We start from the raw sequence: 259,204 nt of genomic DNA on the forward strand, positions 1-259,204 counted from the left end.
AATCAGTGTGCATATTTATTATTTACACTTCATATAAGTGATATATATAGGCCTATCATACAGTGTTATGTAGCCTACTCTGCTGATTTCCAGAATTGCAGCTAAATAACGATTGTGTTGACCCCCTCCCCCTTTTCAATATGATTTTACTAATTCCTTTATATTTCAACATTACTCAGGCATTATAAGTATATAAACATTTCCCCCATAGGAATTTAATAGATAATTGTCTATAGGTCTGTTCAGCTTGATTTCTAAATTTAAAAACTACAGGAGTAATGCCATCGTTGTTGGTGTTTGAACTAAAGTTAATCACCTCTTCTTTAATATTATTGAATAAATGGAAATAGAAACACTGAGTATTTAAAAAAAAATCATATTTAAAGTGGCTTTCATGTGGCGATGTGTCATTACATCTCAGCTACATGCATCAGGTATTTGAAGATAATGAAGTAAAACATGGTTGGTCTTACAGGTAAAACATCTGCCAGATATTTGGCGTTTATTTGGATGCGTTGTCCTTTAAAACATATACACAACACAATTGTTCAAGCAGCACTTGAATGCAGCACGGCTGAATACAGGAAGTCTCGAAACTTTTCATGTAGTGACAAACTTGGTGTCTGCATCTCGCACGCGCTCGCGGCTCTCACGCCAGATTTGCGGTTTGTGTACGAGGAAGGCTGAAGATGCTGAGAAAGTGGACAAGTCAACAGTGACAGGCGTTTCATCGTGAAAATCATAGCAGATTAAAAAAGGCGTGTGTGTGTGTGTGTGTCAGTGACAGGCACAGTTAGTGTTTTCTACCCGTCGCTGCTTCACGAACCTGTGTTGGCGTAAAGCCACATTTAAAACATCGCTATGTGGGAACAGGAAGAATTTGCCAAACATTGGAGGAATGAATTCCCCGACGGAGAAGTGCCCAAAATGGATCTGAACTCTGTAGAGGACATCGAGTCGGAGCTGGAGACATGTAAAGCCAACCTGAAGGCGCTGCAGAAGGCGCTGGCGGAGGAGAAATTCAAGGTGATCTACCTGCAGACCACCATGTCTCGAGGGAAGAAACGCAACGACCCGGAAAGGTTCGAATGCAAGGATGAAAACTTTAACGCTGACACGTTCGGCTTTGCTAAAACGGGACATATTATAAACCCGCAGCGAAGGGAGGATGAAGTGGACGGTCACAGGATGTCTAAGGTGTCCAACTCTGGAGAGCTGAAGCACCACGGTGCGGGGAACACAGCGGGAGTCGCGAGCTGCTTCAGCCGGGAGAGGAGCAGGTTTAGCGGAAAGACGGGGAAGCCCGTCCCCATCCCCGTCCCGCCGCGGAAGCCCAGCAGCTTCCAGAGAGCGGACCCGCTCCAAAGTCAACCGAACGACAACGAGCTGAGCAGTGACCGGGAGTACGAGGACACCGAGCTGAATGAAAATTTTGTCAGGAATAATTTGTTGGCACCAAAAACGGCGGGCAAGGACAACCTCATGACCTCAAGTGGTTACCGGGACAACCGGCGGCCTTTCCGCCACAGCCGGGACTTTGACTCCGGCGATGACGGCAGGCTGTCCCCGTCCTTCCCGCAGATTCTCCGCAGAGCCTCCCGGGGCTCCGGGTGCAGCACCCCGGACAGGAGGAGTGATGGATACCTGAGCTCCGACCATGACGACTCTTCCTCTGCAGGTATTGTATTCAATAGTGGAAATCCTGTTTTAAAACACACAGCTGACACTTCAACAAATCATTTCAGAGTAGAGTAGCCTGCATGGCACAGCCGAACAGACCTCTTTTAATTCAATGGTGGCTATAAGGAGCAGACATGGGAACCAAGGGCCTCTTGAGTGTAAGACATGGGAATTAAAACATCTTTAATGATGCAGTTTAAATGGAATGAAATGCCCATGTTTAATCGACTGAGGAGGTTTCTGTCCCCCACATACAAGAGCTTGATCAACACAGCTTGTCGATGTTTCAAGCACAGCCTCATTCACTGTGATGTTGTGCATTGCTTTGTGATTTATTCCTTTATCTTGAACACTTTCTGACTCCTGCTGCATGTGACAAACCAGCGTCACCTCTATGAGCAGAGTTACCACACTGGAACATGGTATTGTGGTTGGATACATAAGAAAAACCAAGCATCTAAGTTATTATCTTTTTTTTTTAGCCTCTGTACATTTTGAAACGTGCATCTATACAGTATTAGTGGTTCACCTCAGCCCAGGCCCTTACGAGAATATGCTTTTGACAACACATCAGACGAGAAGTTGCATGTGGTTATTTTTGTGTGTACGGTAACTTTGATGAAGTCATCCACATTAGTTTGTAACAGTATGTCCTATTGGAAAAGTGGAGTCGGTTGTAAACAGGGAAACCTTTTTCACATGGACACTGACTTATTCATTCTTTATAAATTGTTGCTCAGATGTTTTTTTTTTCCAATGGTCTTGAAATGAGGTCAAGAGGGGATGTTGATTCAATGATACCTGTGAGCGAAGGCACTGAAGCTTTAGACTACACGTCCAAGAGCAGTTTCACATTTTGGGAAGTGCTTATTTACTTTCTTCCTTGAAGATCAGATGAGATCAGACAAGGACATTGAGACTTCTTCTGTGTGGTAAATGTGAAGAAGTTAGCTTAGCTCAGCAAAAAAAACAAAAACTGAAAACAGTGTTAACAGGGACTTTTACAAATCCTAACACAGTCTGCTTACAGCTCCTCCATGTTTGTTAGGAAATCCTTTTTTTCGTGGTTGACCTTCTGTTCTTACCTGTGCTTCACTTTCTCCAGTCTAGTCTTCCTCCTTTACAGGAAGTTCCTCCAGGAAGTTACCGCCCTGGCCTAGAAACTATAGCAGGTATTTCCCTCAGTCACAAGCAGGAAAGATAAAGTCACATAATAAACATTAGAGGGGCTCATGTGCAGATTTGTTTATTTCTGCTTGAAGTCTGAGCTTTTTGTCGTTGTCATTAGACGGAAAACACTCACAGATCACCAAAGGTACGAGGAAAAGAATCAAATTTAGTGATTAGATTTATAAGAATTTTGATCAGGGAGAGAATTCTAAAGTCTGGTGTCAGTGCACGTCGCTCTGCTTGAAAAACTATGATGGTGGGGCGCCGGTGGCCTAGCGGTTGGTGTCCATGTGCGGAGGAAAGAGGCTGCGGTCGTCCAGGCTTCTTGTGGCTCCTTACCCGCAGGTCGTCCCCCGATTTCTGTTTCTTTCCACTGTCCTGTCCCTAGAATAAAAGCATAAAGGTCTAAAAATAACCTTAAAAAAACACAACAAAGAAATGTTGAAATGTTGACAAGGATTGGACATCAGCAGTCATTTTGTTACAGCGTCACATTCACCATAGATGCTCAAGTGTTTTTAATACTCTTTAACTCTTGGGAAGAAATCCAACTAGCCCAAAATGTTCACTGTCAACAATTTCTGTTTTATAGTTCTGTAAAACACAGGATTTGATGAATTCTCCTCGAGCCGCTTGGAAGAGCAGGGTGCAGAGTTAAATGTAGAATATGAAGGCAGATTTCAGGAAGCAGGATTCAGAAAACACGGCCGTGAAATGTGTCGACTTCCCCAAAGAGAGTGTGGCGACATTGACTGGGATGGTGTGCACGTCATGGGTCAAGAGTCAGTGACTAACTTTCAATGTGAGAATAGATTGAGGAAGGCTTTTTCGAGCAGACATAACGCATTTGGTGACGCATCCTCGTTCCTCTGTCTGCTCGTTCTGTGAATGTCGAGGATTATGGGTGGCTCGCTTAGTACAAACTGTTAGTTTTATTTCTACCGGTCTGTAGACGGCCTTTGAGGGAATTGACAGATATGTATTATAGTGAAAGGATTTGAGGAAGCCACTTGCTTTGATATTGGAAGTGAGAATAATGGATAATCCGTGGGAGGACTTGATGGTGGTTCGACACGATGGAGGGTGTGTGTGGAGCGCTGTGGAGACCTTGAATCATTTTTTTTTTTTTTGGGGCCTCTGCTCACAAGCACTTCTCTCCCACACTCACACTCACAGCAGCAGCAGTGGGCTCATAGCAGGGGTCTTGTTCATTCCGGTGCCTTTGTGCGATGCTTGTTTGCTGGGAAAAGTTCACACAATCAGGTCACGTGACTCGTGAATCTAAGGGTCAGGCCTCTCTGAGTGTGTCTTGATTCATCTCTGATTCATCGGCTGAAATAATCCACTGTTAGTTTAAGCCTCCTGTGTCTGTGTTCCTTTTTTTTTTTCTCTCTTTTGATATTTTCTTAAAATAGAAACATCTTACTGGACAAAACTAAAGAGATTGTACATATTTATTGGTCCAGGGCGGTCATGTAGCCTGAAGCAATGAGCAGACGACTGTTCAGAGTGACAAACAGATTCCAGTTTCCATCGCGAGTCGTTGTGACTTTGTCAAACCTTATAATGGAGAATGTGTCTTTATCAGTGATTTAGGCAGAAATGGGAAAACAGGGGGTGCAAAAAAAAATACAGGGGGTGCAAATTTTTTTCAGTGTCACTAACGGCGGCGCGGCGGTTATGTGCTCCCTAACACACTAGTTTTGAAGAAAACTGAATAAGTCTCTAAATGGTGCATTCTGTTCAATAAGATGCATTGTTACACGTTTTAGTTTTCACATTTTAGTTTTCCCAAGCTTCATAATGTTGATTTACTGTACAGCCCCTACCCTGACACACCCCTTCATCATTTGACTGCAACTCACTTGGTTCATGTTGTCTAAGCCCTTTGTTGGCCCACTGCTTCTATCTGCACTTTCTTTAAAAAACAAACAACAAACACATAAATTCATAATATTACATGTGTCATCCAGTAATAATAGATCCCTAGACCTTGATAAGTCAATCATCTGGAGCTAAACCCTGCAGTCCGTTGATTGGTTGAAAGAGTCGTCACTTCCTGTGTTACGTTGGTAAACAAAACTCCACCGTGTTTAAACCATTGACTGTAACACAGCTGATTGTTTACGTGTGTATTTCTCCTCGCCGCACACAGCCTTCTCTGAAACAAAGCTGGATTGAGTTCTTGTAATAAACAGTCACATGCCAATGACAAAGTGGATGAACTGCTGGATGTTTCCAGCGTTGGTTTTGTTTATGTAGCGTTTTTCTCTTTTGTTGGATTTATTAGTTAGCGGATAGCTGTTAGCGGTTAGCTGCTACCATCTGACGCTATTTACATAGCGGCTATCGTTATCCTGACATTCCGCCTACCAAATAGGGCACGGGTGGCACCGTACAGAAACCCGTGTAGTAAGCACGTCTATTAAATGTAGATTTTTGCACGGCCTAGGTCAAGCCGTGCAAAAATTTCAAGGCCGTGTTTTTTTAAAATAGGCCGTGCAAAAAGCGGCTTCGCGGCAGGCTACCTAAATCAGTGGTCTTTATGGAGTTCAAACAAGAGCCCGATGAAGGTAGAATGAGATGTAATACCATGTCTATTTTTAGCCCACTGCATCTATGAGCTGCCTCTGTTTTTTTTTTTTTTTGTCTTCGTTTCTGCACGGCTACATGGGGAAGTGCGATGACTCACCGTCTGAACAGGTGCTGAAGATTCAGCTGGACTGTGAATTTGACAGTTTACTCAAAGTTCATCTGGTCACATCATGCAGAAGCTTATACCCACAGGATGTCTACTTCCTGTTCATCAGATCGTACCTTTGACACACTCCTCTCATCTGGGGTAGCTCTAAAAAAAATATCTGAGTGAGAAAATAACCAAGCGTACCCAGTGTTGCTGAATGTGTTCCAAAGCGACTGCAGCGGTTTCAAAGCCTTTTTGAGGAAACGACCCATGCAAAGTTAGAGAACTGTGATCATATTGGGTTTCTTTTAACAGATAAGTTAATCTGTCATAAAAGGGAACAAATCCTCCTCTTATTTCCTGGCTTTTTTTTCCCTTTCACAACCAGATGATTTGTATTTTCGCGTAGTGAGGAGAAAATATCCACAGCTAAGAAACTGGAATTTTGGATTGATCGAACCTCATCACCAACCTCAAAACAGTTGGTGATTAATTTTAAACCAATGTATAGATGAAAAGATGAATCATTGCAGCTGCGGATACTTCGGTGACTGCAGCCAAAGAGCTTGAGAAGACGTGTAGCAGATCAAATTTGCAACAAGAGGATCGTCGATCATCATCCAACATACGATTCTGCTCCATGGAAATCTTCATGAGCGTAACTGTGTATATATTTTTAGTAGTCGAGGTGTGGTGTCTAGTAAGGGTTGCGTCGTGTTTAACATTCAGGCCACCAAAAATGTATTTTGGCCACCAATTTGCGGGTCTCGGTGGTCGTTTGGCCAGTGAAAGTGTAACTGTTTATCCCTGATGTTTACACCGACTGGCGATGTTTCATAAACAAAACTCGCGTGAAGAAAACAGATGCCACATTTCAAATGCTTCAAAGTGAGATCGACCCTCGTCACATCACGAATACAGATTTTTTTCGGACAACTTTCTCCAGTCGTTTTTTTTTTTCTCGGACTAAATGTTCAAAATGAATACATCTGTATCCCTGGGAAGACTTGGCAGCACGTGCTGCGTCATCCATTACGACAAAAAAACAATCCTTGTGACTTTAACAAAAAAAAATGGCTGATTGAAAGAGAAGATTTCAGCAACATGAGCTCAGAGAGAACAGACCTGTTCTTGTCACTCAGTGAGAAAGCGGTTGACACACATTTCTCCCCTCTCTCCATGGGTTTGCTCTTCACTCAGAAGACGCCGGGCTTGTCCGGGCTCGTCTTTAAAAGCATGTGTAGCAGACAAACTATGAGCCTGTCATATATTGTTTGCATTTGAACTCTCGCACTCACTTTATTGGATTCTGTTTGAGCCTCTACAAAAGATTAGGAAGTTATGTTATCGACCTTTGAGGCCTCATTTAATGCCCTCCACACTTGTGATTCTGACAGTGGCTGACTGATGAGTGGGAATATTCACATTTTATCATTATACATAACTCAATTGATAATGGAATATCAGCATTCTGAGGACTTTTGACCTATTGTCAACATACCATGGCACCATACAATGATTTGAAGAAGGAAGTATGACACCCATTGAGGTCCTGGTCAGTATTGAATTCCTGTTAAACATACTGTAGACCCGTAAAGCCTGCCTCCAAGACTGTCAACGAATGTGAGTTTTAAATCCTCCAAACTAAAAAAAAAAAAAAGCCAAAATTATTTCTGGCTTGCCATGTGCCCTTGTTACCTTGGTGATGGATGTCTTGTTGTGGAGGCAGGCAGACAGAATGTATCTGTGAGAGAGCGAGGAGGAGGTGTGAGTTCTGCAGAATCACTGCCTCTTTATTCGCTCGATGCAGGAGTTGAATATTTGCATGCCGTCAAAGACCTTTACAGTGACTTTGACGGATCCGTTTCTTTGGGGCTTTTTTTTTTCACAAGGATTTCCCACAGTGCTGTCACTCAGTGCAGCACCATCAGCTCCCATGAGGCAATGACATCCTCCTGTCGTCTGCTGACGTTAGCAGCCACAATCCATAACTGTTGAAACTGCCATGAGTAGTGGAAGTGGGGGAAGTGCTAGACCAGACGTTATTCATTGTTTTAATGTGAAACTAATGTAACACATTGAACGGTGACGCACTGTAGCATGTGGTTTCTTTGTTTTGTGTTTGGGACTTTTACAGTCGTGTTTGAGATAAAAGGTTCATTTGGCACTGATGCAGTTTAAGGCATCACCTTAGCGTGACCAAGGAGTGATTGAACCTGAACATGGACAAGTAGTGCAGTGGTGTTGAAGAACCCAGTAGTCCAGCAGTGTTTGTCCAAAAACTTATAAAGCAGTGTTTGTATGTAAATGTATCAAAGTAGTGTGCAGACGTGATTAAATCCAGAGAAGAAGTCAGGGTACCCAAACCTAAATGATGAGGTATTAGGACCTTAATAAAAAAAACAAACAAACCTGTTACCGAAGTCTAATGACATAGTTCGTACGTAAATCTTATCAGTAGTGTTCGGAAGAAAAAAGCCTTACAAAATACTGAGGCTAGCTAAATATGACACAACAGTTCAATTACCAAAGGCTTAACCTATAGAGCGTGACATACCTCAACTTTACTACCTCGATCTGACATAGTGTCTGAACCAAACGAGCAGTGTTGGTACCTAAACTCAACCTGGAGGTGTCGCTCCCAAAATATAACGTAAACCCTAATCCGGTAGTGTTGTTGGTACTAACCCCAACAGTGTCGGTTCTGTGTGTGAGTGGTTAACGTCTAGACTTGAACACTTCTTTGTTAGGTTTAGGAAAAGACGATGGTTCGGGCTTAAAACAATCCCAGTGGATTTACTGAAAGAGCACGAGAACAAACTGAAAATAAATATAGTTTCCACAGAGGCAGAGGCTTCACAAAAAGTCGGCTATTCTGATCCAGAGCTAAATGTGGTAAAAGTAGAATTCTTGTCAGAATACAGTTAAGACAGTGTGACAGACTGCCCTTGATACGTGTGTGTTTGTGTTCTTATAGAGTCAAACAAAAGCCTGCACCTCCCACAGATTTGTGATTAAGGACAATACTGTAGTTCTCTAGAAAGCTTATTCAATTCAAATTCAAAAACCACTTTATTTGTCCCCGGGGAGGGAATTGATTATTGATTTAGGAGGAGCAGTGAGAGGCTACAAGCTTTCAGAGATGACAGTCATCTACACACTAACTTCTTCTTCCTCCATCCGCCAAAAAAAAAAGTCCCTTCTGTTTCCATCTCTCTTGAGACAGGGCTGAGCTGGACCCTCTCTTCCCCTCGTCAAACTATTTCATGAACAGAGACTGGACAAACAAACTCAGCTCACTATCTCATTTAGTGTTTCTTTCAGAATAAAGCTAAGTGATAAAGCTAAGTGATAGGATTTAACACCAGGGGAAGTATGGAAGTCAAGGAAAAAACATGATCTTATTCTTGATGTGAATTTCCTTCACTTCAAATCTAGTTGAGATGAGCAGCTGCAAACTGAAGTCGGTGGGTGAGAGTGGTGGTTTTCCTGTCAGTTAACTGAATCAAACAGCAGCGCTGAATGATTAAACAGTCTGTGTGTCTTAGATTTACATGACGTCACTTAAGTTTCTCTCACTATTGTTGGTTCTGTAGATAAACCAAAATGAACATAGCACATGTTAGCCAACTGGCTGATCATGATCACGACGTAAAGGTTCAGGTCATTTGTAGTTAAAGTTACTTTCACACTTTTCTCTACAACAGCTTTCCAGTTTCTTCAGTACAACTATGAGCACATCTTATTATTGGGGATTTAGTTCAATTCCAGTTCAGTTTAACTTCTTTTTGTTTTTGACATTAAACTTCCTCTTACTGGAGTGTGAAATCCGGGAAATCACTGACTCACGTCTGATTGGCTGACTTCTGTTGCTGCCATGGAGACCCCAGTGTGGTTTGTGTGGTAAGGAGCCTACGTGTGTGTGTGTGTGTGTGTGTGTGTGTGTGTGTGTGTTGCATTACGGACCAAAAAACCCTGCAGTCTTCTCTGACACACTGCCAGTGGGCGTGTTGCTGGATCAGTTCTTCAGCTACTTTGACCTGAAGCCGGTCTGGATTGGATGATTGGATCGGCGCCCCTGAAATTCTCAACATTGATGGTTTTTAATTCTTAATGATTCTGTTTAGGATGGAAGCCAACATTGTTCAAAAGCATAGACTGTTTCAAAACAGAAATAAAAAAGACCAAATCCTGAAGAGAATAGATCGAGTAAAACTACCAATGTGAACTATGATGTCTTTTATAGCAGCAAACCCTAACCCTCTTTAATACCAGTAACATTGGACAATCAATTATATTTCTTATTATTGAAATTTTTAAATCAAAACTTTTTTTTATGAAAGCCCTTTTTTGCGAACCTTTTTCACCTACCATCAAACTTGAATGAAGTTTGATGGCTTTTAAGGACTAAGGTGAGGAAAAGGCCACATTTGGGGGCCGGCCACACTGGGAGCGGCACAGCTTTACAGCCACAGGGGGCGTCGCCTCACAGACCCTCCCCCCCCAGCTTGGGCAAGCCGGTGGAACCCACAACAAAGTTATGGGACCCTCCAGACGCTCGGAGCGGAGGGAGCCGAGGAACCGTGCCTCCAGCGGGGTAGCAGGCCACCACCAGTGTGGTGACCCCCTAAAGCACAGGTGTCAGACTCCAGTCCTCGAGGGCTGGCTTCCTCAGACTTTTAGATGTCTCCCTGCTCTAACACGCCTGCTTTAAACCAATGTGCTGTCATCAAGCTCTGCAGAAGCCTGATAACGAGTCACTCATTGGATTCAGCTGCGTCCAAGCAGGGAGACATCTAACAGTCTGAGGAAGCCGGCCCTCCAGGACTGGAGTTTGACACCCCTGCCCTAAAGGAACCACTAGAGATATAAGAGACAGTTAGAAGCATAATAAAAATAGATAAAAACAATATATATGTATATGTGAACATACACACACATAAATAAGGATCAGTTAAAAGCCTGGTTAAAAAAGTGAGTTTTTAATCTTTTTTTAAAAAATAAGCAGCCTCCCCGTGGGTCTTGGTCCTGGTATGGGGAACAATTAAAAGGCTGGTGCCGGAGGACCTAAGGGTCCGTGAGGGCTGATCAAAGCAGGTCAGATTAATATGGAGGTGCAAAACCGTTAAGAGACTTAAAAACAAGTAAAAGAACCTTAAAATCGATCCTGATATGAACAGGGAGCCAATGCAGCGATTTTAAAACAGTAGCTAGCTAAAGGGCTAAACACCATGACAATATAGCCTGTGTTTATAGAGTTAGCTTGTTAGCTCGCCTGTTAGTCATTCCAGAGAAATGTCCCAGTTTAGGGACAGTATTTAAATATAAAATAAATCAGGTTGGTTGATAACTGTAAATGATTAAGATCAGCCTATGTCTTAGCGAATTATTTATGGAGATGTAGGTTTATGTGTTGATGTGCGAGGTTGTCGCTTGTTTTCAGAAACTGCGATTATGGTTCAGAGTGGGGACTCAGTCCTTGACCCAAGTGAAGGAGTTGAAGTGTCTCTCGGGGTCTTCTGAACTCATGTGGTGATAACATCAAGTCGGATAAAGGTCCATTTAATTAGGTCCAATAAATATGATTATACTGACGCTTCAGTCATTCCTTAATGAATAATTCATACATATTGTACCAAGCTGAAGTCTGAAACTTCATACAGCAGTTTAAAAGAGTTACAAGAGTTTAAAAAAGAGCTGGGTTTTTACATGGTAACGAGTGCTGTAACTGACGGTGAAACGTTGAACTTGTCAATGCTTGTGTTTCTATGCCAGGACGAGTATCTCGGCGCTTTGAATGTGTTCTTGAGAAACATTTTGGAAGCAGCATATTTGGGTAAGTTACTTGTTGTAGAAAGCGGCTGAAATAACAGTTGGGCATTTGGAGATGTATTACAGTGGTACATCTGCTGACTCAGACGGATAAGGGCAGAGTTCAGCTCTTTCATATGATTTCACGGGTTTATGGAGACGCATATTGACATTGGATGACCATAAGTTCCTAATGCTTCGATGTAAGGAAAAACCACATACTGCTCTAATGATAATTTGATTGTGTACTCTTTTCAAACACTGCCAACAACTCAACCTTTGTAGTAAGACAGATAACATTGCATTGGTTCTCTTTCCTTGTTCCTGAATGTCTAACAGTGTCAGCTGCTTCATTCAGGCCAGAGGGAAAGTGTTGGACCGTCACGTCTGTTAAGGAGTCTTGGCTCAGGCTTAAAGCTTTAATAGCTTTAGCAGCAGGAGATGTTCTCATGAAGGGACTTTCTTTTCAACACACTTTTATTGTCTCTCTCACAGCTCGACAGGACACAGCTCTCTGCCAGCCTTTTCCCCTCCTTCCCTTCTGTGCCATTCTCAACAAGCTGTATTTGTTATAAGGTACACTCAGGTGGCCGACACGAGCACATCAAGTGACCATCGTAAGTGAACGCGATCGCAGATATGAGCCGATATTCGATGTAATCAGAGGATTATATTACATGAGCAGTTATCTTTCTGTGTGCTGTATGGATTACAACAAACGTTATCGCTCTCCAGAGTGTCAAGTGGTAATACATATGCACAGTTACTGACCAGTTGAGGGACCATCTTGTCTACATTAGACTGTACATCTCTCACACAAGTGTTTGAGGGATCAATGAAATAGATGAGTATCTGTTTATTTGTACAGATGGATATTATATATTGTTATTTTTTTACCCCTAATATTGGTATTCGTCACAAAAATTCCATATAGTACGGTGGATTTAAAACACCTGTATTATCAACATAAATGAGTTCTCAGTTCCCTGTCCCATCATGCACTGGTTTTTATTGCAAGGATATTTTATGTCACAATCATCATTTTCACTTCCTTTCATTCGTAGCTGGAAATAGAAACAGATAAAGTGACAAACACAGAATTGAACGGAATTGAAGTTTTATTCTGCACCAAGACTGTATGAAAGGCAAAGGTTGGTAAGAAGGAAAACAGAGTTTGAGTTTCAGGTCACATGAGCTCCTCATGTTGTATTAAGTGTCATTGTGTTCATCCCGTGTGGAAATACAAGCTACACTGAGCCCGCAGGTCAACGGTCAAAAGCATAAAGAAACATTATGCTTCATTGATAATCATCCCAGTTGTTTGTGCAGTGTTTTACTGTAGGTTCTCCTTGTAAAACCACACACCGTTTATTGTTGGCCTTTTTGTTTCATTATTAATTTCTGGGCACAATGTCTGCTTTGAAGACATAGTTTTCCTTAACTGTAGGATTTAATTCAAGGCCACAGAGGAAGTAGGAGGATTGGAACCATACATTCATTTATATTGAAGTTTGACAATGACAGATGTGGAGGACTGGGCATACAGTATCTCACGCTTATAGCCCAGGCTCACGTCTTTATGGTGCAACATTTTTAATTAAAAAAGTGCGCTGAGAAAACTCAGCTAAATCTTTAGTTTCTGACGAAATCTTGTTAAAAAACACTTAATCTTCATTTTTTCTTAACTGTGTCAGTACCACATGCTTTCAAACTAGACTTTCCTGATATACAAGAATGTGACCAGTACTAGCACTAGTGTGAAATAATGGCAGTGAGACCTCACCCTGACTGGAGGGGATTCTGTGGGTTTGTCTTGTGAAGATGGAAACAGCAATCTCTAGTGGACGTTTGTTAAATAAAAAACTGTTCTGCATGTGTGTGCTTGTTTTCTCAAAGGAATGTTTCTTTTTTTATTTACCAGTCATTTTTTTTTAATTTAAAGGAGGGGTTAGGGATTGAAATTTAATAGTTTAAGTTCCGGTAAGATATTTTCACAAAGCGTGTTGAACTTGTTTTCAATATTAAGTCTCGTATACGTCTCAACATTCTCCATACAGGTTAGAGTGAACAACATGTTGGCAGTACAGCACCTCCAGTTCTCTCTGCCTGTGCCTTATCAGAGTTTTTTTTATTGTAAGAAAGGAGACCAGGAAGATTCAAACAAAAGTTCTAGTCAGGTGTATGATGGGAAATGTAGGCTCTTTTTCAAACCTAACTCAATGGGACAAAAAGCGAGCATATCTCGGCCTCTTGCGCTTTGATTTTGATTCTTCTTTTCGTCTGTTTCTGGGGATTTTATCAACTTTAGATTTGTCACATTCAACCCTGAATGTTTCCTTGTGCCTCTTGTGCTGACAGAAAGCAAGCACTAGAGAGCACTATTTCCTTCTTTACACACTCCTGCTCCCCGTGCACCTTATTATGGAGGTGTGTCTTTGTCTTTGTAACCTCATGCTGGCTTGGCAGTTTTTTTGGCAGGCACTTGAGATCATGAGTGCCATCAGAAATCAATTATTGGCTGGAAGTACACACATGGCTTTGTGTTTATTTACAAACATGAACACATGCAGGCAGCTGTGCTCAGACACACATGCACTGTTTCCCTATAAGGCAGTCTGAGTTCTTCTCCTGGCTGGTTTTCAAAAGACATGCTTAACTAGTCCGAGAAACAAAAACTCCTGATGAAGAAACATGTGAGGCGTTATTGACGCCGTGTGTGTGTGTCTGTGTACATTTGTGTTTTGGAGGGGCAGTTCTGCTTATCTGGTGTCTGTCCAATCACAGCGTGATTCAGATGATTTCCACATTGACCTCAATAGATCAAAGTGGATTCAGCTGGCATTGGATGAATACTCTCTCTCTCTTTCTCTCTCTCTCTCTCTCTCATTCATAAGCACACACATGCAAGCACGCACGCACGCACGCACACACACACACACACACACACACACACACATGCACACATACACACACACACATGCATGCACGCGCACACTCAGTCCAGGATCTCTTTGTCCCCTGTTCTGTCTTCCTCCTTGACACAAACAGGCAGAGAATTGTATTTAAGGAAGCTCTATCTTATCATAAATCAGCGGTTTAATATAGAAGCAGCAGACAGGCACACACAGATATGAGGCGGTGGTCTCTCAGACAGGTTTCGTTCCACATAATTGGATGCCGAAGGAGTTGTGGTGGTGGAGGGAGGGGGGGCAGGGCAGGGCAGACGAGGTGAGAGGAGAGAGGAACTCTCGCCTGCTACCCAAACATGCTTCAGATAATTACACGTAAAGAATGATCAAATTCTGTTATTACACCGCTTCTTCCAAAATCCGCCTCCCCCGTATTGACGTTTACATGACTTTGAAAACCAAACATATTGAACTTTTAAATATCGCTATGTAGCACAGCCAGCACACGACACAATATTTTGTCCCACTGCATGGATGAACAGATTTATTCACACTGAAACAAATCTGAGAAGCCGTGTGGGTTATCACAAACCTGGAGGATAGAAAAAGTGACACCATTGTTCTGTTTCTATAAAAGCAAAACCTCAAGGGATTTTCACACCATATCCCAGAAGAAGAAGAGAAATCTAGAAGGCAATCACAAACAATACATAGAAATGCCCCAGATGATTTCAGGCATCCCCCCCTCTTAACAAGCAGACGTTCATCACAAGTGCACTCCGGCCTTTTTAATAATGCATAGTCATCACTCGTCCCGACTGCCATCCCCCCCAACCTCCGAAACAAGAGAGCAGAGAATTAGAGAACATTTCACCATCCGTCCTTCAAACTTCACGGAAATAATTCGACAGAAATGTTTACCACAGGGACATTTGAACTCAATACAAACTAGGTTTGGTGTTATTTTAAAAGGAATGACCTCAATCCATTGTTTATGTACTTTTTACAGCTCACCATTGTCTTTGAGGTGCTAGCATGCTGACGTTAGCATATAGCTCGGAGCACGAGGCGTTTTAGTTATTTCTGTCTTCTAAAGTCTTTTAAAAGAAAAACAATGATATTGTTTTTCCTCCGAATATTAATCAGCAGGTGACATTTAACGCAGACATTTAAAATGTGTCCCTTTAGAGTTTTTATTACACCCTCTCTCTCTCTGCCAGGACTCATTTCATCTAACCTAAATCATTTGTATTTCTTTGAACTCTGTTTCGCTTCAGCGCTTCATTAAGCCTTCTGAAACCACTCATATGGAAACACAGCTGTGTGTGCGTGCGTGTGTGTGTGTGTGTGTTCACAGACCCCATACTGTACACACACACTCACACATACACAAGCACCAGTACTGGGAGTTGAGCGAGTGGGTGTTTGTTTAAAAGCAGGTTGGTAATAAGGACAGATTAGGCACATTTGTGTCCCCCCCCCCCTCTTTGGACAGTGTGCCTTACAGTTGGAGTGTGGTAGTGACTGGAAAATTAGTACAATCAACAGACCACCTACCAACACCCCAATTATCCCGAGGGGGCAAATGTTGGCGGAGATGGGTAGATGTGGGTGGGTCAGGGGTATCTGGGCAGAACAGAGGGGGGTGGAGGGGTGGGCAAGTGTTGGGTGGCACTTTGATTGGCTGGTGGTGGACCATGGGCTGCCTAATTACACAAACACACACGCACACACTGGACGGAGTGGTCCTAGTAAAAACTTAAAACCTCAAAATCCCTTCAGATGCCAGGAGAACAGAATTAGTCTTTTCTTACTTTTAAAGAAAACAAATTACAAGAAAACTCCTGCACACTGTCTAACTTTCACACACATTCATATTCTCTCTCTCTCTCTCTCTCTCTCTCTCTCTCTCTCTCTCTCTCTCTCTCTCTCTCTCTCTCTCTCTCTCTCTCTCTCTCTCTCTCTTCTTCTGCAGAGACTCGTTTCTCAGAGGGTTGATAAGGAGTGCCTTTCTGCTCGTTCCTATATTTTTTTATTGATGCTTTCAAAATAAAGCTTTTTATTTATTTACCTAAAGAGGAGTTTGGGCATCATGCAGATCAGTGTGTTTGTGTTGTTTGTTGTTGGACTTTGCTGCTCTTCGGGGTGAAGCGTGTTGTGTTGTCTTATTGATTTGGATTCATGTAGCCTACATTCGATCGACACGCATACACAGACTGTTGCAGGTAGTTTTAGGCTCCAACTTACTTGAAGCTGATCAAACAGAATGCAGCTTCCCTCCTCAGCACAAACAAAAGAAAACCACTCTGAGGCATTTAAAATAATAATTACCTTAAGTCTCAGTCCTATCCTTTTATTCTTTATACCGACACACACACACACACACACACACACACACACACACACACACACACACACACACACACACACACACACACACACACACACACACACACACAGTAGCCGACTGTTGCTGAATGTTGACCTTTACGGAGAATGAATCATCAGTGATGTGTCGAGTGTTGTTGTTATGATACAAAGAGCCAGACTAGCCAACCCCCCTTAACATCTGCAGCCAGAAGGAGATTCAGCTGCTCCTACCTGTGTGTGTGTGTGTGTGTGTGTGTGTGTGTGTGTGTGTGTGTGTGTGTGTGTGTGTGTGTGTGTGTGTGTGTGTGTGTGTGTGTGTGTGTGTGTGTGTGTGTGTGTGTGTGTGTGTGTGTGTGTGTGTGTGTGTGTGTGTGTGTGTGTGTGTGTGTGTGTGTGTGTGTGTGTGTGTGTGTCTACACAGAGACAGTTGGTAATGGCCCTTCTTAACTATAAAGTTATTAATATTTGATACATGTACATTTGTGGTGCTCCAGAAAGACCAACATGCTGCTTGACATGTTTTGCATATATGGCTTGTGTGTGCGTGTGTGTTCTAAGGCATGGCGTGTGTGTGTGTGTACATGTGTTTGTGTGTGCGTGTGTGTTCTAAGGCATGGCATGTGTGTGTTTTCTTTGTTTGCCTCTGCCCCTTGAATCATGAGGTCTTCAGGAGGGGAGGTGGGCAAACTCTGGAAGTCAGGTCCATGAACACACACACACACAATAAGTGCACACATTGGAAGAGCGATCGCAGTGTGTGTTTGTGTGTGTGTGTGTGTGTGTTTGTGTTTGTGTTTGTGTGTGTGTGTGGATTTGTAAGAGACTGCAACACCACATTGTCCCAGATTGAAAACAAAGGATTTGTGATTCTGTACAGTAGATAAATCTATTTTTGATGAAGTGCCTGCTTCTGCCTGCTGCCTTTCCCTTTACATTAACCCGTGTGTCTGTGTGTGTGTCTGTGTGTGTGTGTGTCTGTGTGTGTGTGTGGGATTTTTGAGTGTGTAAATATGTGTGTGTGTGTGTGTGTGTGTGTGTGCCCCTCAAACCTTGACTTCATCATGCCAGTTTTCTTTCCTTCCTTCGTAATGATACATTTATATTCATTAGTGTCTGAAATATACATTTAGGCAAGCATGCATGCATTAAATGCCTTGACACACACAAATGCACACACACACACACACACACACACACACACACACACACAAACGAATATGACCCCCGGCTAGACGAGCTCTGGGGGTGCCCTGCTGTTGTGTGTGTGTGTGTGTGTTTCTTCCAGCTGGTACATAAGCACTCTGTATCCAGACAAAGAGTGATGCTCGGGGCCTGGTGCTCCTCGTGTCGAGGGTGGTGGTGGAGCAGAGATTGGTGTGGGGGGGGTCCTCTCCTGTCAGCCTTTGTGCCCTAATTGAAGTTTTTCTGCCTCTCAGTGCTCCCCTCTTTCCTCCCCCGTGGTGGTTAGAGGGGAGGGGGAGGTGGAGGACCTGACAGGGGTTTGAGGGGAGGGTTTCCTATCAGGCTTTGTTGCTGCTGGCGTGATGCTCGTCTCTAATTTTTCGAACAGTGTAAGCACAATTGTTCATAAAGACGCTGATAAAGAGCGAGGGCGATAAGAGGTGAGGCTGTCAGATCTGTCTCCGGTAAGAGATGCAACAGGAGAGCTCGTGTTAAATGAGCTAATGGGCCCATAAGGCCGAGTAAAAATGTGAATATTCTTTGAAACACTCTAATCTTTTTTTTTTTTTTTTCAATTATTTTTTGCTCTTGCTGTTTAAATAAAAACAAGCCATCCTTTGAGCTTGTTTTCAGTCTTACAAAAGAGGGTTTGAAAACTCATTTCCAGGAGAGAAGATCTGCTACACAGCTTTCCAAGGCTGTTTTCCATTTTAGCAGGATTTTTTTTTTTGTATTGTGGCAGCTGATAAACCAGAATTCAACTCTGCCAAGCCACCTTGACACACCCCTGCTCATGTCTGTGTCCCTTTCATGTCCTTCCAACATGCCTCTGTGTGTGTGTGTGCGTGTGTGTGTGTGTGTGTGTGTGTGTGGACGAGGGTTGGGGCATAGCAAGTGGCCACAGGAACAGAAAACAGGACTGGCTTTAAACATGACATCTGAACCCAGCGGACGAGATGAATGACTCGCTCTGTTCAAAATCACAGCAGCTCCTCGTCGTCGTGCGCGGACGCCAAGAAGCAGTGATCATGTGCTGATTGATCGTGGTGTGAACTTCACACAGCAGTGAACTGACCTTTGTACATGTTGACTAGGTTGTTGAAATCTAAAGAAATTGAGTGTGATTGCATTCTCATGTGCTGTGTCAGTTCACTGTGTGAGAACATAACAGGACTATCAAACATTTCATTTTGCAGCTGAAAGGACCTGAAACAGTGTAAAAGACGACTTGATGTTTTTCCTGAAGAAGCAGGAACATGTTGTGAAAGTGCATTTGTTTCCACTTTATTGCTTTTTTCTCTCTATTCGGCTGTTTGCCATGTGCATGCCTTAAAACTGTGTAAATGCCTTCGTACTGTTTATGACAGAAATCATCTAATAGTATTTGACTGATGTTTTGTGTGCTTCAATCATCGGCTAGTTTAACTTTTGGCGCTTTGCCTTGTCATTTAAGAAAAGAAAGACCGAAGTGAGACAACGACGATGGAAGCTTTGAAAACTGGATTATTTAAGGAGAAAGCACTTTGCTTCAACTCAAAGAAAGATTCCACTTCTGAATTGGGAGTTGAGTTTAAAGAGGTTAGAGCCACGAGAAGATTTAGCTCATTGTTGGGTTGTTGTTTTTTTTTTCACATTTGACATAAGCCTGGTTGATGCACAATCATAATGCCTCACTTTGCAAATTTCTGCCTCTGCTTGAAGAGAGAGAGCAAGAGCATGACAAGAGTGAGGGAGGGAGGGAGAGAGAGAGAGGCTGATGAGCCATTCGCGCAGAAGAGAGAGGAGGGGTGGATGAGAGCGAGCGAGTGAGCCAAAGAGAGAGAGAGAGGGAGTGCTTCTCCCTTCCCCTAGCAACGGTCGGCGGTGGTCGTCTCCAGCCTGTTGTTTTCTCTCTCTCTCTCTCTCAAACACGCACACACACACAGTGAGTGTACTCGCGTTCCTGCCGCTTGTTTGTTTGCTCGTCTGCCTGTTGGACCCGCGGGTGTCTTTTGGCTTTTTTTTCCTCTAAATGATTCTCACCGCTTCTTCCTGGGAGATGAAGGCTGTTTTTCGAGGATAAGGAACAGGAAAGAGGCAGCGCGAGAAGCAGCAAAAAAAAAAAAAAAAAGGGACAGAAATCAAAGAGAAGTGAGTGAGACTGACAGAGAAGGAGGATGGAGCCCCTCAGCGCTCGTGGTCTGCCCCGGCTCTCCTGGATCGACACGCTGTACAGCAGTATGTATCCCTCCATCCGTCCTTCTATTTACTCTCCTGCACACTTCGCTTCCCATTTACCTCTTGCCATTTTTTTTTTTATCCAGCACCCCCCCTCCTTCCTTCTCCATCTCATGCTCTGCCTGTTTGCGTTACAAGCGCGGAGCTACATGCCCACAGAGAACACTTTGCATTTTCTCTGGACTTCCAATTACTGTGCATCACTCTGGCTGTCCATAACAACATGGTCACCCCCCCCCCCCCCCCCCCCCCCCCCCCTCTCCTTCCCCTTTAATGGAAACGACTCATGTTTGCTGTTATTGAGCTCTTTTTTTTTACTAGCTGTGAGACACAGAGGAAAGCCCAGAGAAAATGTAGAGTGGGAGAGTGTGAGTCATTCCTACAAGCTGGAGGTGGAACTTTATGTTCCAAACCCATCGAGGACACAAGCTGTCTGATGTTGAATTTTTAATCCGCTCTTTATTGTGGTCTTCATGCTGCTCTGGAGACTCAGTCTGACATGTCTCACTGTATGCCGGGTCACTCGGGCGGGTTTCAGAGCAGTGCTGTCAGGTTACCGTGAGCAACAACAACACTTTGGACATCCTCTGTTCTCCATGTTAGACTGGCCGGCTCTTTCCTTTCAATGAACAAAAATGTAACTTTTTTTTTTTTTTTTACAACATGAACATTTTAAAAGGGATGATTTGCACAACAGGAAAATAAACGATAGTTATTCATGCTTTAATCTGGATGGGATGCGATGTTTTACTGAAAAGAGATTATACATCAGGCAATGCGGTGATTCCTTGTTGTTGTGCTCTGTTGTGATCTGCGTGTGTGTCTCCCTGTATAATGTGTGTGTGTGTGTGTGTGTGTGTGTGTGTGTGGAGTTTTAGGCACATGACACAGCCTGTTGGGATTAGCTCTGCTGTGTCACAAATGTGCAGAGAGGATTGGATTGGAGTGAATGGAGAGGAGAAGCGATGTTGGTGGTCAGAGGTGTGTTTTGAGGACAGCCGTGGTTGATGCTCTTCAGTGAGGGACAAATACGCTACAGTCATGTTATTACATTGGTATCTGTATTGGAAGAGTTGCGTGGATTAATTCATTCAGTGCTTATGTTGTCCACGATTACGTCTGTGACAGTGTTCTGTAGCGTTCATCCTTTTGAAGGAACGAGGTGTGAAAATGAATAAATGTAAGACCAACAACGGTGTGACAGCCAGGCCGTCAATGTTTCTCTCCAAGGTGTGTGATGTTGATAAAATGAAGACGTACAAATGAATCGTTTGACTTGCGAGGGAACATGCTGATTTGATTTATTTTTTATTTTTTGCAAAGATACTGCTACAATATCTGTGCGCTAAATACAAAACTGTAGTCAGGAATTAGCGTTAGCATTAGCTTAAGTTAATCTGCCAAGTCTTTGTAAGATTTCCAATCAACACGACACATTCAGAGCAGAGAACAAAAGGCTGGGAATTTTTATTTTTTTTACTCATTGTGTTGACTTTTATACAGCCTACTGTCACTGTGTACTACCCTTCTACTAACACAACACTTAAAGAGACCTCCAAAACTAACTGCTCCTCAGTTTCTCTCTGAGAATATCATATCATATCTTCCTGTCTGATCATCTTCTTAAAGCTGGAGGCTTCAACTAACTATGCTGACAATTTACAAAGGAAATGTATCAAAGACAGACACATGCTCCAAATGAAACGCTTCATAGCAACAAAACTTAGATCAAGCATGGGCTTTGATTGTAAAGCAGCTGACGTGGAAGCGGATTAGCAAACTACTGCAGAGTCAATGAGAGGTGGGCTGCCTATGTTAAGAGTGGGAACACACTGTGTGATTGGATCAAGTTTGTGATTGGCTGTCAGGTCACACTATATTCACGATGCCCGACCAACGCTCGTGATTTATGTTCTCTCGCTGCGGCCTGATTGTCGAGGGCTCTTAACGAGCTGAGTGCTCACTTTGTTTGCGTTAAATCGGCACTGAGCGTTGTCAAGTACATTTCTTTTTTTTTTGGGGGGGGGGGTGTTTATGTTGGTTTATGTTGCAGAGGACGTGAGTCATTTTTTTTCTCTTTGTTAAATGACCGGACACTGAATATCACTGACAAACACAAGCTAGCATACGACCACAACAAACACCAGGACTGTTGACTGGATATGTGGCGTTGACTTATCCACTTTTCACAAATAGATGAGTGTGAGTGTATACTGAAGAAGGGAGGGCTGCACACTCAGTCTGTGTACTCTTTTAATGTTGCTATTTTGGATCTGACTATTGCTGTGAAGTGTGAACACAAACTGCTTACATCACACTTTTACACCTGATGTGCTTCAACACATTTGAATTTCTACGAGAGGCTGCACGGGCACGATAGGATAGGAGACGGACTATTAACATTACAACAGGCTTCACTGTGAGCTCTTGTGAGAGGAAAGGGCATGTGATGCCTTTCATGCACCTGTCATTTCAGCATCCCACTTCCTTTCTCCTGTACTCGTGTGTGTACCTCAGTGTGTGTGTTGTTACGCCAGCGCTGCTGAACTGACCTCTTTTCTCCACTCAGGGGAATAAAAATACACGTCCACTTTTGTGAGCTTTTCAAGCACCGCAGCGAGGCTCGCTCCCTCAATTCCCTGCACTGACTCTGGAAACGACCCATTCACTGTTCCACAGGCCGCAACTCGGCAGCACAACGCTCACAAGAACATAAACCCCCGGGGTTTACCAAACACGAGGCTGTAATCGCTTCCTCTCGCTGCAGCCACTGGATCTGTGTTAATGGCTTTATTGGTAAGCGGTGACCACACGTCCTTAACTGGCTGAGCAAAGTGGGAGTGGATGCTCAAAGCCACAGCTGCCTCGCTTCCCGCGAGAGGCCGAAGTCGTCCTGTTTTGTCCGACGTCCAGTCGAGGCAACATTTCCTCCGGCTTTTCTCCTCCTCACTCCCCAAACCAAATCTAGTGGCTCAGACCTCTCATCAGTCATCCTCTGGCCCATTTGTCCAGTCAGCAGCATAAGTGGTAGACTCCCAGGCGGCTATTAGCGTGTGTGTGTGTGTGTGCCTGTGTGTGTTGTGTGTTACAAAATGCTTGAACACAATACCTCTCATTCCTGGCTTCTCTCCCTCTTTTTTTTTTTTTTTTTGTCTCCCCTCTTGTCTTGATCAAATATGTTTGTTTTTTTTATTCCCAGAGTGTTTCTCTCTCTCTCTCTCACACACACACACACACACACACACACACACACACACACACACACACACACACACACACACACACACACACACACACACACACGAACACACACAAAGGTTTTTCAGTTCTATTATGTTATGCAGCAGGGTGAAGCCATGATCTGATTAGAAAAGCATTTCGGTGGTGCCATTGTCTTCATCGTCGGTCTCTAACTAGTTCAGAGTTTCACCTTGTTCTGTTTTCCCACATCTTTGTTACTACAGTGTTATTTTTCATTGTTGCTTGTGCTTTGCTTGTGTATTTCGCTCATGAATGCAGTTCATTTGTGCTGCTCCGACTTTGACCTAAATTAGGACTGATAGATTATCTGGACGTGTTAGGCCAGGGTTTGTCTTTTTGGAGAAAAAAAAGGAAGTTCTAATGATCCTGTATCAATCCCTGCGTCCCAGTGGATTTGTCCTGGAAACCACTGACCTGAGACTCTTTGTTACACAACTTTTATTCAGGGCAAACAGACTGTGTGAGAGACTGGGAATACAGTGGGGAACTGTTTTTTCATTTAGTCTTTTCTAGAAATGTTCTCTCACCATGTTTCTCTTCCCCATATCCAGATTTGAATATTTGTACAAGACTTGTCACAAACCTGAACAATACAGCTGCTTTTATTTTGTCTTTATAAAGGATTTAATGATCGAAACTGTTCATTCAAAAGAAACAAAGGGCCTGAAGGTTTGTTATTGGGGGACAACAAGGACTTCTTATAAGCATAGAGGGACATTACACTGGTGGCTAGCAGCCGTCTGCTGTAGTTTGTAAGACATCACAGACATTTAAGTTTTCCTTTTTTTCAGGAAAACAGGAAATTGATAAACCGTCAAAGGATTATCGACTGCTGAGCGATCATTTCAGTCACCAACCTTCAGCCGTCACATCTGCATCCAGTCAGTCAGTCTGCACTGTAACCTTCTGAGAATTAGCCAGACTCGTCTCATGGCTAGCTTCAGAGCCATGTGATGCTAAAGCTACTTCAAAGGATAGCTGGATTATGTAAGAGACCGAATATAGGCGTTTTGGCAGAGCCGAGTTGGCACATGCACAAGTCACAAAGATGATCCCTAATCCCAGCCACAGTGAGGAGGGCTGGAATATGTGTGCAGCTCTGAGGGAGGACGTGAGTTCAGTCAAAAATACGTCAGCAGGACAGGGCAGTAACCAGTTTGTAAAGAGTTAATGTATAAGAAATGTTTCTGGTTGGAAGTAATCTGCTGTCAGACCTCGTGCCATCTAACTTAATATGAGCTGTGGTCAGTTCCTAAAAGTCCAATCTGTGAATCAGAGTCGATCATGTTTGGAACTGACGATGTACAAACGTGTCATTTTTACCATGCCTTGACGTTTTAATCCAGGCAAACAAACACACAGCTCTTATAATTTCATCAGAGCAAAAATCCACAGTGAGAAAAAAACCCCTGTGTGTGTGCAGCAGGCACAAGTTTAAGAGTCATTTAAAATCCCTGTTTTAATAGAAACACAGATGTATTGTTTTCATCCCACGTCCCTGCCTGTCACTGCAGACATTCCTGGAAGTGTGTTTTAGTTAAAAGACTGTGTGATTCTTGTTTCCAGAACCAAGTCGCACATTGAAAATGAAACGCATGCCGACAGTTTTTAGTGAGCGCATTTGCACACTCGTGGCTCAGTTGGTGGAGTCGGTCGCCTCTGAGGTTGGAGGGGTTCGATTCCCAGCTCCTGCAGCAACAAGTCCGATATGTCCGAGGGCAAGAAACAGCATGGCTCCTGCTGCCTCGTCTGCGGCGTATCAGTGTATGTGAATGGGAGTCAGTTCAACCTGATGGTCACAACCGCTCCCATCAGTGTCTGAATGTTGTAGGTGTGACATGCTGTGTAAAAGCACTTTGCATAGTCAGAAGAATAGAGGAGCGCTTTACAAGCTCAAGTAGCTTTTTTTTTACCATTTTCCTCACAGTAGTGTGTTTCTCTGGCTGCCAAACCTTTGTCCTGCTTCCCCTCTTCAACTCTTAATAAATGGAGCCTTCTCCAGTGCCACTGGCTCACTTCAGCCCAGCCCCAGTTCTGTCTCTGAGTGTTTAATGTTAGTTGTTACTTGGCTGTCGCGAGGGCTGCTTCAGCAGAGGGGAGGCACACAGCAAAAGAGCGATCCTGGAGAGCTTCCCAGCAGAGCGTTATACAGGGCACACGCTGAGGTCTCGTTCATCATCTCTCTGCACAAACCTGCTTGCTCCAAAAACACCCATCTCTCTCTCTCTCTCTCTCTCCTGTTTGAGCCTCCCATGTCTCCACATGAGCAGATCAATGGGATTCCGAAACATCTCATTTGTGGTTTCACCAACACATCAAAAGGGTCCTCGTACAGGAAGCCACCACATTTGTGGTAAGCTGGGAATAGTTCAGAAGATGTGCTTGGAAGAGCCAATCCAACACTGATTGAGGATATAAATGTGTTATTGAGTCATATTGTGAGATTTGGTGTTCCAATAACAATGATCCTTTTTGAGTCAGTTGCATGTTTAAATCTACACGTACGTCAGGACTATCAGGCAACAGCTCCCCACAATATCCTCTGTCTCTCAATGCAATCTGACCTCTAAAGCCCACGGCATCATATAGAGTCCAGGTGGAACAATACATCAATATTGATTGACATTTTGATTCAGCGCTCAGCCGTTCAATATCATCAACGCAAAGAAAACAATTTAAAAAAAAAACATTTTTGCAATCTTTAGGATGCAGATATATTTTGAGGGTCTTGCGGTTTCATCCCAGCAGCCTGCGTGCATAAGTCAAACTCTGTAATACATGTTTATTTTTTTCCCGTTTAAGCGTCTGGAAGAGTTCACATGCTAACATCACAATACAATATCAGACTTCTGATTTCAACCAGTCACAAGGCCTTTGCTGCAAATTAAAAAAAACAAAAAACAAACCTGATCTGCAAATATTCTAACACCATCGAAGTTGGATTGTTGCAATCAAAGTCATCCAAATGGAATAAGTAAGAACAGGCAGCTGCGTAGCTGTAAGGAGAAGAACTCAGACTCATTAGTCTTTAATGGCAATGCTTAAACAGGATGGACCTTCATTCAGAATCAAAAGCTTCGAAGATGCTTGATCAAACAATAATCAATCAATAACCTGCTGTTAGTGCTCATAAATCAAGCTCTCTGCAGTCAGAGGGTATCGCTTTCCACCAATTAAATGTGTGTGTTGTGTAATCGAGTCCGCTGAATGGCGAGTGTTAAATCATTGTCGTCCCTCTGTACAAGCTCCTCCATTATGCCGATCAATATTTGACGCTGTCCCCTCCTTTTCTCTGGACGCTATAGAAAAAGATATTTCGATGGTTCCTCTCTCTCTCAAGCACTGAGGGAGAGAGCGAGAGAGAATCTGAGTCAGTCTAATGCTGTGTTGTTATGTAACAGCGTCATCTCCTCTGCCTCTTTCTCCGCCGCCTGCTTCTCTTCTCTGTGCTCAGCATCTTCCTCCCATTGGGCCTGGAAGAAGGGTTCAGGCTTATGTAATCGGCTTTATGTTCACTTTTTTTTTTTTTTTTCCTAAAACTGCCAAGAAACTGTTTTGTGATGCTGCAGAGGGAGAACCAAACGCTTCCAGCGTTGAGCGTCGACCAGCCGAAGAGAGAGCGAGAGCGAGAGAGAGAGAGAGAGAGAGAGACTGGATGTTCTGATTGCAAAGCAAACAACCCAATGTTCTCATCCACCTCGAACAACAATCCCCGTTATCTCCAGAGATCCAGTTATTGTTTTACATCTCTTCAAACTGACACCTCAGAAGATAGCAGACGTTCACTTATTTCGGTGGAAGTAGAGAAAAGCACACACTCTTCACGCAGACAGAACATGGCTGATCCTAACACTACTCGCATTTTTTCACCCGTGGGAATTGCGAAGCGGCGATTTGAAATGAAAATTGAACCTTCAGACTAAAAGGATTCATCCAGGTCTATGTGAATCATCGTGCAGGTTTTGGGTTCTTCAATTCTCTTATTTTAAAAACTTGTTGCAGCCACTACTGTGAGAAAAAACAAAATAAATCCAAAAATATGATGGAATTCAGTGATAAAAAACCCCTCAGAAACTTCATCATTTGCCATGCCCGTGTATTCATGTCATACAAGTAGTATCTCTTTGGCAGATCTCTGTAATAAACTCCTGTCCGGAGGTTGTCCACAGATCAGCGGTTATATTTAGTTTCTGACGGTTCCAACTGAGTGAATCCAGCTGAAAGGAGAGGAGTAGAGAGTTATTTGAAGAGTTGTAACATCATTTCGCTCCTCCTCGCCCTCTTGCACATCCCTGCTGGGGGGTTGTACCGAGCCACGGTCGTTCGCTGGGTTCGTTCAGCGACAGCTCGTGAATAATAAATGGCGTTTTGGCTCAGCAGAGAATGTTGTTGTGGCTCTTTCACGCACAACAAATACGCTAAAGCAAACATCTCTCACATTACGTGGGCTGGACTGACTTGGTATGAAACAGCTGAAATGACATTTTCCTGACTGAGGATTTCCACTGTGGCATACAATGAAAACTCCAGACTAGTAGACTGCATATTTTGTCACTTCACAACATCTTTAATGAACGGCTTTTAGAAACTCTGCTATTGAATGTAGCTTAACAATTACAACACGACATGTTAGTGGTGACAGAAAAGCAATGAAGTACCTCGAGCTGCTGTTAGCTCTACCTGTCACTCAAAGGCAGAGCTTCAATAATAAAATATATAGGTCAATCTGCATTCACCCATCCTGGTTTTTTTGGGGTTTTTTTTGCTCCCCTCGGTTGCAGTAACAGTGGCAGCAGGCTAAACAAGTAACCCCACATGTCTCCTCTTCAACCTTCTTGAGCTCCTGTAGGAAGCGTCTGTGTCAGCTGTAATCCCCTCAGTGTGCTTTAGGGGTCCGTCTACCTTGCTACGCGCTCCAGTTCCAGTTTGTCAAGCCCCTCTTACGTGCACCTTCCTGAACCCCCTCCCACTGTCTTCTCTCAATACGAGCCTTCTCAACATGTCTTCAGCTCCTGACCCCCTTGCTGCGTCAGTCTCACTCTTGCGTTCACTCCGCACAGACTCAAGAGCGTAGGTGACAGCTGTCCCACAGATCGTCTGCAACGTCAAACTTTTTGCCCTCCAGCCCAGCTCCTTCTTCACTCCGATGGTCCGACGTTGTTGCTGATGCCACACCAAACCTGCCTGTCAATCCCCACAAACCATTTTACCCTCCCTGGTGAACGCTGCTCTTGGACACCTTATATCATTATTTAAAAAACAAACAAACTTGTAGTGAACTTTAAAGAAAAAAACAAATGAAGTATCTTTTATACCATCTCGCTGTCAAAAATGGACTTTGACTGTCCAAAAGTCAGCCATTTATAAAACCATAAAGAAGGTGACCTCTGTCTTTCAAATATTATTTGATTTGAATTTATGAAACAAATACTGAAAAACAAGAGCTGCATCGCTTGTTTTCTGTCAGTAATGATGCTTGCTGTTTACAGTTCAGATGTGACATTTTACACTACATAGCTGTGCTTGATTCTTCTAACTCGTCTGCTCTGATAATGTTTTTTTAATCCATCTCTTCTCAATAATAAACGTCCCACTTAGTGATTTAAATCCAATTTAAAAAATGATGTAATCAACCACAGGTGAGCCTTTTTTGCTTTTCACAGGATTCTGCGGTTTAAGCTTGCTGTAATCTTACTTTAACACCTCAGATAGCAGCGTTAGCTTAAATCTTCTTCTAATGCCGTTTATCTCTCATCTTCGCGTGGAAGAAGCTCTGCGAATCCTTTGTTGTGCTTGATGTTAGAGGGTGTGTCATGTGTCTGAGCGTGTTTGTGTTCCGTGAATCTGTGGGGACCCTTCACCATGCGTGCCCCCAAGGGCTCCAGCTATGTGTGAGTGTGGACAGGAGTCATCCTGCAGGGCTATGGTAACGACCAACCACGACATCTTTTGCCACCCAGGACCCAACCGCCTCAGCCAATCGGCTCAGAGTAACACCACCTCCCCGGCCAATGGTGTGTCGGGCATGTTTATGTTGCTCCCGGGAAGGCACGGTGCCATCATTAAGCATTCAGGTTAGCCGAGCGAAAGAGAAGAGAGGAGGGGGGTTTGGGGGGGCTGAGGAGGGAGGAGAGAGGAGAGAGAGGAAAGGAAGATGAGGCCATTATGAGTTGAGAGGGCTGATGGATGCACTCGAGAAACCCACCATTCATTCAGACAGACTCAGGTGAACAAAACATCCAGGTCATATACCACCTCAGGTTTTCTGAAAGTGACTCGTTCCAACCTCCTTAAATCAATGGAAGTAAATCTGAACTCTCCAAATGTTTACCGCAGATTGTTTCAGAAACAGCAAGTCCAGGAAGTCATCTGTCTCTTCTGTTTTAGTATAAGTGTGTGTGTGTGTTTACATTTTTCAGTGTGTATGATTTAAGATTTATGGCGAAAAGTCATAAAGAGAGTTCTCAGTGAGGGAAGGAAGAGATGAGAAGAAAAAGACGCATCTATGTGAGTGAAGGGTAAACAAAGCTTTTAAGAGGTGTAGCAGGGGACGGGGTGGGACTTTATCTGAAAGCTATTTTAATGATTGATTTATATGATCTAGTTTAAAAATGTCAATTTAAATAGTGTTGTTAAGTCAAGTCAAGTTTCTATGTGCTGTATATCAGATGTCTAAGTGCGTCACGAGACATCAAAAGCATCGAGAGAAAGGGAAAAGAAAAAATAGAAATAGAAAAAAACCCAAAACCAAACAGAAATATGAAGTGAAAAAAAAAAAGTCCTGAGTTTGTAATGGTGATCTTATCCGCTCTGCGCGCCATAGTAACACTCACAAACAGTCAAACATATCTGGACGTCATATAAAGATATGAATTGCAGATTATTGGATTCCATTTGAATACACGTGATGTCCCTCACAGGGAGGATGAGCAACATTTGTTTTATCTGATAAGATCACTTTTTAGTTCAAAACAATAAACACCTTTTCAAATCTTCATTCAACCTACTCACTCTCGATTGCAGTCAAGTCATCTAATGCACTGAACAATGAGTGTACGCTATTTTTGCTTGAAAAAAATTGTCGATTTCATCAATATTTAATCTTTCAGCACTTTTACTGTTTAATTTATATGATCAAATATTAACGTCTTTTTTCATTTATTTTCTCTAAGCTATGGCATGCTTTTCTTTCTCTCTTTCTTCACTTTTTATTGTAGTGAAAAGAGATCAACCTCCGGCTTACTTGATACTTGATGGTTGTGTATCTGTCCTTCTGTTCCATAAATAGCTGAAATCACTTCAGTCCACGACTGACATGGCGAGGCCACTCCTTTAAATCTCCACCCGCTGTTTATTCATCACTTAACTCTGACCTTTTGTAGATGCTAGAAACTAAATCAATGGAGTGTTATTCACAAGGTCTCCCTGCAGTGTGTGTGTGTGTGTGTGTGTGTGTGTGTGTGTGTGTGTGTGTGTGTGTGTGTGTGTGTGTGTGTGTGTGTGTGTGTGTGTGTGTGTGTGTGTGTGTGTGTGTGTGTGTGTGTGTGTGTGTGTGTGTGTGTGTGTGTGTGTGTGTGTGTGTGTGTGTGTGTGTGTGTGTGTGTGTGTGTGTGTTCTCTTACTTCATCAGTTGTCGCGCTGCACTCGTTTTTACTAACGTATCTTTTATAGAACTATTTCCGGTGGCACATTCGAAATAAATCAGTGAATGGTGTTGGTGCTGGTGTTCTCCGGAGTGCCACTTCGCTTTACTCCTTTTCAAATACGTGGAAATACGGAGTTAAATTCTGAAGGTACATTGAAGCTGCTCCTTTGTTTTCTGATTGGTTGCTTCTTTTTTCTCAGCTTTTGATGATAACCTAAAGACAGCCACAATGTAGCCCTCTACTCAACGTGTGCAGCTCCTCTAATTGTATTTCAAAGTACCTGTGAGTCACTTTAAAAAGTCGCACTAGCTCAGCTAAAGTGTTCTTCTTAAACCAGCAGCTTCTTATTGCAGCACTAACTTTTTAGCCCCAGAGGCCTTTTATTGAAAGCTTGAAAGTAAAAATGCCACATGCGTATCTGACTCGATGGTGCAATCCTGTGCAAGAGTTTTTCACTTCCTGCAGTTTGTTATGCACACAATGATGCAGCAGAGCGTTGGCAGATTCTCATGTTAATAATCACAATGGCTTCATTCAACAGGATGTCGACTTGTTTCACCTTTTCCACAATAATGGTGAGCTTTTTGTCGACAGCTTTTCCTCAACAGTTGGGACTTTTGTTGTCCGTAGGAGTTATAAATTGGGTCAAAAAAAACAAAGCAAAAAACGGAACATAAAACATTCAAGTCATCTGCTTTAACGAATCACAAAATGTCCTCGGAAGAGTGAAATCCTGCAGGAAGTTTGATGTCTTCTTGCTCGGAGTGTTCGCCCACACGCTGCCAGCTTTTATCTCCACGTGTCTTTGCAGCGTAATTAGTTTCAGGACAAATTTCATCTTTGTCACAAACTCTTCCATCCAATTTTCATACTGACTCTGGCTCCCGGAGGGAAAAGGTTTCTCTTTTTGATAATATAAGTCTCTTTTTGTGTGTGTGTGTGTGTGTGTGTGTGTGTGTGTGTGTGTGTGTGTGTGTGTGTGTGTGTGTGTGTGTGTGTGTGTGTGTGTGTGTGTGTGTGTGTGTGTGTGTGTGTGTGTGTGTGTGTGTGTGTGTGTGTGTGTGTGTGTGTGTGTGTGTGTGTGTGTGTGTGTGTGTGTGTGTGTGTGTGTGTGTGTGTGTGTGTGTGTGTGTGTGTGTGTGTGTGTGTGTGTGTGTGTGTGTGTGTCCTTTCATGAACAGAAACTCTAAACGTGTTATTGTGATGTGATGAACCTACTCAGGGCTCTACACTTCTATCTGACCCACCTAGACTGTGTCTCTGCCTTTAATCTGCATCATGCTCATCATCTAATTGGGCTTTGGAGAGCAATACATCCACACTACAATAATCACTGCAGGAGTTACCCTGAGGCCCATCGACATGCGCTAGCTTTTTAATAGCTTCACTCGCCTTTTTGTTTCTCAGCCAGTTTCCATTAAGAGAAGCCCACGAACGCATGCAGTGTAGGTGTAGATGCCCACACATTGGAGCTGCAGTCCGTCCGTACTTTTCTCTGCTGATGTTGAATACAGACGTTTTTTGTGCAATGGAAAACTCTTCAGAACACGTGTAGGATTTAGTTTGTACCTGATTGCTAATGCTAGGACGGTTTAGAAGCTTTGAGGTAAAGTACAGACCCTTTGCAAGTCTCCATCATCTTCTTTGAATTCCAGGTTGCATCACGAATTTGTGATAAAAAGGTAAATGTTTGTGCAAGCCACTGTGTGCAGGATTAGTGCGGAGTTTCTTGAAGTGGTTATTTAGCTAAAAGATGCATATCAACTTTTTTTTGATGACCGTTGGGCTGCTTTTATGATTTAAAAAAAAAAAAAGAAAAAAAAAAATTCTAGCAAAAATTTTAATATTTCTTTGTTTCAGCTTTTTGAATTCATGGAGCTGATGTTGTTATTTTGTATTTTGTAAAAGCACAACGTGGGTCTTGATACAAAAAGAAGCAATTTTATCACAATCTTCGGTTGATGAATCAAATGGGCTGAAATAAAAAAACAAATCGAGGAGTAGATTAATGTTATTGTTAGTTGCAGCCTGAGCTGTGTACTTTTCAGTGCAACCTCTCATGTGTGCGCAGTCAAACCATCTTTGGGCCCCCTTGCACAACAGTGGTTGCCTTAATCTATGCAGGCAGCGGTTCGTATCAAACCGGTCCAAACCTTGGGGATTTAGGGCTAATTACAATGTATAGTGGCTGGCTGCCATGGTAACATTGGTTGGTTGGGTTTGGGGGCTGCAGGAATGGGGTGAGATGGAGAAGGGGGGGGGGGAATTCATGCATTTGACTCTGCGGGGTTCTTATCTCTGGCTTCAGGCACGTGCCACATGAAGATATGCAGCTGTAGTCGGATTGTCATTCAGTCGAGGTACAAAGGGACAACACTGCCTTTTATGTGACTCCTCTCCAGCAGGGAAGGGCTCTGAACGTGTGCTCAGGTTGTGGAGTGGATAACGGGCGCACATTGTTCATCAGAATCATCGGAGTAAAGTGGAAGTCTCAGCTGTCTGTAGAGATGTTCCAAGCTGTTAGGGTTTAGATTTTGGATTGGCAGCTCTCCTGTCATCTCCCATTAACTCTCAACACTTAGTCGCTGTCTCTACCTTCCTACCCTCTGCCTGTCTCGCTCACTCTCTGCAGTAACGATTGTGTGGGAGTTCTGTTGCTTATTGACCTTTTAAAGTGTTCTCAGCCTGTTTCCTGAGCACAGTGGTTGGCTGTATCCGAGGAGGCGACCCATTATCATCGTGATCAGGATGGATCAGTGAGAAGAGGGGGACAAAGACCCTCGACTGAATGACTCAGAGACTGCTCACAACTTCAGACGTGGGCTCAGTTAGCATCACGTAGCAATAATGTCACATCAAGCCAGAAGAAAGTAGAGACAGGACGTCTAATTTGTAGAATAAATGCACGTTTTGGTCTGAATCTAAAGAAAGGCCACTGTGTTCTCTATAATCTCTGGATTATATATTTGCATTAGATTACAATCACGTCCCGTAAAGGAAATAAATGTAATTAATTCAACATCATTTGCAGAACTCTTTCCAATCTTTCATGTAAAATGTGATTAAATGCAGAACAATTCCACAAAGTGATCTAATGTATTTAAATACCGTCCAATCACATGCCAGTATAGGCCTCAATGTTGTGTCAGTTTTCAGCACACATCAGCACATTAGCTCAAAAACACGACATCTCTCCGAGGCACAGGCTTAGTATGTATTAGTGTTCCTACCTGCCATATCCTGCGTTCATGTAAAATTCATGTTGCGGTTATTTTTAGATCATTAGTCTCTTAAAGCTCTCAGCTTGTTGCCAGCAGTGCTTACATCTTAAATAGATGTGTAGCGTGTGCATGTTGTATCATACCAATGGCTGGTTCAAGGGAAACTCGAAGAAGAAGAAGAAGAAGAAGAAGAAGAAGAAGAAGAAGAAGAAGAAGAAGAAGAAGAAGAAGAAGAAGAAGAAGAAGAAGAAGAAGAAGAAGAAGAAGAAGAAGAAGAAGAAGAAGAAGAAGAAGAAGAAGAAGAAGAAGAAGAAGAAGAAGAAGAAGAAGAAGAAGAAGAAGAAGAAGAAGAAGAAGAAGAAGAAGAAGAAGAAGAAGAAGAAGAAGAAGAAGAAGAAGAAGAAGAAGAAGAAGAAGAAGAAGAAGAAGAAGAAGAAGAAGTTTGGTTTAAAGGGGACATATTATGAAATATATTATTACGTATTTGGATAACCTGAGTGGGTAGTGAGCCACAAAATGTGAATGTGTCTTACAACACAGAGAAAAATGCTCTGTTTCACATTTTCTTTACTTGTGATGTCACACTGGGATTCTGGTTAAAAAAAACAAAACACCCTCACCTCCCCTTTTTTCTCAATCCATTGACACAATGTGTCATTTTAGTATTTTGCGCTTCATATTATTGTCAGTGTATTGAACAACATAATCACAGATCAATATTTCTCATATTGTGTAAGCCCAGGCTGTAATTATTATACTATATATGTGATTTACACAAACCTGTGCTTCCCTCCACAAAGCATCGTCGTCATTAAAAAAGGAAAACCAGTCTTAAATGAAGTATTTTAAACATTATTTTAAGAGCTGTGGTTGAATATATTTTCATGTTGGACTCGTGTGTGAAACATAACAATACTTCATCATCTCTGATCTATCAGTGCGCTTCCAGATTTAAGGCTGAGAGATAACAGACTGGAATTGTGAACCTGCGCGCAGCGAGACTCTCTAAACATCTGTCTCCGTGTGCTCCCGAGGATGCTTGTTCACTCACATGTGTGTAAATGCAGCTGCTTGAGCCGAGGTGGCTGTGCCTGCATATTGATCGCTTCCTAGGTGGGATTGATCACAGTTGAGACGGCTCCTGGGGGAAAAGCAGCAGGCAGTGAAGAACTGTCGCTGCACACCTGCCTCTCTGCTTAGCGGCTGTTTGCCGTCATCTGACAGGTTTAACTTTGTTGCTTTCCTTTCTTTTTCTTTTTTTTTTCCATCTAGAGAAATAATGCAAAGACAAAAAAACCCCCCACATCTTCGGCGCACTTACTGCATTCTAGTTCACAGAAAATAAAAGGTGCAATATTTGCACATTTGGATGCTTTAGTTGGTCTCAAGGACGTTCTGGCAAACCATCGGACTGCGCAGGAGGTGAAGGCAGGACCTGCTCAGTCGTGGTGGAGATCAGGTTTGGGGATATTGTAAACACTGAAAGGAGGAGGAGGTGGAGGTGGAGCGGTTCGGTCGATGAGCGTGAGAGACTGCTGACTCTGCTCTGAGTGTAAGAGAGCGAAACACGCCAAAGACTGAGAGACTCAATCTGAAGCTTTTGTCTGTCACAAATCAGTATTGACATTCCCTTTTTTTTTTTTTTTTCTTTCCTCCCACCACTGTGGCTTGTAGGGTTGAGCAATCGGTGTGGCCTCACGCGCGTGCGCTACAACACTCGTTTAAATCAGATAATGATGGTATGATCCAACAATCCACGTCACGACAGAACACAATACCTCTGACGTTACTGAGATCGGTTCACCGCAGACCCCTGGGGTCATGTTGGGGTTTACATGCGGAAACATGGAGTCCCTGCGCTGCTGCTAACCAGCCACCCAAGAGCTGTGTGCGCATCCCTGTTTGTGATTTTCAGGGGACAAGTTCTCAAGGAGGCAGGGTGACTTGGGTGCTGCACTTTGTCTTGGACGTTGGCTGGACTGACGTATGAATCCATGGTGCAGTTGGCCACCACACAGGATTGGATTTTTAGAGGAATGATAAAGCTCTGAGCCTCATTCTCATTTATTTACAGTTTTATGCGCGGTTCTGAAAAGGTTGTGAAGGAGAATGTTGCGACGTTTGGAGAAATAGGAACTTACTTGTCAAAGCGCCTGTCTTTATTACATCTCCCTATGTGATGTTTTAGCGTGAGCTGGACTTCAATAGGTTGTTGGAGTGAAGCTGAATAGCTGCTGCCTTTGTCCTCAGAGCCTCCTGTCAGGTTGAAATACTTTAAATTGATGTACACTTCACAGGCAGTAAGGATAGACCTTCATAAAGGCTTTTAATTTCCCCTGTGTCACCTCCTGATTGACGAGCAGAGGACGGGGAGGTGTGAAAGGCTGCATGTTCGCCATTAACGAACACGGAATGACCGAACGTGTCAAAACACTGGTGTACTGTCACGGTGTCATGGCTCCACGAGGACAGGAGGGAGAGTAACAGAGTGATAAGAAGCAGGAGGAATCACTCAGTCTTTTTTATTTTTTTTTTCCCCCATCTTTCCCCTCAGAGGTTTGGATCTGATGGTTGAGCTCACTGACATCTTCAGAGAGTGAGCGAAGACTGGAACAAAGCACGCACACTTGAAGCTGGTTGAAGAATCATGTGACCCTCTCCAATTCTCAGTTGTCTCTAAAATTACCCAGAAGACACTTTGGACGATGCACTGCATGCTCCGACTTGTAAACTCCATGTCCTCTATTACAGCACGAGCAGCAGTGTGCAGGGCTGCTTCTAGATGCCCACACAGTGCTGGCGCTGGCTGCAGGGCATGATGTAATCCTGTCCTACTCAGGGAGGGAAAAAATAAAAAAATAAAATGCTGAGCAAGGCAGCAAAACTGTTCCCTGATTAAATTCTCACGCTGCAGCAGCAACTTTCTCCTTCCCGTGAATTCACAAGTTTGCAGTTTTTAAACAGCTGGTCCTTGGTGCTATGGATAAACTATATGGAGATTAGTTTCCTTCTTGCACACATTTTATGTGAGCAGTCCACTTGAATGTATGAAGCAGCAGACAAGCACTTTGGTTACTAAACAGCTTCTCTCTAATCACTTGGTTTTTCTTACCGTGGGAATGACCTCACTGATGTCAGGGATTTTAAACTTGAGGAGATGCAAATGATTGTTTTTTTTTTTTTTTTTTTTTAAATAAAAAAATACAAAAAATAAAATAATAAATTCTTAAAGCAAAATAAATACATAACGTACATGAAACATCCCGTTCCATAAAAAGGGAATGGGAAGAAGTATAAACTTTTCCAAAAGTTCCCACCCCTTTAGTCATTTCATTCATTAAACGTAATTAATCACCAACATCCGCTCAGCAAAATTCCAATTTATACAATCATTGTGAAAAACCTCTCTCCTCTTCCTTATACTTGTTGAAAAACAGCTGTTTGTACCTTTTTTATTTTTAAAACACAGTCAGGCTTACACTTTGCTTAATTTCTGGCTCCCAACTATATGTAGCTTGATATGCACAAAGAACGATCTATAGGGAAATATTTGACAATTTAGTGATCGATCATGAGAGTAAGAAATGAATAGATCTTTAAAGCGTGAAGCGATTCACTAAAGTAATGTGCATAGATTGAGGTTGGACCATGTGCATCCTCTTGGACTTCACCATAACAGGATTATGAAAATGAACGGCCCTGAATTAAAGACACGCGTGTTTACTTTTCAGCTGACTCATTCTCTGTTGATTAAGACAACATCTAGTAGTGTTTGCACCACATTCACGCGACCTGCTGCCACTGCTGCTTTGTCCGCACCCACACAGAATCCTCGCTCTGCTATCGCTACCGCTCCGTTGTGTTAGAGTGGGTGCAGAGCGAGGCGACGGCGGTGTGAGTTATCTCAACGCACCGCCGTGGAGAGGACAACTTGATTTGCATACAAACATATTCTCTGCGCTTGTGATGTTTTCACAAAGCGCCACGGTTGTCTGTTGATTGGAGTTGTATGTTTTGTAGGAACGTGTGTGCGTGTGTGTGTGTGCGTGTGTGTGTGTGTGCGTGTGTGTGTGTGTGTGTGTGTGATGGATTCGTCTGTCAGTCCCAAGTAGCCCAGTGGACATGGTGTCTGCGTGACGGATGCCTCAGCAGTTTCTGCAGTCTGACTCACCCATCACATCCCGGCCCGTACCCACAATCCTCCTCTTCGACACACAAACACAAAAACAACCTTCTCTTTAAAACACGGCTACGAGACATCGAAGCATGAAGGTGAGCTTAAAGGAGTAGTCGTTTTTGACTCTTGGCTTTGGCTTCCGAACAGTTAGACCCGCACGCCTGCGGCTCATGCTTCTCTTAGCAGGGTGTCTCCGTGTGATGTCACCTGACAGGCGAGGTGTCACTCAGCTGCACGGCGTGGGCGTGACGAGGGGGACGCTTCAGGAGAGAGCGCCGCTTTTCTCCAACCTTTTTTTACGCTCGCGCTCTTGCGGTGCGGGTGAAATCAAACACACTGCACATAGTCCACTGCCTTTCAAGGAAAATCCAACTCTAAGACAAGATTTTGTTTTGTCATTGAACGCGATAAATGACCCAATATTGGCTCGTTAGGATTTGTAATTTTGTTGCTGTGGTGTCCAAAAAGGTGCCTGATAGTAAATGTTTTTTACTAGAATTGTATCAATTTTTTTTTTAAATCTGGTATTGTGACATCTACACAACATGTAGATCCTTTTTATAGTTTCTCTTGCTACAAGACTTTAAGAGCCAACGCTACCACAGAGAGAAACACACCATCCCTGCAGAGGTGTATTGTTTACGAGGCGGTGTGTGTTTTCTCTCTCTGTGTCGTGTCCTCGGCTGCTTTTTATGACTCAAGCTTTTCTACTTTTCAAACTTTCTCTCGTCTCCTGTTCCTCATAATACACAGCTTTCAGGACACATCCGCCGACCTCTGGACGTGGCGCAACAGCTTATCGGCAAAGCAGGAAGCATTTGCATCTCGCTGGCCCGTTTCCATGGCAGCTCCCCCCCCCCCCCTTGTCCCCTGCTATGGAAACGAGGGCCAGTTATTAAGAGTGACAGGTAGATCGCTGGCTGTCTGTCAGGAGAGGTTAACAGTGAGGGTGATGTGAGCTGACATCGGAAGGGAGGTCAACGGCTGAGCGAGTATTTGGCAGAGTATTAAAGGATGGGACTGAAGATTTAACAGGCTGCTTATGCAACAATCTCTACCACACACACACACACACACACACACACACACACACACACACACACACACACACACACACACACAGTGATTCTCAGGAGAACTTCCAAACTATCTGTATCCCTGGGATTCATTGTCATTCATTGGCCAGCTGTCGGTGTGTAAATCTCATCAGAGAGATCATGTTGGAGTAAAATGCTCCTCTGTGGTCAGATCAGTGTTTGTCTGATCGCCAGCCTTCATCCCTTCAACTCTGACCCCTTCAAAGGATCACCCATATTGTATTTTTTGTCATCCCTTCAAATACGTATGAGCTTCTTCAACTATTCTCATGAGTGGTTTGATTTATTAAGTAGCTATCAGGTACAGGGATGCAGTATATGGAGCCTTTGTTCTCAGTTAACAATGAGAAAGCACACACACACACACACACACACACACACACACACACACTCTCTCGCTCTCCACATTTCCTGTCCATCTGCATTTCCTGTCTCAATAAATTCATTCACATTTAAAAACTCTGATTATAAGAGAATGGTGCGCAATTGTTTTTGTTTTCTTTGCTGCAAATCAGCCGCTGCTGTGAAACGTCACACGTCAGAGCTTGGTGCAGCACGTCAGGCTCGATTCCTTTGAGACTCCATTAGGACAGGAAGGCATTAGTTGGAGAAGCACTCAGTCATATGTTTGAAAAGTAGACTTTGTGTAACGTGAAGGCTTTAGTCTTATTGCTCTGTCGAGAACACTGGCAGAACATTTTCAGGATGTTTTCTGATTGATCTCAGGAACATGGTGAAATAAATATTCTTGGGCTACATGTGGAAGTCTGAAAGTGTGTGTGTGTGGGTGTGTGTGTTCCTGACATGTTTGAGAGGTTTTCTGGTGCAGCCGTTCCTTGATAACTCGATTTAGCTAGGCCCCCCCCCCCCCCCCCCCCCCCCCAAACACACACACACACACACAGAGCAGAGCCTTGGAGTAATTGTATCTGTGGTTTGAGTGACACAGTGGAAGTGCCTGCGTCTCCTCCTGCGCTGCACTAATTTCCCTAAGCATTACCAGGAAAGCGAAGGAGGTCCAAAGAGAGAGACATCAAACACACGATGCTGTGATTGGACTTTAAAGAAGCAGTCGGGACGGGGAAAATAAAATCCATGAAAAGCCTTTAATCTAGATATATTTTGGGATTTCTGGATTTGTTTTGGGGGTTCTTTTCCTTTTTTTCTCCTTGTTTTTATCCCTCTTATCATATGAAGATGATGTAATGTCTCAAGTTTCATAACATGACCTTTCCAGTTTTTCAGTATTATAAAACATCAGCAGTAATGCCAGGTTTTTGACTTTATCCACCGACCCAAAGAGCAACTCTCATCTGGGTATTAACGTTGACATTTAACAGAGATAAGCAGACGGACATCCACAGAGACGTAGAGCACTGTTTTTATTCAAACAGTGCACTGATTCATGTTGGGTGGTGAAAACATGAAATTGCTCCGAATCAAAATATCTTTTTTTTCTTTTTCTTTAAAGTTCAGCTCATTCAGGATGACCTGCAGAGAAAATGCTGGTGCTACAGTAATGACCTTCAGCCATAGACCAAACATGAACTACTGTACATAATATTTCCATTTCCATTTCCATCATCAGTCAATGATTTGTGTGCACCATGTACAGTATGGAGGCAATGGTCCCATTCTCTCTCTCTCTCTCTCTCTCTCTCTCTCTCTCTCTCTCTCTCTCTCTCTCTCTCTCTCTCTCTTGTTCCTAAAATCCTTCAGCCTTACGTGGTAGTCTGCATAGATGTAAGTAATCGTTGATTTTGAGCTGTTATAGCTCCATTAAAGTGGATAGAAAGTCTGACTGACAAAATCCAGTTGCCGTTGGTTCCTCACTGTACATGCTGTGTACCTACAATTCATGCACACCATTGATTTTTTTATGCCTTAGTGACCCATTAACTGTAACAGGATGGTCTTTATAGGCCAGTGGGGAAGTGACATGATGATGTTGAGCTGACAGACAAACAGTGAATCATTTAATAGCTTCAATACTTTAAATCGCTCCTTTTGTGTGTTTGAGTTAGTTGCTTCCTCTTTGGCTGTGTGGGTTGTTGAATACAGCATTGTTGCCTTCATTTAAATGAGAGCTGTCTTCTGTACAGTACAGAGGAAGTATTAGGTGTACTACAGTACACAGCTCTCTTATTTCCCATCCTTCAACAGCGCGGTAGAGTAAGCTTGTCTTGTTGAAGTTGGCTGGAAGAAATGGGACCGGCGGGACTTGAGTGGTGACATAACGTTTGCCCGCTCGCCTCGGTGAAACGGCCGACTGCCAGTGAAGGTGTTAAGGTCAGAATTCACTCAGCGCACTCATGGCTTACTTCTTCGAGGCTGTGTGCGTCATCCGTTCTCTCTTCTCCACTGAGGGTAAGCCTGCTCGCCCTGTTTACTTTTGTTACAGATGTGTGTGTGTGAGCATGTGGGTTGATCCCGACAGGCTTACTTCACTGTAGTGATGTTCCAGACAGAGGGTGCATTGATTTCTCAATCGGGTCTTCCTCCTCTGCCACTCAATCCTTTTACTTGACACTATCTCCTCTTTCAGGACGTGTTAAGTTGATCTCTTCCCTGTTATAGCCCTTCTTGTTTGTGTGTGTGTGTGTGTGTGTGTGTGTGTGTGTGTGTTTTAGGTAACTGCTCTATTATACAGTAATAACACTTAAGGACTGATGAATCCATGCCAATTAAAAAAAACAAATCAAACCCCTCTCTCCATGGAGTGACTGTGCAGAATGGATTTTTGTGTTTATCACGCACACAGATTGTCACGGTGCATTAGCTGAGAGGCAGCCTACATTTCAGCCTGGCAGAGCATGAGCAGATAAACGTGAGCACATGTGAGCATTGATTGTGGCCGAGGCAGGCTTTAGAAAAGAACAAACCGATTTACTGACAAGGAAATGGATTATTTTGTTAATGACATCAAATTGACTGCATGACTGACTGAAAATTCAAATTTGAGGACTCAAAAATCATTCAAAATCTGAAATATAAACCTCACCGCTGCTGTCAATTCAGCAGCTTGATTGACTCCTTTGTCTCTCTGGCCTTCCGTCTGCACACATGCACTTACAACAAACACTAACACACTTTCTGTCACTTCGTCTTTGTTTTTAATTGTGTAGCTGCTCACAGTGGAGACCTGGAGGAGGGGGGACGCTGAATAACTAATCCATAACTTGGCCCGAATAGCGGGCAACACAGTTGAAAGACCAACAGTTCTGACTGGAGTGAAAATGAAAAAAGTGTGCGGGGGGAAAAAAATCATGTTCCTTTTAATCATTGAGATCACACTACTCCAAACTCATTTGTAAAGAGGCCTCTTTGTTCTACCGTTCAGATGGTTTGGCTTGAAACAGGGAAAACACGCGTAGCTTCAAGGATAGCTGTATTTAGCTGTCGTTAGCATCGACATATCTCAGGTTACCTTTCGTTTAACCTGTCTCCGTTTGAAATGAGACACAGTTTCTCAGTCATTTTTATTTGCAACCTAATCTCAACACGTTAAAGTCACATTTGATAAACAAAGAATGTTAAGGTCTGAACTTCATCCAGCACAGTATATCTGACATGATCCTGACTGACATTTTGAATGATAAATGAAGCTACGTGGCTTCTACACACCAGCATGTTTTGCATCTTAATGTTGCTAGCAATGTATTTAGCTTTTCCTGCTAACTGAGTTTGACCACATATCTGAGTGGTATTGAAAATCCAACCTTCAGTTTTCTGCAGAATCTAGTAATTAGAGGACGCTATTTTTCACGTTGCTCTCTTCCGCTGTTTCTCCCTTCGTATCTCTGTGTGTTGCATTCATGTGACAAATGCGACATAATGAGTAGAGCTAATGATCAGTCACACCAAATGGCTACAAGGAGATGAATTCAAACACAAAATAGACCTAATGACTCACAATAACAGTGGGACTCACGCAATGCATACAAAGCTAACAGTCAGCAAACGAATTAAACCCAGGCAACTGTCAGCTCGCTGGAAGTACTCAACATTGCGTGTGTTGTTTGTGTGTTTGTGCGGTAAGAGAGTCTGGTGCACATTGAGCCTGTTCACCGTCTCTCACCCTGTCCTCTGTGACAGACAGCAGTGTTTCTGAATGGTCTCTGTCTATTGATGCTCCCGTAAATAGAAACGAATCATAGACCAGGTCTTTGTATAAAAAAAAAAAAAAAAAAAAAAAAAGGAAGAGACCTTGACTTGTCTGGATATGGCTGCTCTGACGTTTGCAGACATGTGAGGCTCTGTGTGCTTTCAGTCCGTCCTGCATCAACTCAATAAATCAAGGCGCTGGCCACATCATCCACTGGTTCATTCACTGCTTGTTTGAGGCCTCACATTTTGTGGAGAGGAGAGGAGAGGAGAGGAGAGAGGGATTGCAATTAAAATGATCAGAGCGAAGGACTCTACACTCCCAGCTGATTCATTACTTGGAGATTTGGAATTGGACTGTTTGATTCAGACGGGTTGAGCTGCAGCATCAGTATACAAGCATCACTTTAAGCCTTTGTGTAATTTGAATGGTCATCAACTCAATATTCATTTTGCTTTCGAAACATCATCATCATCCTCACTCTCATCCACGAGCCTCAGTAGGTGGGGGTTTATCAGGGTGGTCTTACATCAGGAAAACGCCTCGGATTACTAACAGAGTTGTCCATTTCTCTGTTTTGCTGAAAATAAACTCAGACAACTTGAGCAGATTGGGGGACGAACTGGCCCATCAGGAGGCCAGAAGGTGTACAGGAGAGTCAGAGGGCGAACAGATGGGTGGGAGAGGAAAAATAAAAACATGGCATGAGAGTCACAGTTGCTAGTTAGAGGAACAGATCTTTCCCGTGGCGCGAGAACCTAACAGTCGGCGAGGGCAGATGACCCTGCCGCAGTGTTTTCTTTTTCTATCTTCCTCTTTGTCAGATGCTGCACCCTCAATATATTACAACTATTCATTTCTTTCTTTCTTTATTTTCTCTCTCTCTCTCTTAATGCTTCACAAAGTCAGCTGGGACTGAAATGTACCATTTGTCAGCTATTGGCCCAACAGCTCTGAATAAACCACACGGTAGCCGTGACTCTGCACGGCTCTCATAAATACTCGCATGCGACCAACAGATGGAGGGACTTTTTGATTGGCAGGTGGGCGGGCCAGTTACTCAGGGTTATGATGTATGAAGGTGACAGACAGGGAAGATAGAGGGGTATATTCTTTAGACAGCCATTATCAGTATTGTGACCACTCAGAGAAGATTGAAACCTTTTTTTTTAATTATTATTATTATTTTTTTAATGACTCCTCATTTTGTGTGTGTGTGTGTGTGTGTGTGTGTGTGTGTGTGTGTGTGTGTATGTGTGTGTGTGTGTGTGTGTGTTTTTACAGTGATTCTTAATGAACTCAGTGATTCTCTCTTCAAAATCAAAAACTTTTCACACCCACTCGAGCGAGTGTATTGTGTGCAGCTGTAGTGAACTGGAACAGGTTTGTTGTGTTCAGGCAGATAGGCTCACCTACGCCATCCCACACATTATTTGCCTTTCAAACATTTCTGTTCTGCTTTTAAAGGCAGCCCACAGCTTTATGGCTTCTAGTAATAGTTACTTTAGCTTTAGTGCCTGCACTTCTCCATTTCCAAGTTCTTAAAATGAAGATGTTGTGCTGCTTACCCAGATGACTCAGCAACATTTTAAACCATGAGTGGGAAACGCAAACAACTTCCATGAAAGGAAAAAAAAAAAAAAAGCCTCGGGTTTGTTAACAGTATTCCTGACCTGTCCATGTGGACGACACCACTTATCTCTAACAGTAAGACATCAGATATAAGAGGTGTTCGCCTTCCTCTCTTTTTCTAGATCCTTCCATAGATTGTTGTTCGTCTCCAGTGTTCTTCTGAAGGCAGGACAAGACTCGTTTTAGAGCCAGTGTTGTCCTTCTCCATTCGAGCTGTCACTTTTATTCAGGCCTGAACGCGGGCCTTGTCCCCGGACACGAAAACTGACCTCGATACTGACACCGATGCTTAAAAAGAAACTGAAAGGGACAAAACCAAAAAGCTAAATAGAATCAAAGTTAGCTTCAGAAAGCGAGTTTAAAAAAAAGTTCAAAGTAGAAGAGCTCTTCCTTGATTTAGTAGAAGTGAATTCATACGGTGTGCTTATTGGATAGAAGTAAACAAGACTTTAAATTGCTTTTAAACTGACAGCACAGCTGAAGAGTGAGAGGAAGGAATGTTGGGAGAAGAGAGGAAAGGATGAGGTGCAGTAAAAGGACGAGGTCGGATTCAAAGGTTCCAGCTGTCACAGGGTAACACAGGCTGTACAGGCTGTAACGGGGAGCACGAAGTAACCACGAGGCGATCCAGCACCCTGGACACTGTCTTTTTAAACAAGTGACACAGCCTTCTCATGTTGACCTTAAAGACAGACTCCACACTTCCCTCAGTCAGAACCACTGAAGGGGAACGTGCTGTTTTGGGCTCTGTGGCACTGACTCTAAAAATCTGTTTATCGTCTATTTTGAACTGTGACTCTAACATGAGTTCATCCCAAGTAGACATGTTGAAGGTCATCTATTGCCAAAGCTTCTCTCAAACTGCTCGTCGTGGTTTCGGTTTTGTCGTATGTTGTCTTCTAAAATAAAGGAAAAATGGACATCTTCGCGTTGCCCAACCAAAAGAAAAACCAAATGACTCTTTATTCTTACTCTCATGGTGATAAAGGAAAGCATCAACTCCTCACATTCAGCAGCTGGAACCAGAAAGTCTTTTATTTAAAAAAAAAAAATGTTTTATTGAAAACTGACCAAAAGGTGAAAGCAAGCAACAACTTTTTTTTTTCTTTTCACACAGACGACCGCTCGTCTTCTCACTAGTGTAAAGCCTCGTCCATATTTACTCTCCACACATCTAACAGAGTAGGCATTGAACACCAGCAGAGTAATGCTTGAAAAAAAACAAAACATTATATTGAGAGACTGTGAATGAATCTGATATACGGAGAAAATACTACATTGTTCTCACTGAGTCGTGCTTGTGAGTCACCAGAGCCGAGCGATGGCCTTGTTCTCTGTGATGGAATGCTAATCAGCACATCTCCCTCTCTCTCTCTCTCTCTCTCTCTCTCTCCATCTCTTCATCCCACACTCTCTCTCTCTGCCTCTCTATCCTGCAGACTTTAACTACAATACAGATGGCTATGAGGGCGACGGAGCTGAAGACGGCAAGTCTCAGGACGGCTCCGAGACGCTGCCCTACATAGACGAGTCGCCCACCATGTCCCCCCAGCTGTGCGCACCTCAAGGGCCCGACGGAGAGACGGTCTCCCCCACACCACCCGAGGGCCTGCTGGCAGGGGTAAGGACACACACACACACACACACGCACACACGCGCACACACACAAACGTACAAAGGAATGGTCCTTGGCGCTCGAATCTCCACACACAACTTCATACTGTCACACAATAGCAGAACAGATGGCGATGAGAGCTGGGAACATAAATCACAGAGCTGATGTTTCACCAGATGAGTGATGAGTTCTCCTCCAGGCAGGTCCGAAAGAAACCCTTTGTTGTGTGTTTTAGCTCTGCAGCTTGTGTATTATGAACGGCTACATTTTCTCCAAGCAAACTCTGAGCTGTTCGACACTCGAGCAAAATAGTCCTCAAAGTAACGTCAGAAACATCTTATTGACGAGTTAGTCACCAAATGTTTGATTCACTGAGTCGTGTAAGTCTGCTGGTCATCTGATAACCTAAACGATTGGTCCGTACGTTCATTTATCTTTTTTTAAATGTCTAGAATTATTTGAACGCCTCTCATTTCAATGAGCTGGAGATGAGAGTGAAGTTGCTAAATGTTGTGTATTGAAAAAAACATTCCAAACCCAAGGACTCTTCTTCTCCTCTCACACAGACAGAAAAGCAGCAAACCCTTCCACTTAAGAAGCTGAACCAAGGATTAGATGCTTCCATTTAAAAGCCATGATGATACGAATCAATTTGTTCAACAGTTAATTTTTCTCATGTATCAAGTCATTGACTAATGGTTGTGACTCTGGCTTTAAAGCTCCTGTGATTAACTTTTGGGCTTCTGGAAACTTTGATCCCACCTGCATCTGGACAAAACACAACCTCTTTAAGCGTCCTGAGATGACTCCGAATGATCATAAGTAGAGAAAATGTGATCAGGTTTCTCTCAGAGAGCGTCGTAGTTCGTACAGACGCGACAGTATTACTTTTAAATCTGTTTCCTAATCAGTTCAAACTCCTCATAGAGCTTTAATTGATTCTTGAAGAAGCTACTTATCGAAGCTTCGTTTAAAGGAAAGTTCCAAATATATTGATGATCTTACATTTGTTGCTGTAGTTTAAGTCATTAACTGTCGATGATGACAAAGTGTCAGGAGGGTGATGAAGCAGATCTGACATGTTGGTATTTTAGTTCTATGAGCAGCAGGACTTTGACCTGCGAGGACTTCACTCCAGGCTCCGTGTGGCCTCCCGGTCTTTGGGTCTGTTTCTGGGCTGCTGATTGTTTCGTCCCCAGAGTTAGCTCTCCGTGGTCTTGACCCTGCGTAATTGTCAGCAATTAGCCAGAATAGCCGACTGCCTGCAGCACACTGTGGGTGGTGCGTTCATCACAGCAGCAGGAAAGGACTGCTGACCCAGATGGGGTTTGATGCCACCAGGACCAATCAGCTGCTTGCAGCGGGGATGCAGAGTACATGCCGTTAATGTCGCGATCTGTGCAGTGTGCATCACGAAGTCTAACGATCGGCGATGGCACTATTTTCTTTGTGCGTTTGTTGACAGTGTCTCCGTTTACTGAGGCGGTAAGAAACTCGAATCACTTTGTGTTTTCCCGAAGACTTTACCACTTAATTCACTCCAGGCACTTTGAAAGGCGGATTCCAAATCTCCGACTGGGAATCTTGCGTTCAAGATTCAATGGGAGGCTCAGCACGAGTCACGTCGACCCTGACCTGAACCGAAACCTGCATGACACAGACAGAGAGAGAGAGAGAGAGAGAGAGAGAGAGAGAGAGAGAGGCGCTATGGTAGCCTTCTTACCTTCGCACATCCGAGCAGCTTTGACATGCAGCATGAAAGAACCTGAATGAGTAAAATAGCAATAAGGTTGACTCAGACCTCTGATGATTTACACGTTCACAGCTTTGGATGAGTCTACATTTATGCATTAGGGATGATCTTAGAAAGGCCCACTCACTGACACTTACTGTGTATCACATGCCCTTTTACACTCAGAATCCACGTTGCTTTATTTGTCTTTAAAACCTTTAAAGCCTACTTTCTCCCACTTTTATTTCTCTTGAAATCTCCCTCCCGTGCTGCTCTGTTATCACTGTGTGATCGTAATATTGTAAATACATATTGGCCTTTATCGCTGACCTTTTTGTAATGATAGTGATTTATGAATTATTAAGCTGGTTGTTCTGTTTTATTCATCGAGAAGCAGCAAGCTGGGGCCGGCCCATGTAGATGAGAACATGTCTCCATCTAGTGGCAAGTTGGAGAAAAAGCAGGCAAGACGAGACATTGAATACAAATGGAAATGGGGGCGAATGTGCTCACTCCTCACAGCCTCACTTTTAATGCTGTTCTTACAAGTGAAATACTCAGGTAACAAAATGAAAGTTCTTTTAAAGGAGAGCAAATCTGTAAAAAATTCAAAAGTTAGTTTAACCAAACATTTTTTCTCAATCCTGGGATGCAACACCTGGACGCCATCCACCTCCAAGAAGCCATTACTACATGCATGTTAGTTTGAAAAAGGAGATCTACTTTTTTAATCCTTCAAGGGGAAATTCAGTTTTACACTCTGTAGTTGAACATGACACACACACACACACACACACACACACACACACACACACACACACACACACACATTGAAAAACACACACATGCACCAACAAGATCCGATGCACTAAAAGAAGAGGTGACGCTAGACCATCTTCCAGACTTGGTCCGCACCAGGACTTGAACCGGCGACCTTCCAGCTCTCAACACAAGTCCATACAGACTGGGCTGCCTGCCTGCCTGCTTTTGATGCACTGAGAGGAGATTGTGTGTGGAGTCGCTGCGGTCCTCCTCTCCTCACCGTCTTGTTAAGTCGGCCTTTCTTTCCGCTGAGTGTGCTGCACAGACCTTTCATCTGCTGACAGCAGCGATCCAGCGCTGACACATCCATGCCAACATGCACACATCCAGCCAGAGGACAAACACAAGGGTTTCATTTAAACTTAGAGGAGGTTTTTTTTTTTTTTTAACAGGCTTTTTAAAACCTCACTCCTCCATGTATCTACCTGTGATGGTAAAATGATCATTCGCCTGTTGATCTAGCAGGATTTTCTTTCTCCGTTTCCCGTCTCTGATGGTTTTATTCCCTTTTAAAGTCTTTTTAGTTGTGCTGTAATAGACTTTATTGGGGCTGCTGTGGCTTTGTTGGTAGTGGGGTCGTTTCTCAAACAGAAGGTCAAGGGTTAGATCCCCAGCTCCTGTGGTCACATGTCCGATTTGTCCTTGGGGAAAAAAAAAAAAAACACTTAACCCCAAGTTTCTCCCGCTGCTTCGTCGTCAGACTTTAGACTTTGGTCACTTTAGATAGAAACCTCTGCCTCAGGGTGTGAATGTGTCGGTGTGACCTGCGGTGTCAAAGAGCTTTGAGTTGTCAGATGACTAGAAATACAAGCTCAAGTCCATTTACTCATGACCACAACAGATTCTGATTTCTTTTCTCTTTTTTATTGTCCTCAACATTTTTCCATTCTCTTTTTTTATTTTATTGTGTAACTCCCCCCCCCCCCCCCCCCCCCCCCCCTCATAAGTTCCCCTCATCAGTTTACAAACACTCATTCATGTCTCATATCTCGTCAGTACACTTTTGAACTAGCTCTAGATTTTTTCAGATTATTCTGCAGAAACGGACCCAAAACATGAGAAAATTTGTTTTAATATCATTGATCTAAGGGCCAAAAAGGGAACCCTTCAGTTACGGGTGTCACTTCCTGTAAGGCAGCATGTGAGGGTCAGAAGAGAGATGAGAGGTTATGACGAGTGCAGCCAAAATCAGATTTAAATAATCATTTTTCAGAGTGAAACGTTTTTCTTGAATTTCTTTCACGGCATTCTCAGTGTTTTTTTTTTCTTTTTTTCTTTCTAACAGCTTGTCCTGGTGCACACATTTCTCATTTTAACACTTTAAAAAAAACGAAATAAATAATTGAACCGGATGTTCCGTGCGTGCTGAAGTGCTGTTACCCGGTGAACTATGTGACCTGTAATTAGAATCAGCGACGCTAGCAGCACTTTAGCTGCTCTTTGCTCCACATCTAAGGCCCTCAGCAGATCAATACAGACACAATGGACGGAGAGAAGACAGAGGAGAGAAAGAGAAATGGACTCTGCACTGGAGAACGAGAGAAGCTGAGTGTGTGTTTGAGGAAGTGCCTGAAGACACGGAAGACAGACGTGCAGAAAGTGACTCTCCAAAAGCTCACACAGAAACGGCCTGTGTAGCCATCAAGGAAGTGGCTGGATAGCGTTTGTTGTGAGGGGAGGGGCGGGTGTAGAGGGAGGGCAGACCTCATCGACCGAGGTGGAGCAGTACACACACACACACACACACACAAATGGAGTACACATCCACACCAGGAAGCCCGGCAGAGGAAGGGGGTGGGGCTGTGTAGGCGGCGTCCTCTCTCTTTCTCTCTCGGTGTCCAGACGACGTGCTCTGAAGGGAAAACACTGATGTGTCCGGGCAGGCCCTGAAGACGGGAATCTCAGGCAGAAAGGGGAGAGGAGGAGGCGAGAGAGAAGGAGTAAAGAAAGAAAGAAAGAAACAAGCATGGAGGAGGAAGAGGAGGAGGTGCTGTGCTACTTGGACAGGGTGCTGGAGGAGGAGGAGGAGGAGGTGTTTGAATATGGAGATGGGGAGCTGGATCCCATCACTCCCATGCACAGACAGTTCAAGGTGAGACAGCAGCAGGACAGTTGGGACGCAGGGACTACACACACACAAACTCTCTCTTACAAGGCTTGAAATCTTGGCTCTGAACAGCAAAGTGTGTGGGTTTTTTTTGTTGTTGTCATGGTTCAATGTGGCGGCGTTATGTGCTGCTACGTGTGCCGATGAGCCATCTGCGCTGCAAGTGTGTGCGCGCACGCGCGCGTGTGAGAGTGTGTGACAGCCATTGGTCTCTCAGTACGGCCTGATGATGAGGCAGCTACTCAAAAGCACATGTTTCATTACTCTGGTGCTTCTTAAAGCCAGCTGGTTTCTGTTTGTAATGGTAACTTCTGACTGTGTGTGTGTGTAGGTGTGTATGTATATGTATGTGTGTGTGTGTGTGTGTGTGTGTGTGTGTGTGTGTGTGTGTGAGAGTGTGTTTGTGTGTGCTCCCAGTAACTGTATTGACAGAAAGCAGGCCTGCTCTGCACTGTAGCCGTCACTCTTGATAACTTTATATCACATTTATGGCACAGAATAAGAACAGAGGGCACAACATAAGAACACACAGTGTGTCTGTGTATGTGTGTGTGTGTGTGTGTCTGTGTGTGTCTGTGTGTGTGTTGTCTTAACTGACAAGCGCGCACACACAGGAGCAGGTTGCCATGGAAAAATGCTTTCACCGCTCATGTATTTCTCATCTTGCCCTCTCGCCACACAGAAGCTCTTTGTACAGCAAAGGGAAAAAATGTTCCCACTGGTGGAAGAAGTGTTTTTTTCCCCCTTCCTTTCCCGTCTTGTCACTGAAGGAGTGAAGTCGACACGTCACCAACAAACATGTTGACTGACAGTAAAATGCATTTCTGTGTGCTAAGTGAAGGGGGACGGCAAAGTTAGGCATCTTTAAGCAGGAAAACCTTAATAGAAGTAGCTCTTGGATGTAATTGTATTCAATTCAAGACAGAGATATGAACTGATATTTTTGGAGTCTGATATCGATTTCTAATGGAGGAGTTCATCGATTAAGATATGGCAGCTGATGTTGGGAATTTTTAGGGTTAGGGTATCTAGAATACAAAAAAAACCCTTTTTATTATATGCTGAGAGGATGATAAACTACGGAGTTTGAGCAACAACCTTCTGAATTACACCCAGTGTGGGTTTTCTGCACACTCGTTTGTGTAAAAGTTTTCATTTCAGCGTATAATGAAAAGCCGACACGCTGAAACTGATCACAGATCAGATCTTTTGTTGATAAAAATATCAGCCAGCAGATAAAGTGGTCAGGCTCTAAGACATGCGCACACATATTTGTTTTGAAGCTTGAAATATACATTGAGCTTTAGCATACTGGCATATCAAAGAATAACCCGAGAGTCTGACTCACTGCTGGAGCTGCAGTTGTCATGGGCTTCATATAAATGATCTCTCATAAAAGGGAATAGAGCGATCAGAAATGACTCTGAGGCTCAAATCCTCAAATCCCTACACATGCTGTCAGTTCACTGCAGACATGGTGTAAAAAAAACAAAAAACATTGAAAAAGGACAAATACTAAACAGACAGAAATCAATCGTTCTTTTTCCACTGTGTCGCTTTAATTGAGAGAAGAATTTCCACCAATGAACAGCAGATAAAGCACTAACACTGTTACCGTGTGTGTGCGAATGTAAATACATGAAGTGAAAGCCAGCACAGAGTGGCAAGAGTAAACTTAATATATTCATACTCATATATATTTAGTTTCCCTCTGCAGAGACATTTTTAAAATAAACAATGTGACAATAATACGTCATGTATTGAATAAAAGCACAGGCTGTGTGTACTGCACCTGCTGTATTACAGTTTGCCTCCAGTGTTGAGGGAAACGATCCGTGTCCGACTCAGGAGTGATTGGGTTAAAAAAGATGACGTCACAGCTCCTTCCTTCTCTTATCAGGCAGAGCTGATATCATTATAAAGATGTGTTCGTGTTAATAATTCACCTCCAGCTTCTTTCACACAGTCGGTCTTTGGACTCACATGTACAGTATGTACATTCACTTTGTGACACTCACGATGTGTCTTTGACTATAATTATTGCCTTTGACCTGTGTGTGTGTATGTGTGTGTTTGTGTGTGTGTGTGTGTGTGTGTGTGTGTGTGTGTGTGTGTGTGTGTGTGTGTGTGTGTGTGTGTGTGTGTGTGTGTGTGTGTGTGTGTGTGTGTGTGTGTGTGTGTGTGTGTGTGTGTGTGTGTGTGTGTGTGTGTGTGTGTGTGTGTGTGTGTGTGTGTGTGTGTGTGTGTGTGTGTGTGAGCGCGCCCAGAGAGCACGAGTGAATGACAGCTGGGAAGTCGAGATGAGCAACATCAGCTGCTGCTGTACATGATTTTTATTCATATGACATATTCAAACACATTTTTCATTGGTCTTATTAATACAGCGTCCAAACTCGTCTGGATTGTTATAGCTGAGAGCTGAGTGTGAATCATGCAACAGGTCCTAAACGAATCATTATTACAGATGTGTGAGGACGGATTATCATCATCATCTCACCATCATATTGTGTTCAAATGACTGATGAACAGCTTGATGATCAGAGGAGTGTAGAAGTGATCAGTTAAATCAGTGTATGGAGGCTCAGAACACGGATGATATACTGGATGTGATCACAGACTCTCAGTGTTCTTACTGACGGTCACCTGTCACCATTTCACAAGTTTTATGTCATTCAGTTGAAGCAGTAAAACATAGAAGTATCTTTTTTTTTTCCCTTAGGTGTATGCAAAGAAATAAAAGGTGCAGGAAGAATAGAAACTTATCAACCTGCCCTTTGAACATATGTACAATATGCTAATGTACATTTGTATGTACGAAGTCCAAACCTTGTACTTTAATACGTATGTAAACCATAAGTATGGACAACAATCCATCACACATCCTATTTATACTCCTGTACACAGGCTCAACAGAGACAAGAGAAACATGCAGGACAATTTTTATCACATTGGTCAAAAATCCATATTTTTACTCACTTAAGTAGATTTGAATTGTTGAATGTTTCCGCAGTACTGTAAGGCTCTCTTTTCATCATTCCCTCAATTGAAACGCATCTTTTGTTCGACTGCTGTTCTAACAGAATGGAACCTAAACTGACATTTCTCTCCCCTGTTCTACTGAGCGATCTCTTGTGCTCGCTGCTTTCTGTAAACTAAAAAGATCATGAAGCACATTTTTGCTTCCAACATAAATAGCGAGATTGTTATTTCAGAAACAATTTTTCCTGAAGCTTTCGCCTTCACAAATCCGCCTCAGACTCTCATCCTGACTTCATTGTTGAAGCTCGACACCAACCAAAAGTCTCTCGCAGGGAAGAGCAACAGAAGAAGAGCTGATTGAACGACAGACAAGAAGGCAATGGAACTTTTTGCTGTTTGTGTGAGATAAACATAATGTTGGTCTTTGAATATGTTCCAAAAATTCATGCACATTTTAAAATTGTTCAGTGAATGTTGACAGAATAGTTTCATCATGTTGCTGTTTTCACCATGACTGTTTTTATAATCCCTAAAAAAACATACAATAAACTGCTTTTTAAATAAATAGATCTATATTGAGCAGAATTGAGTTCAGACTCTTGGTCCAGACTCTCCGTAGAAGCACCCGTCTTCTACTGACTTCCCTTTATTCAACCTGATGACTAATACATGTTTCTGTTGTGTAAAACATTGACTTATATTAGTTTTGTTTTTGTATATTAGTCACACACACTGAAATGAGTCTGACTTTAGTCTTTGTGGTTTATGTTGTCTTGTATTAAATTATAAAACGTCCTGCACGTATCGGCCATTTCCCCCTTCGCCTTCATGCTGTGATTCTGTAAAGAATCGTGTTTAAAAAAAAAAAAGTTGTTTTCAATAAAACAGAAACACTCTCATACACTACAGCTCAGTTTAACCTGAGCTCATTGGTTATAAATATTATGACATCACATTATGGTTCAGATGATTGACTTTTGCTCTCCCGGCGACTCCTCTTCGACTTTGAGGGCTTTTTCTTCCAGATGTTCACAGGTTCCTAAAAAAACAACTCTCTTTCCAAAGCACTTTGGATGTGTCATTAATCTCATCATGTTTAGCTGATGTGATGACTTGAGCTATGCATTATACACGAGTATGATATTTAGGTTTTAATTGTTTTTGTTTGTTTGTTTTTCTGCAGGGAGAGATTGAGAAAGGACTGGAGATGAAGAAACTGGTGCTGTCTGGTTTTTTAGCCAGTGAGGAGATCTACATTAACCAGCTGGAGGCTCTGCTACTGGTGAGACACACACACACACACACACACACACACACACACACACATTGCTCTTTTCAACTTTCAGTGCACCATTTGTGGTTAAAGGTCTGACTGAACACAAGGTCACCCTCGAACAGTTTCCTGAAACACTAACTGAACGTGCTCTCCCATACCAAGCCACCACTATGTCATATCCTGCCGCCCGTTGTTTGACATCAAGCACGATGTTTGCATGACAGTTGTTAGATCGCGATCACGATCACACTTATAGCACGACGCTTCCAGTGCTTAAAAAGAAAGGTCATACAATGCAGGCGGTCAATGAGGTAAAAAAAACAAAAACAAAAAAAAACCTGTCAGCTCTCAATGACGACACCGAGAGTCGTTTTACAACGTGTTTGTTCCTGTCCTCGTCCACTTCCTCAGTCATTGAAAGAATGACTGAGTAACTTTTTACCTTTGTTGCACTAAAATATTTAACAACATGCACTGTGACAGTCACCACTAAATCAGTTTACTGCTCACACTAGAGTCATTCTAACAAAAGTAAGAAGGTAGTAGGCTGACCAGGAAACAAGCACAGTGTGAAATCATAAATTACAGGCGGTTGAATAAAGAAGATTGAGACGCTGAAGGGGGCTGAACTTAAGAACAAACATTGTTTTTATGAACTGAAGCAAAAACTACACTCGTGTATCAGTCATCAGAAAAGTGTTCTTCTCTTCAGTCGTCTCTCTTCTCCTCCTCTCGTCCTGATAATAACAAACACACACTCGTTCTAAGCTGAACACAGAGCAGGCATTAATAGATCAGATGACATACTGTTTCAAAGAAGTGTTTGAAATCCTTTTTTAGACGCTTCAGCCTGGTTTTTTGGAGTAATTTCTTTTTAACAGCACTGTCAACAGACAATTTGACCCGAAGAACAGAACACACGATATACACGGTGTGTAAAACAAACAAAGTCAAACAGTAATCAAAAGTTCCCACCCTGACCTGTTTAGTAGGGAGGCCTTTTGTGGATCAGGATCAGGCTTCTCCCAAGGCGAGCTCTGCTCAGTCCTGAGGGGGAAAGTGAGGGTGAGGTGGATTGTGGGATATGCTGTTCTATTGAGGTTGTAACCTGTTGAAGAAGCAGGTGCAACAGTACAGAAGGATGGGCTGGATCATGCTTTGATTTTACTCACCTGACTGTGGAGCCTCGGGGTGCACCATACTTTTCAACCTGGGAAGGATCCATTTTTTTTAAAGGGCAGACGCACACTTTCTCTTATTAGACCCAGATTTTACAGTTATTGAACCTACAGATGTGAATTGGCTGCTTAATACATTAGAAAGTAAAATGTCCAACAACTCTGTTATTTCGCTCCAGTGCTGTAATCCCATGATCCTTTCCTGCAATGGAACAAATAACATGGAGAGAGAAAAAAAAGATGGAATATATTATGTCACTTTAACACTTAGCATTGTTGTTGAAACTAATAAGGGCTTTTTAACCTCAGCGCTGTTCCATCACACATAGACGTGACTGGAGGCGTTGATTGTTTCTCCGACTCTGCAGCCATTGTCTGTGCTTTTAAAAGTGAGCCAGTCTGATTACCCATCAGACGACTCGGGGGGGGGGAGAAGCTGACTCACCTCCAGCCTGGGAGAACTTTTGCCTCCATGAAGTGAAAGCTTTTTTTTTCTTTTTTTCAGTTTTCACTGTATTTCAGCCCCCGCCATCACCGCGTCCACCCCGCACACGGCTATGACTAACTGAGTTGGCGTGTGATCTGACCGGTCAGAGGCTGCACAGCAGTGAACACAGTCACCCAATTGCAGAGCAGAGAGGCTAATATTATGCCTGTCACTGGGTGACATGTGGCAAGACCAGGCATCAGCCCAATCAGGCCACTGATTGGCCAATTTTCTGACCCAAATTATAATCATTATCACAGCCTGCTCTCAAAATAGACACAACTTCAACCCACTTTATTGACAGTTGTGTGCAAATGAGTTTAGTTTGGGTGTGATGCCCTGACTTCTACACTTTCTACGAGGCCCAAACTTTGTATTTAACCACAAAAGCTGAACTGCGTTTACTGATTCTTGCCGTTTTCTCTGTCTGCTCTACTCCAGCCCATGCGTCCTCTGAAAGCCACGGCCACGACCTCCCAGCCCGTCCTGACCATCCAGCAGGTAGAGACCATCTTCTACAAAATCCAGGACATCTTTGAGATCCACAAGGAGTTCTATGACGCTCTTTTACCCAACATCCAGCAGTGGGATGAGAAGGTCACTGTGGGGCATCTGTTCCAGAAGCTGGTGAGTCTGAAAAAAGAAAAGAAAGAAAAAAAACTGCACTGAACATGTAAATGAGTGTCTAAAAGGGGAACTGTTTGGTTCTTGCCTTTCGTGTTTGTGAATCACTGGTCTGAATTAGAATGTGTGTGCGCCAGCAAGCGTGCGTGCCAGCGGTCTGAGTGTCTTAGCAGGAATGATCCTGCCTCCTATCTGTCTTCTTTGCTCTGGATGATGTCACTTTAACGGGCTCTAATGGTCATAATGTAATACGGGCATTGTTATGAGTGTTGATGTACAGAATTAGCACAGCTCCAGGCCCTTCACTATAGTCTCAAAGGGTGTTAGACCTCGCTCTGTGTTGGATCTTTACGTTGTCAATATAAATAAAATCCGACGCTTCTAATGTTATTTATGATCTTGTGTACAAAACATCAACTCACCAAAAGTATTTGAAGTAACCGTTTTTTTTTTTGGATTTTTGGACGTTGGGTGATAAGTGGGGAGTGTAAACGCTGAGATTTATTATGTTAGAAATTACAAACCAATAATAAGAACATCCTCACATGTCCTGCCCAATCAGGTGCAACAACACTACTCTGCTCCCGCCGCTCAGCCTTAATGCTTGGGAGTGCAACATCAGGCTACACATCTACCTTTAAGGATGACTGCTTGTCTCGCAGTTGATTTGGACAAACAGTGAGCCGTGTTTTGGCCAGCTGTGTAAAAGCACTCCCACATGCTGACACCCAAAACCCCGCCGCCCACCTCCGCTGGTCACCTTGAATCGAAGTTACTATTCAGACAAAACGAACACTGCACAACGTTTATTTGGACACAATGATGGAGGTAAGATGTGAAAAAAAAAAGAAAGTTGCACTGCTAGCTCAGTTAGCATGGCCAAGTATCCCAGGATGCTCGGAGCAGCGAGTTGCACCGTTAAATTTTGAAGACATTAGAAAAAGACATTACAGTTGAAGATGATACATTTCAGCATAAATTAAACAGCAAATCAACCAAAAAAACAACTCACTTTACAGTTGACGCAATTTAAAAAAAAACCTGTCTAACAATTAACTTTCTGTGTGATTAGTGAGAAATGAAACATTGAAATATTTGGCTACCTGTTACGTCCGTTACGTTAAACTCACATGATGATGACATTTGAAAACAGACCAAATCTCCATAGAAGAAAGAACTCATAGATCTCCTCGTCTCTGTAAACTCCCACCTGTCACACGCATACACAATGATTAAATGCACTTGCTTCTACAGGAGTCGGGATGGGCGTTGTAATCCGAGGTGCCTGCCGGGACTTGACTTTCCTGTAGATAGACTTTTATGGGGGGGTTTAGTTTGAACATTTAGTCTTCTAATGTCGCAAATTTTGATTGACCAAAGTGAGAAATGTCCTGAGCTGCACATTGTGCTGCTTTTTCAACACAGTTTTCTAATCGTTCAGAATGTTCATTTTCACTCAGATTGTTGTGAAGGCTTAATGATCAGTACATCTTTTATATCTCATTAAAAGTAATTTTATTTCTATTTCGAGTCAGGTTTTAACATTGAACTTGTGTTTAGTGTTTAAATCCAGAAGCAGTCATTTTAAAAAAGGGAATTAACTTCAACAGTAGGAATTCAGATGATCACGTTCATGTAGTTACAACAGATTTTTCAGTCATGTAAACTTTTGTGTCGAACATTGCCACCTTAAACTTGAATTAAAGCTTTTTTTTGGTAATAATTTCTCTAATAATTAATATTTCACTACATTTCCAGAGAAGCAAGGACTTTCAAAAGTGCTCCTTCAAGCTCATAGGATTACATTTACATCGCCCACGATAATGACTGAGGAAATGTGTGATTTTTATCTGATGAAAGAAAACATTAAACACTGACTGGTTTAAATGCTCAGAGCTTCTTTTAATCAGAATAGAAAACAAAACAGCCGAGCTCTCTCTCAGAAATTCAATTCTCCACATAATTAAAGTACCCCCCCCCCCCCTCTCTGTGGCCCCAAGGAGTCTCACCACCAAGTGACACCTATTAGTGTAGTCACCAGCTCCCATCTGTGCTCCGTATACAGTATGTGCGTACATGAGCATGTCATGTGGCAGCTAAACATTTAGTCAGAGTGGAAGTGTGCGTGTACAGATGGCAGTGTAATTAGCTGGTCTGCTCCCTACTGCTCCCTGTCAGCAGCACGGCGGCTGAGGAAGCGACGCAAAGAGGGACCGAGTTCGAGAAAAACACAGGCAGGTCCACTTTGTCGCCGCTTTATTTAGACGAGGAACGAGCTCAGCTGCTGGCGGCGACGCCAAATGAAATCCTGTCAAATTCTCCGGAGGCAATCTGTGGGAAGGGTTTAAGCTTTGGTGCCGTCGCGGCTCTGGAGAGATTTGAGGCTAATATAAAGACTTTTAAACTTCTGTCTGACACCGACAGTCACTGTAATCCATGTTTTATGTTATCATGGCGAGTGGACTACTGCTTCAAGGTGATAACCTGGAACCCATGGAGTACCTGTTTAAAGGCAAAGTTGGTCCATTGGTCTGTTCAAAATTTTTGTACAGACTGAAAAGTCTCAATAATGTTGGATACACACATTCACAGCCAGACTTTAATAGTCTGAAGAGAATGTAGGTGTTACCCAGTACAGGTTAGGGAAAACCAATCAGTGCTTGTCCTTAAATATCTTGCTATAGATGCACATGGGAGCTAAAGAAAGCTATTTTGAGAAGCTGAAATCAGGAAACACTGCCTTTTTCAATAAAAAAAAAATCCCCTAAAAAATGTCTGTATCCATTCATCATTGCAGCTTACAATAGAAGTGTCCATGTCTGGTCAACTATTGAGCACGGGCTCCCTCACTCTCTCAGTTCCTGCTTTCCTTCTCCCCCTCCTTCATCTCCTGCTCCCCTCTCTGCTGCACTCAAACACTAAGTGTTGTTTTTGCAGCCACTTTGACCTGTGACTGTGTTTCAAGTGAAGGAGCCCTGTGTCCAGTATGATGGTGAAGGACAGCGCCGGATAAGGCTTTTTCACGTCAGTCACAGCCCCAGGTTGTCCGAGCAACACGTTACGATACCGCTATGACGTCGTTGTGTTCAGTTTGTACTTTCCAGCCGAGCTGCCAAATCAAAAAAAATCTCTATCTTTGGAAATTCTGTCGTCGCACCTTGTGGTTTGACAAATGAAGCCTGGCGCTATGACGAGGCGGTAAACAGACAGCGAAGACTTGGGCAAAGTGTCTGTGTCAGGGTTGTGCGAAGATGACTGTATGACCAAACAACTGTTGGATTTTTATTTAGTTCTCTCTATCTTCTTTGCCTGTGAAAGATATATTCATCTCATTATCTTTTAAGCTTCATCTGTGGCCCGGAGATTCCTCTCTTGAGCTCGATTTTCCACTTCTTCACACTCTGAGGGGAAGTTGTGGGAGAAAAGGAAATGAAAAATAGGAAGTGGTGAATTAGGAAGGGGGGGGGGGCTTTAAATACAAAAGTAACAAATCTTCCTCATTCACTCTATTCAGCTGAATCCAATCTTATTGCTTTAATAGGGTGCAGTCAGCTCTTCAGCCCGGGCATTCAGGCATAGCTGTAGGAGGATGCATATTCATGCACTGCTGGCCTGCAGCTTGTGTTACAATGCACAGACAGTGCAGCACAGAGCGGCTCCTAATGAAAGGAAAGCGAGAGAGAAAGTGACTGTTTCTTTGAGGAGCACTGAAGAGAGTCACCAGTGGGGTGGCATTGTGGGAAATTGATTAGCCTGTTTGCATTGTGCGTGTGTGCGTGTGTATGTGTGCGTGTGATCATTTTGTATACACTGCAACAGCATAAGCTGGACGCCATCACACCTCACGGCTTTTGACTTCATAATGCTTCCACATGCAGAAGTGATACAGCAGTGTCAGATAATAATTGAATAATCAGGTAATAATCTGGCTCACTCTTGCGTGCACTGTATGAACATTGCCTGTAACTGTTGCAGCTTTAGTTATACTAAACATGTCAGGCAATGAACCAGAAAGCGAATGTCTCCTTTACAAGCTAAAGGTCACTTGTGTCTTCTGCACCTGACTGTCTCTCTCTCTCTCTCTCTCTCTCTTTGCAGGCCAGCCAGTTGGGAGTGTACAAAGCCTTTGTGGACAACTACAAGGTGGCGCTAGAGACAGCGGAGAAATGCAGCCAAGCCAACAGTCAGTTTCAGAAGATATCCGAGGTACGTTTGTTTTCCAAAGATGCTCAGAGCGGCTAACAGGATGTGAAGAAGACATTCATGGGAGGGGAGAAATGCAGAAACTTCAGTATTCTGTTCATATTATAGATTATAATTGTTGTATTCCTGGGTAGGATATTATTTTTAAAATGTAATTTATGTTTTCTGCCAAAAGGTTGCAGTTAATGTAGAGTTTGATTTTGTCCTCTCAAACTCTTCACGTTACAAAACGACTGCCAGTGCTCAAACTGTTCACTACTTATTTAACGACGCGCCGATCTATTAAGTGTCTGTCAATGAAAGAAGAAAACCGATGCACATAAAACAACAGCACAGAGGGGAAGCAAGCCGGGTCAAAACATTTCCCTTTTTCTGAGTGGACGCAGCAGAATTTATAGGAAATGTGATCTCAATAGGAGGAACACTAGTTTAAACAATACAGTAGCTATATATGACGCTCCACAATTTAGCTTGTAAGTGTTCGAACATACAAGAAGTTCACAACTGAAGATGTTGACTAAGTCACACCAACAGACAGCGAGGTGGGTATATTTAGTATTAACAGCTAAAGGGAAACATCTGTCTGATGGCTTTTTAGCTGTTAGAGATGCTCAAACTCACTAGCACGCCTCTCAGTGCATGCTAGTTTTATTAGTCTCTGTTGATTTGTAAATGTATTTGACTTTAAATGAAAATGTATTCATTACAGTAGAGGACATTCGATTGGGGACTTCAGTATAAAAACTCTTCCTATAAAGCTTATACTCGTGAAAGAATTGTCTTCTTTTTTTTTTAAACGGATACAAGCCTCTGTTTCCTGCCGTGTTTTGACCTTTTATGTATACCTTCGCAGACACTTAGCATAGTAAACCTTGCAAAATGTTAGCATTGAGGTACATTGAGGAAGTTAAAACATGAAACTATCAAATATCATATTTTAAAGTTTCTCAATGCTGCCACAGTCAGAAAATGTTCTGTTACAACAAAGCTGAACGCGGACTTTTAGCGTTTGAATGAGTCTCATTACTTTGTACTTCTAATTATCTGTAAGGGACGTTTTCAAATGTTGCGTGGTCCAGCCTCCTTCAGCTGTCTCAGTCTGCTGCAGTGACTCTATACTTCTTCATTAGCCCTCCGCTCAGCCCAACATGTAGACAACTGTGTGTGTGTGATTAATGAAACTGATCTTCCCTCCCCTCTGTTTCTTTTAGAACCTCAAAGTAAAAGGGCCTAAAGGCTCCAAAGATTGTACTACATCTGTTTCAATGGAGGGTAAGTGTACCGGTTACTGTTATTGTGTGTGTGTGTGTGTGTGTGTGTGTGTGTGTGTGCGTGTGTGCGTGTGCGTGCGTGCGTGCGTTCGTTCTTGTGTGTGTGAGTGTGCATGTATGTCTGTCTAAGCTGACGTTTGGCTTTAAGACTCCAGTCCGTCCCCTTCTACTTGTGTATGCAGTGGCAGGCTTTTGAAGACACACACACACACACACACACACACACACACACACACACACACACACACACACACACACACACACAGCATACAGACGCACACACTTCCTTCTCTCTCTCTGTCTCTCTCGCCCTTTCTCTCTCTCTCTCTCTCTCTCTCTCTCTCTGTGTCTGCCTAAGAGAGGAGGCAGTGAGCAGGAGAACAGAGTGTGGAGAAAAGATGAGGGATATGGAGGTGCTTCTGGTCCTCAGGCTGTGTTGTAACTGCACATACGGTAACGTCTGCATGATTTGACTCGCTTGATGTCGGAAACTTGGACAGTTGTGTCTCCTGTCGTATTTCTAAGAGCCCGGATGTCAACATCGTTGTCTGTGTGCTTGATTTGTAGTGTACTGTGTTTGCTGTGAAGTTGGGACGGTTGTTAATAAGCTGACAGACTGAGTTGGGATCCCAGCAAACAGGATTTTTGAAGCCTTGTGAACTGATGCAGATGGTCTCGGTGCTTAATTTGCCTTTTTCTCAACATTCAGTTGCCACAGCCCACACGGTGAGCCTTTAAAATGAGCTTCTTTTGTGTTTCTGCAGTCTATTGATGACATACCAGAATTTACAGCTCACTGGGACCGACTTCACAGAACGTATAGCAGCTTTTTGTGGGTCTGCTTAAAGGCAGGGCACGTCGAGTCTGTGTAGGGACTGCTTTGCCTCAGACTGCTTCTGATAGTGGACACTTATCACCAGAGGATCGGAACAAGTCTGATCGCGAGACGAACTGTGCAAACTGTATGTGTGCATGAGGAAGACGTGGCGTGCCTTAACTTAAACTACAGAGATGGAAGACGTCTCTGTGCAGGTGTAACTAACAATGAATTGAAAATCAAACACGATGAGCGGACCGTTGTATGGGCTTGTTTGGCTGGGTGAGTGTTGATCAGCACCATGTATCTGTTCACTGAAACGTTGTGAGGAAGAACTCAGTCATTCAGCTCACCTTTGATCAGGCTAACTGAAACATGTGTGGCCCTATGACAGATATAACACTATTGGTGTATGTATGTAACCATGCAAACTTGTTTAAGATCAGATAATCCAGATGACAATGCTCGGGCGATTTAGAGACGGTGTTAAGTTTGCCAGTAGACTTTACCTCCGTAGTTTATAGTATTTAAATTTATTTTTAAAATGACAGGACCGTCTGCTCTGGAAAATCTTCCTGAGTTGCTCTACCACATATTCCTCACTGAAGGAGATTTCCCACGTTGGTCTTCAGAGGAGTTTCTTCTTGGAAGTTTGACTCATAAAGAGCAAGAAGGCTGTGAAAGACACGATGAGTTTTTGTCTCATTTCGACGCTACGGTTAATTGAACTTCATTTTAAACTAACGAGCGGAAACAAAAATGCAAGCAAGCGGAAAAACCGCGCGTGAGAATATCGAACGAGTCGAGCGAGGTGTCGCGTGACGTAAGGTGATTTCTTTTCCTGATGACCACCTGCTGTGTTCTCACATCGGCTCATCCTGACGTCTCGCGGGAGACCGGCTGGAGAAGTCTGGAGAGGGTCGGAAAAACATTCACCTGTTTTCGTTCACACATGCCCTTCAAACGTTCAGGTTATTAAGACTCGTAATTAAAGATACAATGGGAAAAAAACGAATACTCTCTGCACTCTGTCTCCAGTAGAAATGGTTTACAGCTTTAATTTTAACATATTCTTGAAAAGGACTATTTGCTTGTGGGGGAATAATCGAACACAACCTAGCAAGGAAAAGCCTTACTTTGTGTCAACTCAAATTCTCACTATGTCGCCGACGCTAACATATTTCCGCTTCAAAATCTTGATCGTGTTATTAAAAATCATTCTCAATCTAGGTCTAAATATAGTTGTAAAGCAGCATGACCCTGGTTTCATATTCCCTCAACAATCAGTGTCGGTCAGCACCCAGGACAGCTGCTTTCATTACTTGTTTGTAATATGGTTCCTTAATTAGCTGCTGAGACAATCGGGGGGATTCCTCCACCTTCACTCTGACAGGGGCGTTCTCTTTCTTCTCCCTCCGTGTTGTAGCTCTTTTTTTCCGCCCGTTCTCCCATTTGCCTTCTGCCCTTCTCTCATCCGTCCATCCTTGTACTTTCTATATGATTAAACTGGACCCCAGCCAAATGAGGGGATTTGTGCTTTCGCAATAATTCAGTTTGTCCGGCTTGTTCATAATTAAGTAAAGCCCAGTGTTTCATCTGCCCTCGACCCTCTAATGAACGGACGCTAAAGCAACGCAAGTACTAAATCAAGCAAGCATGTGACATCCTGTTTTACATGTAAATGCGGACTTTTGCTACGCACTACCGTTTCCTCGCTTTTTCTTAATCACTATTTTCCCCCTCTCTATTCATCATTTTGCCTCCTTTATTTTCCCTCTCCTCGTGTCCTCCTCGTCCTCCGTCATGGCTCGTGGCTCATGGCTGCCGGTGGAAGCTGATTTCTTGCCAAATGCTGAAAGCAGGCAGTCCCCGAGTCCTCGCTGTTGACCCCCTGAAGTGTTTATGTGTGATGTGCCTGTTCAAAGACTTCACCCACATGGTCCTTCTATCCACTTGTTAGCAAAGATGAACCACGTGTCCGTCAGCCAAGTTGCCGAGGCGACCTTGAGAACAGCACCAATCAGAGGCACGTCGCGGTGGCAGGTCATCGACTTCCAATAATCTGCCTCTCGCTCTGATTCTCTCTCTCCTCATTAGTCCTGACTCTTGACTGGACCTTGAACTTAAGTTCTCTGTCCTGTAGCAGCATGAATTGATCCTGCATCAGTACTGTAAGAGTCCTCCGAACTAAAATACTTCAAAGGTGTTTGACTGCATTCAGTGAACGAGAACATTTAATGACCTAATATTTCAGATTTCTCCAACTTTAAGGTGTGTAATGCACAGAAGACAAATTAAGAGAGAGGACATGTAAAGGTTTCTTATTCCTGTTCAAACTGTTACAAATCAGTCTCTGAAGCCCCATCATCCGTAGCCTGAACTTTTCATAATAAATTATTATGATATGGGAAAAGACTTTTCATGTGCTGGTCATTGTAAACAGTCCAACTAGTAGCCTGAGACTTGAGAGTACATCTATAACTGGATTAGTTAATGCAGATGTCTGGTTTGATAGGATTGGATTTTGGCCAATGTTCAGCTGGCTTTTTTTTCCTGCCTGCAATCAAAGCCTGATCATTTCTACAGAAAATACCAAATAAAACGTCCAAAACTAGCTTTTAGATTCATGTATACTCGTCTATGTGTATGCTAATTGACAAAGTGTAAGACAAACCATTTAATAACAAGTCACGATAGCTGAGTAACTGAAGAATATCAAATGCAAACGATAAAGTGCAGGATCTGTTCTCTGCTAAACACGTTTTATCTCCTCGACTTCTTCTTTGGTCGTTCAATTTCAGGTTCACATCACCTCATTCACGTCAGAAGCGCCATCATAAACAGTCATGAAGCAGTGAGTCAAATTTGCATGGAAATCTGAATTATGAATATCTGAAATGATCAATCTGATAGTTGTAACATATCTATGTATTACAAGATCTATATTCAACCATACCCTATTGATTTGAAAACCTGAATATGCTAACCAGGCCTGTGTACTGGTATTTATGTTTGCTAACAGCAGTAAAAGGCTTCTATCACCTTCATTTGACTAAAACATCGCAACATGTTCTGACCTCCTTCTTAAAACTACAAACATCCCCCTCAGCTTCAGTAAAAGTTAGCATGCTGCTAACCTGCTAATTTCTTGATCAAAGCAGTTATGAAACGTTCCTAGCATCGACATACTAGCATTGACGTCGTTTGCATTCAGATGTTACGAGCATAGCTGCAGACTGGTGTTTCCAAACAGAAGCAAGTTGTATTAGTATTTCACATCTTCATCACTCCGACACAAAGTGCTGATTCATCGGCTTCCACAAGCGGCTGACCTGCTCACAGCTTGGGAACTTCAGTAAACTTCTTTAACATTGGATACTTAAGTTGTACCCACACTTACCTCCCACCTCCCATAAATTGCCTGTACCTTACGTGAATACAAACCTTGCCTATATGCATATAATGAGAGGCGTTCACATGGCCTGTAGTCATTGCAGGTGTTCTTGTTATTCCTCCAGAAGTATTGGTTCATTGAACCAGGACCACTGATGGGCTTCACAGTATTAATAACCAGAAGGTGGAAAAACTTCAGAGAGCATCGTTAAGGCCTTCTGGAAGATTCTCTTTAATCTTATACTGTAGCTGTATGTGTTTAAACATATGAGAATGTGTTTGTAGTTCTATATGACGAGCCTGACGATCAGAACATGCTCCCTGTAGGTTTCTTTCATTATTTTTAGCTAAAGGAGAGGAAAAAGAGAAGTGACAGTACATGGCGAGCGGAGAGAGAGATAACAGATAAAATATAACATAAGAACTGAACGACTGTAAATTTGTTAAAGAGAGAAGTGTAACACCGGAGGGGACGGGTAACACTGTGTGGACCTCTCTGTGGGAGCACAGCGCCGTCCTGCCCTGCATACAGAATGCACGTCTTCGCTCTCGGTTTCGCTCGGCTGCATTTTCTTCCCTTTAATTTAAAAGTCAGTTGTTTTAAGCCAGTCATTTTTATTAAATGGAGATGAGCTTCATCACGGGGGGGGGGGGGGGGGGGTTTGTCAGCTTGTGGGTCTGTTTTCCCTTACATTCCCTTCTTTTTTTTTCCATAATGAGTGGGGCAACATTATTCTACATTTCTTTTCCTTAAACCTTCATGGCACCAGTGGCATTATTATTCTGAGACCTTGAGACGTTTTTGGCATTTTCATTACACGACTGCTGGAGCCTAAGTCTGACAGGACAAACCTGCCTCCCCCTCTCCTCTCTCTCTCTCTCTCTCTCTCTCTCTCTCTCTCTCTCTCTCTCTCTCTCTCTCTCTCTCTCTCTCTCTCTCTCTCTCTCTCTCTCTCTCTCTTTTATAGATCTATATGTGGGTTTGCGTCTGATTCGTCACTCCCCATCTCATCTGTCATCTCCCCTGTATAATCCCGTATCTCCATTTTATTTCTGTCTCTTTCCTCTGTCCTGTACGTGGGAGTTGCTCACCTAGAGCTGTCATGTATGTCAGACCTGCTGCTGTTCGCACCAACTCAGCATTGGAGCCATCCCACGGGGCAAACTCGCCAAGTTTGTTGGTGGAGGCTTAAGTTGTGATTTAGAGATGGGAAAGGACACAATCTGTGTTTTATATATACATTCTATGTTTAGAGACGTGCTTGTAGTTGTGCTGATTGCATTGACAAAAGAGATGCCTCGAAAGTCCTGTCTTTGGCTGGCTGTAGTCTACCTAGCAGCATCTTCAATATTCAGAGGAAGCAAACACTTGAAGAACCAATAGGAGGCTGCAGCAGCAAACCCAGAGGTGGACTGCATGTTAAGCAGCCTGCCTTTAGACTCAACCCTTTTTTTTCTTAACTTCATGTGCAGAAAACAACAGTCCTGTTTTCTTTTAAAGCAACACTCACCTCATGCTCTAGTGATCCTCTTAAAGAAGCTGTATTCTTGTTCCTTTCTCTTCACTGGGGGGGGGGGGGGGGGGGGTCAAATCCACACTGAGCAGAGTGATGTTATCAGCTTCTCTATAGGTGCAGCGTTTAACTCGGCGGGAGCGACGTGCGGGAGGGTTCGCCCCTTGTTCTGGCTTTTAAAGCTTTGACCACTATGTTTTCGTTTAGGTGTGTGTCTGTGGGGGGGTTGTGTGTGCGTGTTCAGGATTGTGTGTAAGCGACATTGACTCACCTCTCTCCTATCCTCTCTCTCTCTCCCCACAGCTCTCCTTTACAAGCCCATTGACCGTGTTACCAGAAGCACCCTGGTACTTCACGTGAGTAAAAAAAGCCTTCTTATTTCCTGGGATCGTCATTCAAACAGACAAAAAAAAAACACACAGCGTTATGTGTTTGGTTGAAGCCCCTTCATGTAAAGACAGTTCCCCCTATTTCAATTCTGGAATGGTTGGAGGTCCAAATATCATCTCATATGTCACAAAACAAACAAATACTGGGGTATCATGAACGGCCATCATTGAAATTTGTTGATCACAGGCGTCTCTAAGCCTTAATAGTGTATAAATAAGATAAGATAAGATAGAGTGTGTTGGATTGACTACGTTTGGGTGAAGCTGTCAAAAGAACATGGCAGCCAAAACTCATTGCGTGTTTGCTTCAAGCAGCGTGTTCCCGTCAGTCGTGCACATTAAGAGGTGGTGAAAAATGATTGGATTTTTGTTTTGGTTTGTTTGTTTTGGGAAAAGACACAGCTGCTCGTTGCTCATTGGCCTGCTGGACGGAGGAGAGCAGCTCCAATCAAATTCAGGAAATGAGATTCTCAGAGATTAGTTATGCATTGAGTGAGAGGCATGCGTGGTTGTGATGTGCAATTATGTTTTGAGTTTAGAAGACAGGATTGTCTATCCACTCGTTGCCTCTCCGGATTTTTGTCAGAAAATGAGAATGAATGAAGAGGAATCGCTTGAGTGTCTCACTGACTGCGAGGCGTTTTGCAGACTTTAGAGAGACGACCTCGAACAGGAAATGAAAGATGATCAAAGGGAGGCTGTTCTGAACTTACAATGAACCTCCTCAACGTGTGTGGACACAACTTGATACAACACAAAGTCGTCCTGACAGAAAAACTCCAAAATGTGAACTTTTCATGCCTTTGCTGTGCAGGTCAAGCAACAGATAAAATACATTAGTCCTGACTTTGTGTCTGTGCTGAACTGTTTCTTAAAGACAGTACTTCAAGCTTGTGTGTGTTCCTGGTTGTGATAGAATCCTGAACACACTTGTTTGTGCTTTTTGTTGCAGGATTTATTGAAACACACTCCGAAGGACCATCCGGACTTCCCCCTCCTGCAGGACGCTTTGAGGATATCTCAGAACTTTCTCTCTTCCATCAACGAGGAGATCGACCCTCGCAGGACGGCTGTGACCACACCCAAAGGAGAGGTGTGTGCATTGATGATGGGGCGGTTGTGGCTCAGTTACTTAAGTGCATGTGGCTTAAGTATACAACTCAGTTCGGAAAGGTCGAGGGTTCGATCCCCAGCAACATGTCCGATGTGTCCTTAGGCAAGACACTTGACCCCGAATTGCTCCTCCTGCTGCCTCAGGCGTCATGAATGTGTGAATGGAATTAGTTACCCGATTGCCATATAACCAGTATGAATGGTGGTAGGTTTGACCTGCGGTGTCTGAGTAGTCAGAAGACTAGAAGAGCACTATACAAGCTCAAGTCCATTTACCATTGTGTGGTTTTTGTGCAAATGATTCACTCAAATATAAATTTCACAACAACTTCTAAGTTAGAAAAAAGTCTTTTTAACGGCACACAAACAGTCTCACATACTGTACATACCTATCCTATAAATATATCCTATAATCACATTCCTCTTTCTCTGGTCACAGAAAACTAGGAGCCTTGTGTATGGATCGTTTTCTTGAAATGACAATGACAGTGGAGACAGTGTAGGAAAATCAGGTATGGAGAGTAGAGAAAGACGTGGGAAACAAGTCCCAGGTCGGATTGGAACTTGGACCACCTGCTTTTAGGGCTACAGCCTCCGTACATCCTGTGCAGGAACTAACCGCTGAACCACAGCAGCCCCATGTGGCTTTTAGAATAAGTATTTAAATGTCAGGCCTTTAAAACATGTATATGAAAATGGAACGTGGAGCTGACTTGAAGCAGATGAACTAATTTTGGTGTTTTTTTTTCACTCTGACCTTGTTGGACACTTGGCTGCCATATAAAAACAAAATAAGAGTGTAAAATCATTTAATGCATCAGTCACCGCGCTAACAAAGAGGTGATTTCCTCACATTTTCTTGTCAATATGTTCCTAATTTAACCTGAAATAGTTTGACTTGGGTTGTTTTCAGTGGATCAGCATGTGGTGATACAACATGGGTTGACATGTCATCTTCTCTCAGGCCCGTCAGCTGGTCAAGGATGGCTTCCTGGTGGAGGTATCAGAAAACTCCAGGAAGCTCCGGCACGTTTTCCTTTTCACCGATCTGCTGCTCTGTGCCAAGATGAAGAAGACTGCTGTGGGGTGAGGACTTATCACATTTAAAAAAAAAAAAAAAAAAAAGTCACCGTCATGTGTTTCCAACTACAGTATATGTCACTTGTTCTGGCTTCCACACCAGCTGGTGAACCTCTGACAGTGTAACACAGAGAATGACATCAACATAGAAGATAAGATCTGGGCTCATATTCACAAACGTGCCACATGTACACATACTCTTTAGAGATCTCCTAAAATAGCTTCAAAAAAACCAAAGAGGAGCCCTAGCTCAGGAGTGATGTAGTAACATGCTCAGACCAACACTGAGCAAGGAAGGAACAGAAACCTTTAGCCTTAGTAAGGAGGCGTGTTGCAAGGTGTGACAGGTTCTTTCAAAAGCTGTGATTGGTTTATCAAAAAAAAAAAAAACAGGGGCAAAAAAGTCTCAACATGATCTTGGTGATAATGGGAAAACAATCAGTGATTAGACAAACCTGTGGAGGTAACCACATGCACTTAAAAAAGTCTGTGTGCATTAATAGTGTGTGTGTGTGTGTGTGTGTGTGTGTGTGTGTGTGTGTGTGTGTGTGTGTGTGTGTGTGTGTGTGTGTGTGTGTGTGTGTGTGTGTGTGTGTGTGTGTGTGTGTGTGTGTGTGTGTGTGTGTGTGTGTGTGTGTGTGTGTGTGTGTGTGTGTGTGTGTGTGTGTGTGTGTGTGTGTGTGTGTGTGTGTGTGTGTGTGTGTGTTTGACTCCTTCCTTGTATTTATTTACTCATGTTAATTAACCATGCTGCTAATTACAGCACTTAATCTAACTGATATATTAATATGATGCTGTGACAGAGCTGTGATTGTTTGTAAGACTACCTTTGTCCTCTGCTTGAGAATCTCTTTGGCCTCTTAGAAAGTCCTTCTCTCTGCTCTGAACAGCTTTCACCGTAGGCGCTCAATTAAGGGCTCGGATGAATAACTTCTACCAGGATTGTGTAGTCCTTAAATCGAAGTGAAAATGTCATGATTCGAAGAATTTTCAGAGAATTTCATCATTCGTAACAAATCTTTGTACCACTAAAGCTTTGTGATTACGGCCCCTAGTCTCTCTATCTGAGAGGCTTTTTTATTTCTCACTTGCAAACAGAAACACGAGCAGGTAATTCACATCGCATGTTGAGAGAAAAAAAAAAAGCAGATATTTATAGCCAAGTAGAAAGAATTAACAGTGTTAATTCAGATAAATGTGCGAGCTCACACTGATGGTGCTCTGTTCCAGGAAGCAGTCTGTTTGTGCGTGACACTTGACTCATGTCCATTTATTAAACGTCACTTTAACAGGACTGCCCGCTGCTCTCCTCGTCAGCACGCCTGCTGATGCTGTTAGCCCGGTTGGATCTCATTTCGCTTGACATTCACGAGTTGTGTGTGACATTTGCAGCCACTTCTCACTTGCAGGAACACAAAGCGTTGCCATAACTACCAGACCTGTAAATCAGGCCATTTAGGTCTGAGGTGTTACCTCAGCAGGTCCGCTACAGAAAACGCACACATGCAGACACACACATTTGGAGGAGAGCAGCCATACAAAAACTCTGTCAATGAGGATCTTTAAACCATAGTATCCTGATTATCTCACCCTTATCATTTTGGGCTCTGCCATGTTCTACTTCTTGAACCCATATTTGACCTTTTTCTTTAAATTTATTTCACTTTTTCTGTTGGAGATTTTATACAACGAGCCTAGTCCCACGCTTTTATTTGTCTGCCTTTACAATATCTGCAAGGGTGTGTTCAAGTGTAACTCGATCTGCTGTACGCAGAGTACACTACAATGACAAAAAAACAAAAAAAATCCCAAAGGCCAGAGAGCATAGAGACACACAAGCAGCTTATTGAAATAGAAGAGAAAGAGTTTGGAGGCTTGGGAGTGGTCGCAAAATGAATGATGTTTGTACTATAAAGAACATAAAGATCATCTTTCCTGTTTTACAGTTAGTAATTACCAATCAATCGAAACAAAACGTAAAAACCTGTCACAGTAAGAAAGATACATGTTTCATCAGTATTTGCAGTATTTAAAAAAATGTCGTCTCAAACAAGAAGACTTCATTGCAGTCCACTGACAGGGATAATCACACCACTCTTTCTGCTCCTTTATTCAGTAACGTACTTTTCCTCAACAGAAAAAACAAACTCCTTGAAAGGCCTCAGATTTCAACTGTAGAATCAAACAGTTGTATTTCTCTTATTGATAGTCATTATGAAGCCATATGACGAGAGTGTGTGACTGCTAATACATTTACAGTGCAGCGACAGGAATGCTAATGAAAGGCTCATTAGTAATGATGCAGATCCATCGTCTCAGCCTTTGAACACGGAGTGCTCCTCTGAATGTAAATGCATGCTTATAGCCTTGGAGCTCCATGACTTAGCTGTTTATTGTCAAGTTTGGAGCTGAGGTCAAACGAGAACAGAAAAGTTCTGTGAATGTGTCGTGCTCTCAATCAGCCTGTTCGTGTCTCTTGTTTCTGTCACCTGGAAGATATTAAATGTTTTCCTTTTATTAAGCTTTAAATGTCATACTAAGAATAACAATAATAATAATAATACATTTTATTTGTAAAGCACTTTACATTTTTAAAATCTCAAAGTGCTACAGAGTTTAAAAGGATAAAAGGGTAGTTAAAAACACATAAACCATAAAAAGCAAAAAGTTACAGGAAGGCTTTTCTAAAAAAGATGAGTTTTTAATGTTCAACTGTTTTATTATAACAATATGTATGAGTAATGATTCCAGACCATAAGTAAGTAAGTAATGCTTTCTCAAAATGAGGCCAGAGCTACATAATTGATGGCATTTCTAAGCCTCCTTAAATACTGACGTCTATATCGGTGCATCTTTTCCATATTTAATGAAAAGGGCCATCTGGACAAACTTCACTCGTTCGAGAATGTGTTTAATGAATTACCCAGTGTTCAACGCATGATTTCACTGCTGTTTGGATCTCTGATAAAATTGTCACGGTTCTTCAGCTGATTTGTTGAAATCTCCTTCCTTTCTCATCCTTTCCCCACCCATCCATCCTCAGTCGCCACCAGCAGTATGAGTGCAAGTGGTACATCCCTCTGGCAGACTTGACCTTCCAAACCCTGGACGACTCCGACTCTTGCCCCAGCATCCAAGTTCTGCCCGAGCACGAGATCGAAGAGATGAAAATCAAGATATCAGTCCTAAAGAGCGAGATACAGAAAGAGAAGGTAATCCTGTTGGTTTCAGGACTGAGACAAGCACAGCCAGTTAGTGACAGTCTGTTCATTGATTGAGTAACATCCTTATTTCAAACATGTCACTATATTAAAGGGGCTATATGTAACTTTAAAAAATACTGCGTTTGTAGTGACACAACATGGCCGTCAGGCGAACTGCATAACGGCCTAATGATTGATATACAGCTACAAGTTACATATTGAATGCAACTTTTTACATGTATAAATCCTTTTTTTTATCGCCCGCTTATAAGCAAACGTTATTTGCTAAACTGAGGTGAAAGAGTAGATGTTCACTGTCTATCTCTGTTGCCTGTATAAAATCTGCCACATGTCTGATTTTCAATCAAAGCTCCAGGAAGTGTCATTTTATTTGCGTTCTCAAAGTCTTCACTACAGTTAACTCCAAACTCATCACACACTCCCGGCCCTTCACCTGGACAGCCAGAGGCCGCCTTCCACACACTTCTATCCGCCTTAGGAGCTCTTACCAATTTTTTTAAATGTGTAATACTAATAATATGAATGATAGTAACATATTTGAGTTTTAAGCCAAAAAAAAAAAAAACTAAAGCTAACCCTGCAGAGACGCCTTACATTTAATGTGGCAAACAACACAAAAGTTCTTGACATGTGTAACGACTGAACGCTGTGGGAATGACTCACTTTGACTTTTTTATTCGGGCTGACAGAAACTTTCCTAAAGTAAAGTTTCTATGTGGTCATTTTGTGTTTGGATGAATACGCCATTATCTTCTGTCATACCGCACAGACTAGTAACTATTTTTAAGAGCAGTGGAGCTGGATAAAAAGGAATGGTAACTGGACCACTGAATGAGTCATGGCATACAGACAATGACGATATGAAAACATCTTCACAAAAAATCAACAATAGAAACTTAAACTACAGAGGAAAAAAAATTAACATTATTTTTCTACACTAATGGCACTTATGTTAAAGTCAAACGTGTACTCCATATTTCCTCTATAAATGACTGCTTTGAGCACAGTTGATCTCATGTGCTGTGTCTACTCAGCCTCGTTTGTGAAAGAGGTTCAAAGAAAAGACGGCATTCATCGTCAACAATTTCCAGTCCTTGGAGGACGGGGGTATCTTTTTTCAGCAGCAGAGAGTTTCTGTTATTCCGTCTCACCGCATTAATCCTGCCCACCCGGGGGCGCAGCCAGTAAACGTAGCTGGTATTTAGAGTCAGAGGAGGCCAAAGTAGAGAGAGAGAGAGAGAGATGGATCTGATTGTGTCCAGACTCTGACTCACAGCTTCCTGCTGAGGGCTGGGAGGATGTGGGTATTTGTTTTTCTTCAAAACTGGCCTCAAGATTAGATCCTTGAATTATACATCAAGCCTCTCACAGCACGGCACTCTCTTTCGTGGGCTTCTTTACGGTCTCGAGGAATATAGGAACGATTTCAATAAGCTGATACCATGCTGATAACAAACTGACAACAGTAATGAAGGAGCAGTCGGAAAACATTACCTTTTAACTTTAATACCTTCTTTTTAAGGTGACAGTAACACACATGATACAGTGTTATCACATCCCAAATGTATATCCCTTCCTTTAGTCTGGGATTTTAAGTATATTTGTGGATGTTTACATCAGTATTATCATATATCATATTTATTGTGCAAGTCATGCTACAGCTAAAATGATGTTAACAAAGACAGTGCAGTAAGATTACAGATAGTTTTTAAAAACCCTTTAGGGCTTCTGTGGCTTTTAGTTTTGACGTGAAAAATGTTTTTCATTTTCTTTGTCTCCTCGTGGATTAACATCAGTCTCAGCACTAGACGAGTGAGTCAACTTTCTTGTTTTTGTGTGTGTGTGTGTGTGTGTGTGTGTGTGTGTGTGTGTGTTTATGTTTATGTGTGTGTGTACTGTAGAAAGCACCCAAGGGTCAGAGTCGTGTGGAGCGTCTGAGGAAGAAGATGAACGAGCAGGAGTCATGGCTGCTCCTACACTCGCCGACCATCCCCTTTCGCATCCACAACAAACATGGAAAGGTGATGATCTATGTGCTTTCATCCTGTTGCACACGAAATCCATTTAGCTGCAGTGATCAAGTCTGATCACTAGAGGGAAGCATTTAGCTGTTTAAAAAAAAAAACAGAGCATTTTGGTAATGTAGAGTTTTAAGGTTTCCAAAATACAACCTTGTGACAGATTGGACTATTTGATTTAATAGCTCGTTGAATGTTTTGATAATAGGTTTTCGTTTTTTTGTTTTTTTTTACCAATCTGTTTAGTTTCCGAAATGACAGATCTCAAATATCTTGTTAGCGCAGAGGAAACATCCCCTAGATGTGTTTAACATTGTGTTTTCTGTGTGTATGCAGAGCTACTATTTCCTCCTCTCCTCAGACTATGAGAGGTCAGAGTGGAGGGAAAGCATCCAGAAACTACAGAAGAAAGGTAACGCTGGCCTTGAATTCAATTCCTCACTCTTTCTCTCCTTGGAATACCTTGTGTGCATGATCAGCTATACAACTGTTTCTACACCCTGAGCCACAGAAACGTTTGACTACAGGCCTTTTTGTTGGTTCCTGTGTTTTTCAGATCTGCAGTCGTGTGTATTAAGTTCTGTGGAGCTCCAGGTCCTGACCAGCTCCTGTTTCAAACTCAGAACCGTCCACAACATTCCTGTCACCAGTAACAAAGACGGTAAGAAGCCTTCAAACACCAATTGTCTTTCCTCTTCCCCTGACGTCTTAGATAGATAGATAGATAGATAGATAGATAGATAGATAGATAGATAGATAGATAGATAGATAGATAGATAGATAGATAGATAGATAGATAGATAGATAGATACTTTATTGATCCTGAGGGAAATTCAAGTGCTTTGTATTCTTTCACCTAAACACAAACGCATATCCTCATATTTGTCCCTCTTCTCATTTCTTTCTGAATGTTAAATTACACACATTTTTACGCTGTCTACGTTAAAAAAAAAGCCACATAATAAGGGTGGGGGTGGGGGGAGGAAGAGTATCTGGGTTACAATATGTTTCTGGTCTAGCTTGTAGTCGTCCATGCCATGCTCTGTGTGCCCGTCTGAGCTCCCTGCTCCTTTCTGTTTGTTCTCGCTCCAGATCTCCACGTTACGTTGGTAGTGACATTAAAGCCATCTGGCTGACCCTGTCTCATCTCTCTTCACATGGACACACAATACACATGCATGGCCACAGAGCTGACAGTGAGGTTGTTCCGAGAAAGTGTGGGGGTTTTTCTTGTCTCGTACGATGGCACCTCGATGCTTCTGAGACATTCTTTTGGCATCTCGCACTTTAAAAGTGACGGTCATTGAGATTTTTGCTGTTTAATTACATTCTGGTTAACCTCTAAAGACAAACATACCAACTGGAGTGCTTTCTGGATTTTAAAATGTTGAACAGGCTTGGCTTTTGAAGTGGAAGTAAGCAACTTGAACATTAGAAGGGAATAACTCTTCCCTCTGTCCCTCTGCTATCACTACGTTAAGCCCCTCCCACCAAGATGAGTCACTAAATCAACCAGCCAATCATTGCCCCTGCAAACTGTTTGTTCCACACGAGTAGTAAAGTCTGACGTGGATAACAGAAACACTCTTCAACAAAGAAAGTCCAGTTATTGCTACTGGTGTGTGCAGTCGCTGTGATTGGCTCTATGTAAGCTAAACCCTTATTGGTTGTTTGATTCAGACCAGATCTTTTTTTTTTTTTACTATTATTATTATTATTATTTTTTTTTTTTTTTTTAAAGAATTCAGATAGATATAGGGATATATCATTTTTTGAGGACATTTTTAATTATACAATGTTAGTGATATGCTTGGTTCAATTTGTGACACATTTCAAATGGGTACTGTCGTCACATTTCAAAACACTGAAACGCTTCAATCCCCAGAGGACCAGGAAGATTTAGCATTTATCCAGCTCTGTGTCACTCTTGAAGCCTTTCTGCATTGTAACCTCTCTCCATTTCTCAAAATTATCTCCAGCATTTACCTTAAAATGCAGAGGGCTTTTAGGTCGTGTAGAATCATCGAAACAAGTCCGCTTGCTTGCCGTCGCTGAAACACCTTGCGGTTTGCCGTTTGCCTGGCAAACCGAGCCACGTCCGCAACAGATCTTGCTTGTTGGGGTTGTCTTAAAACCAAATGTAACAAAAGCAAAACCCTTCCAGACTGTCATCGTAGAAGGAGGCCATATTGGCTCCTGCGATGTTGTCAGAGCAGCCAGCACTTCAATGTGACGTGTATGACGTGAGATAAAAGCTGCGAGGAGGAACACGATCAGATGTAACCATTAAATTCTTCAGATACATATCTCAGTCATGATGGGAAATAAACCAGTGTCTCCTTCAATTTTAATCATCTCTTCCGAGTATTTTTGCATCTCAAGCTGTTGAAGCAGTATACATTTTCTTTTTAATAAGGTCTGATGTGAAGCACTCTTTCACAGTGTATGTACGAGTACAAACTGCCTCCGAGAAGGACGATAGCTTCTGTATATTGGATGAACAACATAACGGCTAGGCTGGCCCCCTTACTTTATTTTTCTAATTTGCTTGTGTGTTTTTGTGTTAAAGCACAGCCAAGGCTCCACATTACACACTAAAACACACACACACAAACACACACAAACACACACACACCTGAATGACATTGGACGCAGTCAGCGCAGCACAGGGCAGCTTTAAATGGAGACCAGCTGGTGAAGGAATGTTACACAGAGGATGGATGATGTTTCATGAGACTCTTCTTATGCTTATACTTTATTAGAATCCTTCGGTGGAGTCGTTATCCATCATCACGTGTAAGTCTAAATTTAAAAAGGTTTATTGTGATAGTCAGACATAATTAAAGGAAAGGATTCAAATGGCACTCTAAAAGCACACAGGCCCCCGCGAAGCTGAACCTTTGACCTATTTCCCCGTGGAACCCCCCCTGTCGCCTACAGTCAAAACACACACACACACACACACACACACACACACACACACACACACACACACACACACACACACACACACACACACACACACACACACTTACATTAGCACCCCGTAGGGGCAGACGGCTCTCCTCTCGGCTTCCTGGAGCGGACCTCGAAACAGTCCTGCAACCCTCCAGCAGAGTTTATTTATCAGGAAGCAGCGAGACTCCGCGGGCCTCAGCCACGAGTGTTGAACCCCTTCATGTTTCTTTTTCCTGCAGGATGAGGGGGTATATCAGGCCACCTGACAAATAAAACACCCACATACCTCCACTAAGCAGCCAGTTCAGATGTTGTATCAAAAGTAGACTGTGCGTATCGATCTGAGGCGTAACATTGATACGAAGGAAGATTGTGATGAATGATAGTTTTCTCTTAAAGACTCAGAGAGGTTATTTTCCTCAGACAAGGGTGTCTCTCAGTGACAGTTAATGAAATGGTCTAAGGTAATTAATAATAGTTTGTTCACACTTTGGGCAGCTCTGCCTTCAGTGAATGTAAAGCAATCATGCCTTTTTCTACATTTCGTGTTCGATTTGAACACTAAAATACGTCAGTCATAAGATACAATGACAGTTTTACTTCCCGCTCTTCCATGCAAACAGACCTTTAAATACAGTATGTACGTCCAAGTGTCAACTTGGCGCTGGACTAACTGCTTTGTGTGCTTGCTTTCCAGATGAGGAGACTCCGGGCTTATACGGCTTTCTGCATGTGATCGTCCACTCTGCCAAAGGTTTCAAGGAGTCAGCCAGTAAGTCAGCCAGAGACGGCCTCTTTTTTTTTTTTCTCTCTCTCTCTCTCTCTCTCGTCTTATTTCTTAACCACACTTGCGTACAAATTCCAGCTCAGCATCGACGTAGCCGCTGTGCATTCACATGTCTGCCAGCAAAACACATGATCTGGTCAATCACTGCGGCATGCACATGCTGTTTCCATCATGCCACGGCAGCAACACGGAGAGGGGTCAGATGGATGGAGTCTTACAGGATGAGTGAGAGCCACATTAGAAGTTCTGTTTTTGTTGTTATTTAGCAGACTTCAGCAAGGAGGGAAAAAAAACCAAACATTAAATGCTCGTTCAAAGAAAAATCAAAGAGCATCTAAAATCCATTACAGCAAGCAGAAGGGAGTTTTGGTACACGCACACATAATGCCAGTTGTCGCTCCTATCTTACACAAGGTTTCTTTGTGTAGCAATGAGTGCAGATGTGTGTTTTTCATCAGCCGTGTGTGACGTTGGCAGAGCTGTGTACTCTCAGACGTGTCAGCAGTGGACAGCTGGGGCCGCGGTACACTTAGTGCCCCTGTTGCTCTAGCCACAGATCAAATATCAAATATCTGGCGGGTAGAACGAGATGAAGGAATGTGATTTCGCTCGGTTACCATGACAGCCTTCAGAATGTGAGAGCTGGAACTTGCCGGGTAATGGATTGGAAGCTCTCTCCTCTGAAAGCCTGTTTGATCCTTGATGGAGCGCAGAGAGCCGAAAGGTTTAAAAATGAACAAAGAGTGCGTGAAGAGAAGTTGGGCTGCTTCACTGATACAGTTTGATGTCAGTGTGTCCAGTGAAGTGTGTAAAGCCAGGGTGGGGCATTCAAACCATGGAGGTAGTACGGAGTAGGGGATATGTTAAGATATTAAGGGTCACTATTTATGGTGATGATGATGGCCAAATATCCCCAAAGGGATACTTCACACATTTGCATGAAGCTTTGAATCATTAGAAACCTGGTAGTATTTTTGAATGATTGTTCATCCCACCCTCTGCGTCATCGGAGGCTGTGGGGAGAGGGGATGAAACTACTTCACCAGTTCCTCATGTTTTCGACCCCCCTGAAGCTACAGACCTATTACAGATCAGTAGATGATGGGACTTCACAGCCAGAATCTAAAAGCAAAGTCTGCCATTTTGCTAGGAAGCTATGCTAACAGGCTCTGTGGAGAAATCTGAGAGGAACCGACAATAGTGAAGATTAATAATCATTTCTAAGACGCCAATTTTTTTCGCAAATGTCGGAATCAGAAGGAAACAGCCGTATGTGCTGTAGACTGTAAACAGAGCACAGTAGCTTCAGTGGGAGTGGCCTGCGGTTCTGTGCTTTCTGGGAGTTGTTGTCTTTCATTGACATGAGCTAAAAAGACACTTTCTGCTTTTTCTTGGTCATGACGGCACCAACTTTCAAATTTATTTCACATTTCTACTACATACATAACCCAATGTTAATACAGAATCATGTTTCCAACAGGTGAAGTGTCCCTTTAATGAACACATGGTAAACACTATGTTGAAATATATCACTTTATAAAAGGCGTCAGAAGTTAACAGATATTCTGTCAGGGTTGTAGAGGAGAGTGGATGCTTCCAGTGTAAACGCTCTTTAGCAACTGTTAAAATCTGAAATAGCCTCCAAACACATTCCCTCCGGGCTCTCTGTGCAAGCAAAAATCCCTTTCAAACGCTCTTGGACCGCTCTAACCACCCACTCCTGCCAGGTGAAGTAAACAAATAAAATGTCCTCTTCGCTGAGTCCAGCAAAACATGTGACTGAAGTTGAGTCTCTTGGAGCAGAAAGACAAGCGAGAGATATCTCAGGGTATTCGAAAATGTGCAGCATGAAATCCTTTCTGGATCTGATTCAGGACCAGAAGTTCATTATCTGCTAATATGTGCAGTGTGAGCAGTAGAAGTCACAGTAGCTCTTTAAATTTGAGGCAGAAAAAAAATCTCAAAAATAATTAAAAGGTGCTGTGATTAATTTTAGTAACCGCGTCAGATTTAGTTTTTAACAACACAGTTCTATGTCCCGGGCTGGCTGCACCAAGAATGCACCATGTCTGCTACAGAACACCTGTGTTTGAAGGTTAGAAATGTGTTGTGTGGATGAATGTTTTATTTTTGTGCCTGTGTGTTTATATGTTGTAGTTTACAGTACAGGCTGCACTCATGATGCTGAAATAAGCAGACCTTTTATTCACTATAGCTTTTTTTCCATCAGTGTTCATTCCATCAGAAGTGCAAGTAGGACACAATACCCTATTGTGCAATTTATGTTTTATTGTTTTTTTATTTTATTATTTATGTGTTCTCATATCTAATCTAACTGAAGTGTTAGCAGTAAGTCATCAGTTGCCTTGCTTGTTTAGGTTTGAAGGAGGGATTCTTTATATTTCTAAATATCTCACTTGTGGCATTGTTTCACATATAAAGATCAAAATGTATTTTGATGCATATTCTTCTAATCATCATCTAAATTTAAATGTGAAGAGTATAAATGTGTAGTGTAATATTAAATATCGTGATTGTTCTGTCGACATGCCGTAGTCGGTAAGAGCCTGGTTTCGTGTTTCTCTCTTGGTTGAAAACTCACTTCACATTAGCACTTACTCAAATATCTTATTGGAGTTGTGTTGTTTGTGTCACAACAATCGAACCCCCTCCTCCCTCGCCAGTGGGAAAGGGCTTTAAGATCCGCCCGGGGCAAAGTATTCAAACTAGGTCACTGAGGAAGAAGCTGAGAGTCGAGCATCTCCCAAAAAAGTGTGTTAGGAAAAAAAAACGAGAAAAACACGAGCGAGTAGAGAGTTGCAAAAGGATGTTTGTGCTGTTCTGTTTATATTTGTGTACACTTATTCCATGTAGTGCTTTTTTATTGTCTGAATTTGAACCAACATTTTTATTCAATGGCCCCTGTTTCTATAAAAACTAATGGTTAAAATGCTTCTCGGTGTACACATGACTTCTGCTTGTAATCAAATCGAGCTGCAGCTGCATGCATGCCCATTTTTTGCTTGACGTGCTTTTATTAACTTTCTTCCTCTGGTTTCTATGAAAACAATTAGATTTAGCCGTTCCCTCCTTGAATATTTTTCTCCCGCAGCCAAACAGTCCGACAGTGAACAACTCTTCCAATCGTCTGGACTTCGTAGCTGTTGGAGCCTCTGATTAGTTTAACTGATTATCACTGGCCTTCTAAATCTGTGAACCCACGGTGTGACCCGTCCTTCCCCACAGCCTCGGGCAAAGATTAGCCTCCTGTATAAGAACACACATGATCCACCAGGGCTGCAGGCCCCAGTTGATTGAGATGGAAGAGGATGGGATCCATTAACCCCTGCATTAAGGGGTCAGAGACCCCATGCTGACCAAAATATCCCCCTCGTACTTTGAGCCTGATGATGACCTGCCAGGAAAATGAAAACCCATGGTCTTCCAGGGCCTCTTTTTTTTTTTTTTTGAATGTCCTACTTCTCAGTGCCCTCCTCAGAGCAGTGTGAGGACACTAAAAAAGACCTCCTAAATCAGCCGTCTGTTTTTGTTTGAGATTTAGATCTGGGCACATAAACCCGTTTTAAGATGGAGAGGAAACTTTACTTACTGATAAATATGAATATACTCTTCATAGCAAGATGAAAAGAAATTATTTACATACCTGCAGTGTCCCTCTCTCCTCTTAAATCAAAATAACCTTTTTTTTTTGTTGTATAGGTATTGATTGCACAAAATGTTCAGTTGTACTGTGACTAGACTTGAGCTTGTATGGCACTTTTCTAGTCTTCTCGCTTTTTAAAATGCTCTTCAAACCGCAGTGCACACATTCTTCTTCACACACTGATGGCAGAGGCTGCTATGTAAAGTGTCCATCAGTGTTAACCAATCCATTCATACACATAAACTCAATGCTGGGGTTCAGTGTCTCGCCCAAGGACACATCGGCGTGTGACTGACCGACAGTGAAAACACACCTCTGCTAGCATGCTGGCTATTAATTATGTTCATGTGCATCACAGATTGGAAACACACATTTCAGAAAGAGTTTTTATTAAACATAAATAAAACTTCCTCCTGTTTAGCGGAAGTGTACGATAAATGCACTGAGTTACCCCTCCGTTGAACTTCCCATCCTACAACAGCGGCTAATCTCTTCCTCATTGGTCGTCATTATGCCCGAGCCTTTCAGGACGCTGAGAAAACAAACAAAGATGTAATGAAACCAGATGGATCGAGAGTGTAGTATAGTGTAAAGTCCAGTTTATGATTGTTTTATAGTACACATGTGGATGCTTGCTCCACTCCGTCATAACTCACCCAGGTGGGATGCTTGGTATCGTTATACTACATTTAATAAGGCGTAAGCCACACTGTTGTTTTGTATGGTACACACAGTCTCTGCCTTTCTTCAGGCGTCGCAATCCTTCTTTGCATATCATTTACAACCTGCCTCCCCCCCATGTTCCTTCCCCCAATCTCGGTGACACTCAGGTCGATCCATAAATCCATCCATCTATCCATCATGCTGTCAGAAAGAGGTTTACCCAAGGGATCGTGTCTGGGCTGAAGGACGTACTTGGGCTGCGGCAGCATTTAAAGAAACACATTAACAGACTTTAATTGCTTCGTGTTAGAAGTGATTGCAGGACGATCCCAGTGGAGCGACTGCTGTGATGTGACCATGTAAAGAGTGGAGGGGGGCTCAAACTGATAGTGTACACAGACAGGACATTGATGTCTCGACAGATGACAACATATTAAAGATTTAAATAACCCCTTTACTTCTTTGCAATGTGAGCTTTATTTCTATAATTTCAGTTCATTAAATATCTTAGACACTGCTTCAAACGATTTGACTTAAAGATAAAGAGTGTTTTTGTTTTTTTTCTATTAGACTTTTACTGTTGCAAAACGTGAATAGAGATATGTGCACTTAACTATACAGGGGGATTCAGTGCAGTGTATTTTTTGGACTCTAGAAAGTCACTAAAAAGAAAACACCATTAGCATACATGATATCTCTCCCCACTAAATGTCTTTAAACGCACAGTGTGTAAAATGCGCCACCCAAGGGTGTCTCAATCAAAGCAAAAAGAAAAATGTGAAATTAAGGCTGGCAGGGAATCATGGGAGTGATTCTCGCTGCTACTTTTTTTGCTACATTTTATCACAGCAGCGCATACAGCAACAGTACGGCAGCTTTCAGTAGCAGCTCTTCCTTATGCAGTGGTCTTTGACGTAACATCCGGTATTTCCATGGCAACAGTCAGCCTTTAGTGTCTGCCATGACGCGTCCCGTTACAACTATAAAATTACAGATTTCTCCTGCTCTGATAACTGTTGAAAATATTTGACATAGTGCAAGTGATGTAATGATGACATCACAGTGTTGCACAGATCATGTTACCAGTCATCTTGTTTTTACGTCAGTCATCACAGCAGTGACAGAACGGTAAAGAAACATGAACGTGTAGTCAGTGCTTTGCTTGAAGTCTCCTCTCTGTGTTTCCTCTCAGATCTATACTGCACCCTCGAAGTGGACTCGTTTGGATACTTCGTCAGCAAGGCCAAGACCAGAGTCTTCAGGGACACCTCGGAGCCGCATTGGAACGAAGTCAGTCACAAATGCATCTCCCTTTATGTACACTGCTCTGTTGTTGTTGCTCTCAAATAGCATTTCCATTTCCCCTCTCACATTTTCTGTATCTTTGGCGTTGAATAGGAGTTTGAGATTGAGTTGGAGGGCTCCCAGTACCTGCGGATCCTGTGCTACGAGAATTGTTACGACAAGAGTGTGCTCAACAAGGACGACAATGAGATCGTGGACAAGATCATGGGAAAGGGACAAGTCCAGGTAAGAGGACGGCTGCCAACACGAACAACCAACAAGAGGTGCCTGTGTCCCTCCTTGCGACGCCATGCGACTCATTTAATTAGCTGTCTCGCCTCCACACACAATGATGTGGTTTTGCTATTTGTGGCATGTAATGATGCTGATTGGGTTAACAGCCTGAACGTGAGTTTATTCACGGGGGTTTCCCCTGTCATGTTGTGAGAAATGTTCCTATAAAAATCCCTCTCAGTCTACTTAACTAGATCCTGCCTACTCTGCGGAATATGTGGTTTCTTCGAATCGAGGCAGAACACTGCTCTGCATCGTTTAGATTTTGCAGTGCAGCCTACAGTACAGAGGAGTTTCTGTTTTCCCAGAACTTCTCTGTTTGGTCGAGTGACGCTTGACTTCTGTCAGTGTCTCGGAAACTCAGTCCACTTCTGCTGCTGAAGTTTCTCCTCATGAATCCACTTTAGCTCTGAGGGTTGAAGTCCCTCTTACTTTCTGTTCATGTTCTCATGTTCCCCTTCAAGTGATGCATAATGTCAGCGTCAGAGGCATCACTCGTACCGGGTTCTTTATGAAACTGCTTCTGAAACTTTTTCTCCGAACTCCGATCTTGAATGACTGAAATGATTTACGTCTATATGTTGTTGTTTGTTGCTGTTGCTCAAAGAATCACATCCAGAAGTCACATATCAAAGACTAATGGTACTGGGAGTACAGATCTCTCGTCTCAGATAGAGTGAGCGTGGCAGATGTAGATCACTCAATGCATTTTAAAGCAAAGCAAAATCTTCTGTTCTCCTCGAGTGGCTTTGTTGTTCCTCAGAGCGACATTCCTGCTGTACGTCTTGCAGGCAGTCTTTGACTGAGGGGATAACGCAAACACCCACAACATATCTGATGGAGCATTTCCTGTTTTTTCACCAACACTTTCCATGCTTTCCTCGTTTAGTTTGATAGTTTTCGTCCTTGAGTGGTGACTTGGATTTATCTGAAGAGCAACACAGAACTCACCAACATGCATTTAATGTTTTGCTTTGTATTTCTACTTTAACAGCCGTTAACGCGTCTAGAATATTTAGCAGAAGCACAGATTAACTGGTAACTATCAAAGGAGTTTATTATCTCCATACAGTAGATGTTTGTAAGTGCAGCGTGGGGATAATAATTCAACCATGCCGCCTGGGTGTGATGGGGTTAATTGGGTCAGGAGTCTGCTGCTGATGAAACACTGGCTGACTTTTGAAAGATTACACACACAAAAATGTGCTTATGTATGTGTACAATTGTCCTGTTTCTGTATAGAGAGCAAATCTTTAAAAAATAAATTTTAAAAACCCTTTAGTTGTAGCCCTCTAAAATGGTATTTCTTACTGTGGTTTTCAGAGTGAACAGATTTCAATTAAATTGTAATTCCTATTTGTCCTGGAGAGGTACGAACACTATTCCACTTAATTTGAGGTGTGTGTTGTGTGTACTGTATGTAAGGTTGCTGGGATACTGAGTGTGTAGTTAAAGCCGCAAAACTGTGTAAAGCTGAAACGAGAACGTGAATTAACCAACACACAATAAATTAGCAAACTTTTAATATGATAACCTTTAAATCATTTTTTTTTTAAAAGGCCATCTTGAAACAAATCGAGACATTTGACAACATCACCTTGCCATAATGGCGTAGTGTCACAGTCGTTTTTCCACACATTTTCAGTTATAATATTGACACAATTCATCAATACCGTGAGGAGAGAATTGACTAGCTGCTGCCCTACAACCTTTGTGAAAATGTTTAGTAAAGGAGATGTCAACGGTACTGAGGTTGAAGCCAGACAAATCCCCTCTATGTGTAGAGTAAAGACACTTTGGCTGTGTAAAGTCTCACCTAAAGAACCTAAGAGCCGCGCAGACCTTAATCTATGCTGTCATTGGCTGACTTTGTTTTAAAGAAGATGTGGACAAATTCGATACACAGTCATTTCCGATCCAGTTCTAAAACTTCTATTTACAACTTAATTGGTCATCTGAATCAGTCATGTGCTCAGTCAGAGACATGCTGGAAGTCACGTGTCATCACATTGGAGATATCCTGCGTCAGATAGATTCAGCAGCATGGGAAGTAAAAATCCCTTCTTCTAAAGGATTAGCCTTCGGGACATCCGTCTGCTCTAACAGTCCAGAGTACATACCTAACGAGGCTTTCACTTGGACCCGAGCTGTTTGTTTTCTTGGTGAGGCTGAGTTTAGAAGGAGCCGTCAGTGTTTTGCTTTCCTCTCTGGAGACCCTCTGATTTATTTAACACGCTATTTGGAATACTGACTGACCGTAAATGGGCATATCAAGCTGAGCGCTTTCTTTTTCTTTTTTTTTCACCCACTGCTTTTACTTCACTTTATAGCTGATGAGAAAGTCAGTCGCCTCTGACGTCCGACGTTTCTGTGTTTCTTGGAAGAGGTTTTAACTCTGGAGTGCGTTCTGTCACTCGTAGGATTGTTTATGATGTGCAGGAGGAATCATCACACGACAAACGAGGTCAAGAAAAAAACAAAAGATAACGGAAAACAGTAGCGTGCTTATGTTAGTTGATTAAGTTGCCTGTCCACAGAGAAAACACACCAATTTATTTCCCTCCCTTCACCAAAATGACTTCCCCTTGAGCAGATAACCTCTGATCCCTGAGGTCATGTTACTAATCCTCCATTAAATGGCAACAACGTTAGGCTTACACTCCCCCTGTCTCTCAAACTCTCAACACTAATGATCTCTTAAAAGTCTCATAATTGGAAAATAAATCAGCATCAGGTTGTAAAGTTTCCAGGGAAACAAGAACTGCCGTTAATGTGCTATTTTTACTGTGACCACTGATTGTCCCCTGGTTTAAAACCTTCATGACCTCGATTACAATTAGAGACATTGATTGTTTTTGCTGTCCGATTTTGACACCAGATTCTGTAAGATCTAATTAAAAACCCTGCAGGCTCAGACCGTTTTTAGATTCCTTGTCAGTGTGATCCGTCACAAAACTTTCCTTGCGGGAATTTAGTTCCGTCGAGCTATAACTGCACCCCAAGTCCTGAACTGGTTACCGTTGAAAAGTGCAAACTGTCTCCTGCGAAGCTTCCACAGTGACCCCCGTGTGTCAGCTGTAGCTTGCAATGCTCGTCTTCAAAGGAGCACTTATGTAACTGTTTAGGTTAACAGCCCCAGTGCTTTGTGAAGCAGGAATGCATCATATCACCAAGCGTCAGAGGTGCTTTCATCTTGTAACTCGGCCCCTTGGTGCACCCCTTACCAGCCCACTGGCTCACCTCTTCGGGAGGAAGGCTTTGTGATCTTTAATACACTCACCAGCACCTTCTGTCTTTAAGTCGGTCTCTATCAGCCGGTGCACTGTTGAAGACAAACTAGACACAATGTGTTTCACTGTTGAGCCACTTTCGCTGAATTTACTGACATTCTCATTCTCTTAATATTTTCTAGAATTGCCCCACACACGGTGTACCTCGCAGTGGGAGATCTCATAACTAACAATTTGAGTGAGGGGTGTCAAAGTAGAGAAAGCAGAAGGAGTCTTCAATAACGCTGATGATGTATGTTGAGGGATGTAGACTGTGCAAACACAGTTATCAAAACATGATGAAGACGAGTCAACAGTAACCTTTGTGAATATAAACGAAAACAACACCATCCCCCTGCCCACTCACTCCAAACTATGACCTGCTGTATTCACAGAGGATGGCTCAGCATGACTCCAGACGAACTTTTCGACTGAGCAGCTGGCAGGAGAAAGTCTGCATCAAGCTGGAGCGAAGTGAACACATTTAGCCTTTTGTGTTCACACATGCAAGCTCCTCCCCCCAACATGTCGTGAGATGGGCTTAAATTACATGTTGCTTTGACTGAAGTTGTTTCTGAAAGCAGAAGAAAAGGTGGTGGGGAAAGGCAGTCTTCTGAAAAGAGAAGTTCACTCAACAGTTGGTAAGCTAACAGAAGTTGTTCATTGAGGTATGGTAACATAACGGCTAACATAAAGCTAATTTACTGCTGTAGGCATTTAAGGAAACGTATGACCGTGAGAAGATAATGCTGCAATTACATTTACTCTAAACAAAGTGATGCACATTGAGTGGATTACACTTCAGTGACTCACTCTTCCCATGGATATTTATCCATTTATCTATCTATTTATATCTTTATTTTTTGCCTTTATTTTAGAGGAGGAAAGTGGATAGGGTCAGAAACCAGGGAGAGGGAGTGGGGGAGCAAAATAAAAGTAATGAAACAGGCGTACACTAGTGTACCATTTACAGAAGAGATCAAGGAACAAACTGCTGTGAAATGTTTTCCATATGTAAGCCATTTTTAACAAGTTAACAAGTCTTCATTTTTAAAGTGTTAATCCAGTTATAGTTCCCCGTACAGTACATCCTTCAGACAGATCGCAGGGAGTGCCTTTTGATCATTCTGCTTCTTCCTAATTATGTTAGGGGTTTTTTTCAGGATGTAAATAAAGGCTTACTGTATGAAGAGTAAGTAACTGACTCACTTACAAAAGCCCCTTAATAACTCCTAAAACCCCCAAAGTCTGGGAATTGTAATTCCCAATACCAGAGCCTAATTACCCACCTGATCATAGACAGGCGGAGGATAAGTGGGCAGTTTTTTTGGAGCATAGTTGTCTTTGTTTTTTGTAGATGAGGAGTGTCAAACTTTAAATAGCCTTGTTTAAGAGCATCTAGCGTATCGCTAATATAAAAGGAGATTGTGGATACGTGTACACAACGCTTTACTAACTGTCACAGTGTGTCGGGGGACTGAATGTTCTCTGCACGGTCCTGTACTTAGGTCACTGCTGCAGCTGAATATGATCCTACTAAATATGCGTTATAAGTCATGTTGCATGTCCAATAATGTCCCCAGCAAAGGAACAACATCGCAACCTCTCGTCTTCACATTCCCTTCCCATCATTCTTTGCACTTATGTGCCTCTATGTGCGATGCTGGGGGTTGTTTTTATTGGATTCATTCTGGGTTGGATGCATGTCAACACCCCGTTGCTGCGCTGTTTGCAGACCTCAACAAGCAGTAACTTGATAGTTTTGAAGGGCTTCCCGGAGATGATGGAGGCAGAGAAGTTGGGCATTGCAACCCAACCAAAAAAAAAAAAGTGTGTGTTGGGGGGATGAAAGAGTTTGTTCCTGGCAGCTCTTAGCTCTCCCCTCTTCTGAATCCACAAAGCTGAACATGGACGCGCGCATTAGCTTGTGTTACTGTAAAACTTACGGCTGCAGAGGGGTTGTAAAGTTTGAGGGTGAGCGTCTATCTGCACTCTCATTCCCACTTAAGAGCCAAAGCACTTTCCTCTACATGATGCATTAGATGAAAAGTTTGACATTACCATGCTATGTGAAGGGTTTATTGGTGAAAGGGACGTAGTTTGGGCTAATAGCCGACGTGCCATCTGGAGGATTGGTGGTGAAGCTTGCGTACCTGAGGCACCAGAGTGTGGACCTCAAGCTCTGATCAAATCTCTCAGTGCTCGTATCCAATATGATGCCAACATCAACGTGAGTGCTTTCAGCAATATATCCCATGGTCATGTAAACAAAACTTCACACTGACGGAGAACTACTTTTTTTTCTTTCTTCGGTTCTCATGGAAACTGTGCCCAGGGCTCCCGTGGGGTTATTTTTTTTTTTTTATCAGTGTAATGTCATACCTCTGGGGCATTCAGTATTTGTTTTGAACACTGAGCTCAGTGATTCCAACGGGGGTGTGAGGAGGTGTGTGTGTGTGTGTGATTATACTAGTATTTATTTAAATTAGTGTATAATATGTGGGGTCGTGTCTTTTGTTTCTGGCCCCTATCATCTGTCATGTTTCCATCCTGCACACTCCCTGCAGCGACACACACACACACACACACACACACACACACACAGAGCTACAACATTAATAGATGAGACTCACTGCTTGTGTGTGCAGCCCCCTGAGGACAAACCAGACATGTATGCACAAAAGGGTGATGGCCTAATGCATTGTAAATGATCTTAATAACTTCAGCCTGGTGTTTATTAGCTTGTGTCTCGTTTGTCTGGAGGTGTGTGTGTGTGTGTGAGATTGGTTGGGGGTTATAGATGGGTGGGGCCTGTACATTAATTCAACAACAAAGATCACTGAATACTCTTTCCCCTCCAAACTTATTTTCTTCTTTATTTTTTTCCCCCCACCATGTTTTTTTAATGAAGCTCATCCCTCATAGCCTGTCTCTGTTGGAGCATATGGGGCTTTTTTTTATTGATGAGCCCTAATTAAGCCGACTTCCTCATCAGACGACGCTTGATCAGTGAAGCTGATAGCAACAACTGTGATGGATTTTAGTTTTCCTTGTCATCTTCCCGCAAAGAAGCTCCTTCGTCACGCAGCCTTTGTTCCCTCTTAAAACATTCCCTCCCTGTCACTTGGGATGTGCATGCCCTAAATAACTACACGCACTCCTGTGAGCGTTCTTAGATCATGCAAACGTGCAGATAACCACTGTTTTTTTTCTCTCTTCGTGGGTAAACTAGGAAAAGCCCCAACCTGCCAAAACAGATCCATTTTTATTTCCATTTGTCACCCAGGAAGGGGGGGTTTCTTGGAATCAGATGTTCAAGGATGAGAGGAAAAAGCAAGAAGGAGAAACATGATGTTGTAATGCAGATACATGAGAAATAATAGAAAAGCTAAAAAAAACAGAGTTAGCATTTTGACAGTTAAATATCTGCACTTTTTGCATGGTAGCTTAACAAAACAAGTCTAAAATTGTATTAATAGGCAAGGAGGTTCTTATCAGTTGTATAGTCATCTGCAGAGGCCCCTCATGTAAAAAACAAACAGACCTGTTAAATTACAATATCTCTGGTTCTCTGACGCTTTTCTTCACCAGTCAGTGGACTTCAGTATCTGCAAGAGTTTTTGTGTCTTTCTTCTTTGAAGAAGATGCGCGGCTTGCTTTAAGTTTTTAGGTCTCTAGATCTCCAAGACAAATATATCAGTTTATTGAGATGGATCAGATCGAGGACTAAAGCAGTGTCACGTTTGAAGTCTGCAAGTTCTTCTTCTGGTTCGGCAGATTCTGAGTCGGATAGAGCAGCAAAATGAAAAAGGAGCATATTAACATAGAGAAAATTGATGTTTGTACCCAGAACTGTTGTGAATATGTTTAGAGTTGAATTCCTTCGATCTCATGAAGGCTGACTTGTTCACACTAAATACTTGGAAATATTTCATTTAAACTAAACCAACTGAAAAACCATCCCAAGAAACTCCTGCAAAGAAGAAAAAAAAAAAGGAAAAAAGAATTTTTTTTTTGCTAAATGCAAAATTGAAGTCCTTCATGACTGAATGGAAAGCCAGAACTGCTCACACTGGAAGCTGCTTAAATGAAGTTGAAGGCATTTGAGGGAACTGTGAACCGTGGAGGAAGAGCAAAACAGAAAAGCTCTGCTGTTGCTTTTGACTGATTGAGGATCCTGTGAAAGAATCAATTTGGGGAACACAAAGTTCAATTTATAAGCCAAAGGATCTCTAAGCATCCTCTTTCTTTCTCTTATTTTTTCTGCTGAAGAAAAAAAAGAAAAAAATCATCAGAGATGGATAAATGGGATGGCGAGAAGAGAAAAAAACCCAATACAAACAAGCTGCTCTGTGACAGACCTGAGTTGTGGAGGGCAAGCTGCCTCTGTAATTGGCTCTCATTAAAACATTACATAATGTTTCAGGGAAGTGTTAGGGATTGATAACAGATGTATGATTTCCTAACATGAACATGCATATGCAGCGCATATGGAGAGCTCTGCAGTGAGACACAGAAGAGACAGAGGAGGACGAGGAGAGGAGGAACCAGAGCCCCAGATGGTGGCCAATTATGTGATGCTGAGAGTTAAAGTGAGAACAAAGGAGCTCATCACAGCCGGAGAAATGAAATGCTCTCCAGAGGAACACCGTGAATCTCTCGGCACATTTTATACCGTTCTTTTGTCTTGTGGCAGAGTCAGGGCTCAGAAATAATTGGAAAGGGTCTAAGGGGGGGAGTCAGCTGATTGTGTTATATTTGAACACAAAGGCCACTTATGTCTTCGAATAGATAAACCAGCGAGAGGTTACAAAAGCCAATAATTCCAGATACAAGAACTTGAGATTTACATTTTGACCAATCAGGAATAACTTGGTTGTTCCCCATGGTTCCTCTTTTATTTGTCAGACTTGGCGAGATTAATACAGGGACAGACAAACGAAAGATTACAGAAAAAAGCAAAAAGTGACGTAGACCTTTTTTAATGCCTGTCTTTGTCTCCCTTCTCTTTTAAAACTATCATTTCTTTACTACTGTTGGCAGAGCATCAAATAGTGACAAAATACATTCCTCTTGATAACCTCGGTTTCGGTCTTTGGTGGTCCTGCTCTACCAACAGTTTTTTTTGTTGTTTTGTATTCTAGGACATTCCAAACATAATCCATTTTTTTTTCATTGCTCCGGCACAATCATCTTTTCTTCTAAATCACATTTGAACTTCACATTCACACATTCCCTGGCTGCTCTCAAGCTGTGTGGATTTATAGACAACAGATGACATTGGGAGAAAGGATTCACCTCATCCCTCTCATCACAGTCCCAGTCTGACTCTCTGAGGGGCAAAGCTCATTTCATGCTCCGCTCTGGCTGCCAGTGCATCCAGAGGATCAACTCACGGATTGTCCAAGGTTCACCTCCGCCAAGCGTCTGTGAAATCCCTGTGTGGTCGATGCAGGAGGGTCCTGTGTGGCGAGGGCCACATGGAGATGTGGCCTTTGTTTCTTCTCTTCAGAGAACATGAAATTCTAAGCATGTGCCGTTTATTGCATTGGCAACTGAGATTTTATTTGGTCACAAACACAGTTTTTGTAACAGTGATTTGTTTTGACTCTTATCTGTAGGAGCAAACGAGGAGAGAGCAGTAAAGATCTAGAGCTACACACAAAGTTGGCAGAATAGGTCGATAGTTTGATCAAAAAACTCCGAACTCAACCAACAAGAAAGCGCTGGTTCCTATTTTTAAACAAAATTTAATGACAGCTAATGTGACCCAAACCCTTTTGAACATTATACTATGCCTAATTAAATGAGTTAGTACAAACTTAGGCAACATCTTCCTGAAGTCCTCTGCTAAGCCAAGCTAACCAGCTGCTTAGTTAGGCCTTACGGTGAAAGGAAGATGAGACGGTAGAAGCCATGATCTCGCCTAAATCTGTGAACGGAAGCGAATTAGCAAATTGCCAAAAAATGTCAAAGTACTCCTTTAAAGCAGCATCCTCTGTGTCTCCCTTACACATCCCTCTTCCCTCCTCTCCTGACTGATAGAAGAGGAGACATCCCTCGGCGTCTCTTTCCGCCTCCTCTTCTTTCTCACTCAGATTTCACATCACTGCTAGAACCGAGTCTCCGACCGCCAGATGCGACTGTGTCTGTTTTGTCCTCAAACACCCTGAGAGGACAGATTACTTCCCCCCTCTTCTCTTTCCTCTTGTTGTTGTTGGCGGCAACCTTTTCAACCATGTTAAAGTAAATGGACCTCAGCAACACACTGTGTCCCAGCTTTGGAGAGTCTCTTCTGTGACCTGTCTGGGCACCAGAGCCGTTCCTTCAGCAGTAAGATGTTGATGGTTATGCATCTCTATCTCGGGATGGCTTGTGTTTCGAGGCCTGCACCCCCCCCCCCAAAAAAAGGGGAAGCTAGTGATCGTTTTGGACAGTTACGAAGCTGTAGAGTTTACTCAAACGTCTCTTTGTTAGCATATTCTCCACGGCTGTTTTGTTTAGACGTGATGGTTGTGCAGGAACGGAACGTCAATGCTTTCCACATGGCCATAGCTGGGGTCTGAGATTGAGCAAGGATTTGCCCACTGTGGTTCTGCACCTCATTACTCAGGCTGGTTGATCCACAGTGAGGCCTCTGTGAGGTTTGGTTACTTCTTGGAATTAGGGACAAGTTGGGCAAGACAACGTGGTAGGTGTCAGCACCAAGAAAATATCGCACTGATTTACTGTATTTTTGTCTTTAATCCAAAGTGTTTATAGCCTAACAAGTAAACAAGTATGTACAAGCATATTCGCTCTAAGCCACTTTCCTAGCTCGACATGGTTTCAGCAGATGGCTGTTCAACATGAGTCTGGTTCTGTTCGGGGTTTCTGCCTCTTAAAGGACTTTTTTGTCCCCTGTGTCCGTACAAATCCGTGTGGTTGTGTAGAAGTGTGTCAGACAGGATACTGACATCCTGGTTTTCTGTCGAGACTTTCACTACGACAAGATGTTCAAAACAGCGTTTTGAAGTACTCTGACCATCACAGTGATATGAGGTTTCGATATTCCAGCCATAATCCATTTTATTGTTGACTGAATCCCTGTTGACAATTTCAATAATATATGAAAGACAGATATCTTCCTGTTGACTACCAAAAGCTTTTGGTGTTTGCGTGCTCTTTCCTCGGCTGCACCTTGTCCTTGAGCCCTGCAGTCTTTGTTGAAGCACCTATAACTCTGAGTGTGTCTGTGTGTGTTTGCCTCAGTAAGCTGTCACATCAGTCTTTCTATGCTCTGCTTGGCACCAGAACCTCTCACACAGGTGAACGTATACCATTCTTCTGCGAGCTGATAATAAGACAAAGAAGAGTGTCTGGATTTTTACTGAGACATTTTAAGAGGGGGAAAAAAAAGAGACAGCTGATTACACTTTATAAATGTAATACTTTGAGATGATTGCACGTTTCCTCTCAGCCATATGAAGATGAAACATTAGCCGATTGCTAATCAGTGGCTTCAGGTCCTGCAGCTGTTATTTTTGGGTTTCTGCGTGCACTTTTTGCATGTTTATCGTGCTGTAGTGGCATCTGCTCAGCTCCTGTTGTAATCCGACTGTGTTCATGGGTGAGTCAGGAGAGAAAGCCCCCACAGCCACAACCAAACACACATTAGGAATTCAGCTGTTAGACACAGAGAGAACAGAGTGGACATGAAAAACGTCTCGCTGAAGGAAATACCCGTATTCATAGCATTCTTCCTGGACGTGTAAGGAGATTCAAAGTGAATGCAAGCTCCTTTAAATAGTGCGTGTAGCTTTTAGCTTCTCCCAAACTGTGACCTTTAAACCTCGTGTAAGCATGCGTTGTTACAGCCTTGCAGATGTGCTTCAAGACATCCAGAGATTTTAAATACTCAAAAAACAGTTTTAGAATGAGTGAAAGGCCAATAGACGCCATCATTCAGTAAGTGCAAGACAACAAAGAAATGAGTGTAGTGTAGATTCTGTCTCTTATTGTCGTCCGTTCAGCACTCTCAGGTCAGACCTCAGAGCTACGTGCTTTTTGTGTCTGTTGTTCCTCTCTTCACGTTTCCTCAGTCCTGATGACCTTTCCTTTCCCTTCCTTCCACTCCACGTCACAGACTGGTACCATTCATCTCCATCTTTAATATAAACAACACCAGAAACTGGCCATTGGTGGTGGTGTTTTACTCTTGAGCCGAGCTCCGACTTTCCTGTATCATTTCCAGCTTTGGTTATCGCAGAAGCTTTTGATTCATTTTGTGCGTCCATGACTTCCCTCGTAATTCTGATATTCATACAGCTGGTTGGTAAGCGGTGCCAGGCATTTGATCCGGCTTTATGACTTCCTGTCTTAGGGCAAAGGAGGGAACTACTCATTCCTGTTCAGACTGTACGGACCACATGAACATTACCTCCCTATGTACAAGGCTCTTATCTCATTCGTTCACTGTATCACTGAATATCGAGCACTCCTTGCACTCTTGAAAAAGTTTGGCAGTGACGATGTTTTTCAGGTCTGCTAACAAAGCTGATAGTGGCGCTCGATTCCAGTTCTACATTACAAATCTGCAGCAGACAGCCAAAAACAAACGTCTCACTTGGCAGGTAAACACACTCTGTAACATTTCAAATGATGTAAACAAGTAACAATAGTGGATATATATTTCTTTCCTTACTAAAATAACAAAAATCTTTCACTTGGCTCCTCATATTCTCGACCTTGGACCTCACATGCTCCTTTCGTCAACACAAAGGAGGCTAATGATGATGTAATGTTTTCATGGAGGAGATCCATGAGGTCCCTCCTGACTCCTCGTGAGCATGTTTTGAACGTGTCAGCTGTGTAACAGATGAGCTCATTGCCGGCTTCACCAAATAGCAGTTAGTGGTGCTGCAGAGTTGACTGGTGCCACATGAAACTGGTCAGGGATCAAAGCTGGATCCAGAGGCTTGAGTCACACGTCACGCAACGCTCATTTCTATAAAACTCCTTAAGAGTGCTGCTATAGTTCTTAAAACGCTTCCTTGATGCAACAATAATGTTTCTTATACAAACATACAAATTAAATTGTTTTAATAGAAAGACATAAAATAATAGCCTGAGTAACTTAAAGAAATGACATCACTTTAAGGTTGTACTGATGCAAAAGATGTGAAGACAATCTGAAAACATCACTGTGAACAAGAACCTGATGACGGCACTTCATGCACAGTTTTGCGGAAGAAAAATGGAACAACACAACTTGGAGCTCATCCTCAATCGTCTGCAATGATCAGAAACATTCAGTTCATGTTCCTACACAGAGATGTGTGGAGGACTCCAATGAAATGTGCGTTTAATAAAGAGAAAACTGTTAAAGTAGTCAGATTTGTAATCTTTATCTTTGACACACTTTGAGGGATTTTGTTAGTTGTGATGATTAATTAGCTTGCATTACTTTCTTTCCTTTCTGGGTCGATTGCACGTTTCTTCGGTTAAACTTTATTGAGGGCCCGACACTTTACGTTCACATTCAAGTTTAATTCGAACACGTTCTGGTGTGCAGACTTAATCTTTCTCTGTGTTTGGACGTTTTTTTGTCAGCTGCCAGTACTAAACTTTTTTTTTTTGTATTAAACTGTATTGTTACAAAAGCATCCAAAAGTACAAATGTTCCCTCCAAAGTCAGTCATCTATGCACTCTTTTTCTTGTTATCTCGCACAAATCTATGACTTAACCACTTAAAATGCAGCCATTTAAACAGCCTTGAAAACAATGCTGTTCTCTTGTTTCTCCAGTGACGAGTGCTCTCTGTGCATCCCTTCGCTTGAAGCAGCCTGTTGCATAACCAGTGTGTCATGCTGAATTCATCTGCAGACTTTTTTTTTCTTTCTTTTTTTTTTTTTTTTTTTTTTTAAACGTCCCTGGCAGAATCATTGAGCTGGTGCGCCAGCTGCAACGTGTACCTGTTCCCTCTCCTGGTCCTACTTTGTAAAGGGGTTGTGTGGGTGTTAAGGGGGCGAGGGCACCTCAAAAGTCTGTTCCACATAGTCACAAACTGTTTGAATTATGTAATAAGAGTTGTATAATAGCCTTGAGAGGCATGTGTACTGTATGTGTGGGTGTTCATGGAGCCGTAGAGGAGCTGTTTGGGTTGATTGCATCTCTTCCCACTTGTATCTCCTTCCTCTCTCTCTTCTGTTTAACCTGATAATGGTTCACTGAGCTGGTGTGATGGAGGTGGGTCAGCACTGGTTACAAAGAAGCCACTGTGATCGAGCCTCACTGAACTCATCACCGGGCTTTTTGGTATTGATTATATATGAGAAACACTTTTCTTTAGTCTCTAATCCGTCTTCATTATCTGTGAATTGGAAGAAGAAAACTCGAGGATGAAAGCAGAGGAGCGTATAAAAGAGACTTGGAGACACAGTTGTGTATTACATCAGAGTCAGCCTGAGGCAGTTTACTCTGCTGCCCTGCTAACACTGTTACACACTCTCACACACACACACACACACACACACACACACACACACACACACACACACACACACACTGGTGAGCAGAACAACCATGCAGGGCCTTGTTTACAGGCTGAATCTGGTTGATTCTCCATCGATTGACTAATTGATTTTCTTCCTCCAGGTTGATGGCTTCTTCACCTGCTAATGAGGTGCTGACCTCACACAGATTTTATTTGTTTTTACCTCGTTAAAGGTATAGGAAAGGGGGGGGGGGGTGGGGACAGTTGTGAATTAGTTAACAGGTGACCCAGTTACATTGGAAGGAAAATGTCAGAGCTGGCAAAAAAAAAAAAAAAAAAAGATTGTTGATGATGGATGTTTCATGTCCCATATTAAAGTGATGTATTGCCTCCTAATGAGACAATTCAACCTTGGTTAAAGTGTGCAATATTTAAAAAAAAAAAAAATATTTGACCTTTTGAGGTACAGGCCTGGTCAATTTATTGAAATTTAATTTAAAGATCTTTTGGCAAAGTTTCAATGGTGCAAAGTTTCTGGTGCCAAATCATCAAAGCATACTTTGATGATACAAATATTCCAACAACTAAAATAGATTTCTATTGTTTTCGGCCTATACATAACAATATATTTCTGTCTTTTTGTTATGTAATTAGTGCCATACAAAAAAAGAGGTTGATTGAAATATTCTTCGTAATTTATCATTTTCCCATTAAGTGTTTGATGTGAAGATTGATAGAAATTCATAATAATGGAAAATGTAAACATATAGCCAGATAGCTTAGCACAGTGGTAAACTCTCCTATGGCTCTTTTTAAAGATCAGAAAATCTGCCTAGCAGCACCTCCAAAGCTGCTACAGGGTGGACTCCCCAGACCTCAACAAGTGTTTGATTTGGTCATACCGAAGTTAATAATCTGGCCTCTCTGCTGCCTTTGTAGCATCAGACTTTGCATGCTCTTCATCGGATTTTGTGTTTCCTCTCAGAGGACTGTTGACAGAACTAGTCCAACTTGTATAAAACACTGTAATCTGCCTACTTCCCGAACATTTAAACACTAGAAATAGTTTGGTGTCTGCTCGTTTTGCTGTCACCTCCAGTTGCATCATACTTTCTTATCTCATTTTCGTGTCATCCTGCTGTCTCGACTCCTCTGTAACCAAGCCACTGTCCTCCCCGCTCATGTCGTCTTCCAGGTGGCTGCATCCAGTCAGCCCTGGGTTTACACTCGCGACTGAATAATTCAAGCGGGTCAGCAGCGTGGTGGTCCTGTGGGGCTGCACTCTCTTCTTCCCTGGAAAACTGGGTCACGCTGTTCAGATGTAACACAGTCTCGGTCAAACAGAGGGCACAACACGGACATCACAGAACATCGAGTGTAATCTGTCGACATCACACTAACAGACACGATGGTTGGTATGTAAAGACACATATTGGTGCTGAATAGGAAGGATTGTGTCATCGGCACCAATCTTAGTCTGGCCCTGATTTGCTGATGTCACCGGTGAACACATCTGTACTAGAGATGTACCGATACATTTGGGTACTCACCGATACAGAGTACCATTACGTGTACTTATTAATGCCACAGACAGACAGACAGACAGACACATTGGTACTTTACCTCGGGTCGAGTAAAGTAGCAAACACGGTGCCTGTGATGTGATGACGGCTGGGAACGTCTTACTTCGGCTCTAAAACACTTAGAAGACGACGAAATCCTGTAGTATCGAAAACTGACAACAGCTGTGGATCAGGAGCGATGAACTGGGTCAGAGCCTCTGTTATTTTTACCACACGCCAGTTGTCTCTTGACACTTTCTCTCACTTCTTTAGCGTTAGCTGCAAAGTTGGCTGTAGCTGTCTCACCTTTAACACACCGCTGACATCTCGCTTCTCTCCATCTCTCCATCATTTATAGGGGCGCACGCCCGCCGCAAGGTGGTATCTGTTGTGCCCGCGTAGTTTTACGAGTACTTAAAGAAGGCAGTGGACCGATGCCGAACACTGTTATCTGTATCAGCGCATCTTGAATCTGTACACATGATTCTAAAGCCACAACAAAAAGGAGAATGCTCTATCTGAAATTAAAAAAAACAAGACACAGCAATGATGGCCAAACTTGATGTGGAAACAGTTCTTATCACAATCTCTTCCCTGTGAAGTCGAGCCAGAAACCCAGCGATCTTTCCATGTGATAGTGATTTATCAGTAATGAAATGTGAGCACTTCCAAAAAGTTATTTTGCTCTCACTCTTGGAGTTTCAAGTATGCACATCTTCCGACTTGACTTTGAGTCAGTGATGTTTATTTGAAGCAAACAATCCTTTTGTTTTCCTCTTCTTCTTCTTTTTTTCTTCCGCTAAGCTCAGACTGTGTGATGTAACGTTTGCAGAGGACGGATGGAGTAGTTATAATTCAAGTAAAGTTAAGGTTCACAGTATTGTTTATGTTTCATTTTTTTCCACTTGGGAGTTCCTTTTTTCTGTCTGACAGGTCGTTGTTGTTGTTTGGTGAATAAATACACCCTGAGCACAGAAAGGATGCTGTCGGATAACAATCACATCATTCTGAAGAATGATGCCGGCAGAAATGAGGAATAATGGGAGCAGTGATCAGACAAATGTAATCATCAAAACAAATCACAGTGAAGATGTCAACAAACGTGTATGCAGAGTGTGACCTCATTGTTTTTAAATGGACGTTTTTTGGGGGGGGGGTTTTAATGTAGAACCTGCAGCGTTACTGCCTCACCATCAGCTCTTGCATCACTCGTCCTCTTTTTGTGCTTTTTGTGTCCTGATGCTTTTTCCTCCTTTATCTGCATCCAAACATTCTGATCACACTCTTTAGTCCTGATTTCATTTACCTGTTAGTGCTTTAAATAGCTAACTCTATTCATATCCTCATGCTTTGTTTTTCCTCCCGCTCTCTGTCTCTCCATCCTCACCACACCCAACCACACACACAACAGACTCCAGCTCAATGCTAATGAAACCATCTCTCTTCCTTTGCTTCCCCTCCTTTCTCTCCGTCTCCATGTTTGTTCCAAAGTGCTTAATAAGTGATGGAGTAGTTAATCTGAGGAAGACTCCCCTCCCCAAAGGTTCAGATGAAAGCGAAGTAGGAATAATCTGCAGGGCACCCTAAGGCTATGATTTCCCACCCTGCCAAACCCTCCTCCTGCCGCATGCACTCCCCATTTTAGCACTCCCACTGTACCCTGAAGGACCCTGCCTCGAAAGCACCCCTTCACATACACAGCCCCCCCCCCCCCCCTTTTCTTTCTCCACTCCCTTCCTCTTCACGAAGCTCGACTGAAGGCAGCAGGAAAGATCAAAGAGGTGGAAAAGGTCAACCCCGTAAACATACTTAACGAAACCATTAAAATCAAATCTGACTGAATCATCTGCCCACAACATCGCCTGCAGCTCTCAATGTCACCAGCCAATCACAGAGGCACGTGATGAAAACTCAGCACTTGGTCATTTTTGATGAGTAAGTCAAACGAGCCTCGGGCTGCTTTGCTATTGCTTTTTTTTTTTTCATCATTTTTTCACACTAGAGTCCCAAATGGTCACCTCTGCCTGCTTCACAGGGACCCAAGTTAAGCACAACACAGAGCATTAGTCAGGAGTATCAATGTACTCCCAGTTTCAGAGCGAGGCTAGCGTGAGTAAGAAGCAGCAGTTCAAAACTGGTATGAACAGAGGGTACTGTGAAACCAGTGGAGGCTGTGAAGGAACACAACAACACAGTAACAGTGAGCGGTCGTTATGGTGGAGACCAAACGCTCCTTAGTAAAAATATTAAGTGTTTGGCTGGTCCTCTCTAAAAACGCTATTGACAAGATCGAATAGGTAAAAGGGAAGTTTCAATCGTCAATCAAACTCGGCTGTCTTTCTGCAGAGCTCCACTAGAAGACACAAATCACTCTTTTCTCTTTTTCATTTTTAACTAAAGCCTTGAAGTAATTGATTGGTTGATGGATCGACACATTTCAGACTTGGAGACAAATTCTGAAACGTGTCTGACTTTACTGCAGCTCCATTTACAGCATGAAAAATAAAGACAAGATGCAAAGAGTTCACACAACATTCACACATAAATAGTTTGCTTGGCTTAACGTAGGTATTCGAATCAGGAGGGGAAACAGCTGTCCTGGCTGTGTATAAGAACAAAAAGCATGGCTACCAGGCTCAGTAACGTACGTATAATATCCATACACAAAGATATCGTTTTTAAGGCGAGCTGATTACTGAACTCTGTCTCGATACAGTAATGATGTCCTGTGATTTATCTTTTATAGCTCTCTCCGACTCCCAAAACATAAAAATATCCTCTGAAAAATCTTATTTGCCTCCAAGATGTTACTTTGTCAGAACATGACAACAAAGAAAGACACCAGCAGCGAGCTGGATTGAAGCCCGGGACCTTCTCGCTGTGAAGAAAGCCCCTGCACAGCTTCCTTTTGGAAAATCTGGAGTTGTAGTTCACAGGATCTTGTTAATGTCAAATATTCCAGCTCGTTCTGACGGAATTGCTTATGACATGAAAGAACTTCATTGTGGACTGTTCACATCACACTCGCACACGGTGTGTTTCATACAAAAGGGGGGAGGCACAGGGAAGGTCAACTACAGAACATTTAAAGACGCATGTTCTCACTAGCTGTATAATGTTCCTGGGAAGCCTAATGTACAGTCATAACGGCCTGTACATGGCTGCTAACATGCTGAAAATACCAGTCTGACCGAGTGTCAGGACCATTCCATGGACAATATCCAGGCCTGGAGTCAGAGCTGCTCCATATTCATGCCGTAACTGTTAAATTGATCATTAATTTATCTCCGGCTCCTGAAGGTCTCTGTGGTTGGCAGGGCAGTGCTGAAGCCTGCAGGAGTGGAGGCCAGAAGAAACGCAGAATCAACAGAATCACAGCGTCAAGCCTGTCAGGGAGCAGCCGCAGTCCCCCATGGAGTTTAGCTTAAAAAAAAAATAAAAAAAAAGCTGGACCTGAATGAACACAATCCCTTCCCCCTCTCTCTTGTCTGGTCATATAGAGCAACTTAAGGAAGGGCCGTGCCATCCAGCACATCTATAATTAAGAGCTAGGACTTGTCCTGATGTCAGAGCAGGGCTCAGCAGGCTAGTCTTTCACCTTGTTGTGTTTAATTTGTCTTATTTTTTAAATAAAAATCAATTGTGTTTTGAATAGTCTAGCGTACTAAAAGTAGTGGAAAATTAGTGAACTGTCATCAATTGTCAACATCAGCTATTAGCAAAAATTGCTCTTGGAAACAGTAGAAGATAAAACAAAAGTTTCAGAGAAATACGGGTTGTGCTTAACTGAAAATGTTGAATCAGATTTGGCTCTTGAAGCTTCATCTTTTATATTTTACATCAAGATCACATGAAAATCTTCCACAGATTTTCTGTTTAACCTTTTGAGAAGAATGATAATCCGTTTTTAAACAAGTGAGGATGCCGACCCGACATTCCATTTCCTTGATTCCATTTGAGCCCAAGTCGGATTGTTTTGAAGAGAAGTAATAATCTTCCAGAAGAGTTCACTGTCTGCTGTTTAATTTGACGCAACCAACAAACAACAGAACAGATATTTTACAAGTTGATTCGATCTCCTCGAAAGAAGATCCCAAATGTTGAACTTTTTTGGAGGAAGCAGTACAAGTGTAACCCACGGTGTCACAAAACGTTGGAATGATTACGAGCGAATAAAGGTACGCGATGAAAACATGGCAGCAGACCAAAGCAAAACACTTTCATCCCCAAACCTGGCAATAAACATTCAAAGACTACGACTTCTACTAATTACCCTTTCTCTCTCTCACTCCCAAAGAACTCTTAATCTTATGTCTGTGTGAGACTTACTCCTCCTCCTCTGCTTACATCTTTCCTCTTTTTTTTGTATCATTCCCATGACTCCTGAGCTCAAGTTCCTTCTTTTATATGGTTAATTTATCTCTTTCAAACATTTTCATCTTTACCTCGGCCTTTTGGGAAAAAGAGGACCCATTATTTCTCTCTCCCTCTCTCTCTCTCTTTCTCTTCTGATGCACAAAAAAAAAACCCAATCCAACCAAACCAGGAGATGAAAAAGTTTTCTCTCCAGACAAATATTATCCTGGCACATGGCTATCCTGTGATTACGTTATATTTAAATGTTACATGTGGGGTGCATTTAGGGTTTGGGGTAACTGTGGCGTTCTGTGTGCAGTCTGTTCAGGACTGTTATTAGTACAGTATTCTGGCTTCACGTCTGCATGTATAGTATGGAGGCATGTTTTTTAAGGCCATAAATAGTGTATGAGCTAACACTAGACACAGTGATGCACTGGTGATATGAACGTACAGTGTTTGTGTGTGTGTGTGCATGTGGCTGGGAGAGTGCTTTCTGTATGTGTATTTTTTCACCCTCACAAGTTTTCTGATGTGATGTGCTGTGAAGTGTTGGACTCTGGGTGACCTCGTGGTATAGGCGCCTGACAGCTGTTGCTTTACTCTGTAGAGTAGCGGTGCTCTTTGCGACTCTGGATGCTTACACATGGAACGTCTTAAGTGATCGACCACAATGATATTTACCATTTGTTGTTTTCCGCATACGGTTCTGTCATACCTACGAAAGAAAGGTATTATATATCAACAGCTGTTAGCTACTCGCCCTGAACGTATGTATGTGATTGACCTCAAAATCAAGCTGAGTGCCTAAAAAATCTTGGTTTAGCTTATAGAAAGAAGGCCCCCCCACACACACACACACACACACACACACACACACAGATAATTTTCACAATGTTTGAACCAGAGGTTTTCTTCAGGTGATCCTTTTTGAGCAAGCATCTATAGTGAACATCTTTCTAATATAACTCCATACACAGTTAACATAAAAAAAGGCAAAGTACACTTTGTCAGAACCTTCGAATAAAAAAGACAAACATCAACAACAAAGTTTGGCTTGTAGCCCCTTTGGATGTTTTTGTCTCCGAGAACAGAATAAGAGACGGCCTGATTCTAAACATTAAACAGCTTTATCTTGTTTTTCTGTAGGTTTCAGTTACCACCATTAACTTCTGTAGCTTCGACAATAGGAAGCACTCGTAAAGTGCTGCTCAATGTTCTTATTTGTAGCCTGATAACATTTCTAGTGGCAGCAAGAATATACCGTTTATATCGTATTTCTGTGCATGCTGTGGTTTCTTTTTTTTTTTTGAGGGAGTTTATATGTTATAGTTTGATATCCTACGTTGATACCACTTCTTTATGCTGTAGTGTATCAGAAGTTCTACCATTACTCACCATTATCACAGTTACCGTTTACACACTTACATTCACCCCATCTATTTCTGTGTTCCCCTTTCTGTCTCATCTTCCCCAAAAATATCTCCCAGTGGGTTTTTCTCTTTCCACATTTCCAAAACATGTCTTTCCCAGACATTCTTTCCAGGATGTGACGCATGAAGTGTGCATGTCTCATAGTTAGAAACTCTGCAAGTTAAAAATACTCTGTGGTGAGGGTTGGCTGAGTTCTCTTCTATAATAACCCCCCCAACCCCAACCCCTTACATTGTCACTCACAGACATACAGGCTGTCCTGTTCCATTTTTTTTATTTTTTATTGACACCGCAGAACACAGGCGTACCCACATGTTTTTACAGCTCGGTATCATTCTGTCTGCTGATATGAGATGGCAGGATGACTCACAGATAGAAAACGGGAAAAAAAAGCTAAATCCACATTTAAAATAATAGTAATCAATGTCTTATAGAAAACTCAATCGAACAATGTGTCTTTCCCCCCAACATGCTGTCTGATCACATATTTATGCATGTTGCTTGCAGCAGTAAACACAGCTGTGTCCAAAACATTTCTGAAGATCAAGGAAACTTCAGACGTGTTCTCATTCTTTTTTCTGAATCACTCGACAATCAGCGGGCATCAGTCTCTAGCAGAAGAGACCCACACTGTATTCCAACCACCATTCAGCGTGGCAGACAGCCCGGCTTACTGCTTCTAATGTTTAAAATGCATCCTTGAGTCTGTACCCTTTCCCCAGCCGAATATGTCACACCTCTGATTCAGATGGGAAAAGGGACACGGTGGATGGAGATTGAGTTTGACAGGCAAACACAGACTCCCCCTGCCCCCTATCGATCCATTATACAGAGGAATACGCCTTTTAAGGGGCTGCCAGCCCTGCGCGCCCTGATGAATAAAGATGGTGATTGGCTCTGCGTGTCTCGGAGGATGTGCGAATGTGAGAAGAAATCAGAACTGTAAGAGCATGGTGAGACGAAGTCATCTGCAAAGACAGCCACAGTAACAAGCGCACGGACACGAGGAGGAGGAGGAGGAGGAGGATTAGGGTGACAGAAGGAGGAGAAAATGTGGCTCGTGACATGTTTTTTTTTTTTTTTTGAAAGAATATGCCGAAGCTTTTAGGAGCATTCAGGTCAATGTTTTCCACCCTTAAAAACATTGTATCCTCAGATATGCAGTAACTTTCACTCTTTCTCTACCTCCTTTGATTACATTCCTCTCTGTGCTCACTTCCTGTGCGCTGACCAGCCCTGGGAATGGTTGACAAGGGGTCAAAGTACTGAACAAAACACAACGCAGCCCTCCCTTCTTCCCTCCTTTCAATCTCTCTCTACTCTCTCTTAGTCCTCATTGACTGTTTAATGCTCCCCTCCCCTCCTCTCTTTGGAGGTGTGTTCGTCAACATCTGGAGAAGCAGGGCCCACTCAGTGACAACAGGAGCTCATTCACTCCCTCCCTCCCTCCCTCCCTGCTCCTCTCTCTCTCCTCTCTTCCCTCTCTCTGCCTCGCTCTAGTACTCTGCTTGCCGTGGATGAAGTCAGATTGCACAGTGAGGAGATGTTGGCAGCTGACTGTGGAATAAGCTCAGAGAGAGAGAGAGACCGGAGTGGAATTATTATCAGTTTGTTCAAGGATACCATGGCAGCATCTCCTTCTCCTTCTTGTTTTATCACATGCTCCTTGTTTGAAGCGAATATTTGACTGAGAATCAGCAGAGGGAGACTTTTTTTTTGTTGTTGTTGCTGCTGCTGCTTGTAAATCCGGTGATAAGTGAGAGGTAACGTGGGGAACCATCCTCCCCCCGTCGTCTCCTCCTCCTCCTCCTCCTCCTGGTTCGTAAGCGGTGTGCTGTGGAAGGTGCATTCGAAAGGTTTTTGAGATGACGGAGATCCTTGTGCCGGATATAAACTTGAACGAGGTTTGCGAACGCCTGGAGCAGCACTGCTGCGTGGACCAGAACCAGCATAATCTGTCCAGCCAGCCACAGACCCCTGTGCTGAAGAGGCACAGCAACACGGGGGCCAAGCTATGGGGCCGCGTCCGCAGCAAGCTGCTCAGACAAAAGGTCTTTCTGCCTGACATATGCACACACACGTCAAATGCACACACGAGCGCTGTGTTCTTCTCTCCCTTTTATCATCTGCTCGCTGCTGTTTATCACTCTGTCACTTCCATCTGTTTGTTCTGCCTCTCTTTTATCCTCACTGTTTCCTCTCCATATGTGTGCACTCTGTGTTTCTTTCAATGCAGACTTGACTATTGTTCTGATCTGATGGGTATATTGACTGCAGTATAGGCATGGACACAGTGTTGAATTAAACTGTGACTGAGCATGAGCTTCATCTTAGTCCTAAAGACTCACAAAGACTTCTGTTCTGATAACAACTTATAAAAAGGATTAATGTTAAAGTGTTGATGAAAAAGCAAAGACCCTTTGTTATTCTGACTAGATGCTAAACTGTCCAATGTCTTTACCAGGAGGAGAAAATAACCATCACTTTAGAGACCAAGTCTATGAGGTTTATTTTATAGATATATATGTAAAAAAATGTTTGTCCTCCATTTTTGTGCTTTTTGGTTTAATCCAATTTCTCTGATATCACAAATTGACCAATTACAAATAAGTGATTTTTAAGTGAGTTGTATTGGTTATGGCATGTTTCAGTATCAGATTAGCTCCCCCTGCTGTTCTTATTTAAGTATTGTACGCCTGTGGTTGAGCTGATCTCATGCTCCTTTGGCATTTGAAGCATAGCTTCCACTAATTAACTGTCACATTATTCCAAGCAGCCTCTGAAACATGCATGTGGCATATTTTAAATTTTAATCACAGGTTTCTCATACAATTATCATGCAAGGAGAGGAGATTTGTGTTCAAGTAGGCATCCTTTTTAACGTCATGAAGGTATCACGGGTTTGAAACTGTATCAGAGAATGAAGCTAACAGAGTGAGATGTGTCTTCCTGAAATGAACCTTCAATGGGCTTTTGTTTGAAGCGCTATCATAGGATTGGAGTTAATTTAGAAACGGAAATTGTTGTCGTCAGGTTTGACTCAATGACCCTTGTGTTAAGGGTTCCAGTTCCCAAAGATTGCATACACACACACGCGTGCTCATATGCACATAGGTCCAGTTTGGCAAAGTTTAAATGCTTTTGCTGGATTTTTGGCTCAAGCACGGGAGCAGGAAGAGGCTTTTTTTTTTTACCCTCACTTTAATGCTTTTGTTATAATTTATGAGCGATAACTTTGAAGCGTGTGCTTCCTGCTCTGCTTGTTTGCGTAGCTTCACATAGGAAGCGTAGGACTCTGACTTTTTCCATTTTGATTCGCCGCACGTTTGCACATGCTTATTCAGCAGCCTCCCTCAGCTTTATCATGAGTGCATTTCCAGCGATTTGAGCAGTAATTTGTGTGCATAATAAACAGCTTCAGTAAAAAGAAGTTGGCCTAACCTTTGCTTCAGTGCCTTCCATTATTCAACAGAGGCCTGAGCGCTGCTGGCACTGAGCAGGATGAAACAGGGATTACATATTAAGCCCAGACTGACCTGCAGGACCTTTATTGATTCACTCTTCCCCCTCTCTATACAAATGTGTTCTTCATGACTTCATCTCAAAGATTGAGACAAAGGAAGTTTCTGTCTTTTGTTGCATTGAGTATAAAAAAAAAAAAAAAAAAAAAAAAGGAAGCATTGCTGTTTTTGTATGTGATCCTGCCTTCCAGTTCTCACCCCAGTGCAGAAATCCCCTTTCACTAACCTGCTCTATGAAGTCCCAATCAGCCTTCTTCTTCTTTCATGCCGAATGCCGGGTCTTACGCATAAACTTGTGTTACAGTTTTTGCTTCTCCGCTCTTTTGCTTTTTGATGGTATCAACCTCTAGTACAGATCTCCCTTTCTTCTCTGCCCGTGCTGCATTTCTGCCTTCATATGCTGGTGGAGGATGAGTGCGATAACACGAGAAAATGCAAGCAGAGGTCTTAGGAACAATCTGAAGAGTGAAATGTCTGAAGAGATGAAAACGTCCTGTTATTATTTGAACACAGAGAGGTCATGCAACTATTATTCTCCAATGTGCTTCTTTAATCATTTTAATAATGTATGTTAATGATCATCTGAGTTCTAAATAATGTGTTCATAAATGTTCTTACTAAAAATGGTCAGTCCCTGGGTGTAAAAAGACTTCTGGTGTTATTAAATAGGGGTGTGTGTGTGTGGGTGGGGGGTGGGGGGGGGGGGGGGTGGGGGGGGGGGTGCAGCGAAAGCAGACCTCAGGGCCTATTATTATTTCTGTTTGTGTACATGTGTACATCTGTGGCATGCATCATGTTATTCACGGGGTGTTGAGAGGAATGCGGATGTTCGACGATGTGTAAGAGTACAGGAACACACCGGGGAATAGTTCTCCGGCCTAAAGCAGCAGCTAATTAAGACACGGTGTGATGAGATGTGAGTCTGGCGGGGAACACTAATTGGACTAGAACCAGACATAATGTATGGTGCATGTCGCAGCAGAAGAACAAATGATGATTAGGCCGGCCCGCTCCGTTGTCCCGCGTTCTTTGGCGCTCCGTTTGACACAGTGTGTTCTTCTCGCTGATGACCTGTTTGCTGGACAGGTTTGGTTTTATTTTCCTTGTGGAGTCGCTGCCAGCTTAGTGCCGGGAACAATAGAGATGTTCTTTCAGTGAAGCTGTGGAAGAGAATCAAATCCAACCATTATCATCTGCCCTCATCCCACCTCTCGCCCCCGCTACATTTTAGCCCAAATACAAAATGATGCACTTCCATTTGAGTCTGTTGATTAGTGCGGATGAGATATTAAGGTTTCATCCCTCCTGAGTGCCTAAAATGCCAGCCAGCCCCATAATGGCCTTTTATATAGGCCACATAAATCTCCATCTGTCCCCACCACAGGGCATAGCCCTTTATTGGCCCCAATCCATCCCTCCGCGCACAGGGTCTGCAATTGGTTAATGAGCTCCAGTAAGGGAGCGACAGGTCAGTAAAGCATTCTCCGGTTGATACCCACAATGAACCCAGGTGGGATGAGTCCAGACTCATTGCTCCTGGCTGGACAGCAGGCCCTTTGCAAGGTGACTTTAATCTCAGCAGGGTGACAACATGACATTAATCATGTAATTAGGTGGTGGGACTGTGGTATGTTCAGTACATGCTTTCAGTGGTCTAAGCTTCAATAATGAGAGGAAAGTTGTTGGGGGAAATAGTTCAAAGAGGATTACTCAGGGTTATCACCTCAATTCATGGGATTAGTTACATTTGTGTGATATAGACATGGACCATGGGATGTTGTTTTTCCACCACATTTATGATAGTTTTCTCGTCAAATTAAATTATAGAACAAGAAAGAAGTTGTACTTTTTGAGCTTATGGAAGCACTCCAAGTTAGCAAACCCAACTTCCTTTTTTAAAGAAGTTGGCGAATGTCACTCCGGAGTTGAAGTGAGATCTGATCATCCTGCTGGCACTTGCGTCAACACTGACACGTCTTACTTCCCTTCGTAACTTTGCCGACTCCAGAGCACCCAGAGATGATCTAATAGCTTACAGAATGGTACATGCTGTTCGAGGTAAGGATCACAAACCTAACCTGAAATGTGAGATAATGAGCTCGCCCTCCACTCTACGGTCTCCCAGAAAGCCGATGAGGGAAAAACATCGCTGTAGTGTAGGCCTGTCCAAGACAAACATGAAGGGTTTATCACAGAGCGAAAATGTGACTGAGTTCCCAGCCTCTTGATCGCATAATAAGTTTTATCCCTGCTGTGCTGGAAAGAAGTTAAATGAAATAAATGTCTGACAAACGAACAAAGTTTTTACATCTGTGATGTCTTCACAATGTGTGTTTTAAATGAAAGCCGGAATGGGACAGGACAGTTATTGTTTATATTAAGTGATGTGAATCAGTGGAGGGCGTTCATAAAGTCATGCTTAATTATTTTTAATGTGTTTTAAGGAAGAAAAAAAAACCTGGGGTGCCTATTTTTAACTCATCTTCATAATCTGATTGTCTCTGCTTGTTAGTGCAGGATAACTCCTGATTCCGTGTGCCGGCTGCAGGCAGGATTGTGTTGCGTCATTGTGTGGTGTATGCATCTCTGAGTCGCTGTTTACAGGCCCTATCAGAGACTCACACTGCCTGCAGGGTTGCAAGACCACACTGCAAATCACAACCTTGTGCCGGCTGGAAAACCCCGGTGATTGGCTCAAATGAGGAAGCGAGGGAGAAATGCAACATGGCAACCGAGTCAAAGGCCTCACAGAGCCACTGTGACATCAGCAGCTGCTGAGTAAAGCGCCTCACCATCACAGATGTGCATATAAATGTTACGGCCCTGTGGCTCAGTTTTCTAAAAATAGTGATAGTTGTTTGATCTCAAACATGTACAGCGGCGTGCTGTGTTAGGGGTAAAAAGAGACTCAATTATAGCACAAACAGTTTCCCGTAATCCCGCTAAAACCAAGACGGCGTGCAGTCGGAGCTACGTTCTAATTAAAGTACTAATAAAAAGCTTTGAGCAGCTGAATGAATATTTAATCAGCCACAAAGCAGCAATGGAAAACTGCGATGAAACACAAAGGAGAAATTAAACATAAAGTCATTAATTTAGCATATCAAAAGATCAACTTGTGTTTGGAATATTGTCGCCAGCACGAGCTAATTCTGCAGCACAGGAACCGAGGGCTAATTAAGTGTGTAGGGATTTCATTATGAAAGGCTTAAAACATCATTTCAGGGACCTGTGTTTTAGCACAATGTTACACCCACTGACTGTACGTGGAGTCCTTTTACGTTTGAGACCTTGTTTTAATCAGCACAAGTGTTTTGAATAGACTCATGTGTCTGCAGGACGAATAATAACCAAACAATGCACTTTATTCCTCTCCAATGACTACAGCTGAGAAACACAAGATATTCTCCTTAAAATAAAAAGTCTCTTTAATAAAAAAGAATGTGTGCATAATTTAGGTGTCCACTTTTTACTTACTTGTCAATAAAAAAATGCATCCTTGTTTAGTATTCTGATGGGAGGATTTTACCACTGAGGAAAACGTGTTCAAATGGAACCTTATTCAAGGTTCTTGTGTTGCCTCTTGACAGTCCATGTGCTGCTTTTTGGACTCATCAGGAGTCTTTATGCTATTCTCCTGCTGCTGTTCTTCATGTCTTTGCAGCCTCCTCTGTGTGTTTTGGAAATGTCAACAGCTCCCCTCCACTGCAGACCTCTGACCGTCCCGCTGAGTCAGCCTGTTGCTGCTGTCAGTCTCTTACGGTCTGCAGGAGCTCAGCTTCCATGTCACATGCTCTCAAAGGAGACAGATTATCTTTGAACAGACGACGGTGGAGGGGGGGGGGGAGTGGGCAGCCAGTTCCCGTAGTGTAGTGGTTATCACGTTCGCCTAACACGCGAAAGGTCCTCGGTTCGAAACCGGGCGGGAACAGCAGTTTTGACTTTTATCAGAAGTAAACTGGTGGTGTCATTGGTTCATGCCTTAAAGTTAGCGGCTGGTTGTGTGTGTTAAAGATTGTTCGCAGTACTTTTTATTGATTTGTGAACAGGTTATTAATTGTATCCAAGTGAACATTATGCAGGCACTTTATAACTGATGTATGGTAGTTTAACTCCCTCTGTTGCTTCAGCAGTTTTTATAATAACATTTTTAGTTGTTCTGTCGAAGGGGTTTGCAACACAAACTAATTTTGACCCTTAAAGATCCTTGTAAAAGCTAAAGAGGTCAGGAAACGAGCTTTAAACAGCACTCGTGTTTGTTGCCTTAAGTGTCAATGGACTGCTTGTTCCTCATGTGGCAGCAGAGCAGCCGGCCTTATCTTATCTGCTCGGTTTCTGTCCCTGTAGATCAGTCACAGCACAGTCCATGCTGTATGTACTTCCTGGATTACAGATGTCTGTTTTCTTCTTTGAAGTTAAGACTGTTGATCACAACATTTCTTCCTGCATTGTGCTCGGTTGTCGGAGTCTCCAGTCGGAGGCAGGAAGAGATACCATAACCAAGAATCATTTTCCTGCAGGACCCAGAAGTGGATCACATGGCAACCACATGCTTCTGTTGCACTCCGACTTACATTAGATACTGAAGCACACCAGAGGGGCGGAGAGATGAAGTGTGGGTGTGTGGGCATACAGGGGTCAGGATTAGTAGGCCATACACAGGTTGGAGAGAAAGTAAACAGGGCAGCACAGGACCCAGCTGAGCCCCAAAACAGGGGACCTGCTCAGAAGGCTTCTGAACGAGCTGACCCACAGAACAACAAGTCCCCATGTAACAGAGCTACACACTCTAATGAATCTCTGTCCTGTCAACACACGTACACACACACCTTTACTGTATTGTAAGTAAGAAAAAATCAGTGCCCCAACTGGAAGGTCCACTACAGTCAAAGCTTATCTCTGATTGTTTACAGCATCCTACAAAAAGAGCTCTGTCACTGGAGTGATGCAATCTTAATCAGAACCAAATACCACTGAGGATGCCTTTAACAAAACCTCAGATACATTCAGACTTTTATCTGTTACTAATAAGTGCACAATTGCACACAGCAGATTCTAATTTTCTCAAATTCCCCTTCAAGCATTCTTAACACTGGATAGTGGTCATTGCACTTGTTTCTCTTCTTTTTCTTTTTTTTTAAGTTAGAGAAAGGGCAATAAGGCGTTGCTGGTGTGCCTGTCTCAGGTCCTTGAAAAGAATTGAAGTGCAGTTTTACTATATATCTACTATATTTCTTTTTGGAGGAAAGTTCATCCAAGAATGTTTAATAAGTAAGGATGCCGGTGGAGGCTACAGTTTCTCAAGAGGTCAGTGAGTGTAACTGCTGCCTGTAAATGATCCTCTTTGTTTTTACAACCCTGCTGCAGCACATTCATTTTTAATCAGGTTTTTTTTTTTTTTTTTCAGAAATTAGCAGAGGGTAATAGGAAGGAAGTAAGTTGGAGGAACAGTTTTTGTTTTCTCAGTTGAGGCCACTTGAAGGGGTCGCGGGGAGCCGTCAGCAGTGAGTCCTGGATCTTTGCCCGGTTCTTTTCTTGGCAGTCGCTGTGTAAAGACAGAACAGCAGTGATTACCTGTCCCCTGTCTCAGACCTAAACCCTGCTGGGAAAAACACGCTTTAACCATAATAGGAATGCGTGAAACCAATGCTAAATGGCCTTTTTACGAGGTAATGAAATACACTCAATGAGAACTTTTAATGGTTGCAGCCTAATGCTGACAATAAGAGAAGTGTACTCACCCAACCACCGTTATTTCCCTCAACGTTGAGCACATCACTGCATTGATGGAATGACGTAACAGTGAAGAGCAGATGTCTATTCAAAAAAAGACATTAGCTGTTAGTGTTCTCTTGATTTGAAATCAAATGTGTATAAAATGTACTGAACTTCAGAAACATCTCAAATGCTGTATAAATTAGGAACTGAGTCAAAATGAAATCTCTTCATTTATAGTATATGAACTTATTCTTCAGAAGCTTGTGATGATCGTCCATTATTTTCCATCAGATTGTTGTTTGGATGATTACCATCTGTTGTCGTTCCTCATCGTGCTTTCCTGCGTCGTATTTGTCTCCGACTTGACTGGTCTGACTTCAGGTTCATCCCCCCGTGTGGAACATGTCATATGATTTCATCTTGGTAAGAATCTTCTCTCCTTATCGCTCTGTCTCTGTTGTGTCTTTCAGCTGGATCCTCAGACGGTGCAGTCCAAAAACTGGCACATGGACGTGATAGAGATGAACGGGGTAAGATACACGTCATTTTAGTCCCGATTACAGAAGGCATTTTATACTGTCAATATTGTTATGAGGTGTTTTCGTTGTTTTGGCCAGTAATTCTGATTACACAGGGTTATTTTTTATCTTTGCTTGGCATCCTAACAACCCAAACTTTTCTATAATCCTGCAGGCGGTCAAAATAAGGCTAAACTGAGTGTTTTGTCCTCAGAGTAGAGAAATGTGTGAACACTAAGACTGTGTGATAATTCAGTTGATAATATACTGGGTGGAAATGTCTACGATGTTATAATAAATACAAATGTGTCATGTCTTAATGACGGTTCTTTAGTTTAATTTTCGTGTCCAAACACTCAGACTTCATGGAGCAATCTGTTGACTTTAAACTTTGTGTGTTTGTTTATCTTCAGATCAAAGTGGAGTTCTCCATGAAGTTTACAAGTCGGGACCTCAGCTTGAAGAGAACGCCTTCCAAAAAACAGAGTGGGGTGTTTGGAGTCAAAATCAATGTGGTGACAAAGTAAGTTTGTCCGTTCTAAAAGGAGCTTTTTCTCAAAGCACAGCTGAATAAATATTTCATGAAACTTAGAAAATGACCGCAGTTTCATTGATCATGTTAAAAGTGATGAAACACTCTGTCGTGAACAGAATCAGGTAAACCATCAGTAACACACTTTCTGCTCTTTCTGCAGGCGCGAGCGCTCCAAGGTGCCTTACATCGTCCGTCAGTGCATTGAAGAGGTTGAGAAGAGGGGCATTGATGAAGTGGGAATCTACAGGATCTCAGGGGTGGCCACGGATATCCAGGCCCTCAAAACAGCATTCGACACCAGTAAGACCACAAACATCTCGTACCATCATCTTTAGTGGATTTGAACAAATTGAAGTCGAAATTGAACATTATTTTGTTTTTGCATAGCTTCAATACAGAGCACAGAACTGTTGTACGGCGCAGAAGATTTGTAGCTACTTCTCATTTTTAACCCCTTGTGCCTTTATTAGGCAAGGCAAGTTTATTTATATAACACATTTCAACAAGAAGGCAATTCAAAGTGCTTTATTTATTTATTATATATTTTACATCTACTGTGGAATTAAATCAGAATCGAATTCTTTGCCCAGTTTGATCGCACATACAACGAATTACCGTAAATTCCGTACTATTGAGCGCACCTGGATATAAGCCGCACCGGCTAAAAATAAGTAAATAAATGTATTTGTACATGTATAAGCCGCACTTGATTATAAGCCGCAGGTGTCCACGCTATAACAAGAGCTATTTACACAGACGTAGGCTACCGGTAACATCCGCAAATACTGTAGCGTCCGTACGGACGTTAAAGGACGACGAGAGCGTTCAAATAATAACTTTTAATAACCCGATCACTGTCGGCCGTGACCACGCCGTTTACAGCGGAGAACAAAACCATAACTTGCCGTAACAATCCAACTCTCTCCCCCAGCGTTCTCTCATACAGCCACTCAACACGTTCTCGCTGGTGCATTCACTGACTCTCCACATAATCGGAATTATGAACACATTATCAACTACTGACTTTACAACATGAACCGTTACAATACGAAGCCTAGCCGACGGTGTCTGTAACACGGCTGATGAAAAAGATGACCGTAATATATTTCACAAGAAAAAGTCCATCCATTCACTGCCTCAGAATGACTTCATTACTCACTTCCTCAGTCTCTGTTGTCGCTGTCAGTGTCATCTTAACGTGCAGCAGCTCTGTTAGCTTCTTTGACAGCCAGGTCGATCGCCTTTAACTTGAAAGCTACATCATATGTATTTCTCCGTGTGTTTTCCATCATGAGGGTGCGTGCATGAAGCGCAAAATGACTGATATTAAGATCCGACGTGACGAAGTCAAATGTTTTTGCGGCAGAAGCTCATTGTCCCCCATAAAAAATCCATGCATTAGCCGCACCGGAGTAGAAGCCGCAGTGCTCGAAGTGTGAGAAAAAAGTAGCGGCTTATAGTCCGGAATTTACGGTAGTCTCATTAACACGAGTCCCAGTGTTTCTGGTCCAAAGAACCAAGAACACAAGAAGTAGAATAAAATAGCAGAAATGAAGAGAAGAGCAGTAGTAAAATCAAATGAGCTGTAAAAAATGTAATTTATAAAGCAGTGTCAAAAAAAAAAGTGCAGCTGTGCTGGAAGGTTTAGATTTACAGTTTTCAGTATTTAAAAAAAACCCAACAGTCTATAGATACAGTATGATATTTGTGGGAAGTGAACTGGCAGGAGCAGCAGCTGTTTAATGTTCAATTTTGCGTTACATAACAATCTCAGATCATGGCTTGTAATACTTTCCCAACCGTATTAAAGCCCTGTGTGTTATTTTTATTGTACGTCTTCATCCGTGCGTGCCTGGATGTGGACTTCTTGAGAGATGACTTCTCTCATGAGTCTGTAAAATGTTTGTGTGTTCAGACTAATCAGACTCCATTTGTGTCGGACCTGCAGATACCAAAGACATCCTGATGATGCTGAGTGACATGGACATCAACGCTATCGCAGGAACATTGAAACTGTACTTCAGGGAGCTGCCGGAGCCTCTGCTCACAGACCGCCTCTACCCTGCCTTCATGGAGGGCATAGGTGTGTGTGACTCTTAGTCCTAGAAGAGTGTGTTCGTCATCAGTGGGCCCGTTATAGAGTTTAAACAGGGAGGAGACATTTCTCCAGGTGGAAGAGATAAGAGGTAAAAAGGTAAAAAGAAGTGTCATCATAATAACATCTGACATCTTATCACTTCCTTGCAGCACTCTCAGACCCAGCAGCCAAGGAGAATTGCATGATGCACCTCTTGCGCTCCCTGCCTGACCCCAACCTCATGACCTTCCTCACTCTGCTGGAGCACCTCAAACGGTACACACACACACACACACACACACACACAGAAGTCCACATTTAACCCTCTCTCTGCCCTGTGCTTATCACCAGCTCGTCTTAGATATGTCATGACAGGATGTCAGACCAGCCTCACGCAAGGCCGCTCCACCTGGTAGCACAATCAGGTGCTCAAGTCTCTGACTTCAGCCCTTGAGAGTTAACTGACTGCTAACACGTCCTTGACCCCAGAAGAAGCCAATCCCCTGAGGACAATGTTTGTCCAAAAAAACACTAAATCATCCTCCTATATAACCAGTAACTTCACTCAGCAATCAATATCAGCCAGCAAAGGAAGTTCTGTCTTCATTTGGACCTAGTTAAAGTGGGATGCAGACTATGTCTACCATCAATTAGCTGAGTGACCTGGGAGTCAATGGACCGGAGTTATGGCAGACCATCAAAGGAGCCTCTCAAGCGGCTGAAAGAAGCAGCCAGTGGATATGGCTTAAATGTAATGAAGCTTACTATTCTCATGATCCAACCAAAACCCACTTCGAAAACAATTCTCGTTTGGGCACAAGCTCAGGTCTGTTCCCCTCTGAACCTGCCCTCCTGGGGAGGGAGTTGAGGCCAGGAGTCCACTGAAGACGATATTCTTGATATTGCTCACATTAACATCCATTCAAAGGGCTTACAACCAATGGATAGATAACTGTCCTGTGATCTGCTGATACGTCTATACAGTAAACTGCTTGTTGCATTTGTATAAAATAAAATACTCCTTTAAAGTCTGAGGATTATTTGGAGAAAAAAACAAAACATGGATAACATTGAAACACCTTTTACAAAGGGGATTTCTGGTTTACATTAAGTTGAGGTATTAAAATGCCCTCTTAATTGGTGCTTTTGTGCCTCATGAATAATTATTTGATGGTTTGTTTGAATAAAACATAAGGGTGATGGTGCTGATAACTGCTGTTCAGCATCTCTGAGTTGGAAAGAAAGTTCAGCCTTCTTTATGAAAGAAAACCTGTCTTGAAACCTTTTTGTAAGGGCTCCACAGCGTTTCAGTTGTTGTCCCCGGTTAGCATCTGCTTATGTTACTGCTGCCTCGTTATGATGCGCCTGGTTCTGTTTGTTCCTGCAGGGTGGCTGAGAAGGAGCCCATCAACAAGATGTCCCTCCATAACCTGGCCACTGTGTTTGGCCCCACTCTGCTCAGGCCCTCAGAGTCAGAGAGCACGAAGGGACAGCACATCACCTCAGCCTCTGACATCTGGTCACATGATGTCATGGCACAGGTACGCACAGACGGTGTCTTTGAATGTCGTTAAACAGTTACTGATAAAAGCAGAGCAGAAATCGGTCTGTAAAGCCTGGTTCACACGGCAGGATAATTAGGCCGATTTTGTCCCCCATTCTCCCCTTCCGATAATCTTAAAGACGCTCCGATCATCGTGAAATAATCTTATAAAATAATCCTGCCGTGTGTGGTGTGTTAAGACTGTTCTCGTCTGCTCGGAAGGATGTCGGGACCGCTCCGATCTCAAATCGGGGATATTTTATTCAGTTGTGTGTGTTGTCCCACACACAAGCACGGGTCTGTTGACTGTGACGAGTAGCCAATCAGAAAGCGAGGTGACTTAGTGGCGAGGAAACGCCAGGAGCATGCGGGGAATCCGAAAATATGTTTTATCTCGAGAGGTTTTGCGAGATTCCCCATCTGCTCGGGGGATGTTCGCGAGTGAAAACTGTTTGTGTGTGGTGTGTCGATGTTGCCGCGTGGCCGCACACCACACACCGTACAACCAACACCGTGAAATCTCCGATTATTTATCGCCATGCGTGTTTGGTGTGTAAGGTTTGGGAAATAAGTTACCGTGGCGATATACCCAGGTAAGACGTGAACAACCCCTGTAGGACTGAAAACCCAGGGTTAACCCTAAAGTCACCTCTCTAACCTCAAATCCTGCTTCATAGCACAGTCCCCAGGTGTCAGTCTGTGACTTTAAATTGAAGTACATATCAAAAAGGCTAAAATGGATTACATCTGGATGAACCTGACTATTTTCTTCTTAAACAAACATGTTTTGTCTTCTCCTGTCAGGTCCAGGTACTGCTCTACTACCTGCAGCATTCTCCCATCTCCTTTGCTGAACTGAAGCGTAACACGCTCTACTTTTCCACCGACGTCTAATCCCCAACACCTCCCTGAGGGCAGCATATGGAGAGGAGGGAGTGAGAGACTCCAATCCCATCTAGGTCCCTGCCTCTCAGTCCTCCTGCCTCACCTCTTCTCCTATCAGGCAGCTCATCTCGACTGTACAGCCCCCCCACCCCATCCCACCCCACCCCACCCCACCCCGATCACTCCTCCCGTCTTTAACCCCAAAATGAACCACCTCACCACCCCTGTTCCTGAAAAGAGATGGAGCCAAGCACGAAGGCAGGTGGCGATGAGATATTCTGGTCATCTGTTCGTCACATGTCATGTCAGTGAAGTGAGGCGAGCAGAACAGCCCACCACCCCTGTCTCCCACCAACAAGACAACATGGCAGTCTTGCACCATGTTCGGGAGAGATGGGAGGGTCTGGAGGCCACAGCCTGGCGCAGTGGCACAGAATCTCACCGTGTCTAGTGGTGTCATCCAACGACTCTTTTTTTGGACGCTGGATTTTAAGATTTGATAAACCAGTTGACTCGACCTCCTGCTTTGTTTCGTGTTCAGAGGCATTCCAGTAAAATGGCATTTACATGTTTGATAATTATGTTCAACAACTGTTTAGTTTCCTTTTCGGTCTTTTGTCTTTGTGCATGTGTGGTGGAGGAGGCTGGGTGTGAGTGACAACGTGGATGTTCTTGAGTGAGTGAGCAAAGAGTGTGAGTGAGTGAGTGTCTGTGTGTGTTTAAGGGACTTTGAGAACTTGTGAGGTTTAGAAGTGGCTGGGAGCCGTCCTCATGAATGGCTGTGTCTCTCTGTGCTGACAAACAAGAGAGAGCTGCCCTCCCCAGTGAGTCTTGGCCAAATTAGCCCTATTTATTTTGAATATATATAATATTTGTGCCTGTACAGTTCTGTGCAACTAGACAAATGCTCTAAGAAGTCTGTTTTTTGAAGTTTATTCAGGTAGTGATGTTATTTTTTAGTCTGATTTTCTCATTCACCACGTCCATGGTTGGTAGGCTGTACGGAAAAGAGCACCAGAAATTCTGCCGTTTAATTTCCGATCACTTAGTAGAGGGGAGAGGGCACTCTGTGACATGAGGGTTGTTAGAGGTAAAAAAAATAAATTAAAAAAAAAAAAAACACAACAAATGGAACATTTAGCTTCTTATTCTTCTTTAGTTGTTTTATTGCAAGCCTGTTCCAAGTGTCTTACTGCACCAGAATAAAGTATAGGATGATTTGTGTAGTTGCCCTCATTGCATGTATCAGCTTGTCAATCAAACCAGGCAGGGTAACAAAAAGGTAGGTTGTCTCTGAGAGGCCCTCATTTAAACGCCCACAACTGCTCTGTACAAAGCCCACCTTTCTGCTATCAAGCCTGCGACATATCTTAAAATACTGTAAGCACTGCTAGATGAGTACTATTTGATATTTTTAATATAAGATTAAAATAAAATCAAAAAAATGTTGTATTTTACTTCTTTGAGAAGAATTTCAATATACTGTAATATTGAGGCTAAATGTTAATGTGAACTTTTCCCCCCTTTTATAGTAAAATAAAAGTTACCTAAACACTCACTTTGTGTCTGTCTGTGTTCACATTAAAGCTCTTTATCAGTTGGACTGGTCTTTCTAATAGCACGTGTGTATTAACATAGTGACAAGACATTGAGCTGTGCTATTTAAAGCGACTGTATTTTCAGCCTTGCAGCACATATAGTTGTGACTTCATTGTTGTACTCACTACTGAATTTATTTGTTTGGCCTCATTTAGTTGCAGATGGTGACACATCATTTATTATGTCTTAGCTAACTTACAGAGAGATTCCAGCTTTACATTGTCATTAACATGATGAATATCCAATATGTGGTGGAGCTACACGTGTGCAAAAATGTTTAATATATACTGGACATTACACTTTTACTTGCACACTATTTTTTGAAGAGGAAGTTGGGTAGGATTATGTAAACCATTTTAAAAAAACCTCCAGATTTATATTTTTTAAATCCTCATAAAGAATCACATCTGTTTAGTTGGAAGGATTAAATACATTTGATGATACCCTTCATGTATTGATGGAGCGGCTATCTTAATTTAATGTATTTGCCTTCCTATTTATGTGTTTTAATGTGATACACATGCATCATCTAGCATGTCGACTGACTCTGTCAGAGTACAACAAACGCTTTACAGTCCTGAAAGGTTGAACCACAGTTGGAGGCTTAGAATCCAACTTTAGCGTATTGCACCCTCTTGTGGTCAATCGTGTGCAAGTTAAACTTTGGCACTAGTAATGCAATAGAAAGAATAAAGAATTTTCTATTTTCAATGCAATAGTGGAAGTGCAAACCTGTATATGAAGATTTGAATCCTTTCCACCAATAAGCTTTTTTTTTGCCCTACAAACATGAACTCAAAATTCCAATAAGATACAAACTTGATACAGGTTTATGTCACTATCATTATTATCATAGGCACTTACATTTAGAGACATCAAGAACCTGCAGCCAAACATTATTTTTTCTTATATATATTGGATTTCTGATAGACTTAGACTTAGACTGAACTTTATTGATCCTTTTGGGATGACTCCTTTAGGGAAATGTGTGTTCCCAACAGTATATCCAATAAAATGTAGCAGGTAACAAAAAAGTAACAATATAAAGAATAAGATAAAATAAATAATAGAAAACTCTTCTGTTGGAGAAAAAAGTAAAAAATATACAAAAAATGATGCATGGAAGAAGCAAAAATATACCAAATATGGCTAAAAAAACAATGATTATTATTATTGAGATTATTGCACATAGAAGTGAAAGTGTCCATGTGTTATTGCACAGTGAGGGTAAAACAAACAGCGCTCCTACTCCTACCCCTCTGTCCCATGTACTCTAGTCCTCCTCACCCAAAGTGAGGAGTTGTAGAGCGTGATGGCATGATGGACAAAGGAGTTCTTAAGTTCTGTCTTTCTTTCTGCCACCGTCACCAGAGAGTCCCGCTTCATGCCGACCACAGAGCCGGCCCGCCTGATCAGTTTGTCCAGTCTGGATGTGTGCTGTTTGGATATGCTGCGCCCCCAGCATACCATGGTGTAAAAAAGGATGCTGGAAACCACAGACTGGTAAAACATCCCCAGCAGTTTGCTGCAAATGTTAAAGGACCACCATCTCCTTAGGAAGCACATCCTGCTTTGTGTCTTCCCGTACAGGTGGTTGGTGTGTGTTCTCCAGTCCAGTTTATTGTTTAGCCACAGCCCGAGGTATTTGTATGAGTCCACAGCCTCCACTTCAGCTCCCTTGACCTCCCAAAGTCAATGACCAGCTCCTTGGTCTTAGAGGTGTCGAGCTGTAGCTGGTTAGTGTGGCACCATGCAGCAAAGTCCATCACCAGTACTTCTGATGGTCACTTTCGATACAAACTACTGCTATCAGTGTGTGAATGAGTGTGCAGTGTAGAAGCACTTTTAATAGTCAGAAGACAAGAAAAGCGCAATGTAAGCTCATGTCCATTTACTATGAATGTGAACTTTGTGTTGATCAGATACCCTTGGCTCTTTGGATTACAGTATGTTAAAAAACCTCTCCTACACACCTGTGCGTGTGCAACCAGGGAAAAGCGCTGTCCTGCTAGTCGTGTCACACTGTTGGAAGTATTATTAACAATTAATGACTGCGATATTATCATTTTGCATTACATCATGGTCCAAAACTTCTCCAACTGTTTCATCATATAAGCAGCCAGTAAATAATCATGTTTCACCACTGTTCTCTGAATTAGCCATTAGATATTGTTAAATTATTGAGTTCTCTGTTACTTTAGTGTTTCCTGATGTATTTTGCAGTTTTTGTCCCCAGTTCTTCTTGTCTTGTTTTTTTTCCTGCCTCTGAGTGTTTATAGGTCACAGGTAAGCAGGAAATGGTAGCATGGTGGGAATATACGGTTCTTACCGTACTTAACAAAGCAAACAGAATGTCAACAAACTCAACAACTATAATCTCGGAAATAGGAACTCATCATTTCATTATCACTGTTTGTTTTCAAACTTCACAAATAAATTTAAAATTATAATATTTTGTTTATTTTTACTCATCAGACCTTTCCATACACATATGCAAGTGACTAAAAGCATGATTAAAAATGTAGACACTAAATAGTCACAACAGTATGTATTTAGTATGTACTTCTATAACTTTTTAGAAGTAGAAATAAAATGCTGCAATACAACCTGAAATGATAGGGGCAGTGTTGAGCAGTGTAGTGAACAGTTTAAGTCAGACCAGCAAAGCACTACAAAGAAGAATGGCATGACTTGGGTTAAGCTAAACTAAGTTTATTAGGAATATGTAATGTATATCTTGTTACCTTGCCTGTGCACAGAGACAGACAATTTCAACATAACAGATAAGTGGAGATCTATATGAAACAGTGCCCTCTAGTGGCTGGCTACTGAAAAAATCCATCCTAATGTAAAGGGTGTGTAGGAGTATACGTAGAGATAGTTATATTGTTTTAACATGTTTATCTATTTTCCTTTGTTAAGGAAGCATAAATGAGCCTTAAGACTCAGAGGAGGAAATATTAAACTGATGGTTTATTGCTAAATAACTCTTTGGCTCCAGTTTGGCCCTTAAAGTTAACAACAATGAGAAAATGGCCTTTCACTCCTCATTTACTCCCTCCACCACATACATACATGCAAACTGGGCTATTCACTAAACTGTTTTAACTGTTGCTGTCTTTAAACTGTACAATGTTTTTGCATCAAAGTCAACATTTAAGTCATTTGCTGTCTGAGGAACTTGCAGGGTCACGAGGGTATGTGTATAAATGTGTTTTTGTGTGTAGCTGGCAGATGAATTTGTAAGTACTGGAAGCAGCAGAGTGTGTGGGAGGAACACAACGGGTTTTTTTTTTTTTTTTTTGCTTTAAAGGCAAACAAGTCTCTCTCACTTACTTTAAATTCACTTTTTATTTGAACATATCTCTGAAATACACTTAATGCCTAAAGTTACCATTACTTCTAAGAAAAACAGGTATATATACTCCACTGCCCACAATATCTACCTTTTACTATAGAGACTTGTGTTTACTTTTTGTTTAGACCAGAGGGATCAAGGTGAACCGATGCAGAGTCTGCATTGTGGGGGCGTTAAGTTCAAACAGGAAGGTTAGACAAGGACAAATACACGCCCACTCTGTTCGTCATCATTGTATGTGTGGGGTGCTATGAAGGCACACAGCTGACTGATTGTGCACAAACCAGCTTGAAAGAAAGTTTTTCTTGCCGGTGTTACTTTTTTAAATCTTGCCAAGCCATTTGCTCATGGTAGGTTAATGTTGGGATTTGTAAAAAATATATTTATGTTGTATTGTTTATTTTAAAAGTTTACTCATGTTTAGCACAGCTATATTGTTAATTTAGAAAATATGTGCGGTTTTATTGTGTTTATTATTTGTTGTCTTTGTTATTTCAATGCAAAGGATTAGTAGCTCTATCCCTGATTTCTTTTAAGACATGTGAACTTCTTTTTAAGACTGAGTCCAGCCACTCTGCAGCCACACATTGCATCAGTCCCACAGGAAACTCCAAAAAGGCTGAGCCTTACTTTAATGAGTTTCAGTCAAAAAGAGATGACCCTCTTTTACCTAAACTCCAACACAGAAAAGCAAGAGGTGTGGTGATACACCAAACCTCTCACCAAGAGCCTTTCACCCTAGGCAACTCTGGAAAAGGAAGAGAAGAACCCCTCCTTAGGAGTTTGGTTCCATAATTTATTTTTATTTTTATTTGTTTTGGAGTGACAGCTAGTTTATTTTCTCAGCAGTACTAGATCTCTCTACACTTAATTATTCCAGGTTCCTTTCAGTATTCACAGAGCGCATTGGTTTAAGGCTGTGGCATTGTACCTTTAAGATTCACTCATTTACTTTAAGAATGCTTCTAAATCCTTGTCCTCATCCCATGTCCTCCAGAATGCATTCCCAGCCAAGTATTTAGCTATGTAAAAACCAAAGTGTTCATTAATATCTAAAAGAAACGGTCTCATGAATACTCTTACTTTTACATTTTGTGTAACCAAACATACACTAGGCATAATCAGTTCAGGGTTGACTATTAACCAGCCAAAAGGGGGGCGGCAGTTGTTGAGTTCAGGCACTACGCTATCTCGCCTTGTGAAGGTTTTACTTTATCTCTTTTTTCTCTTATTTTATTCATCACATCTTTGTACCATCTATCACCCTTTGATTTGTTTAACTTGTGACTCCCCATCACACAAATAAGGTGAGTTCAGACAATCTGTAGTTTTACTCCTTTTATTGTCAATTGGAGTTAGTGTCAAGAGAAAAAGCTTTTTCAGTGTTGTTTAAATAATCTGTTCTTTAAAGTGATTGCTTTAAATTGCATGTAGGCAGAGCAGAAACAACTTCCTAGGTCCACCACTTTACAGTAAATTGTGTATACAGCATATATGATTTGGGGGTAGCAATAGTTTGTGTAGTTCTAAAGTATGTATTCGTTGCTCTGTGTATTTAGTGTATTGCAGACAAGCAAAAAAGACTTTGTAACCTTTAGTCTGCTGGTAAACACAGCAGCCATATTTGAAACCTCAAGTGACTTTAAACTGAAGTTTAAATTTAAATTGATGCAAAACAGTGTCTAATGTGTCAATGTGTACCCATAGCAGCATAAGATGATAATGTTGCTCTGTCAACCGAACAGTTTGGCCCGAACTCAAACATTTTGGCAATAATTGGATAGATTATCATGAAATTTGGTTTTAGCCAATTAACTTGCAAAATAATTTTATGATAACTTAACCCTTTCTTTGAACACATTTGGTAGAGTTAATCCATGTATTCACCGAACTGTAATGTTGGAAAATGGCAACCTCAAGGTTGTCCGAACATTTCAGCTGTTCTTTTTTCATGAGAAAATAACTACTTTTTATAGACAAGGCATGTGAAGCTACTGAAGTCTAATTAACCACAATCTCTTACTTGCTTCCACTTGATGTTTTAAAACTGACACACTCAAATGTTTTTTTTTGTCTTTGTTTTTCAGGTTATTTGGAAATGAAGCTGTGTATTCTACTTGTCTTACTTTGTCTCTGCATTCTGGGACTCACTGTAAGAAAACCAATCTTGTGCTGTATTAATTATTTGCCTTTAGGTAACTGTTCTCATCAGATAGTTAACCCTGCCTGTCATCATATATTCAGGAGGACCCAAGTCCAGGAACCCCTGATGTCTTCAGTCCTTCAGATGAAGCGGAGGAAATGGAAAGGGATGTTCAGAATTGTAGTGGACAGTGGTTGTTTAGTTCTAAGGAACGAAGGGCCATAGGGGGCGCCATAGAGCGATTGGGTTTACAGCTGCTAAAAAACCTTCCTGTTGATCAACAGCAGCCAAATATAGTCTTATCGCCTCTCAGCTTGGCCTTTGCCCTTGCCCAGCTCACTTTAGGTCAGTATATATAAACTTTGGTTTGCATAAGAAAAGAATAGCTGATGGGCTCAAAATGTTGTCGTCCACAACTAAAATTCAAACCTCAGAATTCCTTTTTATATCTTAGCACATGTAGAACAACATTTTGAATGGGCTGTTCAAATGTGTTTTATTTATCCTTTATCAACTGTTTCAGTACATGACTTGGAAAGAATTTGTTCAGACTATTTTTCCTCTCAGGTGCCAGAAATGAGACAGAAAAGCTGCTGTTGAAGAGCCTCCATGCAGACAGTCTGCCCTGTTACCATCATATACAGGGGGGTCTTCTACCTCATTTCAGAAACACATCATTGGAGGTGGCAACACGCATGTACCTGAGACCTGGTGTGTGGGGATAAATCTGATGGTGGTTGAAGACTAGATGTTTTTGGATCAAGATTGGGTCATTGATTAACCTTTTAACTTTCTCTCTGTTTTTTTCAATCTCCCAGGATTTGAAGTCAGGCTGTCCTTTGTTGAGGAGTCTCTGGCCAGGTAACAACTACAATCAGAAAATACACAAAGTTGTTTAATGCAGTCACTAACAGCAAGAAAAACACATCTGGGTTGGACTGAATCGACTGATTTTCCCATTGAATTGTCCTAGCTTAAACAAGACCCAAATTCAGACTAAAAAGAGATTAACCAAACAGTTTATACTTGGTCAGGTAGCAACAGAACCTTAGCAATCATACATTGGCATAAACGTGCATGCAATGGGCAGGAAACTTGCCAAACTGGTAGAGACGCCTAAGAAATGGAAAACTGGCAGATAGAGAGACTGAATGACAATAAATACTGGAAAAGCAAATAGGTAAATGGGAAACAGCTGTGGGAGCGTGAGTAAATAAAGTGTGGATTTAGCTGGGAAACTCCAGTGAAAGCTGCTGGTCCACAAAAGAATACCTTGGTGTGAAAAAAAAAACCCAGGATGATATGAGATGATTATTTGCGGAAGTAGGCATAAATAACAAAGGTGCTTCTTGTGAAGAAAGTGTGTGAATAAAAAGTCTGTCTTGGTTACATGAAGGACCAACAGGTGATCAACAAGTGTCTGAAGAATCCTTTCAGAATGGAACACAAATCTCCCAAATATATTCCCTCAATGCGGGAGATTTTGATGCCACAGAGCACAGTAACATGCCAGTCATAAATCATTCAATAATCAGCATGAAGGCGATGCCTTGGGAACATTTTGTAACGTACTGTATATGTCCTTCTAATGGGCCAACTGGGCCTCGACATCAAATTGCTCACGACCACATACTTTGCTTACACTATAGGGGTTAAGCATGCAGGTGCATCCCTTAGTAAAATGTATGTTTTGTACAAAATGATATGTTCCAGCATGCATCATGTTTAATGTGGAAGTAAAAAGACTTGTTGTTTTTCTGTTCAGATACAAATCACAACCTGTCCCTCTGGTTGACGTGGACGAGGTCAACCAATGGGTAGAGAATGCAACCAATGGTCACATACCTAACTTCCTGGAAAGTATCCCACATGATGTGGTGCTTATGCTAATGAATGCAGTCTACTTCAAAGGTGAACCATTCTACCAAGGACCATTGAAGACTGAAATAACATATATAAAAAATATATATATTCCATTGATCAACAACAAGACCAAGTCTGATGTTGCTGCAGTAATATAAATGCCCAGAATTTGAAAGGGGGTGATCAATCATTTATTTGAATGAAATCTTAACGCTTTACCTCCTCAGTCGATTTGCTAATGTCAGTAGTAATGTTAGTGGAGAAGCTCAAAGTAAATGGATTAGGCCCAGTGCCACTTTAGAGCCCCATACTGGAGCAGATCTTTATGGTTCCGATACCGTTTTTGTTTTCAGAATGATGAATCTTGAGCCTTAGGTCAGGCACTCTACACAACTTCCTAAGCCCCTGTAGCTCTAACTGAGGGAGTTGTTGTCAATCTATCTACTGTTTTGGTAATATAAATGTGCTACCTGCAGTGTTTTTAAAAGAAATGTTGTGGCTGTCTGTCTCAGTGAGTGTAGATAGACTCAAGATAGGATTGAAAAGAGGTATCATGAAACCATTTACATTGCAAGTTAATTAGGATGCCCCTGAACAATAAGACAACTTCTTTGGATGCTGTCCACCGTTTTAGTCACAAAAAGGCTTGCCAGCTAGCACAAACATTCATTTTTGTCCTTGGGTTCCATGTCGGCCCAATAAAAGATGGGTTGATGGGCTCCATACATGGCTGTATGGGTAAAATGTAGCCCACTTAGGATCCATCCGTCACCAACATTGTACTGGATGCCCATTGCAACCCCCTGCATATTCTTCTGGGTTCCTAGTTTAAGCCCTCTCTGAGCCCATTTACAGTTGATGCCTAACCAAGTTAAGCCCAAAAAGGTTGGTTTATTCATGGTAACTCCACATGGGAAATCAAAGTGTGACCCAAAAGGACATTATCAGTAAAAAGCCACATGCCACACATGTGAAATCACCTGACACTTAAACCAGGGCAGAACCTCTGTGGACATGAACTTGGGGTGAGGTAGTAAGTTCTACTAAGGCGCTACCTTGCAAGTGAATCTGTCCTGCATTCCTTTGTGCATGTTAGGTGAATGGCAGACAAGATTTGACCCCCAAGCGACATCAAAGGGAATTTTCTACCTAGACAACCAGAACTCAGTGTCAGTGGATATGATGAAGTCAGCCCAGTACCCCCTCCGTCTGCTGGAAGATCCAGAATTGGAAGCAAAGGTAACACGAGCATTCATGTGGACATGAATGTGACAGTGTGGAAATGTCCATTGTCCATTATCACAAACAGTTTCCAGTATCTCCTTGAAGCTTTATCAATCCAAACTAGAGTTTTGTCTGCAGCATAAACAATCATTTCTTACCGAAAACAGAAGCTAAAGTGAGAAGGAAAACAAAATATTGACTAAAAGCGTTACACCAGCAGATTAAACAATTTTTTGTATAAAAAAAACAAACATTGATTAATTCAAGACAGTGGGTGGAGCCAAGCATAGCTAAGTATAGCATAACTATAGCGAACTTTGCAAACCATAGCTGTATTGTCATGGTCTGCTCTTAAGTGTTTCTTTTTTTTAATAGGTTGCCAGTTTTCCCTTCAAAGGAAATACCAGCTTCTTAATTGTCATGCCCTTGCCCGGTGGAAGAAACGTGACATCTGTTCTACCAGATCTGAACATTTCCGACCTTTTCAAACGTCTACCTCAGGAGAAAACAATGCAGGTCAACTTACCTAAGGTGAAGCTGCAGTACCGCAAGGAGCTAGAAGAAGCACTGACCAGAATGGGTAAGCTTCTCCAAAAGTACTTCTTAAGTCAAGACATTTGGAAATACTCAGCCAGATTTAGATAAAGACTGTATGGCTTCTCTGATCATTAAATATATGCAAGAAAGTAGTAAAAAAAAAAAACGTGGTCAAATACACAAAACACATGCAAGGGTTAAATTCTTTCCTTACTGTGCTGCAGAGAAAACAGCTTCTCTGTGCGCTGGTGCTGTCGGCACATATTCAAATGAACTGTTATGCAGTCATCTGGCGAAAAATAAAGCAAATTAGTCTCATTGCGAAAAAGTGCCTAATTCACAACACTGTTACTAATAGCAGTCACTGTGAAAAATTATTGTCTGATGAGAGTTGATGGCACCGATATTATTTATGAAGGATTTCACATGCAAACCTCCTATATCCAGAAAGCAATCCCATCTCGTTTTAAAAATATATGACCTGTGAATAAAGTCTGTATATATTAACAAACATTACTAACCAGGTTTTAATCAGTATTTTATCAGTGTGTGAGCATCATGATTTGTGAATTATACCTTGAGATGCAGCAGCGTTAATTCATTCTTGATTTCTGACACACTTGCACTGTTAAATAAAACCTTGTAAACTGGCTGTAACTCCCTTTCTATTTTTTTTTTTTGGGTTCTCTCTTAGGCCTTGGTTCTCTGTTTTCGGGTCCAAACCTTGCTGGAATTTCCGACCACCCACTGAAGGTGACAGGTGTCCGCCACGCCAGTACCGTAGAACTCAGTGAGGAAGGCGTGGAGGCGTCTGCTACCACTGTTATAACCTCCATGCGCTCCGTTTCTCTCTTCTCAGTCAACTCCCCTTTCATTTTTGCAATCATCGATGACGCCACCCTGACCCCGCTCTTCATGGGCATTGTTACAAATCCCGCCCCTGACAACAACCCAATGCCCAATGATGATCCCCATGTTGGGAATGACACCCTAAGCGACCAATCTATGACAGAGAATGTCAAAAGAGACATTATTAACGACAACAGCAGGTCGTGCAGTGAAATAGATCCAGTAGATGGCAGCGTGCAGTCATGTAGCGCCCCCACTGGGGACAGGGAGTAGCTGCAGCATGAAAAATGGACTGAAGAGCAGTGAAAAGAAGAAAAAGCTAAATTGAAATGAAACCTGTGTCAGCCAGTTAAATGTATCTGCCCAAAGCTTAAAAAGATAATTTTTTACATTTTTCAAACATGACTTGTTGGCCTTTCGCTAAGAGTAAAAAAAAGATGTTGAAACCACTCTCGTGTCTGTCAAGTTCATATTAAGGTACAGCAGGCAACTGGAAAGACTAACATAAAGACCGGACACAGGTAAACAGCTTGGCTCTGTCCAAAACATAATATGCCCATCAGCACCCCCAACAGCTCACTTTTACATCTAACATTTACATCTTTATTTTGTTTTATCTGTAAAAAATAAAAATAAAAAAAAAGAATAAATTGTTTAAAGTGATTGTATTTTTTTTTTTTTTTGGGGGGGGGGGGGACTATCCAATTGCAAGTGCAATTCCATGCTGGTAATTGTAGTCAGATGGTTCTATATTAATGAGTAAGATGGTTGATTTTGCAGAACGTGTACAAAAAAGTATCAGTTCATAGAAAGAGTCATCTATTAGGTTTAATTTTTTTTAGGACCAGGAAATTTGAAAGAATTATTGAAATAATTGGTCATGTGCAAAGTATGCTCTTTTTGTCAGAGACTTACAATTACAACTAATCAATTAATTCGCAGAGCACAAATTTAGAACAAATGTTATCTCAAGACACTTCAAATGAGCAGGTAAAGATCTTTTTTGTTCTATAATCTACAAAGACCCAACATTAATCCATCATGAGCACAGCACTAAAGGAGGTTGCAGCTTGTGAAGTTGCCTGCTGTTGGCCATTAGTAGGAATGCAGGTACTGTATACATTATTTTCACTTTTTTAGAACCAGAGGCTTTGTCCTTCTTATATTTAATCTTCACACATTGACTTTCTGATGAGAAGTGTTATCAATTTTTCATCTGACTCTCTTAAAAAATATAGAATATTTCCTCAAATGTAAAACAGTTAATTTAAAAGGACATTCATGTGTTTAGCATAGCACAACTACCTTGGTTATGTGTTCAAATTGGTGTTCAAAAGGAACAAATACCAATGTACAGCTGATTTTAGATCTATTTCTAGAACTGCCAGGTTACAAATAAAAAATATCTGTCTGTTATCAGTGTTGTGTGAAAGCTTTTTCCTGCTCTAAGTTACTTTGAAGGCAGATTTCAATTTGATTCATGCATATATAAATATAAGACAAAAACAGTGAAACACTAGATAAATACACATTTATTAATTCAAAGGGGCTCATTATTAAAGATATAGTACAGTATGCAGAGTTTAATTACAATATTTACATTAAAATATCTGAATTAATTAAATATTGACTAAATCTACGTTATATTTTTTGGTGAAGTTCTTGCATAACTCATATATTTCCTACAGTTATGAAAGTAAACAGTCAGAACAGGGTTGACGAGTATCAGTTCATGACCTACACTAGGACTGCTGCACCCTAATGTTTAGGTTTCCTAAACGCCACGGCCCGCTTGTTACCTTTCCTGTCCTCTGTCTCTGTCTTTAAACATTTGTTGTATCTTAATCCAGCAGCGTCTGTCTGTCTCGCGCCGCTCCGCGCGTCCCCGGTGCTATGTTGGCAGCAGCGGAGACGCGCGCGACTGAGGGCCAAGATCCAGGAGGCGTCAACGAGGTAAAGATTTGTTTCATCGGCAGAGAGAGAGAAGCATAGACTGAACGAAGTGGACAGTCCGGGAGCGGAGGAGAGGTGAGCGCGCTTTGTTTGTCATTTTACGCTATTACGCATGAGACTAGATGATTGGTTTTCAGTTAATGTAGCCTAAGAATGATTTCATGCTTCAAGATGTTAAGAGTGGTCCTGCTGTTAAAGTTGCATTTCCGACAGAAATTATGCAAAAAATGGAAACATAATTTTCAACCTGCAGAGAATTCTCTTTGTCATCGATACATTGTTTTGTTTTCATGAAATACAAAAATAATCTCTCGCACTTTTGATGAAAAGCATTTTATTATTATTATTTTACACTAAGCCCATGCTGTCTGACACATTGTGTTTCCACCCAATGAAAATCTTTTTGCACAAAGCAACCTTTTCCAGGGTTCAGAGTTTCCAAGTCTGCTCAGCTCTGTGCCAACAAACACACACTCAGCTGTATGTTTCCATCCAGCATTTTATATAATAGTTCTGACTCCTGAGCAGGTCAGTGGAGCAGCAGCAGTGCCAGCCACAATACTTAACCACCAGATTTTAATAATTTTAAATAAATCTATGAGTGTAATGTCTCTAATAAAAATATATAATGTTGTAATTTTTTTAAAGTTTGTTACATTGTTCCAGGGGTTATTCGGGGTTTTAAAGACCTTGGTGCAAAGAACATTTCTGCACTTGTTTGAATAATTTAGAGGTTGTGACCTGCAGATATGATATCAGGTGGTTAATGAGCAGCCAATGAGACATTCCTCTGAATATCAGAAACAAGTTTCTGCAGGAAACTGTGTCTGCTGTTCAATCCAGAGGCTGCTGCAGGACTCTACAGGTCTCCAGAAAAGTGAACTGAAGGTAGTTTCCCTTGTTGTGAGAAATTAAAAGGACTTTTATGAACCCTGTGAAATATTGGCAATTGGAAAGAGCAAACAACAGTTCTGCTTTAGATTATTATTATTATTACTATTATTATAGACTAGATGATGTTTTTGTTTATTTTGTTGCTTGCTTTTCTAGTGTGCTGGTTTTGCTCTGAAATGAGACATTCTTTGAAATCACAGTTAAAGCAGACCCAGTATGGAGTTACATCTCTTAAACAGCTCTCATTATGTTGAAGGGAAACACATTTTTCTGTTTATCTGGGTTTTTTTTGTTTGTTTTTTGAAGTTATCAGGCTTCAAAGTCAATAAATGAACAAATGTGGGGTTTCAGAGGATATTTTGGGGCTTTAAGGAGGACAGTGGATAGAGTTCAGAAACTGGGCTGAGAGAGAATGACGTGTCAAAATGCTGAGGGCGGAGGTCGAACCCTGGATGCCCTCTTTGAGGAATACTGCCTCTGTACATGGCATATATACAAATAAGCATTACTTATGGGTATACTTACATTACTTAAGCATAAAACACTTATCACCTTTTTTGGGGGATTCATTTAGTGGTGTGGCTTTTCCCACCTGTTTGTCTTCATTCATAAAACCAACTTTTCATTTGCAGTTGGTGATTTGAATATCTTGGATCATGTAGGACTGCAGAGTTTTGGAGACAATGGAAAGAAAAGATCAGGAAAAGGAAAGTGTTCATGCTAAACCTTTGGAAGAACTCTTGGTTTCCCATCAGGCATGCTAAGTTTGTGGGTGTGTGCATGTGTGTGTGTGTGTGTGTGTGTGTGTGTGTGTGTGTGTGTGTGTGTGCGTGCGTGCGTGTGGTCTCAGGAGAGAGTTTTGTTTATATGAAACTACGGCAACCAAATCCAGATGTGTGGAGAGGAACAAAAGAGTAATTGTCATCATGTGTGTGATGTGTGTGTGCGAGTGTGTGTGTTTGAAGCAGTGTCAGTTTGGAAATGTGTGTGCAGCTGCAGTAACATCAAGATGATGAGTTTCACAAACTTTCCCTGACCAACCCTGAGCTGCAGAGCTTCTGTTGTTCAGACTAGAGGCTGCTCTAGTTTATATTTTATTTTTTCCTCTTCTTATGGTCCTGACAGCATCATCTGTTTGTTTAGAAGTCTCAGGTGGCTGTGTCATTTTTGGTATCTATACCTGCAATTATACTAAACAATGTTTTCAAAAGAAGTGGCTCAGGCTGTTTTATATGTCTCTGAATATGACAGATGTAAAAACTAACAGAAATGTTTTCCTCTCCTTTCCTTTTTCTCTTGCCCTATGTGTGTCTCTGTGTGAAATGTCTTTTTGTTTGTCTTAGCTAACTAAAGTGAAATAAGGTAGATTTTTGACATGACATAATATGTATAATCATTTGATTGATATAACTCCAGGGGTTGCTTATGCACCTCAGTAAATCTTAGACAGATACTGACTGGAACCTGGGACTGCTCATTCAGGCTGGTCATTGTTTTTGTTAGCTTATAATAACAGTGTATGGAGTAATAGAATGTGTCTTGTCTCTGGTGCTTAATAACAAGCTTCATCCAGTAAACAGGTGTCCTCTTAGCATTAAGCATCTTTATAAAGTCTCAGTTCAATCAACCATTTTTCATCTATACGAATAGATAATACTGGTCCTAGGTCGACAGGTTTTCCACTTGTGTGAAACACAGAAGACTTGTCTGCGGGTTTTTTCCTCTCATGCATGTGCAAAATTCACAAACAAATTTGCAGAAGGCTGTTACTGTATCAATGAGGTGTAAACAGTGCTTAATTTTAGGCCAACAATGTTGAGGACCCAACACGATGCAACAGTCTGTTTTTGTAGCAGCTTGCTATTAGCCTGTCACCTTCCAGTCCAGTCTAAGCCTATAACAGTGTACCTTTGCCTGACCAAGCACTAACTTAAATCTTTACCAAAAAGGACATTTTTAAGCCTATCTTTAAGGTGGAGAGGGTGTCTGCATCCTAGACTGTGACTGGTAGATGAGTCCAAAGAAGTTGGACCTGATAGCTGAAGGCTTCACCTCCCATACAAAATGTTAAGGCTGTATGTTCTATGAGCAGGCCTGTATTCTGGGAGCATAATTATGCAGCGAGGTAACTATAGGATTTTTAAGAAATTATGCTGTTTTATCATTCAGAGCTATGTTTGCTTTTTATATTTGGTGCATTGGACAAGCTGAAGAGGATTTATAGACTTATAAAGGCAGCCTCATTAATGGTAACAAATGTATGTGCTTGTTTTTCTGCATTGTTGAAGGGTGTTTATGTGGGAGTTGAAGTACACATCCTTAGGATTGAACAATTTTGCCGGCTACCAGGCTGATGTCATCTAGGAAAGCTATCATTAGAAAACGCTGCTTTGAAGTGTATAAGGCCAAGCACAACTTCAGTTTTCTATGACCAGCCCAGGATGTACCTCACCTCTGGCCCATTTACAGCTGGGATCCTGCTCCATCGTCCACCCTTTTGACTGTTCAGTCTGAACACCTTTTTTTTATCATTATGTCTTTGTGACTCTCAGGATGAAGCATACAACTTTCCTGTTGGCGTTTGGAGTTGTCCTGAGCTTCTGTCAGGCTCAGGTATCTATCACCTGTTTCAACATGTTCAGATTATCAGTCTCTATTTCATGCACAGTATTTTAAAATGCAATAATCATATCTGCTACTCTGGTAGAATATGTCCATATCTCAGAAGACTTTTAGACTTTATTAATCTGTGTCAGACGGAGACAGGAGGCGAGGAAACGGGTGGGGAGGAGGAACATGTGGAGCTCTTTACCACGCCAACGACTAAGATGGGCGCCGCCACCTCAGACTTTGGCTACAACCTGTTCCGCGCTCTAGCAAGCAGTGAAGCGGCAACAAACATCTTCCTGGGCCCCATCAGTGTGTCTGCAGCGTTGACGCAGCTGTCCATGGGTGAAGACACAAACACAACAAAAACTGAATCCAAATGATACTTTTGGTGTTGCTAACAGTGTGTTTGGGCTCCTCCCAAAAAATCACTGTCAGGGTGTCGGCTGCATCACATGTGTTTAGTTTACTGTGCAACATGTTAATTTAATTTTTTCTCCATACCTTCATTAGGCAAAACCAATTTGCAGCTTCAAATGTTTATTTGCAAGTTAGAGAATGTGCAGGGGTTTAACTTTATGCCACTTTGCATAAGCAGCAGGTTTACTCTGTTTAATTTTTTGAGAGACCAAAGAAGGCAGTCTGTACCAGCTATCTTAGATACGTCAACTCACTTAACACATTCTCTTCTGTCCTTCAGGAGGGTCTGAGCGTGCTCAAAGGCAACTGTTCAGGGCTCTGAGGTATCACACCCTGCAGGACCCTCAGCTCCACAACACCCTGAAGGACCTCCTGGCCTCAGTCAAGTCACCTGGGAAAGGCCTGAGCACCGCCGCACGCATCTACCTGGCACGACGTGAGTGTGTGTAGAGGGCGGTTAGGCAAGTTTGTGCAGGAGAACTTGGCTTTCTCTATCAGTTAAGAAAGCAGCAGTGAAGAGAGCTTGGAGACAAACATAAACAAATACTTTCAGTCTCTGAGCCATCAATTCCATTAAATTTGAATGTATCAGCAACTGCAGTGCTATTAAACGATGTCAGAGCTGTTGGGCATCCTGTGTGTGTGAAAAAAAGCTAAGAGGCAGTTTGTTTTGAACTTGCTGATGTATTACCATCTTTCTAATGTGTCCTCTATAGATCAGGAATATACTGTGCCAGTGACTGTGGACAAAGTTTTAGGTAGTCTAAGGCCCAGGCCAAAAATACCAATAAACCAATCAATCTTTAATGTTTAGCACCAAATCATAATGTAATCTCCAGTCTCTTCATAAAGAGAACCGGTCTAGACAGTACATAAATTGTGCTCAATTGCTCAAACTAACCACTAAAGTTTGAACTTATGCATAGCTGATTTATCACAGGACTGATCAAATATTCTGTGTGAGAGCTGCTCTACCTCAGACAGTCTTTCTGTTACTACTGTTGTGTGTATTTGAACCTGTTCTTACTGTACGTCAACAGATTGGCCTCATTCAAAAAGGAAAAATCAAGACCTCAAAAGATAGGGGAAACAAAAGCCTGGTGCAAGAAGGGCTCAGGTTGTTATGGGTGTCCAGAAGGATGTATCTGTAGGGCAGTCAGTGAAAGTTGTGAGAATGTTGATGTGTTACATTACAAACTATTAGAGAGTCTAACAAATGTTTATGGCACTGGTTTTATGTAGTTTGCATTTTTACTAGGTCACTGGAGTTTCTGTTGGGATTTATGTAGTTGTGTCTTATCTAATCTGAATATATCTATTTTCACATCTCTATCAAAACAGAAAACTTTGCATTCAGTGTTTTATAACATCACAATTCTCCAAAGACTGACAAATCAAATATATACTTTTCCTTGTTTGGTTATGCCCTGGTTTTCAGGAATTCGTACAAAGCCAGAATTCTTCACACTTGTAGAGCAGCAGTATGGAGTCCGCCCAAAGGCCCTGCAGGGAGGACCCAGAGATTTGAAAGCAGTCAACGACTGGGTGGCTCAGGAGACTGGTGGTAAGGTTCAGGGCCTCCTGACCAAGGCCCTCCCCAGGACTTCCGGAATAAGTGCTATCAGTGGCGCCTACTTTAAAGGTATGACAGCTTTCTGCAAATCTTCCGTCAGTTTTGACGTCAGAATGGTGTTTTTGGAATACAAATTTAGGTTTTAAGAGGAGGACCTATGTTATGATTATATCTAATTACACAGTTTAATGTCTGTGGGTGTCAGGGAAGTGGGTGACTCGGTTCGGTCAGACTGGCTTGATGGAGAACTTCCAAGTGGATGGAGGACCTCCTGTTCGCGTTCCCATGATGCAGCAGGACAACTACCCCGTGAAAATGGGTGCTGACTCTGATCTGAGCTGCACAGTAAGAATTCTTTGGGACATTTTATCACTTTGAGTCCACGAGTGATGACCAAGCTTGAGGTCTGCTTCCTGACATCTCTCCTGAACATTCCCACCTTTAGATCACTCAGCTCCAGATGCAGGACGGCATCAGCATGTTCATCTTTCTGCCAGATGATGTGACCTCCAACATGACCCTACTGGAGGAGAGTCTGACTGCTGAGTTTGTTCAGGATCTCTCCATGACACTCCTTCCCGCCAAGGTGTCACTCACTCTGCCTGTTCTTAGACTCAGCTACTCCACAGACCTGCTGCCACTGCTCGGGGATGTGGGTGAGTGCAAGTCTGCCAAACAGAAATTCTCAGCCTCAAAGGATCTCCAACAAATACGGAGTCAAGGAAAGAACGAATGCTGCAAAACAAAAGTCTGTTTACAGTCCAAGAATTACAGTGTTCAGAGATAGATAAACAAGTTGTTGGTTTGACAGCTAAAATGTATAGAAATGTAAAAGAGAATAAAGATAAAAACTCTCAGATTAGGAATCTCAAACGTGAAATATTTAGTATTTTTGGCTCTCATTACAAAAACAAATAATTTTACTTGTACCAATATAGATTGATTCCTTGTCATAAAATTAACAACAGAATAAAGAATAGAACACTGTCTGCAAAAAAGGATATTTTTTGCTCATTTGTTCACGATGTTAGCTTGATCTGGTGGGAATTGCATCCTGTCTTTCATCTCTTCTTCATTTCCACTGTTGCCTCTATTCCAGGGTTGGCCAACCCACGGCTCTCGAGCCACATGCAGCTCCTCGGTTCATATCGAATTGTGTGTGTTTTTTTTTTTTTTATGTTTGTGTTAAACATTGCCCATGCACGTCAGTAATTTACACATACTCTGTGCACGCCGTGGTCCTTCAGAGCTGTGCGCTACACTGTAGACCTACTTAGCCGCCACTCTAGTCAATCATTGTGTTCACACAGCGAGCGCTGCGTCCCTCTCCGTTTCAAATACACTGCAAGCCTACTTTTGACGGGGTGCGTTGCAGGCACGCGTCAAGCTGGACAGAACAGAACGACCAAACAGGAAATCAGACAAGGAAACGCACAGAATATCTGGTCAGTTTCAAAATAAGATACAATACACAGAATTGCTTTGATTTTCCTGCATTTTGTTTGTGTGGAACACTATTGTAAATCATATTTTTACAATAGCGTTTGTGAAATTGATTGAACAGAGACCTTCTATGGGAGACAGTGCATTGTTGACTATGACTGGCCTGTGGTCTTGGCTAGTTTTGATTCAGTTTTTGGTCAGTATCATGTTGGTGTGACATTTACAGTATGTGTCTGTCTGTCTGTCTGTCTGTCTGTCTGTCTGTCTGTCTGTCTGTCTGTCTGTCTGTCTGTCTGTCTGTCTGTCTGTCTGTCTGTCTGTCTGTCTGTCTGTCTGTCTGTCAGGGATAAAGAAAGGTAGAGAGCAAAAGAGAGGGGAAGGGACAGGGGACATGTTTGTTGTGATGTGGCTCTTCAAAGTTAGTCTCTTACTTGTTGGCCACCCCTGCTCTATTCTTTTTATCTCCTTCTTTTCCTTTCTACCCTTTTCTCCGCTTTCCCCATCCCAAAATTTCACTTCTTTTCACCTCTCCTTCTCCTTCCCTGCAGGTCTCTCTGAATGGCTGGCAGACACAGACCTGGAAAAAATCTCAACCCAGCCCACTAAGCTCAGCAGCGTCAATCATAAGGTTATGATGGAGACCGCGCCCGAAGGGACTCAGTACGCGACTGTGACCGACACTGGGAGCTACCTGTTGTACCGCGTGGACCGACCTTTCCTTTATTTGATCCGTGACGAGACATCAGGGGCGCTGCTCTTCATCGGCAGGGTGGTCAACCCCAAGGACCTGTCAATATAACACACACACAAGCCCGCACACAGACATAGACACAAACACACTCTTAGCAGGTCCTAGGAGGGATTTCAGGTGTTTGCCTTGCATTTGTTGTGGCATATATTTGCAAGGATATTTGATTTTTGATTTGATTTGACATGATTTTTCTTACTTTTCATGTTGAAACATGTTATCATGATCATGATAATCTGACTAAAACACACTGACAATACTATGAGTTCTCTGTCTTTTATCCAATCAATTGTCCCTTTTCTTATCTGAAATAAACCTGACAATGAAATGAAGCCCTTTTGTTTGGTGTTTTTTGTGGTGTTAAGATGATGTGAATATTCTTATATAACTTCAAATTCCTTGTTTTGTTTAAATTTGTTTCTGCCCATGTTGTTTACAGTAGAGATAGGTCATATACATAATATCGGACTGACCCCCTGTCTTCCTCTGCCTCAGAGTTACTCACTATCACACTGACTGAGCACTTAGGTATGTGAGAGTGAGAGTCTGCTTGCAGCTGAAGTAGAGAGGTTTGAGGAGAGAGCAAGACACAGGCCTGGATCATACATGTGTATCTACTCACCTTACTGTGCATCCATACTTGACCAAATATCTATTTGGCTGGTCAGATTGTGTGCAAAATTTTATTCCAAAAAGGGCAATTTCTCTTTAAATAGTAAAATGGCATGCATTCAAGTCCCTGCTTGTCCAAGTATGCACCTGTCTACTGCCAAGCTCCTGTCATGGTTAGGCACCAATTGATTACATGGTCTGCCAAAGTTGCTCGTATTTCACGGGAAATATTGGCTCGCCCTTGACTTCTTATTCTTCCTCCTCCTCGTCCTTGTTCTCGATGGCCTTCACAGCCTGCTATGCCTCCTCTTACTTTAACTTTTCCTCTGCTGCCCTATCGTCTTGCCTTACACCTGCCTCAGTCACTTAAGGCCTCTTTTCTACTCGGAAAATTACTTAACTCTAACTGCATGCAGCTGTTAGCAGTGGTTTGTTTAGATATGTGCAACCGTCAAATACTGTAGACATATGCCGCATTCAATGCTCCTTGGAGGTCCCAGTTCTGATTGTCATTCCTCCGACTTCAGTGTGTTCTCATGATTTCAGTTCAAAAAGTTGAATGTTGTAGCAATTAAATAAAAGAGTTGATGCTATGAAGAGTTAGTCATATTTTTGCAAAAACTGTCTGTGCAACATGTGAACTCAAAAACCTATTTTGCCCCACATGTGATGACGTCAAGTCAGGCACCTAATTTTTTTTACAGAGTTTTGAGTTGGATCAATGTTGGAGATGCTTTTGAAACATGGAGAGAGGTTAGAATGCAGAAAGGTTTACAGACCGATGCGGAGCTGGCTAAACACTGAAGCTTCAGTGTCCACCACATGGTGACCTCTAAAGAGTTCATTTTGGATCCATAGCGTCATCATTAAGGTTGTAACTTTTTGAACTTTCATAGTTTCTAAGTGAAAGGTTGCAGGTGAACAGCTGACTGGATGTGATGAAGGCAGGTGAAGGTGAGCTCCTCTCTTCTAAATGCTGCAGTGTATCTCTGTGTACTTCCCATTATTATTTTAATGCTTAACCTACTTACATTTGTAACTTTTTGTGTTTTTTTCTTTCTGATATTCTTGCACACTCTTTGAGACACCGGATCATTTAACCCTTCATCACTTTATAATTTTTTCATCTATATTTGATGCTCTGTTGCTGTGTTGTGCACTTGCATTTTCTTCAATGTTAATCAAATCTTGTTTTAGAGATCATACCAAAAAACAATAAAGATGATGTTTGTTTCTCTCTCTCTCTCTCTCTCTCTCTCTCTCTCTCTCTCTCTCTCTCTCTCTCTCTCTCTCTCTCTCTCTCTCTCTCTCTCTCTCTCTATCAAATATTACAATCACAAAAAAATGTGAAGCTGTATTTATTCTGCAGACAGAAGCAGCTGTTTGGATCATCTCTACACATGATCACGACTCCTCTCTCACATTACTATAAAATCTTTATAGGACATGCAGGACAGTATTCCATTATCATGTCTTATTATTACCTAATTTTGGAAGCATTAAGGATGCTATAGAGTCATGTATTTGTGTGTGTTCACATGTGCATATGCGCATGCATGAATGCGTGTGTGTGTGTGGTGCACACATATGGCATTGGTTATCCACGCTGTCAGAGATTCCTGAGGTTTGAGGGCTTGAAATGCTGCCTGGGAGAAAGTGAGCTGGCGGAGAAGAAAAACAGAGGCCAAGAAGAAGAATCAGAGAGGATCAAGACAAACAAAACAAAACACATTGACATCAAGAAGAAAATAGACTCAAATCCTCTTTATGTTAGTTTTTATTCAGCAGTGGTACTTGACAAAAAGAATCTAAATCCTTTTACACATATAAACTCTGCACATAAAAACCCCAGTTTGTTAAACCCAGCTGGCCTGTTTAAGAATGATAAATAATCATTTTTTCTTTCTTGTTTATATGTATCTTAAATAAAAACATTGATTAAAGAAATGTAATTAAAATAATTTCAGATTACTGTAAATAAATTCATGTTTTCTGAAATGCAATGAAAGTGTAAATATTAGGTCATTTAATTCAACAAAATATCCCATTTTATAAGCTTGTTTTGCTAAAGCAAAACATTTTATTTGTGAAGTTACTAAAGATGGAAGCACCTCAAACTTGTACTTAAGAAGCATTAGTTTAATAATGTTGAGTGTTTTTTTTTTTTATTCTTTCACATCTGCTCATTTTTTACAAACTGCTTAAACACCTCAGAGTTCACAAGAGGGAGACAAACTCAGTAAAACCTTCCTTTGTTCTCCATAAAACAGAAAAACACAGAGTCAGTTCAACAGCTAAAGGTCTATTTTCATATTAAAAACACAAATAAGCCATCATACAGGAGGTTTAAATCCGGACAGATTTTATAACAATGAATCCATGGTAGTTTCTTGAATGGTGTAAAATGCTTTTTTAAAGAAATATTCACTTCAATATTTTTACAAAATATCAGAGTCAAAGCAGGTTTAATTGTTGGAGTTTAAAGAGCTCATTTTAAAGTATTTTGTTTGAATAATCTGAGGATTGTTTTCTCCATTAATAGATCTTATTATCAAAGCTATGGAGTTGGATTTGTGTCTTTATTACATTCGAGAAAATAAATGATCTGAGAGAAAAAAAAGTTGTCATACCAATAGCAAAAAATAATAATATTTGAGAATAAAAAAGTTTTGAGAGAAGGTATTATTTCTCTCTCAAAATCCTTTTGTTTACTCACAAATCTATATTTTTGTCATTTGGTTTGATCTCAGGTTGAAGTGAGAGAGTGCCCATTTCTCAGTTCAGCCAACTCATCTGCCACATCTGTAGCCCCGATGCTAAATTCTGATCACATGTTGCTGACCTAAAAACAACCAGGGCCTTCACAAGCTGGAATGTAACTAACCGCGAAACAACGTGAGACATGCATTCTGGACAAGCTACGTTTTTATTTGTCAAACAGGGAGCACTTGACTCATTAATTACATGGGACTTTCTGCTGTTAGCTGAGGCTGGAGCTCACTAATTATTACTACGCAAAAAGCGTCATATTGCATCACATGAAGAAAACTTCCAGGCAAAGAAAAACATATTTTTCTCGTCTCAGGGCAAAATGAAGGTTGGACTCACGACCATTCAACACTACTACCATGTTTCTAATGATACAAAGCTTCATGTAAATGTTTGAAGTATCCCTTTAAGTGAATAATGACAGGTTATATGATTATTTATTCAAGCTCATATTCTGGCCCATTATATTGAATTTGTCAGCACTTTTTGTAAAAACAAACAAATTATTTCGGGGGGCTTCAGCCCCCCTAAAATAGGCTTAATGACAAAACTGTACACAACACTTGCAAGACACGATCAGTTAAAGACACAGAGTTGTAGTAACTAATTTAATTCTCTGTCTTGTATTGAAACATGCTTCTGGCTTTAACAGAACCTCTAACCTGTTTCCACGTGTCTCTATCCATCACTGAAACTAGCTGTCCCTTTGCAGTGATGGCTATCTCTCTCTGATGTCTCATGATTCATCTGAACACCAAGCATCGTCCAGACAGTCTGATAACTTTAATAAATATTCTCCGTGCAGAGCACACAGCAAAGCAGACAGCAGACAATCCATTGGGTGTGATGCTTAGCATAGAGGAGAATAAAATACCTGTTTCCAGATGCAGCATGGCTCACAGACAGTGCGGTCTGAATTCAATTAATTAGACCATAATTTTTGCTCGCTCTGCTCCTAATCCTGTTCATTGTCCAAGACACAGTTTAATGGGATGATAATAGTAATAATTAAAAAAATTGTGGATAATGTAAAACAATGCAGTGCAATACTATCAAACCAAATCTCTTAATCAAGCTGTTTCATTTATATCTTGACTTCTAGATTCAAGGGTTGAACCAACAAGTAAGTGTTGATTCTTAAGTTAAGTTGTCATTGTTCTTAGGTTGTCTCAGGCAACTATCATGAGAACCAGAGGAGAAAGCTCAAAAAGTCCTTCACTTCAACATACCTCCGTTAATTTAAGCAGCAGAAGAAAGATGTGCAGATGTGACAGTTTATTAATGGCACTTAAGATTTACTATTTATTTTATTTTCCAACAATGGGAGAAATGTGTCTAGAGTGCTACACCCATGTTGCCAAGACAACATTCATCTTCATTCACTTTAAAAACAGAAAACCTTGAGGGATTAATAATATCATAAATAAGAAACATTAATTACTTGAAAATGTTGGGATCAGAGCCTATCCTACAGGAGGGCCAGACATGATTCATTGTTATCATGCACTTTGAGGAAAAAGTCAAAATGAATAATGTTTGGAAACGTCATAAACAAAGTTGAAATTTCATGTAATTGTATTTGAACTTAATTCTATTAATTTCAACTTTATAAATCAAAGGTATTCAGAACTCCTGACTGAGTTGGAGTGATACATATTGTAAAAAATCCAGTTGATGAAACTGAAGATTTTTTTTTTTCATGAAGTTCAACATTTTTAAGGGTTACAACTGTTGCTGACTGGAACACCCTTCAGGAGCAACTCTGTACGTTTTTGACCTGAGGAGTCATGTAAAACATACTTTAAAGCATAAATGTAAAATATTAATAATTTTAAAGAATATTTTTGCTTTCAGCTCAAATCTTTGCAGTTAAACCACAGCCTTGCTTTGCTGCTTGCCTGAGTTCCTGTCCATCTGTCTCCACTGAGGAACAGTTTCACTAAATCTAATAAGTCACACTAAGGTTTGCTGAAATACTGATACTGCTGTAAACTAACTGTGTTTTAATAATAAAAAGAGTGAAACAATGCTGAAACCACAATGCTAAAATTCAGAATTCATGATCTGCAAAGGTCTGTCTGTAAAAAGAGAATAAAACTACTTTAAAAACACTTGTTTCCGAATGAAGTTTAGTTGATGATTTCTGATGCAACATCAGGATATCAGGAGTATGTCAGCACGGACAAAGTGTCATGACAATGATACAAAAAACTCAGATGACAAGATTTCAATGCTTGCATTTTGGGCAAAAAGGTATATATGCTCTGTTTGTGACTATATATTTAGTCTTGTACTTTTCTGAAAAACACATGATAGCCATGGCTTATTTATAACAGTTACACATAATTGATTCTTTGGCTAAATGTATTGTTGAACTACATTTTTAAAAAGAACCAACAGGAGCTGTGATCGGTTCCTCTTCTTTATTCTTTTGTTGTTGCAGTTTAATGAGGACATTGACCTTTAAACTGAAAATCTGTTTCCTGTCTGTCTCTGACCCTTTGACTTGAGAAGTATGACAAGTTTGTGTAGGGTTGAATGGAAAATCATAAAAAACAATTTGAAGGACATAAAATGATTGACCTTGACTGACATTAGTTGTCGGCTGCAATGAAATCAAATGTTTGTTCATGTTCACATAACTGAAGTCTACACCGCATCTTTTCTGTACACAACAGCAGCTGTCTGGACCTGTATGTGTCTGTGCATGTCCATCAACACAGCTCAGGAATGTCTTGTATACAAACCTTGATTAAGACTGTAAATACATTATTTAACTCTTCAATTTCATAAATCTGTAATTCAGTGAGACTTTTTGGGAGTTTTTGTTAAAGAACGGGTTCACAAGAGAAATTCAAATTCAATTAAGTTATTTTCCACATTGTTTCAACCTGGAAAGCTTTATTTGTAGGGCAGTATCAGCTATTCACGTTAACAGGTCTTTGAGGCTGTACTCACCTTGACTCTGGTTCCAAGCCAAACCATGCAGATGCCTCATTGGTCAGAGGGTATCATCACTCACCCAAGAGGCCTGATCTCACTCCAAACTCAATGTTAACAGCAGCTTTGTTAGAGTCCCAAAGGAGTCAAAATACAAAATACGAGTCTGTAGATTCCTTTTAGCATCTGTCCTGGGCTCTTCCCTTAAGCTTTTTGGTTGAATGTGATGATTGATGTCAGGCAAAATGTAAGAGTTTAATCTGTTTGGATTGGTGATTCATGAGCTTTTGCAATGATGAAAGAAGCTCTTACATTGTGTTTCTGTGTCAATTAAGAGTTACATATTATACTCCAGTTTAAATAAGTCTCAGAGCTCCCTATACACATGTCTGGGAAGTTTATTGTGAAAAATCTAATCTGAGCCTATATTTTATCATGCCTATAAACCCCTCATTCCAGCTATGCTCAGAACAGGCTGTTTTTGTGGCTATAGTTTTAAATTCAAATGAGCTGAGCTTACTTTTAGTTTGCCTTATAGCTACAAAGAGTCTGAGACAGTCAGTGAGGTGTCTATCAGTTCGGCTGCTCTCGTACATTGTTTTGATTGTTTTAGGTAAGTGGATCCAAAGTTAGAAATCATTATTAGTGCACGTGCAGTGAGAAGAGGAAACTTCTCTATGTCAATAAGTCCCCAGAGTCAGTGTCCCTTGATCTGGCATTCAGGTCTGTCATTTTGCAAAGAAAATACTTTGTTGCCATTTTGTCCAGGTGTACACAGTATTACTCAGGTTGAAAAGTATCCTTGTCTTCGATGGCATGTGACTTATCATGCACTTATCATGTGGGGCAGGTGGTGGTGTTGACCCTGGAGCTTGTTATTTAGTGTGTTCAGTTTTGCTGTCAGACCGTCAGAAACCCCAGGTCCAGTAGCGAAGCCTCATTGGACAGTTGCTCATGCTGCTCGTTCTTTATCGACAGGAAACCCCATACTATACCTCTGGCAGCAAATCAACAAAACACTGAAGCACTTTGCCTCGACTCAATAAACTCCAACAAAACAGCAGGTCTAATTAATTTTAACGTATTTTCAGATTTATTAATTTAAGTGATTTAAATAGTAATGTTTTATTTAAATGTTTCTTTTTTTCTCTGTCATAATAATTTTGAAGTCTTGTGTGAGGCACTGTAAATTGCCTTGTTGTTGAAATATGGTACTTAAATAAATTTGCCTCACCTTGCCTTTGTGATGTTACGGCCTGTATGAACACACATTTTCTAATACAGTAAGGGGAGCAGGCAAATGATAGAGAGGAAGGATTTTTCCTCTCCATCATTTGGGGGTTTGACAAACTTGGGTCATATTAAAGGTTCAGTAAAGCATGGGCAAAGTGTATTTGTAATAATAAGCAACCTTTAAACTAAATATTTTTTTCTAAAATGAATTATTTTGGGGTTTTATAAAAAACAACTCAAAACAACTTAATTTGTGCTCAGAAATTTATTACAATTCACTCACAAATGTTTTTTGGCTCAGTTTTATAATCTGTTATCAAAAGCTAGAAATCACATTCGTTGAAAGAAGTTGCAAATAACCTGAACCACATCAGACTGAAGTGCAGGTAATACAGCAAACACAAAAAGTGTCAACAGAATTCTCTGTGTTAGCCAGTTGGCTTCTTCCCACTCAAAGGGTTTTTTCAGGCTCCTTTAATAAAAGTACATTTTATATAGCAGGAAAAAATAATATTCAGCACTCTAATTCAATTAAGTAAAAAATAAAAATCAAAAAAAGGTTAAAAAACAATAAACATTTCTCAAAAGAAGTATTTAATCAATTTGCTTAATAACATGAAAAAACAAAGATTTTTTAAATGAAATTTAGGAAGCTTAAAGAAGATCTATAAAAATATGCTCTTAAGAATACAGCATATACATTTATTGCATAGAAAAATGCATGACTGTAAGTTCACAGTATAAGAGCTCTTTGTTAATAATGAACAGTATTACAAAACTTTAAAACAATGATACAAAAGAAGTGTGTTCACTGCTCCATCATGTTTTTTTTGTTTTTATATTGTTTTATAAAAAAAAGAAAAAAGAAAAGCATATCATTTCAGAAACCCATTTTGGCATTTATTCTTTCTATTGTCCAGGAGAGGGTGATTGTATAGAGGTCTGTGATACAATTGTGCTTTTTCCTGATAAGTTTATGGTCTAAGTCTCTAATTTTAAATCTTCAATATAGCATGATATTCATTTAGGAAATGATGGTCCCCTTTAGAGTCAAATAAAGCCTTTACATTGACCGCCCACTTTTATGGCAACTCTGGATCAGGAGGGTTAATTTCCCCCATTCAAACGCTCCTTTGACATTTAACAATAACCTAATATCGAGATAATAAAAACTGTTCATGCAAGTGTTATACTACCTTGTAGTTTATATTTTCTGAAAATATGAATTGCATTTACTGGGGCATAACGAGGTCATCAGTATAATTTATGTTAGCTACCTATAGAGGAATTATCTCTGTGCATATGGTGCTGGAGGCAGGAAACATTTCAACTGCAACATCTAGCTCCACCAATCATAGACGTCATTGTGACATATCTGCTAAGGGAGTGTATACCATCGTTTCACAGTCAGGTGTCTCATGATAATTATATCTTGTGATGATTGTGACATAATGGCTAATAAGCAAATCCATTATTGTGTAAATGAATGGGATTTTCAATTCTGGAAATACACTGTTGAGCTATACAGACTACAAAGCAGAGGAGTAAGGGCGGAGCCAAATGTGATTGGCAAGTCACAAAGGCCCCATGTCCACCTAACGTGTTTCTTAGTGGCAGCACTTATTTTAAGTTGTTTTCAGTGGTAGAGAGCATTCTCAGCAGAAAGCGGCCACCTGGAGGTAAAACGCAGCACCCAGCGTCTTTTTTACAAACGCTCTGGCTTTTTTTTGTGGCAGCTCCAAGCGCTCAAGTTGAAAGTCTTTAAACTCTGCGCTCTTTTCCAAATGCATGGTTTATCCCGTATTTAAGCCTCCTACAGATCATATCTTATACTTTCATCCTCTTTGCTGCTGGGGTAAAAAAAAAGGATCTCCAATTTAAAACATGCAGTAAAAAGTCATACAGTCACATTTGTATATCATTGACGCAGCAGAACATAGTTTGTGTTTGGCTTCAAGGCTCCAGCCTCAACACTCCTCACAGTTTTATATTACATGCAGAAATCTGAAGAGTGGTGAGATGATATCTGAAACCCTCCAGTCAGAGCTTAAAGGTGGGTGCTGGTATGCTGGTGGTGCTTGACAAGAGTGCAGTAGTGGTGCAGGTCAGAAATGGTAATGAAAGAACAAATTGCATGTGCAATGCTGCTGTGTGTGACGAGAGAGGAGGTGTTATGTGTCTGTGAAGATATGAGAAGTCGATAGACCCCGAATAAAAAAAGAAATTCTCAATATGACTTTTGAAAAAGGGGGGTTGTCTTATAATCAGGGTTAACTTATACTCAGGCCGATACAGACGTTGTAGTTTTACTTATTAAGTCATTCTCTATGAGTTATTTTTCCAATGGTAGAAATGTAAGAAGATCTTGTGGCCAACTGTAATAAAGCAATAATCAGCTACTGTATAAACAGTGAAGTATCTGACTGGGATGTTGCAGATGGGCAAGTTGTTTTCGTTGAAAAGCAGGGGAAACACTCAACTCTCTCTCAGCTTCGTAGCATAGAAGCATTTTTCTGAACTCTGAACTCGTCCTTGTTGTCTTCCCTCTTTGTGTCTCTGTCCCATGTCACTCTCTTCAAGTTTTCATTCCTATGAGTTCTTTCTCTTTAGATGCACAGTTTTCTGTTGTTTGCTGCCCGTTCACCAGCTCATAGCCTCCCTTACCGCCTGCCTGGAGCTCCTGAACCCTGCCTCTCCTGCGCAGGACCACCACTGTCAGCAGGAAGCAGAGCAGCCCCCCACACACAAAGACCACCTGCAGACCCAGAAACCTGCAGAACACACACACACACATACATTATACATGTTATTTTACAGGAGTAATTTATAATAATCTCTTTATCTCTTTGAATTTTTAAAGAAATTTAAGACATATTTTAAAGTTAGTTTTAAATTAGCGGTTACGTAATAATTTATCATTTTGTTTGTTTTTAAAATACACATTATTTATTTATTACTTGCATTTTTTAAATTTTAATAATTCGTTTTTAAACATTAAATTGTTTACAATCTTATACTGCAAAGCATTTTGGACTACACCTTTACATGAAAGCTGTTTTATCAATAACTGTAGAAGGTATAAGACTGGTATTGATTATATTTAGCTGATCAGGTTTGTTATAATGTATTTTAATGCTGTCGTTGGATGTATGTTGTCTGAATGTCCTTTGAACTGTGAATTAGTATCACAGTAATGTGTTGTGTTTATCTGTGGAATATTCAATGTCCCTTCTGCACAACAAATTGACCTTCTTAGATACAAATAAAGTTTCTCTGAAACTTTAATTATTTTCTTTATATCGTTATTAGAAATTTCTGCTGTAAATTCCTTATTTTTGATAATTGTTTCCAACCTCATCTCAAAGATCCTTTCTATGTTTGTATGATTGGATAATATACTTTAATGGTACCTTATATTTATATATTTCCTCACCATGTTGTTTCAAAAGTAAGATTCCTTCAAATAAATATATGCACTAAAATCTCTTCATGACAACTTACACAATTGGCTAAGTTTGCTTAACTTCTACCAGTATATGCAAAGATAGGAAATGTGTATTTGTACTACTTTGTTTGACTTCCATTGTCACTTCACACAATTGGGTTCTTTTCATCTGGTTTGTAAAAAAACTTCAGACTATGGCTGTTGTGACACCTGTCACACCTGTAAACAGTGCGTTCATAGTTTCAAGTTGGATTATTTCTGAATGGATCACCTCTGCCTGAAGCGGTCCAGGTTGAAGTAGAGACAGGAGGTCTGCTTGTCACACTTTTTGCCCCACAGGAGGCAGGTGGTGTCGATGACACTACCATACAACACTGGTCCGGGCATGAACGCTGAAAACACACACAAACCAACACTCACATTTAAGATGAATGAAAGAACAATCGATATCTCTATTAAGTGGTTTGTATGTTTTTTTTTAATCACGGTGAAAAAGAGTATTGAGATTTTTGAAGACTAAACTACTGGACTCACCGAGTACTCTGAACAACATGTACTGAACTCCCACTGCAAACGACTTGTCCTCAGCTGGCACTGTCCTGATGAAGATACAGACAAATTATGTGTTTATTTAATGTGTGCAGTCATCAGTCTATGTATATGTGTTTCATATGAAGCAATAATGTTAATTAGGACATTACAAGTACATTTTCTATTACTTTTCTGTATTTTTAAGATGATCAGAAAGAGGTCAACACTTGGCCAGTGTAGAGGGATAGTCCCGTTAGTTACATACGTGTGTGTGTGTGTCTGTGTGTTAACACGGTCTGAGGGGGGAGCTGCAGCAGTCCAACAAAGCTCAAGAAAAAGGAACTTTAAAACTTGCATTTATTACAGTCATTAACAGAATCTAACACGGTGACTTGATTTACATGCTTTCAGATGCAATGTGACTTCTTTTCCATCAAGATGTGTCCATTAAAGCACTTATCTTGAGTTTTTAATATTTGGCTACATATGAACAAAGTTGTGTATCTTTAAAAACATTTTGTGCATGTGTGAGAGAGTTTAACACATGCAGACATAATGTGCTCATTTAAAAAAAAAAACATTTTGTAGTTGTACAATGTTTTCTGTATTTTTTTAATTGAACGTGTTCAGGACTGTCGTAAACACTGAGGGTTCACAAAGTTGCTGAGATAGATACACAAAAGTAATATTTTAACCCCATCCTATTCACATATGCACAAGCTACAAACCCCTTTTACACACTAATAGCATTTTACAATCTCAAAGTTTGTGGCTTGTAGTTGTGTCATGATTTGTTCTTGCTTAGTTTTATATCTTGTAATTTTACTCTTCAGGTTCATCTCGCAAATTGCTTGAATCCTTGCGTATTCTTCTGTTCATATTTCTGGAATAAGTTTCTAGTCCTTCCTTTTTTCTCATTCATATCCTCTTTCTCTTGTCCTTTGTATCTAACTTTGTAATTTTGTATATTTCAACTTTGTACTTACATTTTGACACTTCATTCTTTGATGACACTTTATTCTTTTATTTTTAGTATAGCTGCACTGTCGTTCATTTACTGCTCTGTGTGCCCTTGAATTGCCTCCCGGGTGCAAATAAAGTTTTTTGAATTTGAATTCACACGTGGCTGATTAGAGAATGAGGAATGAAAAGGGGAAGACTTCACATATTTCCAGGAAAGTGAAGATAAAAAGAGGTTCTTCACATTCCTTCTTGGCCCACCTTCAGCATTAACTTCCATATCCAATACTTTGCTCTTGTCCAACTGTTTCCTGGCACTCTTACACTCCCATCTGGATATTTGTTTAAAGTTCTGCAACTGTGCTACTGCGTGGCACAGCACATTTAAAAACACATCTTTTTCTCTCGATTCTATTTATAATTCTGTCACTAGTCCAAGATAAAGACACTACATACCAGTGTAGAAGTGAAACGAGTTCAAGATTTAAGTTTGAGAAGAAAATATTGTCTTTTCATACTCAAGGGATTCAAAGACGTGTTAATTAAATTATTTTAATTCAGTGACATTTAGCAGACACTAAAAAGCTCCCAGCTGTCATTTAAAGTTTCCACACCCTTTATTCCAAGCCACTTTAAGCCATAATATAATTGAAACAATGGTTAGATCTGTAAAAACTTTGCCAGTACTGTCTTGAATAGTTTATTTCTGTTTTAAAGTTGGAAATGTAACATGTGGCTCTATGAAGATTGGCTCACTGTTGGAGACAGCCTAAAGTGGACACTAGAGGAACTGCAGTTTTTTTTAGCAATTCCTCGTTTTTTTAGACGTGGAGGTAGTTGCTTTGTTTGACTCTTGATATAGACTGTTTTTATGATCGATAGCAGTAAAGCTGATCACATCCATCGGTTTCTGTTATAATGACTGTCAACAGACGCATCAGGCAGCACATCAGTAAAATGTGTATCTTAATGATCTTTCTTACCTAAGGATCATCATGTAGGAGGGCGTCTGAGAGAAGGAGGCAACGAAGGCAGTCAGGCCAATCAGAACCATGAAGGGAAGGAGGAGGTGGGAACATCCACTGCCGCAGGTCCCCGGGGAGGCGTACCCGAGACCGCTGACACATCGACATCCGGTGTAATTCTGCACGAACAATCACACACTGTAAACATTCTGCCATGTATTATTCAGAAAAGAAGTACAAACATGACATGGGAGTAGTTGGTCTCCCACTGCTTGTTATTTGATTTCTTCTGTAGATCATGTGACCTGGGTTTTCTGAAAGGTAACATTAGGTTAATTGGGCTGAGAAATACAATAAATGTCACCAAACACACACATTTGACTAATGTGGTGAACTTGAACAGTAATGTGACCTTTTAGTGTTATAATAATGAATTTGAATTGAACTGAATTTTGTCTAAATGTGTTTAACACAAAATACTAACTGACTAAGAGAATGATGAACAGCAACTACTGTGTTCAGCTAGGTTGAATGTAGACTGGTTTGATTGTAGAGTGACGTCACAGCTGTTTGTGGTTAAAAAAATGATCTCCCTCAATTACAAAAAGGTCTATTTTCTGAAGGAATCCTTTTTGTCGTCGGAGACTTCTAATAGCAATCAGAGTCTGTCTGTGATTAAAGCAAAACCTGTCAGTTATAGATTTTCCTTATAACCAAGTTACAGCCATTACAGCCTGTGTCTCTGCTGCAGTCATTTTATTGCAAAGGCATTGGGTGAAGGGTGTTTAAACAATTACTTCACTTTCCTCTGTTAAAGAAATTTCTCTGGAAACGTTTCTCTCTGGAGTTTTCCTGGAAAGCTGTATGGGCCAATTAAAACCGACACATTCACTGATACGTAGAAGTCAGAGGAGAAAGTAAAAGTGAAATCAAGAGGAAAATGTCCTGCAGCTGAGGAAATGTCAGGTTTCTATTCTATCAGACTCTTGCTCAACATCTTGATATGATATAAAACCCCACCCCGAGAGAAGAGAGTAGAAGAACTACAAACATGAAAACATAAATAAAAATGAAAGTCAGAGAAGAAGAGATCTTTGAAATTGACCAAAAGTTTATTTTATATCTTTTTTTTTTTATTCAAACTTTTTTTTTTTCAAAGTTTCTTCTTTTAAATCTGTCTGTTATCAAAACCACCAATAAGAGGACACCTTTCTTGTTTCCTCTGAAAATGTAAGTTGAGTAGTTTGGTTCTCTCTAATAATAAAGTCAAAGTGTTAGTCTAAGCTTTCGAGCCAGCAAGTTCACTTCAGAACTTTCGTGGATTTTCTCATCGACATTCTAGCTTCCTGGAAGGTACATCCTCAGGATTTAATAAAACATATGTTCCTCTTTTAGCATTATACTTTTAGGCTGCTTCTAAAAAGAAAGAAAAACGTTTCAATCCACATTACATTTCTGCTTCCATTTGAATTGAATGGATTTTAAAATGTTAGTAAAACCACAATTGGACTATCTTTACTCTTTGACCTTATCGCTGATGTTTGTTTTTTTCTTTTTTCTTGCACACTTCTTTTAAGTTCATCTTAAACAAAAACCATTAAAGATACAGCACAACTTTCAAACCCACAACAGTCTTTAAGGCTAGTGCAGCATTTTAAGGGTTTCGTTTTGGATTGGGGAGTCATTCTGAAGGGGACAGGATGTGAGTGTGAGGTATAATTTTGAAAAGGCTTTTATCAACTTGTTAGGCAATTTGATTTAAAACCCTAAAAGTGCGGGGCTAAGCAACCATGCAACCAGGTTAGAAAAACAGAGTGCACTAAAGCTGCAAATTTTTGGTGTATATCCACCCACATGAAGACCACAGTGGTTTTCACCAGAACATACATAAATGTGATATATCTACAGTATGTTAGCAATTTTAGAACCACAATGGTGTGGTACTTTACTGTAGGGAAAAATTGTATTTTTAACTCCAAAGCTAGAAATTGTTTGTGTATTTCTCAAAGCTTGTTACTCTCCCAATAATCATTTGACAACCCTTCAGATTTGTCTTGTGACCTGTTGAGGTGTCCACCCCTTAGGTTTGGAACCAGACTAGTGGCCAGTAAGAAATTCAGGCAGTCTCCACCTGAAACAGCCGCACAACCACTACTTACTTTACTTTTATGCTTTAATAACATGAAGCTGATAATATTATAATAAGTACTTATTTGTTTCAGATGTTTTTTTGTGAACTTTACTCCAGTTTGAAGCAGCTGTTGGAGTCGCTGTGAAGCAAGTTTTATTTGGCATCCAGATTTGTTCCCTGTGTTTCTTTCTGATGCTTTCTTTTTCACTTCAGACCACTGACACATAAATAGATCTTAGGGGAAAGTTGGAATGCAAATACAGAAACAGGGTGTGATTGTGGGAGAGACAGTGAGAAGAAGATTGGGAAAAGATGGGAAAAAGTGTCTTTTATATTGGACAGAGCCAAAGAAGAAAAGATGATCAGAGTCTCTGCAGCTTTGATAAACAAAAGAGTATTTAGACAAGCAGATATACGTCATTGTACTTATGAAGAATTCTGAAAACTCAGGGGGAATTCAGTCAGAATGGATTGTTGCCACTAACAGCTCCATTAAGTGCACATCATTTACTATCTTGGTATCTGCTCCATTTTAAGGTCTATTTCACAACGTTTATTAGCTAATGGTATTCTAGCAGAAATGTGTTTCATAAAGTTGTCCTGTTCTGTGCAGTTTGCTCTGAATCACATGAAGCCTTTTTAGCATATTTGCAGATGAGGATCTGAGATAGCGGTTAATGGTAGTAGTTTGGTATGCCGTTAATGAACACAGCATAGATCACAATTGAAAGCAGTATATACTTGAATTGATTTAAAATTCAGTGTTGTCAAAGACTACAATTTGAGTGACAATTACAAAGACAACTGATAAAATAATACTTACAGTGGCCTTGTTGAATGTATCCATCTCCATAGCCATACAACCTGCATGGCAGGGAGATCTGAACTCCACACCATCTGAACCACAGACTGGGTTAAAAGCCTCCTGAGGACAATGACAACCAGCACTGCACGACAGTGCATCAGTTCTGAAAAAAAAGGAATATACATGGTGAATTGTGTAAATGACATGGACTCACTTAATCCAATATTTCACTGTGCTCCTTATTTTCTTTTCTTTTCTCTCTCTCTCTCTCTGAGTGAACTAATGAAGTTAGTACAATTTCAGTGGTAGAAATTGTTCTGTTAGTGGTGAGGTAAGTTCCCCTGCAAGTTAAGGGTTTACTGTATTTAAAGTTAAAATTAGTTGTAAGTTATTAGAGAATTAATTGTATGTCCATAGTTAAATTAGTTCCCTGCTTAAGACACATTTAACTTGTGTGTAGTGATATAGGTGTGATGACTAAATTTCAGTGAGATAACGCTTGTCTTTGCCATAATTTAAAATGTTTATTACAGCAGCCAAACCTAGATTTAGTTTGGCATCCAGGCCTCTGACCTCCTCAAATTTCAACATTAAAATCAATCTGTAAGGTTTGAGAAATGATCAGACATTATCTTAAACTCCGGCAATGACACAGCAGAGGCAGTGAATCTTACAGCATAGACCACCAAAGTGAACTTGCTTGTGTTGTGATTAGTAGAGAATGACACAAGCTCACAGATTTTGCTCCATAAGTTGGGGCAGCTGTGGCTCAGTTTGTCGAGTCTTCGTCTCTCAACCGGAAGGTCAAGCTCCTGCAGCTACATGTCTGACTCAAGACACTTAACCCAAAATTACTCCTACTGCTCCGACAGAGGCGCATGAATGTTAATGAATTTAGGATTAGTTACTTCTGTTGGTCTCACTAAATAGCAACATCTGCCATTAGTGCGTGAATGGATTTGAATGGGTGTGAATGGGTAATTGTGACATGCAGCGTAAGAGCGCTTTAGGTAGTTAGAAATTTAGAAAAGCGCTATATACTGTAAGCTCAAATTCATTTAACTTGTCATTAAGTTTATTGTTAGTATTGTAACTAGCCTCTGAGGCTAGCTTATGTAGATGATGTGTTTAAATTGAAGCTGCAGCTACCTTTGAGGAAACACTCCGGCGACCTTCTGTGTTGGGCAGCCAATGAGCAACAGTGGCGTTGAACAGAATAGACCAAGCAGGATGGCAGCGGTGCACAGCTTACTGGCACTGCCAATGGACAAATTCAGCCTCCGCATCAGAACTCCACCTAGGATGGTGCCCAACACTGCCAGAGGAATACAAACTCCTCCTGAAAGATGGATATCAGTAAAACGATCAATTCAATGTCATTTGATTTGAACCTTACTTTTTGTACTATAGCTTTTCCTTAATTTTACTGATTCATGTAACACACATTATTTTAAATTTAAGTTCTGGGGAAAGTCTCCGAAGACATGACAGTCTCACCTATCATCATCGTGGAAAAAGAGACAGTCTGGTTGAACTGTCTCTCTATGAACTTAGCCATAAAGGTGGCTAGACCTGCCAGCAGCGCCGCTAAGTTGACCTGCGCCAGAACCACCAGCAGGTAGATGGGGCTCCGCAGGGTTCGCAGAGTGATACGAGGAAAACCTGAAGGACATTGAAGGACAATGAAGGGTAATGATGACTGATGAAAAGAAGAAATTTAAAAAAGTCAGTTTTACACTTAAACTGACCCCCACCTGCAATTATTATTTGTATGTTTCTTCAGTTATTTTTACACCTCCCCTGTTAAAAAATGTGTGTCTGCTTGAGGCCGGCTGCAGAAGCCCTGGAAGTCACATTCAAAAAGGTGAGTTTTTACAGCAAAGAAAAATGTTTATAGCCTTGTACAAAAAACATTATCGATTTGATTAGCTCATGTCTCATGAATGGGCACAACAACAGTATTGGAGGACAACTAATCTGACTAATTCAAAGTAAATTTTCATAATTTAGCAACAATAATTGCTGGTGAGAAGTGTTCTGAAACTGAGGTTGTAGGGCGGTACATACGCTGGACACACCCAAAAGCTATCTAGTGGCTGAGTGAACTTTGTATTCTGACCTCAACTGTAGTCGTATCGGATGTCATTGATGCCAATAAACTGTAGAAAATGTAATAAAACTGAAGTATTTTGCCATGAAAAACAACGTCATACCATACAAGCCAGTCTCAGTGTTACAGTATCTAACCGGCAAATAAGATACACACATCAGTATACTTTCACAGTTGTACTTGTCATCTGTGGTAATGCGATGTTGTGAAACAAATGAGAGGAGACTGAGGATTAATATCTCACTGCAAAAACATGTTTTGCGTTCATCACTGATTTACATTTGTAGCAGTCTGTGTTTGCTGGATAGTTTGGAACACAGCTTTTTGATTGGATAATAGACACAACATAAGGCACCAACACATGGCTCGTGGACAGCTAACAGGTTCACAACCTATACGTTGAATATCACAGAAGTGAGTTTGGGGACATGGGACCTGACAACATATGTGCATGAAAAATTAAGATTGCTTAACTTTAAAGGAAATTTGTGAACATTGACTAAAAATACAAAATACAAAAATTGTTTGGTTGGTTGAATTTTTTTCACAACATCCAACTTCCTTGAGGGAATGAAGAATACTTGAATGTTTAATATTTTATTGTGTGTGCACTAAATATCATTGGCCATATTGCAGTTATATATCTCACTTTTATCGAATGAAATGGTTATTTTTCTGGGATTTTGATTTTGACAATTTGAGTGCATTTTGTGATGAAATGAGTGTCTTGCTTTGAGGAAGGTCTGATGGTACACAGTGACCCCTTTTCACCACCGATACCCTTTAGTTGCCTCTGTTGCCTCAACAAAGTAGATAAAATAAGACTTACTTTTAAGGAACTGAAGGAGAGAGAGTTCCTCCAGCTGGTTTTTCTGCGGCTGCTTGCTGTCTGGTACGGACTCGTCATCGTCTGCTTCGTCCTGGACAAATATGGAAACAGAACATCACATGTTGGACTTGTTGTTTCCCCTGTTAGTTTCAAAACCCCTTTAGTTTGCAGTCAATGCTGCTTTTGGTGAGTTTGCTGAGGCCCTGTATTTGGTTGGGTAAAACCATGATACTCAAAGAATGAGATTTATAAAGCATAAAACTTCAAAGTCAGATAAAATCCTTTGAAAAAATCCACACGCTTACATTTTTCCACCACAGGTATAACATGTTTAATGAGATAGTCAGAGGTTGCTTCATGGTGGTCTGAGCAGGAAAAATGAACAGCCTTTGCTTTTGTTGAAAAGATTTAACCTTCTGATAGCTTCAAATAAACAAACTTACACAGACCTTGGAGCCTAGTTTGGAGGTCAAGATCTGGATTTATCAGCAGATCTGCATTTCACCACAAACCTCCAGTGTGTGCTGACGGAAGATCAACTGATGGTGGATGGTGCAGGTGATATTTTTATGTTCATCCTGCTTAGACTCAAATGAACCAGTAAGCACGGAGAAGTTAGTTTGAGGCTATAGTGACTGACACTTCTTTACCATTGTGACCTGAAGACAAACATGCTTAGGTATTTGAGTACTTAGAGACACTTTGTCAGCCGCTCAGGAGTCAAGAACTGTTTTGCTAGCTAAAGTTTTTATTCAAACTAAGGTCAGGTGTTGGAATTTATTTATTTTTGGGATCTCATGGGAACTAGTTTCTTCATGGGCTCTACACTGCATGAATGTAAACATTGTTACATTAATGTGATCATGAGTTTGCAACAGACAAATCATGCTTATCTCAGTGAACTCCTGTAATTTCTTATTGTAGAAGTACCTTAAATATACTGTATATACTATATATATAATCTCTATACTTGCTTAGTACGATAAACTTACCAAGTGTAATTTAAACACTCTAAGGGTCTCCAGAACCTCTGCACCATTTGGACTGAATATTTCTGATGACTGTGAGAAAAAATCAGCTTAAAATAAAAGTAAACACCCAACTGAAAGAACATGTTGTTGGTTCACTGATGCTGGCGAGTGTCTTTTAAAAAAACACATGACCATTTATCATACAGTTTATATTATTTGAATGCAGCTTTTTTTAATCTCACAGCAGAGAAAAGCGTTTCATTGAGCCCTGTCACAACAAAACTCATGTTCTCATGGAAATAAGCGTCTGCTGCCAGCAGGTTGTGCAACACGAAGCTGTAACTGATACGACTGAGTTCAAATACACACACACAACATTCTCTAGAGTATACTGAGCCAAAACCCAGACGTACCTCAGAGCTACTTTCGATATTTAAACGACTTCACATGAGAGAATTTAAAGCTGAAGACTACAATTTAACTGAGCACTTTTTAGACTCCATTTAGATCATTCAATGGTGTCGTAACAGAACAAACCACACTCAACCATCTGAGATAAAAACAGATGCAGAGTCTTGAATTATCTTGTCAAGTGTTGGTGATATTTAAAAAGCTCAAAATAATGGACCAAATAAATCTAAAGGTAATTTTAATAAAGAGCAGGTCATAACCTTCATGTGTAACTTTATAAAATATAAACAACACGCTTAACAATAGCAGCAGAAAGGGTGTTTAATTTAAGTTTGGTAAAATACTTGACAGGGTGTCCATCATCAGAACTAGAAACTGTTGTTGTTTAAACGTGATACTGGACCCCATAAAGGCTTCCGTCCTTTAAGTTCAGTTGCAAAGGATTACAATGCAGCCATAATACTTTGTTTTAATGCATTTTTTAATACAATATAACGTTTATAAATCCCTATATGTTATATTGCAATGAAAATGTCTGCTCTGCTTTAGCCCAGTTATAAACATGAATGGTATGCTAGCAAGATTCTGAGTCAAAACATTACATGCAGTTGATGTGAGGTACGACAAATAATTTGACAGTATAATATAAATCACTGCTAGCTAGCTCACCAGCTAATATATCTTCTGTACACTTCTCACGAGGTGGTGCCTGCTTCTTGTTTTGGTTTTGTGTTATATAAGGTAGTGAGGAGAGGACTCAATATTCTATATTTTACTGCTCATGAATGATTAGCAAATACAACGCTGTGGAAACCTGGCATTGTATGGTCAATGATAAATACTGTGCAATAAAATTGCTGTCTCTGTTGACTGTCAACTGTCTGAGCTAACCAGCTATCCTGACAGTTCTGCTAACTGCTAATGTTACAGCCTCTCCACCTCCACCAGCCATGTTAAACTGGGAAGAGGTGAAACTGGGTTTTGTAAATCCCGTCACTGATACAAGGCTGCTCCTAACTCCGTTTCAATAAAAATGTAAATTCAGAAAAGTTGGCGTCTTGAAGGTGCAGTAGAAAACCTTTCAGAGTCCTTATTTTTAGAGGACTGAACGTTGGTATACAGAGGAAACACAACATTTAAACCGCCTTGCACTGGGTTCATCTTTAAACCCCCAAAGACAAACTATCAATGAAGGCTGAAACACTCTTGCTCTTCAGCCACTCAACAAATAAGTCCATGCTCTCAGCGAAGGACCTTAGACATTCAATGTATTATTCAGTGAACTCCTTCTCTCAGACAGGATTAAAAAAAAAGTGCTGGAGCACACACTGCCACCTCAGAAAGATGTATATAGGTGCAAAGGACGAACTACGTCTTCCTCAAAGTCAAAATGTTGGAAGCTTAATCACATTCATGTGAGGACAGACTCTGAGTCAAACATCTGGTGCTAAAAAATAGAAAGTGCTGAAACGTATCATGTCACAAAGGGAGTCATTGCAGCTGGAACATTGTTGTGCAATCGTTTGGCTTCATTCATCTAAACTCAACAGCCTGAAACCAATTCTTGTAAGGACTTGTTGAGGTTACAGGAAGACAGTTCATGAGCATTTCTTAAATGCTGCGTCACTCTCAATTACTTTTGTTGACTTGGTATTAATTTGTTTGGAATGTTGTTGCTTATAATCTTTAGACAGGACGTTGTGCACACCATAGTTTTATTAACCCATCAAAGTTTGCAACGACTTAATGTTCTCCGTATTTTATGGGCAACATGCATAGAAAGATAAGAAATTAATGTTGTGCCTTAAATCTGCACATTCCAGAGCTGACTTACATTTAACACTATAAAACAACAAACTCACTGCAGGCCATCATCCTAATTAAATCAGTCTGAAATGAAAAACGGTCCCACGCAAAGCTGCAACCTTTGTGGGTTGAAAATGTCTCTTTAATTTAGTTATCTATAACAAACAAAACTCAAACAACCTTTAGACTATTCAGACTTTAAGGGATGAGTAGCCAATGAAGCTATTCTCATAAATGGCTTTGAGATCAGAAAAAACAAAATGTCAGACAATATTCATATTTCAGAACTTGTTCTGTTTATATTACTTCAGGAGTATTAAGAAATATTAGTATTAAATTATTAGTATGAATAGAAAAATCCCCTGGACCTGAGACCTCTCTGTCTGTAATATGTTGTAAGCAAGTTATGTTAGTGTCTTTGACTCTGCTACAAGGAAGCTCTCTGCAAAAAACATTTAAGGCATTATTTTAAGTAATAAAAAAATACAAACATTTGGATGATGCAGGGACTGAAAGAGAGAGGCAACCTGCAAGTGACTTGTTCACAAAGTAACTGTCCAAGGCAAAAAGTTGGGTTGTCTCGTAGAAAAAAAAAATCTGGCTTGTACTTTGAAAAGCATCTATCAATCAATTTTATTTGTAAAGGACCAATTCATAAGGTATCTCAAGACACTAATACACAGCTAATACACAGCGAATAAAAAAAGACTACTTTGTTGGTTAAATATTTTCTTTCTTTTAGCTCTGTTTTGGTCTCCCCAAACTCCAGAGATAAATAAAGGTCACCTTAACTGCTAAATGACCCCATTATGTTTATGATGTGGTCTCTGAAAAAAGAACTGAATCTTTTAAGACACTACAGTGTAGTATTAAGGCCACATTAATGAAAAAATAGATATTGCCCAAACAGGTTCTATTACAATTAGCATTGTTCCAACGACATTCGCTAATGTAGCTGAGTAAATGATGCTCAAGATATTAAAAGTGTTTTCTCATCTGACAGATTAACAATAACAAGTGTTCAGAATACACCATATAGATATAAGGGGAAGTGTAAAAATTGTCAAATAAAAAAAAGTTGGAAGTTATTTGGAAAATGGGCTGAATCCCAATGCTTTAAACTTGGATTTGAACTAAACAGTCATCTTGACTTCATTTTAATAAAGTGAACTGAACTTCTTGAGTCTTCAATATTGGGACTTTAATCCAACTTTAAATCTCATAATATTACAAACTCTAATCCCATAAATGTTGCAGCTCAATGTGAGTTAAATAGCTTTCAAAAGTGAAGGAGGATGCTTCATGTTTATTTATAATATAGCAAATAATAAATCTTGAAATTAATGTGTAAGGAACACGATTGTGTTATGATTTGGTTTCGTTTTAATTGGCATCAATCTTTGTCTCTCATGTTCTTGCTCTGAGCTCATTTGTTTCCAGTGTCTTGTAAGCACATGCAGGATTGACACATGAACCAGAATAAAAAAAACAACAACAGAATAAACAACAATTAACGCACTCACTGTATGAGTTGGTGAAAATAATCTCGGTAGCACGGGGGGGACACGGTAGCTTGTTCCAGCTGAGTGATGGCTTTAAGGGTCAGTTGAGATTGTTTGTGCTCACCTCTTTAGGCATGATCCTGGGGAAGAAGTAGTAAGGCAGCGCGGTGAGGAAGAGAAGGCAAGATGCCACAAGGAAGCCGAGCCACCAGGCCCCCACCCAGCGCAGGTCCTTATGGTCCAACTCGATCTTATCTGAAATAAACCGCACAGACAGAGTCAGTCATGAGGACAGACATATACTTAAATTATGTTTTTCTCTGACATGTGCATGTATATTTGTTTTTAAAACTAGAATAAGACTAGAATAAGTATGGTTGATATTTTAGCCTGCATCAGTGAAACAGGATATAATGTCTGATGTCTTTGGAGAGAGGAATGTTCAGCTGTTTCTAATCTAAAAAAAACAAAAAAAAGAACGTTTTGAATCACAAACTAAAGTCTGAACAGAGGCTAAGTTTCCCTTACATACTTAAATAAATAAATAAATGCCAAATTAGTAATTAACTTTTTGTGTGCATCAAATTTCAGACATTTCAGACAGTAAATGAAGTCCTCAGAAAGCCTCATCATGAAGTCCTCTCTGTGAGCTTTGAACCATTTATGCACCTCTCTACTAACCGAAGAAGCATTGAATAACAATGAGTAAAATAATAAGTATGGAGTAAGTATGCATATCGGGTGTGCTTATTTGCTTTAACCTACAAAGAATCAGTTCATAAAAAAAGATGTCATTATATAGTTTTTATTTTAACACTACAATGTTGGTGCTTTAATGAGATGCTGAAAAATTATTCTTGATCCAAAAAAATGTCATTGACATGTTTTGGTAACTTGATCGTGAACTGTTGTGTCTGTTTAGAGGCTTAACCACATGACATTTGTTTGCTACTTGGACATGTCGACCTTAATATTTGATTGAATGACACACTGACCGTTTATGAGTCACACAGGTGACCAGTGCCAATGAACAATAAAAAACCTGTTTCATAGCAAGGACAGAGCAAAGCTACATCATCTTAAATCCCTTAATGACACACAAAACACTTGCACGCACACACACACACACACACACACACACACACACACACCCTACACACTAAAATGTTTGCATTGTGAGACAAAAGAAGTTCTTTGCATGGAACCATGTCCTCTAAAAACATACATATTACACACGCATGCTTAAACACAAAGTCCATCCTGCAAACACAACATGATGTAAAGATACACACATATTTGCCCTTGCACAATCACTCTCTCCTTCGTTCTCACACCCCACATAGTGGGAGGAAATAGGTTTTTGTTTAAACAAGCCTTCACATGCCTTAACAAGCTTAGGCGTCGAACCAAAACAACTGGGTTTCATTGAACATTAACAAATTCACATGTATTTTTAGTATTTTATTTTTGGATAAGACCCTTGAAATGTACCATCTCATTTTCATGGCAGTCCTAACAATGTCGATGTCCTTGATGATTACATGTACGGGATCATTACATAAACTTTTTTTTGTGTGTTGTATTGTATCGCGGAGTCTCACATATTAAAAAAAGGACCTTCAATTGTAAATCCAGAGTTAAATCACATCACACCAAAAATCAAAATGGCTTTCATATTAGCTATACACATTACATACGTTTTGCTTTGTTTTCTCTCTTCAACTGCTGGTCTGAAAATTTTAAGTCTCACGAATTAAAGCACTCAGCACAAAAATGACACAACACTCTGACCAGGCCAGCGTGGCTAATGTTGGAGAGGCCAGCGAAGAAAACCTATTACATGGACACTTTAATAATCAATAAGCACAATTATCAAGTGGGTAAAATGAAAAGAGGGTTGCATGAACATTGTCAAATGTGCATTTAAGATTTTCAAATTTATATGAAAGTTTCTTTTTAACCTTGTTATCTCCCAATAAAAATGCATTCGGTCCAAACTGCTGCTGTTTAGCAGAGATGTTGATACTCAGTTTAAACAGTAATGAATGCTGCTGCCATGTGTCTGTTTCCCACAGAGAAAAGGAGGTCAGCAGGGTGTGAAACAACTGTTTGCTTAAAGGAAACCTGTTAGATAAACACACAAAGGCCTTTGAATCAGAACATGTCAGTGCAAGTATTTAAAATCAAAATAAGTGTTTTTTTAATGTAGTCTGTTTGTGTGTTTGAAGAATTACAGCTGTCTCTGTAGGGATTCTTTCTGAACTGTTGTCCTACAACAATCTGAGCTGTCAGTGACAAAGACAACTTTTAGTTGACGAATTTTGATTGAGGAAGGATTTTTGCAGACATTGCAGCCTTTTTTACTGCTGCAGGATGATCTGTAGGAGAAATTTCCAAACATTTTTTACGGTATGGTAGAGCTGGGAACGCTAATCTGTTAATCGTGAATTATCGCTGTAAAATTGAAATGCATTTTTTATTTTATTTTTATTGGAAGACTGGACTTCTGTTAAATTTGTTTTCTGTTGACAACATTTGCGTTGAGTTCACTTTCACCAACTCAAGTCAGCTTACTTCACTGTTTCCTTTCTACATCTAATGCCTGGTTCACACGGCAGGATAATCACGCCGATTTTGGCCCCGATTCTCCCCTTCCGATAATCTTAAGGACGCCCCGATCATCATAAGATAATCTTATAAGATCATCCTGCCGTGTGTGGTGTGTTCAGAACGTTCTCGTCTGGTCGGAAGAATGTCGGGACCGCTCCGATCTCAAATCGGGGATATTCAACATGTTGGATTGTTTTGGCCCGATCTCTCATCATGTGTGGTGTTTCCCCCGAGGAGAAACAAGCACGAGCCTGTTGACTGTGACGCGTAGCCAATCAGAAAGCGAGGTGACTTATTAGCGAAAACACCGGTAGCAAAACAACTGCTACTCACCTCCATATCAACATGTAGCAAGTAGAGTTCATGCTCCCGTTGTCTCCACTCCTTTGACCGACGCCTCTTTTTAAAACGTGTTTTTTCAGATAAAAACAGCACAAACGATCCCTATAACATCCTCTTTGTCCATTTGTTGACTCTGGAATCACGTTTGATCTCGAGAGGTTTTGCGAGATTTCCAGTCTGATCGGGGGACGTTCGCGAGTGAAATCGGTTCGTGTGTGGTGTGTTGATGTTGCCGTGTGGCCGCACACCACACACTGTACGACCGAAACTGTAAAACCTCCGATTATTTATCGCCGTGTGTGTGGTCTCTAAAGTTTGGGAAATCTGCCGACAATCCTGCCGACAATCTGCCGACAATCCTGCCGTGTGAACCGGCCTTAAAGGCCGGTTCACACGGCAGGATTTTAAAATTGCACATTTCCACATTGCACAATTGCACATTGCACATTGCACAATTCCACATCTGCATCATGTGGAATGCCTGTGTTAGGGAGAGAAGAGAAAGAAAGCCCTTATTCTGAGAGCCCTTATGAATGCTCTCATTGGCTAAAGTAGCCTTGGAACGGTGAATGAATGCTCAAATTGAATTTCATGCTGAGTACTTAGTACAGAGAAAAAAGCTGAACAGTGATGGACATTTTGAATAAATATGTGGATCTTTTTTGGTGTTGTGTATTTGATTCAATTGTGTTGTGTGTTGGATCATAGGGACCCTTATGATGCCTTGCCCTGCCTTGTCTTTGTAATAAGCTTCACAACCAGAAATGAAAAAATAGAGAAGTTAGAATCGAGAAAGGTTTCAAGACCAACGCATAGTTAGCTGAACAATTGAGCTACCGCACCTGAGACATGGCAACCTGCTTGTCCATCAGCAATCGGCTTGCTCCAATGTTTTGAATTTGGAATACAGTACCCATTCTTACCTGAATAATGGTTAATAAAGGTTAAATGACTTATGACTGTGCCCTTCTATGTTCAATATTGATCATTTAGACCTCAAATGTGAAAGAAATGACCTATGGGTTTAAAAAAACCCTCAGAATTTTCATTCTGACTGTTCTAGAACTAAATCCAATGTTGTTTATCTTCAAAGAGTGGCACCTTTAATAGCCACTCAGTAATAATCTTTCTTTATAGAGCACTTTTCTAAAAAACAAATTATTGCTTAACAAGGACATGTTATGTCAGTAATTCATCTCTATGCAGCTGCCCTCTGCACTGTTAACACGTTTCACCCTCAATCTGAAGCCCTAGACTCAAAATAAGTGACCGCCTCCTGCAGGATATCCTCCCCTTCCTTTTAAAAACAAGAAGAACAAATGATCTTGACCGGAGGGATTCTGCAGTATTTCAGTCCAGCTGTGAATTGTCATGAATTGTGTGTATGTGTCTCACCTTTCGGTAAACTGTCGAAGTCAACATAAAAACGCAGCATTAGGGAGCCGGTGATGAAGCCAAAGGCCGGGCCGATGGAGGTTACGGCTAGGAGGATTCCTGAAAAATATGATAAAACATCAGCAAAACAAAAATATGAGGTTTCACCTCTTTGCCAAAAAAAATATTGCACACACTGTGTGACAACCTTATTATCCTTACTCTGAAACATGTTGCTGCAAGTTTACGATCTACTGCTTTTTCTCACAACATTACTTTGTATTAAAATGATATCAAAAAAAAAATTGCTAAGAGTATGTAACAGTTTCTCAATGTTTATTTTTTTTAATTTGGTTTTGAATGGGAGCTTTATCTATTGAAACATTTCTGTCAAATGTTACACTCTCTAAGCGCTGTAAGTACAGAGGAAGATTAGGGGGGGGGGGAAAGAAAATGTTCATAAAAAAATACTAGTTCTGCAATGAATGTTAATTGCTTTTTCTTCCTTTTTTGGCGTAACTTGATGGTTTTTCCAACTATACAGCATAGAGATGTGTAATCTGGACAGGAATAGAACAAGGGAATGGATTCAGCAAACATACTGTAAGTGAGGTGAAGAGAAAATGTAATTCCAGAAAGTGACAGGAAGAAACCCATTCTTGAATTCAACAGCTGTAAAGCCATTCTTAAATTGTGTCTCTTTGTCTTGACAAAATGATTTAAAGTCTCATATTAAGAACGTCTTTAAACTCAAAATACCTGTTGAAAATGTGTCCACTTTTAAAATCTCAAAGTTGTGAGCGCACAACAACACAGGAAGTATTTGTACATTTAAACCCCTGTTACAGTAATGAACCACATCAGTGTGGATTGTGTTCAGCTGCAGAACTCTTTCAGTGAACAGATTAAAACTTGGTATTTAAGCAGAGAGTCTGCAGATTCCACAGGCTGCTGTTAGCCTGCGGGGAGCTGCATGCCGTAAGTGTGGATGTGGTTCTGCCTGAATCAATAACATCGATGCCTAATCTTATTTCACATGGAGATGTACATTTTGGACATTTTGTTTTTGAAGGTTACAAAGATAAGAATTGTTCTTCTGCTGCTTTTATTGCTGACTATAACATGATCAACTTCATTCTTGTATTGTGAGTCAAAGCTGCTTTCAAGATTAAAAAAAGTTCAATCTGCCGTTAAAGTTAGATATTGTGCAAATGTCTGACTTTTATTACCACAGAAGACTTATTTAGTCACACAGTTGCAAACAAAGACTGCTAGAGCTGTGTGAGCAGCAGGAACTACAAACGTCACCAAGGTTTTAAAACATGGGCAATAATTTGATATGTGACTTAGGCCTATACACAAGGTTTAGAATTGTTCCAGTAGATTTCTTTATCATGTAGCAGTGATACAGGCTGTAATGTCTGCAACATAATCCTTATTTTGATCAAAGTTTGTCCCCTGAAAGTTGTTGTTTTTGTCACTGACATGATCAGATTGATATTCAAAGCGGACAACAACTTTACAGAAAGGACCCCTACAGAGACGGATCTTTTTAAAAAAAAAACTGTCACCAGACCCCATCGACAAAGTTAGTAACTTTACCATGCATATCTTGTGAGTCTTTCGTCTACTGCTCCATGGTTTCAAACATTTTTTATGTGTTTTGTGTGAATTGTTTAAAATAAAAAGTTGGAAACCAACACAAAGTTTATTACACACATTCACACTAGTATCTGCGGAAGCAGTCGACCTTAAAGCATAAAGCAGGTTTTTGTTAATATAGTATGGTAGCTGTTTCTGGTTTAACACATGACCGTCATCTCTAACAAAAAGGTCTGTTTCTGTCGTGCACTTTTCTGTGATACTGTCAGACACTTAGAGCAACAATTTGAGCCTTTCAGTGACACAGTGGACACACTCTGATTCATCAATGATTATGTTACAGACTATACAGCCAGTCAAAATGAGGAATTTTACGATGTATAACATGGGAGTTGTTGGTCTACCGTGACTGTTACTTTTGCCTTGAACTTGTGAGTGTAGGCAGCAGTGGACTACTCACTTCTGTGTTCTTGAAGGTAAAATTGTGTTATTTGGGAGCCTGGTGGAAAAGTAATGGTCAATTCTGGATGGGAAAAAAACCTCTCTCATCAAAAAAAAAAAAAAAAAAAAGTACTGAGTGGCCGAACAAGTTCTGATCTGCCATACTTTGGTTGTTTATAACAGTTTGCATCAACAGAAGTTGGAACAATTGATTCTGAAAAGTTGTAATTTGTTATTCATGAGCTCTTCTCCATAACTCTTTTTTTCTTCTCCATGTGGAAAAATTACTGAATCAGCCATCATGTCACTTTACTGCTTAGGAGAAGACTGTCACATAAAACTGGATTGAGGGTTTGCTCAAAGGGCGTACCAAGGTAGAGCGGCGAGTTCTTCTTGCTGGCATAATCATCGATGTAGGAGATGCCAAATGGTTGGATGGGGACGGCTCCGATCCCCAGCAGCAGCTGACCCAGTAGCAGCAGAGGATACACCATCTGCTGGGCGCGGCTCTCCTGCTTACTGCAGCTCTGATTGGAGGATGACGTGAGGAATGTGTTCTCTGATTGGCAGAGTCCAGTGCTGTTATCACCAGAGGCTGTCAGGAAACACAGGGTTAGAGGTCAACACATCTACATAAACACAGACAGCCATAGAAATCCTCTTTAAGGATCCTTTCCTTTAAATCTTTTACAAAACGTTTCCCAACACTCCATTAAAATCTATGATTTAATAGACTATATGTCTGACAGTTGCATTTTTGTGTTGCATATTTCTCATATAAGGGTAAGTTTGCTTCAATCTTTTTTGTTGATGTTTTATTCCTAAGCACTTACTTTGAGGCCTTTATTTCAACAACTGTGTGTCTAAAAAGTAGAGTAAAAAAGAAACCCACTTTGCAATTGAAAATAGTATAAAGACACTAAATCAAATGCAAAGCATCTCAGTATTTTAGGAAATTGGGTTGTAAAATACAGACATTATTGACTATGTTATTATAAATATGGGCAACCAATGCAAGTGTCTCCTGTGGTTTTGGATATAATGAAGTCCTAAAGAATATTTTGTCACAATCGGTCTGATGGTTGTTTATTAAGGTGCAAATCCAATTGTCCAGACAAACGGTTGTGTGATGGCCATTCATAAAGGTAAACTAGTTAGTTTCGGTTTGATGGAAGTTTAGGAAAACAGAAAATGTTTTGGTCAATGTTAGACTTTAGGAAATGTTTACATTTAATTTAATTGTCTTTTGCAGCTGTATCTGATGTAATAAAAAAAACAACAACACGATTTTGTGTGTGTGTGGTGCGTGTGTGGGTATTAGTGGGTAGGTGTGTTGGATCTCACAGCTAATGCCGTCTGTGTACTTGTACTGTCCACTCAGAAAGTGCGGCAATGCAATCAGCAGAGAGGCCATGCACGCCAGCAGAGCTCCGCCCCCGATGAACCTCGGCCGGTGGACTCGACTTCCAAAGAAACTCACAAACACGATGAGCACCGTGTTCCCGACCTGGACACACACACACACACAGACACCTTTAGAGTAACAACTATTCAAAGCAGGTGGAGAAGCCCCCTCACTCTGACATCTCTTTATCAGTGCATGTCCATCCTGTTTGTGCATGTGTGTATGTATTTCAGCCTATTTGGGTGTAGCATGTTCAATAACATGTTAAATAACAGAGTGTGAAATTGAATTTCCCCTCACGGGATTAATAAAGTATATCTTGTTCTTCTACTTATACAACTGCTACATGTGGTTCTCCATATTCACACTATAAACAAAAGAGGGAAGGAGATCACACTTGAGAGGAGAAAACATTCAGAGCAGTTTTAATACATTCATGGAGATTGCCATTGCATGCAGGATATAAACATTATAGATATAGATTTAATCCCAAACTTTTATTTTAATGTTGCTTTTTGCAAAACTTCTCTCCTCAGCTGGTATGATATGAAAGAATGAAATGGATGAAGACATTTCATACCAGAACTTTGGCTTTACAAGTATATAAGATCAGATGAGACACTGAATGCACAAACTGCCCCACACTGACCTCGTTGAAAGCAGCGAGCAGTCCAGACTTCTGGCTGGAGAGGCCGTAACGTCTCTCTATGGTAGAGATGGAGCTCTTCATATAGCCCGACACTAACAGTTGAGACAGCTGCAGCAGACTGTGGCACAGAACAAAGAACTGTAGAGAAGAGAAGGAGGAGATGAGAATGAAGAAGAAGCACAGTTGTGTTGACCTGATTTGGTCGTGTTGACTTTGTTGATGATTTTCAACAAAAAATGTTTTTTTTAAGGACCAGTGACCTGTATTTTGTATGATGCTATTCTTATTTGTTACTGCTTTCAATGGGTTTGTGTCATTTTCTACAGCCAAGATTCAGAGTTGGTGTTACATGTGACTGTTTAAACTTGGCAGAAGGAGATTTGTCATGAGTTAACAAGAAATGGTTAAAAAAAAGGTAATTTTGGTTTAAAAAAATTGTATACAACCTTCCATAAAAATGACATGTTCAAGTTATGAAAAAATATGGTTGTGCTTTGTTATACCTCAGGTAGGGGTATCTTCAAAACTAAAGACTTTTGGGGGTTTGTTTGTTTATGTTTCCTTTCCTTTAAAGGCATTTCTTTTGTCAACATTAACCAAAGTTAGGATTGCTCACGAGTTTAAAGGACAAAGCGTAAACAGAACATAAGCAGTAAACCAGGGCTAACAATGTGAAATTATGATAGATTCATGACACAGTGATCTCATCAGAGTTATGTGACCTGTTCTGCAGAAAGGAAATGTTTACTGAGATCTCACAGAACAAAACCAGGATGAACTTCAGGAAGTGTAGCTCACTCCTTTGAACACTAGATCGACACAAATTTCTGTGAATAAGCAACAAAACATCAGGAGCTTCAAAGTTATATGTACTGTAGGTAGAAATCTACTGTGATAAATTCTACTGTAATTTCTCTGATAAAATGTGCTCTTATCCACTCTGAAATGATGAATGTGAAATAAAAAACCCTCCCAGGAGGCAACACGTGGCGTTTGCACACCACAGAAATCACAGTGTGACGTTACCAACACATCCAAGATGGCAGACAAAGCACCAGAGTCTGATGCTATATTATGACAGTGTTGGTCTTTATATCGATTCTATTGTAATTGGGCTGATTCTTTGATTGCTTTACCAGTTTTGTATTTTTTTTAAAGAAATGTAAGAACACGTGTGCTTCTTTTCTGACTTAATGACCCTTGGTCTGATGTAGCCGTCAAAAGAGATTGTCATATTTAAACAGAACAAAAACCAATCTAGATTTAAGCAATATCAACAAATATCAACATGTTTATGTATTTACTCAAAGAAAAATAATCATACAACCGTGCACGTTCTTTTTTTGTTTTGAAGAAAGAAACAGTGATTTTGGAGCAAACACGGACCTTGATGTTGTTGAAGGGACCCCTGGCCTGGGCGGGAGGTGGTGAGGCTGGCTTGTTCGCTCCCATGCTTTATTCACCCCACAGTGACTGACGAACAGAAATACGCCTGTGAGATACAAACACAGTCTGTTACATGCTACACACACACTGATGTCTGTCTTTGTATGACAATAAAGTGAGACAAGAATGTTTTCAGGAGGAGAAAGTTCAGACCCTCAGACTCTCATCAAGTTTCTGATGATGTCACACAGAAACTTTTACCGCTAAAGGACTCTATTTTGAACTCAATCAGCTCACAGAGACACACAGCACTCTCTCATTTCACATGTGTCAGTCGTCTGTTTGAAACACTGCAGGTTTCTAGAATGGCCGAGCGCATAAAGGACATACATGCATGTGTTTTGTGTTTGCACAAAGAGAGATGACGAGAGATAACAGAGAGTGAAAGCTTTTGGCTGTGTGAGGAAGAGACGATTACATAGAAAATCTGCAGGTTTATATGAAAACTAATTTAAAAACTGGACCACCAACTGGATCTTGTCGATCATTTGTAAAGAAGTAAATATTTTCCTTTGGATGTAAGCATTTACTTTGCCCCATTTGTTTCAAAGAGCAGGTTGATTGTAACTGTTTGGGGTGTTTTTTTGGGGTGTGTGACAGAACAGTTTTTTTATTGGAGCCAAAAAGCACTATTATTAAATGAAGGTGAAGCTGAGGAGCAGTGAGGGGTCGAACTAGTTGATATCTAGTTATCAGAGTTATACAGTTCACAGGTACCCAAGTCTTTTTTATAAACTGGCTGATTCATTTGTAAACAAGTCAACAAGCCATTCTATGGACAATATGTCTCTGTTTCCTCCCATTAAAGTGACAACAAATTGGATTCTGACATATTGCACTGGTGAGATAATTTGGTACAAATACATGCTCAGAGTGGAGCAGACTGACAGACTTTAATTTTATAAGTTGAACCGCATGTTGAATCTCTTAACATGGAAGAGGCAGACTGTACTCCAGTCAGGGAGCCTCACTCCCAGGCAGCAGTCGCTCAGTCCATCTTAATATGCAGTCTATTGTACAGACAGCTGATTATTGTGGCTTAAAAACTCAAACTAAATAATGTAAGAATTTGAGTGTAAAAACTGGAGGGCAGGCTTATTGGACAGTCAGTTAGTGCAGTGAAGCACAAAGCACGACCAATTAATTTAAACAAAAAGATCTCCAAAAGGCACAAACTGCACAAACTTGGCCAAGAGGATAAGTTCACAGATTGAATCGCAGCCCTCATCAATCACTCAAATAGGCCACTCTTCTAATTATGAGCAACATTTGAATTATTATAATATATTTTAAACAGGGTGAGTTCTATAAACCTGCTGCCTGTACAGTTGTCATAAATACAGCGAAATGAGGCGCAGAGACCAAATCAGTTTTCCTGCAGGCTGTTCAACATGTTTTTCTGCTGTAAAGTTGGACATTTTAAAATTGAGCTCTATGGGTATTTACTTACTGCAGGAGACAGCTCTTAGGGGACACTATAGAGGAAGTGCCTTATTTAATGCTTGCTAGATTGGTTGCAATCCATCCTAAAGTGTGTAAAGTGAGGGACTGATCTAAAAATGCTGCCTATCACATCTGAGGATTAAAGGCTGCTTTTCACATATTAGAAGCATGGAAGAAACACCAGGATGGTTTATTTCATTATTATTATTATCATTGACTGGCTATTTTTGATCTTGGTCTCTTTGTTTTTATTAATGGTTGTATCCATTTAAGACAGATATATTTGGCATTTTAGTTTTTATATGACAATAACAATAATAGAAAATCAAGTAAATAGAAAAAGACACAAAGTGAAAGCTAGAGCATCAGCCTCACATCAGCAGGAAGGACAATCAGCAGAGGAATGTCAACAGATAGATTTTGTGTTGTCGTTTTTTTTTCTCTCATCAGGGCCCGAAATAAAAAACAAAGTGACGCCCACCACATGCAATAAACTCACTGAACGAGATGATTATCTTCAATTTGGGACACAAATGTATTTATTTTGGGGTCTGTTCACATTTTCAGAGCAGCATCTAGTGTCCATTAGAGGAAATTCAGTGTGATTTGAGTTCAGTCTTGATGCTCTGTGAGTATTTTAAACACTTGTGGAAAGTTTCCACTTTTGGAAGTCCCTGTGTAGTTTGCTCAAAGCAAAAAAAGCTGCATGCATGAAGGATCATGTAGGGAAAAACAGAGGGGGCAGGTCCATAGCAGCAGGCCATGAGATAATATTGCTATGCTTTAAAAAGACGTTTTGTAAAACAAAATACAGGAACATTTCCCACATAAATAGCAGAATTGTCCCCAGCTCATTGATATACCAATTTTTTTTTAACTGGATCACTCAAATACTGGGGAAAAGTTGAAAACATGATGGTTCTCAAACAGGTTCTGGTACATTTCGGCTTCAAGGTAATTAATTAACTTCAAAAAGAGAGTCCAGCCTTTTTAGACTGGGGTGGCCCGACTAGGATCTGACTTTTATATGGGTGGAAGATCTATAAGGGTGTGATGCCTTGCTCAAGGGCCCTTCAACAATGCTCAAGAGGTGGTCTGACCAGACCGACTTCCATATTTTGGTCAACATCAGGACTTGAACCGACAACCCTTCGGTTCCCAATCCAAGTCCCTACAGAATGAGCTACTCTGTAACCATTTTCTACTACTTTTCTGCCCCAATCTACTTTTAAATACACCAACATATAGATTTCCACCTTCCACATTATAAATGTCCATTTCTTTATAACTTACTTTAGGTCACGATTTTAAGCACTAAAAAATATAAACTCCTGCAAACTATTTAATTGTGAAAATACATTTATTGATTTCATTATTTCATGATCACGATTATTATTTCATTTATATTTTATTTATTTGCTATATTTTATTTCGGTCCTGTAACAAGTAGGTTCATTGCTAATAGGCCAGTTGGATACTTTTTATAGAAAACATGTTGAGAAAAAATTCAATTTATCTTATTTTAATTATCGATAACATAATTTTTTTTTAAAACAAAACAAAACAAAACAAAAAATATTACAGATCAGATTTCAAACTTAATCCGAAGCACTGTCCATGTTGTACACATTCATTGGAAAGTTTCCCAATGTATTTGATTAGTTTTGGCAGTGTGCAGGAATTTGCCTGCATGTTTTAGTCATTCAAATCAGGGAATTATCTGATATTTTTGCAGCCTATAGGAATTTTTTGTTGCTGTAATATCAAACTGCTATTGAGGTCATTTCAATTTTTACTAGAATTGTATCAAAGTTCAAACACAAACAGTAGTAGCTTTCATTCATGAATCAGAGCAGCACAGAGTCAGGATGTAACTCAGCAGGAGAGTCATTAAATCAGACTCTGCATTGTTTGAGTTGTGTTTGAAGAAACAAATCTGCTGTTTTATAAACCAGGAACAGAAAAGTTTGATCAGACTCACTGTGAAGCAGCAGCTCAGCTCTGTTTCTCTGATTCCCTCTCGTGTTGTTTGACCAAACTGTTCAGTCGTCCCAGCATCTGAGAGTACTTCCAAACCTCCCAGGAAGAGGGAGGAGGAGCTGGAATTTGAACCTCTGGTGTAAAAGGCAGGACTTAACATAAAGAAAAAAGGAGGAGCAACACGCTTTGTTATGAGAAAGTTCTCAGACCCACATGTGTGTGTTCTGACAGCCTGCAACACAACAGGTTTTTGATCAAAGGAAATTAAAATGTTAATTAGGGTTTGTGTGACTGTTTGGACCATTGACAGGAAAACACAACCTGTTTTTAACAAGCATACCTTCTGTGCATGCAAATATTCCCCTACATTAGTATGCCACAGATCTGTCCCATCTCCTCTTTGAAGTGAACACATTGTACACTTGTACAAAAAACTGTCACCAGATGTGTTACAATAACTTTTTGCTTATAAAATCTTAGACAAAAATTGAGAAATATGCTAAATGTTTTAGGAAAATTAAAAAATACACAAAAAAGAGCAGAATAATATGTTCCTGTTCAAAAAAGTGTTTTATATAAATATGAGTGCTCAAGAATAATCTTCAGTACATCATCTGAACCATTGTCCCCTTACACAGTCTGCACTCCTGTCATAAAGCCACAATAGACAATGTAATGTACAGTATAGTATCAGTTTGAAACCATGACAATGGGAATCATGCATGACCAGCAGGTGGAGCTACAGTACCATCAAGTGTTGTTTAACCTTTTGAATCAAATCAACTGTTTAGACTTAATAATCCTTTAAAGATAAAAACGGATGGCTCACATTGATGAAACTTTATACATCAGATCAGAGTGGCCACTCATTGAGACATGATTCAACATAACACTTGTGGTTCAGTGCCATGCTCAAACATAACTGCTGGACACTTCTAAAGGCTCTGCATAATTTCAAAAAGATATTATCATTATCAGGGCCATGCCAAATTGATCTAGACTAATCTGTGACATCTAGGAGCCTGGAGTGAACAAAAACCTTCTCCCAAACATCCTTGCAGGTAGCCAATTTACATCCCTGCATTGACTGTTTAACGACTGTACTCACACCTCTGGCATAAGCTCAAACACCTCTGTACATGCACATGTAACTAGTTCTAGAAGGCCAGCACTTTGTTTCTAAGGCTCTTTAACTGTTTACAGGTCTCTTTTAACCAACACATGTTTTTCTCTCCTCACAGGTTATGTACATTATGCTATATAAGTTTTAAGTCTAATTGCTAATGCCAACTGCACAGGTTTAACATATAATTATGTTTACTCTTAGTCACATAGGGGCTGCTAAATCTTGTTTGGGGGATTATTGTATACAGAGGGGAGGGGGGACAGCGGGTGTGTATTGTAACTAATGTCTTGTGTCCTGCCTGTCTGTATACTGCTACTGGATGCCTTGAATTTCTATCTATCTATCTATCTATCTATCTATCTATCTATCTATCTATCTATCTATCTATCTATCTATCTATCTATCTATCTATCTATCAGAAAGAGCTGTTGACTCTCCAAGCTGTCCTTGGTCTCTAGACGAAGCTGAACTGTATCAGGTCTGCCTGACATCAGCAACAGTGAATTAACATTATACATTCACTGAGTAATTAGTGAAATTCTGACACAAGGCCCTTACCTTCATTTTGTGTCTGGATATAAAATTTGTTATGAATATGCGCTCTACAAATGAAGGTTGATTGACTGATGGATGTTAGTGGAGTTCCAAAAATAAACAATGAAACAACCTTGGGTTCTGGTGGTAGGGATCTGGGGAGTGTGGTGGTGAATTTGTGGAGAGGAAGGTCTGCGTTGAAAGGGATTTTTTGATCTTCTCTCATCTATTCCTTTGGTTGATTTTCCACTGCATCCTTATTTTGCTTTTCTTCTTCTTCATTTGTCACTGCTGATATTGATTTCACAATTCCTCTTTCTTTTTTCTTCAGGTATCTCTCCCTGTCTTTTTTCAGCCGCTCCTGATAGTTTAATGGTTCTGATTTTATTTTGTCCCTATAGGCCTGAGACCTTTCTGCAGTTGACAGACACGGCATCTTAAAAACACACAGCATATGCAGTTAAATTAATAAACACAGTTTTACTCCTATATATTTATTTTTACAGTGCATATTACTTTTCGTCAAACAGCATAAATGAAATTACTGTAGTGGAAATGACATTTATACAGTATATTGTAAAAAAAAAAATGCAAGCTATCTTTACATGTTAGCTTTGATTTCATTTGATGATTATTTAACCTTAAATATATTTTCCTCTGAAAAACTTCTGTGGAGATACAGCATGTTTGGAAATGACAAAAAAAAATAAAAAATTCTGCTCAAGCAATATTTACCTTCATGTTTCTTTAAAGGCAGCTCCTCAACATGACAACAACCTTCATGCTTGACATGTGCTGCATTGTCTCTGTTCACTTCTTTCGACACTGATCAACCAATCTCTCCCACACAGACGTTTTTGGAGGGAAAATACATCAGTGTGGTGGAAATGACGTTTAGACTGTGTGACAGGTATATTTTGTGTAAAAATTAACATTTATAATTGTTTCACATTAAATACTGAAATATTTATTGATTGTTTAAGTTCTACTTAACACAAGTACATTAAAATTCAAATTAATCATGATTTATAACTACATAACCAAAAGTTCAGGTGTTGGACAAGGGCAAAAGAGTGATATTGAAGCATATAAACATGTTCAAAGTAAGTAAAACACATATTTGAGAGATGGTGAAAATATTTAAGACAGTTGTATTGTTTATTTACCAGAGAAAGAGATTATTTTGTAAAATTGTTATTATTTTTTAATATATGACCAAAGGACATGAAAGTGTTTGTAGTTGTAGAATCACCCACATAGAACCCTTAGCCTTAGCTTCAGGGTAATTAGACAGTGATTGAGTCTAATTTTCTGAAAAAAAATCAAACGTTTTTTTCAAAGTGATTAATGTGAAAATACATCAAAAACATCATAATCAAAAACGTGATTTTAGGTTGTTCCATTTATGTTATATCAACCAGCAAGAGGGACCACTAAACCCATGTGCTGCTGTCTATCAACTGACCGATTGGTCTACAGGATTTCAAAATGTTGTTATAGGCTTTTCAAGCAGGGCATGCTGGCACTGCAATTTGTTTGAACCGCTTCTGTTTGCACCTGCAATGAAACTTCCTGTTTCCTCTCTGTGTTTGTTGATGTTTAGAAAGTTAACGTTTCTTGCAGTCTTAGCATGCTAGGCACTCAGGGGACTACACTGCCCCCTGGTGGTTCAAGGGTTTCATCACTGTGTGTTCCAGTAACCACGGCAGCCAGTAAGCAGTGTTACTGTTTCTGAAACAGAGGCGACCATTAATGAGGTCCACTGTGAGCTGCTGATGAACTAAACACTTATTAACAGTTTCTGATGGTAATTAGTCCTTGGAGAGTGAAGGGAGGATGATAATAGATGCTAATCAGAGCTCAGAGCGTATCCAATCAGTAATGGAAGCTCCTGGGATCAAAACTCTGGCTGATGTTTTAACATCATCTAAGATATTAGAACAAACTTATCACTGGGTCACTGTGATGAACTCAAAAGTCCAATGAACATTTGTTTGCTCATAAGTATTAAACATTGAGGATGAATGCTGCAAAGGACCAGACAAATTAAAATACTGACCTGATGATGAATCATGGGAAACATGCTTTACCTGAACAAAATTTTAGAACAGCATCCAATATTTGTAGAGACATTTTATTCAACCCTATAAGAGAAAGATGAGGTCAAAATCTCTGATTTGGAAAGGTGAGATGTTATCAAGTAGCGTAGGATAGCACAGTATAGTTCACAGTATAATGACAATTTCTTAGCCGTAACTTCTTATACTAAGCTTGGCTAAACACATCTTAAACCAATCACAAGAAGAAGAAAAAAGGAGTTTCATATAAAAAGACTTTTTGTACAAAGCATACAGAACTAAGTTTTTCTAAAAGAATAAATACACAAAGGAGAGTAACTTGAATATAATAACTTTTCTTGTGTAACAAATAATTAACACACTCATTGTAGAGAATAGGCCAAATATTGAAATCTCTGTCTCCAGAGAGAGTAGCCCACTGTCCTACGTTCCATGAATGTCTCACTGCAGTTTTTAATTCTATTAACTTGCTGGTCACTGAGACACCTGGGAGCTCTGAGGCCTCACTGCAGCATAATAAAATGTATATTGCCCCATTCTTTCAGAGACTCTGGGGTAATTGCACATTAGGCAGGTAAGGTTTTGATTTCATAATTTATAATCCATAGTATCGTTAAAAGATTCAGAGAATCTGAAGAAAACACTGTCTGTTGGGGAAGAGTGCAAAAACTATATTGGAAGGATATTATATTTGTCCCTCAGACAGCTCTGCATTAAAAGCAGATAAGATTATGACGTGGAAATCACTGCATTGGCTCAGGAACCTGCACATTTGTGAAGGCTTTATTAATGCTGAACCATACAGGTATCGGAGCAACAAATGCTGTCAAATAGTCAACTTTTTTTTTTTTTTACCTTGCTTATATCTGCAAGACAATGCAAACACACTTTGTTGGTTATTACAATAACATATTTATCATATCTTTATGTTGTTTGATTGACCTGATCAAGAACTCAACAAGCCAAATGGGAATGTCTTGTAATTTGCTAAACAGAGAAACTTTCCTTTACAGAGAAGCAGGAAGTTGTTGATTAAGTTCAGCTGGTGAGGTAAGAGATCTGAGTCATCCCTGCCTAGTCTCTTCATTTTCTGGTAATAATTAACATTTTGTTTCTCTTAACAACAGCAGACAAACAGTGAGGTTATGTTCTCATCAAATCATTTAGTCTGGGAGGCCTCACGGTTGACAACACATTAAAGCAGCTAGCATTTTATAACATCGTCATGGAAACCAAATGATGTTCTTTTTCCGTTACGTAAAATGTCTCATTTCAATGGAACAGTAAATTAATTTACTCTGTTTTTTCTACTAGATTTCCTAAACTATGGACAAAGTAACAGGACCAGTTGTAATAGAGAGGCAAAAGTAAGACAACCCCAAAGCTGAGTCTGACTGAACAAAAAACGTTGATTTTAATGGATAGAGTTTGAATGCCAGTGATGCAAGTTAAAACAAAAAATAAAGTGGTCGGTTTAAAATATAATGCCTTTTAATCGACTGATTTTAATTCTTTCAAACAAGCTCAATACCATACATTGTAAACTGGTGTTAAACCTAAACCTTCAAAAAATGAACTGTGCGATTTTCTCACAAACGAGCATTAAACAATTTACCAAATGCTTTAAATGCTTCAGTAATCAGGATTTCTGAGAGCTTCTCTTAGGTCACACATTTCATGTTAAAGTGCAAAAATGAGGCCTCAACTGAAGGAACAAATCCCTCCTTCTGCAAAACTGAAAAAATATTTTCCAGGCTACGACACTGTTTTGGAATATGCAGAAACACTCCACACACATGCAATGGCTTCAGTCTTGAAGCCTTTAGATGCCTTATATTAAATTGCTCTTTGCTTTATCACAGGCGACATATTTCGAGTGTATCATTGTGACCTGTATTGATCTGTCACTTATTGCACATTGCACGCATGCACAAGTTTCACTTTTCTTATAATCTTGTTTTATACTCCATTTTATTTAACTTTGTACTTTTTGCACATTTAGGTTTATTAATGTAAATATTATTTATCTTTTTTACCTTGTTTTATTTTATTTACCGTACCTTTTTTATCTACATTGCACCGTGGGGAGGGGGGAAACGTAATTTCGATTTCACTGTATGTCTGACATATTTTGGAATTGACAATAAAGAACCTTGAACCTTGAATCTGTAGGCTGGGCCTCGTTGGGTCACAGTACATTATTTCTCTATAGTGATAACAGCAAAAAAAACAAGGAACAAACCTGAATGACTGTTAGACGTTTAAGGCGCTCACATATGTGGTGGAATGGAAGTCATCTGGATTTTTTTTCCAAAGGGCATATGAGGTCAACAAACAACAGAAACCTGCAATGAAGGAAACGAGATGCACCTGCAAAAATCGACACAGCAGTTGCCTGGTAACACAAGGAAACTCCTTGACAATCAAACTCCAACTTTCACCTTATAAAGGGGCCGTCTCTCTTCATGTCTGAGCAGAGGAGCTTCATTTTAGAGGTAAATATGACGAGCACTCACCTGTTCTTTAATAAATGATATCAATCATGTTCTTGTATGTTTAACATTGTTATATTCTAATTAGACAGTTTGTTTCATGTGTTCCTTGAAGACCATATTGCAAAGATGATCCAGATTTTTCTTGATTCTTTTTAACTGTTTCCTCATAGCTTTCATCATACAGGAATTTGTTTGAACCCCTTTGCTCTTGACCAAAATATTATTCCCATTATTCCAATCTATGAAGACTATGTATGTCAATACACAATAGTTGAATTGAATTTTCTTTTTCCTGAACAAGGCAATTCAAAGCGCTTTTGATGAACATAAATCTTTATTTTGATTTGACTTGATAATTTGATCATCTTTCTTAGGATAAACGTATTCTATTCAATTTAAAAACTTCAGTATCTGGACTGAAGGTGTTGTTAAAAGACAACATAAAACGTACATGTTTTACAGGAACAAGCACAATAAATAAACTATCTTTAATTTGTCAAATTATTTAAACTTGGAGACATATGATACTCTCAAACCTGTTGCTGCAGGGGAAGTGACTGGAGCTTCTTATTGTGCTGTCGATTAAATGCTGCATCATGTTGGTTGGGCTATTTGTATAGTTCCCTGCCTTCTTGCATTATATTTGCACATAATTTGTCTTGTCTGTTATCTTCTCACCTCTTTCATTTTCTGTCTTGGAGAAGCAAAAATGATTCCACACCTCTGATTTAAATGACGATGCTGTGTTCTCATTTTTTAAATCTTGCTCTGCAGCTGCCAACCCCCTCTGCTCTACAGCAGCTGACCCTCACTATAATATTGTGATTCAGTAGCGAGCACCAATGTGAAGCTTGACTCCTATGAATCAATGTATCTTTACATCCCTAGTTTTACCTTTACATAAGACAAAAATTGTTTGATCCTAACCTAGATTTTTAAATTGAGAATAAAAGTTTAGATAAATTATTACTATTTAAAATAAAAAAACTTTCCTGTTAAACGTTCTTTAAATTTACATAGCTTGTATTTCTTTTTCATTCCTGGCCAAACCATGATGCAAACCTTCTGACGTGACAGCAGGAGTCAACTTCTCTTCATATAATGTTATCTTAATAATATATTTAGGTTTAGTCATATGGTATGTTTTTGATGCATATTCTTCATTTAAAATGAATATTTTTTGTAAATTTAAGGATTTGATGTGATCTGAGATTAAATCACCTCAAAATATTTTAGATTATTGTGGGTTATTGTAAATAACCTACTGTATGTATATTTTATTTCCTAAAGCATTTTTATGATATCCCCGTTTTATTCACATTGAAGGGGATTTAATATATATATATACTGTGTATATATATATATATATATATATATATATATTCTTTGCAATTGCTCCTAATATCTGCTATAAGCCTCTTTGGCAAATTAATCAAATTACTGTCACTAATAGTCCAAGTTTGTTCATGTAATTTCTTGTGACTTTAATTCTGGCTTAACCAATATTTTAACAAAAAGTCTGTCTCAGTAAGAATTCTCTTTGTAATGTGACACTTAAAATAACAATCTGAGCCCCTAGATTTAAAAAAAAAAAAAAAAAAAAACCTCTTTGTGGACAGGGAATGGGGCCTTTTCAGCCTATGTGATGGCAGCAGCTATCTGTCGCAGCAATAACAAAACCTTTTGTACAAACATATTAATTGGAACCCAAAAATGCACTTTTAATATAAATGTGTAAATTTTTCTGTCTTCTATCCTGACTATAGGTAATAACTGCCCTTCTGCATTATGGAAAACCAGACTGTAACCACAGATTTTCTGCTTCTGGAAGGGTTAAAAGTCCCGTCCCAGTCCAAAGTCGCCACCTTCACAGTCCTCCTCCTCATCTACATCTTTATCATGGTCTCCAACATTTGCCTGGTGGTCCTGATCTCATTGGATAGGAGCCTCCACCAGCCCATGTATCTACTCTTCTGTAACATGAGTATGAATGATATGTTGGGGTCCACGGTGCTCATTCCACGCCTGCTGAGCGACCTCTTTGTTCCTTATGGAGAGCGCTACATTCACTACATCGACTGTGTGGTTCAGGCCTTCTGTCTTCACCTTAATGCCAGCACCTCTCACACCGTGCTCATTATCATGGCTTTTGATCGCTACGTTGCTATCTGTAACCCCCTCCGATATGCCACCATCATGACCAGCAAGATGGTGGTGAAGCTGTCGGTGTCGGCTTGGGCAGCGGCATTCATATTAGTGTTAATCCTGGTGAGCCTCAGTTTACGCCTGTCACGTTGCAGGGCTGAAATATTCCACCCGTTCTGCGATAACGCCTCCTTGTTTAAGCTGTCCTGTGAAAGTGTCCTTATCAACAACATCTTTGGTCTTTGCTACACTGTGCTCCTGCTGGGCACCTCACTTGGCAGCGTCACGCTCACTTACATGAAGATTGTTGCAGTGTGTGTGATCAGTAAGAGCAAGATGCTGAACAGGAGAGCACTGCAGACCTGCGTCACACACCTGGCTGTGTACATCATCATGTTTACGTCAGGCTCCATAATCGTTTTCCTACACCGTTTCCCTTATTTAGCACAAGAAAGGAAAATGGCATCCATTCTGTTTCACGTCGTTCCTCCTGCCATGAACACTGTTATTTACGGACTGCAAATCAAAGCAGTCAGAGAAAAAATCCTCATCATGTTTTTAAGGAAGACAATAAATGTGATAGATGTGAAATGACCCAATGACTTTAATTAGGTCTTAATACACATTGCCGATGGAGAGCTGGATATTTATGCCCTTGTTACATCTCAACTGTAATGTGTAACACACAAAGGTTCCAGTCTTTCCAAAAAAACCTTTCCCAAGCTCTCAGCTGTCGAAAAAGACATGTTTATGACATAGAGTACAACAGCCGAAACTGTCTGTGGGTTATTTGTAGTACAAGCAAACTAACATTTATGAAAACAGGTCAAACAGGTTGTATTAAGAAATTAAATATAAATGTGAACTGAAGCAATGGATGGAAAGAGGGATGGATTTCAAAGTGGGGGGAAGATTATTCCAACACGAGGACGCTTTATGAACTGTGATCAATTTCTTCATGGATTGTGCAGACAATGAAACAAGGATGGTCAATGTGTCTGAGTGGATAGGTGGATATATGTGGAATCAAAAACTGTTTGAGATACAGTATGATGACACGATTAGTTTCAAGTTTCCAGGTCAAGAAAGATGATAATAAAGATCTATAATCTACTCTCATAGATTTAATAATTACCTTTGTGAGGTTCACAGGAATTGGAGATTACTACTATTGGAGTAGGAACGATGGAGCCAGAAAATATTGAATTAGCTCACTGTGACAGAACAAGGTTTCTATCCAATTCTGCCTAAATCGGCCCCATTAAACAGCTGAACACTTTCAGCCTTGTCCAGTGAGAGCTCCATTTTTAGAATTAAGATTGATTGACATCTATTGACAAATCACATCACTGCACTCTGAACTGTCACCAGAGTGGTGTAAGTGCATCTAGTATCAGTTGAGATGATAAGCACCCAGTCATTAAGTTTTCTAATGTCATATAAAGAGCTGAGTAGCATTTAGCAGAAAAAAGATCCTGGCTGGCTCCATATAATCTCAGATAATCTACTAAACTAAAACAAAAGTGAAATCACAGATATTACATAGCTGCCAGTACATTTGTTGGTGAGACAGTATATGTAGGACCTACTGATGAAAAACGTGCACGCATAATTATTTTCTAATTATTTTTGATACATAAGTACCAAGTCAAATTGTAGAAAATCAAACTATGAAGGAGGTACATCTATTTTTCCAAAATATGTTCATAAAGGTATTCAAAAGTGTTTTCACATGTAGCATTATGTATAACACAATTATTGTTTGGCTTAATTATGGCAAATTTAAGAAACATTTTCGAATGTAGGCCACATGCAGTTAAAAGTCTGTGTTGAGTAAGCAGACATGGCTGTTATAACAACTGATAACAGGTAAAAATTTGGTTTTTCCTCTTCTTGTAACACGAGGATGGTGAGGAAACTCCAGCAATGAAATGATCTCTGAGCTCAACAAGTCCAAACGAGCTCCACGCAATCCTTCCAATACAGTACACAATCTGCATACAGAAAAATAGAAATGTGAGACATTCAGCGGTTAAGGAATCAAAGAAAAACAAATGTGTCACGGTGCGAGCAGAAAACAGGGAGGAGGACCCAAGTGCAGAAAACAAAACTAATTTATTTTAACTATAAAGGCAAAAACTTACTCAAAACTAAAAAAAAAAAAAAAAGAAAGGAACAGAGAACATTCCAAAATAATCCGACTGCCGGCCTAGGAGACAAACAACATACACAGAGGGTAACAAAGACAGAGGCTAAATAGACATGAGGTAATTAGACACAGGTGAGACTAATGCCAGAGGTGAGGACAATCGGGGCAATCACACAGGCGGGAAACACAAGGCACAAAGAACACAAGACCAGAACACTTGACCACAAGTAAAAAGTTAAAACCCAACACTGACAACACCACCTAAATCAGATATTACAAAATGAAACAGGAAATCACTAAAGACTAGACCTGGATGTACGTAGGTACAAGAACTTTTGTAAAACAGTGGCTGAGAATCCATATGCTTTTTTTGTACTTAAGAGATTCACTCTTGAAATGTCCAAAAAGTCCCAACCATTTATAAGTTTCAAAAAGCATCAATGATCAACATCAGATTGTTGACAATCTGAGAGCGGAGAAGATCATCTATGAAGTGGCCTCCTCATCCTCTTCCTCATCCTCTGATAACAGCAAAGTTTTGAAGTTCGATTTCAGTCCGCTATCATCTGTTTGTTTTGACCAGAGAAAGTGTAGGCGCCTTTAAGGCACTCCCTCACAGCGGTTTCTGTCAGATATGATACAATGTGTTGTAGCTCTGGAAAAGGCCACAGTATTTTTCTAATAAGCTCAACAACTAGAATTGCTGTAAGGAAATTGAAGATGAATTTTAAACATAATGATCTGCGTAGACATTGACAGAGGGGAGCATTGTCCAATGTTTTGAAATTGGACAGCAAAACCAATTTTAAATTTTTATGAGTCTGTCTGGGTTACATATATTGATCAGAAATAAATGAACAACATAGAGTGAAAGGGAATATATTACTTAAATGTTTTTAAACATATTTAGTTTTAGGTGAGTTAATTAGTTTAGGTAAAATATGATATATGAAGAAATTTCCTGTGTTAGAAATTACGGTAGGACATGGAGGCCAGAATCAGCCAGCCCAAAATAGTTGTCACCATAACACAGGTGTTATTTCATCAGCTAATTTTTCAGTATTGTTTTGCATTAAGCTGAAATATGGACTCATCTGAATTGTAGTTTAGCCATTAAGGGATCCAACACCTCAGGGCCACGAGTGAAGGAAGGTACCAAAGTGGACAGGAGGGGTTGCCCAATCACTTTATAAAAATCTCCTCACGTCCATCTTTGGTTTGTCTGGAGGAGATTCAACTGAGGTAAATCTGACTCACACAGAAATGTATGCAGGGTAACTATGTTTTTTCCTATTTTTGAAATATATATTAGAAAAATTAACATATTCATTTAAAAAAACTGTAAATAGCATATTTTGTAAAATATGCAGTTTAAAAAATTAAAAGCAGAGGTAAAGTTGTTTGACTGAAGTAATCTTACTGCAATGTTTAGGGTTTGAAGGAAATAAACTTTGATCAATTGAAATATTAAATACTTTCAGAGCTGCTTTTAATATTTGACTCATATTTGTTGGATTAAACTGGTGTCAGTATATTCTATTCAAAAAAGCAGAGAATGGTATATTGAAATAAAAAAAAATAGGAATAAACAAAAATACCTAACATGAAAAATGCATTTACTTACATACTGAAGTGTCCTCCTGTGTAATTTAATTATATATAATATTACATTAACATTGAACAATTATCTCTTTTTCTGCTTTCTATTGAGAGCTGCACTGTCAACACTTTGAATCCAAAACATGCAAGAATTGTAAACAAAGTATATTTATTTATTTAATGTTGTGTTTGTGGAAATTAGTTGTAACTTTAGACTGAATTGACCTTTGAGCTATAAAGTGTTTGAAGGACATTATGTTTGCTGTCAATGAAACAGAGTATTTGTAATAATACCACCGTTTCAGTTTAGCAGTTATACATTACAAACAGTATTAATATTTGACTTTTCAAGATAATAGAGATGATATTACTTTAATGTAATTTATTTTTCATATACTGCAAGTACATAGGAAAAAAAAGTTGTTATCTTGAAATTTCTGGAATAATTAATTTCAAAAGCAATAAAAGCATATAGTTGTATAAAATGTTTGGTTACATTTGAATAAGCTGAGATGAAAAATGTTGCTTAATTTCAGTTTGAGTTTTGCATTGTTTAGCTCTTACACAATACAGTTATCAAGAAAACCTCGCAATACTCCAATGAAAACATATACAACCGTTATTCATGTAAAACAAAAGTGTGCTGAAAGAAGTTTCGGTTATAATTTTGACGTTTCTGTTAAAATGCAGGACCAAGAGTAATATTTATATAATAATTTAACTGTATTTTTTGTGTGTATTTTATCAATTTATTTATTTTTATCTTAAAATTGAAACTGATACACTCTCAATATCATTGACATCACTTTTACAGATGGACTTTTGACTGACTCAGTTTATCTGTCTGCCTCTCCTGGCCCGATGCAGCATGGAGAACTTTACTTTCAATGCAGACATTTTACTGATGGAGGGATTAAAAGTTACCCCATCGTCCTCTGTCCCAGCCTTCATCCTCCTCCTCCTCATCTACATCTTCATCATGGTTTCCAACATTGGTCTGGTGGTCCTGATCTGCATGGAGAGGAGCCTCCATGAGCCCATGTATCTGCTCTTCTGTAACATGAGTATAAATGATGTGTTTGGGGCAACAACCATTATTCCTCGCATACTGAGTGAGGTTTTTACACCAATGTCAAAGAGGTACATTACTTATATAAGCTGCGCCATTCAGGCCTTCTGTACTCATTTTCATGCAGGCGCCTCTTACTCCGTGCTCATGGTCATGGCTTATGATCGTTATGTGGCAATCTGCGATCCCTTGCGATATGTCACCATTATGACCAAGAGGATGGTGGTCAAAATGTCAGTGGGGGCTTGGGTGGCAGCACTCATCTTTGTCACAATTCTTCTGGGTCTCACCTTCCGTCTCACACGCTGCCGGCAGACTATTATGAATCCATTCTGTGACAACCCTTCACTTTTCAAATTGTCTTGCCAGAATCTTCTCATTAACGACATCTATGGCCTCGGGACGGCCGTCCTTATTCTGGGCTCCTCACTGTGCAGTATCACTTTCACCTACCTAAGGATCGCCATGGTGTGTTTAAGAAGTAGGAACAAGGCTCAGCTCAGTAAAGCTCTGCAGACTTGCGCTTCCCATTTAGCTGTGTTCCTCATCCTGCTTTTTTCAGGTGGCATCATAAGCACCCTCCATCGTTTCCCTAATTTATCAGATGAGAGGAAGTTTGCCTCCATCATGTTCCATGTGGTTCCTCCTTCGATGAATGCTGTTATCTACGGACTGCAAATCAAAGCAGTCAGAGAAAAAATATGGGTTTTAATGAAGCGGAATAAAAAGATTATGTCACAGGTAAAATGACAGTAACCATTTTTTTTTAAAAGATGTTCTTACAATACTTGAAATTCACTAATTTGATGTGAAATGCTGGAATTTTAAAGAATGCTGGATACACTTGTTTTATATATTTTAAATAATCATTCAATAAGAATTTCAATACAGTTAAGAGATCAACAGTATGTGGTCACTTAAAAAAAACAGGAGGACTATTAGTGAGAAAGCCTAAGGAATATTTGACAAGCAAAACTTGTAAAACATTTTGATTTGTAATCGAAGGCGTCTTCATTGTTGTCTGTTTAGTTGAATTTAAAAATGTTTGTTTTGTGTCATGTTTTTAAATAATTTTTTTATGATACATCCTTTAAAATAGTCGACTGAAAGTCTTTAAGGGATGATTGCACGGCATATTTTTATACCACAAGTATTACATAATGTTCGCATTTGTTCTGTAGTTATTCAAATACAGTAAATGTACATTCATGAAAAGAAGCAGATCAGTTTAACTCATTGATTAGCATTAAGTGATCTTTTTACTTTAAACCTCTTATATAAAATGCTTTGGACTAAGGCCTTCTCAGGGTTTAAAACATATAGCACTTTAACTACTTATTTTAAGATTCCACTTATATAATCATTCATTCGCAGCTTAATTTGAACCCTTGAGCCTGCAAGTTAGCGTCTCAATCTTTAAAAACATGATTTAAAGGTCAGATAATTTTGTTTTCCATTGCTGTACCATTCTTTTCAGAAAAGCTCCTCTTGCTTGAGACAAACAATCTGTTTGTGGGCTGAAACAGAGTGAATACACAGGCCAGAATGCAAACTGGCAACCTACTGGCCTTTGTTTGATGACAAGGTTTATAGTTATCTTCTTTTCTTGTACTTGAGTATTTACAGTCCACTTCGCACCTTAAGAAGCAAGATTTCCATTTTGTGGAGATGTTTTTTCAAAGAGCTGTAGCTGCACTTGCATGAACATATCAATTTGGACAAATCGATTAAAGCTAAATAACTGTTGGATGTAAGCTATACTGCTTTTTTAGTTACTGAATTTATAATTATCAATGATTGTAAAAAGTGAAGGGAGAAGAGGCATGTGTTTGACTTTAATTTATAGTCAATACACATAAATTAAGTAAACAAAGGCTATGGATCACTTTTTCTCTCATCAGGCTGTGTGACATATTCGTTTTGATTTATTAAAAAACAATATTGTTTACATTACAATGAATCCATATTTTATATTTAAAGAAAAAAGAACAATAGAAGCACAGGGGGAGACAGAGGCAGGACAGAGGTTTGTTACCAGTAAATAATATATATAATAATTGGGAAATTCAACTCAATAAGTATAAATTGATCTTTGATGACCCTAGAAAAGATGGAAACACTGCTACTTTGGGTGAAGGCATCCATAGTGTATCAATCATAAATTAATTGCAATTGCGTAGTTTTTAATTGGCAATTCACAACAAATGTTAGGGTTAGGGTTAGGTCAAGATATTTGGTAAAAGACCTTACTCATTGCTATATTGTCTACAAAATCCAACATTAATCCATCAGCACTAAGCTAAAGTTAACAAAGTTAAGGGGTCAAGAAAAAAATGTCCTTTTAAGAGGCGGAAATCTTTGCCAAAAGCAAACTCATGATGAAAACAGCCATCTGCCGAAACTGTGCTGGTCTTGAAAAATGGGATAGACAGAGATGAAGGAAGAAGAATTGGGACATGTCATGTCTGGGTCTGATATCTTGTACAGTTTGTTTTCAATGTTTCAAAATACAAATATATCAGCTTTGAAGACTCTTACTGGCTACTTAACTTTTCACGCACCATGTATTAGAGTACATCTTCATTCCATTTTGACGACTGCAGGTATATGTAGCCTTCTGACACCCAAAGCACTGTTAAACTATAGGTTGCACGCACTTATTCACACAGTCATGGCAGAGTTTGCTGTATAAAGTGATAGTCAGTTTAACGTAATCCATCCATGCACATTTGAACGCCAATGACGATTATCGAGAGCAACTTGGGGTTGACTGTCGACATGTAGCTGCAGGGGTGGGGATTGACCCCCTGACCTTCTGGTTGAGAGACAATCAACTCTATCACTAAGCCAAAGCCGCCCACCCACCTTTGTTGTCAAGAAACAACAAAACCATCAGCTTTCTGCAATTTTATTAGATTTGAGGCCTTAACTGCAGGTCACACATTCACACCCATTCAAACACTGAAGGAAGGTTCTCCTATCTACAGTATTAGCTAACCCCATTTATACTCATTCACACACGGCTGACGAAGCAGCTAGAACAAACTGTGGTTAAGTGGATTGTCTGAGGACACATCGAACATGTGTTTGATGCACACAAAATGAATGCCAATAATTTCCACTTAACAGGTTAATGGACATGCGTCCTACCTTTAAAAATGTGTCAATGCCTTTGATCATTTTGAAGCAGCTTAAATGGGGTATTTGTATATTTTTTGGGGATTGAGGATTTGCCTTCAGTAGTCATTCATTTTTTGTCTTTTTTCACAAATAACTGAGATTTTAGAAACTGTACATCCCTTCCTTTTTAATTGTTCACAGGAATGTTGACCCAGCGCTTTGTTTAAATGATTAAGAAATACTACAAGTACAGAGGCTGTCGTCAGAAAAATAACCACTATGTTGACTCATTACACATGAGATGGAGAGTAAAATAAATATACTAAAAGTAAGTATTTCAGAACTATAAAGTACCATGATTGGTCATGAATGTCACTGTTTTGTAAATCAGAAACTACTGATTATATAAAAGTCTGCCTACTCTGGCCTGTATGGAGGAGGTTCCTGTCAATGGAGGTAAATCTCGCACACTTATCATCCAGGTAAACACTGCCGGTTTTCACTGTTAAGAGACCACTGATGTACTGCATCTTTTAGTTTGTTTAAAAAGAAAACACAATTATGAAATGATCATTTTGATTATTTTTATTTATACTGCTATCTGTTGTTTATTTTCTGCATAAATAAGTTTAAAATATTTAAACGGAGAAAACTATTGTGCACACATCCAAAATCATCCAAAATATATGTGCAAGACAAGTAATGTACAAACTGCAGAAAGAAGAGAAAGACACTCTTCACACACTGTTCAGCTTCTGATGGAGTTTTGAATTTCCTGATTAACTATTTATATATTTTATAAATTAATCGCAGTGATTCTATTTGTTATTTCATTCTATTGTCATATTTGGACTTTATATTAATTTTAATAGCAGCTTTTTTTTTTAATTACAAAACATAAAATCATGAATGTACAGGTACAGTAGATGTGTTATTGAGTTATTGAAATATTGTGACTGTTTGGAAAAATGTTTTGAAATCTTCTTTAATTTCTTTAAAGCCATTATAAATCACTCTATTGATCAGTGGAAAGAGCTGCTTCCATTAAAAATATATATCAGGATAATGATTTAAAGGATGCCTCTTGATAATGCATACATTATTATATTATCTTTAAACTCTTACTATTACATCTAGGAAACACCAATTGTTCTCTTTAAATGATTCAAGGATTATCTGTGAATAAAAATTATGACACAGTAATGCTGAAAGGGCAGAATAAGTAATGTTCGAACTGCAGAAAAAAGAGAACTAAATAAATTTCAACTAGTAAATGTACTTGTACCAGTAAATGTACTTTGCAATAAAAAGTGATTACGATTCAGATTGTGAGCTCCCTATGGCAAGTTTGCTGTATTTAGACAGGGCAAATATTTAAACATTCTGTTTTGCAATATCTAATACACAACATAACAAATAAACTGCAGTGGTTCTTTAAAATATATATTTATATAATAAACAGTAGAATAGCAGCTTTATTCCGAAATTAAAAGTTGTTTATTGATAAACATAAACAATGCAAAAAGTAACAAAACATCATGAATCATGAATGTACAGGGAGATGTGTTGAGTTATTGAAATGATGTGACGGTAGGGCAACATGTTTTCACATCATCTTTACTTTCATTGAAGCCAGTATAAATCACTCCTATTGATAAGGGAAAGAGCTTCCTACATTGAAAAAAACTAAATTGCGTCCAGTGTTTTTAAACTGTTATTTTTACAAATAGCTCTTAGTTATCTTGAAATGATTTAACATGCATATCTGTCAATATAAATATTATATACTGGTACTGACACATTGTTTAAAATGCAGTGCAGCCTTCATGTGTTGGGCAGATTACATTTCATCAGTCATTTATGGCTGTGGTCAGTAGAGCTGGTTGTCTCTCGACCAGGAAGTTAAGGTCGAGCCCCATCTCCTGCAGTCACATGTCCAAGACTCTTAGCTTATACTGACTGACACTTTACATAGCAGCCTCTGCCATCAGTGTGTATGTGGGATGAATGTGTAAGAGTGACATGCAGTATAGAAGTAGTGATAAAAACTATAAAAGTACTATATCAGCTAAAATCCATTGACCATAACCATTTTAAATATGTGAAAATACTTTAACAGAGTCCTCTGAAGCAAACCAGGTGAGAGGAATGCAAACTTAAACATGAATTTTAATAATTTAAATCAGATTATAAATGGTTTGTGCCTATATGTTTCAACAAGAAATACATGTTTTGTGATTGAATTATCTTTCCTTAATCCCCACCAGGATCCTTCCCCTGCAGCATGGACAACATCTCTCTTAATTTGGAGATTCTACAGCTGGAGGGCTTAAATGTCAGCCCTGACTCCTCTGTCCCAGCCTTCATCCTCCTCCTCCTCATCTATATCTTCATCATGGTGTCCAACATTGGTCTGGTGGTCCTGATCTGCATGGAGAGGAGCTTCCATCAGCCCATGTATCTGCTCTTCTCTAACATGAGTATTAACGATGTGTTTGGGGCCACAACCATTATTCCTCCCATCCTGACTCATATCTTTACACCACTGTCAAAGAGGTACATCAGTTATCATGAATGTGTCATTCAGGCCTTCTGTGCTCACTTTCATGGAGGTGTCTCTCACACAGTAATCACTATCATGGCCTTTGACTCAAAAAATAATGACTTTATTTAACAGGACAAAAAAAATAACACAGGCCAAAGGGCGAAACATCACCTAAATGTAAAGGCATGCTAGGGGGGGGGAAAAAATCCTCTTTTGTGTATTAAAAACCCTTTATTGTATGTATAAAGTTGGTGAATGGCTGGTTGACACTCATTTTATATCATTTGATACGACAGAATAATCTGTAATCATGTTGTGCAAATCAAGTGCAGGATGGGATCATATGGTTTGACCTTTTGGACTGTTCAGACAAAAACAAAAACACGATGCTGAGGAAGACTGAATGCTGCTTTACTTACAGTATGTAAAATGTTGAGTGCATTAGATACTGTCTAGTGATCTTTATACAAGTTTTTTTCTGATTTGTCTTGATAAACTATCGGTCATATGTTTGAGGGTAATTGCATAGTAGATTCATGCCACAAGTATTATACATCACTTGGTTTACAGGTGAGGTCACTAGAGAAACCTTTTTTCGGTCCTGAAACATTGCAGAGGTGAGAGGTGATCCTGTGCTTTCAAGATGTTCAATTCTTTCTACATTCCTTTGCATTGGTGGGATTTTTGTATTTTCCTGTCTGGCTTACTTTTTCAATATCTGCAGATGTTTCAGAATGCAGCAGCTGGACTTCTGACAAGAGTGTGTAAATATGAGCATACGACTTCTACTGGGCTCCCTTGTAAGGTTGGAGATGATTTTAGGGCAGTTCTTTTAACTAATAAAATAGTTAAATGTGTTTTATGTACGTAGTTTGACATTCAGCTCCATTCAGTTATGAGTGAGTCAGGTAGCTAGTTGCTTTTTGTTTTATTCACCAGATTGAATAAGGAGTGAAAACTACAAGGCAAAAGAAAACGCACAGATTACTGTCACTACCAAAGTTCTTTATAAAGAAACAGAAATTAATTAACTAACTAAAAATAATCAATAGTGATCCAAATATAAAAAAAGGAAATGGTTAACTGTCGCTAATGCTGAGCTATACAAGAAGCAATACATAACACTGATACTTTAAATACATACTGCAACCACATGCTAACAAAACAACAAAAGGCAAATGGCATTGCATGGTAATTCAACATACAGCCGCTGTTGTCATAAGCGCGATAAGTCGTACATTAACATTTAGGACTACAGGAAGAACCTTCAACTTCCTGTTTCCTTCTTAAGCAGGGCACTTCCTGATTTCTCTATAGATAGGTCACTTCCTGTAGCAGTCCCTGACAGGCCAACAGGGGATGCCATAGCACATGTTCAAAGGTAAAGCGCAACATAATAAGTGGCTTATAATAAAACCTCTGTATAAAACAGGTCCTCTCTTCTCTTCCCTCCATCTTTTGAAAATGTCATAAATTACGCATAACCGAGTGAGGCGGGGTGCAAGCTGTCCAACGGAACAAAACTGAGGCGCTGACGGAATATAGCATGCGCAAACTCTGTGGACATTGGCAGTCAGTCTCTGGCTTGACCGGGGGTTGGTAACCCGTGCTCCCACTCGAGTGGCTTCCTGTGATTTTACTCCTTACAAAGTTGTTTTAATCTGAAAAAAATGTGCAGTCCATAAATGAATAGCCATAGGCATTTCAATTATATTTAACATTTCTTGAAAGTTAATGCACTTCATACTGTGATACTTTGCTTCAGCAGCGTTGTGCTCGGTGGCACCTTTACGTGTCCGCCTGTAGAAGAGAAAAAGAGCATTTGTTTGACCTGTTGTGTAAAGTAGAGCAGGGCAAGTTTTGTTGTCGCTAACGATTTATCAGGCATCAGAGCATTGATCTTCGATCTAAAAAAAAAAAGACATCCAGGAATGAAAGAAGACAAAAAGTGACAAAGGTGCTTCTCACACACAGATCTCCAGGGTGCTGCCTTCCCCACTGGAATGTTTAAACCTTATAGTGTTAATTAGCTCAAATATGCTAATATCTGATCCCAACGTATTCCTGTGTGCTGTACAGGCAGACAGGTAACAAGTGATGGAGGAGTTGCTGCTTCAGTTCATTGTTGTTTGTCGGTGTGTGCAAATGTCACCATGTCTTGCGAGTTTCCCTTGTGACTCCCTGTTTCACATTTTGGACTTTATTTTCCAATACTAAGTTTTTGCGTTTTTGTTTTAAAATAAATTGTCTTTGTTTGTACTGCAATTGGGTCTAGTTTCTGTCCTCCGCCATGGCTCATCAAAACCCGGCTCTCTGTTCCTCCAAATAAATCGCATAACAAGTTGGTAGATCAGATAGATTGAAAAAATAAACAGATAAATTACAAGCAGTATAAAGTTAGCTGACTAATGACAAAAGGAAACTGTGAGGAGTTAGCTCAGACACATGCAAGTATATTAAATTATTGGTTTGAAAAATAATGACTTAATCAATCTAAGAACCAACCTGCCCACTTTACACCCAATGACAGAAGACTTTCAGAAACATAAATAAAAAAAATCTGATTTTTTTTTTCAGAAGTAATGTCTAATACTGGTCAAATAGAGTTGATAATTTGAGAAAAGATCATAAATAATATAGTAAGAAGCTTTTTGTGGATTTCGGTTTCCAGGGGCTTTAAATAACAGGTAGCCACACCTTTCATCATGACCTGCTTTATTATTTCATTATTTTGGATTTAGTAATTAAAACCAAGCCCAGACCCAAATACTGATGACAGTTTCTTAAAGGCAGAATGTGCGACATTTTACATTTAAATATAACAGAAATTCACTATATCTTCGACAAATACCTCTGAGGCATGTCTATGACAATGTTTGCGCTGTGTTTACATTGTGTTTACATGGACAGGATCTCTTCCCCTTGGCTGTAAACACGAGAGGAGAAAAGTTGGAGGTCTGTTACTGTAGGCAGTACAGTTTGTTTTTGGTTTCATGCTAGTAGTGAAGGGTGACATCTCCTGGATCAAAAGGTCACAAATTTTTTCTTTGAGGGACATACAAAAGTTAGACAAGTGCCTCTGCTGTGTGTTCAATTTTAGGGTTTGCTTGGCTAGAACCTAATCCATTCAAGCCATTGCTCCCTACACTTTTTTCACAAATGCCTGATCAATATGGAACCAAATGGATCAAATCTGATTCTTACTTATAACTCAGAGGACTCTTTCCAAATGCAACGTGATTTTCACAGAGACACGGAAGGAAAGCACTCAATTATGCATCTATTGAGTTTGCCAGTTTAGCTGACAGGACATCAGACTCTGGTAGAATCGGCTGCGGTCTGTACATCTATAAATAACTCCTGGTGTACAAACACGGCTATCATCAACAGACACTGTTGTCCAGATCTAGAAGTCACGCTACTTACATGTATGCACGTCGACTTACTTTCACAATTTCAATTAAGAAGTGGAAATTTAAACGTTTTATGTCTTTTATTCCTTGGTCATTACTTTTTAAAGGCCCTCATAAAACGGAACTACGACAGTATCTAACCACTGTGTCATAACGTATTTGAAACAGAAACGATATTGAACCAATCACAATATTGTAGATGGGACATAACGTTGGGATGGATTTGACTGAAATATTCACATAATGCATAATTGAACAAATAATGCCAGATAAACAAATATTTCACACAGGATAGCGGGATTAAAACCGGGGAAATGTATTTTTTATTTCAGGAATCTGTTGCGTCAGTTTGATACTAATGATAAATGAATTAATTAAAAACAGGAGAAAGACAAACTACAGTGAGCAATGACAAACAAATATTGACAACACACCTGTTAATGTTCATGCCAAGTTGTCAGCAACAGTTTCCTGGACACCATCACCTGGAGCAATAATTACTCCCAGTCAACTTATTAAAGGTGTCAGTCAGTCAGCGTCTCAGCAGACTGCAGGAGGTTCACATCATCAGAGGTAACGTAGACATAAACACACACACAACGATGATGTCTTCTACAGTGAGTGTTGAATGTTTCCGCTATCTTTTTAAGACAGACAACAATAAAAAATGCTTCCAGTAATGGACAGCTGTGAGTTCATGGAAACTTGTTTTTGCTGAATGTTTAAGGCTTATTTTTGATCAAAATGCGATAACATGTCTGTCTGTTGACTTTAATTTCACAAGTTCATATTATATGACTTAATTTAAGACTATGAATTGTCATTTCATATTGCATATAAGCTTCCATCCACACAATGACAAGTGTTTGAAAATAACTGCTGAGCATGTTGGTTTAAGTTTGGTTGCATGAAACAAGGAACATTGTTAAAGCTAGAACTGAGGATATAGACGTTACTAATCTGATTTCAAATCAAATCAAAATGAAGAATTTGTGGATACAAAAGTAATTCACATTCAAAGATTTCTCAAAAGTTGCATATAAGGGCAGCTGCTTTCAGTGGAATTTAAGATATGCCCAAAATAAAGTTCAGTAAAGTTATTCAGAAATATCGTCACAGACCATTTAGCCTGTGTGTGATAGGCTTTTTCATGATTTCACTTGATGTTTAAGTTTCTGTATTTCTCTGTATTTCACTTCTTTTTCATACAGAAATCAGTTTTTTGTATGCAACAAAAACTCAAATCTTCCAAAGTGTATTAGTCTAATTTTCTAGTCATAACATTTCAAATAAGCCACATTCATCTGACAAGTCCAGATCTTCTTTCAAGATATCCCAAGAAAATAAATGTGCCTAAAATGCTTATTTTCAGCAAGAAAAATCATCTTGTCTCTTTCATTAAGATGTACTAAATATATTACGACTTATTTTTTTGCTCATATCTTTAATTGGGATGACCATCATTTGTTTTTCATCAGTTTTGTGACTGTTAAACTCTTTAAAGATAAATAACTTTATCATGCATGAATTTATATTGTCTGTGTTAGACAATGAAATGAGAAAAAAAAATATTTTGTAATATTCACGAATGGATTTTGAGCCAAGATTAATACATCTATCTCAAGGTCTATCTCTGTAGGGATTCTTTCAGTAATGTTGTCAGACACTTACAAATAGAGAGTAGCAGAACGGTCTGTTCCTATTTTTCATTGAAAGGGAAAGTTCTGTACAGCTCTCAATGAACAACTTTTTCCTGTCTTGGTCCTGCACCTATTTATTTTTGCTTGTTTGTGCACACACTTGTCTTTTCCCATATGTTTCATTTAGACAACTTAATGTTTAACAAAGAAAAAACATGAATGAGCATTGACGATTAAACACAGTGTTGTACTTCTCTGTTTATGTTCCCCTTCAGGGTCCCTCCCTCTGAAAAATGGAAAACGAAACTTTTAATGCAGATATCATTTTCATCGAGGGGTTAAAGGTCAGCCCAAAATCCACTGTTCCTGCCTTTATTCTACTCCTCCTCAGCTACATCTTCATCTTGGTGTCCAACATTAGCCTTGTGGTCCTGATCTCCATGGAGAGGAGCCTGCATGAGCCCATGTATCTGCTCTTCTGTAACATGAGTGTTAACGACGTGTTTGGGGCCACAACCATTATTCCTCGCCTGCTCAGTAATATTTTCTCTCCGATCACAGACCGCTACATCCACTACATCGACTGTGTGGTTCAGGCTTTTTCTTCTCATTTTCATGCCGGCACGTCTCACGCGGTTCTTATGGTCATGGCTTTTGATCGTTTTGTGGCTATCTGCAGCCCTCTCCGATACGCTAGCATCATGACCAACAGGATGGTGTTGAAGCTGTCAGTGGCGGCCTGGTTGGCGGCGTTCATTTCTGTCGCCATACTCCTTGGTCTTACAATCCGTCTGACTCGCTGCAGACGGATTATAATAAACCCGTTTTGTGATAACGCCTCTTTGTTCAAACTCTCCTGTCAGAATCTCTTAATCAATCACATCTACGGCCTAGGCAGCGCCGTGGTCATCCTGGGCTCCTCCCTGGGCAGCATCACGCTCACCTACATGAGGATCGCCATGGTGTGTTTGAGCAGTAAGAACAAGGTGCTGAACAGCCGGGCGCTGCAAACCTGCGCCACACACCTGGCTGTTTACATCATTATGTTGGTGGCCTCTTTCACCCCCATGATCATGCACCGCCGCCCTGAGTGGGCAGACAGCGGGAAGGTGTCGTCTGTCTTGTTTCACGTGGTACCCCCCATCCTCAACCCACTTATTTATGGGCTGCAGTGCAAAGAGCTCAGACACAAGATCATCAGCTTGTTTCAAAGGAATAAAGTCGCAGACGCTAAAACTCTCACGCACGTACAAAGTTATAATAAATAACTCTTTTGAGGTCACTAAAAATTGCATCTCATTTGATACTGTATCTGCTCAGTCTCAAAGTCTCATTTTCCCTGGTCTTTCCCTGGTCATGCAAAAATGTTGTCCAGTCACAGACCCGCCCAAAAGTTGTCCACATAAAGATGATTTGCAATGAGGGTAGAGGGAATCTTTTCAAGGTTTAATTTGATGCCAGAATTAAAAAATGTAATAAATGTCTAATTTTCTGCAAAACAAAGCTTATTCACTGAATGAAGTAAGACATGTCATGAGTAGCTGCTTTAAAACCAACTCCACACATGACAGTCCCAGTCTCATTAAAAGAGTGGTTGTATTTATAATAGAGATTTCAAGTAATATTTGAAGACTTTTTTAAGAGATTGTTTATACACAGTTGGAGTTGTTGTTCTGATCACTGTTACTTTGCATGTCAAATTTCTTATAAATACTTTTTTTTCTCTATGTGCCTTTTAGTTCTGGTGTTTATAAAAAAAATTGCAATAAGAAAAAAATCCTTGTAGTATATTTCCATGTGGATATGTAATATATCTATCCTTTTTTTTTCTTGGTTAATTTGTGATGCTTCAGGCAGCTCCTCCCTGTGTTCTTAGAGAACCTACTGTATGTCCACGTTGCTCCCTTTTTACAGTCCTTATTATCTGGTGACTGGTATAAACATTTTTAAGGCAGACGAATACTAGAATAAAAAAATGCTCTATTATAAGTACGGATTGTTTGCAATATTTTTACAATATGCAAACTATATTGCCTCTTAGTGGCTTCAAACTCTTTTTTAAAACAAATCCATGTTGTAGATAAGCATGAAAAATATTTGTTGGAGATTAAAAAACTCAAAACATGTCAAACAAATGCACGGTTAGACAGTAAGACTTTTAATGATAAAGGTTTATATATAAATATGGAAATGGAAAAACACGTTTCCCAAGGGACTTTTGGTTCACATATTTGAGCCTTGAATTCAAGTTCAATAAAGTTGGATTGGGTATACAGCTAAATAAACAGTTGATACATGCAATTAACAATTCAAAACTGCTACTTGGAATAATATTCTTTTTTTTCTTTTTACTTTTTTTTTTTTTTCTTAATCAAGAATGTGCATAAAACAGCTCAGGGCTCAGTTTATTTCCCCTTGTAGTTTGTAGTTGTCCAGCTAACCAAGCAGCAGGTTTTATTTCCTGGTCAGGACTCTGAGTGGATGTCTTTCTTCGGTAACACAGCCACAGATCTGAGTCTGCTTAGGGTCCTTCTGATGGACTCTTTGAGCTCCCTATTCCTCAGACTGTAGATAATTGGGTTCAGAAAAGGAGTCAGAGCGGCATACAGCACAGCCACAATGATACGAACCTAAAACAACACAAGAAAAAACAATATTTTAGTACAAGTAAAAGTGATTCATGGCTATCATTGCATTCCACCTGAGAGACTATAGAGTTTGTACTTAATTATCCTTGTGATAGTACGAATTTCTGTGAATGTTCAGTTTGGTTACACTTTGTAGAGGTGACTTTGCTGTGAGCAGACTACGATCTATTTGGAGAAGCTATGACCATATTTGAAGAGAAGAATGTCATTAGAGGTATTCTAAAAGTATAAATGTATGGCCTCAGTTGACAATGGAATGAGGAATTGTTCTTCAAATAGAGGTTTGACATTGTAAGGGTAAAGGTGATGTGATTCTCCTGACCATGTATAGAAATATCCAAAGTGGGAAGGAATTTATGACATCTGTTGAACAGTATATAATGGCTCCACAATGAACATTAAAGGGTCTATCTCTCAGCCTGCACAGAGTCTCAGTGTTGTCTGTTAGATTAGAACCACGGCCGTGATATGCTGCGTTAATATTATCCAGTCTGTTGATAGATTCAGTTTTAGGGACAGTTATATTATTCAACCCATCACCTTGTGAGAAGTCAAAGGTATAAGGTACTCAAAGCTAAAGGACAGGTCACTTACTTCTGGCGAAAAGTTTCCCACTCTGTACGAGATGTAAACAAACGATGCAGAGCCATAAGAGATGGAAACCACAGTCAGGTGTGCGGCACACGTTGCAAAGGCCTTCAGCCTCTGACTGACACCCTTCTTTGAGATGTCAAAACCAATCAGGATGTAGGAGGTGAGGATGAGGACTCCGGTGCACAGTAGAGACACCAAGCCGAAGGAAAGGGACACGATGTTGTCGACAGAGGTGTCGCCACACACCAGCAGTCTTACAGAGGACGGGTCACACCAGCCGTGTCTCACCACGTTAAGGCCGCAGTAAGAGCGTTGCCAGGCCATGGAGCAGGGAAAAATGGTACAGAATGCGCCGAAACCCCAGGCCCCTGCGATGAGGAGAAGCCGGACGTGACGGGTCATGACAACAGTGTAGCGCAGAGGATTGCAGATAGCTATGTAGCGGTCATACGCCATGACAGTCAGAATGGCTCGTCCTGTAACAGCTAAGTGAATAAAGAAATACATTTGAAGAAAACAGCCAGGGACAGAAATGGTTTTCCTTTGTGTCAGGAAGCCAGACAGCATGTTTGGGATGGTCGTGGACGTGTAAACGATATCCACAAAGGAAAGGTTGCAGAGGAAGAAATACATGGGAGAGTTGAGCTTCGGATCAGTTAATACCTGAAAGAGTAAAGATAGTTAGTCATGGTTACGGTTGTTAAAGGTCCCATATTTGGCTTTTTCTGGTTTTATATGCTCTTTAGTTTATTTTCCAGGTGTATTGTGCATGATTAGGCAAATCTATTTGTACAAATTTAAAGTCTGAGTAAACACGTCTTCTCCTACGTCCTCAAGTTAGCGGTTGCTGATGTAATGCTCGGTCCCTAGCCGCCCCGAATGAAATTTGCCAGTGTGTTGCTTGCAAGTGTGATCCAAGCCCATTGGCTTGTTGTAGCAAGACCAATCTCGTGCTGCACGCCCATGTGACATTCGTGCTGAGTGACCAATTACGGCATGGCGGAACAGCCCAACAATCAGATCAGACTAGGCCCACGTGGGGACCGTGATCGTGGGGGAGTCAAAGCATTGCAAACAGGCAGGTGAAAGACACTGCATGGGGCACCAGTACATGAAAACAGACACTTTTTTCGAACATAAGCAATTGTGAATATACTTTATACTATAAATTAGATATATGAACCCTAAAAAGAGCATAATATGGGACCTTTATTATTTGATCTTTGACATGATACACTAGTCAAAATTCCATAAACTGTTTTATTTTGTACCACAAAGATGATCATGCAGTTTCCAGCAAGGATAATGATGTAGCCCAGCAGTAGAATGACAAAAAGGATAATCTTCTTCTCCCCGAGGTTGGTGAGGCCCTGGATAATAAAGTAAGGGACGCCATCGGTTTCCCAGGTGTTGTTTACAAAGTTGGATCTTTGATTGGTTGCTGACAAGGGAAGGTGTAAACCTGAGATAGTAAAACAATGAGTATTTAATCACAGTAACCAGAGAGTTTTAAAGGTTGATGTCTAACAGATACATATCAAATTTCACCCTGGATCACGCCTTAACACATTCAACAAGATGCGATTAAAGTCCACCATTTCAGCTGCAGTGGAAAATAACACTCATTTAACATTAAAAAAAAATCCCAGACATCTCACTGAACGGGTCAAAAGTAATATGCAATTTATGTCAGCCAGATTTAAAATATTAGATAAATTGAGTTTGAGCTTTCCACCTCTGAGCGAAACATAAAGGCACAGCTAATCAGACTGAGTTAACTACAGTTTTGAAGTGTGGAATCAATCACCACAGACAACTTAAATCCAAGAAGTTAGATGGTAGGTTAATAGGTGGACACTGACTTCGAGCCAATTAACATTGTGGGAGACTCTGGTCTAAGAGAAATTGTTTCTTAAAATATGTTAATGAATAGAAATAAACACTTCCTATGACAAAAAACTATAAATGTGATCTACTGGTATTTTAGTTTATTAAAAAAATGTAAAATCACCAATTTTGCACATGAGCTGGCAAAAAATGTCTCTTGGTGCTGAGTTTCCAAAGGCTCAGGTAACAAGAGTATAAAAAAATGGTTTGCGAATCATTATTTGTTACAAAATGTGTGCTGACTCCTAATCTCTGCGCCCAGATTTTTAAATCTACAACTGACCTTTTGTTTTTGTTATGAGCCTTCAGGGCTCTGTATCCTGAACTACATGGGTATAAACTTATTATTAGCGCAAAAGTACAAGTGGGACAAAAAAAACTAAATGTTGTAAACTCTCTCCCATTTGTACCCTGGTTTCTAATAATCTCATACTTCCCCAGATTCACAAGATTTATGAATTTACAAATAAATTATTACGTGTAGAAAAAATACACTTTAAAAAAATTGTCCTGTAGATCAACAAGCAAAATATTTTAATGCATGTCAAGCCTTTGACATTTAAACATATTAACAGTTGTGCAAATTAAAATGAAATGAAAACATTTCAGGATTACAATAAATGCAGGTTTTGTTGAATAATGATGATGAAATTTTTTAACTATAAATGGCAAGAAAACGATTAATACTGTGTTGAAAAGAAACATAATTTCTTTTAAATTGTCTGTTGTAAAAGAAGCCTTTTTCAGACTTTTTTTTGTCATTGCATTTAAAAAAAAACTGGAAGTTATCCTATCAGCAATTCTATCGAACTGGAGCAGTTTCACAATGAATACATGCACACAAAAGGATTCCCAATTGTATTTGAAGATATAAATGACTGTTAAATTTGTTTTTAAAAATCAATGCGAAAACATTTTTTGTCTGTATAATTGTTAAAAAAAATGAAATAATTAAGATGTGCAAACTAATTTATGATGCACATTGAATTATTATTGCAATGGATATCGAAAAATATTTACATTTAAATATGCTTGTAGTTTTTTTAAAAAACTAATATTTGGATGATGTGGTCTTTATATACAAATAGTTTCACAAAAAGTGAACTTATGAACTTAATTTCTGTGTTAATATTTCTGACTACTCAGCCATGGCTTGTTTTGCATAACACAACTTTTTCTCAATGGGGAATCATCTCTGACTAACCAGATGTCTCCCTGCCTTTTAATGGAAATAAGCTGTCATTTATATATCAATCCCAAAATACATTTGTGGGTCATTCGGTTTGCATTCATTCATTCATACAAATACAAGTAATTAAAAACAGTATTGAAAAGTCACATATAGCCCAGTCAAAAAAAGTGTCATTATGTTGAAAGATATTGCACTTCAGGTCAATGTTGCCTTTCTCACAACTAAGATTCAATTTGTTATTGTTCTACAAGACATCTTCAAATTTCAAATTCAAAATATCACCAATACCTTTGGGGCTTTCAGTATAAATATAGAACGGCAAAAGTTCCATCTCAAGCAGCAGAAACAGGAGATATGCTGATGTCAAATATGTATCTATAAACACACAAAGGTAAAATGTTTTCACTGTGAAAGAAAGATTTCTGTGAATTACTCTGTGCAAACACCAAGAGAGCAAACATGTCTAAATATAAGACATAATAATCATTTTAAACCTTTTAATAACGGTACTTCTTTATCAAATTTAGCCTTCAGAAAATTGAAAATATCGCAGTATGGCTGTTTAAGTATTTGAAGAAATCTGAACATCTTACCTGAATGTCTGGATCAGCCTCATCGAGTTTATTCTTACATTTCAGGCTCAACTGATCTATTTTATAAAATCATAGTGAGACTAATCAACATTAATTAAACAAAGTTACATCACATTCTCCACATTAAAACATTTTAATTGTACAGATAGTACATATAATTCAAAAGGGACCTATTTTTTAGACCTTTGTGGCTTTTAACAAGCATAAAAACAGGGATCCAAGGGAACAGGCTTAGTGTTTGACCTTCTCATCAGAGATTCATTATAGACGATTATATAGTTAGGCTCATTACAGAGATTCATTACTTTAATTGCTCATGCCTGTTTGTCTGTGTGAACAAGTGGTTCTATCTACGTGTTGTACAACTGTAATGACAGTTTATACTGTTGATTGTCTCTGCAGAAGTTAGACAGATATTTAAAATAATTCAGAGTTCACTTATGGGTAACATCTTAATAAACGCATTTATTTGTATGCATTTTTTTTTTTCACTTTTGCTGTTCTTGAAACATTTAAAACAAAAGAGCCAGACTGTTGTTATCATGCCAACAGCTGAGGGAACCTTACACTTTGCAAGAGACTGACCATCACCATTTGTACTGGCATAAATCAAGCACCTGACACAAATATTCCTCCTTCATTGTGTATTTGAGTCCAAACTTACAAGCTCCAATAACTTCCATGTAAAAGTTGAATATTTTACTTAAAGAATAATATGCAAAAATAAAACGCTTCATGATGTCACCGTATTTTGCGTTTTAATATTGTGAGAGTAATCTCTGAACATCAGGGAAAATATTGTTCTTTAAATCTATAAAATCAGTATTAGTGGGAAAGGCAAATGAACATATAGTATTTTCGAGTTATAGCAGATGAATCTCAATATAACAAAAATTACATTTGGTTTATAAGAAAAGCTCGGCATTTAACAGGGCCTCTCTTTTCTTCCCTCCATCTTTTGAATGAATTGTCATACATACTAAGGAGGTGCGAGCTGCGTCCTATGTGGCACGGGCGCTCAGGCCATTGTTGCGCACCAGACAGCTGGACAACACTGTATCTGATCAGACATAAACGCCCGAGCAAGAGGTCTTGAATACGTGGGTGCAAGCGGTGGTGAGGTCCCCAGGGAAGAGAAGAACATGATAGGGAGAGGAGCTCATGGACAAGCTGGGGCAGAGATGTGTGGGGCTTTACTGTGTACCACATACTGCCCCCTGTATGTATTGTCTGGGGAAAGCACCCACAAAATGCAACGAGACATTCATCCACAGTCATGTGGGAGCCTGGATTGTAAAGAGAGGGTAATCGCTAAAACCTACTTGCCCCATACATTCACGCCCTGCCTTGTTTCTTTGCCATCAAAGTGTGTGACACAGGAGAAAATGTGTTTAGAGACATGGTGGCTTCAAATATTGCCCTTTCAGTGTCTGCAGCCCAAAAGCTTGCTTCTTCGCAATTTGATTTGTACAAATATCAGCAACCCAATGTCAGCCTGAATGAGGGTCACATCCAGTATATGCTTTTCCATTGATGGTGTTATGAGAGTTCAAATGCTGATTTTAAGTCTTGGACATGGCTGACAGCGTATCTGGTGGGGCCTGCAACCATTTTGACGACACTAGCCATACTTATACCTGGTTCACACGGCAGGATTTTAAAATGATCAGCCCTTGTTTAAATGTAGTTTGGCGAATCGCTTGAAGACATCTAAATGACCATCCTCTGGGAATCACTTGATGCCGTTGAGTCCACCAGCACTGAACCCTTAAATGTTAAATGGATTGATATAGTGCTCTGGTTACTCAAAGCATTCATACATTGCATGTCACACATACCCATGTAGAGCAACGACAATACACTGAGCCAACGCTGCCTTAAGCCAGATGATGGATTTGGAGTCGATATCGTTGGCAGCATCAACAATTTCTATTCTGCCACATGTTCATTCAGAAAATTGCTAAATGAATATATGCAATGATGGTGGATTACTCAGTCAGTAACTCAAAACTTCTGGGGGCGCGGCTTGCTGCTGACCCTGTGCTCTCCATTTATTATTTATGTTTTTAGGGAGCCCAAGACAAATGTTCACCTCTGGTGGACAATAATCTATTCTATTCTATTCTATTCTATTCTATGCTAGTTGGCCACTCACAGCCCTATTATCAGGATCATGTGGGAATACAGAAAGAAATGCAGAGAGAGTTGAGTATGATCATCGAGCAGCCTGTAAATCCAGTCCTGACCAAAGTGTTTGACTCCTTGCTTTGCAGTTACTCAATACATTGCAGAGCACTAGCAAAATACATTAAATATGCTCTTTAGCTTCTTACCTCAAATGATAATTTATACAGTAGTATGGATTTTAAAACGAGGAAGGATCAGATCTTTTCCATTGTGTTTTAAAGCATTGTATTTGTATGAATGTGGGGATTTTAGTAAGCCTTCCAATTGAGTGAGAATGTTTTAGTGGTGTACTGCATCTTTAAAAAACTGGGTAACCCTTCCTTTTACAGTCCCCTAATTACCAGGTATTTACCAGGTAAAGATATGGTAATTCATAGCATCTTATTGTGTAATTATCACCAGTATAAGAAGATAAATAAGTTTAATCATGTCTTTAACATTTAAACCAGATTTGGCGGCTTTATTCATGATTAACATGACTTTACACAGTTCATCATTCACAGCTGACATAGATGTTACAATAAGCAAAATATGAAAAAGCATTTTGAGGAAGTTTTGTATCATTTTGTACAAACAAAATGCAAATGTAATCTAATAATAAAGAAGTAAAATCTGAAACAGTTTACAGTGTTTCACAAACGTTTAAAACTTGTGTGTGTGTGTGTGTGTGTGTGTGTGTGTGTGTGTGTGTGTGTGTGTGTGTGTGTACATATATGTATATATTTGACATTAAAGGCAACATGCAAAAAAAGACCAATATGTTAGATTATGTAAAAAATAAAATATACTTTTGACATATTGTTTTGTTTACTTTTTGGATTTGTACATTAATTTAAAAAAACACACAAATGATCAAACTCACATATTGTATTGATGGGTTAATTGCTTGAACACGTCGCTAAAGCGGAGTTTAGAACTAAAAAAAAAAGTATCCACCCGTCCTTCTTCCAACATAAAATCATTTGAATAAACAGGTTCTTATTTGTATTGCATAAGATAGTGGACATGTTAGCACGCAATTCAGTATAAAAATTATCACGTTCAATATCACAGGTTATGGCCAATTTTCATCCTCATAATTTCATGTCTTCTTACTTTCTTTCAGTTATCAGCTTGATTGAAGAAAAGACTGATCTACAATTATTATTTTCACACATGAACTTCAGATTTAAAGTGATGGTGTGACTCTTTTCAAGTTGAAAATGTTAAACAAGCACTTGTGTATTTCTTGAGACTGCAGCCCGTAGATGACGGGGTTAAGGCTGCCGGGGACGACGTTGAAGAGGATGGCTGAAGTCTTTCTGTACTCAGAGTATTCGGGGAAACGATGGAGGATGATCAATATCATCCCGCTGGTCAGCATGATCATGTACAGCATCAGATGAGTGCTACACGTCTTTAAGGCTTTACTGTTCAAAGACTTGCTCTTACTGGTCACACAGGCTGCTGTGATTTTCAAATATGTGAGGATTATACTGCCGATAGAGGCTGAGAGCAGGACGACAGTGAACGTGATGCCATATGCGTTGTTAATGAACACATTTTCACATGAGAGCTTGAACAAGGAGGCATTATCACAGTAAGGATTTGTGATCAGAGTCCTGCAGCGGTTCAGACGCACGGTCAGACCAAGGAGAATGGCCACCAACACAAACGCCACCCCCCAGGCAGAAACTGTCAGCTTTATCACCATTCTATCAGTCATTATGGTTGCATAGTGCAGAGGATTACAGATGGCCACATATCTGTCAAAGGCCATGATCATGAGCACTGTGTGAGCATTGGTGCCGAACATGTGCGTAGTAAAAGCTTGCATCAGACACTCATAGTAGTGAATAAGGCGCTCAGAAGGAGGCACCAATATGTCTGCGAGCACCCGTGGAACAAGGAGAGAGTTTCCCATGACATCATTAATAGACAGGTTACAGAAAAGGAGGTACATTGGCTGGTGGAGGCTTCTCTCCGTCCATATCAACACCACAATGCCCACGTTGGCTGTTAATATGAACACGTAGCACAAAAGCAGAAAGAAAAAGATGGGGTACTTGTTTGTGTTTGTGACATTTAAACCCTCCATTTGTAGTGTGAGACTGTTGAATGAGTAGTTTTCAATCAGAGTTTGTCTTGTCAAAACTGACGTGGAAAAATTCATCATGCAAAACTTGTTAAAAATATCCACAGGAAAAGAGAAAAAGAGACTTGAAGACGATTCCTAACAAAGAAGTCACCCCTAAGCATCCAATTTAAACAAAAGCATTCACAGTAAAGTACAGCCTCATCTCAAATAAATGTAATAATGGTTCCTTACATTCAGGAATAAATTGCAATGTTTAAAGGTTAACCTGACATATTAGTATCAAACATGTTTTAAAGATTCACATCAGCAAAATGTTTGTGATCATCTCTCAGCCTTGCTTCAGGCTCCTCTCCTCCTCTCAAGAGTTTAACTACATTAGTCTGTTTTATGGACCTCATTGACCTCAAGGGACTCTAACATTTAGATAAGGAATACATGGAAACCAGTTTTTGGTTTTTTTGGCCATCTTCATTTATTTATTTGATTATCTCCTTTTTCAAACTACATCTGTTCAGTTTCTACATGCAACTGCTTTTCACAAGGTCTGAGGATTATTTTGATGAACTGTGCCCTGAATAGTGGATAAACAGATTACTGGTGAAATCTTTAAGAGTTTAGTGCTGTTAGCAACCCAAGTAAAGTGCAGCTCTGTTCTATTCAAGAAAAAAAATGAAATACGATAAACTTAATTTCTTTAAAAGTAAAAGGATGAGATTTAATGATTTCACACATATATTCTACGTTGTATTATTTACCTTGAGCGTTGTCATTTTGCTGGCATAATAGGAAGGTAGGGCCGTGCACTTTGTGGCAGGAAGCAAAACCCAGCACTTTCACTGCTGCCACCACTTGTCCCTGCTGTTTTCACTGATGTGATGACCTGTCCCTTCACAGTATGTGTCATCCAAGCGGTGAGGTCTAAGTAGAAGTGGTCATTGGTTAGAAAAAAACAACCACACCAACCCAAACCCACTGTCTCTTTCAACCATTTTGGTGGATCTGTTGGTCACATTGAAACCAAAAAAATTGTAAACCGATGACATTGTAGAGTTGTTTCAATAGTAAGTTTTCTTTGGTTCAGGGAGGTCACTGAACCTCATCAGAGCCTTAAATGAAGAAAGCAAAAAGAAAAGAAAAGCACAGCCTGCGCTGACATTCACTGAACAGCTGTTGAGCTTTGAGCAGTGATGTGTGCACCTAATGTTTAGAAGTCACACCACTTATGGGTAAGTGTGTCCTGCTTGTAAAAGTGCTTTGATTAGTCCAGACTAGAAAATGCTAAAACTAGCCATTGTCGGTTCATATTTTCTTGTTCTCCAACTGATCAGTATTGTGACCATAATTTTGCTCTCTCGGATCAGTTTATTTTATACTCAGCATTTGGTTTTCCCATTATTATCCAACACACAAAAACTCAACATTTACAGTGCAGCCATTTGGATAAGAGAATTTTTTTTTCATATTTAGATCTAACAAAAGGAAATATATATACTGTATAATATACAAATAAAACAAAAGAAATACATGGAGGTTATCAATTATAATGGCATGGACTTGGAATTAAATAATTTTAAAAAGAACTTCCTTATCTCTGTTGATTGCAAGCCATAAATAATTGGATTGAGGCTGCCAGGGATGACATGAAACAGAATGGTACAGAGTTTTCTGTATTCTGAGTACTGAGGGTAGCGATGAAGAGTGATGATAGACATTCCATTAAACACCATGATGAGATACACAAAGAGGTGAGTGCTGCAGGTCTTCAAGGCTTTACTGTTTAAAGACTTGTTCTTACTCATCAGACAAACCACTGTGATCTTTGTGTAAGTGAGAACAATACAGCCTATAGAGGAGGTGAGCAAGACTACAGTGAAAGTGATCCCATAAACATTATTAATATAAACACTCTCACAGGATAGTTTAAACAAGGAGGCATTATCACAGTAAGGATTCATGATCATAGACCTGCAGCGGTTCAGACGCATGGTCAGACCAAGGAGAATCGCAACCAATGCAAAAGCTACTCCCCAGGCAGAAACTGTCAGCTTCATCACCATTCTGTTGCTCATTATTGTTGTGTAGCGCAGAGGATTACAGATGGCCACGTATCTATCAAAGGCCATGATCATAAGCACTGTGTGGGATGTGGTACCAAACATGTGTGTGGTGAAAGCTTGCACAATACATTCAGAATAACTGATGAGGCGCTCAGAAGGCGGCTGCATCAAATTCATCAGCACACGAGGCACCATGACAGAGTTTCCCATGACATCATTAAAAGGCAGGTTGCAAAAAAGAAGGTACATAGGCTGGTGAAGGTTCTTGTCAAAGAAAACCAGACAAGCAATACCTAAATTTGCAATCATGATGAAGAGGTAGGAGAAAAGGAAGAAGAAAAAGACAGGGTAGAGGGAATCCTTGGAGACATTTAACCCCTCCAGCTGGAGTGTGAAGCTGTTGTAGGTGTAGTTTTCCATCAACCTGAAAGATAAAAGATCAATTGCAATGCAAATGTAGGTTTTCAAATGATACTTGAATCAATGACCCTTCGGTTTCCAACCCAATGCAATTTTATGAATTAAAGATTAATTTAGGAAATTAGTTTATTTTTCAAAACTTTTTAGAAAAACAGAAACATCTAATACAAATAACTCAAATAACAACAAAAAACATTTGAGTTGCATCATGACAATCAAGGATCAAAGCAATAGTACAATGAACTGGAAATGACAGCTATACCTGAAATCTGGAGAATTGTATTCCATAATGCAATTTTTCCTGTCAAGTATATTTCTCACACATCTCCTCATGTCTTTTTCATCTACTGTGAATCTAAAAGTACTCCCTTCTCATCATAAAAGATGTAGTCTACCTGGTTCAGCAAAATACTAAAGTAACTTAATGACTGTAAATTTTAATCAATTGTGGTGGAAAAAACACCACACTTCTTATCAATCAGTAATACAGTACCTTCTGTGAGTGTCTTCTCTCGGCCGCTTGTGTCTTCCTGCCCACTGCTGATAACCAGCAGACAACCTTTTCTCTTGTGTCAAGTTTTATAGATATGGTTTAACTCACAGAAATCAGTCATCATTACATCAGGGAGGGAAAGCTGGCACGATTGGCTGCCGCTGGTCTCGCAGAGATCTTTATTTGTATGTTTGTCTGATGCTGTGCTGCTGTTGTAAACCCCCCCCTGTTTTACAGCTTACACTGTCAACAATTGCCAGAATTTGGAATACATGAGAACCGATAAAACCCTGTTTCAACAGCTGGACAAGTTACCGGTTTCAAATATCGTTTACTGGCTCCCTTTCCTCCCCCATACTGACCTTTTTTCCACCCTGGGCCTTGCTTATTCAACGATGAAGATCACTGGGTCAAGATATACTTCTCTTGACCCTTCAATACTTCAGTCTTGATTATTCTGTTTGGTTTTTTTTGGTTTTTGTTTTTTCAAATGAACTGCAATAAAAAAAACAAAAAACGATTTGTTTATTTAGCAGCAAGTGTTGCTCCTTAACCTCATATGGTTCACCATAAATGGAACCTTCACAAATGTGTAGGGTAACGATGCTACATGTGCACTGTTGCACCCCCATACCATCATGGAGGTTGGTTTTGAAACTGAACTCTAATAATAAGAAAGATGGTCCCTCTCCTCTTGAGGCAATTATTTTGAAAAGCAATTTAAAATTTTGACTTGACAGTTTCTGCTAATACCCACAATAAAGTTTTTTTTGTTTTTTTTTAAATGTCCGTATCACTTTAAGTGCAAGAGACATCTGTTTTAGTTTTAAGAAAAATATGCACATGCACGTTTTGTCTTAGTCTTCCTTTTTTCTAGATCTGGATGTGTTTTGAAGCGAGGAGTTATTTTCTGTATGGTGGCCGATACTGATAGTTCCTACCCCTGACAATAGTTTAGGGTATTTAGACCAGTTTATTTTTCAGAAACTTTTTTGTTTTTTTCTTGGGGCTGATAAACTTGGTCTCAAGAACCCATGTAGCTCCAGGGGTGACTTCACTGGAGAGGGCACTCCAAAGATGAGCAGAGGGCTGGCATCTTTTTTTCAGTCATGTGACTGGCCAGAGGCCTGGAAGGCAAAATGAGCCCAGGAAAGTAACAGCCACTAAAAATATGACTAAAAAAGAAGTTCAATTTCAACGAAAACCTTATAATTCAAAAGAGAAAAACCAGACAGTTTCCACCAAGCACTCCAGTATGGATCAGCATGTCTTTTAATACTGCTGGCGTATGGGACCAATCAACGGACTGCAGTGTTTAGCTCGACCTTTTAGCGTCGGATCAATATACTTGGCACCACAACAGAAGGGTCCCAAAAAGTGGGACAGTAGGGTTGGCATTTTGTGGATCTTTTCCGGCTTTAGTCTATGGAAACCACAATATGTGTGCCGTATTGAGATGAGCCGAACTGATCCGCTTGAAGGAAATGGGGCTAAAGTGATGCTCAAAAGTGGTACACGATGCCCTGTCCCAACCTTTTTGAAATATATTTTTTGGCTAAAATTCAAAATGGGCATTTACTAAACTTTCTCATTTTGAACTTTGGATATCTTGTCTTTGCTATTGTCAAATATTGGGTTTGAGTATTTTGCAAACCAGCACTTCTGTTTTATTCACATTTTGCGCAACATTGCGATTCTTTTTAATTTAGGGTTGTAGTTTGGAGGTGTTTTTCTGCATGTTACACAAACCTATAGCCTGACTTAAGATACATTTTTTAAGATTTATAAAACGTGTAACAACATAAACAGCCACTTCATAAAGCATACATCTAATCAGTGGATATTATAAAAAATAATTTCCTGAAAGGTCATTAAGAGTTGTACATTATGTGGGGCAAGATTGTCAGATCATTCATTGAGGGTTCTTTTAGGAGCATTTGATACAGCTAAATGACTTAGATTGTAGTTTGTAGGCTTTCAACACAATTAACAACTAGCACACTGGAAAGAAATGACTGGACTTTTCTGTCTTGATAGAAAAATCCCCACAGATACGTGAAAAGAAAATTTGATTGTTAGATGAATTTTTTTTATTATTGTAATAATTGATGGAAAACAAAAAGGCTATTTGTGACATTTACAGACAACCACTTTATGATATTACCACAGTACAGGTATTCTACACTTACAAATTTATTATTCTGAAGCTGTAACACAAATACAGCATGACCTTTGCTCGTATAGATGAGTCCTTCCAGATAGAAGAACAAGCACTAGATCAATAGCAATAGTCAAAAACATTAGAATAAATTTGCAAATAATTTTCTTAAAAATAGTCTGTCATGAGGCCACAACTTTCTTGTGCCAAAACAGCTTTAACAAAAATTTCCGGATCTCTTTAGACTGTACCCCATAAATGATGGGATTAAGGCTTCCAGGGATGATATGAAATAAAATGCTCGCCATTTTTCTGTAGTCTGAGTACTGAGGGTAGCGATGCAGAAAGATTACAAAGAATCCACTAATCACCATGATCAGATACACAACAAGGTGAGTACTGCAGGTCTTTAATGCTTTACTGTTCAAAGAGGTGTTCTTACTCATCAGACAAACCACTGTGATCTTTGTATAAGTGAGAACAATGCTTCCTATAGAGGAGGTGAGCAAGACAACAGTGAAAGTAAGGCCATAAACATTATTAATATAAACACTCTCACAGGATAGTTTAAACAAGGAGGCATTATCACAGTAAGGATTCGTGATCATAGACCTGCAGCGGTTCAGACGCATGGTCAGACCAAGGAGAATCGCAACCAATGCAAAAGCTACTCCCCAGGCAGAAACTGTCAGCTTCATCACCATTCTGTTGCTCATTATTGTTGTGTAGCGCAGAGGATTACAGATGGCCACATATCTATCAAAGGCCATGATCATAAGCACTGTGTGGGATGTGGTACCAAACATGTGTGAGGTGAAAGCTTGCACAACACATTCAGAATAACTGATGAGGCGCTCAGAAGGCGGCTGCATCAAATTCATCAGCACACGAGGCACCATGACAGAGTTTCCCATGACATCATTAAAAGGCAGGTTGCAAAAAAGAAGGTACATAGGCTGGTGAAGGTTCTTGTCAAAGAAAACCAGACAAGCAATACCTAAATTTGCAATCATGCTGAAGAGGTAGGAGAAAAGGAAGAAGAAAAAGACAGGGTAGAGGGAATCCTTGGAGACATTTAACCCCTCCAGCTGGAGTGTGAAGCTGTTGTAGGTGTAGTTTTCCATCAACCTGAAAGATAAAAGATCAATTGTAATGCAAATGTAGGTTTTCAAATAATACTTGAATCAATGACCCTTCGGTTTCCAACCCAATGCAATTTTATGAATTAAAGATTAATTTGGGAAATGATTCCCAAATAACTAATTCAAATAACTCAAATAACGACAAAAGACATTTTAGTTGCATCATGACAATCAAGGATCAAAGCAATAGTACAATGAAAAAAAAGGCACAAGGAAAAAAGGGTAACGCAAAAAATAGATGGGGAGAAACTCTGCAGGAGGTACAGAGCGTCCCAGGCGGTGTGAAAGTGTGAGGAACATGATGTCCATTGTTGTGTTTGTGTAGGTCATTCCAGATGTATTTGTTCACCACCGTATTTGCCTCTATGAAGGTTTATTCTCTGATGGGCCCACTGCCCAACAGAATTGTAGTTTTGCTTATATAAATTATGTAATCTGGAAATGACAGCTATACCTGAAATCTGGAGAATTGTATTCCATAATGCAATTTTTCCTGCCAAGTATATTTTTCACACATCTCCTCATGTCTTTTTCATCTACTGTGAATCTAAAAGTACTCCCTTCTCATCATAAAAGATGTAGTCTACCAGGTTCAGCAAAATACTAAAGTAACTTAATGACTGTAAACTTTAATCAATTGTGGTGGAAAAAACACCACACTTCTTATCAATCAGTAATACAGTACCTTCTGTGAGTGTCTTCTCTCGGCCGCTTGTGTCTTCCTGCCCACTGCTGATAACCAGCAGACAACCTTTTCTCTTGTGTCAAGTTTTATAGATATGGTTTAACTCACAGAAATCAGTCATCATTACATCAGGGAGGGAAAGCTGGAACGATTGGCTGCCGCTGGTCTCGCAGAGATCTTAATTTTTTCTCGTTTAATTTGGCAAGACAGTCATAATAGATATATGAAAGCTCTACGGCAGGCCCGCACTGCCTGTTACTCGTCTCTTATTGAAGAAAATAAAAACAACCCTAGATACCTCTTCAGCACTGTAGCCAGGCTGACAGAGAGTCATAGTTCATTTGAGCCATCTATTCCTTTAGCCCTTAGCAGTTATGATTTCATCAGCTTTTTTAATGATAAAATTCTAAACATTAGAGACAAAATTAGCAACCTACTACCTTTACTTAGTGCAGATTCCTCCTATATTTTGGATACAGCAGAAACGGTTCCAATTTCCGATACTAACCTCGACTGTTTTTTTCGAATTAACCTCGCAGAACTAAATTCGATTATTTCTGCGTCTAAACCGTCAACCTGCCTTTTAGATCCAATCCCAACCAAGTTGTTTAAGGAAGTCTTTCCCCTAGTTAGCAGCTCCATACTAGATATGATCAATATATCTTTAGCGTTAGGTTATGTACCCCAGTCATTTAAAGTAGCTGTAATTAAACCACTCCTTAAAAAGCCTACTCTTGATTCAGGAACTCTAGCTAACTATAGACCTATATCTAACCTTCATTTTATCTCCAAGATCTTAGAGAAAGTGGTAGCTAATCAGTTGTCAGATTTTCTCCACAACAACAGCTTGTTTGAGAAGTTCCAGTCGGGATTTAGAGCTTACCATAGCACTGAGACTGCACTAGTTAGAGTAACAAATGATCTTCTGTTAGCCTCAGACAGGGGACTTCTATCTGTGCTTGTCCTGTTAGATCTTAGTGCTGCTTTTGACACAATTGACCATCAGATTCTGTTACAGAGACTAGAATAATTGCTTGGAGTTACAGGGACTGCTTTAAGTTGGTTTAGATCCTATTTATCAGACAGATCTCAGTTTGTGCATGTTCATGATGAGTCCTCTATGTACACCAAAGTTAGCTATGGAGTGCCTCAAGGATCAGTGCTTGGTCCGATTCTATTTACATTATATATGCTTCCTCTAGGTAGTATTATGAGAAAACACTCCATAAACTTTCATTGCTATGCAGACGATACTCAGCTCTACATAGCAATGAAGCCAGTAGACACCAACCAGCTTCGTAAACTAGAAGCCTGCCTCAAGGACATTAGGACCTGGATGACCAGAAACTTCTTACTGCTTAACTCAGACAAAACTGAAGTTATAGTGATTGGACCTAAGAACCTTAGAGAGACTTTCTCTGCCGATATGACGGCCCTTAGTGGTATTAGCGTAGCCTCTAGTACCACTGTTAGGAACCTAGGAGTTCTGTTTGATCAGGATATGTCCTTTGATTCATACATTAAACAAATTTCAAGGACAGCTTATTTTCACCTTCGTAATATCTCTAAGATCAGGCAGATCCTGTCACAAAATGATGCTGAAAAATTAGTTCATGCATTTGTTACCTCCAGGTTGGATTACTGTAATTCTATTTTAGCAGGGTGCTATGGTAACTCTCTAAAGACCCTCCAACTCGTCCAAAACGCTGCAGCTCGTGTTCTTACTAGAACTAGGAAAAGGGACCACATTACTCCTGTATTGGCTTCTCTCCATTGGCTCCCTATAAAATCTAGAATAGAATTTAAAATCCTTCTGCTCACCTACAAAGCTCTAAACGGTCAGGCACCATCCTATCTTAAAGAGTTAATTGTACTATCCATCAAGAACATTACGTTCCCAGAATGCAGGCCTGCTCGTGGTGCCTATTGTCTCTAAAAGTACTATGGGAGGTAGAGCCTTTAGTTATCAGGCACCGCTCCTTTGGAATCGTCTACCAGTCGGGGTCCGGGAGACAGACACACTATGAGCTGGCTTAGGACCAGCTCATAGTTATGCTGCTATAGGCCTAGACTACCGGGGGAACTGGCACCAGGATCTCTTATCTCTCTCTCCCTCTTTCTCTCCCAGCTTTCATATATTATTACTGCTTGTCACTATCTTTATATTCTAACCTCTCCTTTTTTTGGGAGCTCCTGAGCTTTCTTAGGTTCCTTGGGACTGTTGGTGAGGATGGCCTGCCCAAACAACCCCCCGCCCCCCCCACGAGGATGGCCTGCCCAGACCCCCCCCGCCCCCCAACCTATCCTATCCTATTCTTCTCTCTGCATCTTGTCCAGTCTCCCCCTTCCCATTTTCAAGCCCAGCACAGTTTAGCAGATGGCTGTTCCATCATGAGCCCGGGTCTGCTGAAGATTTCTGCTTGTTAAAAGGACGTTTTTTCTTGCCACGCTATGACGGATTAAGCTGGGCTCTTGTAATATAGCCATAAGTAAGGTCCTTTACCTTCTTTTTGTAAACATAACAATGAGCATGGTCTTGTTACCTGCTCTTTTGTTTAAGTTTAACGGACAAATAGTAAGGTCCTTTACCTGCTTTTGTAAAGTGTCTCGAGATAACGCCTGTTATGAATTGACGCTATATAAATAAAGATTGATTGATTGATTGATTGATTGATATTTGTATGTTTGTCTGATGCTGTGCTGCTGTTGTAAACCCGCCTGTTTTACAGCTTACACTGTCAACAATTGCCAGAATTTGGAATACATGAGAACCGATAAAACCCTGTTTCAACAGCTGGACAAGTTACCGGTTTTAAATATCATTTACTGGCTCCCTTTCCTCCCCCATACTGACCTTTTTTCCACCCTGGGTAGGGTAGGGTAACGATACTATGTGCACTGTTGCACCCCCATACCACCATGGAGGTTGGCTTTGTAACTGAACTCTAATTACAAGAAAGATGGTCCCTCTCCTCTTGAGGCAATTATTTTGAAAAGCAATTTAAAATTTTCGCTTGTCAGTTTCTACTAAAACCCATAATAAAGTTTTTTTTGTTTTTTTTTAAATGTCCGTATCACTTTAAGTGCAAGAGACATCTGTTTTAGTTTTAAGACAAATGTGCACATGCACGTTTTGTCTTAGTCTTCCTTTTTTCTAGATCTGGATGTGTTTTGAAGTGAGGAGTTATTTTCTGTATGGTGGCCGATACTGATAGTTCCTACCCCTGACAATAGTTTAGGGTATTTAGACCAGTTTATTTTTCAGAAACCTTTTTGTGTTTTTTCTTGGGGCTGATAAACTTGGCCTCAAGAACCCGTGTAGCTCCAGGGGTGACTTCACTGGAGAGGGCACTCCAAAGATGTGCAGAGGGCTGGCATTTTTTTTTCAGTCATGTGACTGGCCAGAGGCCTGGAAGGCAAAATGAGCCCAGGAAAGTAACAGCCACTAAAAATATGACTAAAAAAGAAGTTCAATTTCAACGAAAACCTTATAATTCAAAAGAGAAAAACCAGACAGTTTCCACCAAGCACTCCAGTATGGATCAGCATGTCTTTTAATACTGCTGGCGTATGGGACCAATCAACGGACTGCAGTGTTTAGCTCGACCTTTTAGCGTCGTATCAATATACTTGGCACCCCAACAGAAGGGTCCCAAAAAGTGGGACAGTAGGGTTGGCATTTTGTGGATCTTTTCCGGCTTTAGTCTATGGAAACCACAATATGTGTGCCGTATTGAGATGAGCCGAACTGATCCGCTTGAAGGAAATGGGGCTAAAGTGATGCTCAAAAGTGGTACACGATGCCCTGTCCCAACCTTTTTGAAATATATTTTTTGGCTAAAATTCAAAATGGGCATTTACTAAACTTTCTCATTTTGAACTTTGGATATCTTGTCTTTGCTATTGTCAAATATTGGGTTTGAGTATTTTGCAAACCAGCACTTCTGTTTTATTCACATTTTGCGCAACATTGCGATTCTTTTTAATTTAGGGTTGTAGTTTGGAGGTGTTTTTCTGCATGTTACACAAACCTATAGCCTGACTTAAGATACATTTTTTAAGATTTATAAAACGTGTAACAACATAAACAGCCACTTCATAAAGCATACATCTAATCAGTGGATATTATAAAAATAATTTCCTGAAAGGTCATTAAGAGTTGTACATTATGTGGGGCAAGATTGTCAGATCATTCATTGAGGGTTCTTTTAGGAGCATTTGATACAGCTAAATGACTTAGATTGTAGTTTGTAGGCTTTCAACACAATTAACAACTAGCACACTGGAAAGAAATGACTGGACTTTTCTGTCTTGATAGAAAAATCCCCACAGATATGTGAAAAGAAAATTTGATTGTTAGGTGAATTTTTTTTTATTATTGTAATAATTGATGGAAAACAAAAAGGCATTTACAGACAACCACTTTATGATATTACCACAGTACAGTATTCTACACTTACGACTTTATTATTCTGAAGCTGTAACACAAATACAGCATGACCTTTGCTCGTATAGACCAGTCCTTCCAGATAGAAGAACAAGCACTAGATCAATAACAATAGTCGAAAACATTAGAATAAATTTGCAAATAATTTTCTTAAAAATAGTCTGTCATGAGGCCACAACTTTCTTGTGCCAAAACAGCTTTAACAAAAATTTCCGGATCTCTTTAGACTGTACCCCATAAATAATGGGATTAAGGCTTCCAGGGATGATATGAAATAAAATGCTTGACATTTTTCTGTAGTCTGAGTACTGAGGGTAGCGATGCAGAAAGATTACAAAGAATCCACTAATCAACATGATCAGATACACAACAAGGTGAGTACTGCAGGTCTTTAATGCTTTACTGTTCAAAGAGGTGTTCTTACTCATCAGACAAACCACTGTGATCTTTGTATAAGTGAGAACAATGCTTCCTATAGAGGAGGTGAGCAAGACAACAGTGAAAGTAAGGCCATAAACATTATTAATAAAAACACTCTCACAGGATAGTTTAAACAAGGAGGCATTATCACAGTAAGGATTCATGATCATAGACCTGCAGCGGTTCAGACGCATGGTCAGACCAAGGAGAATCGCAACCAATGCAAAAGCTACTCCCCAGGCAGAAACTGTCAGCTTCATCACCATTCTGTTGCTCATTATTGTTGTGTAGCGCAGAGGATTACAGATGGCCACGTATCTATCAAAGGCCATGATCATGAGAACAGTGTGGCAGTTGGTACCAAACATGTGTGTGGTGAAAGCTTGCACAACACATTCAGAATAACTGATGAGGCGCGCAGAAGGCGGCTGCATCAAATCCATCAGCACACGAGGCACCATGATAGAGTTTCCAATGACATCATTAAAAGGCAGGTTGCAAAAAAGAAGGTACATAGGCTGGTGAAGGTTCTTGTCAACGAAAACCAGACAAGCAATACCTAAATTTGCAATCATGATGAAGAGGTAGGAGAAAAGGAAGAAGAAAAAGACAGGGTAGAGGGAATCCTTGGAGACATTTAACCCCTCCAGCTGGAGTGTGAAGCTGTTGTAGGTGTAGTTTTCCATCAACCTGAAAGACTGATGGAAAATGTATAATGTGTCAGGTGTTATCATTTCCTAAAAGATTAATGCTAACACTACACATTAGAAACATTAACTTTTCAAAGCTATAACAAGGGATGCTTGCCATAGGTGGTCATTCTAGTGAGACATAAACCATTAAAAAACTCGATCAAATTCATATGATCTTGACTTGATTAAAAAAACGTTAGCAATAGTAAAGATGTTTGCAAAGACCTACCCTGGGTGTCTTTACCTTTTAACGTCTTGTTCCTCCCACTTCCCTGCTTTGAATATCTGCAGGCACCAACAAGATGTTCTTAGATACCATGTTTTATAGACAGGAGTTCAACTATAGGGAATAATCATCACCTTGGATAATGGCTGATGCAACATTAGGACTTCTGGTGATGATCATTATAATTATCAACAGCAAATTGTTACTGGGTGGCGAGAAATTGTCATTTCACGCTACTTGACTCAACCCTGAGTTCCACCATTACTGTGTATTTTCATTTGGATAAAAAAATGCTCGCAGTCCACAGAAGCAACGGCCGACAAATTTAATCAACAACAATTTTAGTTTGGTAAAGGCATCATAAACTGCACATAAAACACTTCGGTGAAAATGGTTGGCTTTGCTTACAAATATGTAGGTGACAAAGAAATGTCAATGAAATGAAGGAACAGATGTGTTTTTTGTTTTCAAAAAGTTCTACTTTTCATCCTTTTTTTATTGTTTTCGAGCACGTGACGCAGTTTGTAGAACATGAGATATGTATGATGCGTTAAATTTGTGGACATGTAACAATCTCTGTATATGTGCTCACTCATAACCCGCTTCTGTCAGCACCCTTAAAACGACTACTTTACTTTTGAACTTCATCATTTTAGTTTAAACATGCTGTTTATCAACCTCACTATATATTGTCTTAAACAGAGTTATGTCTATTTCTGGTTTGGTTTATTAACATACAAGCTAAAAAAAATTGAGTATAAAGACATTAAAGGTATCTGAAAGTGTCGATAAAGATAACAAGAAATGAAGTTCTGTTCAGAGTAAAGCTATTATATATGCTGCAGTTCTTTTTCAAACAAAACATCCCAGGACATTTTGGACACTCCAGTGAAGAAGTTATCTATCTTTCCTCTACTCTTTTGCTTTTGTTCAGGTCCTGGGTTGAACTTATCTCTGTTTCTTGCATACAGCCAAAGCCTTCTGAAACACCAATGGATTTAATTTTATGCCTTTATTGTAGATATAGGGGCGGCAGTAGCTCAGTCCGTAGGGACTTGGGTTGATTCAAGTGTTATTCTTTAGTGTTGCCGCTGACATAGTTTTGGGTTTTCAGTAGTCTAGAAGGCCTTGACCTGCTGCAGTAGCTTGGATTCCTTAATATAATAACCTTACGGCTGAGAAATAGCCGACTCTATACACCCTAACTCACGTTAGCTTGGGTGTATACAGGAAAAACGTAAGGAGAGTGAAAGCAGGCAGAATACATTCCACTGTACATCCTGCCTCCCATCTGTGGTCATCTGACTCAGATTTTATTTCTTTAAACAAATAACTGCATGTGAATACAGCTGAGGATCTATTTCTAGATCAAACACTTGAACAATTGGCTTGACACTATGTCTGCAAGACCAATCAGCATTTAGATTTACAGACTTTCGTGTACATATCAGAAATAATTGACCAGCGTTTACTCACAAAACATTTTAAAGGTTTTCTTCTCTCTTGAGGACAGATCTGAGCAAGCTTCACTTCAATGTTTACAGATCTACCTCAGTATGTAATAACAGTAAACTTACGACCCACATAATAGTGAATCACAAGAAAATCTGTTTGTTTTTTTTTAGATTCAGAAGTCACTGGTCAACAAATTATTGTATCCATCCATCAGTGCAACAAACACTTTTCCCAGATGACTCTCTGTGCAGCTTATGGCTGAGAAGTGAAATTCAATTTGACTTTTAATCAGTGTCCTTAAGGCCTCTGAGTTCCCAGGGGTCTCAGTGACCAGCAGATTAACAGAATAAAAGCTGCCATGAGGCATTCAGGGTCTACAAACAGGGAGTTGTCCTCTGTCTCTGAAGAAACCGTAGCCTGTAGTGAGGTCTTTTCATCGTACCTTAACTTGTCTTTATCTACAAACTTATTAAAGTGTGTGCTGAGGAAAAGCTTTCTTTCAGATTTTTACAGCCAGACTGTCAACATGGATGTTATCCTGAAAGTGGTTTGTTTATTTTTTTTAAGTCCCTACAGACTGAGCTACTGCCGCCCAAGTGGTTAAAGGGATAATTGTGTATTTCTGGCCGGAGAAAGTGTTGAATACTTGTGTCTGTTGGGCTACCGCTAGCTAATATTGTTAATGCACAGGGTTCGATTTGTCAATTTAACATTGAGATTCTTCATTCTGTCATTGTATTTAATCAATCCACAAAGCGTAAAGACGGATGGACTTTTGTAAAGTTTTTGACATTTTTGTTTTCTTCTGGTAAGCTAACTTACACTAACCGGCAAGCCCCTAAGCTCATGTTTCTCTCCTGAGAGGTTAAAGGTCAAACTCAAAGTCTCCAAGATTAAAGATGCAATAGAGAATACATAGGACATTTTTAACATCCAGACCTCCTATTCGCTTTAAATTAAGGATCAGGTAGCGATTGAGATCAATTTGTCTTTACATCAGTGTTTATGTTTATCTTAATGCAAATTGTCAGGACTCCATGTAACTGTTTTTGACATAGGTTTTCACACTAAAATCCACCAAAAGTAGGTTAGAAGCTTCTCTACTGGGAAGGATAGACAAGTTAGCAGCCAAAGCTGGATCATGCATGAAGTGACTCCCAGGAGCTTTAATTACCCCCTCCTGTAAACAGTGTCACCCTCGGAGCTCTGATAAACATCTCGTGTCATCCTCTCTTTGCTCTCAGAGGACTAATTCCCATCAGAAACAGTTGATAAGTGTTTAGTTCATCAGCAGCTCACAGTGGACCTCATTAATGGTCGCCTCTGTTACAAAAACATTAGCACTCATTACTGGCTGCTGTGGTAACTGGAACGCACAGTGATGAAACTGGTGGACCACCAGGGGGCAGTGTAGTCCCCTGAGCTCCCAGCATGCAACATATTATTGTTTAACTGTTTCTACTGGAAAGTTTAGTCATGTTATTCTGTCTTCTTTTTCTCATGTGTCTGAATTGTTGCCTCTTTCATATATTGCTGTGTTTTGGCCACCATTGTCACAACAGAACTTTAATGATTATATAATTTCCTGAATGACTAAATTAAGCTGTTAGAGGTCTCCAGAGACAAAGTTAATACCAAGTAAAGTGAACACAACAGACTACACACATGTTTGTCAAAAGACAACCAACAAGTACAATGATGTGCCAAATGTTTATTTCATCACTTTAAAAAAAAACTATTTTCAGATGACTAAAGCGAGACATGAAGATGACCGTTGGATGTAATTTGTTCAGAAATTTCACAAAATAAAAAACATTTAGTTATATTAAAACATGTTTATACTGACTGTGATGGAGATGGTGTTCAAATTTGTCCATTAGTCTAATCTGTAGTTCTGTCTGCTGCTCATGTTTTGCAAACTCAAATTTTAAATTCTAAAAAATATTCTCTCATTTTAAAGTGGGACTCTTTTCTTATGTAAGCTTTAAGATACTGATCACAGAAAAATACCTTTTATATTTTAACACAAATTTTTATCTCTCTCTCTCTCTCTCTCTCTCTCTATATATATATATATATATATATATATATATATCATTTTTTATATATAATATTTTTTATATCGTATGATTCCTTGCACACTCAAACAAGCCTTTCCCTTTACTTTAATTCGACCATTATGTGAAAGTGTTGTACTCTATTATACAGTGATGACTTTTGTGGAATGCATTTTTGTTCCTTGTTTCAGTCAACACAAGAAAAGATGTGCACCTTTATGATTCCTGCTGGTGACAGCAGAGAACGAAGGGAATGATCAAACAATCTACATTCATGAACAGGTAACAGTCTTTAGAAGATAATCATGATATGAATGATGTTCTCACCTTCAAGATGACAGGCTTAGATAGATAGATAGATAGATAGATAGATAGATAGATAGATAGATAGATAGATAGATAGATAGATAGATAGATAGATAGATAGATAGATAGATAGATAGATAGATAGATAGATAGATAGATACTTTATTGATCCCGAGGGAAATTCAGGGCATCCAGTAGCAGTATACAGACAGGCAGGACACAAGACATTGGTTACAATACACACCCGTTGTCCCCCCTCCCCTCTCTATACAATAATCCCCCAAACAAGATTTAGCAGCCCCTATGTGACTAAGAGTAAAGGTTAAACCTGTGCAGTTGGCATTAGCATATATTACGGCAGTCAAACTTGATTAATCAATTAATTTCAGTTGGTAAATGTGATTAATTGCCTTACAGAGTTGCATGTTTACAATTCCATAATTTAGCATTCAAAATAAAACTGGCCCTTATTTTTGGAGAGTTTGTTTACTGTCTTTAGCTGACAGCATTATACTTTTTTAGGTGTAGTACTGTTCAGAGGAACACTGAGTTTGTTTGCTGTGTGAGTTAGGTGAAATTCAAAATGAGATTCACTTTCTGTTTTACTCTCGGGTGTACGATGTCATGAAGGATGTTCTTTTTAAAAAAATAAATCCTCAATTCATGTAAAAAAAAATGTGGGCTGTTTTTATTTGTGAAACCTGAGAGAAAAGATGCTGTTAAAGACTGAACTGTGCCAGGAGCCTGGAACTTTGTCATGTTAATGTAAACCACTGCTACTACATTTTCTGGTGTCGTAGAACCCCATGAGGGTTCGGCACTTTTTGTGCATGACACGAAAAGAAAATCAATCAATTCAACCCTGCTTTTATTTTGACATAAAGTACTCATTACGAATGAAAAACTAAACAAAAATGATTTAGGAAAATTTTAATAAGTCACAAACTTTCCACTCGTCAACTGAGCTGTTTATATGTTTTTTAAGGTCAAATGAGGTGTTATAAAATGCAACTGCAAAAAAAGTGTGTGCGTGTGTGTTTTCAAATCTTGTTAAACTTTGAACACCAAGTCCAAATTTGGTGACACTCTGATATTGTTTTAGAGATGCACATAATTTAAGACAGAAGCTGTCCCTGAGAAACTTATCTTTACTCTAAAAAGTACAACGTAAAATAAAAAGAAAATAAGTAATTTAGCAGTAAAATATTTTAATTTAACTATCCATTTCATAAATTGGACAAGTTCATTTTATGAAAACATATGATTGTGCTTTGTTCTGCCCTCCAGTCGAGGTATCTCAGTTTATGGGCACCCGAGTTCCTTTTTTTCTTTTTTTTTTGCGTTCACTCTTTGTTACTCTTAACATGACTGCAACAGCAGCGCCCTCTGATGGTCACAGACCAGACTACCACTCTGACCGGCAGTGGAACTATAGAATTGCTAAATGTCAGTTAATATTCCTTCAACTGAAAACAGCAAAGTAATAGCTAAAATAGATTATGCATCATGGTAATGAATACGATTGACTATAGAAAAAAAGTTAAACAATTTAAGAGGAAATATCTCAGTTAAAAAAAAAAAAAGATTTCATTTGTTTTATGAATTAAGTAAAACATTTCACAAACCAAAGCAAACAGGAATGTTTTAATAAAAACACTTTAATGAGTTAATGAGATAAACAGTGTGTTGTGTTATGAATAAATGTATAATTTGACAAATATTGAACACCACACAAAAAGAATATTTAACAAGTAGAAACTGTCCTGAATTTGGCATTGTACTTGTTTTTATACTGTGAAGTCTACAAACACTGCAAAAAAGGGTTACATTTTTTGGGTTGGGCTGTAAAAATGTCACTTCATTCAACTTATTGTATACCTTCATGTTTCCAATCAACTGCTTGGGTGCGGTTATTGATTAAATGTTACATATATTCTGTTAGGGACACAAAGAGTGCAAAACAGTGTGTTGTCTCAAAAAATAAAAAATAACATCAGATACATTTGTGTAAAAGTAAAAAATAACTGCCTTAATAAAGAACATCAATTTGTATTCAACCAAAAGCATCATTTAGCTTTCTTCAATTTCAATTTATTTTTGGGGAAAAACGTAAACGTAAAACAGGTCTCATGAGTTATTTCATTGAGTCAGTAATTACCTTAATAATCCTGTGCTTTCACAGTATCACAAAATCTGCCTCACTTGCAGTCTTATTATGGCCAGATTCAATGTGCATCTCTGTCATGTTTTTTTGTTAAACTCAGATAATCTTGTGTAATTTGAAAATCTTAGATTTTGGCGATAAACTGTACCGTATTTTCTCTAAATCTTCACCAATTTGTGTCAGAAATCTTTGACAAATTATCCACTTCGCTCCTCCTCCTTTTGAAATTAAAATTTTCATAACTTCTTCAGGATTTATGCTTAAATGGAACCTTCTCCTGGTTTGAAACAGAATCTAGCTAACTCCTAATTCCTGCTCTTTTTTACTCTGTAGTCCAATAAGACTGTAAGAGGCAAATTCTCAGTAAACTAATGACTTTCAAATTCCCTCAGAGACTTCATGAAAACATCTTCAATTTTGATCTTCAAAGCGACTTCAAAGCCAAATTCACTCGTCATCTTGAGTTTGAATACTTACAGTGGAAATACAAATATTCTCACATTGTATTTAATATCACAGAAACGTATTGTTGATTGCCGTCTCAGATGTCTCTTATTTTCAATGTAAACAATTAATGAAAAATTATGCATGCATTTAGAAAAAAACAGTCACACGTTAAAACTCAAATATTCTGATAGAAAAGTGTGGCAAGCGTAACTTTTAAAAACATACTATGTCGGTTACTAATCATTTCTTCTTGTAAACACATATCATTTTGATCATCACAAACAGATGGATGTCAGTGAAATGAAGCTCATCACACCATAAATGCTGTTTTGATCTGTTCATCTTTGAAATGCGTATTCTGGTATTGTTAAATCTGGGCCCAGTTTTTAAATATTTTGGATCTAAATTAGTAAAACTAAATGACATTGCTCCGGTAGTTTTCTCCAGCCATCAGCAACTAAATAGACTCTAGTAGCTGCAACATAATCTCAATGGGAAAATGTACTATATTAAAGTGTGCCCAACGATTGAAGTTGTCGTTTTTGTCACCAGGCCTATATTGTTAATCTAAGTGACAGTCAAGGCCAATAAAAGATAATCTGCTTAATAAGATGGAGTGGAGTGGTTGATGATACAAGACCGTATCATAAGAATGTGAGGAAGTGTTTTAATGATTACCAAACAGAATAAGGTCATGAAAGGTTGCCCTTTATGGAAACTAACAAAGGTTTGCCCCTGGGATCTATCTTTAAGCCACTTTTAATTCAACTGTACATTAATAATGCAGAAAAAAAGAAAGTTGTAAGATTCCCCTGCTCATAATACAATACTATATTCAACTCGTGGATAAAGTCAAGAATTGGGGATTGATTTGGATTTATTGCAGCCATTACAGCCAGTTTTATGGTTGAAGACAGAAGAAATCCGGTGCCGAAATTGCAAAACTTGATGTATCTTTTAGTTATTAAGACACAGAAATAAAATATAGAAATAGGGCCATGGGTTTAAAATACTAAATTCGCTTTCAGAAACATTCAATAGCATCTTTAATCTGTGCACCAACCACAACTCCATCAAATGGCTTTCCCTAGGATGAGGATGCTCATGAGGAAGACCAAGATGAAGAAGAGCCACATGAAGAAGCGGTCCATGACCTTGGCAATCTTCCTCCACTCCCCAATGCGAAGTTGCGCAGCCCGCTGGTCCTGGTATGAGTTGGCAATATACTGAACGTTCCTGCCCAGCCCATGGTGCTGGCACACACATTGGGTTTTCACCAAGATCTCCATCCTTTTTCCTCTGGCTCCGCCTCCCCCTTGACCTCCTACACCTTTCTTTTCCTGGACATCTTCTCCTTCACAGCTGTCTGACTCCTCCCTCTCTCCCGTCTGTCCTCCTGCAGCTCCCCCCTCCTCCGAGTGATCGATGTTCACAAACAGATCCTCCTTCCAGTCCGTTTGGTTGTTTAAATCCTGCCCTGCCTTCAGAGACCCAGCCCTCTTCTCTTCCATCTTGCTCCCCAGCTCCTGCCCTTTGTTTGTTCCTTTGCTGTTGCCATTGGCTGAAGGGGCCTCAGACTCCTCCTGGGACAGAGGCTGTTTCTTGGATGAAGTCCTACCAAGGCAGTTTTCTCCCACTTCGTACACAAAACAGATGCGGGCAAGGTAGTTCAGGATGAAGCGTTCGGCCCACTGTGGGACAGGTCGAGCCTCAGGACCGCAATGATGTATGTTCATAATGAATATGGTGAGCGCTGTTGATGCTGTGACCATCGTCATTGTAGCAATGTAGTACTTCCCTGTTGGGATAAAAATAATTATTATCATAAAGAGTTCCACACCCATGTGCAGTGAGCTTTGAAATTCTTTCACTGGGATTTAAAGATTCTTTGATGGAGAAGTTGGAATGGCCCCTTCACCGCAGGGCCTTAAACTGTCCACTCAAAATTTTGTGTCCGTTCCGTTCTTTAGTTACAAACAAGAAGACAACTCACAGAGAGAGAGAGAGAGAGAGAGAGAGAGAGAGAGAGAGAGAGAGAGAGAGAGAGAGAGAGAGAGAGAGAGAAACAATGCAGAATTCCTGCAGAACTGTTTGCCTTGCAATATCCTTTCCCTGTACAACAGTAAAACAAATTGCACTAAAGTCTATGTTCATCTAATATTTATCATTTGAACTTAAGCTCTACTGAGACATTAATAATGTGTTCTACAGTGTTGCAGTCAGGGATGCAATGAGGACTTTTGTTTAAACTGAGAACTTTATTTGGAAGAATAGCTCGCATTGCACTCTGAAGCATTTTTAATTTACTTTCTGAAATCCTATATTGTCTTCATTTTGTATAAGGTTTGACACTGCCAACATGTGCCTCTGTGTAAACAGATTACATAACATGACACTAGATCAGTAAGGTCCACTGTGCGTTACAACAGTAGGTAACAATTATAGATAGATAGATAGAAAGAAAGAAAGAAAGAAAGAAAGAAAGAAAGAAAGAAAGAAAGAAAGAAAGAAAGAAAGAAAGAAAGAAAGAAAGAAAGAAAGAAAGGAAACGGTTTACAAGCTGCAGTGTTAGTGCCATAATTGGAGAACAGGCCGTTCTCTTAATCCACAAACACTCACAGCCTTCCTGGGTTGGACTGCAGAGATAGAAGGACATGAGGGTCAGCAAAAGCTTTAAACTAATTTTTGTTAAATCCCACTTGGTGGTCTTCACTTTAACTTGAACCACGCAGGAAAATCTGCTTGAAGTGAGCCTCTGCTCTCCGAACACACTGGCATAATAAGAACATTTCTTTGGATTGTCCTTCATATTCATATGGACTTCACCTCACCACCTGTTTGCATTCTTCGTATGGGATGGAAATAAAGTAAGGATAATATGTGTAAAGCAGAAAATCCTCCACAATAAGGATGTGTGTCTTCTCCACCATTCTCAGTATCCAGGGTGTTATGACATTTCTAAAAAATTTCTGGCTACTCCAACCATGCGTCTATCATATTCATCATGGTGTCAGCGTTTCCTTTTGTTTCTTAAGTTGTGGATACTGACGATGCTGTACTTGATAATTCCAGCAGATCAAAGCTCATAAAAAAGTCACAGAGAGTTCAAAATGTCAAAGTGATTCATTATCGGAGTGATCAGACAGGAATAATGCTTAAAAATAGAAGTTTGCAGAAAGAAACGTCAACTATTCACTTCCTCCTTGGCACTTGAGTTAACTGAGTGACGCTAAACAAGATAGGAGGTGGCAGGGTCAAAATTAAATGACTCTGACGAGTTCTCATCTCATCTGAGTGAGTCTGAAGTGGACACAATGATGACTATCCTTTCAGACTACTTGGTCAAGCTCTTTGTTATGATAAAACAATTAACAATAATTCTTCGTTGTATTAACCACCATGGCCACCACCTGCAAGCTGTGGATCATAAATGTCTTCATAATTACTCAACAAAGAACAAGACACAGACTTAAGGGAATTTTCAGTCTTCTCACCTATTAACGGGACGCTCTCAGATGGCGGCATGCTCTCTGCAACAAGCAGCTGAAATACAGTGAGGGCCAACAGCACAGTAACACCCAGGGAAACTTTTTCACCCGAGTCAGCTGGCAAGTAGAAGCCCAGGGGAGCCAGAAAGGAGATCATCATGCAAGGGATGAGAAGGTTGAAGATATAAAAGGAGGCACGTCTCTTCAGGTGGAGGGTGAAGGTGATATCGGGATACGGATCCGAACAGCAACCATACAGAATAACATTCTTCTTGGCTGGCATGCCCAAAACCTGGTGAGGATCAAAAATAAACATTTTTCAAGAATATCATTTTGGGACTGGTTATGGTTCTTAACATATAAACAATGTGAGCAGTCACCTCCCACTCCACATTGTCAATAAAGTCGGTCAGGTCAGCGCTGTCCAAAGCATTGGATAAGTCCATCTGGTTGCCGTTGTGAGTCCATGAGCCAAAGGTGAGGTCGCAATGTTGCAAATCAAAGGGAAAGAAAGCCACATCCACAGAGCAGGAACTTTTAGTAATAGCTGGCTGGTCCCACATCACCTGCCCATCGTTACGGAGAACAATGTTGGTCTCCATGGAGTTTGAAAACTCGTCGTCTGCACTGAGGTAGAGAAAGAAGACAAAAAGTAGAGGGAGGGAAGACAGGAATCAAAGCTGGGTGATATTTTTTTTTCTGCCAAAATTCTGCAGCAAGCATGGAGCCACATATACCTGTTATACAGAACAATGTCAGGTCTCCACACATAGCTACTAGGAATGCGGATGGTGTCAAGGCCATCATAGTCCTCTGTCTTCCAGGTGAGGTAGGCATCCATCCACACCTGGCGGATCCACAGGTACGTAGTCAGAATCTGGTTTCGCTCATCCTTGTGAAAGGGCACATACACACAAGCATGCATATAAATAAAAACGACAAGATCATCGGGATGACATTCAGTGTATCCACTGCCCATACCCATCCGATATTAACAGTCCACAATGTAGCCTTTGGGGAAAGATGGCTAAAATGTTGTGTATTAAGCCTAATTGTGTGGGATTAGTATCACCTCGTAAATTACTCCCCAAAATCAGTATTTGGTGCAGCACATTCACACTGAGAAACAAAGTCTGTAATTTTCTCCATGATGCAAACATTTGTTAGGTGCTGCAGGCCATACATATTGTCTCTGGGTGGCAGCATCACACTTTACATTCTGCTGGAAATGAATTGTAAGAAGAGAATATCCACATCCTAAAATTTCTACAAAGGACATGCATGGAGAACACATGAACATAACATGAAGATATTGCTGCTAAATAAAAAGAGATTGGAATGGACAAGACACTGTAATTGCTGTGTGGGTTGAACCATGTTATGAAAAGCAAAGAACTCTTGCTCCTGCAGCCATCTTTACAGTGTTTCAAAACATACTTCACAGCATGTCATCCATCCAATTCCTCATCGACCTCTGTCGTTGAAGGATTTTTGTTTACCCCGTCTGTAAATGGTTGTCCATACTGTGTGATCATGGGCCAGCTGCTGAACTTACTGTCAAACCTGTCCAATGCAGCCTCTATTATTCGGACAGGATAAAGGCTCAGAAAAAGCTGCAGAGACCTTTTTGAAATTAAAAATGGCCAACCCAAGTAATTGAATTTATTGATGAGGACTGGATTACTATTATCAGAGGATCCATGTTTCTGTTGAAATATGGTCAGTATTTTGCTCAGGATTTTTTTTTACCTTAAATGCTACAGATAAGGTATTTAAAACAGATGTCAATCCAAGGTTACCATAAATCAAAATGGAGTTCAGGTTATATTAATCATATGAGACTAGGGTTTTTCAGTATAATCAACCAAAAAGCAGACAACTGAAAAAACGGATTGGTTATCTGAATAAGACTTCTATCCTCCATGTTTAGAACTTGGGACATAAAAATTAAGTTTGAACTTAGATGCAACTGCTTCAGATAACTTAAAAAACTGAATCCAACCATGTTTGAACAGGCTTTGGTTGTTTGCAAATCTACATATTAGTGCACAAACTGTATGTAGACATATGTTTATAGAGATTACCATGTCGATGATCTGGGAGAGAGTGATCTGCAGAGTGACATTAATGATGTGGTCGGTGTCTTCAACTGGCCGCAAAGCATTGGTGTAGTTTGAAAACAAGTCATTCAGGAGCTTCTGCGCAAATCGCCCATGAGCGGCCAAGCAAACTGAGGAATAAAAACAGAGAAGATGTCATCATTCCAGTCTTCTAGGATATGAAGGTGACAGTAATAACAATCCAGTGTAGGCTAGATAATATCATCATCTATTTATAAGATACTTATAGAATTTCCTGATCCCAGGCCTGCTCGCCAGAGGATTAACCTTTAAGGTTTTAATAGTCCTTTATATTGCATCTAGTGCTTAATAGTCGCAATCCAAACTTTTACATTTAAAATGCCAATCTTATTATTTTGCATATTATTTTGAATATTAAGAGGCCAAGCCATTTTCTTTGCTGCGTTTTTTCTCTGCAGAGGTTTGCTTTTAATCCTAAAAGGTCAAGTATCTTCATCAGTAAATCCTTTATTCCCTACTACAGAAAAATACCATAACACACACGCATGCGACATTTCCCAGTTCAATTAACCTGTTAATCAGCTCAGCTTTACACATTAAGAGAATGTCTGAAGAAAAACAAGAGATAAATCCTTGGACTCCTGTTGAAATAATGCTGATAATGGAAGGACATGGACATAAAGGTTTTAAATGTTGGCTTTTCCAAAATGTTTAGCATTTTTATTTTTATTTAACATCTATAACTGAACTAAAAAGGAGGCTAAACTCTACCAGTATAGATGTATAACAGTATGTAATTGAATTTACATTTTATATTAATTAGACAGTATAATAATGTGATATGTTAAATATTAATTTTACAAAATACACCCTATGCAAATATATTGTGTAGTAATTACTTTCTAAAAGAGAGTGAAGTCAAACTCCCCCTGGGCTTGTTGTTCTCTACACTGTGTTTACACTGACAGGACATTCACTCAGAGGTTCAAACAAGTTTCATACATGTATTTTTCACGTGACCACCCTCTCTGTTCAACCATTACATTTTCCACCACGTATAAGAAAGACAGCCCCGCCAACTCAAAAAAGCTGTTAATAGGGGCATAATGAGTGCCGTCCCAATACAAATCAACCAAATCCACTTTAAAATGCTTTTCATCGCTTAAAATTGATTGCTCGATCTTGTTTTCAGATTGTTTTTAGATGGCTATTATCAACCATGATCGGTCTCACAGACACTCATTGGTAAAACTGTACTGTCTTAGGTTTGTGTTTCAGGGTTGGCGTCATCTGGTGGTTGGAGGTGGCATACCTGCTGGTTGTTGGGAGACCAGCTCACTTACCTGTTGATAGCAGATGAGCTTCAGCTGGGTGGGAGTGCATATAAGCCAAGCTGCCAAGGCTTTCTCTCTTTCACTCATCAGCGGACAACAAAGACCAACAACCTGCTGCGTTAGTTTTTGGGTGATAGTATAATACAGATTCCTTAAAAGCGAAATGGCTGTGTGGATCTCCACTACTTGTGATAACTTAAACGAGCTGGTCGTAACAAGCACTTACCAGTTGCATACATCATGTATCTATTAATATGGACTGATAATCAGTATCAGACTAGGTCAAGTGACTGGCTAATGTTGAGGGTTCCACAAGTAAACACTAACATTGGGAAAATATCCTTTACCTTTTTCGCTGCTCACACTTAGAACATAACAAAACACACTGAAGCTCAATGCAATGGTTACCATGGGTCAATTTATAAACCTGATCACAAATGAAATTGTGCTCATGATTCCTGCTTTGTCGCCTATTCTTCTGGTTTTGTAAGCTAGGTTTTTGTCTCGAGAATAAATAAAGGTAAAATGAAATATCAAATAAAAAAAAAGTGAGTGCTGGGAAAAGTTTGGATGCAGGTGGGGAGGGGGAGTTGAGGATTAAGGAAGTGTGTTCAAAGACAGCATAGTTTTTGATCTACTCTGAAAGTCTCATAACAAGCCTGTATTAAAGACATTGTACATCTTTAAGTTAATGCATTGTTTCCTACAAATACTAAGCACAGTTGCTGAGAAGGTATAATTCTCTTTTAATTCAATTTAAAAAAAAAATATTTCTCCCTGGGGGGAAATTCAAATAGTTTTTATATGATATCTCACCTACAGATTTCACTCTGAATGATTATGGTCTTTTACCATGACAGTGTTTTCCCCCAACTTTACGTATGTCATCTATTTGTTTTAGCATTTATTTTTACTTTTTGCGTATCATTTGAACTGATTATCTAACAGGCTACATGTTCCAACAACTTATCTGTTGTTATTTTCATTATTTCTGAATATAAAAAAAAAAACATCCCCTTTAATCTTTACAACAATTGAATTGAAGCTTGGGCAACTTTTCAAAAATAGCCCATCCAATAATCACTTGATGCAATAAAAGACAGATGTCTAAAGGTTACTGACAGTCTCTGTTCAGAATATTTCTTCAGTGTTAAGGACCACCGTTGCAGGAACGAGTTTCTTCAAAGTCTTCAATGGCTTATAAGCATTGACGTAGTCGTGGTAGGAAAGTAGATCTGACGACCGAGGATCCCAATGGAGGAAGGGTCCTTATAGTGTCTGAACTACGCTAACGACTCGGCTGTGGATTAGCGGGAGAGTATAGTTGTCTCTTAACCTGGACACATGTCCATGGATGACTTTTTTATTCTTTTATTAGTCAAACATTATCTGCTTGTTTTTTCTTGAAAAACAATTTGCTCTCTGAAACAATATTTCTGCACGTTATATAAGTAGTCTGATATCTGGTTAAGTTTGGTTTTGTACTACATTTGGTATGCCATCTGGGTATGTTTTTTTATAAGATTCAAACGCACACACACTCTTATATTTTTTTACGTGTGTTTTATTAACATTCATGTATGTGAATAAATAAATAAAACAAATCATATCAATCCAATACAAATATCCTGAAAGTCACAATACAAACGTAAGTGTTCATTTGAATTTGAAGAACAGTCTCTCTGAGGACAGAGGCTGCTGCTGGAGATCAGAAACTATTTAAAAAAACAAAACTGTTGGATGGGATCAAAGGAACGCTGGGACTAGATGCTTTCAATGGTAGATTGCAAGAGAGGGGCTGATATTATTTTATGTCTTGTTCATATCAGATGAACATGTAGGACACCAGAGCCGATGAAGCTGAACCCTCATTTCAACCGTCGTGCTGATCGGTACAGACAAAGCTGCAGCCTGACTCCCGTAACCATATAAGTAAAACAAGAAAGGCCATGGACAGCCGACACTTGAGTCGTGTAAATAGTATATAAAATTTGTTAACGACAAGGACTTCTCTATCAGCTGTAGTCAATCTTCTTTAGAGCGCAGAGAAATGAGGTTAAGTGTCCAAAGACGTGCTGGAATGTCACAGTCAGAGATTTTCTCTTCTGTTGCCTCGAACAAACAAATGTGCACGCTGAACACTGCAGTCATTGTTATCAAGATTGTAAAATGTATGTAATTCAACACGATAATATTTCATAGCTTTTATTCTATTTCAGTTCTTCCTTCCTTATTATTGTCTTTTTTGATTTGTTGATCACATATTTCCCTGAATATGAGAAGACTGCTTCTAATAGTCTTTTTCTCACTAGCATCCTAGTAAAAAAAGGTCTATTATGTCTGTCGAACATTAAGACCAAGCATCATTTTTATGTGCTACCATCTGAATTAGGGGCAGGCTGCCCAAAAGATTTTAATTTCAAAATTTTCAGTAGTGCATTATAGCATTTCTTTAGCAATTTCTGATGTGACCTGTAACATGTATTGTTGCCACATAAATAATACTTTTTTTGACCAGTTAAAGAAGTTGAAAACTGCTTTCATGTCTTGACAATGGTGCCTGTCGAGGGAAAAAACCTGAGTCCAAGACATTTCCACTGCTAGATCCAAAAATCCTATGAAACCAGAGGTCGACTTTTTTTAAATCAATAAATAGGTTTGTGTTTTCCTGGCCTTGCCAAGCTGTTTTGTTGCCTAAACAAAGAAAGCAGTTTGGTTATTTACTGTAGGAAACTACAGAAGAAGGAGATAATTCATGTTATGTATGTTATGAACCTTATTCAATGCATCAGGATTGCTTCAGGATATTCGAATCGTATTTGTTTTATTTCGTAAGCCTTAGTTAGTAACAGTGTTGCAGCATCAGGGCAGATATACAGCAAATTACTTTCCAACATGTTATGACACCTTGGACACTGCACCAGCAGCCGCAACAGCAGTTCTATTCTTCTGCTGCAGATAGACTGCAGCTCCAACAACAACCCTCGGGATAAAATTCAATACAGTAAAAAACAAAAATACAATCTGCTGCAACAAGGCTGAACCCTGAAGTGTATATGGTTTGAATGATTTTTCGAGATGATCGATTATCTCAAAAGATATTAACATGCATTTTTGTTTTTGTGAATGTAAATCATATATATGATTTTCTTTACAACTTTTCTAATCTTTTTTTTTTCTTCCTAAAAGCCCCACAGAGACAGAGAGTGCTCAACAACATCAAGAGCAGTAATCTTCATTCTGCAGGGGACATAAAAACAAAAATAAACAGTCCTAATCACTTACATAAAGAGAGAGAGAGGTTGACCAACGTGCTTTGCTCAAAAAAGGAAGTGCATAAAACCGCAGACAGTCCAATGACCTTCAGACAACAACAAAAAAAATAAATGACCAAATTCCAACTTGACTGTAGAGACACAAACAGATTCTGAGTGTTAACACTGTGCGTACAAACATGGAAATATGGAAGTGAAGCTGTGAAAGTATGTGACGGACACACAGATCAAAAGAACAAGAGAAAGACGGTGTAATACGCTCAGTCTAAAATGAATCAAGCACAAATATTTAAAAGCTTATTCTGATTAGTTTCTTTTCAACAAATCTTCACAACTAAAAACTCTGACACACGTTTAATGTGTTGTTTAAAGCTTCAAGCTCATTGGCTCCTTTTTAATGCAAAAGTCTTTGAAAGTTCAAACAAAAGTCAAATTGGAAACAATGGCACATTTACATTTGTCTTCATGCGCTCCTTGGATAAGTATTTAGGCTAGGAGGATAGTGTCTGGGATATTGAGTCCAGATACGGTATGTTTATAATGTTCAAGTTTTTTTTTGCTCAGCAAACAGAACATCTGTTTCCAACATCTTCATTCCAGGCAAGACATCCTGACAACTATAGGCTGGATATCCATTATGTGTAAGAATTGGTTTAGTGTCCATGTGGATCTCTGCTGAAAGGGTGAACACTATTCTTCCAACAGATTTTCCCTTATTTGGTGGTTTGATGATACTTATGATACTCTTACTCTTCCCCTGCAGCTGCAGGAACCATAGCTTGGGGGTCTGCGGAATAATTTACAAAACAATTGTAAATGTTACGTTGCTGTAACATTGAAAACGCATGTCTACAAACTGGGACCTTTTGCACCAACCAAATCTGTTATTTTGTCCAATACTCCCATCCACTTTAGTTTTGTACCAATAGATAATTGAATAGTATTAATATAAGCTTATTGATGTTATAAAAACGAGGGGGTCTTTACAAAAATCGCTTACCTGAAAGGGGTCCATGGTCTAAAAAAGTTTGAGAACCCCTGAGCTAAAGGACTACCTCAACCTCAACCTTAATGACACTTTTACTATGTATGTCGTTGTATCTATCTATCTATCTATCTATCTATCTATCTATCTATCTATCTATCTATCTATCTATCTATCTATCTATCTATCTATCTATCTATCTATCTATCTATCTATCTATCTATCTATCTATCTATACAGCTTCATGATCTATTGAATGGCAAGAATCATTTTTCGAACATCTCAAACTTCCTTAGTGATCACCACAGTCTTATAGACCTCTGGGAACCCTAAAACGCTCTGGGACCCCAGATATCAAAACCAGCTCTACTGAAAAAATGTGTGTACCTGTTGGTTTAGTTATTGGCTGAAGTAAAAAAAAAGAAAAGAAAAAGGAATAACTCTTAAAGGAGAGCACTGTTGCAGTACTAACAAGATGTGTAGGACAAATTTAATACAGTTAGGAAATGTTTAGCAATGTGTCTTGTTAATAGTTAGTCAGGTCAATATAATGCAATGCTACTCATACTGAAAAGTGTTAATTTTCTCTTCAGAATAGTCTCTCTGTAGAGGAAACTCTGCCTGTCTCTATTCATTGTTCAGATGTCTGCACGGTCCGCTGACCAGACGACTCAGCAGTTTGTGAGGCTGAAGCATCGACTCTCTGAGGAGGTGAAGTGTTCGCACTAACAGCTCTGAGAGCGGGTCAGACACACAAACGCATGCACAAAATGCAGCACATACTTATCATCATCATTATTTTGATCATGAGCTTCATGTCTTTGTTTATCACTTTCATCATTGTCACGGTAACGGCTGAGTCCATACATTGTGAGTGCACAGATGGTCAGAAATGACCGTCACAGCTAAGTGCAAATCACAGACGATGGCATGTTAAGTCAATATGAGCTGAGCTCTGAGTGTGTGTGTGTGTGTGTGTGTGTGTGTGTGCATGTGTGTGTGTGTGTGTGCATGTGTGTGTGTTTTCAAGGCGCTAGTCTGTATTGTACATTTTCACTGTGATTTTTTAAAAGCATATTTTAGCATTCAAATCAGAAATTTTGCTGATTTCACTTTTCTTGCGTCAAATTGACAGTGCCTTATTATATCGTATAGGCTTCTGCAGCCTGAAGCCATGACAAGTCTTCACAGCACCAGTTGAAATTTAAAGTGTGTTGTTTTTTTCGCCTGGGCAGGCTAAATGGATCTCATGTTTTGCCTGCTAAACAAGATTAGTTTTCTATAAGGGCTGGCTGTTAAAAAAAAAAAAGTGCCCTGTCTGTGTTTGAGATCACTTTAATATATTACATTATATATACAGCATTTGGTAAAAAAAAAAATAAAAAAAAAACTTTTAATTGTGCCAAATTATAACAAAGGATTTAACTGCTCACTTACAAAATGAGCAGTTCTAAAACATAATAAATGATCATTTGATTTGTAAACTTTTACAACTTGACATTCTAAATGTTTGTTGATTATGTAAAATTATAAACCCCAAAATGAGATGTTCAAAAAATAGTAAGTTTATAAGCATCTTTGAATCAACTTTTAACTTTGAATAGCTATTAAAGCCAAGTTTTTATAGGGCTTTCTCACGAAATATTGAGAAAATCTTTGTTGGAGGGTATACAGTTACATCACAAGATGACGAAAAGATGTGTGTGTGTGTGTGTGTGTGTGTGTGTGTGTGTGTGTGTGCATGCATGTGCTGAGTGTTTCAGATTGTATATAAAGTGTGTTTGGATTATCTTTGCTGTCTGACCTCCTCTTATCTGTGTGGACCGTGTGATTGACAGATTTAATCCTTGCCAACATCAATGCTTATCACTGCTCAGTCTATCTGTGTGCCATTAACAACGCAGCAGAAAACACACACTAACATTACTGCCCTACTATCAGTGGACTATAACTTAAAGAACCACTGATAGCAAGAGAAGAGTAGATGGTAAGCCGCATGTGTTTTCCATGTCACAAAGCTGAATATCTCTTTTAACCTGAAAGATGGTAACTAAACTTATAACATGGTCTGGACCAGGTTATATTCACAATTTAATATAGCAAAAAATTGGCCGTGCTGCCAAAGAGCAAAGCTGCGCAAATACAGAAACACATAGCCGCTGCTTGCATTCCATCAAGGAGCCTGATCTACTTGACACTACAGGACCTGCAGTTTTTGGCACTTCACCAATGGCTTCAGTTTTGAATAGCACAGATCACTGCTTGGATCAGACAGAGGAGAATTTAAGAACAAATTCTTATGAGAATTCTTATTCTCATCTTTTGTTATTTTTGAAATTAGAAAAAATTAAAAAAAATTAAAATCTCTCAAGATGAATATGAAAATATGCTCTTTATATCGCTAAAATAGACTTTCTCAGAATGTTGCCATGCCTCTGGTTCATAGAGGAGTTATTTCAATATCACCTTTTACCTTTCAGATCGGTCCTTCACTACAATACAGCTTTAATTTTAGTCTGTCCTGTTACGTGACCTCTGAGCTGTACCTCGTGGCTTTTAAAGCAGTTTTTTGTCTTCACCGTCCTTATCACTCAGATGCACAATGAATCCTGAATGCCCTCGCTTACTGCACCTTTTGCTGACTGTTCAATGAATACACCGAAAGACTGAATGCATGAAGGATGATGATAAGGGCCTCAAGTTGAGGTATACAATCAACTGTCAATTGTAAAATGTAAATCCTGCACCCTGAACATAACTAAGGTTTTAACGTTATAGATACTCCATGTAAACTATACAGCCTTAGTAAGTTTAATGAAAGATGAAGATGATAGTCAGACTCCTCTGTTTGAGAGTCAGACACTGAGTTTAAACAATTTTTCTGGACTTTAAACCTGGACTTCACCGCAACAACTGGCAACTTGTGTGTAAAATGTTGATGTATACTGTAACTGCAATCTGTCCGTAAACTAGTCAACAACATAAAAGATCAAATGTACATGTACAAAATAAACACTTCAATCAAAAAACAACACAACATACCTAAAAAGCAACATAATTTTAAAAAAAGTCCAACTAACTCCTGACCTGTCCTTCCCCTGATCCCTATCTATATTTCAAACTTTGTCTAATTTCTTATATGTCTAATATCTAATTACACTTAAGCTATATTCCCCTGCAAATCTGAATAAACATCTTATTTCAAGATATAAAATGCACAAAGTAATACATGAATTGCTGTAATAAATAAAAGTAAAAACTTTTAAACGGGAGATTATTCTTACTTAAGTTTTTTAAATTAACTAACTTTGACTGGCTAATGCATCGGCAGATATTTCTAGTCATACAAGCAAATTGTAGCTTTAAATAACTGTAAGATGAGCATCTAGACGTGTAAGGTGAATGTATACAAAATTTACTGTAATCAAACATTTTGACTAGAAATTCAATACCAATGCACTTGCCAAAATGTGAGTTTGTGCAGTGTGCTTCATGAGTGTATTAACAATGTGATTTAAAGGTAAACGTCTACACAATGGATCAAGCTGAGATTTATTTTTTTCTGCCATGACCTGCAAGTTTATTCAAATCAACAGATTGTCAAAGATAAAATTTGTATCCAAAAGTTAAAATTTCATTATCTTAATAGTTAGGGCTTTAATAAATAATTGACAACTAATGATTTACTGTTTTAGCTCTACTTAGTTAAATTATGTTTACACCTACCTGTCAAATAAATGTGACTCTAATTAATAGACTGACAGATATAGATGAATGTGACTGTGTATAATATAGAATATAGTATACTGTAGAATATAGAAATAGGCAGATATTTGCCTTTCACTTACAGGTCCAAATAAATGCCATAAAATGAAGCAACAGTAAAAATGCTAAACACACTAAAAACACAAAATTCCATAAAAACATACAATATATGGCAGCAGGTTCTTCAAGTAAATTGGATAAAGTGGTTTTGCTGTCATCATAAGAGGACAAAAAACGGAGGGTCACCTTTAAAGTCTTATAAGTGTAATAAAGATTACATTTCAGGTCAGCTCAGGGTTTCACAGATTCCAGACTACAGACCCTCCAAACCATCAAACAGATCGATGACTTTAATCCTAAGTGACAGCTGTCAATATGTTTTTCTCTTTAAACCTGACTTTTGCACCATCTGTGCAGAGACAGCATTAACTAGTACTCTCTCTGTTTAAAATAGATGAAAAAACAAAACATTTAGGCAACATCTGCATGAAAATGAACAAAACAAACCAACTGTTAATGGATAGAAATGCCATCATTGGAGGAAAAAAAAAACACTTTCCATCATCACTTTCTTAATATCAATGGGGGTGTTACACTAACTTACGCTGCAGATTCTGGACCTGAAAAGTCTTAGGAAAAAGAAGAAGAAATTGTTCTCACCTGGAAGGCAGAAGAGAAGCAAGGGGTAAGGGATTGATCCGCTGCAGAGGAGCTTCATCCCGCTCCGATAACTTTGATCGATCCGATTCACAACAATCTTTTAGAATACTGTGATGACTGATAGATCTGCTTCTGACCGCTGAGCGGAGAGAGGATTAAACAGAGAGAGAGAGAGAGAGAGAGAGAGAGAGAGAGAGCGAGCCGGTGGTGGTGTTTGCTGTAGTGCGGTGGTAACTGCTGTATGAGGTGTCATTAGTGCCACACATGCTGCACACCAGTACTGATCCTTTCCTAATGGAGATCTACAGAAGCACAGTCAGGAAGACTATATTCTGCAAGCTGGTGTTATTTTTCATTCTCACAGTATGTTGCTTGCACTAACTTTTGATTCAATAGCACTGCTCCAATTAATATATCAATGGCCTGCTGCTGCCTACCAGAGAGGGGCACAATTTGAGATTCTTCATCTCAAAGAAGTTCTCCTGGTTAAAGGCAGGGTTGGCCGTTTTCAAAAACTAGCATGATTTTGAAGAAAGAAGCCTTCTCTCCTTGCTCCGTCTTCACCCACTCCCTCCACTCTGTCCATCCTCAAAAGCTGTGCCCCTCACTTACATGCACTAGCGCCATTGGTAAAGAAGCGGATTTGAGCTCATGCTTTGAGTGTGGGCTTGCTGCAAGAACGAGCAGGGAGAAAGGGAGGCATGATCGATATATAAACTCAAACAGAGCACAGACATCGGTAAAAGTTTTTGCGTGTTTACATCTGTTGCAGATGACAGATTTTTTTCATTTCTTTTTCAGAGCACATACAGTACATCATTAATTTTTGTCAGAACCTAAAGACAACTTCAACCAAAATCTCAAAAAAGTGTATCTCGAGAAAATTACCAACCCTGTTTTAAATGCTTCCTGAATGAAAATACACATGATACCAGCTCTATTGAATTGTATATTTATTTAAATATACACAACTTTACTATCATAAAGCCACAGATATATAGAAGGATGGACAATACAAAGAATGGACAGCAGAATACCCTACCTCAAATTAAGTGGAAAAACTTTAGAGCTCTCTCACTGATCGACTGCAGTATCTGTCATAAACCCCGCCTCCTCCATGTTAACAGTTGGTACATGAATCAAGCTATGAAACTAAAATGCAAGTCAAATACATTTTCTCAAACCCGGTTTTGTCCTGACAGTTTTATCACTTAACATTGTAGTCAAGTCATTGCTTTTGTGAAAAGTTTCTATTAGTTAGTTATTTGATGCTATAAAAAGGGATATAACACCATGAGTGACAGCTCTTGACAAACTAAAAGCGACAACCTATACGGTCCAATGCGGAAGTGCAAAATACTGCATTTTGCAGGGTGTCCACTTCAGCTGGCTCCAGATACCCACGGAAATCACATACACAGAACAGCCTAAAAAGCAGTTTTTAAAGCAAAAATTTACATTCTTACAGCTTGGGACAAAATTCAAAATAGGTCTGATTTGTTTTTGTCATCATGGGCACACAGTGTACACTGTAGGATTCTTTCTTAAACTGCTTCATCAAGGGGCTTAAGCATTTGCAGCATGGCGGCCACTGCCGATGAGCCTCCTGCCATGACAGATAGCTGACGTCACTCAGGCTTTTTCCATAAATATTTACAGTTGACAAAGGAGGCTCCTACAGCGCTGTGTGCACCCAGTATCGGAGTAAAGGAGAAACTGTGAGAGAAAACATGACAAACACAAGAGTTAGAGAGTTACTGCATTATAACTGTAACTAATTACTTAAAAAAACAACAACCTGTAAGTTCCTTTTATCGCTTCAGTACTCTGTCATCTGCAAAAAACAAGAACGGATTGTTATATCTGGAGGAACATTTGTTTTCACTAACGCTGACCACTTCACTTTCTGAGCCACTTGGCTGACATTGGGTATACACAGTTTTTTATTGATGCAGTTTTTTACTTGGATAGAGACAAAGCTCATGTTCAGCCTGAGGGATCCAACTCCAGTTTGTAAAAAATACATCAGCAAACTTGTTTAGTGAGTTAATAATTAATTAACAAGGTTGACCACTTGTATGATTCCTTTGTAACTGAAACCAAAAGATGCTTGTTCCCTCAACACATCAGGTGACAAGTGCTTCACTCAACTTCCCCACCCACCTAAACACACCCTCACCCATCACCCCTCAGCCATCACTTAAACATTGTTTTCTCAAACAAAGACAGTCAGAAACAACAAATCAGCAGTAAGCTTTTAGAAGATTTGAAAAAATTCACAACTCATAAAGCAACAATATGTAACTTCTCGGCCTTAAAATAGTCATCATAAAGTCGATCTATCGATACTTTCAACAGGGAGAATAGCGTCGCTTACGTCTCCACAGATCACCTCAATCGCCTTTTTTCAGCACTATGTAACTGATGTATTGTTATCGGTGTCATCCATGTCTCAAGTGTAGCACTTTTACGAGGTGCAGAAAGTCATCTAACCCAAGACAAGTCACCTGTATGACCACTCATACACTCATGCACTTGAGTCTCCATTAGATGTGGTAGTTGTATCAGATTGCTCTATGTATAGGCTACCCTGTAATATGACTGATTTGTTTTACAAACTAAAAATTAAGAGGCGTTTAAAAAAATAGAGGTCACTTTTAAACGTTCACCCAGCACTCTACTTAGCTATTCAGACCAAAACTGTTACTTTATTACCAGGCTGTAAACATGTTTGTCTTTTCCTGTAAAAATGGGAAATTCAATAAGTGAATTAATCAGACTCCCTTGTGTTATGTTCTGGTTAATTTTGGGAATCCCTTAGCAAAGACTAGCGTAGGTGGATACAAGTCTGCTGTGGGAGAAGCCAGCCACACTCCCTGCCACATCCATACCTGCAGGAGAAAGACAGCAGAGAGGAGAGGAGGAGAAGGATAGGGAAAGAACACAAACACTGAACACCTAAGAAAATCCAAACACAATCACCACACCTTGGCTTCTCCAGACGGCCTCATGTGAACACATTCAAGTGGAGGAGATGCCGTTTTTTTTTGTTGTTGTTGAAAGGCTTCATCTTCTACATCAGAAGTTCCTATAAACTCACTTCGACTCTTGCAGAAAAAGTCCAAATAAAACGTGGTTTTACAGTTTGAACAGGTTGCAGGTGTTCACACATGCAGCCTATTGAAGTATAGAACATTTGACATTAAGTGTAGGGGAGGACATTCGCAATGCTTTTCCAGCATCCAAAGAGCAGTGGCAATGTGAGAGATTTATTTTGTGTTCGCAGCTCTGGCCTCTTTTCCGTGTCTTACAAAAAGTTTTATGTTCGTGCAGCGTTAAAGGAAGTTCATATATATCAGGCCTCTGCCAAGGAAGAAAGACCAAGAAAGTAAGTTTTCTGTTGCTGACAAAGAGATGAGTTTGATCAATCTGGAACATCTGAGGGAGAAGATGTCACGCTCTCCTTCAAGATAAAATCTTCTTTGAGTTTCACTGAGGATTGAACCCTCAGGCTGAACTCTTCAGTTTGCACGTTGATCTTGTTTCATCCTTCGTTAAAATTTGACATTTACCCTGTTTACTTATATTTAGTTCCTCTTGTCGTCTGTGCATTGTGAATGAAATGGGACCGATATAGTACATACACAGCGAGCAGCGGCCAATCAGAGACAAACGAATAAATAACAAAGTATTAAAATGAGGTGAAGACTTTCAAAGGAGATTAAAGGATTAGCAGGAAATGAATTAATTGAGAAGTGATGAAGTCATGGAGTCAAAAAAATCAAACCCAAGCCTCTTTCTTTCATTTATGATGTTTCATTTCCCTCTGTGATCTGGTTAGATATAAATCTCACAAATATGCATATAATATGTCAATCTGTAAGATTTCTGCTATTGAAGGAAAAGAAAGTAAAATGTTTTCTCAACGACAAGATATCTAGTTTGTCAAAAGATGACAAACACAAAGGACTACGTCGTCAAAAATGATCAAATTAAAAATTATTTACTTTTACCTCAACTTTCCTCCTCAACTCTGATACTCAAATCTGAGGCTGCAGGAGCCTCATCTGACAACAGAGCTGTCAATGATGTTACATGAAGTCTGTATAAGAGTAAGAAGCTGATTTTAAAAGAAACTTCAAAGACAAAAAAAGATGATCATCATGATAATAACTATCATGATGAATCTATGTTAATAATTATTATGACACAGAACAGAGCACAGATGTTTCATTTAGAATACAGTGGACTGTTTGAAAAGGTGGAAAGGGGTATAATATGTCTGTACTGATGTGCAGTACTTTAGGTGTAGATAAATAAAACTGTATTATTATTTAATTGAATAAAACAAAACATATTCTAAAACAAAACAGTTTTAGAATATGTAAGTCGTCCTTCACTGTCGGCTGCTGTTACTTTGGGCTCTGGACATTCAGAAGACCTGATCTTGGATCATAATAGTGCAGAACATCAGCAAAAAAAACCTTTAATGGGAGTATTTGAAAGTCAGCACTCGGTTAGACTGGGTGTTACAATGAATCTGTGCTCACTGGACTGGTGTGATCCTCCACCTCAGACTCCCGGCCAGCTTTGTTCCTCTTTTTTCCTCTTTTTTAAACAGCTTTTGTTGAGTGAACTTGAAAGCGTCTGAAGGTTAATTGAGCTGGGAAGCTGCTGTCAGCCAATTCTTTAGCTCCTCCTGGAAATATAAGTAAGAGCCTCTTAGATGGGCTGTAGGCCAGAACAGGACTGAACCGGCCAACAGGAAACAGAAACAGGGCCAAACTGGAACAGCACACTGATACTGAGAGAGAAGAAGCTCTCACTAGTTATCGCTATGCATGTGGGTTTGTTACACTAGCAAAATGTTCAATTTGAATATGAAAGTTTCATTTCACAAATTGTTTTTCTCTGACATTTAAAGATCTGTTTGAAAAGGGTGTTAATGTTAGTAAAGGTGTTTTTGTCTTGTACAGTCAGTAAACAGGTAACACAAATGTTATGATTCAATTTGGCTTTCAGTTCTAGGTTGGTTTGTGTTTGTTCTGCCCTCCCCTTTCTGTTTTTCTATCTCCTGCAGGCATGTGAGTGGCAGGGGGCATGGCTGGCTTCTCCACTCGGCAGACGAGGCACACCTTACTCCACTCAGCAATCACCTCCTCTATAAGAACCTGTGCTGCGTTCCACTGCACTTCCAAATAATTCTGTTATGTTTGGTAGCGTCTCCTCATGCTCCCTGCTACTGAGCTAATAGTCCGGTTGGGTATATTTTGTCTGACAAGTTATGCATTTGTTCTCCTGTCTCCAGGTTTGCTGGTGTGCCTCCTTTGACTTCAGTTTCCTGAGTGATTTGGAAGCCAGCTCCCTGCCTTCACTGCCTGCTTGTTTTTCTTTGTGTGTTAAACATTAAAACTACTGTTGTAAGTTTTAAGTCCAATGTCAGTCTCCTTACTTTGGGGTCCAACGAACTGAAAACCTAATAATAAATCTAAGAGATGTACATTTAAAAGCACTAATTGTCTGGATAATCCAATGCAGATCAGTGCTTTTAGAATTCAGAAACACCCACCTCAGCATCAGCATTTTTGTTGCTGCGCTCTTAGTTGAAATTAAGTTTACGTTTGGCGCTCTGCAGCGCATCTCTCTCACCAACCAATCGAAATCAAGAAGGGTGGGACTTCTGATATCAACTTTGTCAACAACAATGGCAGAGGATAAACTTTTCTGATTTGCCTTTTAGAGGTGCTGCTACAGCCGGGACATTATTATTTTACATTATTTGTGTCTAGTTATATTTCTGTGAATACATTAAAATTATAAACGTACAGATCAATTTAAAACAGAATATGATCCCTAAAGTAACTGAATGCTGAATTCATTTACTTTTAGGATGGTCCCAGTTAAGGTTCAAGGTTCAAGGTTCTTTATTGTCAATTCCAAAATATGTCAGACATACAGTGAAATCGAAATTACGTTTCCCCCCTCCCCACGGTGCAATGTAGATAAAAAAGGTACGGTAAATAAAATAAAACAAGGTAAAAAAGATAAATAATATTTACATTAATAAACCTAAATGTGCAAAAAGTACAAAGTTAAATAAAATGGAGTATAAAACAAGATTATAAGAAAAGTTAAACTTGTGCATGCGTGCAATGTGCAATAAGTGTCCAGGGTTCTGTTTCAATGTTCAAACAGGAGGAGGTTCCAATGTTCAGTGTTCATGGGGAGGGAAGAGAGGGAAGAGAGGGAAGAGAGGGGAGAGAGTTCAGCTTCCTGACAGCTTGGTGGAAGAAGCTGTTTCTCAGTCTGGTAGAGCCGGCCCGCAGGCTGCGGTACCGTCTCCCCGATGGCAGGAGGCTGAAGAGGCTGTGTGAGGGGTGGGTGGGGTCACTCACAATGCGGGTTGCTTTGCGGGTGAGGCGGGTGCCGTAGAGGTCCAGAAGAGAGGGGAGCGGGACACCGATGATCCGTTCAGCCGCCTTCACTGTGCGCTGCAGGGTCTTGTGGTTGGCAGCAGTGCAGCTCCCCAGCCACACAGTGATGCAGCTGGTCAGGATGCTCTCGATGGTGCCTCTGTAGAAGGAGCACATGATGGGTGGGGGTGCTCGTGCTCTCTTCAGCTTACGGAGGAAGTAGAGGCGCTGCTGGGACTTCTTGGCCAGTGATGTGGTGTTGGCTGTCCAGGAGAGATCCTCACTGATGTGGACCCCCAGGAACTTGGTGCTGCTCACTCTCTCCACAGCAGCACCGTCGATGGTCAGGGGGGGTTTGGGAGTGGGGGCCCTCCGGAAGTCGACAACAACCTCATTTCTTATAACATCTCGTAATTGAGTTGCCTTTTCTAACTTGTAAACAAATTTTTCGGATGTGTCTAACATCACATCAATGAGAGGGAAGTGCTATGAGACAACCTATGTAACCTAGCAAAAGTTAATGCATTTGAAAAGCGTTCAGAAACTGACATTGTGAATGATGCCAACACAACGATAGCTAAAGTAATAAATAAACATAATTGACCTAATTGTGTGATCTCCAATACTGCTGCCCACCAATGAGAAAGCTCTGTCTCATCCCAACCGTTGCTGGGCTACTTCCAGTTAGACCAACAGAGTCTTTCCAGTGCATCCCAGTAAAATTATGATCTTAATTGTGTTACTAAACATGGTTAAAGGTGCTTGAGGTGTCTGCAAGAGTGATACAAGATCAAGTTGTAGCTACAATCTGTCATAATGAATAATTGTGTTAGCTAAATTAAGTTACCCACCATGCAATAGATGAGCAGTTCTGACCTGTGATAGGTCCATTGACAGTCACTTTCAGGGGTAGCAAGGAAGACTTCTGTCTTTTTCACATGGATCTATATAGCATTTAGCACTAATTAAAGTTGCTGTTTTTTCATTACATTTAACTGATATTAAAGGCCATTTTGCTGATGTTTAGAGGTCTTTGATAAAGTCTAGAGCTACAGTAAGTCAGTAATGGCAAGACTAACAGTCATGGGATGACAGCTAACATCACTAGCATCTGACGTTGATCATAGTTTAAATGATTTTTAGAAATTTCGAGTTATCCTCATACGCACTATCTCTGTCACTATTCTTCCACTAAGGCCAAGTTTCCAAAAGAATCAAATCAATGAAATAACAAAAAAAGTCTGTCAAATTTCAAGGTATTTTTAATTGTTTCAAATCAAGAATTGAATCAATAGTTACTAAAGTAAACCTTATTCCATTTTGCTGTGTTTGTAGGAGATTTTTTAGTAAACAGACAGATAATCTATCTTCCACTTCTGACTCGAGTGAAACCCGCCGAGGGGTTCAATTCGTTCAAATTTAAAGTTTTATATACAGTATAGAAACTGGTGGGTGAAGTCACAGTGTTAATCCATTATTCATGAAGCCTATGATTCAACATACAGTGTAAATGTAAAATAATCAGACAGGAAGAACAATAAAACATAGATTTTCAAATGAACTCTGCTTTGGTTTGAACTTTAAACTCATTATGATCAAAAATAAGCACTGTACTTGCAAAATAAATAGAAAAATAAATATAGCTTACCAATGACCTTTAAAGCGCTCACATTCTGTTCTCTTTGTTGCAGTCTGATAAAGGAAATGTGTTTCGTGTTTAGTGTTTCAGGAGCTTTAACAGGATCTGACCTTGAACCAACCTTTAATGGATGCAGCCTGCAGGCCAAAATGTCCTCACACGGTCTGGACTCATTCCTCCTCAGGTGAGTTATTACTGCAGAGAGAACAGAGCTGAAGGAAGCAGCATAAAAGGA

General features: G+C 40.1%; 13 protein-coding genes across 17 annotated transcripts; 6 read left to right on the forward strand and 7 right to left on the reverse strand.

The window, feature by feature from the left end:
- Window positions 1-564: 564 nt before the first annotated feature.
- On the forward strand, window positions 565-124,104 carry abr (ABR activator of RhoGEF and GTPase). 5 transcript variants are annotated; one of them, XM_079355974.1, is made up of 24 exons: window positions 565-1,678; window positions 46,601-46,782; window positions 51,240-51,422; window positions 55,600-55,698; window positions 57,799-57,984; window positions 62,080-62,187; window positions 63,396-63,456; window positions 69,483-69,535; window positions 70,521-70,661; window positions 71,646-71,767; window positions 74,805-74,973; window positions 76,887-77,006; window positions 77,340-77,415; window positions 77,560-77,664; window positions 80,659-80,733; window positions 86,268-86,365; window positions 86,474-86,605; window positions 117,459-117,518; window positions 117,920-118,029; window positions 118,202-118,341; window positions 119,990-120,124; window positions 120,289-120,394; window positions 121,506-121,659; window positions 122,466-124,104. In XM_079355974.1, the coding sequence occupies exons 1-24, from the start codon at window positions 862-864 to the stop codon at window positions 122,553-122,555; spliced, it is 3,522 nt and encodes a 1,173-aa protein (XP_079212100.1). In that variant the 5' UTR covers window positions 565-861; the 3' UTR covers window positions 122,556-124,104. The 5 variants fall into 5 exon arrangements, with proteins under 5 accessions (XP_079212100.1, XP_079212096.1, XP_079212097.1 ...); XM_079355970.1 differs by lacking the exon at window positions 51,240-51,422 and having other exon boundaries at window positions 567-1,678; XM_079355971.1 differs by lacking the exons at window positions 565-1,678; window positions 51,240-51,422 and adding an exon at window positions 19,628-20,022.
- Window positions 124,105-128,712: 4,608 nt separating this feature from the next.
- On the forward strand, window positions 128,713-134,756 carry LOC306832046 (alpha-2-antiplasmin-like). The gene is made up of 9 exons (XM_079356437.1): window positions 128,713-128,810; window positions 129,591-129,655; window positions 129,748-129,991; window positions 130,214-130,357; window positions 130,465-130,507; window positions 131,412-131,557; window positions 132,606-132,748; window positions 133,109-133,313; window positions 133,965-134,756. Exons 2-9 carry the CDS (start codon window positions 129,602-129,604, stop codon window positions 134,390-134,392), a joined length of 1,407 nt encoding a protein of 468 aa, XP_079212563.1. The 5' UTR covers window positions 128,713-128,810; window positions 129,591-129,601; the 3' UTR covers window positions 134,393-134,756.
- A 1,306-nt stretch (window positions 134,757-136,062) lies between these two features.
- On the forward strand, window positions 136,063-144,089 carry serpinf1 (serpin peptidase inhibitor, clade F (alpha-2 antiplasmin, pigment epithelium derived factor), member 1). Its single transcript, XM_079356088.1, has 8 exons — window positions 136,063-136,147; window positions 139,519-139,579; window positions 139,723-139,918; window positions 140,274-140,429; window positions 141,432-141,635; window positions 141,772-141,911; window positions 142,012-142,222; window positions 143,558-144,089. Exons 2-8 carry the CDS (start codon window positions 139,520-139,522, stop codon window positions 143,806-143,808), a joined length of 1,218 nt encoding a protein of 405 aa, XP_079212214.1. The 5' UTR covers window positions 136,063-136,147; window position 139,519; the 3' UTR covers window positions 143,809-144,089.
- An 8,425-nt stretch (window positions 144,090-152,514) lies between these two features.
- On the reverse strand, window positions 152,515-181,206 carry slco2b1 (solute carrier organic anion transporter family, member 2B1). Its single transcript, XM_079355976.1, has 15 exons — window positions 181,071-181,206; window positions 177,587-177,692; window positions 176,201-176,338; window positions 175,491-175,653; window positions 174,517-174,741; window positions 172,125-172,223; window positions 167,902-168,032; window positions 163,088-163,178; window positions 161,646-161,810; window positions 161,298-161,487; window positions 160,167-160,311; window positions 157,231-157,391; window positions 155,291-155,355; window positions 155,028-155,148; window positions 152,515-154,082 (listed from the first exon to the last, which is right to left on the reverse strand). The coding sequence occupies exons 2-15, from the start codon at window positions 177,650-177,652 to the stop codon at window positions 153,887-153,889; spliced, it is 1,956 nt and encodes a 651-aa protein (XP_079212102.1). The 5' UTR covers window positions 177,653-177,692; window positions 181,071-181,206; the 3' UTR covers window positions 152,515-153,886.
- A 7,884-nt stretch (window positions 181,207-189,090) lies between these two features.
- On the forward strand, window positions 189,091-190,041 carry LOC306831189 (olfactory receptor 52H1-like; the record flags this gene model as incomplete). Its single annotated transcript, XM_079355137.1, has 1 exon — window positions 189,091-190,041. One exon carries the CDS (start codon window positions 189,091-189,093, stop codon window positions 190,039-190,041), a length of 951 nt encoding a protein of 316 aa, XP_079211263.1.
- A 4,022-nt stretch (window positions 190,042-194,063) lies between these two features.
- On the forward strand, window positions 194,064-195,014 carry LOC306831190 (olfactory receptor 5AR1-like; the record flags this gene model as incomplete). Its single annotated transcript, XM_079355138.1, has 1 exon — window positions 194,064-195,014. The coding sequence occupies one exon, from the start codon at window positions 194,064-194,066 to the stop codon at window positions 195,012-195,014; it is 951 nt and encodes a 316-aa protein (XP_079211264.1).
- Window positions 195,015-205,275: 10,261 nt separating this feature from the next.
- LOC306831191 (olfactory receptor 2F1-like) lies at window positions 205,276-206,250 on the forward strand (the record flags this gene model as incomplete). Its single annotated transcript, XM_079355139.1, has 1 exon — window positions 205,276-206,250. The coding sequence occupies one exon, from the start codon at window positions 205,276-205,278 to the stop codon at window positions 206,248-206,250; it is 975 nt and encodes a 324-aa protein (XP_079211265.1).
- A 1,197-nt stretch (window positions 206,251-207,447) lies between these two features.
- or6at1 (odorant receptor, family 6, subfamily AT, member 1) lies at window positions 207,448-213,231 on the reverse strand (the record flags this gene model as incomplete). Its single annotated transcript, XM_079355140.1, has 4 exons — window positions 207,448-207,612; window positions 208,225-208,887; window positions 209,496-209,686; window positions 213,219-213,231. The coding sequence occupies 4 exons, from the start codon at window positions 213,229-213,231 to the stop codon at window positions 207,448-207,450; spliced, it is 1,032 nt and encodes a 343-aa protein (XP_079211266.1).
- A 2,020-nt stretch (window positions 213,232-215,251) lies between these two features.
- LOC306831193 (putative olfactory receptor 52L2) lies at window positions 215,252-216,235 on the reverse strand (the record flags this gene model as incomplete). Its single annotated transcript, XM_079355141.1, has 1 exon — window positions 215,252-216,235. One exon carries the CDS (start codon window positions 216,233-216,235, stop codon window positions 215,252-215,254), a length of 984 nt encoding a protein of 327 aa, XP_079211267.1.
- Window positions 216,236-217,698: 1,463 nt separating this feature from the next.
- On the reverse strand, window positions 217,699-218,643 carry LOC306831843 (olfactory receptor 8G17-like; the record flags this gene model as incomplete). Its single annotated transcript, XM_079356089.1, has 1 exon — window positions 217,699-218,643. Exon 1 carries the CDS (start codon window positions 218,635-218,637, stop codon window positions 217,699-217,701), a length of 939 nt encoding a protein of 312 aa, XP_079212215.1. The 5' UTR covers window positions 218,638-218,643.
- Window positions 218,644-221,470: 2,827 nt separating this feature from the next.
- Window positions 221,471-222,418, reverse strand: LOC306831938 (olfactory receptor 8G17-like; the record flags this gene model as incomplete). Its single annotated transcript, XM_079356248.1, has 1 exon — window positions 221,471-222,418. The coding sequence occupies exon 1, from the start codon at window positions 222,410-222,412 to the stop codon at window positions 221,471-221,473; it is 942 nt and encodes a 313-aa protein (XP_079212374.1). The 5' UTR covers window positions 222,413-222,418.
- A 5,308-nt stretch (window positions 222,419-227,726) lies between these two features.
- Window positions 227,727-228,674, reverse strand: LOC306831698 (olfactory receptor 8G17-like; the record flags this gene model as incomplete). Its single annotated transcript, XM_079355912.1, has 1 exon — window positions 227,727-228,674. Exon 1 carries the CDS (start codon window positions 228,666-228,668, stop codon window positions 227,727-227,729), a length of 942 nt encoding a protein of 313 aa, XP_079212038.1. The 5' UTR covers window positions 228,669-228,674.
- A 7,404-nt stretch (window positions 228,675-236,078) lies between these two features.
- LOC306831753 (neuronal acetylcholine receptor subunit alpha-10-like) lies at window positions 236,079-251,066 on the reverse strand. The gene is made up of 6 exons (XM_079355977.1): window positions 250,918-251,066; window positions 240,902-241,047; window positions 239,555-239,709; window positions 239,198-239,444; window positions 238,824-239,109; window positions 236,079-237,127 (listed from the first exon to the last, which is right to left on the reverse strand). The coding sequence occupies exons 1-6, from the start codon at window positions 250,973-250,975 to the stop codon at window positions 236,403-236,405; spliced, it is 1,617 nt and encodes a 538-aa protein (XP_079212103.1). The 5' UTR covers window positions 250,976-251,066; the 3' UTR covers window positions 236,079-236,402.
- Between the last annotated feature and the right edge of the window lie 8,138 nt (window positions 251,067-259,204).

The sequence above is a fragment of the Symphodus melops genome (genome assembly GCF_947650265.1).
Source record: "Symphodus melops genome assembly, chromosome: 11".
Taxonomy (NCBI): domain Eukaryota; kingdom Metazoa; phylum Chordata; class Actinopteri; order Labriformes; family Labridae; genus Symphodus; species Symphodus melops.

Bases quoted from the DNA above. Each gene is read 5' to 3' on its own strand.
- abr (XM_079355974.1), top strand. From the start codon at position 862: ATGTGGGAACAGGAAGAATTTGCCAAACATTGGAGGAATGAATTCCCC. The intron at 86,606-117,458 runs GTAAGAGGACGG...TGTGTCTTTCAG, and splicing joins TGGGAAAGGGACAAGTCCAG to CTGGATCCTCAGACGGTGCA. The intron at 121,660-122,465 runs GTACGCACAGAC...TTCTCCTGTCAG, and splicing joins CACATGATGTCATGGCACAG to GTCCAGGTACTGCTCTACTA.
- serpinf1 (XM_079356088.1), top strand. From the start codon at position 139,520: ATGAAGCATACAACTTTCCTGTTGGCGTTTGGAGTTGTCCTGAGCTTC. The intron at 139,580-139,722 runs GTATCTATCACC...AATCTGTGTCAG, and splicing joins TGAGCTTCTGTCAGGCTCAG to ACGGAGACAGGAGGCGAGGA. The intron at 141,636-141,771 runs GTATGACAGCTT...TGTGGGTGTCAG, and splicing joins CAGTGGCGCCTACTTTAAAG to GGAAGTGGGTGACTCGGTTC.
- LOC306831753 (XM_079355977.1), bottom strand. From the start codon at position 250,975: ATGAAGCTCCTCTGCAGCGGATCAATCCCTTACCCCTTGCTTCTCTTC. The intron at 239,445-239,554 runs GTATATGTGGCT...TCTCTACCTCAG, and splicing joins GACATTGTTCTGTATAACAG to TGCAGACGACGAGTTTTCAA. The intron at 239,110-239,197 runs GTGACTGCTCAC...GATCCTCACCAG, and splicing joins TTGACAATGTGGAGTGGGAG to GTTTTGGGCATGCCAGCCAA.
- LOC306832046 (XM_079356437.1), top strand. From the start codon at position 129,602: ATGAAGCTGTGTATTCTACTTGTCTTACTTTGTCTCTGCATTCTGGGA. The intron at 129,656-129,747 runs GTAAGAAAACCA...TCATATATTCAG, and splicing joins TCTGCATTCTGGGACTCACT to GAGGACCCAAGTCCAGGAAC. The intron at 130,358-130,464 runs GTGTGTGGGGAT...TCAATCTCCCAG, and splicing joins ACGCATGTACCTGAGACCTG to GATTTGAAGTCAGGCTGTCC.
- slco2b1 (XM_079355976.1), bottom strand. From the start codon at position 177,652: ATGGGAGCGAACAAGCCAGCCTCACCACCTCCCGCCCAGGCCAGGGGT. The intron at 155,356-157,230 runs GTAAGAAAGATC...TATCTTCATCAG, and splicing joins TCCTACATGATGATCCTTAG to GACAGTGCCAGCTGAGGACA. The intron at 155,149-155,290 runs GTGAGTCCAGTA...GTGTGTTTTCAG, and splicing joins CATGTTGTTCAGAGTACTCG to CGTTCATGCCCGGACCAGTG.